The 288,358-nt window shown below is 39.8% G+C and overlaps 1 protein-coding gene, 1 long non-coding RNA gene and 2 other non-coding genes across 13 annotated transcripts; 1 reads left to right on the forward strand and 3 right to left on the reverse strand.

Moving 5' to 3' along the window:
- Positions 1-694: 694 nt before the first annotated feature.
- epb41l4a (erythrocyte membrane protein band 4.1 like 4A) lies at positions 695-206,216 on the forward strand. Of its 10 annotated transcripts, none has more exons than XM_062972185.1 (24): positions 70,044-70,501; positions 73,068-73,447; positions 122,346-122,450; positions 129,801-129,852; positions 131,899-131,977; positions 133,441-133,538; positions 135,597-135,717; positions 137,961-138,048; positions 139,607-139,695; positions 140,752-140,815; positions 153,182-153,273; positions 154,785-154,862; positions 159,952-160,073; positions 164,441-164,531; positions 173,410-173,493; positions 174,407-174,520; positions 175,038-175,115; positions 178,004-178,123; positions 182,923-182,970; positions 183,073-183,141; positions 185,358-185,468; positions 186,313-186,394; positions 199,405-199,488; positions 205,322-206,216. In XM_062972185.1, the coding sequence occupies exons 2-23, from the start codon at positions 73,349-73,351 to the stop codon at positions 199,483-199,485; spliced, it is 1,965 nt and encodes a 654-aa protein (XP_062828255.1). In that variant the 5' UTR covers positions 70,044-70,501; positions 73,068-73,348; the 3' UTR covers positions 199,486-199,488; positions 205,322-206,216. The 10 variants fall into 10 exon arrangements, with proteins under 10 accessions (XP_062828253.1, XP_062828255.1, XP_062828254.1 ...); XM_062972184.1 differs by lacking the exons at positions 199,405-199,488; positions 205,322-206,216 and adding exons at positions 87,757-87,858; positions 189,141-190,683 and having other exon boundaries at positions 70,047-70,501; XM_062972186.1 differs by lacking the exons at positions 199,405-199,488; positions 205,322-206,216 and adding exons at positions 87,757-87,858; positions 189,141-190,683 and having other exon boundaries at positions 70,049-70,501; positions 133,460-133,538.
- Positions 191,031-198,352, reverse strand: LOC134296678 (uncharacterized). The gene is made up of 4 exons (XR_010003497.1): positions 198,193-198,352; positions 194,646-194,700; positions 193,094-193,157; positions 191,031-192,983 (listed from the first exon to the last, which is right to left on the reverse strand). It is a non-coding gene; the product is annotated as an uncharacterized LOC134296678 (long non-coding RNA).
- On the reverse strand, positions 194,434-194,562 carry LOC134297259 (small nucleolar RNA SNORA13). The gene has a single exon (XR_010003988.1). It is a non-coding gene; the product is annotated as a small nucleolar RNA SNORA13 (small nucleolar RNA).
- On the reverse strand, positions 194,896-195,028 carry LOC134297261 (small nucleolar RNA SNORA13). Its single transcript, XR_010003990.1, has one exon. It is a non-coding gene; the product is annotated as a small nucleolar RNA SNORA13 (small nucleolar RNA).
- Positions 206,217-288,358: the final 82,142 nt, after the last annotated feature.

Raw genomic sequence — 288,358 nt, forward strand, 5'->3', positions numbered from 1 at the left:
CAAAAAGGTTAGAAGTGGTGCCACGGTGAAGAGTAGAAAGGATCGGTGCTTCTTTTAGGTTTTTCCAGGATGGGGTTGTTGTATGTCTTTCGGGCTGTGTGGCCATGTTCCAGAAGTATTCTCTCCTGACGTTTCACCCACATCTATGGCAGGCATCCTCAGAGGTTGTGAAGCCACACACAACCTACACAGAGAAGCCATTGAAATCCACAAGCATGTGGACAACTTTAACAGAAAGAAAGAAACCATGAAAATGAACAAAATCTGGCTACCAGTATTAAAAAACTCTAAAATCAAAACAGTAGATGGGAACCAACACTCTGAGGGCAGAGGACAGCTAATGACTGAACAAAGGATGCCCCCAGGCAAGGGGCATAACCTTTCCAATGCTAATTAGGGTGATTAACTGAAACATTAATGCTGGCTTCCCAGTGACAAAGGACTCTTGCCACACCCTGGACTTTCCACAGATATATATTCTTTCCTTTCCTTGCCTAGGTTATCCATACCTCACAACCTCTGAGGATGCCTGCCATAGATGTGGGCGAAACGTCAGGAGAGAATACTTCTGGAACATGGCCACACAGCCCGAAAGACATACAACAACCCTGTGATCCCGGCCATGAAAGCCTTCGACAACACATTTTCCAGGATGGATTCAAGTCTCGCCTTTTGCCACTCTACTCAGAGAAGCAGACGGTTATGTTTTTGGTAAGACTTAAGGCACAATACTTTGATGTGGGAATAGGTCGACCCAGGTTTTTTGGGTTGTCATTTTTGTCTAAAATTTCTAGACTTATATATGTATATATAGGGTATCCTGCTTACATCTGCATGATCCAGGGAGGTCTTGAATCCAGGATTGTACCATAAAGGTTTAAACCAAAGCTTGAACTGTCTCTGGTATTAAGGATTCTGATAACTATAGCCAGAAGCATAGAATTACCAGGCTCTGTTGCAAACTTGTCTATTTCATAAGAGTAGCTACACTTCAGCTTATAGTAAGTCGTTACCCTCCCCCTTTCGTGCACTTTAGCCTTCTTTTGATGGGACAGTAGGGATTTCTAAGGTAGTCATTTCAGGTTAGATGGGGGAGAAGAGAAAAGGGAGAAAACAGTACTATATATATTTTGTTAGTGCTACACAAAGCCAGCTTCACTGCCAAATATCTGTGTAGCAGCAACTTAAAAGGATTTTCTTCCTAATTCAGTTATAAAGACATGACACAAACAGGAAGCAATTCATTAACAGGCACGCTGGTTCAATTAAATTGCAGAATTAGGCTAATGTGGCATCTCTCCAAAAAGCCTTGTGAAACTGTTTTTGAATTTAGGGACCCAAGCTGACAAAAGAGGGCATTTCTAGTATGAAAAGATATAACTGAAGACATTGGGCTAAAAATGAAATTTGCAGAGGAAACATCCCTTTGAGAATGTACTGTAAATTTGATTGCAGGGGCATTTCATTCTATTACAGTCTCCTTTCTCAAAGACAATGGCATCAAGGAAGGCAGGAAAGCAGAGAGCTGTAAGGGCTGTCAGCCGGGCTGCTGGGAACCACTGTCAGGACCAATCTATCACACTTTAGCTATTTTTCAAGACTTGGTCTAACCAAATAAGAAAAGGATCTGGCCCGCAAAAATGGTTGGGATTGCTAGTACCAAGGACAAGGTCAGTGGCTGATATAAAACTCTAATAAGTACAGACACAGTCTGCAGACTGCAATAAAATAGAAAAGATGTCATTTTCCTCCTTCTAGGTCCATTAATCCTGCCTTCATGTGGTTTTTACAAACAGCAGCAAAGGAAATACTTGAGTTTTAAGCACTTGCCTATGTGTGCTAACTTGATCTTATTTTTAATCAGCTCACACTTGTGAATTACTTGCGGTGAAATGTATGTAGCACCACAGTTAAAGCCCAACTCATTTTTTTGTTGGTGGTGTGCATGTGCAACCCAATATATCATATAGCGATATATTAAAAGAGCTGCTTTCCACTGTGGGGGAATGCAGGATTAAGGATGTGTCTGCACTGGATTTTTCTATAACAATCTCTCCACAATCTGGCATTTCCATTGTGGTGCCAGCCCTGCTAATCCTTCACTGTACTGCACAGATGCCATTGAATTAGTACGCAAGAATTGGCAAGGCTTTGGTAGAGCTATATTTGGGAAAGAAAACATGGACCATTTATGGTCTACACAGCACCATCTGTCAGGAACCTAACATAGCCTGCCCCCTTCCCTTTTATAGTGGAATAATAGCACTATTAAATCCTTGATAGGAGCCCCCGGTGGCGCAGTGGGTTAAACTCTTGTGCCAGCAGGACTGCTGACCAAAAGGTTGGCGGTTTGAATCCAGGGAGTGGGGTAAGCTCCCATCTGTCAACCCCAGCTTCCCAAGCAGGGATATGAGAGAAGCCTCCCACAGGATGGTAAAACATCCGGGCGTCCTCTGGGCAATGTCCTTGCAGATAGCCAATTCTCTTGCACCAGAAGTGACTTGCAATTTCTCACGTCATTCCTGACATGAAAAAAATCCTTGATGGTGTCTCATTCAAGTAATAAATAAGGCTAAACCTACTTAGCTTCCAAGATCATACATTTTTGCCATAATCATTCATATTTCAAAGCATGTATATCACGTATATTTTTAACATGTTAATCTTACACAGACTATGTATATGCAACACCCAACCCTTCTCTGCTGCAAGTGTTCTATAGTTACTATAGTAGTGTCAGTGATTGAGTAGCTCTGGCTATTCAGATATTACATGCCTAAGAAAATCCTATACAATGTATAGGGTTGTCACAATTTGACAGGCGACTTGAAAGCATATATCCCCATGTAGCCTAAGTAGGGCCTAAATACCCTACACTGCTTAGCGTCCATCTGAGCTTGGGAGCTAAGCAGTGTCAGCCCTGATTAGTAACTTGGATAGGAAACTGCCAATGAATACCATGCAATGTAGGCTTCACAGTATTTTAGAAGAATACATGGCTTGTGTATTCCTGCCTAGAAGGGCCCTGAGAAATCAATGGGGTCACCATAAAATGGTAGGTGACTTGAAGGCACACACACGCATGTCAGCAAGAAAGAAAAAGGATAAAATGAGTGATTAAATTTGTGGATTTAAAATGGCAGAGAAGATGTAAGAACTGAAATATTGAAGATATTTAGTTATTCACCTTTTATCTTGTTTAAATCCTAACCTGGTAAATTTTCAAATAATCTCAGTTTACTGCTGATAATAAGCCTTGCCTTTTCAGCAGAACATAAAATTAAACAAACAGCATCAAACCATTACTAAGCTGATGCTGTTACACAATTTATCAGTACAGGCAATCCCTGAAGAACATAAGGGCCTTTTCACATATCCATATAATCCAGTGTTATAGTTCAGCCCATGATTGTGCTTGATCCTAATGTCCATGCAGAAGTGGATCATGGGATTTCTGGGCCTGCGAGCTAGCATGAGATTTTAAGTCCTGAAACTGAACAGTCTCGGTCTCCAGCAGCTAATGAAGGCCACATTCCAGACGGGAGCCCCAATGCTGCTGAGAAGTCGTTCTCTAGGGAAGCAAGGTCAGAGGCTGAAATGAATTCAGAGGATGAATTCCTAGGTGGACAGGATAATAAGCTTGTAGATTGGAGACTTAGTTTCCATAAACTCTGTGCTGCATAGCAGAATATCCGAAGGTCACAGCGCTTGTTAGAGAAGAAGCCGTTATCAGGTAGTCAGGGAAAACGACATGATTTCATGTGTATATTACAGAGGCCAGGGGGATTTTCTAGCAGTCTGGTCAACATTGGTTATTGAAGCAACATCTCTTGCAAAGTTCTAGTCAAGCCTGCTAAGGGAATTCTAGTTTTTTATTTATTTATTTATTTATTTATTTATTTATTTATTTATTTATTTACAGTATTTATATTCCGCCCTTCTCACCCCGAAGGGGACTCAGGGCGGATCACATTATAACAAACATAGGGCAAACATTCAATGCCCATAAACACATCAAACAGAGACTGAGAGACACACGCAGAGGCAAGTTAACCTTCTTCTGAGGGGATGTTCGATTCTGGCCACAGGGGGGAGCAGCTGCTTCATCATCCACACTGACGGCACTTCCTCATTCCAGGTCGTAAATTAGTTAATCTTGCCTCCCCACTTTATAAGTGGTACCTTATCTCCTACTTGATAGATGCAACTATCTTTCGGGTTGCTAGGTCAGCAACGAGCAGGGGCTATTTTTTATTTTTAATTGACGGGTGCTCACCCCGCCACGGGCTGGCCTCGAACTCATGACCTCATGGTCAGAGTGATTTAAGGCAGCTGCTCAACAGCTGCGCCACAGCCCGGCCCCATGTCTTCGTTTGTTCCATGTCTTCGTTTGTTCATGTTTCATGCTTGCACATTTGAAATATTGTTCCTGGATTTTTGTATTGGATTTTATGCTGCTTTGCATATTCTGGTTCCTGTGCTGATGCCCTGTTTGTCTTGGTTTTTTGGAAACTACTCTTGTACTTTGAATCCTGTGGAGTATTTCATACATTTAGACTTTGAAGTTTTTACTATTTTTGTTGAACTACTTTTTATATAATCTTCCATAAACTGCTTTGCTGATTTAACTTGGACTGGAGTTTGATGGTTAAGTTCAGAAGTGCTTCCTGCCCTGGAGTACAACACCCAGAATATCAAGGCAGAATAGCCCACAATATCTGCTTTGAACTGTAATATCTGAGTCCACACTGCCATATAGCCAAGTTCAAAGCAGATAATGTGGGATTTTACTCAGCTGTGTGGAAGGGGCCTAAATCTAAAGTTTAGAGTGGGGCCCAGGTAAATGACCATGGAGTGCAGCATCCTGCCCATGGGTCTGAGTTTGGGGATCCCTGTGCTAAAGGCTTCTGTTCTAAAGAGGTGTTTCATGTCTACATTGTGTGTTATGCTGCAGAGCTAATTTATGAAAAGCATGTTCCCCTCCTTACAAAAGTTGTAAACCTCATTGAAAACATAGTGCAGCCAGAGAATGTTTGATAATCACAAAACATTTTCTTCTATTTAACACAGGGGTCCCCAAACTAAGGCCCGGGGGCCAGATGCGGCCCTCCAAGGTCATTTACCTGGCCCCCGCCCTCAGTTTTATAATATAATATTTTTATATAAGTTTTAACAATATAATATATTGTATATACATATAATAGTGATAAAATATTATAATGTTATACAATATAATACTAATACCATATAATAATATTAATTATATGTTATATATTACATATAATATTACAGTATAGTGGTATAGTTCAATATAGTAATATATAATGCTAATATTATGCTATGCTAATAATATAATATATTGTATGTACATACAGCTGGTATGAGTCCCCTTCGGGGTGAGAAGGGTGGGATATAAATGTAGTAAATAAATAAATAAATAATTTTAGACTTAGGCTCAGCCATAGTCTGAAATGATTTGAAGGCACACAACAACAACAATCCTAATTAACTTGACTATCTCATTGGCCAGTAGCAGGCCTACACTTTCCATTGAAATCCTGATAGGTTTATGTTGGTTAAAATTGTTTTCATTTTTAAATATTGTACTGTTCTTTCATTGTTGTTGTTGTTTTGCACTACAAATAAGACATATGCAGTGTGCATAGGAATTTGTTCGTTTTTTTTTTTCAAATGATAATTCGGCCCCTCAACAGTCTGAAGGATTGTGGACTGGCCCTCTGCTTTAAAAGTTTGAGGACCCCTGATTTAACATGTTACTTCTTGGCAGACAAATGGGGCTTGCAGTAGAGTAAGAAACATGCAATCTTCTTTACTAACTTCAATGTCTTTATTTCATATTCTAGAAGAAACTTTACAAAACCTGCGCTTTTGTATGGTTTTGGATTTGATTTGGACTCCAGAGACATCTTCCTGTTTATATTATGAACAAAACAAAAATTAAGCAATGAAATGTATGAAGAGCAAGCCAACTGCATTGCATGTCTATAAACTTTACAGAACTATGATTTTTCTTGTTTGCTTTCCATATGGTTCAGCCAACTACTGCTACCAAAAAAAATATATCACAAAATGCTCATTTTATATCTGAAGTACAAATTTTATTGGTTTCATTGACAGCTCTGAATAGGACCATGTTTTTGCATTATACAACTATCTTAGTGGCAGACAATGCAACGTATGCCTGTTAGCTTGAATGTGAACATTATATCAAATATTACAATGACCACAATGAATTATTCAGATAATTAAGCCAATCTTCTAATACACACCCAATCCCTCTCCAACTGATTAAACTTCCCGACTTTGCAAAAATAAAACAGGAACATATACTCAGGATTAACTCATTTGCTCTTAGAATTCAGGCACTGATTATAAATACAGAATCAAAAGAGTTTAGAAAATGCATTTTGGAAAATAGTCTTAATGGCAGCAATTAGTGTTTCATACAATACAATTCATAATTTTCCTCTGGAAAATATCATCATAAACTGTTTTACAAGAGTATGACAGGCAATGTATATCATGTTTATAAATGAAGTTTCAAAGTTCCTTTTGTTACTTTATAGTGTTTTATAAGAATATTTTCCAACTTGCATAAAGATGTTGTTTTATATATTCTTTATAAGATTTCTTGAGTGTCTAGTGAAAATCCAATACCAGGATAATCTAATGCTTTATCAAGCAATCAAGAGAACTACTGTTCTTTTTTTTGACACAAATTTCTATCCTGCTCTTTAGCATAAGTTTTTCCAAGGAAATCAACGTCAGCAGCTTGAAATAATAAAACTGTCTATCAATAAAGCAAGTTTATTTTTCCTCCTCTTACTTCTGTTGTACTCATTTTAATTCAGTTGCTGCAAACAGTTCAAAGTTCAGAATGAGTTTATATGCAGTTAGCTCACCCGCGGGAAGAGGATATGAGGAGGCAGAATCATGCCCTTCCCAGTTGGCTCAGGGGAAGGCAGGCTCCTGGAACTCTCTTATCTTGTGTGTTCTTCTGCATCATTTTCTTGACCATACTCTAATGTTGTATGGCCACACATGTCCTGATTTTCATCTGTAAAGAGTTAGAGGATATGTTTCATAATATTTGTTCATAATGCAAGTATCTTGTAGCATCTTGGAGACTAATTGAGGGAATGAAGTTGATAGCCTAAGCGATTGTGGAATAAATCAGTTTCCTCATTGTAGTTCATAATGGTTAGAAATCAATGATCAGGCCCAGTCCTCAGGCCAAAGAAGCAGAGTATTCACTGTTCCTAACAAAAGCCATCTTTATATCTAGAAAAGTCAGACCAGATCTACAAAAGTATAATTATGATTGGACATCTGCTTTTAAATGAAGGACTATTAAAACTACCTTAGTAACTGAAATCAACATGCCTTCACAGCTAGATCCAGAAACTCTGTGCAGCTGCCTCATGTGATAAACCAAAAAACTGCAATTTGGAACACCATTTGGCTGGAAGTATTCCCAGCTGATTATAGTATTAGGAAGAGTAAGGACACTGCCTCAGGTGGCACATGCTGGAGATAGCAGTGACAGCTTCTGCTCCAGCCATTATTTCTGAATGTCCTGGCCAATTCCTTCTTTTGGAGGATGCAGTTGTATGTGACAAAGTACCACCTGTCTTCACTCCTCCTCTAGTTTACTGATGCAAAGGTTTAATGGGAATGCCATCCCAGCCCAACCCATGAAATAGTGGGGCCAATGCCATTTTATCTTTTAATCCGGACAGCAAAATATTAGGTCTGTCCCTGTTCTATGGACTGCCCATCCAAAAGTGCTGATGTGACAACCTTTAATGCCTAAACCAAGAGCCATTTGAACAGATCCCAAACTGGCAAGGGACAACATTTTGCATGTTGCACTATTGCCTTTTCATAGTGCTATGTGAGGGAGACCATTTTACACTGGTGTGTGGCCAGTGCTGCCCTGTAGTTACTGGTTGCCAGGTTCTTCTGGAGTAGAAAGTTAATATAAAGAGTATCTGATTGGGCCTGGACTTCACCTCAATAAGCAAGTCTTCTTGATCCTAGTGTACTCCGCAGCTGTGATTCACTGGCTCTGTTCATAGCTCTTAACTTCCCTTTGACGGATGCTTAGAGTTACTCACCCAGATTCAGGCTTTCTTATTTTATCTCCTGTAAAATTTGCAGTGTGACAACAAAGGAGCACACATTTTAAAGCAATTTCTACTGATAAATGCAAGTACATGTGCCTCTTGTACATACCAAAGATGTGGTTTTAAATTCCCATAAGATTAATGAATAAAGTGGGTGACAACAGTAGCAACTGTAATACAGAAAGCTGATAGTTTCGGGACTGATGGCTTAGGGACTGTCAGAAAGTGAAATTAAAAAGTAGAACTGCCCTTTTTTCAGTTTGCAAATCATAAAATCATATACTAATAGACCACATGGCCATCTAGTCCAACCCCTTGTCATGAAGGAAAAGCAGAAAGTATCCCTGACAGATGACCATCTAGCCACTGTTTAAAAGCTTCCAAGGAAGGAGCTTCCACCACACTCCGGGACAGAGAGTTCCACTGTTGAACAGCTCGTACAGTCAGAAATTTTTTCCTAATGTTCAGGTGGAATTGCCTCTCCTGTAAATTGAACATACAGCTCCCTCTTTCTTATGACATGCTTTTACATATTTATACATGGCTATCATGTCTCGTCTCAACCTTCTCTTCTGCAGGCTAAACGTACCCAGTTCTTTAAGAAACTTCTCATAGGGCATGGTCTCCACACCTTTGATCATTTTAGTTGCCCTCCTCTGAACACCTTCAAGCTTGTCAATATCTCTTTTAATGCAATAGAAGTCTTCAATGCCCTCCCCAAAAAACAGAATACCATCAGAACAATTTGTGCTTGGCTGAAAACTTCTTGCGAATTCACAGTGGCAAATGTCCTGATGTAACCTGTCATCATGATAAAGGAAAGCAGAAGAAAACAGAAGAAAACAGAAGAAAACAGTAAAAAAAACTTCTGCCAATTGTGGAAGCTATTGTCTTTTGTGGCTGACAAGAACTGGCTTCAGATTCAGGACCTATTACCATTGAAGAACCTTTGCACAATGATGGTAATCTCAGGGCCTTATTGAGATCTTGTGCCAGATCAGGAGACGCTGATCTAAAAGGTCATCTTGAAACTGCAGTTATGAATGCCCAATATACTAGTCCCCAAATACAAAATGAACTAATAAACATTTGTGGTGCCAAGATGCAATGCATCACAGCGTTTCTCTGTTTGGCAGATGAAACTTTGGTTGTGAATACCTCAGGCTTTGTGAAGATAAGTGATATGACAGGTGGAGGAATTGCAGACATTATATTGAAAAAACTGGAAAAAATTGGGCAGAACTTGCAATATTTGTGTGGACAGGGTTATGATGGAGCTGCTAATATAAGCAGTCATATTAGTGGTGCACAGGCAATTATATCTGATGGCTGTCTACATCCACTGCAGTGCTCACTCACTAAATCTAGGCTTAGCAAAGACTTGCAGCATTCCACCTGTCAGAAACTGACAAGGAACAATATTATTTGTGTGCAATTTCTTCAGAGCATCATCAGACTGGAATTGTTGAAGAAAAAATAAAATTCTATTTTTCTGAATCAAGAGCAAATAGCCTGTTGCTGCTTTTTGAAACACGTTGGATTGAGTGACATGATGCAGTTTTATGTTTTTTTGGACTGAACAGTGTGGTGGTGGGAACACTTGAAAAACTAAAAGAGAGTTCTCCATACAACAGTGAGACTTCTTCCAAGCTGGACACCTTTTTAAAGCTATTCTGAATGCTGAATTTGTAGTAACTATACACATCCTAAGAAAGCTTCTGTCATCATCCCTTCAGCTTAGCAAAACATTACAAAAAGTAGATATGGACATTTCCTGTAGTCTGCAACATGTCAACAGTCCCTTAGAAAAAGCCAGGGAGATGCACACAGAATCTGTGAAAGAATTTCAGGAGATCTTTGATATAGCAAGATCAGTGATGGAGTCTATGGGTGGAGAAGTGAGGATTCCTCACATCTGTTCAAGGCAGATTTGTAAACGCAACATGCAGGCAACTTCACCAACACCAATGGAATTCTAGAGGCTAAATGTGTACATACCATTTCTGGACTTTTTCTGCAGTCAACTTCAAGAAAGGTTTACAAGGCACAGGGAAGAAGTTCAGGAACTGCAAATGTTGCTCCCTATTAACTGTGGCCATTTAAAATCCAACTTGAACAAGTGCACAGAACTTTACAATAAATGCCTTCAAGGTACCGACACACTTATGGAAGAATTTGACCTGTGATGTAAAAACTGAAAAAGATTTCACCTGCAGAAAAACCATCAAATGCACAGGAAGCATATCTTGCCTGTGATAGACAGTTTTTCCTAATGTGAAGAAACATTTTCAGATTTCTGCAACATTATTGGCAGGGCCGGCCCTAGGTAATTTTCAAGTGTAGGCGAACAGAATTTTGGTGCCCCCCCAGACCAATCACTGAAAAATAAAAGTGTTGGATAAACGAAAATGTTGGATAATAAGGAGGGATTAAGGAAAAGCCTATTAAACATCTAATTATATTATGATTTTACAAATTAAGCACCAAAACATCATGTTTTACAACAAATCAACAGAAAAAGCTGTTCAATGCATGGTAATGTTATGTAGGAATTACTATATTTGCGAATTTAGCACCAAACATTGAACTAGGATATAGGGCAGTGTGGACTTAGATAACCCAGTTCAAAGCAGATATTGTGGGTTATTCTGCCTTGATATTCTGGGTTATACGGCTGTGTGGAAGAGCCCTGAATGAATCATATAATTTAAATTGTTTAATGTTTTGGACCTACTCTTCATGATTCTCTAAAAAAATGTTTCGACCCTTCCAATTTTTTCTCTGGCTACAGGCCTGCTGCCAAATAATGACGTTTGAACTGCATTATATGGTGAGTGTAGATCCATGTGTATTGAACTATATTGAGCTATATTGAGTTACATTTGGATGTAATAGACTTTAAGCTCATGTGTCTTGACAGGGGATTTTTTAAAAAAAAGGTCAAGATAGGGACATGGGAATTTCCCATGGATATTTACAGGGTGACAAATGTGATAACTCTTCAGCACCAAGTGAATGCTATTATTCCACTTTAACTGCCGAGTTTCATCCTATGGTAGTTTGTGATTGGCAGTTTAGCGAAGGTCATTTATATTTCTCAGCAATAATAGCATTGTTAATTTTGTAATATGAATGGGACCCAGATAGGCCTTTTTCTTACCTGGCAGTGCTCTTCCTATATTGCTATGTTCTTAAATGATTAAAACAGCAAGTCTTCCAGTGTCTCACCAAACTACAAACCTGAGGGTTCCATTAGATGAACAATGACAGCTGAAGTGGAATAATAGCACTATAACTGTGTAGTGTGAATGGGTCCCTAGTCATGCATTCTGTTCTGTAATCATTAGTCAAGCAATTTGAATGGACTGTGGGTGACAGGATGGCACAGTAACTGGGTACACTGCACCACCATAATTCTCTGAGATTAGACCATCGCACTTCAGAAGAAGGCAACGATCTGAGCTTTTAGACACACACTTCGGTCCAAATTGACTAATTAAAAAGGTTCTATCAAACACAGCTGCAGATCCTGACACACAGCAAAGTCCTTTCTGAGAACAGAGGAGGGAAATCACATGCCTTTTCTAATGGATAAAAATGCATAGCTTTCATTCTCCCTCTTTCCCCCCTTGTTCAAAGCCCTCTAACTCTTCTCTGTTATCATTCAATTTAATGCACCATCTGTTCATTTCAGGCATAATGTTTCAGCTGAGATGTCAAAAGAAAATGCACATTAATCAAACATTAGCATGTTTGAGGCAAGTATTATCTAGAAAAAAGCAAATATATAGATCAACACACTCTTATTCTTTTTCTTTTTCACATCTCTGTGGAATGCTGTGCAGGAGGAGAGAGGAAAATGGATGATCCTCGTAAACTACTTCTGTATCCTGATATTTAAATGTCTGGTTGCATAGCTAGGCAGAGGAGATTTCCTTGGTGACCTTGGAGAATGTCAGAAAATATATCATTGATTATTTTAGATTGCCCACAGCAAAAGTAAAAATCACGTAAGAGATGTCACAATAAGACGGGAAAAGGGCAGCAACATAATTCTATAACACGTATTCATCATGTACAAAGTGTGCAGGTAATACAAAATGAAAAAAATTGATATCGTAAAGTATGTTTTAAATAGAAGGAAAATGATTATTTAGGAAGGACGGTCAATCCTATACATGGCTGCTGTTCAAGTTCTGCCGCATGTAAAGGGACTTATTGCCTAGGAAGGGCACATATGAGACTGCAAAGATTCTAATATTATGCTGATATCAGTAGGTTTGAGCTCAAACACACAGTGATCCTTTGAAAAGCAATGCAAGAAAATAATTCAGGATTTGAGAATGTTACCTTTAAAAAAAATAGGTTGTGGCCAACCTGGTTGGGGGATTCTGGGAGCTGTAGTCTCCATTTTCTAAGCTCTGTAAAACAGGAGCACACAGTAACAACCATTTTGGAAAAGTGCCTCTCAGTTCGTGGAAAACTCAGTGACTCTTACACGCATGACAAAAATGTCCTACTTTCTACTCTCTGTTCTGCACATCCACCTAAAATACCCCATGGCCATTTCCTTTACACAAAGTGCTATCAAGACCTGAAAATGTAAAGTGTCACGTTGTGTTTAACAGGGAGATCATTTCACCTCTGCAATTTTCAGTGTGATTTCTTGAAGATATGACATAATGCAATATGACAGATGTCACTTCAAGAGAGCAAGCCGATACTGGCTCTATAAGGGACCCCCTGTTAATGCATCCTTCCAGAATTTCTTTAGGCTTTTGAAAGCCAGGTCTGCTGATGAGCCGCCTGTCTCTCAATTATGACAAAACCAGGTCAGCTTTTTCTAGCGCATGGATTCATGTCTGAGCTGATAAGTGATTCTAAAATCGCAAGGCTGTTCTTTGTGTGCCGCACTTAAAAGAGTTAATTGTACATGCCATACACACTTCCTAGTTGCTAGGTAACCATGGTCTACCTTCAAGTTGTAAAAACCAATGAGTTTGCTCTGATGTAATCCTTCTGAAGTTGATAGCAGGGGTTGAAGTTGAAGGTAGGGTCAACAGAATCGTATCACTTTAGGAAACCTTCAAAAGAGAATGAATTCTCTCTGGCAGCTCATTAGGACTCTTTTAAATAAAATTATTCCACTGACCTATTTAGAACAGATGCTTCAATATACTATTTTTGCATATTTGATTTTCTTGTTAATAGATGCATAGAACATGTATACATTGATCCTGCATCTTATAAATCAAAAAGACCATTGGTTGCCCTATTTCCCCGAGTAGTGAGAAATACTAGGTGTGGTGCTCATATGGGTTTTACTCCCTTTGGAAGAGTGAACTTGGAAGGCATAATGCATTTGGGTGATATTTAGTTTTATTTACAGATAAGTTGAGCACAAGTGAACAAATCTGTGGCTGGGCTTTGCCAAAGTGAAAACAAGAGTAGGCTTGTTTATTTTTAATGGTTGCATGGATGACAGAATTTCAGCAGCCACTGAAGGAAATTGAGTCCTCTCTGGTTTTCACTCTGGCAAGCCTACTTGCTGCCCTACATCAGATGGACAGTCAATAACTTTGTTTTTTGTGTAGTGGGCCCTCAATATGTGCAAATACTTGGTTCCAGGACCCTATGTATATACCACAATGGATGCTGGAGTCCCTATTAATAAAACGTCACGAGAAATTATCAGAGGTGATGGCAAGCCTCCTCTGCCAGACAGGGATTCTTCAGGCTCCCCTGTTTGGAAGATCATGCCAGCTGTCTGCTTTTGTCTTGCTGGTGGTAGACAGCCATTTGTTCACCAGCTTTTGTCTTGTCTGATGGGCTCCTTGGAGGCAGGGAAGCCTGAAAATGCATTCCTGGCAGCATGGGTTTGCTATCTCCTCTGCTTTGAATCTACAGTTGGTTGAGTCCACAGATTGTCATCCCATGGATATAGTAGAGCCACTGTATTTGTGTCCTGCATTGGCTGCAACATCAGTGCTGAAATACAACACCACCTGAGATCTACGAGTGCGGCATTTTTTCGAAGGAAGTAGAGTGTTTGCAAATCCGGACATCCACGGGGTTATAAAGGTTCATGTTTATAAAGCTATTGTTGTTCCATGTTTGCAAAACATGGACCATCTGCAAACATGTTCTCAACTTCTGGAATGATTTCATCAGTGTTGTCTTCGAAAAATCTTGCAAATTTCTTGGGAAGACAGGCAGACAAACATCCGTGTTCTAGAAGAAGCAAAGATCCCCAGCCTTGAAGCAATGATTCTCTGTCAAAAACTTCACTAGACTGGCCACATCGGGTCCGAATGCCTGATCAATGTCTCCCAAAGGAGTAATTTTACACTCAGCTCAATAACAGAAAACAGAATGTTGGTGGACAGCAAAAGAGATTTAAAGATAGGTTTAAAGCTAATCTTATAAAATGTGGAATAAACAACGACAACTAAGAAGCCCTGGCCCTTGAGCATTCTAACTGGAGGTCAGCTGTTATCCACAGTGCTGTGGATTTTAAAGAGGGACGAATGAAGGCCAAAAGGGGAAACATGCCAAGAGGATTATCCATCAAGCAAACCTTTTTTGGGACCACTTTCCATCTGGAAATGTATGTTCTTACTGCAAAAGACCATGCAGATACAGAATAGGCCTCTACAGGCATTTGCAGACCCATTGCCAAGACCCTACACCTGGAAGACAATTATACTCAGTCACAAGGGATAGCCTATGATGATCTTACATTGGTACTAGCATTTAAGGAGCTTGACCTGACATGTATATTATATCCTACATGGCCCCATGAGAAATAGCATTGGGCTCCCATACCTTTAATAGCTGTATGGAAAAATTATGTTCATGACAAGCTATATCTGCTGACATTTCATCCTCTATATCACCATTGAAGATAAATAAGTCCTGACCTCTTTTTTCTGTCATCAACCTATTTCTTTTCCAGTTCTGTCTTCATAATAATACTTTGAGATATTTTTGATAGCAAGTGTACTGTGTTGTGGGAACCAGTGTGGCCTAGTGGTTTATTGTTTGACTGGGGCCTATCTATACTGACCACTTAAATTCAGCCCCATGGCAGCCCCCATGCCACAGTCATGCGGGACAAGACTTTGCCCGTGTTACTGAAAATCAGGGGAAAGACTGATTTCTGACCCAGAATTTGGGCTTTTCCCAACTTGGGACAGTTTAGCTGGTTCTAAAACAGAACTGGGCGTTACTGTCGCTACTACTATCCTATGTATCCTGGTCTCAGGAAACCCAAGGACACGGGATGGCAATCCCCTCCCACCTGCTGCCCCCCATACTCTGATAGTCTCTGGCTATGACACAGGAATGACCTGCTTCTCTTTGCTTGCCCTGTTGTTAGCCAGTGTGATGGGGAGTACTGGAAAGTAAGGGAGAGAAGAAGATGGATTTTCTCCTCTCCCTCCTCCTCCCTCCCTTGACACTTGAAACTCTAGAGCAACCCTACAGTTTGGGCACAGCATGGATTAAGTGGTCGTGGTGGGGCGGTATGTCCAGAGCCACAATCCCCATAATGCTGCTATTCAGAAGGATTCAGGTCACCATTCAGATGGAGTACTGGGGACCAATTCAGCAGAGTTCATTCTGGAAAGATATAATATCTCGAACAATTGCAGTCAACATTGGAGAAACTAGTTTGCAATCATCTATAATCATGGCACCAAACAGGTTACTGTAGATATATATAGTAAAAAAAGGAACTCCCTGTTCTCTCTCCGATTATATTTGATTATTTCTTATTATGTTAAAGAAATGAAAAACATTTTAAATGCATTGGACTTGAACCCTCTTAACAGATATATGATTTCCTGCACTGTTGTGCAAATTAGTCAATATTTACCAAATAATTAAATCATAGTACAGTACCACACTAATCAGCTTGGTTTATAGAAATCTCCAAGCTGCCTCCGAAACGTTTCCTGTATTATTATTATGATTATTCTTCCTGTATTATTATAGTAAGTTCCTACTGATCATGGAGCACTGTCAAGTTAACTTACATATAAATTATTGTCTGCCATGGAAATAGAACATTGTCCTGAAACTAATTCTATGAAAGGAAACAGCTGCCTCCAAGAATAAGATGTGTTTTATATCAACATATGTTTATGTCCTAACAGTGGATTATTCTGTTAATCGTAACCACAGTTTTGCTCAAAGCATTTCTTTTTCCAGTTCTTATTTGTAAAGAAATACTTTGTTAGTGGTAGTCTTTTCACTCTTTTCACATTCCCAAGACCTCAGTCAGATTGTCTACATCAGTGGTTCTCAGCCTGTGGTTCTCAGCCCCAGATGATTTGGCCTATAACTCCCAGAAACCCCAGCCAGTTAGGATTTCTGGGAGTTGAAGACTAAAAATCTGGGGACCCATAGGTTGAGAAGCACTGGTCTACATGGAATAATCATAGTCACCTTGTAGGTGATCTGACCCTGACACACCACATCTGTGATTATATATTTGCAGTGGGTTTCTTTAGGCTTTAATCTGTTTTTTAAAATATTGGTTTCACAGAAAATGTAAACTTTTAGGTATGTGGCATTGCATTGTTGGGAGGAATCAATGGTGGATGGAACTGGTCCAGGGAAGTGGCTCTTTCCTGGGTTGAAATTCACTTTTTATAAAAGATGGTTCATGTGTGCAGATTTTTGCATATCAGTATATCTGTAGTTGTGCATCTCTGCTTAACAGAAAATATGTTTATTCACATGCTTAAGGGGGGGGCACAGCTATATGGCCAAAAATAATATGAAGGATTGAAAATGTGGACCTCCTTCTCACCATAGGGTGAGTTTACCTGGAGGAAATGTATGGCTAGTTATGAAAATCTCACCACAATGTGTGTGAGATATGTGTGGTGTTGGGTCACTACAGGGATAATGAAGACTCAGAATTTGCAATGCCAAACTATTTTTTTTCCATTTAATCTTGGCTGTGAGTTTCCTGTCAGTCATTTTGCTCTTTGTTCTGCCCGGGATCATGACACTCTTTTATGTAAAATGTTGGTTCTCCTCATAGAAAATTGATGCAAACATGCACAGTATGGGGGGGGGGGGGGTGGTGGTGGTGTCTGGACGAAGGTTTTCCTCCTCCTAGTAACTTCTAACCTTTCTTCCAAGAAACTTTCCATTTAGACTGCCCGCCTATCCCCATTTTATGGCTCTCATAAAAAAGGTAGTGCCGTGATAATTTCATGGCTAACTGATTGTTCATTTTACGCTGTAACCTCATTATGATATTTCTCTCTGATTTTCTCACCTTCTGATGAGCAGAACCAGGGAGGTGAAGAGATAGCTAGTCTATGAATAGTGAATGGAGAGAGCAGCAGAATTTCCTATCTGCTGTTTTAGGACTTAATCCCACAGAATAAGCAAAGTGTTGTTTTTCCCTTAAGCTTCGCAACGCCCCATTTTGAAATTAAACGGATGATTTTCCTACCACCATCACATGGTTTCTGTCTTTCCACTTTCTTTTCTAATTATCTGTTTGCTTTTTCATCTCATGGGAGAAATATTTCTCCCCCCACTGACTTCTCCCCAGTTTTCTTTGGCTATTGCAATTTCTCTTTGTAAGTACTGATTGCTCTTGATTCAAAAGGTAAATATTTATTTTGCATTTTTAAAAAAAGCATTACTGTTCCTTCCTCCTCGGTCCCAAAATGGTAATGGCAGAAGAAAGGAATCAATACTGTCCATCTCGGCTCCTCCCTCCACGATGACGTCATCATTATGTTTACAAGCGGGCAAGGGAAAATTCCCATCACATGGTAAATTGTGCATTTTTGTTGCACCCCTAGGCTGCAGGGCACTTTAAACTACACTTAAGCCCCAGAGTATAAGGAAGCAAGCTGTTTATTCAAGACTATATGCAAGCAATAGCAATTCAACATTCAAAGTCAATAAAATGGGGTTTAAATCCACAAGAACAAAGTACCTGAGAATCTTGAAACAAGTGTCTATAAAAGTCACTCAAAGAACAGTGTACAAATAGGATATCAAAGTTAGTCCCAATAAAAGTATCAAGATAGTCCAGGCAAGATATCAATGATTAATCCAAGGCACAATATCAAACTGGAACGCAGAAGGCAAGGCTGGAACACAAAAGGCATAACTCCAATATTAGTCCAAGCTACAGGATCAATGCTGGAACACAAGGCAAGGGTCTTGGCTGGAGAGAAATCCAGTCCAAGATTACTGGAATATCAACTGGATACACCAAAATTCATGGAAGCAAGGACAAGACTGGATCAAGAATCAAGGTACAAAGCTGCAGGAAATAGCATGGAATCCACATGAACAAGGAGCAGAGGTCTCTCTTTCTTGATTTAGCAATGTTGCCACCTCTGAATTTTTCAGAGAAAGTAGCCCTTCTTAAGGGAAACTCAAGGTCTCTTCCTATGAGAAGCCTGCTCATTAGTTTGTTTCAATAACAATGTGTTGCTGCGTATGAAACACTCCCTTTCTCTCCTCTGCTGATTAATCACTCTCTTTCTGTCAAACTCATTAACATTATCACTTCCAGAATCCGAACTAGAATGCCTATCTGGCAAAAGAAGGTCCAACCTTGACTCCTTTGAGGAATGTGGTTCAAGCTGCCTGCTTGAAACCATTATGTCTCGGTCCCAGAATCCACTGGGGCAAACTCTGGCTGCACAGGAACAGGAATCTCAGGCACAAACCCAGAGTCCTCTGGCAAGCCAGGTGCAGGGACAATCACAGACTGAACAGGCCCAATCTCAGGCTCACCTGACAGTGCAGATGGAGGCTGGGCTACAACATTTTTACATGTCTCTACACAGAGAATTGAAAAAGAACTTGATTGCCAAATGACTTAGGAAGCATAGGAAAAAACACACTTTAGAAATGGCAAAATACCTAGAACCTTCTGTACAAGCTTCTATCATGTGATGGGCTCCATCAGGAGCTGTTTCTTAAATGTGTAGAAAAACTGATTTTATTGAGTGTGTTTTTGTGTGTCAGGAATGACTTGAAAAACTGCAAGTCACTTCTGGTGTGAGAGAATTGGCCATCTGCAAGGACGTTGCCCAGGGGATGCCTGATGTTTTGATGCTTTTACCATCCTTGTGGGAGGCTTCTCTCATGGCCCCTCATGGAGCTGGAGCTGATAAAGGGATCTCATCTGCGGTCTTCTCGGGTTGGATTCGAACCGGCAACCTTCAGGTCAGCAACCCAATCTTCAAGTCATCAGTCTTGCTGGCATAAGGGTTTAAATCATTGCACCACTGAGTGCAATGAAGTCTATTGTGTGTGATGAAGTCCTTAGTTCCAAAGTGGGGATATGAATAGCACATGAGAAAAAATTCCCTCACTTCACCATATGCTGTTCACATTCTACTTTGGAACTAAAACAGCCAATAGGAGAAAACAGCCTTCTCCAAAAGTTAAGAAGGCCAGACCATTTGGACAAACATATGATGAGGAAAATCAAAAAGTGGTCCTGGGTCCCAAAGGAAGCAGATGCATGGTAAAGAGAACAGTTTAAATATAGAAATGGTTGTTTCTAGTTATTTCATGTTAAGAGCTTTATTGGGTTGTTTTTTGTGTTATAACTCCCATAGAACCTTCCTAATCAACATGGGGCCTGCTGGCTAAGGATGCTAAAAGCTTTAGTGCAAATGATAATTTCCCAAGATCTAGTAGCAGACAGATGATCCAGTTTGTGTCTATTCCAGCAACATAATCGTTCCCAGTAATATGAGGCTGGATCTACACTGCCCTATATCCCAGGATCTGATCCCAGATTATCTTTTTATCCCAGATTATCTGGCAGTGTTGGCTCATATAATCCAGTTCAAAACAGATAATCTGGGATCAGGTCTTTGGATATAGGGCAGTGTAGATCCAGCCTCAGTCTCACTGGGCAACTACTAGAGGAATCCATTCACAGTCTTCTGTGCTAATATTTGTTGTTTATACATTCAGTCGCTTCAGACTCTTCTTGACCTCATGGACCAGCCCACACTAGAGCTCCCTGTTGGCCATTGCCATCCCCAGCTCCTTCAAGGTCAAGCTAGTCACTTCAAGGGTACCATCCATCCATCTTGCCCTTGGTCAGCCCCTCTTCCTTTTTCCTTCCCTTTCCCCCAGAATCATGATCTTCTCTAAGCTTTCCTGTCTTCTCATGATGTGGCCAAAGTACTTCATCTTTGCCTCCAATATCCTTCCCTCCAGTGATCAGTCAGGCTTTATTTCCTGGAGGATGGACTGGTTGGATCTTCTTGCGGTCCAAGGCACTCTCGGGATTTTCCTCCAGCACCAGAGTTCAAAAGCGTCTATCTTCCTTCGCTCAGCCTTCCTTATGGTCCAGCTCTCACATCCATAGGTTACTACGGAAAATACAATTGCTTTAACTATGTGGACCTTCATTGCCAGTGTGATGTCGCTACTTTTACTATTTTATCAAGGTTGGTCATTGCTCTCCTCTCAAGAAGTAAACATCTTCTGATTTCCTGGCTGCAGTCTGTATCTGCAGTAATCTTTGTGCCTAGAAATACAAAGTCTGTCACTGTCTCCATGTTTTCTCCCTCTATTTTCCAGTTATCAATCAGTCTGGTAGCCATCATCTTGGTTTTCTTGATGTTTCTTGTGCTAACATTTAGGACGTGCAAATGATCAATGCAGGAATGTGACGAGATCAGTCCAAACCCAAATCCTGCAGTTGTTTTATTATTGTATTTAATTATGGTTTCTCTCTACTCCCCCCTTGAATGCATGCACATCAAAAACGACAGCCTACAGCAATTAACATCACAGTACTACAATGAATATATGAAATTAAACATAGTAGAGGCAGGCAGAGCGTTACTGGAACTCCTACAGATACAGTGAAGGATTTTTTTTTTGCTATAAGTAGATTATTTCCAAGTGTTCTGAAAGTAAATAACTAAAATAACATGAATGCAAATCTCTTTTGGCCATGCTGGCTGGAGAATAATAGGAGTTGTAGTCCTATACGTACAAAGAACACCTAATTGGGGATAGGAACTTCCTTAACTTCTATTTTTACATGCTTAAAAAAATCTCCCTAAAATTTCTTCTGCCAAAGGGACCATTTCCCCCACCTTGAAATCTCTTAACCTATTTGGCCTAGGACACCTGACATGATCTTTTCTTCATTGAGATGATCTTTTCTTTATTATCATTTAACTGTCTCAAAGAAATACTCAAGACTGCCCTCTGCAGTTTATTTCTTAGTATACCAAATACAAAAAACAATGGAAGACAAAAGAGGAATTCTGGAAGATGCGCCAAACATCTCCCTGGATGCTTGCTTTTATGCGTATGTGCCCTGCATGCTCACATATACATGTAAACACAAAGGCACACACGCGCACACACACAAAGCTTGAAATGTATTTTCTGCAGATCTTCTACTATTGCAGTTGGAAGTCAGTTGACTCCTTGCAGCCTGCAATATTTTTAAAAAGAGTCCTTTATTTCACCAATAATTGAATTCTAACCAAGATGTGGATTCCTTTCTCCAAAAATGTATAACCTAGAAAAGTAGTCATACTAAATTGCAGGTTTCTGTAATGGGCCTATTTCATCCAATGATGGAGATTTGTCTGAATATAAGTGGCCCTATATCGCTGCTTAACATTTTGATTTTTTTCCCCCTGTGAACTGTAGGCATATTAGGGGAAGATCCCTATCTTTTGTTCTTATCCTTGACAGAAATCTGATATAATCTAATTTCTGGAAATGACGAGATAATCTTCCTGCTCTGGCTTCTTGCCAGTTGTAATTGATTTGTTAGGTTATGCTGAGCCTTAGGAAACAAAATACTTGGTTTCAAAATAGGTCCATTAGTATACCATAGCAAAGAACATATAGAAAAACATTTATAGTAGAGACGGGCATTTGTGGTGTGCCAAAGGGCCAATTTTGCCCCCAAGAATACCCAGAGGGCACACAGACTGCCAAAAATTGCAAACCATACTAAACCAAACCAAAAATAGAACCTTAGAAGTCAGGAGTCAATTTATGGTTTTGAAAAACAAGGGTTTTTTATGCTAAGTAGTGCAGATGGTGGGGCTGCAATCTATTTAAAAAGTGAATTGACACTTCTGGCAGCTTCCAGAAAAGGCAATTCACATGCATACACTCTTTCTTTTGCTAAGAAAGAGAGCAGACAAGACAGTTTGGGGGACATACAAGATGAGGGTTTTATTTCACCTCTCTCTTACTAAAAACCTTGAAAATCATATGAGTAATTTCTAAACAACTTCTGAAATACACCTTTTCTATTGTGTTTTAGGTCCAAGCAGATATAATTGTCCCAGATCACCTTGTGCAGTCTGACAAAATACTCTCCTGCTGAGAATACTGTAGGAATTTATTAGAAGACAAGCTATACAATCAAAGAACTGTAGACTTGAAAGAGCCATTTAGTTCAATCTGGCAGTGTAGGAAATCCACACCAAAGGCACTTCTGAGAGGTTGCTAGCTATCCACCCTTTGTACAGAAACCTCCCATAAAAAAGAGCCCACCATCTTCTGAGATATTCTGTTACACTTGACTAGCTCTAAACCTCAGGGATTTATTCCTGATATTTCGCTGGAATGTCTTTTCTTGTCATTTTAATTCATTGATTTCGAAGCAGCAGAAAACAAGCGTGTTCCATGTTTTACAAAACATCCTTTCCAACATGTAAAGAAGGCTATCTTTAACCTCTCAGTTTTCTCTTCTCCAGGCTAACCATGCCTTACTACCTCGGTCACTACTCCTAGGTCTTGCTTTCCATATCATTTATAATTTTAATTACCTTCCTCTAATCTAGACACATTCTAGTTTGTCAATATCCTGTTTTAACTTTGGTGTGTAGAACTTGGCACAGTAGTCTTACTTACTGTTACTTTTCTTGACCAGAATATTTGTTTGTATTCCACACCTCTGACCTTAAACACCACATCAGCATAGTAAAATCAGCAAGCAGTTTATTGAAGGATATATGTGAGCAAAGCAATTAAATGGAAAGAAACAGTTCAATCCAAAAACAGTATTTTCCACAGGTCAAAAATAGCCCATGAACTTCAAGGTACAAAGGTAAAAACAAGAGTGCAAAACCCAAAAGAACAAGGCAGCATGAAGATCCAATATGCAGAACAGGCACCGGGAAAAACCTGAAACTAGAAATCCACTTGGAAACAATACTGTCATGAAGGTTCAACGTTGCTGAAACTATGCTATGCTAAAATCATTTCCCTGTTTCTTTTAAACTAAGCCTTTCCTGACTCATGAAACAAAGGAAAACACTCAGTTTTCGTCTACAACAGATGGGCTGACCTTCAGTGAGCTTGAGAACCTTCCCTTAGTTTACAAAAGTCTTGTCTTCTATCTTTAATCTCATTAACTTCTGCACCTGACAAATCATCCTCAGATGACAGGTTCTCAGAGAAAGGCTGATGTGGGCCTCTCTCAGCAATTTGACCTTCTGCATCTACAGGAGAAGCACTCCTTTCATTGGGCCTCTCAGCAAGGCCTGGGCCTGACTCAGGTCCAGGAAAACCCTCATCCCCAGTGACATCCGACACAATCGCAGGCTGAACTACAACTATATTATTTATCTGTTGATGCAATTTCTTTCAGTCTACTTAAATCTGGGTTCTTCTGAGATATTTGCTGCTTCTTTCAATTTAGTATCATCTGTACATTTGATAAAAGTGTAATCTGTTCTTTTATCTATACTATTTATAAAGATACCGAATAATACTGGGTTTAGGTCAGAGCTCTTTAGAAAAATCACCTGTTGCTTGGAGCACTCTTTGGATATGGTCTATTGATGAACTCTATATCTATCTAATTTCATCCAACCCACATTTTGCCATGTTGTTTGCCAGAATATCACAAGAAATCATATTGAAAACATTGGAAAAACAAGACACTCCTGGTTTATCATGCAATGCTATTTTAAAAGGCATAAAGCTCTTTAATAAACTATATTACAAAGGCATAAGGTTTCTCTGACATGACCTTTTAGAGAAACCCCTGATTTGTGGGGAATCACTCCACTCCCAAACCACAGTGTACCAGATAATAAGTAAATGTGTAGGGCTACAGAATTCATTTAAAAGCAGGAGTAGGCATTTCATCGAATTATCTGAAAACATGTTCCAGCCATTTGCTGTACAACTATTCCCTGACATGGGTTCAGTCCCCCTGCACTGGGTGGCTAGACAAAATCGGGAGACTCTGCCTTAGGATTTCCGTAAGTAAGACACAACTGGAAATTAAATATCAGTAAATGTGTGAAAATCTCTTTCAAAACCAACATGTAGCATCTCAATCAAGCATTTTTTCATATACATTTCATACCAGAGCCGTATACCAATTTGTTTCATCTTGTTCCAGAGATCAGATGTAAATCATGGTGGAAATGGGACTGGACAGGTTGAATGGCTGCATTACAAAGACTTGCATCTGAAGGAGCAGTTACAAAACAATTTCCACCATCTCAAATAAGTATTTTTCCAGACTACAGTGCCTGAGTAAAATGTATCAATTTATATTCCCTTAACTATTTCTTAGGAACCGTGGAGGCGCAATGGGTTAAACCCTTGTGTCGGCTGAACTGCTGACCTGAAGATCTGAAGGTCGGTGGTTCGAATCCGCGAGACGGGGTGAGCCCCTGTCTGTCAGCTCCAGCTTCCATGTGAGGGCATGAGAGAAGCCTCCCACAGGATGGTTACACATCCAGGCATCCCCTGGGCAACGTCTCTGTAGACGGCCAATTGTCTCACACCAGCCGTGACTTGCAATATATTCTCAACTCGCTTCTGACACGATAAAAATAAATAAATAACTGTTTCTTGAGCTTTGTGTTTATTCTTGGATTGGAGGGACATTAAGTTGTTCCTAGAATCATAGAATCATAGGCTGCTTCTATACTAGTTGCTTGATCAGGGGCCAGTTCAGAGCATTATGCTCTGGATTGGTTCTGGAGTGATTGATTGCGATGGTGGCCACATGTACTAGCCAAATCTGCTGTGGTAAGCTGAGCCAGCTGGGCCAAGACTGTATTGGTGAAGGTGGGCCATCATTTTATCCTCCATGTCACAGCTGCCACTTCCCAACAGCCACGGAACTCTGTACAAATGCTTGCCGTTACCTGTAATTCTGATGTCCAAAATGAGTACTCATGCGACCAGCAAAGGTGGGTGGAGAGATAGATTCCCCCTTCCAGCATGGAGCAGCAGTGGAAAGATGTGCACGAGCCATCCCCTTTCTCTGTGTTGATCAGTGTAGGGAAAATATGATGGTAATCGTGTCCATCTGGACAGTGGATTGGGGGAATGGAACCTGATCCAGCTCTCTAGGTAGCTGCAAAGTCAATAGATACTCCAGAGTTTCCTGCGAATTCTGGAGCTACCCATGGCTTTCCCTGAAGCAGAGCAAAAGCGGGTTATGGGCAAAAAATTCAGGATACTCACCAGAAGTCACTGTGCATCCTGGAGACAGCCAGCACTGGATTTAAGGTGAACAGAGTGGGATTTTTTGTCTGGATAGAGAGGTCTACAGAGTTGGAAGAGATCACCAGGGCCATCTAGTGCAACTCCATTGTGGAGAAACACACAATCATCGCACTCCTGACAGATGGCCATCTAATTTCGGTTTAAAAATCCCCAAAGAAGAGAACTCCATCACACTCCAAGTCAGCATTTTCCATTGTTTATTTATTACTCTTACCATCAGGTAGTTGTTCCTAACATTTAAAACTTAATTTTCTGTTCCTCCTTCTCATATTCAAATTTCCTTTGTGAAGATGAAATGGATTAATTCATAGTAGGTAAAGGTAAAGGTTTTCCCCTGACGTTAAGTCCAGTCGTGACAGACTCTGGGGGTTGTGCTCATTTCCATTTCTAAGCCAAAGAGCCGGCGTTGTCCGTAGACACCTCCAAGGTCATGTGGCCGGCATGACTGCATGGATCGCTGTTCCCTTCCCGCCGGAGCAGTACCTATTGATCTACTCACATTTGCATGATTTTGAACTGCTAGGTTGGCAGGAGCTGGGGCTAACAGCGGGCGCTCATTCCGCTCCCGGGATTTGAACCTGGCACCTTTTGGTCCGCAAGTTCAGCAGCTCACTGCTTTAATGCACTGTGCCACCAGGGGCCCCATAATACATAGTATCTCTACCAATATAATTAGCTGTCGCAAAGGGGTAAATCATTGCTAAATACCAACTCTCACTTCTCTTTCCCTTCATCACCCAGCAGGCTATTAATTTATAATGCAAAACAGAAGAGAAATTCACTCTTTTCCTCCGAGCTCCCAATTCCCATTTTTACTTAGTAACTTTGATTAGAGTATTATTTTTAAGGAATTACCATTATGAAGAATGCAAGAATGATTACTTTAATTCTTTCCTTTTCCTCATAAGCGAAGTATATAGCACACATGCATATACATTTTAAAATGCTAAATATAGGCGAGGGTGAGGGTGAGAGAAACAGAAGAAGAATGCTGAATTATGCGATACTATGGAAGATTTGACTGGCAGAAATGTGATTAATATTTGGAAGATAAACATGGGCTTCATTTGCAAGTCTGATTGCACAGGTTTTAATTCTAAAGCAACCCTATTCCTGAAAGGAAAACATGTTAACATCATTTAATTACAAGCTCAATATCTTGTTCATTTTCATCCTCACGGTGCCTTGAACTTGTCATCTTTAAGGAGTTCCCATCTATTATGTTTTATAATACTTTTATTGAATAAAATCTAGTAGTAATTGAATAACAACACTCTCAAAATTACATGGAAAACATCACATTTCTACAAATAACAAAAACTACATCTAACAAAAGATAAAGAAATATGACTTCCAACTATCTTTTGTGTAATTATATTTTAACCTTTAAAACCCTCACCACTCAAACTTATCTGCAAGTTACATTTATTTATTTACTTATTTTATTTCTACCTTGCTCTATCTCACCCCAAGGGAGCCTCAGAGCAGCTTCCAATTTTGGTAAATGTACAATGCTGCAATTATACAAAAATCAAACAATACATAACACAATTGATCATTAAAATCAAATAAACATACAAATACAAATACAAACACAAACTAATTAAGACATATAAAAGCATAGCACTAATCCCGAAATCATTGTTCAGGTTGCTTCTTATGTTGGTTCCGTGAGAGTCTATTGCACTTTACTACTCACCAAACGCCTGCTTCCACAGCCAGGATTTTACTTTTTTTGGAAATACCAGTAGGGAGGAGGCCAATTTGATGTCACTGGAGAGGGAGTTCCACAGCCAAGGGACCACCACCAAGAAGGCCCTGTCTCTTGTCCCCACTAAGTGTGCCTGCGAAGGAGGTGGGACCGAGAGCAGGGCCTCCTTGGCAGATCTTAACGCTGTTGTGGCTCAGCCTTTGCCTTTGTGTGATTCTGATGTGCCTTTGCTTGACTCTGATGAAGATTCTGGGTTATATGTGCTTAATGATGGGATCCAGGATGGAGTCAAGGATGACTCTGATGCTGGGAATTATAGCAGCATTCCAGCTGTGGGAAATGAAGAGCAGGGAGTTGTTCCCATGGAAATAAATCATGATGTTGTTTCTAACGAGGAATTTCAGGTGCAGGGCATAGAAAGGGAGGATAGCGCTTTGCCGCCTGATAATGAGCTCAGTGGCCTTGACTCTGGGGATCTCGATCGGGCTACAAGACTGGAATTTAGAGGGTTGCGGAGAAGCCTTCACATAGCCAATAAAGGGCAAAGAAACGCCTTTATGTCATGCTTTTAAAACAGTCTGCTTGCAGAGAGCTCTCTGTCAATGCAACTCCATCGCTTGATCTAGAAGCAAGTCTGCTTTCCTGTGCCAAGTTTGCTTTCCTGTAATACCTTGTGGATATATTCTGTTTGTTGCGACTTTTGGTTTCCAAGAAAAGGACCTTGTTTTATGCCCTATGTTTCTATGGACTTATTGCTTACAGCCTTGGTTTTGTACCTATCTTTTGGAACTGAACTTTTTCCCCTTTATGAACTATTCTAAATGAACTACAAAAGACTACTTCCTGTGTGTGGCTTGGTGCCTTTAGCAAGGTGAAGCTAGCCTGAGGTGCGACAAATGCTCAAACTGGCTCATAGAGGGAAATATGTTTGGACAGGTAAGCTGGGGTGGAGCTGCTTAGGTTTTACAGGCTAAAGCCAGCACTTTGAATTGTGCCCGGTTGCAGGCAGTGCAGCTGACATAGCAGGAGGGTTGTGTACTCCCTGTACACCGCTCCGGTGAGCAACCTGGCTGCCGCCTGTTAAACTATTTGAAACTTCCAGGCAGTCTTCAAAGGCAACCCCATGTAGAGTGTGTTTCAGTAGTCTATTTGAGATGTAATGAGAGCATGGGCTACAATTTCATCTATATATTTGACTCATATTAACTAGTATAACCAACAACACTCAAATTACTCTCATTTAAAAAAATATAATTACAGGTTTCCAGTCTTTTAAAAATATTGCTAATAGCTTTTCTTTAATCAAAATAGTTTGTCCATTTCTGCTAACTCATTACATTTTAACAATAAATCTTCTTTAATAGATACTAAATTAATCTTCCATTTCAGAGCATATAGTATTCTTTCGATTTGTATGATTGAATTCATTTCCTGTTGTTGTGGTATTAAACATGTATTTTCGAAACATTTATACTACGTCACAGGTAGCCCATCTGGTCCCAGCATCTTCCCTGTAGCCATCTTGTTAATGTTATATCTCACTGTAATAATCCTTGGTAGAGATTAATATTTGTTAATCTGATCTAGGATAGTGTCACCCACATCTTCAACATAATGGAGTTACCGTATATACTCGAGTATAAACTGACCCAAATATAATTTTACCACAAAAAACTGGGATAACGTATTGACCCGAGTATAAGCCGAGGGTGGGAAATGAAGCAGCTGCTGGTACATTTCAAAATAAAAATAGATTCCAATAAAATTACATTAATCGAGACATCAGTAAGTTAAATAATGTATATACAGTAGAGTCTCACTTATCCAACATAAATGGGCCGGCAGAACGTTGGATAAGTAAATATGTTGGATAATAAGGAGAGATTAAGAAAAAGCCTATTAAACATCAAAATAGGTTATGATTTTACAAATTAAGCACCAAAACATCACGTTATACAACAAATTTGACAGAAAAAGTAGTTCATTACACATTAATGCTATGTAGTAATTACTGTATTTACGAATTTAGCACCAAAATATCACAATGCATTGAAAACATTGACTACAAAAATGCGTTGGATAATCCAGAACGTTGGATAAGTGAGATTCTACTGTATATGGATACAGATATACAGGTACATGGGCCTATATGTATATAGGATTTGCAAAGACCTGCAAACATATGAGAGGAAAATTCATATATAAAATTAATGTATATAGATAGATAGATACATATATATAAGTACATAGGGATTGCAAATGCATGCAGGGGGTTAATGCCTATATATTTGTAGGAGAGTTTAACAGATATTTCAGGGGGAAATGCTTTTATAAGATTAATGGATATATATATTTCTTCTTCCTGACTTGCAAGGGCAACATTCCCTTGGTTATGAGCGAGGGAGGCTTTGGAAAACATACTGATAAGGGAGGGTAAGAGAGAAATATATCATATATTGCAAGCAATTGCCTCCATGTTCTGTTACCTGGCTTTGACCTTGACCTTGACCCCATTATAAGCCGAGGGTGGTTTTTTCAGCTCAAAAAAGGGGCTGAATAACTCAGCTTATCTTCGAGTATATATGGTATATAGCAGAGAGGCACAGTGATCGGATTCATGATGTGCTGAGTTAAGTAATATATGATGAGAAGAGACAAGAGGTAATATATAATTTAAAATGTATGTTAAGATATGTTTCTTATGACAAAATCTTGGAGGGATGTAGTTGTCAGAATAGTTTTCATTTTGATCCAGTCACTATTTTGGAATTTAGATGTTATGTTATGTTATTAGAGCCAAAAGATAAGTCTTCCTGCAATGTTTTTGTGGAAACCTTTTTTCTTTATTATTGTATTCTTTTTTATTTTGTTCTATAACTTGGGACAAGAGTGACATCTGGTGGTCGGAATATGTTAAACCTAGAAACGACTTGCATTATATATGTTTCAATCCATAGAATAAATAAAATGAACATTCATTGGATGGGATCAACTGACTGGGTTTAATGCTAAACAAGATGAATGGATGAAAATTAATTTGATCAGAATCAATGCAGATCAATGTTGGTATCATTCATGCTATTCCATTAGCACTTATGGAAATAGTATTGATATTGGGTTGCTGTGAGTTTTCTGGGCTGTATGGCCATGTTCCAGAAGCATTCTCTCCTGACGTTTCACCCACATCTATGGCAAGCATCCTCAAAGGTTGTGAGGTTGTAATGCCCACTTTATTTCTGCTCACTGGTTGTCGAGGTTTGTTTTTTATACATTTATGATGTTTTTATACCCTGCTGTTTTTAATTGTTTAATTAGACTGTGGTATGTTATGTTTTTAGCTGTGTTCTTAGTTAGTAAATTCTGTTGTTTGCCCAGGGCTTGGTCCCGTATGTAAGTTGTCCCAAGTCCAGGGTTGTTGTATGTCTTTCGGGCTGTGTGGCCATGTTCCAGAAGTATTCTCTCCTGATGTTTCGCCCACATCTATGGCAGGCATCCTCAGAGGCCAAGTCCTTTTGGAGAGATGGTGGCAGGGTATAAAAATAAAGTTATTAAAGTTATTATAGTGCTTCTGGAACAGGGCCATACAGCCCAGAAAACTCACAGCAACCCAGTGATTCCGGCCATGAAAGCCTTCAAAAACACAGCATAGATATTTTTATTGTACAAAATGGTCCTGAAGCCTTCACACATTACCTATTTTCAGAAATCCTCTGTATGTGATAAATTCAGATTGGGCATGCTCCTCAGTATGGAGGAACAGGAAGAAAAGGAGTAGAGAAAATGGAAATAGAGACTTGGTAAAGAGGGGTTAGTAAGGGGACTGCTTTAAGACAGAACGTCCCTGCAGAAAAAAGAGAACAGCCTTTTTTATTTTTATATTTTATTACACACACTCCAGTTTGGCAGTGACAATCCAAGTTAAGCTGCCCTGCTTTTTCTACTGCTTATAAAATGTCCCACTTTCCCCATCCACCCCTGGCTCCTTCAATTCCCGCAAACAGGGTTCAAAGTGCAAAAATAGGTTGTACTGAATCGACTCAATGGGGGAGGAGGAGAGCTGGGGGGGAGTAAAGCCTTGCTCTTCCCTGTAAATCAGTGGTGCCCAGATTTTTTTTTGGTCAGGAACTACTTGACCAGGGATCACTCTCCAACATTAGTACCAAAAGAATTGCAAATCAGTTTTTGGTAAACTTTAGATTCAGAAAATTGCATTGGATAGACCATATTAGCTCTAATTTCTGATACCGTACATGTGCCATCTGTCGTGATCTGCCCGTCCACAGAAAACCATATTTAATAAACTAGAGCTGATGTGGTCTATCTAATGCAATTTTCTGAATCAGCACCTCAAATAACTCCAGAAACAGGCCTAGAAAAAAGACACCAAGGCACCCTCGCTTCCAGGCGCCATATGGAATGGCTCCGCTCAGGGGGAGAGAGGAGGAAGAGAAGCAGCAGTCAGGAGGCTTCTTGTCACGCCTTTCATGGGTAGTCAGCCTCTCCCCTTCCGCCATCCCCATTGCCTTGGCACTATAAGAGGGTTTCGCAAGACCAGTCACTCTTGTTGTAATGGTGTAGTAACAGTGAGCATATTTTAATTCTTGGGGACCACTGGTGGTCCATGGACCACAGGTTTGGAACCACTGCTGTAGATGCAAACAAAAGAAAACTGCAGTTGTCTGTACTAGGTTTCTTGTCTTACTAATAACTTTTGCCATCTTGAACACACATATATAGTTGAATATAAGACACTTTCCTATATTTATAAGGATGCCCAGCAACTGTATGAATATTTTTCAACTCTCCATTATTTAGCTGGAGATATAGAGTAGATTCTCCGTTAACAGGCACTTATGGGTATTGGTAGCTGCTAGATAAATGTAGTTCCTGGTTACTTGAGAGATAATATTAAAATAAGCCTAAGACTATACTCCATGCTATACTATACTATACCATAAACTGTGTATTGACTTGATATTAATGTTGAAATGCAGTAATTAAAGACAAATTAAGACAAAAAAGACAATCTTAACTTAATGTAACATTTTTACTAAAAGTGATTTAATTTTAATTTTTACTTAAAGTCTTATTTCTTTAAATTTTTTGCCGGTTGCTTGAGAGTTACGGTTGTTTGAGTTCTGTTTAACTGTACTATGGACTGGACCTTCTCTGGTCACAACACAAACTCCACCTGGAACCAAGAAATCTTCCTCAGATACTTTTACATTTTTCATACAGTGGCATGACTCATTGGAAAAGAAGATAGTTTGGAAAGCTATAAGGCAGCAGAAAAAGAGGAGGAATACACTATTGCCAGAGTACTGTAATTTAACAAAGGAAGTCACAGCTCTGAACTTGCAAGACCTCAGCAGGGCAATATCTGATTGGAGCTATTGGAAGTCTCTCATTCAGAGGGTCACCATAAATTAAAGACATGATGGTAAAAAATAAAAAGAAGCAACGTTCAAAGGAAACTTTCCCAAAATCTGAGCCTATGGCATCCAACGTATTTTTGTGATTGGGGTGAAGAGGACAGTCTTTCGAGATAACTACAATCATTCCCCCTTGAATGCAGAATGCTTTTTGATGCATAATGATACTTCTTAGTGAAGACTTCCATCTTCACTTCAGATATTTGTGCCTTGGAAACCACCCAGTGGACTGCCCTCTAAATTTAGTAAGAAGTATGAACATTAACAAGGAGCTCCGGTGGCGGAGTGCGTTAAAGCACTGAGCTGGAAACCGAAAGGTCCCAGGTTCAAACCCCGGGAGCGGTGTGAGTGGCCGCTGTTAGCTCCAGCTCCTGCCAACCTAGCAGTTTGAAAACATGCCAATGTGAGTAGATCAATAGATACCGCTCCGGCGGGAAGGTAACGGCACTCCATGCAGTCATGCCGGCCACATGACCTTGGAGGTGTCTATGGACAATGCCGGCTCTTCGGCTTACAAATGGAGATGAGCACCAACCCTCAGAGTCAGACATGACTGGACTTAACGTCAGGGGAAACCTTTACCTTTACTTTTTATGAACATTAATTCTCTCAAGTGTACTTGCAAAAGCAGTTTTAGGTGTTTACAAAATGAACTGTTAGGATTCTGGCCAAAATACTTTTCTCAAATATGTTAAGAGCTTGCAAAAAAGAGAATGCTTTAAACACAACTGAACACCAGCATTTGGCAATATTTTCAAGGTGTCTCCAACGCTCTCTGTCACAAAGAGAAGATAAGAATATATTACATTAACACCAACAAAAGAGAGCCTCTGGCATTTACAAAGTTATTAATACCTCAAATTATCCTGGAATGTCATTCTCTTAATAAATAGTTCCAATGGAAAGCGAGTGAGTAATCCACATAAATCAAACTCACTGCATTAATGAAACAAGCCCTTAACCATCACCAATCTAATGTCACAGCATATAAATTATTAACACCATTGATGAGTTTTCAGCAGCACACATAGTACCTGAAATGGCAATAAATATTATCTTAAGGGAACTTTTCAAAAGTTCTGAAGCCTTCTAAATATTGAAGGTAAAAATAATTCATACAAATGAAAGGAGAAAGGAACAGATTGAGACATCCCAGCCCATTACTATTTTTTCTAGCTGATGGTATCTTTCCCCCTACATTATGATTTTCTATTATCTGTTCCTTCTTTTTGTTTTTCCAATCAATATATAATAATTTTTGTTATCTTTTCCTTCTTTTTATTTTCCCAATAAATGTACCAGCCATATACACAGATTTTTTTTCCTGTATGAATATTTTTGGGATTGGATTCAAAAGGCATAAAACAGGACTTATAAATGTGTTTATTTGGGCCTTCAAGTCATTTGTCGATTTGTGGCAACCCTATGAATTTCTTAAGGCTATCTTAGACAAGGCAAAGGTAGTTTTGGCATTTTTTCCTCTGAAATATAGCCCACAGCACCTGGTATTCATTGGCAGTCTCCCTTCCAAGTACCAACCAGGACTGAACTTGCATAGCCTCCAAGATTAGGTGGTATTTAGTGCCCTTAGGGTACTTAGGCCAGTTTATCAACACATTTTTTTTTACAAAATGCACCTAGGTGTTCTCTCTCTTTGTTTAGTTACAAATACAAGCCGTCATTATTCGTTCTAACTCAGTGGTTCTCAACCTTCCTGAGGCCATGACCCCTTAAAACAGTTCCTCATGTTGTGCTGACCCCCAACCATAAAATTGTTTTTGTTGCTGCTTCATAGCTGTCATTTTGCTACTGTTATGAATAGAAATATCTGATATGCAGGATGTATTTTTATTCACTAGACCAAATTTGGCACAAATACCCAATGCGCCCAAATCTGAATACTGATGGGGTTAGGGGGGGATGATTTTGTCATTTGGGAGTTGTAGTTGTTGCGATTTATAGTTCACCTACAATCAAAGAGCATTCTGAACTCCACCAACGATGGAATTGAACCAAACTTGGCTCACAGCACTCCCATGACCAACAGGAAATACTGGAAGGGTTTGGTGGGCATTGATCTTGTTTTTTGGAGTTGTAGTTCAGCTACATCCAGAGAGCACTGTGGACCCAAACAGTGATGGGTCTGAACCAATCTTAACACAAATACTCAATGTGCCCAAATTGGAAAACTGGTGGAGTTTGGGGAAAATAGACTTTGATATTTGGGAGTTGTAGTTGCTGGTATTTATAGTTCACCTATAATCAGAGAGCCCCTTGAACCCCACCAACGATAGAATTGGGCCAAACTTCCCACACAGAAACCCCATGACCAACAGAAAATAGTTTGGAGACCCCTCTGAACCCCCCTCGTGACCCCCCCCCCCAAGATGGCTACAGTCATAGCAGGAATGCCTTGCTGCCTTTCATTGGATATTAGAAGCAGAGAGGAGAAATCGATAAGTTTTTGGTATTGTTCCATTTTCCTGGTGGAGACCACTAGGGAATACAAGAGAGAGAGACGGATAGTCCATTTTATGGGATGGGAAGTTGAAGGAGGAAACCATTTCCCCTGTTTTCGCTGGTTATGCCCCGTCCCCCTTCCTATATAATAAAAGAGGAAAAAAGAGGGAAATGGTTTTCCTCCTTCAACCCCCTTCCCCCCTCCCATAAAATGGACTATCCTTCTCTCTCTCTCTCTCTCTCTCTCTCTCTCTCTAGTGCTCCTTAGTGGCCTCTGCCCGGATAATAGAACAGTACTAAGTTTTTAAAGAATACAGTATAACATTCAGGTGAGGGCTGCACTATGATAGTGGAAAAGTGCATTCATTTTATTGTTTAAAAAATGAAAATGGTAAAGATATGCACAATTACATGGCCTTTTCTGACACAAAGCAGAGAGATGTCCCTAAGAGCGCTAAGAATATAATGAGACAATGCTGTTTTAAATGCCACAGGCAAAGAAATTGGGAAGAAGATGAAGCTCTGACCTTATAGTAGCATCATTAGTGATGTCACATAGACACTGATTAAGAGATGCCTCTGCATGCCAGCCCGAATACACCAGAGGCACCAGATCCCATCAACCCTGGTTACTTCTTGGAGACTACCAATGACTATCTGGTACTGTAGGTTATATTTCAGAGGCAGGACCTGGCAAAACCACCTCTGAGTATTCCTTGCTTTAAAAAACCTTATAAATCCATGGGGTCTCCATGGGTCTACAGGTGACTAGAAGGCACATGCATACACTGGATCATGACACCACAATCTAGAAAGGACTCATATATTGGATTCCTGTTGGTGCACTAAGCTAGTACAACAATGAATTGTGCTGGCAGTTGTGCAGCACAGGTGAGGAAATAATTACTGCTGTGCTTTCAGCTGGGTCTTTGGAGCCACACTTATCTGGAAAAGCTGGTTTGGAAAATCACCTGTTACCTATTACTGCCAAGGCTATTCAGCTCTGGAACATTTCCAGTCATGGTTCTGTACAGGTGCAAGTCTCATTTGTACAAGGGCCCATACGACCACTTGGGGAACCTTAGTTATAGGTAAACAATCTGCTCTTACATCATACTGAAGGAATGCCTAAAATGCTTTCTGAGCAGAAAGCTTATATAGTAAATTGACTGATACCAATATTTTCAGGGTAAGATGAAATAGATGTGTGTATCTCTCACTGAGAGTAACATTCAAGTACTAGCTTGCATATGTGAAATACATATTACAGTTCAAAGACACCAGAAAGCTTTGGCATCTCTTGACATCTTAAATATTAGGACTGTAAATATATGCACAAGCGCAGTGGTATTGTGCAGCATTTGATGGATACATTTCACATGCTCACCTGCAGGTAACTGAGTGATGTAAACATACAACTTCGTTCCTGCATGTCCAGATATTGGCCAGAGCTAGAACGTGCATTTGCTATGTTAATTGAGATATATTCCTTTTTACAGAGATCAGATAAGGAACACTACTCATGTACCACACAGAGAGATCCAGTATACTACAAATGATTAAAAAATGTATCTTCCATGCACATCCCTTGCAATATTTGGACCATTGCTCTATCAACTGATATACACTATTTGTAGTCTATACAGCTGTGATGACCATTCTCTTTTTGAAGTTATTGGAAAACGAAAATTAAATCCCTGCTCTACAGGCTGCAGAGGGCTCCCTTGCTCACATTTTTCTTCTGAAATGCCATTTGCTCCGCTAGCTTATATAGCTCTCCAATTTAGGATACAAGCTCTGCATACAGCTAAGCATAATACAATAGTATATGATGCATTAGAAGTCTAATAACTATTCTCTTTGTCAGTTTCTGGAAATACAACCCAATACATTATCCTGTTCACTTTTTGGTGCCAAGTTATCATTACTGTCCACATTTTACACTAACACTAATGGTTTTGCCTTGCTATACCTTTTTCTAGACTGACCTCCCCACCTTCTGATCTTTTTAATTAGTGTATTTTTTTTAATTTTTATTTATGAGTGTTTTGTGATACATAAAACAAAAGAAGGAAGAAAAAAAAAGAGGTAAAGTAAACCAAAATAAAATAATAGGTGCGTAGCTTCTAAATTGCCTTCTAATTTCATCTTTCCACACTTATATCAAGTAAGCTTACAACTACGGGGTTCACTGCAATCGGTAAGCTAAAAAGAGAAAAAAGAGAAGAAAAAGAAAAAGAAAAAAAAAAGAAAGGGGTTAACCCTCTTGACCTTCCAGAACTTTTACATGACAACAATTTTAACTCTATCTTTACGGCGTCCATGGGAATAATCCCAAGGTAATTTCTTACAATAATTTGTCTTCAGTTCATTTTTTCTTTTTCCATATATTCTCTCAGTAGAGTCCATTTTGTCTCTCGCCTGGTTGCATTGTCCTGTTTTAAAAGTTGGGTTAGTAAGTCCATGTTTCTGATGTCCAAAAGTCTCAGAAACCAGTTTTCTTTAGGTGGGATTTCTTGTGTCTTCCACATTTTTGCCAGGCATATCCTAGCTGCAGTCACCATATATGTAAATAGCTTTTCTGTATTATAGTCCATCTGAAAGTCCGTTATTCCTAACAGGAAATACTCCGGCTTGATACCGAATTTCATTTTGATTATTTTCTCCATTTCTTTATGTATAGTTTGCCAGTATTTTCTGACCTTTTTACACCTCCACCACATATGCATGAAATCGCCTATATGTTTTCCGCATTTCCAACATTTGTCATCCCTTCTCCCTTTACTCATTTTCGCAAGCTTTTCTGGAGTTAGGTACCACCTATAGAACATCTTATACCAGTTTTCCTTTATTTCTGCCGCATATGTGTATTTGATTTTTGTTTTCCATATTTTTTCCCATTCTGACATGCTTATCGTACGGCCTATCTCTCTTGCCCACTTCGTCATTACCTCTTTAACCTGCACTTCTTCCGTTTCCCATATTAACAACTGATGGTATAATATTTTAATTATTTTCTTTTCTGATTTTAACATTTTATCCCAACAGGTTTCATTCTTTTCAAATCCTATCTTGCAATCTTCTTTAAAGCTTTCATTTATTTGCCAATAATTTAACCATGTCATTTTTGGTTCTAGCTGTCTTATTTCTTCGTATCTTTTCAATCTAATTTCTTGATTCTCTATCTTTAACATCTGTCTATACGTTAACCAATTCTCCCTTGGTATTTCCCTTCTGTGCTCTGCTTCTAAAGGTGAGTACCATATCGGGGTCTTTGTATAAAATCTTCTTTTATACCTATACCATGTTCCTATTGGAAGCAATCAGGAAAAACAAAGATCTTCAAGGTTTAAGAGTAAGAAATCATAATTATAAAATCCGCGCCTTTGCTGATGATTTAGTTTGCTTGATAGAGAACCCACTAGAACAGTTTGAATGTTGGTGGGAGACAATTGGAAATTTCGGGGAGGTAGCGGGGCTGAAGATCAACCGAGAAAAAACCAAAATCTTAACAAAAAACATGTCGCAGAAAAACAAGGAAAATCTTCAAATGAAAACGGGGATAGAGATTGTGAAAAAGATAAAATATTTAGGGATAGAGCTGACGGCAAGTAATGCTCAGTTACAAAAAAATAGTTAATTAGTGTATTTATATTGAAACTGAAGGCTGCGCGTATTGTTTTTCAAGAACGATCTTTGACATTTTCTTGAAATTAAAAGTTGTGGCAAAGTTATTGTAGTGTGCCTTCAAGTTGTTTCCAACTTATGATGGCCCGGTCATAGGGGTTTCTGGGGCCAAGAGGATATGAGTCATCCATTGCCAAACAGAAAATCTATTATTATTATTATTATTATTATTATTATTATTATTATTATTATTATTATTATTATTTCTATTTATATCCTGCCATTCTCCCCATGGGGACTCAAGGCGGCTAACATCTATTCATACCACGGTTTAAAAAGAGCAATACAAAAGTTAAAAAATAAAACAATTAAATAGTAACAGTGTGGTAAAAACAGAATTGAAATATAGTAAATACACTAAAATGGGATTTAAAACTCATATCCCTTCCCAAGCCCTTTTTTCTTGCAAAAATTATTCTGAGATATTTTGTTATTCCTTCCTGTAACATTTATCCATGGTCACACAGTGTGATGACTCATGGGCCATGTAGTCCCATTCCTAGTGCTGTTGTGACTGATGAAGAGGAAAACTTGGGTTTTCCACCATTTCAGCCAGAAAAGGAACCATTTCAGCCAGGAATTGAGCCTTTGCACCTGCAGGAGGCTTGTCTTCCAGAAATCTGCCAAACAAGCCCTGAGTCGAGTTCTCCCCCTTTTTCGCGCCGTAATTATTATCTCCAGCAAAAAGGAGTGCAGCAGGCTAATCGCAGGAGTTTGAGAATTGCAGCAAAGCATTCAGATGATTAAGCCTGCTCCCATGAGAAATTTTAGGGAGTCATACATCTGGACACAGAGATTGACTTTCGTTTCTGATTCCCCAGAGAAGTGTTCTCTGGTGGGAAAACGAGGCCTATTTAGGTTCCTTGCTCCCGAAGGAATCTTGCGGAGTCAATTCGTCAGCTACCGGAGCAGCGTGTGTGGACAGCTACTCCTGCTCTCAAGCCTTTGTTCCTGTTCCAAGCCTTCGTTCTCAGCCTTGTTTTCTCCCCGGATCTTGCCTTGTTTTCCCGGACCTCGCCAAGTAATTGCCACGGATCTTGTTCTTGCTCCTCGTTTCCTTGTTGCCTTGAATCAAGCTTTGTGTTCCAAGAATCAAGTTATTTCCCAGCCTTGCTCAAGTTCATGGACTAAAGGACCTTGTCATCTCCCCTCACTTGCTTGGCAAGTGAGTGTTTCGGTTATTGGATTACAACTTTGGACCTTAATATTTCATATTGGACATTGCTTCTTTGGACTAATCTTGACCTTTCCTGAAAGGTCTACTTCTGGACTATTTCCTATACTTGTTTTTATTAACTTTATATATTTCTCAGGGCCGGCCCCACTCATGCGGCAGCTGACGCCGCCGCCTCGGGCGCAGGCCCGGGGGGGCGCCGTCAGGCTGGGCGGGAGGCGGGGCACCGCCCTGACGGTGCCCCGCCTCCCGCCCAGTGCGCCCTGGCCCGTCTGGCCTGCTAGAAAAGGCCAGACGGGCGAGCGGGAGTAGCGTGGGAGGCGGGGCCAGCTCTGACGCCGCTCCCCCCCCCCCGCCCAGCGTGCCTTGGCCCTGCCTTGGCGGCCTGGAGAAACCTCCGCTAAGTCTGGCCTGCTACACAAGGCCAGACGGGCGAGCGGGGGTAACGTGGGAGGCGGGGCCAGCTCTGACGCCGCCCCCCCGCCCAGCGTGCCCTGGCCCCGCCTCCCACGTTGCGTGGGAGGCAGGGCCAAGGCACGCTGGGCGGGGGGGGGGAGCGGCGTCAGAGCTGGCCCCGCCTCCCACGTTACCCCCGCTCGCCCGTCTGGCCTTGTGTAGCAGGCCAGACTTAGCGGAGGTTCCTCCAGGCCGCAATCGCGGCCTGGAGAAACCTCCGCTAAGTCTGGCCTGCTACACAAGGCCAGACGGGCGAGCGGGGGTAACGTGGGAGGCGGGGCCAGCTCTGACGCCGCCCCCCCGCCCAGCGTGCCCTGGCCCCGCCTCCCACGTTGCGTGGGAGGCAGGGCCAAGGCACGCTGGGCGGGGGGGGGGAGCGGCGTCAGAGCTGGCCCCGCCTCCCACGTTACCCCCGCTCGCCCGTCTGGCCTTTTGTAGCAGGCCAGACTCAGCGGAGGTTCCTCCAGGCCGCAATCGCGGCCTGGAGAAACCTCCGCTGAGTCTGGCCTGCTACAAAAGGCCAGACGGGCGAGCGGGGGTAGCGTGGGAGGCGGGGCCAACTCTGGCCCCGCCCCCCCGCCCAGCGTGCCCTGGCCCCGCCTCCCACGCTGCGTGGGAGGCGGGGCCAGGGCACGGGGGCGGGGCCAACTCTGGCCCCGCCCCCTCACTATTCGCCCTGGCCCCGCCTCCCACGCAGCGTGGGAGGCGGGGCCAGGGCACGCTGGGCGGGGCCAGGGCGCCGGTGGCGGGGGCGCTTTTCAGCACCCCCGCTTTACATCAAAAAATATCTCCGGCCGGCCCTGATATTTCTTTAATAAAGATATTAGATAGATTCTGGCCTCTGTGTATGGTTATTGGTGCTCTGCAGCCTGGGTCGTGACACACAGTTGGCTTCCATGACTGAATGAGAAATTAAACCCCAGTATCCAGAATTATAGGAGCCCCAGTGGCACAGTGGGTTAAACCGCTAAGCTGCTGAACTTTCTGACCGAAAGGTTGGTAGTTCGAATCTGGGGAGCTGAGTGACCTCCTGCTGTTATCCTCAGCTTCTGCCAGCAGTTCAAAATGTGAGTAGGTCAATAGGTACCACTCTGGCGGGAAGGTAATGGCGCTCCATGCAGTCATGCTGGCCACATGACCTTGGAGAAGTCTTCGGCTTAGAAATGGAGATGAGTACCAACCCCCAGAGTCAGAAATGACTAGACTTAATGTCAGGGGAAAACCTTTACCTTTACCTATCCAGACGTGTAGTCCAAAAATCAACATCTCTACACCATGCCAGATCTGAATTGTTGTACATTCTTAAATGTATTATTTTAATGGAATGCTATGTGTGTTGTTTTCCCATGACAACCTCTGACATTTCTTTTAAATGAAAAGCTGTGGTATAATTATGTAAAATGGGTGCCCTGGATTGCCAGGTTTCTATTATCTGTACCATATCCCTGCTAATGTTTGTCTGTATGTATGTCTGTATCTTCTGGCCCAGCACAGAGAAATCTTGTCTGGGCTAGAACAAAGAAGGATTAAGCCAGAAACTGAAAACAATCTCTGTGATCCTCAAGTCAGCCTCCAGGGAAAACTGCAGAAATATATATCCTAAATAGCACTAACATTGAAGGTTGAATACTTCCAGGAGGCAGGGACAATCAGTTGCATGTCAAGCCCAAATACCTCCCAGCCAAGGAGATTTACCCAAGGCTGGACATGCTGATTGCAACCAACAAACATACTGACAGTGGAGATCACCTCAGGTGCAGGATTGTCAGGTCAAATACTTTGTAGTGTCAAGTGGGTATTTGTCTCAGATATTACTTGTTTTTTCTTAAGATAAGTATCTGGTAATGACTTTAAGAAAAGCCAGTTGGTTTCGGCTGTACTATTGGTTGTTTAATCTGAGAAATGAAGGAGCTTCTCCACTCCCCAAAATCCCATAAAGGGGAGATTAGATGTCAAGGTAATTCATTTTGGGGAGGAGTTCTTTTGCTTCACCCAAAGAGGATTCCTGAAAATAAACTTTATTTTTTTCTGTTTTGGAGGATTCTGTCTGAAACATTAAACTCTCTGCCTTGTCCTTTTAAAGCTAAAATCATTCAACCTCAGAATTCCCTGCTCCAATCTGGAATTTGCTCAGAAAATCTGATTATTTTACTTTCTTAAAAGCCCTCACTATGGCTCAGAGGACCTTTGGTCCCTAAGATAACTCTGTTGTAATACTTTCTGGCATATTTTCATGGAAGTTAATCTTCTCTGTAGAGTCAGCATGGTGTAGAGGTTTTGAAGTCAAGCTAGAATTTGGAGGGTCTCGCCCAGTGGGAGAGAGCCCACAGACCCACCAAATAAAGGTCCGATACCCTGGCAAGAAAAGAGAGCCTCTAGATAAAGGATTCCCTTTGAGTTTCCCAAATAAATCTCACCAGAGCTGAAGAAAATGCCACCGAGTTGTTTATTGCGATCCAGCTGGAGAGGATGTCAAACCGTGATCATTCGTCAGGCAGACATGCCATACAATACAATACATTACAGTACATTTTATAGTAAAAAACAGGGAGGTCAACTTTGAATTTCCTGCTCCTGCCCCCCCCCCCCCTTGCCGGCTTTGCGCTGATTGGTTGTAGTCATCAGCTGGAGGAGAGGTGTGGACGCCCCGGCCAATCAGAAAGCCAGCGCCGCTTTGGCCTCTCGGCCAATCAGGAGTGAGGGGGTGGTCCAAGCAGGAAACAAAGGACCGGGAGTGGAATTTGAGTGGATTAAATGGTTTTTAATTGGTGTCTGACAGTTGGCGATAACCCCAGGGTGTCCTCAAGCCAGCTAAATATTGTTTCTGGTGGTGAGAATATACATCTGAGTCTGGCAGGGTCGCCAGGATCCAGATTTTCCAAGAACTGGATATGGAAGCAAATAGACGTGATTATGATGGCAGTTTTGGCCAGGGTGTGGAGACAAAGGAAGAAGCAGTTGGGACAATCACAGCTTTCCAAAGGCAGATCATCCCTCATTGGAATATGACAGGATTACAGGGGGCATCCTCTCCAGGTGGCCTCCTCTAATGCCTGGAGAGATATGCTCATTGTTCTTGTCCATGCAAAGAGGGTTGAGTCCTTTTTGTTAGGGGATTATTCACCCTCAGAGATGAGAAGGTTTCCCTGGGGGCTGTGGGGCTGGGGTCACATTTGGGGTCACAAAATATGAAAAATTTCATATTTTCATGGTTCATATATGGGGCATTGGGGAAAGGGATATTCATAAAGAAATCATATTGACCCATCCCACCAAAAAGTCCAAGATAAGTTCATATAACACATAGGAAGACATGGGGTCTGGGGTGAAAAAAGTTCCAAAAAGGTTCCCAAATAGTTGGGCAAAGTTGGCCAAACTTCTGAAGGGGTTGATGAGTGTGGGGGATCGTCCAGATGAATCCATCGAGTTCATTAGGAAGTCCAACTTCCCCCTGGTAATGAGAGATGGACGGTGAAGGCAAGCACGGAGGTGGAGGATCACGGATGACAATCAGCTGTTATTTTGAACAAGGGTTATTTCCAGAGTCCAGAGTACAGGAGTCCAGAGTACAGAAAGTGAGATAGCAATTAGCCTTAGAATTTTTCTAGGAAAATATGATATCAAAATGGAGCCGATCCGTTGACCTGGAGATACTGGGGTCCAATGGGTTCTCAGTATCCACAGTTTAAAGGGACGCAATTCCGGCTTGCCGGCGGCTGTCCAGTGGAAAGTATCAGTGGAAAGGAAAAGCTCATAGGCTAATATCAGTGAAGAGAAACATTGTATCACTATGAGAGGAGGAGAGTTAAAATGTAATGATACTTTATTTGGGGTTTGTTACATTGTTAGGGCTCAGGAGAGAAGGTAGAGAAAAGGATAGTCCCGGTTTGTTGATGCTGCTGCTGGGGCGCACATTTCATGAGTGGCTGATCCAACGGGGCTTTCCAAATCCGTGGAACTCTCTGCCGCAGGTCAGATCAGTTTGAATGCAGGGGACCCTTGGGGCTCGACCTCAGTTTGAGTGTTGAACTATGATTTTAAAATACATTCAGAGGAGAGTGACTAAAATGATCAAGGGTCTGGAGAACAAGCCCTATGATGAATGGTTTAAAGAGCTGGTCATGTTTAGCCTGCAGAAGAGAAGGCTGAGAGGAGACATGATGAGGGCCATGTGTAAATATGTGAAGGGGAGTCATAGGGAGGAGGGAGCAAGCTTGTTTTCTGCTAACTTGGAGACTAGAACGCAGAACAATGGCTTCAAACTACAAGAAAGGAGATTCCATCTGAACATTAGGAATAACTTCCTAACTGTGAGAGCTGTTCAGCAGTGGAACTATCTGCCCTGGAGTGTGGTGGAGGCTCCTTCTTTGGAGGCTTTAAAGCAGAGGCTGGATGGCCATGTGTCGGGGGGGCTTTGAATGCAATTTTCCTGCATTTTGGCATGGGGTTGGACTGGATGGCCCACGAGGTCTCTTCCAACTCTATGATTCTAGAGACCAGGATTTGGTTCTCCACTTGGTCCTAGAAATACACTGGCCAGTATTGGGTAAGCCACATACTGTCAGCTTCACAGGAAGACATGGGCAAACCCCTTCTGAACAAATTTTGTCAAGAATACTCTGTGATTCTTGGCAGAGGTTTTTCTTAGGTTCACCATCATAAATCAGAAATGACTTGAAGGCACAGGATAACTATTTCTCCTGTCATCCCTGCATCTATTTGTCAGGCAGTACTATCTCAGCTCCCTGCCTCCTCCCTCCATATGTATGTGTGATATTTATCTCTCCATTCCACTTTTGAACCTTTTACTCACTATTTCCTTTGTCCTCTTAGTAACCTTTAAGCTCCAAATTGCTTTGACTTTACCCCGAGGGCTCCAGCAGCATGAATGCAGTCCCCTGTAACATCCCCAGGCTTTGAAAAAATGATCTGGACATTTGAACCTAATTCATCTAGTGCGTTTGCATATGTGAGTTAATATTTCCCCATTCTGAAGTTGCAGAGCTGTATGCGCTCATTATTTGAGCTATCAATTTATAGCTTGTCATTTATGAAGCTCTATTAGAATACCTAAAAGCCAGCAGAGTGTTGTGGTTTGAGTGTTAGACTATGGTTCTGGAGAGCAAGCTGCAAATCCCCACTCAGCCATGGAAACCCACTATGTGACTGTGGGCAAATCACACACTCTCAGCCTCAGAAGGAGGCAACGGCACCCCCTGCAATACAAATAGGTTCGTCTTAGGGTTGCCTTGAGTTGGTTGTGACATGAAAGCTTGCAAAAACAAATCATAGTATCTGCTATTTCTCAGTGCCATCATTTTTCACACTTTAATTTGTATGTGTCAGTTAAACATTCCCTTTAGTAGTGGATACAGTTTAATAGGTTCAGTCTCTCTCGTTTATTTTTTATTTATTTGTGTAGAGCAGGGGTCCTCAAACTTTTAAAGCAGAGGGCCGGTCCACAATCCTTCAGACTGTTGAGGGGCCGAATTATCATTTGAAAAAAAAAAAAAAACGAACAAATTCCTGTGCACACTGCACATATCTTATTTGTAGTGCAAAACAACAACAATAACAATGAAAGACCAATACAGTATTTAAAAATGAAAATAATTTTAACCAACATAAACCTATCAGGATTTCAATAGGAAGTGTGGGCCTGCTTCTGGCCAATGAGATAGTCAGGTTAATTGGGATTGTTGTTGTTGTGTGTCTACAAGTCATTTCAGACTTTGGGCGAGCCTAAGTCCAAAAATTTTTATTTATTAATTTACTACATTTATTTACTACATTTATATCCCACCCTTCTCACCCCAAAGGGAACTCAGAACAGCTGTATGTACATACAATATATTATATTATTAGCATAGCACAATATTAGCATTATATATTACTATATTGAACTATACCACTATACTGTAATATTATATGTAATATATAACATATAATTAATATTATTATATGGTATTATTATTAATATTATATTGTATAAAATGATAATATTATTATCAATATCATATGTATATAGTAAAAGGTAAAGGTTTTCCCTGACGTTAAGTCCAGTCATGTCTGACTCTGGGGGTTGGTGCTCATCTCCATTTCTAAGCCGAAGAGCCGGTGTTGTCCATAGACACCTCCAAGGTCATGTGGCCAGCATGACTGCATGGAGCACCGTTACCTTCCCGCCGGAGCGGTATCTATTGATCTACTCACATTTGCATGTTTTCAAACTGCTAGGTTGGCAGGAGCTGGGGCTAACAGCGATTGCTCATTCCACTCCAGAGATTTGAACCCGGGACCTTTTGGTCCGCAAGTTCAGCAGCTCAGTGCTTTAACACACTTCGCCACCGGGGCTCCCCATATGTATATACAATATATTATATTATTAAAACTAATATAAAAATATTATATTATAAATGAGGGCGGGGGGCCAGGTAAATGACCTTGGAGGGCCGCATCCGGCCCCCGGGCCTTAGTTTGGGGACCCCTGGTGTAGAGTATAATGGAATAGATTAACATTTTAAACATGAAATTCCCAAATTGGAATTTTCTTTGCTTCCAGTAAACTTTTGAAGATTTCCCAGTCTCTCTTGAACATTTTGATAAGCTATCTTCAGAAAAAAGACCCTTCATTTGAAGATATCTTGTTAAATGTCCATTTCAGTTATTTCAGTTACTTTTGCTATCAATTCTTCCATTTTTTGGTATTTCTTTTAGTTTTCACATCCGCGCATACACAATTCTTGTTACAGTTGTCATTAGAATAAAAAGTCTGTCATATGTCTTCAAAAGTGATCTATCTGTTATGCCTAGTAAGAATGCCTCTGGACGCATGGGCATTTCTAGTTTTAATACTTTTTCTACAGTTGTATGGATCTCAATTCAATTGTTTTTGGCCTTTTTGCAGGAGGGTTCAGTCTCTCTTAAGCTGCACTATTGCCAAGGTGAAAGTATCCACTGCAAGACATGTGCTCTTAGAGGCTACCTCATAGCATTTTGTTAGTTCATTAAAGAAAAAGTGAGGATCCTGGCTTCTTTTACGTTGCTTCTGGCATGAAATATTGTACTGACAGATCATGATGACTTCATTCTAATAGCTAGCTGTTTTAATCAATTTGAAAATAATGCCTCTTTGTCTGCTAGCTCACAAATGCTGCAGTCGTTTGAAACATCATTCATCTGGCTGGTGTTATCTGACAATATCTTTGGCATAGATGGCATACAATTCAGTAAACTCCATGTGCAGGGACATCTTAATAAACTCAGTCATTTCATAATTTAATGGGCAAGAAACAGCTGTCTGGAAAGCTTAGGCATTAAATGCCAGCTGTGCACTACCCAGAATGCTGTTAACGTTTTCTGTTTTGTGCTATCTATCATCCTTCACCAAAATGAGGAATAACACATGTTCCTGTGACATTATCTAATCTCATCTAACATAATTTAATTAACTAAAACAAAATGCAGCCATTTTCTTTTCAGCGGGGATATGCCTTAGTACCTATTTTGTGGTACAGAAGATCTGAGATTCCAGAAGGTGATTTTGTAACTGTTTTATCCATACTAAAAAAATTAACCCTGCATTTACTACAATATACAAATACAGCATGTACTTGCATGTAAGCTTAACGTATATTTTGGCTTCATTGATATATATAAAATAGATATAAAAACATAGCCCATCTAATATTTTAAAAGAGCTGGGAGTCACCAGTCAGACATTAGTTTTAAAACTGTCACCATGTTAATTGCTTGGAGTCAGAAAATTAATACCTCTCCTTGAAATTCCAGGAACTGTAAAAAAATTTATCTATTTTGGTTCTTTGAATGGACCTGGATGGGGTTTTTTTTTCAGAGCAAGATGGCACTCCTTTGAAAGGGTTACTTGAAGGTAAAGAACACCGCCATTGTTGCTATTTTACTGCTGAATAGAATCCTACTGAGGAAAAAAAATGAAACATGCTAATTTTGTGCTGTTATCATACTGTGTAGAAAAGATCAGTTTTTGGTATAATAAAAAATGATTAGATGTACAGCAAAATCACCATGCTGTGAAGAAATAATCATTTATCTGCAAATGTACAATGTGACAGGGGTTAATTAGATCTGAACCACCCTGATTTATTGGTGAGCCAGGCCTCTCACCAATCCATCTTCCGTCAGACTGCTTAAGCATGTGGCCAAGCAGCACCAACAAATGACACCACAGTTGTAATTCAGCTGTTCACAGCGGTTCTAATGCTTTATTATATACAGTTATATACAACTACAAAGTCCATCGCTCATAGGACCCATGCTTCCCTAGCAAGGCAAAGCATGTCCTCTCTCATTGCTGATCATCTGCAAAATTCTTCGCAGGCAACTCCCACATTCCATAGCAGAATGACGAACGTGCTGTCCGCCCTTCTGAGACCGGAAGGTTTGACCTATTGGCTAGGCAGGCTATCATTCAAGCTGGCCTGTCATTAACCTGTGTGCTGCTGGAAAGCATGCCGGAATACACAGTTGCAAAAACCCAACAGCAAAACACTTGATTCAACATTTCACCCTTACACCAAAATACACCAACACAATGTGTTCTGGATGTTTGATTACTAGATAGTCAGTAGGCAGGGCTCAAGAAAGAAACTTATATTTGCTTTCAATAGTCTCTTTCAAAATGATTTTCATGAAAGATAAACTACATAGTATGAAGTGCATTTATTTCAGAGGCAAAAGTGGCTCTGAAAATAAACAAACAACCCTGAGCTACCACTACCCAGTGTTATTCTGCACTATCTTGACAGGTCATAATTTTCTCCTCACTTTCTTTGCCCAAGCCCTTCTATCTCCCCAGTTGTCCTGGTTGAGCTGTTATAGAATCTAGACCACAATACTTTGAGTATTCTGTCCAGCAATGAATGCTAGTGATTAATTGCCAAAGTTTCCAGATTAAAATTAACTCACCAAAACAGCTGAAGACAAGGACAGAGGTGTTTTATTGTTCTTCCTGACCAGAGATGGAGACTTGTGGGCTCTCGCCCCAAAGGACAAATCTGAAAAACATGTGCTCCTGTAAGGAGCTAAATAGAGTCTGTTTCATTGTTACAATTTGAATACTACCTCTCTTGCCTCGGATTGGCTGAGCCTTTAATAATGTGGCTGGAAATCTCCTCCCAGGCAAGTGGAGAGAAGGCTCTGAGGGGTGGGGAGGAGTCCACAGAGAGGATGCTGGCATGTACCTAGCAGGGGATGATGGGACTATGGGATCCACATTCCTGAGCACAATGGAGGGCCTGGTCAGGAGGAAGTTTGACTTGTTGACAAACTTGGCTTGGGCAAGGAAATTAACATAATGGCTCTCTTTCTTTGCTGAGAAGAGAGATTTCAGTGGGGACTGCCCAACATTTTGGGCCCTAAGACAGTTTATGTATTTTAGATTTGGAAAATAAATGCAACAAGTATATATATTTGCAGAAATAAAATATGGCAATTTTTTTTGGTTTTTCCCTTGGCTATTTGGAGATACTTTCCCAGGCTAGAGTATAGAAATGTAAATGCTATCTCTCACCCCACTTAAATAAAAGGCCTCAAAATTCCTTTGTTTGTGAGTTATTGGCTGGAGCTGGTCAAGCAGAGGCCAATGTCCATGGTAGCTGGAATTGCAGCACATTTGCCACATGTTCATTTCTGCTAGAAATATATATATAATCTGATTAGATGTGTACAGATATAGTCAGAGAGAAGTGGAGTCCATGCTGCTGCTAATCCTGTCGTAGGGTGACCAAGACTTAACCCTTTTATACCATTTTAGCCTGATGTCCTTAGCAAACTATAGATCCCCAAATTATAGAGCCTATTTATTTGGGGGGGGGGGGATAGTGGTTTTTGATAACAGAGCTGTCCTCCTTTCTTCCCAGATGACTAGGCAGGAGTGGGAAATGGCCCCTTTTCTTCTTTGGAGACCTTAAATCAGCAGAGCACACTGCACCATGAAGGGCACATCACTAAGCCTCCAGTCATGGCTCCCAATTTATGTGCCCTTTATGTTTTAGCCCTAGCAGAGCTATCTGGCAACTTTTCATTTGGCTTTGATTTACAGGGTAATATAAAGCCATATCTGAAGTGAGGTACAGTAGAGTCTCACTTATCCAAGCTAAACGGTCCGGCAGAAGCTTGGATAAGCGAATATCTTGGATAATAAGGAAGGATTAAGGAAAAACCTATTAAACATCAAATTAGGTTATGATTTTACAAATTAAGCACCAAAACATGTTATACAACAAATTTGACAGAAAAAGTAGTTCAATACACAGTAATGTTATGTTATAATCACTGTATTTACGAATTTAGCACCAAAATATCACGATATATTGAAAACATTGACTACAAAAATGGCCTGGATAATCCAGAGGCATGGATAAACGAGGCTTGGATAAGTGAGACTCTACTGTACTTGTGAAAAACAATAGAGAAGAAATATACCTCACAACCTCTGAGGATGCCTGCCATAGATGTGGGCAAAATGTCAGGAGAGAATACTTCTGGAACATGGCCATACAGCCCAGAAAACACACAACAACCCAGTAGAGAAGAAAAATACTTCACAACAAGCATCGCAATCCACTTTTGTATATAGCTGCAAAGATTCTATTTAGTCTGACAATTGTGGAAATCTTTAGACTAAATAAATATCCAATACTAGATATTACTTTATTTGCAAGAGAACAGTCTACATTACTAGAAGAAGCATATCATTATGCACCCCCTCCAAGCACCCCATTCTCTTCAGCATATTTGAAAAGTTAACAAAAACCTTTGACATTTCACAAAGTCAACTTTAGATCAGGCAAAACAAAGACTGCTTTGTGTGAATGTGGAATTTAAATATTAACCGGCGCTGCTTTGGTAGATTAATAGTTGTCTTTTCTGGAAAAAATCTAAGAATTTGAAAGCACCAGATCACTGTTATTATTATTGCTTGTATTATTGTTTTAAAACAATGACTGTGACCCTGCATCCAGGAAGCAGAGTATAATATTCCATTTGCATAGTTATGTCTCCCTTCTGTCCTTGGAAAGCGAATGGTGCAAACTTGACAGTTTTGCTATTGGATGAGAAGGAGATGACAGACATGAAGAGAAAAGAAGAGCAGTAGAGGCAACAACTGAGGTCCTTCTTTTTTATTGCCTTTTTCTCCTTCTAAAATGGCCAATCTAATGCAATATTTTAACATAACCTGGAGCCAGGGCCGGTCTAACGCTAAAGCGGCTGAAGCGGCGGCTTTGGGCGCAGGTGGAAGGGGGCGCTGTGGAGGCCTAATTATAATGCACTGCGCACCATCGCTCAAAAGCGCCCTCCCTCTTCTCCCTCTTTTCCCCCCTCCCTCCGCTTTTACCTGCTCTCCCTTTCTGCCTTGCAGCTAGGCTTTGAGGCTGCGGAGTGGGCGGGGCCTAAGGCCACGGAGGGCACGCACCTCCCAGGAGACCACGCCCCCTACTTCCAAAGGAGTGCCTTGGAAGTGCCCTTCGGCCCCGCCCCCTCCGCAGCCCAATCAAGATGGCGGTCCTCATGGGCTGTCTGGCCATGTTCCAGAAGCATTCTCTCCTGACCTTTCACCTGCATCTATGGCAGGCACTCTCAGTGGTTGCGAGGTCTGTTGGAAACAAGCAAGTGGGGTTTATATATCTGTGGAATGTTCAGGGTGGGAAAAAGAACTCTTGTCTGAGGCACGTGTGAATGCTGCAAATGGGCACCTTTATTAGCATTAAATATCCTTCAGCTTCAAAGCCTGGCTGCGTTTTGCCTGGGGTAATCCTTTGTTGGGAGTTGTTAGCTTGCCCTGATTGAGGATCTCCTGGCACCCTCCCTCATCTTCCTCCCTCCCTCCTTCTTCTCACTCCTCCTTCTCCCTCCTCTCCCTTTCTGGCCTTCTTCCTCTTTCCCCTCCTTTCCTTCCTTCCTTCCTTCCTTCCTTCCTTCCTTCCTTCCTTCCTTCCTTCCTTCCTTCTTCCTCCTTCCCTTCTTCCTTCCTCATCTCCTTTCTACTGCAGGGACATTCATTGGCCGTTTCCCCAGTCTCTCTGTGAGTTTATATCTATGTTCCAGAAGCATTCTCTTCTGACGTTTCGCCTGCATTTATGGCAGGCACCCTCAGTGGTTGCGAGGTCTGTTGGAAACAAAGCAAGTGGGGTTCTTCTCTCAGTGGTTGTGAGGTCTCTTGGAAAATAGGCAAGTGGGGTTTAAATATCTGTGGAATGTTCAGGGCTGGAAAAAGAACTCTTGTCTGAGGTACCTTGATTAGCATTAAATAGTCTTGCAGCTTCAAAGCCTGGCTGCTTTCTGCCTGGGGTAATCTTTTGTTGAGAGGTGTTAGCTGGCCCCGATTGTTTCCTGTCTGGAATTCCTTTGTTTTCTGAGTGGTGTTCTTTATTTACTGTCGTGATTTTAGAGTTTTTAAAATACTGACGTTTCGCCCACATCTACTAAGTTTGTCCCCACTTCAGGTAAATCACCCCAGCCTTGCCATCAGAGTTGTCAGAGGTTGAAAAAAAGGTCTGCTCATCATTCTCATGCTCAGCAGAGGACAAGGACTATAGTTATCATGCTGAGAATATTCTTTAAAATGCCAAAGCCTAGGCCTATTCAAGCTTCTATCTGAGTAAGAAGGCTAAAACTACCATATTTACATCAATCTCAGCCACACCTGTTTGCCTGAATGACTATTCCAAAATTGAGATGCACATTACATTTGTGTAATACAGTAAAGACAAGTGGGTTGCTGTGAGCTTTCTGGGCTGTATGGCCATGTTCCAGAAGCATTCTCTCCTGACATTTCACCCACATCTATGGCAGGCATCCTTAGAGGTTGAAAACCAATCAAGTGGGGTTTATATATCTGCGGAAAGTCCAGGGTGGGAGAAATAAAGAACTCTTGTCTGTTGGAGACAGGTATAAATGTTTCAATTGCTTGGCTGCTTCCTGCCTGGGGGAATCCTTTGTTGGGATGATTTATTATTATTATTATTATTATTATTATTATTATTATTATTATTATTAGGCCTTGCTCCAGGGAAGGTTCTTCTGCTGTAGCTCCCTACCTATCTATCTACCTTGCCACATATTTTCCACATTGTGTGTATGTGTATGTATATATAAGATACATATATATAGACAAACACATATGCAGGGACCATATGTGCCACATGTGTGTGTGTGTGTTCTCTTCATCTCTACCTTTTATTTTTTTAGTGATTGGTTTGTCCGGGGGGGGGGGGGGGGGGCAAAAATACTGCTTGCTTACACTTGAAAATTACCTAGGGCCGGCCCTGCCTGGAGCCCAAGATTCCAACCTCTCAAAAGACAAGTCCAATAGTCCTTAAAATTTCATCCCTATTTCCCACTACTCCAACCTGAGTCCAACAACCTCTCCAGACCACGACCAGCACTTCCAACACTAGCACTTCCCGAATCCTGACTGGATCTATCAGTGGTGCCCCTTTGTCACAAGTTAATTTGGTAACTTTGATGCATACAGAAAGGAAACATGTAGATGCAAAACACCTGGAGAAGTGAATGGTGAATTCTGATTGATATTTTGCTGTAGCACTGCAGGCGATCTCTCTCTAAGGCTTAGGCTCAGAGCCTCTGTGGGCCACACCAAATCCTTGTGAAGGCCACATCTGGCCTCTGGACCATGTCATGCAGGTCTGCACTGAATCCATGGAAAAGTGCAATGCTTTACATATCTATTCAGAGGTAAGTCTCACTGACTCCAGAGGGAAGTTTCCCCATTTTCCCTGTAAAGAAGGCATGGAATTTTAATGTTTGGTTTCATATTTTCCCCATTCTTCTAATTTAATTGTGTGTCCAATGCTTGTAGCCCATTTGACTATGCAGTTCTTTATTTGTTCTGTTTCTGTTGACTATTCTAATAGTTTTATGTAGTTTTGTTATTATTTGCTTATCTGTTATCATTATTTTATCCCAGAAGGTATCTCTCTCCATAAATCCTATTATCTTGTTTTTATTGTATTGTATTGTATTTTTCTTATCTGTCTACATTGAAACCAGGAGATGTTCTTGTTTAGTTGATTAATTTCTTCTTGTGTTTTTAATATGGAATTTCCATTTTAGTATTTTCAAATATATCTCTATATCTAAGCCATTTTTACTATCCCAATTCTCTTCTGCATCCCGCTTCTGATAGGGAAATCCATAGTGGGGGTCTTTGAATGTAAACTACATATTTAAATCATATTCATATGATTTGAAAGAAAGCTGGTATAAAATGATACATCAATGGTACATAACCCCACAAAAATTTGCAAAATGCTATTAAAAAGTCCATGATAAGTGCTGGAAATGCGAGGATCATGTAGGAACTTTCTTCCACACATGGTGGACCTGCAAAATTGCTAAAAAATATTGGAAAGGAATTCAAGAAGGAAGTCCAAAAAATATTAGATATAAAATTACAATTTAATCCACAATATTTCTTATTAGGAATTACAGACTTCAATTTAGACAAAAATAAAGACAGGTTATTTAATTACTTAGTGACGACGGCCAGAATAATTTATGCACAAAAATGGAGGACTAAAGAAATACCTTCAATAGAACACTGGGTATCGAAAATAATTGACATAATGAACATGGATAAATTAACCCAATTAGTCTCTCAATACTCAGGAGGAAAGGAAAAAACAATGGATTGGTCACTATATGTTACAAGAAAAAATGAAACATAATAGAACCAAAATGAAGGCAAAAAAAGAAAAAATGTTCCCTGAGGAAAGTGAATGAAGAGGGGTTAGCAGAGCTATGAGGAATTAAGAAAGGATAATGAAAACCACGGTGGAGAAGATTGGAAGTCAACTTTCTCTTCATTATCCTCCTTCCCTTCCCCAACTTTCCCACTTGGTTTTTTCTGTCTTTTTCTCTTCTTTTTCACTTTGACTTGTGTAATAATTCCCTCATTAGACCCTCTCTCACTACCCTATTATATCCCAACTTTTATATTGTAAACATGTCAAACTTTATATTTTTAAGTAATAAAAATCATTTTAAAAAGAAGGCATGGAATTATGGCTTTAGTGGTGAACAACAGACATTATTTTCACAATTTTTCTGTTCTTCTTTGTTATCAGCAGAGTAACTCATTTTCATTTGCATGTGTGTTTTTGAAACTGTTTATAAGAAAATATGCAAACTTAAAAATTTTTAAGACTCAACTAAGCTTTGTGACATTGTTATTCCAAAGTATTTTTCGGATTCTGTCTTTATCGCAACTTTTTCTGTTAGTAAATGGCATATTTTCAGATGGAAGGAACGAAATAAAAAACATTTCACCATTCACATTCTTAGCAGTTATATTTAGCTTTCAATAACTAGAAGTTATAGCATTTAAAACCCAATAACTTTAATGCAGAAATTATATATGCAATATAAATCTATTCCACTAACAGTTTCATAATTGGATATATATAAATTGGAGGGTCATAAAAATGAAATGGCATTTTAGCTATTTGCTTTTGGCAAGAAAATAACCTGCTAAAATTTAACCCTGAACTCATGATACAACATAAAGAATTCATTGCAATTTGCCTGCAGCAAGCATTTCTGGGTCTCTCACAAACACACACGCTTATACATTTGAACCTTCATAGAAGTGACAAGTAAAATTGGCATTAGCATGGCTACATGACAAGTAGTGAGAATGTGTTTTGTTTTTTAAAGGCTGTGCAAAATCATACTAGCAGATAATTATACGCTGCTAAGAAACATCTTACCTTGAAATACTTTGAAATTAATCTATTATAATTTGCTCTCCTTTACTGCCTGTAGATTTTACGAATCTCAACACCTCATTTTATGTACAGAGTACATATTAGTAGAAATAAAATGGAAAATTGTAGCTTTTAAAAAGCCACAGACATATATATGATAAATAATTATCACTTTACAAATTGTAATAGCTGTTAGTATTAAATATTGTGTTTATTGCTGTGAAACATGATGTAACTAAACAATTTCGACAGAAAGTCTTAGAAACCAGGAAGAATTTCAATTATTATGTGGACGTAGATATACTGTAGCTGTAGATTCTGGTCTTCTGTTAAGACTAATAACAGCTCATCAAAATAAGCATGAGATTGCATCCTACATACATTTATCCAGCTATGTTATATGCAAAATATACAGCTGATATTTTGTAGCTAATCATTCAAAGTAAAACATAATACTGACATTAACAAATGGAGCTACCCTTTTAGTAATTCAAGTTGATTAAAATACATTTACCATAAATCTGGAAAACCAGAACCATGTTGGAGAAACCAAAAAATGGTCTGATCACTTAAATATACTCCGCCCTTCTATACCTTTAGTGTCTGATAGAAAATATTAATTTCTTTTGAGTTAAAGGCACATTCTAAGCAGAAATATTTTCTTTTTTTCTTTTTATAAAAAGTAATTTGTTTCTATTTATGCAGATTAAAATTTTAGATTTATTATTATTATTATCATGTCAGAAGCATACTGCAAGTCGCTTCTGGTGTGAGAGAATTAGCCGTCTACAGAGACGTTGCTCAGGAGACGCCCGAATGTATTACCATCCTGCTGGGAGGCTTCTCTCATATCCCTGCAAACTAGAGCTAGCAGACAGGAGTTCACGCCCTCTCGCGGCTTTGAACCAGCAACCTTCTGGTCAGGAACCCAACCTTTAGGTCAGCAGTCAAGCCGGCATAAGGGTTTAATCCATTGCGCCACTGTGGCTCATTAAAATTTTATTTATTGATTATTATTCGTCCCTTCACTGCTAGGTGCAATGGAACACTAAAGCACAGAACTTTAAAATCGAGGTTTATTATCACCTTTGGAAAGTTTCTGAAACACCTTTTGTGATATTGTGCTGTTATAGGGGTCAATGAGCCTAAAATACCTAGATCTTGGAAGCTAAGCAGTGTCTGACCTGGCTAGTACTTGGGACATCACTGATGGATAGATACCAGGTGCTCAGGGCCGGTCCAACGTGGGAAGCCAATTATGCCTTGGCGTTGGCCGCACGTCAACGGGGGGGGGGGGGGGGGGCGCTGTCGAGCCTTGTCGCCTTCTTGGGCAAAACATGTGCCTTGGCAGCGCTCCGTGCGCTCCGTACCCTCCCATGCCTTTTTCCAGCTGATTTTGACATTTTTGTCCCTGAGCGGGTTCATCGGTTCATTTTGTCCATCGGTTCATCTTTTCCCTCTATCTTCCAAGAATAATAATAATAAAATGTTATTTATTTATTTATTATTATGATATAATACTGATAATAATACAATTTAATAATATTAATTATATATTATATATTAAATGTAATATTACTAATAATATTACAATGTAATGATTTAGTACAATACAGTAATTTAATGCTATTATTGTACTATGCTAATAATATAATGTACTAGCTATGCCCGGCCACATGTTGCTGTGGCGTTGTCTGGTGGTGTTGGTGAGAACTTGTTGAGGTAGTGGTGGTATTGAATGTCTGTTGTATGGTTGTCTTTATGTTTAGTATGCATTTGGTTGTTTGTGTACTGTGAAAGTGGTGAGGGTAGAGGGGGGTCTATGTCCCTGTGTAGTATTGTATAGTATTTATACGTTGTCCATGTGTTGTGAATGCTTGGATTGTGTCCTGCTGCATACCCTGTTTCCCCTAAAAGAAGACATCCCCAGAAAATAGGACCTAGTAGAGGTTTTGCTGAATTGCTAAATATAAGGCCTCCCCCGAAAGTAAGACCTAGCAAAGTTTTTGTTTGGAAGCATGCCCAACGAACAGAACATCAGAGCATGCAGAATTGGTAAATGTACGTACCATAGAGCAGGGGTCCCCAAACTTTTTAAACAGGGGGCCAGTTCACGATCCTTCGGACCGTTGGAGGGCCGGACTATAGTTGGCCACCGAGCAATAATAATTAACAACGACAACAACAATAAAAAGTGGGTTGAAAGAGATCCTTTGGGCCATTGAGTCCAAGCCCCTTCTGCCTTTGTGCACTAAAAGTACAAGCAAAGCACCCTTGACAAATGACCACCTAGCCTCAATGTTGTTATTATTATTATTATTATTATTAATAATAATAATAATAATAATAATAATAATAATAATAAAGAGGGTTGGAAGAGACCCCTTTGGCCATTTAGTCCAGCCCCCTTCTGCCTTTGTGCACCAAAAGCACAAGCAAAGCACCCCTGACAGATGGCCACCCAGCCTCAATGTTAATAATAATAATAATAATAATAATAATAATAATAATAATAATAATAATAAAAAGAGGGTTGGAAGAGACCCCTTGGGCCATTTAGTCCAACCCCCGTCTGCCTTTGTGCACCAAAAGCACAAGCAAAGCACCCCTGACAGATGGCCACCCAGCCTCAATGTTAATAATAATAATAATAATAATAATAATAATAATAATAAGAAGAAGAAGAAGAAGAAGAAGAAGAAGGGTTGGAAGAGACCCCTTGGGCCATTTAGTCCAACCCCCGTCTGCCTTTGTGCACCAAAAGCACAAGCAAAGCACCCCTGACAGATGGCCATCCAGCCCCAATGTTAATAATAATAATAATAATAATAATAATAATAATAATAATAATAATAATAATAATAAAGAGGGTTGGAAGAGACCCCTTCGGCCATTTAGTCCAACCCCCGTCTGCCTTTGTGCACCAAAAGCGCAAGCAAAGCATCCCTGACAGATGGCCACCTAGCCTCAATGTTAATAATAATAATAATAATAATAATAATAATAATAATAATAATAATAATAATAATAATAATAATGGTTGTAAGAGATGAAGAGACCCCTTGGGTCATTTAGCCCAACCCCCTTCTGCTTTTGTGCTGTGGGGGCCGGATAAATAGCTTCGATGGGCCGCATCCGGCCCCCGGGCCTTAGTTTGGGGACCCCTGCCATAGAGTGTTGTACATGGAAATATTGGTAGTAACAAGAAATTCTTGATAGGATTCACAGTTTGTCTGGTTATGCTGGTTTGTGATGACAACTACTGTACAGTATATAATACATGTTCATTTTTTTGTTCAACAATAAATGTGAATTCTTCTTCATGGAAAAATACGACTGTAGAGAAGTTATGTGTAAAACAGAGATTATTGATATGATTTTATTTATTTGTTTGTTAAAGAAAAAAAGAGTTATATATTAGCAAGGAAAAGCCTAGCATGGAAACTAGCTGGAAGCAGCATTTGGTAGGTTGCCATGGTAACACAGCTTCCCTTGGGAGAAAAGGGGCGTGGCTAAGATGACAGTTGGAGCAGATTCCCTTTTAAAAAGTTGAGTTGCTGTGAGGGTTTAAAAAAGGACAGTTGCGGTTAGGTTTTGGAAAGATTAGGAGCTGGGGAAATCAGCTAAGGACGGCAGCTTATGGTCACTCAGGGGAAAGGCTGGGAATATAAGCTGACCGGGGGAGTTTAGTATACTGTGTTGAAGAGAAGTTATTTAAGAAATATCCATTCAAGAAAGACTACATTGTAACTTAAGATCTGGAACGTTTACTGATTGAAACCATACGCTTATGTACCAAAAATAAACTTGAATTTTGTTTTTGGTCATAAAGATAAGTCTCCTTGCCTCTCTGTAAGCCTGTTACCTCACGTTGGTGGCAGTTACCGTACCTATCTATATAAGTTACCGTACTTTCCTATATAAGTTACCATCTTTACTCATTTAAACCCAATCAGTTCCGTTATCCTTCCTTATCCACTAAATCATCCCTGTCATACATTCACACATCCTCCATCCCTCCCTCTCACACGTGCACACATCTCCTGAATTGGAGGCAGCAGTGGGATTTAAGACAAAGATTTCCCCTGCCTGAGTTGAGTACCACAAATTGGGCTCTCTTCAATTGGTGGCAGCGGTGGGATCAAAAGGATTCCATCCCTGTCACCTCAGTCCTCTTCAACGACATCCCCTGAAAATAAGACCTAGCGCATCTTTGGGAGCAAAAATTAATATAAGACACTGTCTTATTTTCGGGGAAACACGGTAGTAGAAAGAGTTGGGCTGGATGGCCCTTAGGGGTCTCTCCAAACTCTCGTGCCTGTCCCCTGGGCTGAGTCGGTTGCTAGGAGACCAAGTGGGTGGAACTTAGCCTTGTAACTGGCAGCAATTGGATAAAAACAATTATTCCTCTCCCTCTAATTAGGACTTTATTTTTCTTTTCTTTTTGTGATATCAACCTAGAGCCGTGGATGATGGGTTATGTTGTCAAATTTCGAGGTTGGGGGGCCTGTAGTTTTGTTGTTTTGTGGGTTGCCGTGATGCCATCACTCATTTATATATATAGATTGTATGAGAATGTAATTTGTAAGCCGCTCTGAGTCCCCTTTGGGGTTAGAAGGGTGGCATATAAATGTAGTAAATAAATAAATAGTAATTTTTCTCTGGCAAAACGTGTGCCTTGGCAGCCCTCCGTCCCCTCCCATGCCTTTTTCCAGCTGATTTTGACATTTTTGTCCCTGAGCAGGATTCGAACTCGCGCCTTCCTGGTTCATGAGAGTGGTGTGCTCTCTCTGGGAGCCACCGACTACTCTGTAACAATAGCAATCCGGAACTTATTCACTCTCTTGCAATTGGTTCATCTTTTCTCTCTATCGGGGCCGTCCCGGCCCCGCGCCTTCCCAAACTTGGGGACATTCCTTCCTTCATCCCTCCCTTTAGAGTCCCCTAGGATTGATGTGCCGAGGAGTCTGGCTTGCTAGGGTACTTTGGGAAACTACATCTCTCATGTGTATAAAATTGCCCTAAAAGCTCAGTGTTTCTGTCTATGTGTTCCTACTTGCCCGTGTGTTATGTTGCCTCATTGTCTTATGTTCCTGAGACCCCATTCCCTTCCCTTTGGCAGGAAACCGTGTTCCTGACCCCAAAGAAGTCCTGCATCCCACATAATCATATAGCTTGCGGGGACGAAACCAATCTGGGAATTTCCTCATCATGTATAATTATGTGAGAGGAAGTCATAGGGAGGAGGGAGCAAGCTTGTTGTCTTCTGCTTGGAGACTAGAACGCGGAAGAATGGCTTCAAACAAATAACCCACATTACTTGCTTTGAACTGGTCTGGATTGTCTGTCTGGTAATAATAATATTAATAATAAGAATAAAACTTAATGATAACATGAATCTGTCTAGAGGAGAGTGACTGAAATGATCAAGGGTTTGGAGAACAATCCCTATGAGGAGCGATTTAAAGAGCTGTGTTTTGCATGTAGAAGAGAAGGTTGAGAGGAGACATGATGGCCATGTATAATTATGTGAGAGGAAGTCATAGGAAGGAGGGAGCAAGCTTGTTGTCTTCTGCCTTGGAGACTAGAACTTGGAAAAATGGCTTCAAACAAATAACCCACATTACCTGCTTTGAACTGGGATATATGGCAGTAAGGACTCAGACAATCCAGTTCAAAGCAGGTAATGTGGGTTATCCTGCCTTGATATCCTGGGTTATAGAGCTGTGTGGAAGGGCCCAAATTCTTTCTCCTTCTCTGCCAAATAATGCTGGAAAGTGTCCAGAGGAGGGCCACATCTATGGCAGGTATCCTCAGAGATTGTGAGGTCTGTTGGAAACTAGGCAAGTGGGGTTTGTATATCTTTGTTGAGAGATGTTAGCTGGCCCTGATTGTTTCATGTTTGGAATTCCCCTGTTTTTGAGTGTTCTTTTTTTACTGTCCTGGTTTTATTTATTTATTTATTTCCCATATTTCTGTCCCGCCCTTCTCACCCGAAGAGGACTCAGGGTGGCCTCACAACTGGCAACAATTCGATGGCCAACATACAAATTCCAATAATACAATGACAATTAAACTCAAACATTAAAACAAAAACTACTAAAAACAACAATTACAACCACATAAGTTCAAAATCATAGTCCAGAATCAATCCAGTGGTTAATACTTAAAAAGTCCTCAAGTATTGCACTGCTAGGAATAAAGCTCAAATGCTTGGTCCATAACCATGTTTAGCAAGGCTATTCTATGCTAATCAAGGTGATCAATTACAGTTATTCACACTTGCCCTTCATATTATCCAACATTTTTGCTTATCCAATACTCTGCTGGTCCGTTTATGTGGTTTGGTTGGAGGGGGGGGGGCACAAAAATTTATGTTCGCTTACACTTGAAAATTACCTTGGGCCAGTTTTGCAGGTGCTGTAAGTTTTATTTCAGAAGAAGGAACTGGCAAAACACCTCTGAGTATTCCTTGCATTAGAAAACCTTTTGAATCTAATGGGGCTGTCATAAGGTGGTACATAACCTGAAGGCATGTACACATAGACACTAAGGATAGACAAAGGCCTTTGATTTGGCAGATGCTAAATGGTGTCAGTCTCTTCTCTAATAAGGGCTATATATACAAAACATTGTTCAATATTTCTAAATAATTATTCAGTATTTTAGTTAGGATCACAGTTAAAAGGTCCGTGCCCGTTGAGTTTATGCTAAACAGATTGGTCAGGACAGAAAAACAAACTCATCAGGTTGAAGACAAGCCACAGATTTATTACGGTTCTGCCCAAAAAGGATGCAAGTGCAAGTAATTTTCTTCAAAAGGTACAAGCATAAACATACAGAGAAATGCAAGGCATCTTATACAGTTCTGATAGCTATTCAGACTTTCCGCTTCCTTCCCTGATTGGCTGGAACACAGGCCGGGATTGGCTGGGAGTTCCCTTGACCTCATAGGCAGGGATTCCCATGTTGGGAAGAATGGCAGCTCAGGATTGTTTTGTTTGGAGAGCTAATTTACTGCAGAGAAGCCCTGTGGAGGGCACAGTCCATGGGGAAACGATGGTGTAGATATACAGATGAGTTTTTGGTTAACTCAAGTGTCCAGTTCTCTGCAGGACAAAAACTCAAAAGACAAAGGTGCTGATCTTAGACAATCAAAGACTCGGCTACTAGTATAGAAAGTTAATGAATGCACATCTTTTAACCTCCCTCTTCCACAGGAGCGGCAGACTCTCAGCCTTGGGTTAATTGGAGAAACATCCTGAGCTGATAGAGGACAGTTTATACATTCTATATAAGGAATTGCGCCAGTACGCAGTATAGGAAAGATACAAAATATACAAAAATCATCATATTGTTATACTTTATTAAAGGATTAGACACAATACAGTTCATGGGGTACAGCAACTGATAGATCTGTTCCGGAGTCTATCGCTTCGGAATTTCACAACTCTGTACCTCTGAAAAAAGTTAGTAATAAAAAGAAAAATTCTTATATTTGCTTGTAGTCTTCTGATGAACTATAAATCTTTCGGGGAAGGGGAGTGTGTGTGAATCATGGCTTGATAACATTTCTAGGACAGAATGAGTTGGGAACAGGCAGAAAAGCAGGAGATACAGAGGCCATGTTGGCTTCATGTTGGCGGATCAGGGAGTGGAATTACAGCCTGTGTTGGATGGGGTCGCACTCCCCCTGAAGACACAGGTACGCAGCCTGGGGGTGCTCCTGAACTCATCTCTGACCCCGGAACCCCAGGTGTCGGCGGTGGCCAGGAGCGCCTTCGCACAATTAAAACTTCTGCGACAGCTACACCCATACCTTGAGACACCAGATCTGGCTATGGTAGTCCACACCTTAGTCATATCCCGTTTGGACTACTGTAATGCTCTCTACATGGGGCTGCCTTTGAAGATAGTTCGGAAGCTTCAACTGGTTCAGAGGTCGGCAGCCGGATAACTAACAGGAGCCCCGTACAGGAAGAGATCCACTCCCATGTTGCGGCAGCTCCACTGGCTGCCGGTCTGCTTCCGGGCTAAACACAAAGTGCTGGTCATTACCTTTAAAGCCCTAAACGGCTCGGGTCCAGGCTATTTGACTGAACGCATCTCCTCTTACAAACCAGCCCGGGCACTGTGGTTGGCAGAGGAGGCCCTGCTCTCAGTCCCACCCCCATCTCAAGTACGGTTGGTGGGAATGAGAGAGAGGGCCTTCTCCGTGGTCGCCCTCCACCTCTGGAACTCCGTACCTAAAGAAATAAAGCTGGCCCCCTCCCTCTTCTCCTTCAAAAAACAACTGAAGACCTATTTCTGCACACTAGCATATGGAGAGGAGGAGGATTAGATAAAGAGAGATCACTACAGGGCCTCTGGCTGAGAACTATATCATATTTGGATCTTCCTAGTCCATGCCAGCCCAATGGTCATCGTTTGACCAAATAACCAACCTACACTGTGAACTCTAGTTGGCTGCTGTAAATTAATGTGGATGTTTGTTTGGATTTTATGTTGTTATATAATTTTGTTTAACGACATGCAGTTTAATGTATTGATGTTAGGTCTAATTCACTGATGTTAGGCTTTAATTTAATGTTAGGTTTTAATGTTATTTTTATATGTGGGATTTCTCTGGGATTTTATGTCAGTATTGTTTGTTCACAGAGGCATTGAATGTTTGCCATTGTATGTTGGAATCCACCCTGAGTCCCCTTGGGGAGATAGTGCGGAATACAAATAAAGTTTATTATTATTATTATTATTATTATTATTATTATTATTATTATTATTTAGAAAAGTTTTAAAGTCTTAGAAATTTATAAATACTAACCAATGAATGTCTAATCTGTGTTTATGATCCATGATCCACTATTTTATTTACAAAGTGTTTATTGTATGTGTTATTTGAACAACTCCAGAATTCCAAAGTGAGTGCAAATTGTCTTCAGGAAGAAAGGAAACACCTACATTTCTTTAGCTGCATTCAGAAAAAGAGGTTCATTATAAAGCCAGTGTTCAGAAGCAATGCATGCTCTCTAACCTATTTGCTTTTCTCCTTGGGGGTAAGGTGAGGCAACAATGTACTTCTCAGAAGCCTGTTAGGTACCATCCACACAGACACACCCATCCAAAAATGCAAATATCTTGGAGCAGCTGCATAAGGCAGCATTGTATTTGGACAGGTGATGACATGTTAATTCAGAACAGCACAATTCTGCACATTTGCTTCATTAGCCATGTGTGGGCCAAACCTCTAGAGGTCTATTAGCTAGTTGGCTGTGTGCATAAAAACTCCAAGACGTGTATGTTTGTTCAACAACGTCTATATACAGAAACCTCTATTCTGCTTATTAAAATAGAAAATGGAAAATTAAGAAAAATAAATCTTCTATATGTGGAGGGAGAACTGATGTGTTTTCATTTATTGAAAATATTTCTATATGGCCCTTCATAATAAGAGATTCCAGGGTCATTGACATAAAAAATAATTATTTTCAAAGGTAATACAATACGGAAAAACTAAAAGGAACAGCCATAATAATAAGTAAAAGCAAGAAATAGATTTCAACTAGACTGAGAAGCTATGTAAATTAAACAGCTAGATAAAAAAGTTATATTTTAAATGATGGAGAGTTTGTATGTGAGCATTGGCTAACAATTCTGAATGTAACGTTATATCTTCAATGATGGAGCGCACGTGCGCATGTGTGTATATGTGCAGCTTAAAGAAACTACAGCTTTATTGTAAGCATTCTATTTCATTTTTTCTTAAACTGTGGGTCCCAACCCCAAATGGGACCCCCTTCGCTGAATTTTAGCAACAGTAAAGGGTTTCCGAATGCCAACTGCTTACACAAATCTGTTAGCAACAACATGCAGTGTTCACGTAGACTCAGTTGTACTCCACAAAAGGTCAATCCGCTTGTTTAGCCACCCTTGTAAATAATGATTTATTATCAGTAAATGTTTAATTTTATACCTGCTTTATATAGCCTATATACCTGGGGTCATGTAAAACTTTCTTGGGCAGGAAGGTGTCATGAAAAAATAATCTCAGGTGGAAAGGGAAAAAGTGGAAAGAGTTTAAGAAACCCTGCTCTATTTAAGATAGAAAAGGCCTCCAAGGGTGTGAAGGTAACACAGAATCTGGCTCATTTCACCTTTTGTGTAAGTGAGAGAATAAGGGGACAGGAAGAAAAAAGGTGAAAATGTTCCCAAAAATATCTACTGTATTTAAATGTCAGGTCAACGAAGACAGATGGATAAGAGATGGGGATATTTTGAGTTACAGGAAACGAATAACCCTTTCCCTTCTGCCCTCTCTTAAGATTTTAGCTGAGTGTTGTTGCATTTCCAAAATTAAAATCTTGCCAAACTACCATAATTATAAACCAGCCACCTGTGATACCTTTTTCATGTATGTGTATTCCAAAGCCAGGACATCACAAATGACAAATCTGGATGACAAGGAAGCCATTTAGGATTGGACTTCAGAGGAAGATCTGGAAAAATGGAAGCTGATATAGGAATAGATACTGTTTCTATCTCCTGTCTTCCTGGATACATGTTGTCATTTTCACAATATCTTTTCCTAGTCAGAATAGTAGTGATAATGCACTGCTTAATGTGTTATTATTGCTTACAGAAGAATCTCCTCTTCAGTTATTCTCTTGTCAAATAGCTTGAGTGCCAGTGGCCCTCCTATAGCCCCTATAATTTTACTTTTAGTATTTGCAATCTGTGGATGGCTGGTTCTGTAAATACAGTATCCAGGAATATGTACGGTCAACTGTATTTGCTGTTTCAAATACAATCAATTTTAGATCAAAACTAATGCTTTTATGCCTTAGCTATCATATTCGATTAAATCATAGCTGCCATCTTCTCTGCATTCAGTATAGGTATGGTGGAAGGGCTAACATAGGCAGTCCCCAAGTTACAAACATCCAACTTAGTTAAGAACGGGTGTGAGACAACAGGAAGTGAGAGATATCTACCCCTTGGAAGAGAAGTTCACGCCTGAAACAGTTATTATGGGGAAAAGGGTTCTCCATTGAAGATTTATCACCAATCTTAGTTTCACAGAAAGCCATTTTTTTCAAAATCCAATTATTACAGGGACTGAAAGTGAGGTGAAACCTTCTGAATAGGGACACAGACAGCATAACAGACACCACAGGGGTGTTAACGCTTCCCTATGCTATCCAGAGCTAATATCTATCTATCTGGAGCCCCCGGTGGCGAAGGGGGTTAAACCCCTGAGCTGCTGAACTTGCTGACCGAAGTTTGCTCCAGATCCATCGTTGGCTGGGTTCAGTGTTCTCTGGATAAGGGTGAACTACAACTCCCAGATTCCCAGGACAATCACCTCCAAATCCTGACAGGATTCAGGAATACAGGTGAACTATAACTCCCAGAGATAAAGTTCAATCACCCCCAAACTCTCCCAGTATACAAATTTGGCCACGTTGAGTCTGTATGGGAAATTAGTTGCAGGTCCATCATTGGTTGAGTTCCGAGAGCTCTTAGATTGCAGGTGAACGATACATTCCAATCCCTACAACTCCTATAAATCATGGTGAATTCTCCCCAAACCTCTCCAGTATGTTCAGTTGCTGATCAATTCCTCTGTTCACTGTGTGCCACAGGAAAGGGTTAAGGAAGAGGCAGTGGGCGAGAGAAAGGAACCCTGGGATGTGCTCACTGTAACCTGCAAGGTCCTGGGAGGGAATGACTTGGTGGCTTCTTAGCACTGGGAACTATAGCCTATTTGTGGAGGCTGGAGGTTGTCTGTGTGAGCCACATACATACATACATACAGATGTGTATAATTATTAGCACCTATTGCCAAACACTAGAGTGGTAATAGGAAAGCAGCTCTTTGTAAGACCCTGTTTAGTCCCTCAAAGTAATAATGATGATTATGATAATTATTATTATTATTATTAAAGCTGTTAGGCTTGTTCTTGGGGATATTTAGGATGCTGATTCAGAAAATTGCATTGGATAGACCACATCAGCTCCAGATTATTAAATATGGTTTTCTGTGGGTGAGCAGCTGGTGACTACTGGGTGGCAAATGTTCTGTATCAGAAACTAGAGCTGATGTGGTCTATCCAATGCAATTTTCTGAACCAGCACCTCATATAACCAAACCAAATAACCTCTGAGGATGCCTGTCACAGATGTGTGAGAAAAGTTAGGAGAGAATGCTTCTGGAACATGGCCATACAGCCCAGAAAACTCACAACAACCCCAGTGCATCTAAAATTGATCAAAAACAGATTCGTAATCCTTTTGGTACTAATGTTGGAGAGTGGTCTCTGGTCAAAGTTATTACGGATTGATGATAATAAACAGAAGCTTTTACGTGTGCCCATGATCCAGAATCATCCATAGAACAATAACATGTCATTCAGGTTTGCAGAACAAAAATACAGGAACGTTACTAATTCAAAGAGATCAAGAAAAACAGTAGTACAGTAGAGTCTCACTTATCCAACATAAACGCGCCGGCAGAACGTTGGATAAGTGAATACATTGGATAATAAGGAGGGATTAAGGAAAAGCCTATTAAACATCAAATTAGGTTATGATTTTACAAATTAAGCACCAAAACATCATGTTATACAACAAATTTGACAGAAAAAGCAGTTCAATACACAGTAATGCTATGTAGTAATTACTATATTTACGAATTTAGCACCAAAATATCACAATGTTTTGAAAACATTGACTACAAAAATGCGTTGGATAAGTGAGACTCTACTGTATTTACAATGGTTCCTCTGATCACTTACAGAAGCCCACAGTCATAAATAATCCTTTCTCAGTCCACAAATCTGCTTCAGGGAAGAAAACCATCATGGTTCTTCACCCTCTTTTTTCAGCAGCAAAAAGGCCTCAAAATAGCAAGGCCTCTCTGAGTACACAGCTATCTTCACCAGCAGTACTACTACTCAGTCAACACTGGGAAAAAAACTTGTCCAAACTTGTTGTGCAGTAGCAGAACAGAAACAGTATCAAATCATCCCCAGGTCTTTGCAGGCTCAGCCAATCGGCTTCATGCACTTCATTTTCCAGTTAACACACACAGCACAGGGCCTTTGCAAACCGTGATAAAAGTGGTCCCTGGTAAACAAAAAACAAACAAACAAAAAAGGTTGGGAACCAGTGATGTAAACCTATGGGTTGGTTTTTATTTCGTGCCAGGAGCGACTTGAGAAACTGAAAGTAGGGTTGTTGTATGTTTAATGTTTTAACCATCTTTGTGGGAGGCTTTCTCATGTCCCTGCAGGGAGCTGGAGCTGACAGAGGGAGCTCATCCACACTCTCCCCGGGTTGGATTCGAACCGGCAATCTTCAAGTTAGCAACAGTCCTGCCGTCACAAGGGTTTAACCCAGGCAGGGGCAAACTTGGGCCCTCCAGGTGTTTTGGACTTGAACTCCCACAACTCCCGGTAGGCTGTTAAGGAATTGTGGGAATTGAAGTCCAAAACGCCTGGAGGGCCCGTTTGCCCATGCTTGGGGTTAACCGTCCCACTGGAAAAATGTCCAAAGGCGGGCGGCCCCTTTAAGCCCGCTGGCTTCGGCGCGCGCGGGAGGCGCTCTGTGATTGAATTCTGCCAGGCGCCCGCGTGCGGGCGCCTGGCAGAATTCAATCACAGAGCGCCTCTCGCGCGCGCCGAAGCCAGCGGGCTTAAAGGGGCCGCCCGCCTTTGGAGGCTTCTCTGAGGTAAGCAGCCGCCCTGCAGGGGTCACTGCCGCCCCGGGAAGGAACCGGGAAGGAGGTGGCAGGGCGGAGGAGGAGACGGAGCCAGGAATCGGGAGGAAGAGGAGAAGCCTCGGCTGCCACAACGAGCGCGGCGGAGCCTCGGCGGAGTGGCCCCTTCCTTCCTTCTTCCCACCGACCCACCCACCCATCCCTTCAAGCCTGAGGCCTGAGCAGCGCGCTCCCTTCGCGGCCGCGGCGTTGATTCTGCTCCTCTTTCTGAGGAAACGGAGGGGCAGGTGCGCGGGGCGCGCTCTCTCGCCCCGCCTGCTTCTCTCCCTCCTGAGGAGAACTTGGGCGGAGGGAAGGAGGAGGCCCTCGCCCGTCTGGAGGGAAAGGGAAGACGTTGGAAAAGGAGGCAAGGAAGGCTTTTGAGGTAAACTATGAGTCTCCTTTATTTACGCTTTAGATCAGGCATGGGCAAACTTCGGTCCTCCCTCCATGTGTTTTGGACTCTCAACTCCCACAATCCCTAACAGCCGGTAGGCTGGGTGGCAGTGACTTTTCTGGGCCGTGTGGCCATATTCCAGAAGCATTCTCTCCTGACGTTTCGCCTGCATCTATGGCAGGCATCCGCAGAGGTTGTTAAGGTATGTTGGGAACGACTACGAGGCAATTGGGGTTTATATATCTGTGTAATGTTCAGAACCCTTGTCTGGGTTGCTGTGTGTTTTCCGGGCTGTAAGGTCATGTTCCAGGAGCATTTTCTCCCGACGTTTCGCCCCCATCTATGGCAGGCATCCTTAGAGGTTGGTGAGGCATGTTGGAAACTAAAGAAGAGAGGTTTATATATCTGTGGGATGTCCAGGGTGGGAGAATGAACTCTTGTCTGTTGGAGGCAAGTGTGAATGTTGCAATTAATCACCTTGATTAGCATTGAAAAGCCTTGTGGCTTCAAGGCCAGGCTGATTCCTACTTGCGGGAATCCTTGGGAGGTGTTAGCTGGCCCTGATTGTTTAATGTTTGGAATTCCCCTGTTGTCTGTTTGAGGCAGGTGTGAATGTTGCAGCTTGATTAGCACTGAATAGTGTCTCAATTGGCCACCTTGCTTAGCGTGGTTAATAGAAAATGAATTGTTTTAAATGCATTTTAAATTCTGTTTAAAATGTTTATTTTAATTTTACATTGTTTTAAGGTATTAAATAGTTGCCTATGTGTAAAGCTGCCTTGAGTCCCCTTGAGAAAGGCAGGGTATAAATGTGGTAAATACAGAAATATATAAATAATCTGCTTTGATGCTAATCATTGAAGCTGAAAGGAATTGGCTGTTGGGAATTGTGGGAGCTGGAATCAAAAACACCTGGAGGGAGGACCGAAGTTTACCCATTGCCACCACAACTCCCATTATTCTTTAGCCTTGAGCGGTGGCAGTTAGATGTGATGTCAAACTGTGTTAATTATACAGTGTAAATGCACTGTATGTGTGTGTGCCTGGGAGAAAGGTGTCCTTGTGTGTAGAAAGTCTTGGGATGGAGTGTTGTTGGTGCTGCTTCTGCCTGCCTTCCCTGTTGCCACACAAAAGAGCAGTTCCCAAGGGAGAGAGGGAGGCAGCCGGGAGGAATGTGAGCAATTATTAATCCAGGGAGCAGAGAAGAGGGAGCTGGTCTTTCCCAGGGATGTAGAGCCTCAGGTCCCTTCCACACAGCTGAATAAAATCCCACATTATCTGCTTTGAACTGGAATATATGGCAGTGTGAACTCAGATAACCCGGTTCAAAACATACATTGTGGGATTTTCTGCCTTGATATTCTGGATTATATGGCTGTGTGGAAGGGCTCTCAGAATAAGACTAGACCTCTCAGGAGCACAATCCCTTCCTGCAGGTCTTTATTTGAAAGCTGGAAGGGCTGTACCCCAAGAGTGGACTCCCGCCTCTTCCCTCAGTGATATCCCTCTTCTGTGTGTGGCGACTATATCAAATTGGTATGCCCTGCATACTCATGTATTGATCAGTATAGATATTTTTGTCAAAAAATCCAACCCAAATAAACTGTGTTGACTTAATGTGTTGGCAAAGGCTTTCATGGCCGGAATCACTGAGTTGCTGTGAGTTTTCCGGGCTGTATGGCCATGTTCCAAAGCATCATCTCCTGACGTTTCGCCCACATCTGTGGCAGGCATCCTCAGAGGTTGTGAAGTCTGTTGGAAATTAGGCAAGGGAGGTTTATATATCTGTGGAACATCCAGAGTGGGAGAAAAAAAAAGCTTTTGTCTGCCTGAGGCAAATGTGAATGTTACACCTGGCCACCTTGATTAGCATTGGATAGCCTGGCAGCTTCAAGGCCTGGCTGTTTTCTGCCTGGGAGAATCCTTTGTTGGGAGGTTTAACTGGCCCTGATTGTTTCTTGTCTGGAATCCCCCTATCTTGTTTCTTGTCAAGAAACAATCATGGCCTTACAGCTTGGAGAACTCACAGCAGCCCTGTGTTTACTTATCTATGGGTCACTGTCCCTTAACTCATATCAAAAAGGAAATATTTCTTTCTCTGAGTACAGTGGCAAAAGGCAATAGTTTAGTTAGTCTGGGAAAACCTAAAGGAACGACTCTATGCTCTACTTCCTTTGTTGTGGCCTTTTTGAATGCTTGGGCAGGGGCATTTAGCCCCCTGGGGCAGCATTGGTGCTTTCCTCATCCCATAGAATGACTTCAACATATCCACAATAATATAAAAAGCCATAATTTTAGCCACAAAACCAGCCCTCAACATGGGGTCGACTAATGTATGAGTATTATATGATCGGGTTGCCGGCTAGCTGCTCCCCTAATGGGACTCTTTGGCTCCTGGTTGCCAGTGGATTTTCTTGGCTGTACAGTGAACAAAGGCTAGTACTCTCTCTGCAAACTTTGGAACGGATGTAGCTTGTAAGAGTATTTAAGATACCTGTAATTATTAATTTCTCTTTACTGGCAACCAATGTATTTTTCCCCTTCTCACTTATAGGGTGGCAAGAACAACAATGGCTTTTTAAAAATAGGAAATCCAAGGATGATTTTCTCCTCCCTTTGTTGTTTAGCTCATCCATCTTGTTAACTAACAGCTGGAGCGGCAACTTCACAAGGACGAAGAATAACCTGCTCTCTTCTGCCTCTTCCTTCTGGACTGCCAAGGCCATTAATTTATTGTTTCCCCAGTACTGAAATATTCTGCTTTGCCAACCTCTCAGTTCTGAGCCCCTTGGAGTTGCCTTCATCTCTTCTGACTTCAAAAGCACCGAAACAGCCATGGGCTGCTTCTGTGCTGTCCCAGAGGAGTTTTATTGTGAAGTTCTGCTTCTGGATGAATCCAAATTGACCTTAACTACCCAGCAGCAGGGGATAAAGGTAAGCCCAGCCTGTTCTGTTTTTAACTAGGGTTACCCTGGGCGCTTGTCAATAGTGCTTGAAATGCTTTGTCTGGAGTTGAGCAATAGGGGACAAATCTGCATGGAAACACACACTTCAGTAGGAGTGCTTATCAAAACAGACTGCTGCCTGATTGGGGAAATTGACATGTCAAGAGGTGTTTAACTTTGCATCACGTTTCCTTACCCATGAAGTTGCAATGTTCAGAACCAAGGAACAGATTTAAGCCTTAAAAGCAGAATTGTACATACATCAATTGTCCTTTGATGTATGTACAGTGTAGAGATTTGAACCATGTCTGTTGTCTGAATTATGTTATGCAACAGTGAAAATGTTTAAAGAGAGGATGAAGTGAGAAGCAAATAAAATGCCAGCAGTTGTGGGGTGTAGATATTCAGATGACACTGGCAGGAGATTGTTTGAAAACGTTGTTCTCTAGTTGTTTCCTTGTGTTGTGTTTTTGCTTTCCATTGTATGTTTCAGCTTTGCAAAGTATTCTTGCACATTTTAAAAACAATAACTTATAACAGTAGTATATTCCCTGTGTTGGACTAATAGCAGTTGATAGAATTAATCTTGTGGTTTACCTAAGAAGCTTGCTCTTCAAAGGCTCGCAAGTATTAGTCAGTACCTGCTGTGGAATTTGCTAGATACCACAGGCATGATCCAACCCTTTTAAAATGCATTTTAATTCCTATGTATTTTACAAAAAAAAAACCCATAAAAATTCTGCCCTGTGCTTCACCTCCCAAATGAAAGCACTGAATGTAAATTTATTTCAAACCTTGAAAATTCATCCAGTTAGTAAAACAAAACTTTGTTGCTTTAACTGCATGTAACATTTTAGAAATCAGCAGAATTTCTGTAAACCAGTGATTCCCAAAGTGGGCGCTACCACCCCTGGTGGGCGCTGCAGCGATCCAGGGGGCGGTGATGGCACTTATTAGGACACGAGAGCGGTGCCAGGGGAGGGGCTGAGCACGTGAGGCGCCTGTTAGGACACAGGGGACAGAGCTAGAGGAGTGGGCATGGCTTCTTCCTAACAGCCCGAGACGGCTGAGAATCTATACCTCTCCTGAGGCGCTTGTTGGGACACAGAGAGCAGAGCTAGGGAAAGGGGAGGGGCCTCCTTCCAAGAACCCGAGACAGGGCTGAGCCTCTATATTTCTCCTGAGAAGCCTTTTAGGACTAAAGGGCGGGGCTGGGGCGAGGGCGAGACAGGGCTGAGCCTCTGTATACCTCCCCTGAGGCGCTTGTTAGAACACGGGGGTGGGGTATAGAGGTTCAGCCCCGTCAGGCACTTGGGAAGAGGCCCTGCCCCTCCTCTAGCCCCGCCCCCTCCTCTAGCCCCACCCCCTGTGTCCTGGCAGGCGCCGTAGGACAGGGATAGAAGCTCAGCCCTGCCTCAGAGTTCGTAACTCTGCCCATACCAGTCCTGGCCGCCCATTTGTGGCCCTCTTGAGCAGTAACCACGCCCACCCCTCTAAGCCACACCCCCATTCCAGGGGGCGCTGAGTAATATTTTTTCTGGAAAGGGGGCGGTAGGCCAAATAAGTTTGGGAACCACTGCTGTAAACAAACAGATGTTTGCATTTTGCTTTACCATTGGGTGAGATTATGCTGGTTAGTCTTAACAAACCCCGGGAGTGGCGTGAGCGGCCGCTGTTAGCTCCAGCTCCTGCCAACCTAGCAGTTCGAAAACATGCCAATGTGAGTAGATCAAGAGGTACCTCTCCGGCGGGAAGGTAACGGTGCTCCATGCAGTCATGCCGGCCACATGACCTTGGAGGTGTCTATGGACAACGCTGGCTCTTTGGCTTAGAAATGGAGATGAGCATCAACGCCCAGGTAAAGGGGAAACCTTTACCCTTTACCTTTAGTCCTTACAAGAATAGACTAATTGAATCAGATGAGACAACGCAAAAGCAGATCCCAATGGTTCGATTCTAGTCAGGATTAACTATAGAATTTTGATAGTTGTCCTTAAGAAACTGGATACAAATTCTTGTTTAGAAGACAAGATAATATTTACAAGCCTTTTTAATTGATTGTTGACTGTTGCTTTTAAAAACATTTCTCTACTAGGTTTATTTCATAATCAATAATTAAGCCTTTGAGGGCCAATATGATGTAGCAATTCATGCATTGCACTGCAACTCAGGAGAGTAGAGTTTGAATCTCTGCTCAACTATGGAAACTCATTTGGTGATCTTGGGCAAGTCCCACTTTCTCAGGGCCCTTCCGCACAGCCATATAAACCAGAATATCAAGGCAGATAATGCACAATATCTGCTTTGAACTGGGTTATCTGAGTCTGTACTGCCATACAATCCAGTTCAATGTGTATTTTATGCAGCATGTGGAAGGGGCCTCAATCTCAGAGAAAGGCTAAGGCAAGCCCCTTTCCTGGGAGCAACCAAATGTCCTGATTGTAGAATCCCATAATAATGATTGATTTTTATGATTTGTTTGAGAATTTATAATTTTAACTGAATTTTTTTGGGTAAACTTGAAAACATAAAGTGGACAAAGGACACCCTAACCATGTTAGGAAATCAATGTCATTGAATTTTATTGCAAGGGCACTGCTGAGGATAGAAGCATAAATAAGTGTAGAATAATATATGTTTTCCATTAAGTGCAAAGCAATAAAACTTCACCAAACTTCAAGACTATTTTGTACAATACTTTTTTAGGAATACATATAAAATTATTCAAGCACGCACATAAAAAGCAATATGTCAAGAATCATTATAAAGGTAAATCTGATAAGAACCAGAATTGTTTTTACGTTCATATATAGTGATCAAATAGTGCAGGTTGAAGCTAGCTTTAAACCTTGGCAGCTAAATAAAGCGCACCACCATAGAGCACTGCAGTGTGCTTTAAAGAGGTTATAGCGCAACAAGCAAAGTTGCAAGAAATTCAAAATAAGCCCCTGGATGCGCTACAGTGGAAAACATATTGCATGGGGAAATCAGCCCCGCAGAATGCAAAGTGTGTTGTAGACAGTGCACTGATGCGCATTGTAAAATTAGGAAGGTGAGTGGAGACCTACTGAAAAACACCCCAAAGGCATGGCTGGGCAGCCGGTGACAAATTGAGTTCCTGAGACAGGTAATTGATTACCTCTACTGCTAACTGTGACTTTCCCTTCTTGTTTCCACCTCTTATGCTTTTAGAGTGTTTGTGTGCATCTCACTCAGAAATGGAAAAAAACCCAACCACATTCTATGTGGCTGTCAAGCCGCGAAGATTCTGTTTCCAGGCCACCTTCCATGGTTAATATAATCACCTTTCTGGTCCTGAACCTGTTTCCTAAATGGCAATCTAAGCATCTGCACAGCGAAACCAGTTTCTGCCAAACTGGTGTCAAACTGGTTGCAAACTGACTTAAGTGGTAGTGTAGATGAGCCCTTTGTTTCCTGTGTTGAGAGTAACTGGGTTGGAAACCCAGGTTGGTTGCCTTGTAATATGTAAACTAACCTTAAGCTCAACCAGATAAATGAAATCAAAATACACAGGCCATAATCCAGTATGGCATGAAGAATCCATTAATCGTTCACTCATAACCAAACACTGCTGGTTTTGATGGTGTGCATTGATTTATAACATATATGTGTTTCATCTGATTATATTTTAATAAGTTTAAGGAAGTTTACAGTTATGTTGAATTGTAGTCTTATTACTGGCTGTCATAGCATCTCTTTAAAACATAAGAGTAGAGTTTCTTTTGTTTGTGGTTAATGTTTGGAGATGGATATTGCAGTTTGAGCACCATTAAGGTAAAGGTAAAGGTTTTCCCCTGACATTAAGTCTAGTCGTGTCCGCCTCTGGGAGTTGGTGCTCGTCTGCATTTCTAAGCCAAAGAGCTGGCATTGTCTGTAGATGCCTTCAAGGTCATGTGACCTGCGTGACTGAATGGAGTGCTGTTACCTTCTCGCTGGAGCAGTACCTATTGATCTACTCACATTTGCATGTTTTTGGACTGCTAGATTGGCAGAAGCTGGGGCTAACAGCGGGAGCCCCGCTCCCTGGATTCCAACTGCTGAACTTTCAGTCAGCAAGTTCAGCAGCTCAGCAGTTTAAACCGCTGCGCCACTGAGGCTTTTCCTTGAGCACCATTACATGGTATAAAAATGGTTATTTAGGATCAGTCTGGTAAGAATCAGTCCACATTTGTCCCTACAAGAAAACGATCCCAAGATAATTCCCAGAATGGAGCTCAACCCCTGCTCTTCATGGGAATTTTAGTTTGGTAGTTATCCTGTTGACGATTGCTAGCCTCAAGGCAGTGCAATTTCCTGGATTCTCTTAACAAAACCCTCCAATCTTATTCATATTAATCTCAGAATAAATTTCAACGGATGTGGTGAGACTTGTGTTTAAATAAATAACAGATCATGTTGTTTGTCTATAGTATAGACATGGTGCTAGTTACAAGTAATTTTAAAAAGATTTTGTAGTGCTTAAATCATTTGTCAACATTAAGAAAGGAAAGGTTTATATGAATATGTAATAGAATTATTCTTGTTCATATCGATTTATTTGTATTTTAATGTGGTGGCATAGGTTTGTATGTTGTAATGAATTCTACTTCAGATAATGTACATGAAAAAGGTACAAAAGAATGTCATGATTTATTTTTAATTAATTGCTGGGGGTTAAAGTCTTGAGAACATGTCATCATGATATGTGGGTATAAAGATGTCCTCCCCGGAGCTATTAGAAATCTGTGAGACAAGAATTAAGACAGGTAACAGGTTGCCATTAACCTGAAGTAAGTACAAATATTTGTAAGTTAGTTGTTAATTATAGAAATATTGCTGTTTTCATAAATTTCATATATGCAAATAATCCAAACAATGAATGATAATAAATGATTGTTGTTAATAGGTTAAATATGCTTATGAATATTACAACATCCCAGTTAGTGTTATTTTAATATCTCTAGTTGACCATTGTCACCTAAAGATTTTAATTACTTCCTGTAGGTAGACACCTTTTAAAATAATAGATCCCACTTTAATCATAACTGGTGGTGGAGAAATGGATTAACGCGGCTTGGATGAAATGGTGCTCAGTAGCAGGTGTACTCTGTGACAACAAGATCCCTGATCACCTGAAATGAAAAATCTATTGAACTATTGTCAGGCCTGCCGCAATATATGGAGCCAAATGTTGGCCAGCAACAAAGGAAGCAGAACACTGCCTTGATGCTAAGGAGATAAGGATGCTATGACTTGCTGCTGGCGTCACACATCTTGACCACATCTGTAACGATGACATCCGGCAACGCTTTGGCATTGCTTCAATTGCTGACAAATTATGAGAATCACACCTCAGATGGTATGGTCATACAATCCGGGGTGAAGATGAGTCCATTTGCAAGATGTAGAAGTGCCTGGCAAGAGACTAAAGGGACGACTGAAGCAATGCTTGCTGGACACGATCACAACGATCTGAAGACTGCTGGCATACATCCTGATGAGCGTACGACTGGGTGAAATGGCAACAACTAACCAGTAAAGCAGACCTCACCATCAACTGGGACAAATGCAGAAGGAGGAGGAGGAGGAGGAGAAACATCTCTCAGGAGTGTTGGACAGAGTTCCCACCAGCTTCAACCAGCATTGCCAATGATCAAGTGGATGAACATTGTAATTTAGTAATAGCAGATCGGCTACCTCTGCTCACTTTCCATCAAAGTCTCTTCTTGGTCAATTTGAGATGATATTAAAAAATATGGAACGAGTGATATTTGCAATCTACAAGTGAAGTAGATGCTTGGAGGCATATCTGGGTTAATACGTCTGGAATGGATTGAGGTGTACTATACAAGGTTTGTGTGGGAAATGAGTACCTCTGACAGTCGTTAGTTTCAGGGGCCGCTGTGATACCAAAATGTACTGGACACTCTAGTTCCATTATGTATAATGCTGTAGTAAAATGGTGTCTCTTATATGCAGTGGCAAAATCAAGATTTGCTTTTTGGATTACAGTATTATTTTAAAAATTCAAGATATGGATGGTTAAATCTCTGGATACAGAATCTGTGGGTATGGAGAGCTGATTGTAATACAAAAGGTGTACTGAGCAGTAAATATTTCAGAAGGATAAAATCTTTGTAAATTAATGTGAGACTAAAGCTACAAAAACTATATTAGAATTGCCTGAGGGATTTCTAGCTCAGAGTTTAGCAAAACTGTAGAGATTTGCAGGATTGAGCCAGACAACTGAGCATGGAAAAGGATGAGCTGAACAGCACAGGTTAGCATGTGGAGTTTTAAAAGTAGGTTCTTCTTGATGACTCTAATTAATTTCTTAAACCCCACAGAAATGTATAATTAAAATTGTTGCTTCATGAAGTTGATTTGTATGTCTGGTTCATTTGAAGTCAGTAACCACACTATACAAAATGTGAATGGAATAGAGTCTTTTATCTGAAGTTTACTTTTCGCATAATCGGAGTGTACATCTGCACACTGATTTTTAGCAAAATTATGTGCTAACAAAACCTCTGAGATGCCACTTTACAACCTCAACATTTTAATATAATTTTAAATCCCTTGATGCAATTGCGGGATAAACCAGGCACAGATTCATCTTCCGTAGATCATTACCTCCTCACGCTTTGCTTTGTGAGAAAACTGTTGCCAACAGCTTACATGGTCCAGTAACATGATCAGTGCAAAGATGGATCAGAGAATGAGAATGTATAGCTGTTGTATCTTTAGTTGCATTGTAGAGATTTAGGGCCCTTCTACACAGCCATATAACCTAGAATTTCAAGGCAGAAAATCCCACAATATCGGCTTTGAACTGAGTTATCTGAGTCCACACTGCCATGTATTCCAGTTCAAAGCAGAAAATGCGGGATTTTATTCAGTTGTGTGGAAGGGGCCCCAGAGGCATGTCTCCATATTTCAAAGCGGCAGTATTCTCTTGTGTGTGTATATACCGATATATCTACAATTGTATTCTTGTTGCTTCTATGTGGCACTGTTCTACTCATACTCAAAGGTATGTAGGCATGACTTATTGTACAAATAAGCAAGTTTTCTGAGATCATTTCCAAACATAGGAATTTGAGAGTTGTGATGCCCAGGTTGACATGTACACAGATTATTCCAGGTATCTTGTTCGAAGATTGTTGCACCTCTACTCCTTTGTCTGTAGTAGAGGTGCCTTTCAATATAACTCTACTCTTACATTAAAAAAATCTAATTCTCCTATTTGAGGAAAACTAGAAAATGGAATAAGTTACCAGCAAGACAAAATAAATAGAACTGTTATGTGAAACAGCAAGCATAGGAAGTACACTGTCTCAAGAATAAGATTTCTGACATTCCTGGAGCTGGATTTGGTGTCATGAGCACACATTAAAAGCTGTATACCATGGTGAGGATAAATTTGTATTAGTTAATCGATTTGATAATTTCTGCATTAATTTGGCAGTTTGAGGTTGGGAAAAGATAACAGACTAGTAAATTGAATTCTCCTTTGTTACTGACCTGTGTGCAGAGTTGTTATACCTATGCGGGCTACTTTATTTGGGTACTTTGCTTTCTTTTGTTTGCTTTTGTTGTGTATAACCCTTGGGAGTCTGTCTTCTATTGGTATTGCCCAGAGGCGGCGACTGCACCTCTGCTCAGACCCAGTCATGGGGAATTGGATTGTCAGCAATAGTCTGAATCAAATTAGTTGTTTAGAGCAGTGGCTCCAACCTTTGGTCCTCCAGATGTTTTGGACTTAAGCTCCCGCAATTCACGTACAAGTCACACACTTCAGAATTATGGTACGTCAGCCCAATTCTTTTAGTGGCTGTTAGGGGTGCTAGACTCCGTCACTGAAATTTTCTTTGTTGTATTCCATCAGCTGTATCATTTCCTACCAATAAAGTGTATCCTATGTGTGTTGTTGGTACCAAATGAAGTCTTTAGGAGACCAGGTCTTCAGGACCAATGCTTAGTTCCAGAACAGAACTTGACATAAAACTTAGACATTATTGGCATTCCCTTCCAAGCTCTGTACTAAAGAAAGATATACCAGTTTAATTGAAAACTGAATGTTTAAAAAGAAACACATACAATCATACAATCTTTCTGTTTCTGTGCAAAATCTTCCTGTTCATGGAATACACCATTGAATCTAATGCACACCTGAGTTTTCAAAACCCAAAACTCAAAAAAGTATTTATCGTATTACTTGAATAATGTACACCCTAATTTTGGGAAGATAATTTAATCAAAAAAGGTAAGCATTAGATTTGGGTAAACACAGTATTATCTGGAATCAGTTTTTTCCTTCCATCTCATGTTGCAATGAGGTGCATTATGCTCATTCCAAGTGTGTAAGTCTTTGACTCTGTGATTGCTTAAAACTGGTGTCACTTCTGTCTGGACAGCCTTCAAATAGTACATCTTTACTAGCAGAACATCTTCATCATCCAGTGTCTCTAATTGGGATGCTGAGAATAGTGGATGCCGCCTCTGACTATAATTTTTCCCAGAGCTTGAAAGTGACATTAGTAGCATTACCTATAAGTAATGAAAGCATAATGATATATCTCTTGGGAAATAACATAAGTGCAACTAGCAGTGTTACACATTTTAGACTGTCATTTGGCAGGGTCATATGGAAATTATTTTTTGACATATTTTTGGCATTTTTATATGTTTAATACTATTGTAAATACTATTGAAGCAATGAACAAATCATAAAAAATGGCTAATATCCCACTTGGCAAAAACAGAATAAGTTGCAGCTCATATTTTATGTGTTTTAAAAAAACATTTGAATCCCTGCTATTTTAGTACACAACTATCTCTTTGGAGGTCCTTTGTTGCCTTACAGTAGAGTAATAATAATAATAATAATAATAATAATAATAATAATAATAATAATAAATTTTTATTTCTACCCCGCCACCCTCTCCCCGAAGGGACTCGGAGTTGGCCTGCTTTGTATGCTTTGATAGACAGAAACTAATGTTTTGTAAAAGGATTGGTAGGGGAAGCCCTTTTTAAGGATGATACTCTTAGGACCAGATAACAAGAAGGTATTATGAATTACTTTCATAGTGAAAGCTTCTTCAATAAAAAACAAACAAAAAGCAACTTGAAACACTGAAAACCACCCTGTTTCTATGACATATTGTAACACAGAATGGAAAAGATTGTTTATCTTCTCTCTCTCTTTCACAAGGGGTTGTAATTTTGATATGCTTGTAATCTGAAATGTTGGTGTATTTTTATATTTATACATGTCTGTGTGTGAGATATAGTATGAGCAGTCTTTTTGTATTTGAAAAGAATGAAGGGGGTAAAAAGATATTGCATTTTTTTTGTAAATTAAATTCTCTTTAAAATGGCTGTCACTCTTTGAAACAAATTACTAATTTTTCCTGCATCTTTACAGATGAGACCAGCAATTTTGAATTCTCCAGGGAATAACTATGTAATGCATGAGAATTGAGATACTTTATTTTCCCAGGGTGCATCTAACTAAATTAATGAAACCTGCATGATAGTGCAGCAGAAACCCATTAATTTTTAAATGAAGTTACCTCCTGGTCAGCCTGAGGTTTATTTATTAGATGATACTGCTGTTCTGGTTTTAATGAATGGTACTATCCTAGTGCAGGCAATATTATTTATGTATTTGAGTTTGACAATTTTCCTTTTGCATCTCTAAATTGGGTTTCTGTTTTGAAGCACAAAACTTAGACTCTACATACTAGTATGTTCTCTTTAAAATAAAGTATACAGTATTTGGTTTATTCTTATTGAAAATTGCAGCATTTCTTAAGGTGCCAGCTATAGAAATATAATGATAAAGACATACACCTACATTAACTAGAGGATGGATGTTGTGTTTTGGTAGAGCTTCTGTACTGCTATTATATTTTGCAATGTAATTGCAGAGGCAATATCAAGAAACGGTGGCCATGTGGCAACTTTAATAGGGTTATACAGTCCCTTTATGACAGATTTGTGGCTTCATTAGATGTGGTGTATCTGTCATTGTGGTACAGCGGAGGCAATATCAGCCATAAAATGAGTGAGAGGTACGTGGTTAGAGATGATGTCACCTTGGAAAGCTGGTTCTGCTTGCCATTATTCCTGAGTTTCAGTTGACTTTTAGTTGTGCCTGTGAATTGAAGGGTTGCAGTCAAGGCAGGCAGGCAGCAAAAGCAAGGACAAAGCATAAGAGAGAACCAAAGCAGGCTAAACAGATTCAGTTCAGAGAATGTGAAAGATCTGGGTTGCTGTGAGTTTTTTGGGCTATATGGCCATTTTCCAGTAGCATTCTTTCCTGATGTTTCGCCTGCATCTGTGGCTGGCCTCTTCAGAGGTCCTGTGAATGTTGCAAATTAGCAAGCCTGAATTGTTTGGCAGAAGGCAGTATAAGATTACAGGCTACTATGTGAGTGAGCTCCAGCTAGCAAAAAAAAAAAAAAAGAGAGAGAGAGAGAGAGAGAGAGAAAGAGAAAGAGAGAAAGTGTTACGCAGTCTTAGCATGTTATATTGACATCTGTATGAGATGAATACATGGTCCTACTCAGCAGAGCAGCATGAATAAGGTCATAATTATTCATAGGTCCAAGACTCAGTTTGGGTCCTTTTTGGAACTGACTGTAGCCTGGAATTTGTTTTGTTTTCCAAATCCTGTAACACCAATCAACTTTAGTAGCATAGTGCTCTGCTGCTGCTCAGTTGTTTAGTTGTCTCCGACTCTTCGTGACCTCATGGACCAGTCCATAGTAGCAATAGTAGCAATAAAGAAATAGGCAGTTCTGCTTGTTCTGTCTCAGTTGTGGTCCATTGACAGTGGTCCTGGTCTGTGAAACTGTTGTAGCCAATAGGCACAAATGCTGACTTTATTGTAGTTTTTGTATAGTTTTATCTGTATTGTTTTTAAATATGCTAGCTGCCTTCAGTCAAATTATTTAGAGAAAGGTGGGATATAAATAAATACAGTGGGCCTTTGGTATCTGCTAGGGTTTGGTTTCAGGACCCCTGAGGGATAATAAAATTTGTGGGTGTTGAAATCCCATTATATATAATGATATAATAAAATGTTGTCCTTATACAAAATGGTGTCTTTATATAACAGTCAAGGTTAATATTTTGGATTTTTTGAAAATGTTTTTAAGCCATTGATGGTGGGATCTATGGATGCAGAATCCGTGGATATGGAGAACTGATAGTAATAATGATCATAATCATCATCAGTGGTAGAAGAAGATAATGCTGGTCCCTTAGCACATTGAGGGGACATATTTCACTTGTCCTCCACATCTCATAGCTTTGAAAGTATTGCTCTAGATTACGCTACTATATTAAAACAAAGTTTGTGCCAAGTTTATTTTATTATAAAATAAAATGTCTTTGAGAAGTGAACTACGTTAGCTTCAATATTTCTTTTCCCCATGTGTCTTACTTATGTGCTGTCATGCGGGAGCTTCACTTTCACACTTTCAAAAGTCAGTGGCTGGTGCTCCAGCGTCAACACATTTGGCTGAGATGGGGCTGCATGTTCAGTTTTGTCTTGGCAAAAGTTTAATCTGCATGTAAGGTAGTAAAATACCTTTCAAGACCTCATCTTTCCTAGTAGAAATTCATATGCCAACATCTGGGATAGGTTTGGCAAACTATATTGTTTTATGCATACTCTAAATATTTGTGAAATCATTTTATCATTTTTCCTCTTAACACAATATTGATCTTAGTACAAACTACATATTTTTCCTACATCTGAAGCAAGATAGTTGCTGGTACAGTTGATCCCTGTTGAAGCTGGATTGTCCAATGCTAATGTGGAGGAGGAAAGGTAAAGATATCCTAATGGAAAGTATAAATAATAGTAATCAAGTTGGAGGAGTCAAAATGAGGAAGGAAAGAAGATGATCCTTCATTTTGTTGACTGTTGACATTTTGAAGATGAACAGTGTTAAATCATGATTCACTCATACAAAACATATTAGGCTATATTCTGTCCTGTTTTTTCTTTTTGTATTAGAGGAGGTAGAAATGTAGGTTTAATGAAAGTATTCTTCAACGAGTTACAATACGTTTAAATTTGGGATGAAAACAGTTTTTGGTTTTATGATAGTTTGTCTTGGAAATGGGACTAACAGCTTCAAAAACCTTAAATAATTTTACTAGTTTAATGTTAATTTTACAAAATTTCACCTCAAATCTCTATATTCTTGTGTAACTTATGAAATTAATAAAAACACAAAAGTATAACCATAAAACATCAAAATGTGTGCGTGTGTGTGCGCATGTACTTTCAAATTGTCAGCTTAGGGTGACCCCTTGAATTTCAAAGGGTTTTCTTAGGCAAGGTATTCTCAAAAGTAGTTTTGCTTGATCCTTCTTCTGAAATATAGTCGTCAGTGTATGTTAAATTCAGTGTACAGTTGCAATTTTAACAGTAATGAAAAATCCATTGCAATAGTGTTTGCTTTGCCTGAAGTTGCATTCATGTTGAAATTTAGAAATGCAGTTGCATTGCCAGATCACTGTTAAGAGATCATTTCACAGCCCTAGGGGCAACTACAGTGAAAGTTGCAGTCTGATCCCTAGAAAGAACAATAAACAGTGGTTGTTGCAACCATGTTGGTTTTCTTCAGGGACATTGCTAAACCTGAGCCATGGAAAACTGACGGCAATTTTCTCTCTCTCAAGGCCCCAACTCTGTTCCCCAGTGTTGAGTCCTCACGGGGAGGGTGGGGGGGGGGAAGGCGGGGTATAAATAAAGATAATAACAACAACAACAGCAACAATGGTGTCACTGCTTTTTCTCAGCTTAATTGTAATTCAAGGGTATGACATGTTCTGCTCAAGGGTATGGCATGTTCTTCTTGTCTACCTCTCTGTGTTTGTAGAGTATGAACATCCCTAAGGAACCTTATTTTTATGGGATAGAATTTATGTGTGTTCATATAGGGCAGAAGTGGGGAACATGTGGAACTCCATATATTGACAGGCTGCAGCTTCCATTTGCTCAGGTCCCATTAAATTTAATGGCATTGTAAAATGGCTTTGCTTTTTGGAAATGGGGGGAGGGGTATTTTGAAGCTTTAGATCAGTGGTTCTCAACTTGGGGTCTCCAGATGTTTTTGACCTATAACTCCCAGAAATCCCAGCCAGTTTACCAGTTGAAGGCCAAAACATCTTGAGGTTGAGAACCACTGCTTTAGATGGATGAATCCGTGGATGCAGAATCTGTGGGCACAGAGAATGAACTGTACATATCAATGTATTCAGTACATGAAGATCTGGGAAGCTGGCAGGTGTGCATTGAAGCTTGGGATGGAGCTTATGTGCATGCCCACATGTTTACCTTCCATTTAACCCTACATGCAATCAAACTTCTGTAATTTGATTCCCATGATTGAAGAGGATTTTTTTTTACTTGGGTATAAATTAAAAATGAAGATGGATACAGAATTGCTCACAAATGTATGAACACATATCCATGTGTATACTGTAGTATGTGAAAAACTCTTACATGTATATTATCACAAATCTCCATCACATGAAGAGAGAATCTCAGAAACTGGAGGAGTGAGGAAAGAGCTGTGCTTCTATATCCCATTTGGCTCAACCACCTGTTGCCTTTTCTCTTCAAGGCATATTCTCAATGCCTTATCTAGTTCTGGTTCCATTCTCCTTTTCCTTATGACCCACATGCTCAAACCCTGATTTTGTTTCCTTCCAGCATCTCTTTCACTCTACTGTATTTTTTTTTTGTTTCCCCCTTTTCTCTACCAGTTTCACCACACCCTTTAACCCCCTCTGCACAATGGCCACTTTATTTTAAACAGAACTCTTATTTCATAAGCAGTTTGCTCTGAGCATATCATGAATTAGTATAGAAGATAAACCTTCTAAGTAATCATGGTTTAATTGAAACATTTTCTTCCTAATGGGTAGTAGAACTCAGTAACAGGACATGCTTCTCTTATTTATTTTTAAAAGAAAAAGAATGCATAGAGTATAATGGAAGAGTTGTCATTTTGCATTCTGGGTTTAGCCTTGTAATGCTGCCAAGTTAAATGTTACTGTTTAGTGAAATCTGTCTTGATCTGCATCGTTAGTGAACACACCCAGTCTTTCCTAAATATTTTTGAAATAGCAACTTAGTTGGCTTCCTTCCTGCAATTTTGTGTTTGACCTTGTTTCTGTTAGTGTGTACTGAGAAATATATGCCTGGGCACATAACAAGAAGATAAGTGGTGCACTAAAACTGAAGTTAAGTGATTTCCTTTTCAATAGGTATTGTGAATTAAACCTAAGCAAACCTTATTGAAACGAATGGAGAGATGTCATATTGCTTTGATATATACTGACATGCAAAAATGTGAAGTACTGGAAAAGGTAGGCTCACTCTTTTCTTTTTTCTGGGTAAAATTCCAAAAGCCTGCCAGGATGTACAGAATTTAGTAAATAAAAGTATAAAATCCATAGAAAGTGTAACTTTAGTTTTGTCTTCAGTTTCATGCAATACCTTTTGTTTTCTTCACTCTAGAAGAGAAATTATGAAGTACTGTTTGTCTTTTGTGACTATCAATTGTCTACAGCAGTGTTTCTCAACCTGTGGGTCCCCAGGTGTTTTGGCCTACAACTCCCAGAAATCCCAGCCAGTTTACCAGCTGTTAGGATTTCTGGGAGTTGAAGGCCAAAATATTTGGGGATCCAAAGGTTGAGAACCACTGGTATACAGGGATTGTACTGAAAACATCAGATATCATTCAAGATTAAACATAACAGTATATGACACAAGTCCAATGAAAGTGTAATAGCCCTTCTTACATTGTCCTTAGCCAAAATGTATTCTCATTGTGAAGAAAGAGTAAGTGTTGACAGAGCTGAATGTGCAATATCCAGTTATCTCTTAAGTCCTTGGCTAAGTACTGGGTGAAGACAGTTGTGACAAGTCTTGAGATGTCATCCTTGGATTAGCTTTTCAGGACATACACATGTCGTAGGACATAATCATGTGTTGAACAGTGATGGGTTTTGCAGGTTTTTTTGGGTATCTTCCACAGTTTAGAACATTCATTTCATGCACTTTCCTTTTGAATTGGCTCTTTCCTTGCAGATAATGAAATGTGGGGGTGACAGTATGGATAAGATGCCTAACAATTTCCTCAAATTCAGTGATGTAAAAGGAGACCTGTTGACAAAGATAGTATTTGTTAGTCTTGGGGGTGCAAATTAGCTCCCATCTATAACTGTGCACTTATAATTTCAAGCTATTTTGATAGCCTACAACTATAAAAAAGTTTACCTTCAAAAATTGATATCGTTTCTCAGCTCTGTGTTTCTGGTACCTTTGATGTGTTATGCTGGGTGGCTGGGCATGCACTGTACTCGTTAATACTGTATTGCAGTAATTTAAGTCATAATTTTCTGATACATGTATCCAGTGATTTTCTGCATAATGTCTGGTGATATGTTGCATTCAGTGTGGCCATGATGATTTGCTATTGTTTTTTATAGTAAAAGCACACTTTCTTCACAAGTGATATTCTCACACTGATAGTTTGTGAATGGCTTCCATTCCTTATACTTCCTTCTAATTTCCTGTGAGTAGTTAATTTCACAAACTGATTAATGTAAAGATATATGTGTGGAAGGTTCCAGTATCAAAACTTTAGTGGGAGATAACATACATTGGGATATACCTGTGGTCTTGGATACCAGCAGTTCTGGTGCTTTGTGGCTTGAGGCAAGTGCGTAATGTTAAAGAATAGGCAAAAGACTACCATGCTGTGCTCATGATGATGAAATAGGGGTGTATATATGTCTTTAGAGACAATTCTTAACAAGAGAATCAGTAAATATTTCAAAAGCCATAAAGTGCAGTAATGGAACTTCTGACTTCTGTAATAACAGCAAGTCGGTATCTACAGATTTATGCATTGCTCAGTGAAGGAAGTAGTTCTTGAATGGTAAGCAATTGGTACCATCTGGCAGTTTGTGATTAGATACAGTTTGAATACCATAAGGAAACATACATACATTGAATAGAAAGTCAGTAATTTCTTAACACTCCAGAAAATATATACGTGGTGATGACTACTACTTCAAGGAATAGGCTTGTCCAGTATGTGAAGATGTGGCTCAGCAGAAAAAAATATGGTAAGGATTGAATAGCTCTAAGAAGTTCGAAGCTTCTGTTTATTTTTTCATTAGTGTGTTAGCATGCATGCTGGATGCATTGGTACCATAGCACAAAAAAAGTTCTGATTTCACGTTTTTGAAATAAAAAATGCAAATATTTCACATGGTGAAAAATGGACTTTTTGGCGTTTATCTGATAATTGGAGTACATCCAAATAAGTCACTCCGAAAATTAGAAGTATTTAACCTTGAATGCCCCTTGACAAACAGTGATTCCTTGAAAATCCATAGCAACAGTTGCAGATGACAAGCTGTTGGTATTTTTTGACAAATCAAATTTTGCAAAGCCTTCTCCAGGAAAAAACACCAGTTGACTTTCTGAACTGTATGTAAAGGGTGCAAATTGCTTTATTCATGGCGTTCTTATTATATCTGCAGTTTTGTTTTACTGTTAAAGTTTAGTACCAACAAAATCAGTGTAAGATGCAGTGTTACACACTTGAGGGTTCCTTATTTGATAGAGTAATTTAGTTTTTCTCAGTTATTTTCTGCAGGGAAAAAAGACACATTTCTGGCACTTCTGTGAAATTGTGTTGAAATCAACAGTTCAGAACTTTGAGGTCTCTTAAGGAAGTATAGAATGTGACACCAATTCTGGCTGTCATATAAGGTCCTTCCACACAGCCATATAATCCAGAATATCAAGGCAGATAATCCACAATATCTGCTTTGAACTGGGTTATTTGAGTCCACACTGCCATATAACCAGTTCAAAGCAGATAATATGGGACATTATACAGCTGTGTGGAAGGGGCCATAGATAACTAAGATCATGGAAGTCCAGGACATGTGATATTGTTGTTACAGTGTTGGACTTTGAGTAGCATGTTTTCACCTTTCTTTATAGCAGGGACAGACAATTGTCACAGGGCAAAGGGCTGTTTGCTCAAAAGCTGCCATGTTTTGTTTTGGGTGATAGTTACAACTTGTAGTTAAAAATCTATAAAAATGGTTGCATGTATGTAAATACAGTAGAGTCACTTATCCAACATAAACGGGTCGGCAGAACGTTGGATAAGCAAATTTTTCTGAGGCAATGCTGATGGAAACGCTCTAGGAGATGGGTGTGATGTCTGTAGACCGTCCACGTTTCACAGGCATAGAGCAGGGTTGGGAGGACAATGGCTTTATAAACAAGCACCTTGGTATCTCTACGGATGTCCCAATCATCAAACACTCTCTGCTTCATTCGGAAAAATGCTGCACTCGCAGAGCTCAGGTGGTGTTGAAGTTCAGTGTCGATGTTGACTTTTGTGGAGAGGTGGCTGCCAAGGTAGCGGAAATGATCAACATTTTCTAATGTTACACCATTAAGCTGTATTCCTGGCATTGCAGAGGGATTAGCTGGTGCCTATTGGAAGAGCACTTTGGTTTTCTCGATATTCAGTGTGAGGCCGAGCTTCTCGTATGCTTCTGCAAAGGTGTTTATAGTGGCTTGTAGGTCGTCTTCTGAGTGAGCACAGACTACAGTGTCATTGGCATATTGGAGTTCTATAATAGATGTTGTGGTGACCTTGGTTTTGGCTCTTAGTCTGCTGAGGTTAAATAGCTTGCCTCTTGGGAAGACAAGCGGACAAATGTCAGCGTGCTTGAGGAAGGAAAGACCACCAGCATTGAAGCGATGCTCCTATGCCATCAACTTCGCTGGACTGGCCACATTGTCCGAATGCCCAATCACCGTCTCCCAAAGCAGCTACTCTACTCCAAACTCAAGAATGGGAAACGGAATGTTGGTGGCAGGAAAAGAGATTTAAAGATGGGCTTAAAGCCAACCTTAAAAACTGTGGCATAGACACTGAGAACTGGGAAGCCCTGTCCCTTGAGTGCTCTAATTGGAGGTCAGCTGTGACCAGCAGTGCTGCGGAGTTCGAAGAGGCACGAATAGAGGGCTTAAGGGAGAAACGTGCCAAGAGGAAGGCCCGTCAAGCCAACCCTGACCGAGACTGCCTTCCACCTGGAAACCAATGTCCTTACTGCGGGAGAACATGCAGATCAAGAATAGGTCTCTTCAGCCATCTACGGATCCATCCCCAAGATAGCAAAGACAGAGGACCATCATCCTCGAAGTACAAGGGATCGCCTAACCATTTGGATAAGCAAATATATTGTATAATAAGGAAGGGTCAAGAAAAAGTCTATAAAACATCAAATTAGGTTATGATTTTACAAATTAAGCACCAAAACATCATGTTATACAACAAATTTGACAAAAAAGTAGTTCAATATGCAGTAATGCTATGTAGTAATTACTGTATTTACAAATGTAGCACCAAAATACCATGATGTATTGAAAACATTGACTCCAAAAATGCATTGGATAATCCAGAACGTTGGATAAGTGAATGCTGGATAAGTGAAACTCTACTGTACATCAAAATTAGCTGAATTTAAGTAAAATTAATCCTTTGTTAAATGTGATTAAATTTATTAATGTCCACTGATAATTAACAAACAAAATCCACTCATACTTGACTAACTATACATAAATTAATATGTATATGGAAATGAATCTTGCATTAATATAACATTTATAGATGGAAAGGCCTGGAAAAAAACTGGAAAAATGAGGGGGGAAAGCATCTTCCCTGTTTTTTTCTAAAGCCATTTTTTTCCAGAAACATTGAAAAGTGTATAGAATATATTCTTTTCCAATGATAAATAATATATCTGTGATATGGTATTCAAACTATATAACATGAAGACCTTAATGAAAGATTTCTGAGATTTTTTGTTTCTAGACACTTTTTTCATAGTTTTTCTAGAAAACATCGCTTTGGAAAAAATGTTTTTTCCTCAATTTTCCTGATTTTTTCCCCAGACTTTTCATTTGTAATGACATTATCTATTGGAGGATTTACACTGCAGAAATGATACAGTCTGGCATCACTTTGATGCTATGGAATAATGGAAGTTGGTAGTATTATGTCTTTAGTCTTCTCTGACAAAAAGAGTTGGTACTTCACCAAACTACAACTCCCAGCACTGAAGTTAAAGTGGTGTCAATCTTCATTAATTCTACAATGTAGATGCACCCTTTGATACTATTGATTATGAACTAAAAGAGCCTAGCTTTACTAGGATATTTATGATAAAATTGATTGTTCCATTGGCCTTAGTCATTTAACAATCTGTAGCTGGCAAAATGCAATTAAAATGTTACTGGAAAAATGCAATTTAAAAAGTTTTGGAAGTACTGTACTATGGGGCTCAGAAAAAGAACCAGAGGACTCAAAGGATTGCATTTGCCTCCCCATATTTTACAGGGACTTGACATAATGGAGGGAGTCTCTGTGAATACAAGCTTTAGATGTACAGTAGAGTCTCACTTAGCCAACATTCTGGATTATCCAACGCATTTTTGGAGTCAATGTTTTCAATATATCGAGATATTTTTGTGCTAAATTCATAAATACAGTAATTACTACATAGCATTACTGCGTATAGAACTACTTTTTCTGCCAAATTTGTTGTCTAACATGATGTTTTGGTGCTTCATTTGTAAAATCATAACCTAATTTGACGTTTAATAGGCTTTTCCTTAATGCCTCCTTATTATCCAACATATTCGCTTATCCAACATTCTGCCAGCCCGTTTATGTTGGATAAGTGAGACTCTACTGTATAAATTCTGTCAATAGTCAACATGTGTAAACTGGTGGCAAAGATTGTGAATGAGAAATCAATCTCATCCCACTTGTTTGAAGACAGATGAATTTTATTCTTTTATTCTTTATTCTTTTCTTAAATTTTCAAACTCAATATGACTAAAGTTTGTCTTCTGAACAGAGGGGATGTTTACATACAGAAAAAGAATGCAATTTCTGAAATCTGGTTTATATGTATTTCATGTCAGGGCGGTATGTAGATAAACAGCTGCATCTTGAATATGATACATCTTACTAGATTTACCTGGGGACCTTCTGAACAAACATGTTTCCTTTTATCTCAGAAACAAGCCCATTCCCAACAAACCTGTGAAGAACTTTCTTTGAGACTGATGAGATTATCTTTGAAGATATGCATAGAATCATGTGCACAATTGAAGTTGGTTGTGAGAGTGCCATGGAAACAGAAATATTGACATGTGGTAGAAACTTCTTCAAAGACCAGATGTGAAATCAGGGCCACAATAGACTTAGATTAATCCCAGTGAGTAAAAAACAACGACTCATTTTCAAAAGATCTTTGACGTTTACATAAAATCTCTGAAAATTCTTAAGTTGCCCATGTCTCACCTTCTCCACATATTTTCTTTTGAACAGTAATGTTGGGGAGAAGGCTAACCAGGAAATACTTAGCTAAAACTTTTAGTTGCTTGTAATTACAGTAGAGTCTCACTTATCCAACATCCGCTTATCCAATGTTCTGGATTATCCAATGCATTTTTGTAGTCAATGTTTTCAATACATCATGATATTTTGGTGCTAAATTCATAAATACAGTAATTACTATGTAGCATTACTGCCTATTGAATTACTTTTTCTGTCAAATTTGTTGTATAACATGATGTTTTGGTGCTTAATTTGTAAAATCATAGCCTAATTTGATGTCTAATAGGCTTAATCTCTCCTTATTATCCAACATATTCTCTTATCCAACGTTCTGCCAGCCCGTTTATGTTGGATAAGTGAGACTCTACTGTACATAGCCTGAAAGTGCAAAAAGAGATATTTTCAAGTGCAGTTATGTCTTTTATCTGTACCTCTCTTTGTGTTACTCCTTCCCCCAGAGAATCCTTCCTCGTAATTTACTGTTGTTTCTATCAAATGTTCCTCAGGATCCTGTTATGTAAGGTTTTATGTTGAACAGGCTAGACAAGACGATTGATTAATGAAAAAAATCTATAATTGGTGTCTTATAAAATCTTACAAAGGGGTTAGAGAAAAAGTTGGCACCTATTGAAATCCTCTGTGCTTTGCCATTTGCTTTTGGTACCTCCACACCATATGAGAAGTTGGTAGCACAGAAAAAGCTCACTATTTAATCCCAAGGTTAATAAAATAGCTGATTGTTTGAATGATATCAAGTCTTGCTTGGCTCTAAAAGTGTGTGTGTGTGTGTATCTATCTATCTATCTATATTGAGAGAGAGTTCTTAGTGTGGTAGATGGGGGAATAATCATACTTCAGGATTATTTTAATGATAGTCCAAATGATAGAAATCAGCACAATGATTCAATCAACATCTAGGATTAGGAATCATGCGACTCAGTTATTGGACTGCAGATAACAGCATTCTTCTTTCCTGGCTGTGCTGGCAAGAGCTGCTGGGACATACAGTCCAATAACATCTGGAGTATAATATGTATTGCTCTAGCATATAGGGGGCCCCTGGTGGCACAGTGTGTTAAAGCACTGAGCTGCTGAACTTGCGGACCAAAAGGTCCCAGGTTCAAATCCCGGGAGCGGAATGAGCACCCACTGTTTGCCCCAGCTCCTGCCAACCTAGCAGTTCGAAAACATGCAAATGTGAGTACATCAATAGGTACCGTACCGCTCCAGCGGGAAGGTAACTGCGCTCCATGCAGTCATGCCGGCCACATGACTTGGAAATGTCTATGGACAATGCCGGCTCTTCGGCTTAGAAATGGAGATGAGCACCAACCCCCAGAGTTGATCACGACTGGACTTAACGTCAGGGGAAACCTTTACCTTTAGCATATATATGCTACAGCAAAGGTAGGAATATTGGAGGTCATCCCTATGTAGTGTTGATTATAAGAGATGAGAAAAAGGAAGAAATGTTATTAGGAATGCATGTTCTTATGACAATAACATGTAGCATTAAGATTACTACTGACTAATTACCGTGATGTAGCCAGTATTATCCTTTTGAGGCACCAGATAAATATTTCTAGATTTGTGTTGCGTATAAGAGTGAATCAATTTAAAATTCTATGAAAATTGACAGTAAACAGGTGAGCCGCAAGCAACCAAACCACTTGCTATGCATTTTCTGTATTTTCTGTAGATAATGTTGTTAGAAGTAAGGTGAAGAAATGTTCCTTTGCTTCCATTACTCTCCTTTTTATTTGTAACACCTAAAGGCTAAAATGATCCTCTTAGTTTCTTGGCTTGTATTTACTTGCAGAGAAGTGAGAACAAATTTTAATCTTTTTAAAGTTCTCTCTCTCTCTCTCTCTCTCTCTCTGGCTTTTCATGAAGGGCATAGAAAGATAAACAGAAGAAATGCATATAATGTATGTGAATGATGCCCTTATTATCCCTTACTTTTATTCCTAAATATTTCATCTTTTATTGTGGCCAGCTATTTTTTTTAATGTGTAGTGTCACATAGAGGCTTATAAACACTACTATTGATCAGCGTTGCAAATAGCCTTGATTGTCAGGAAGCTTCCTTTTTGAGAATTGAAGATTTTGTTAACATATACGGGGGTAGCTCTTTTGGCCATATAGCAAAATACAAAAAAAAACAACAACAAAAAAACCAACCAAAATAAACAAAAATTGTTCTCTTTCTTGGCCAACCAAAATGCAGAAAACACATCACACAGGTTTTTGAAACTCCACTGCCTTCTTCATCAGGCAAAGATGTCAAAAATCATACAGGAGAAGAAAAGTGACATTCGAGTCACAGACTTACATTTTGTCTCAGAAGTTATTTCTTTTGCCAGATGATTATTTTGATTCCCTTTTGTCCTCAGTTCCCACATGGCCAAGAAGGGGAGTGGTCTTTACCTCCAAAGATATCCCTCAGACCATCTTAACTAACAACAGAAATAACATCTGAGACAAAATGTAGGGTTGTGATTCTAATGTTGTCACTTTTTTTCTCCTATATAATTTAACATCTTTCCCTTTTCCAGTGAAGTTTCAAAAACTTGCATGATGTGTTTTCTGAATTTTGGTGGGCTTTTAAAGGTATCACTCAGAAATGTAACTTTGTCCTTTACTTTAGTGATGATACTACTCTTAAATTACAGTAGTGACAGAGAGTAAATTGTGTGTTTTTGTATTCTGTATATCTGTTTAAATTCTGCCTTGAATATGTATGAGGATGGGGATTTAATAAATCTTTTATTATTCTTTTACTTGGAAAAGCCTGTCAACAAAGATGTGGTCGTTTATCTGTGCTGCTGAATGTGAAGTGGGAGAGGGGATGGGCATGGGTTTGCTTCTGCGAGCATTATTTTCTGACATGTTCCTACTTTGGTAAGATGTTTTGAAAAGCCCAGCTGATTTGGGGTTACTAACTTGAAAAGATTAGCTTGTCCAGCAGGACTGGTAGAAAGACAATTGACAACTTTGTTTCTGAAGTAGGATGGGCAGTTGATCCAGCACTCTGAGTTGTTATTCCATCAATAAATGCTCTTGCAGTTGGATGGTATACATCCCTTGGAGTGAGGGGCAGGACATTTGGTAGTATTGACTTTGGAAGAAAGATCAGAATCATTTGCAGCTGCAGTAGATTTCTCGTGATGGGAGACTTGTGATTGTCATCCTAATTCTGGGGAACCCTTTAAGTCAAAGGGCTGCTGGACCAACTTTATTCCCAAGTGACAGGTGAACTATGCAGTGACTTGTATCTGTGACATCCATATTTCTGTAACCCATTGTGTCCTTCTTAGCAGTTTGGATCACCTGGTGCATACATCTGCTATCCCATGCTAAGCTTAAATCCAGTAGCAGTAACCTAATGCCCGTTTACTGTCTTTCAGCAGCACTATACTCTGCTCTTCTTTCACCATGAGGATTGCTAGTAGTATTGTAGCAGGATCTTCAAGCTATAATGAAACACATATTCTTGTTAAGAGAGACAAAATGAATCAAGCTGCGACTGTGTAAGGCATTAAAGTTCTTAATTTTTGTTAGAACAGATTTGTTATGGAGCCTTAAGGCCAGTTTCCAGACTGCTTTTTTCCTATAATTAGGTTTACTATATATGTTTATTCAGTAGAATATCCCACTTATTTTGATTGGGCTTATTGCAAAGTAAAGGGATAACCTTGGGCAATGATCCTGTGAGCACTTACCTAGTAGTAACACTCAGTGGGGCTTTTTTCTGAGTACAAAAGTACAGGATTGGTGTTCTCATGTATAGTTCTCCTATTGTCTCTAAGCACTTGGAATGATGATTAAGTTAACTTCAGAACTATATTTGTCTTTGGGATAACTGTTACATGAACTACTCCACCCTCCAAATTTTGCTAACTGGGAAGTTACTTCGATGGAAGCAATATTTTTGAGATTGCAGACACTCCATTTTCCTTATGGGTGTGGAAGGGATATCATTTCTTTAAATCCATATTTTTGGTAGTGGTTCAGTTGTGATGTTTACACACTTCACTAATGATCCAGGGTAGTCTCTGGACATTCACTGCATGTTTTTTTATTCAACCACACCAACCCTTTTTGTAGTTAGATTCACTTCTAGTCTTGAATTTAGCAGGTGTCCTCAGATTGTCAGAATATTTTGCTTGGGAGTAGGTTGGCACTGCAGCTGACCTGTCCACTGAAGTTTACTGGTTTAGCCCATTTTCCTTCCTTATGTTGCTCACTTGATAGATAATATCTACTAGATATAGCTGTAACCTCAAAACAGTCTGCAGAATATATAGGAACAACCTGACTCTTGAAAATGGAAATAGGAAACCAGTCTCACTCAACAGGCCACCTAAGCAGCTTTGTTAAAACAAAGGTTGAATGAAGGAAGGTAGTGAATATGCATAATTGAAAAACTTACAAAATCTAAAACCAGGAATACTAGGCTGCAAAACCTGTTACTGAATAAACTCGAGAAGCAACAAGTCTCTTATTGTCAGTCCATGGTTAACAGAAAATAGAGATAACTAAAATTGGGCCAGGATTTATGCTGTTTGCCTTTGAAGTGAATTCGGCATGGTTTCATATAAGGTGGATGTTCATAGAAACAACAGATGCCTAGGAAGCAGTTAGTCAATACCAGAGGTTGCCTTAAGAAGGTAAGAATAAGACAAAGAAAAAACCATCACTTTCCTGTTACAGTTTTCTAAATTTCAGCAGCTGAAATATGGAATTGGACATGACACTATGCATCAAATGAAACGGTTTGTCAAGATGTCTCAAAACAAAAGAAAAATACTAGAATGTAATCTTTAACACATTTAAATGGCAGGGGATACCGTGTAAAGGTTAAAAGGATGTGAGGATGCTTTGATAATAGAACAAATAAATACAGAAAATTTACAAGGGTATTGTCTGAGGGTTTAGGGTAGGAAATGCCTCTAGAGTAACTTTTGAGTCCCCTTCAGGGTAGATAAAGTAGGGTACAAATAAATAGAATAATAATGATTCCTGTGTTTTCAGTCTGCTAGTAATGTCATGGTGAACAAGAGAGAGTTGTAGTAAGACAATCTGGATGCTTCTCTTATACAAGGTGGGCCAAAAGTCACAAAAAATATTTGATGTTTTAATAACATATTGATATTTTAAAAGGTTTGCATCCCAATGGTACTTAATTTTCTATAATACTGTATATGATGCTATGATATTGTAAATTAAAAACAAAAATAAAGCAAGTATTATAAATAAAGGAGTGACTTTTGGCCCACCCTGTACAGCAGATGAGCTCTTATACAAGGATGTAGACTACTTTGGGGCACTCTGTCCGTAGCTTTACAAACCTGCATAACCTAGAATCGTAGAATAGTAGAGTTGGAAGAGACCACATGGGCCATCTAGTCCTATGCCCTGCCATGCAGGAAAAGCACAGTCAAAGTACCACTGACAGATGGCCATCCAGCCTCTGTTTAAAAGCCTCATGATGAGTTTTCATGTATGTGAGCACAGTGATACCAAATGTAGGGAAACAAACACACAGAAACTGCTTTTCGGTTAAAATAACTTTAGCACTTTGGTTCTGTAAAAACACGAGAATCAAAATTGCATACAAAGCAAGTGAAAACAGTATCCTTGGGCTTTATCTAATCTTGCTTGACTTTCAATAGCAAACTGTTTGTTGAGGCAATGGATTCTTTCCTCGTGCAATCCTATGCTCCTAGGTGTCAGGAGTTGGGAGCTTCTGGAGTAGATAGATATTTGGGGGGGGGGGGGGGAGGAGAAGAGGAGGGGGGAGGATCCACTGTGTAAGCACACGTCTACTCTTGCAGTGTTGGATCTTGTTAGTTTTTGGCATCCCCCACCCCCAACAAGGGCTTTTTAAAGGGATTGCACATTTAAAAGTTTCTGCTTTAATCTGTGTTCTGCACAAACAACATGTGGTGTTCTGTGCTTCCTTTGTTCAAAAAAACCTGAGGTAAAAACTGTTATACTCAAGTGTTCTGCCAGTCCTGTCTTACGAAAACACCAAAAATTTTGAACCATTGGCTGCAACGGGAGGGCTTCCAAGCCCCCCCCCCCCCCCCCCGGCTCGGTTTTTGGGCTAGAGGGGTGAAATTCGCCACACACAGAGGGCATTTTGACCCCCTTTAGCCCACCACTTTTAAGATGTTTGGGTCTTCCCCAGAATACTATTGTTACTACTAATATTATTATGATTAACACCATTGGTGCACATCAGCTGTCATGGGGAAGCAGCCCTCTCTCAGACTCAGCTTAGGGTCCCAGAGTAAGGATCGTTATTAATAATCATATTCATATTATTATTAACATCCATTGGTTCACATCAGTTGTAATGGAAAAGCAGCCCTCTGTCAGTACCTGCTTATTGTTATGGGTCTGAAAAGAAAGCAAGCATGATGACTGTGCAGCTTTCATTTTTGTGTCGCCTCTTATTTCCTACAAAAATGTTGTCATTCGTTTTGTGTAGACGAATGGTCGAAACAATAGCATGAAGGAAACGAAAGAAAACTTCATGCACATCTCTAAATTGTACTTTCAATTTCATCACTCACTCTCTGAAGGTGGTGGTATAGAGATTTTCCCTGCATATCTCAAATCTCGGGCAGGTTCATATCAGAAGATATGGTCCTTTAAATACCCTGATCCATATAGGTCAAACTCAGCAATTTAAATTATGCCTTGAAACAGACTGGCAACCATTAGGGCTGTTGAAATAAGGGAGTTGGGTGCTTGAAACCTTGTTTACTATCTGGCTGCGATGTTTGTACCCGTAGAAATCTCTGAACGCTCTTGAAAGTGTTCTATCTGCTTTATAATTTGAAATGTTATATTTGTGTATCATTACATTTTGTCATAATCTGTAAGCTGCTCTGAGTCTCTTTCAGGGTGAGAAGAGTGGGGTATGGATATAATAAATAAATAAATAAAGGCTGCCCCATGTAAAGCAAATTCATTTGCTAGACCAGGGGTCCTCAAACTTTTAAAGCAGAGGGCCAGTCCACAATCTTTCAGACTATGGAGGGGCCAAATTATCATTTGAAAAAAAAACCCCGAACAAATTCCTGTGCACACTGCACATGTCTTATTTGTAGTGCAAAACAACAACAACAACAACAAAAGAACAATACAATATTTAAAAATGAAAACAATTGTAACCAACATAAACCTATCAGGATTTCAATGGGAAGCGTGGGCCTGCTTCTGGCCAATGAGATAGTCAAGTTAATTAGGATTGTTGTTGTTGTGTGCCTTCAAGTCATTTCAGACTTTGGGCGAGCCTAAGTCTAAAATTATTTATTTATTCATTTGCTACATTTATTTATTACATTTATATCCTGCCCTTCTCACCCCGAAGGGGACTCAGAGCAACTGTATGTACATACAATATATTATATTATTAGCATAGCACAATATTAGCATTATATATTACTATATTGAACTATATCACTATACTGTAATATTATATGTAATATATAACATATAATTAATAATAATTAATTAAATAATTATAAATTATTAAATAATTAATAATAATAATTAATATATAACATATAATTATTATTATATGGTATTACTGTATTATTAGTATTATATTGTATAACATAATATTATTATCAATATTATATGTATATACAATATATTATATTATTAAAATGATATAAAAATATTATATTATAAAACTGAGGGCAGGGGCCAGGTAAATGACCTTGGAGGGCCGCATCCGGCCCCCGGGCCTTAGTTTGGGGACCCCTGTGCTAGACTGTGTCTCTGAAAAGATTCGAAGATTCATCAGGGTCTGCTTCATCAGATGCATGGAGTGAGAGAGGAAGGTCACAGTGTTCTGCAGCCAGTTTTTGCACATTATTTCGGATGTCTGATTAGACATTAGAAATAGGAAAATGCAAAAACAAAACAAAACAAAGCTGATTGTCCACTCTTCTTGGATAATTCATTTTAGACTTCCAAGTGCCAGTCCTTGATTAACAACAACAACATGCAAAGAGAAATTGTAACGAGAAACAGCTGAGCTAGGATATACCCAGAAATTCAAGTGATTGACTGTGCTTTGTACAGAGGCAATGAAAACACTACACATATTTTAATGGATATGATATTCATTGGATACCACAGCTATTAGCAGTACCCATTCACACTCCAGCTCTCCTGTGTTGATTGGCAGGCTTCTAGCATTGTAGGCACTTGTAAGGACCTCATCAGATGGGCAGGGTAAAAGCAGAGGGAATTGTCTTATTTTGTTCCCTATCATCTTGCCCTGTCTCCTGGGATGGCTGGACATTCCACGTAGTTTCCCGTCATTTCCTGTGGTTTCCCTGCTTTCTCCCTGTTTTCTGCAGTTAGCAGTAAGCACCCAACTGCTTAAAATTAAGTATTTTCTCCATTTTAACATGCTGGCAACATGGATTCCCATGGGCAGCCATTGGAAGTGGCAATTTATCATGGGATGGCCTCCATGGGACTACGCTTTGCCACCGTCTGAAAATGGAGAGACAACTCAGAGAAGACTACGTCGGATGATTTTGGACTACTGTAAACATTTTACTTTCCATATTAGGCGTCCTTTGATTATGGATTCCTGCATGGCATGGGGTTGGACTGGGTAACCCTTGTGGTCTCTGCCAACTCTATGATTCTGTGAACCCTCCCTGTAGTGAATGATTTTTGGAAGTTTTGTCATAAGAAATCTCTTATTTCATAGCTGTTCAAGAAGAGTGAAAGAGACTCCCAGTGTGACAGCGTGTGAGAGGTGAGTGTTCCTCAGCTACGATGAATTGTAACAGGGTGAAGATCTTAAATGAATTCACCTGTTACAGTTTCAAGCATAGCTTTGAAAATCGGTTTTCTATGCCAGTAGATATCAACTTCTCCTGCTAACCTAGCAGTTCGAAAACATGCAAATGTGAGTAGATCAATAGGTACCGCTCCGGCAGGAAGGTAACGGTACTCCATGCAGTCATGCCGGCCACATGACCTTGGAGGTGTCTACGGACAATGCCGGCTCTTCGGCTTAGAAATGGAGATGAGCACCAACCCCCAGAGTCGGTCACGACTGGACTTAACGTCAGAGGAAAACCTTTACCTTTACCTTAGATATCAACTTAGCTTAAATGTTTTACAAATTTAGAACAAGGCCATACTAACTTTGCCTACTTAATCCTCCACTTAATTCAAGGGATTCGCCTCATAGCAATTGGCATGGAGCATGCCAGAATTAGCTTTCTGAATTTTGAGCTGCTACTGTATTTTCCTCCCAATTTACTTGCACAGTTTTATAATTGTGTTGACATTTATGAATGCTCACTGGTATGCACAAAAATCATACTCTGTAATTATGCCTTTCATGTGATTTTAATTTCTTTCCCTGATGAGAGAAGAATGCATTATAAATGTAGAAACTCTCATAAACTTGCATGTTTAAATACTGTATAATAGATTCTCCCAAGAAACAAATAAGTTATTTTTTTCTGTTCTCACACTTATTTCTCACAAATAAACTTCATAATCCTCATACAAACTTACTTGCTGTGTAACAACTTTTTTTTTACTAAGTCATATTTGTAAGACTATTGATTGATATTTGACGACAATAAAATTTGAAACTTTTACATTGTTTACTTCCAGTATTATATAGAGCTTTGAGAACTAAATTAAGAAAACGTATTTTCGTAGGCATTATATGATTGTGTTGTCCACCTGTATTTGCTTCCTTCCTTTATTTAACAGTCTGCTGAACAATGGTTGTTCCTTGCAATTTACAATGGAGCAACAATAACTGTTTTTGGCAATCTGTGATTAAATGTAAGATAAATGTATTACGTTCAGTTGTAGCTATGCTGCCTCATTATGCTGTACACGATGTGGAATTATCAGGCTTATGGGGAAATTACTGTCTCTTTTAATACGACAACTGTATATCAAACATACAAAATTTTTGATAAGCATACAGTTCATTGCTTTGTTGAGCTCAGTTCAAGGACTATAACCTTGAGCCTCAAAGTTAGAGATACAAAAGAATGTGGTGTGAAAAAAGCCCACTTGTCTCATGTAATAAAATGTCACTATGAACAATTTGAAAAGATGTTTGAATTGAAAAGAAAACAAACTTTCTGGTTCATTCTCTTTCACACTAGGATACTGGGGGCATGCATGACATGCATTTGTTTTCCTTTGTGTACTTATAAAAGTAGTGTAAGCTCTGCTGTGCTAACACTCAAGAAGTACATTTAAGAAGATACGGGTACTATTAGATAGGAAAAAAAACTGAACACTGGAAACAGGCATAAAGCCCAATATATCTGAATGTATGATAATTGGAATCTTCTAACAAAAATATGGTCTGTTTTTGTTCCTTCTCTTTTAAATGTAATTATAAAATGACCTTTCCTCGGCCCTTGTTAATTACTGTATATCCCCTTTAAGTTTGTTTAGGATTGCAAGTGTGTGCTGGAAATTCTATTTTCTCTACACACTTTTCAAACAGGTATCTGATGCTTTTAGAGCTGGTACTGCTAGTCACCTATCTGAGGAGGACTATCACTGGAGTGTAGCAGTGAATATTGAACCTGTTTGGATAGGGCCACAGATTGTTTTCTTTCCATTCAATTTTTTTTGTATTAAAAGCAAGCTATATTTAAAAGCAATGCATCTTAGCAAGTATATAAATTAAACTCAATATTAATTTAACAAATAGGGAACTTAAGAAAAGAAATCTTTTACTGTCTAAATATTGTGGAACCTTTCATTATTCTTTTTCAGAGCATTTGTCAAAGTCTAGCCCAATTAACAAAATGTCTCACCTTTTTTGGAAACAAATAACCTGCACGTTCAATTCAGCATCTTCATTAAGAACAGCCATTAGCTTAGGTTTCAGAAGGGTAATTAAGATAATGATCATGAAACACTTAATTCTTGCCTATACGCTTTTGTATTTTTGCTGGATTTTATGAGAGATGTTCACTAATTGTGCACAGCGACATTAAAAAATGAGGAATGTATGTAAATTGGCTGCTCCCTCATGATAATTTTTTAGCCTCGGCATTCTGCATTGTCTGTGAATTCTGGTGAATGTGGTTTGAGCAGAGACATTTTCTACATTGTTCAGTGGATATGTATAGCTTCCACATTGTTTTTCTACCATAGCTAGACAGCATGTACAGTTTTCATAACAGGGATTTGCCTTTATTTGCCTCTGGATATTTACTAGTATTTACTATTAATAGTTGGTATCCTCCAGTTAGTCCTATTCAATCATTCTTATAAGGGGAGTCCATCTATAAATAAATCCAATTGATTCAATGTATTAACTCCAATCAGGACAAAAACAGGATTTAGGACAATGTGCATTTGTTGTTAAACCAAGAATAATTATAGCATATGTACAGGGCCAGTCCTAATTTTTTTTACCCCAAAGGGATTTTTTATTAATCATTATTTTATAATACATAATCATAGTTACCATACATTTTCCTTTTCCATTCCCTTCTCCCTCCCCACATCCACCCCACCCCCTTCCCTGTTGACAACTTAAACCTTATTTTCTTGTTACATGAGCCTTCTTTCCATTCTGTCCAATTTTTTCTTCCAACTTTCGTCATATGGTTTAACAATCTCTAGCCATCTGCTAAATGGAGTCCATATTTCTTCAATTTTCTTCTGTTTGTCTGACCATATTTTTTGCTTCTTATAATGTCCATAATATCCAGTTGTATTTGATACCACATATATTCATACCATTTATCAAGTGTCCATTTCTTTTTATCCTCCCCCCCCACACACACACTATTACTGCGTGTGCAGCTCTAAACATTATTATCATTAATTCTTGGTCTTGGTCCTTAATTCTTCTATCCCCATATATCCCTGTTAACAGAATTTGCATATTTATATCAAATTTTGTTTTAGTATGTAATTCAACCTGGGTTAGAATTTGGTTCCAATTTTATTTACTCTCTTCACATTCCCACCATAGATGTGAGTACCATGCCTCCCAACTCCCACAATGACAACATTTGGGATTTAATCCCTGAATCATGTGTGCCACCTGAATTGGTTTTCTGTACTGTTTTCTAATTATTTTAAGTTATAATTCCTTATATTTTTCTATTTTTATTTTATTTAAACCATTGATTATCTTTTCTATCTTTTCTTTCCTAGGCCCCCTTCCTTTTCCCACTTGTTTTCCATTATTCTATACATAGTGTCGAGACACAGAGGCCTTAAAGAGCCACACACACTATCTAGTCCAACAAAAGGTTTATTGCAAAACAAATAAAAGCTCAGAGACACTTAGCTTCAGTGTCTCTGGCCAAAACTCAAAGAATTTACTCAAGCTGGGCTCCAGAAAGCAAACGAAAAATAATCCGGGTTAAACAGGAGGAAAAACCAGATTAAAAAGCAGTCAAAGTAACCAGCAAACAGGCAGCGCTATACACAACGAGTTCCAACAAACAGCGCTGCATCGAAAGAGTTAACTGCAAGGAGGAGTTGCCAAAGCCAGCTGAAATCTAAGAGTCGTCACCGAAGAAGCCCAAAGATACGTCGTTTCCAAGTCTGTCAAACAGAGTCGTTGCCAAGCTAGTCCACAATCCAGGAAAGGAGAAAGCCACACCCACGAGGAGTTAGTCCAAGTCGAAGATTCACAGGTAACACCAACTCCAGGCTGCAGAACCTGGACCCAAAACCCAACACAAGAACAGGCAGCAACAAATACACACAATACAATAACGTAACCGATACTTTGCCTTCCTCAAAGGTTCTCCATTTCAGAGCCTACTCTTATCTTGCACATCATCATCCAATGATGAGCTGGCCTCCACCCCATTATCATCTCTTACAGCTGTCCTTGTCTTCACACATGAACCCCTATTTCCATCCCTCCAGTTCATCCATCTCTTGTCAAGACTTAGGCTTCCCCATGATTCAGATGTATCTCCCGTTTGCCAATCCTCATGTCCCGAAAATCCTACAAACATGTCACTAGAGGTTGGCTCTGCACATACATCCCTTACCTCTTGTACCTTAGTCCAATCCACTGTGTCCTCCCCATCCTCATCATTCCCAGACCCATCATTCCCAGAGAAACCCATAAACGAATCATCATCTGTGGGAGCAGTAAGTATATCCCGGATCTTCTTCCTCCCCCGTTCTTCATCTGATTCCTGCTCCCGAGTAACCCTCTTTGTACCTCTATTCCCATCCACCACATATCCTTCCTTGCTGATTGACTCCCTGCCACTAGAAAACCCTTCGAATGAGTCTTCATCAGTAGGTGTCATAAGTATATCCTGGATCCTTTTCCTTTGCTGTTCTTCATCTGACTCCTGCTCGCGAGTAGCCCTCTCCCCCCTTCTGGTACTCATACTACTGCTTGCAACATTACTTACAGGCTCTACTACAACACATAGATTCTTTATCTTCTATCATTCTTCCATATATTTTATTTAAACCTTTTTTTGCCACTAAGTGTCTTTTAATATCTTGTCTATTATATTTTCTCCCTCATTACTTTCTTTCTTCTTGATTTATTCCCAAATTCCTTTTAGTGTTAACTAATTTATCCCACCCCCAATCTTTCCAATTGTTTCCATTCCATTAATTCCTTATTGACCAGTCCTAAAATTTCAAAATTCTTTTTTGTTGCAAAGATAACAGTATGGGAATATATTGGTGGCAATTGGCTCAATCCTTACTGGCTGATGCCAGAGTTGTCAAAGGCTAAAAAACAGGTTTAGCCAAGGTGTGTTTACATCATTTTCTACCACATGGAATAAAAGATAGAAGGGGAAGAGTAATGCACAATGTCTGGGAAATAAGATTTTTCCAGAGTTTTGAAATTTACATTTGTGCTGTAGCACGTCAGCAATACAAGATGGCCAAAAATGCTTGTTTGTAGATTTTCAGAACAGTTATGTGGCATTCATTTTAGTTTGATCTTCAAACATTTATGTCAGGTATTAATGAGAAGAATTTACAAAGAAAAAGTCAACTTTGGAGAAGAAGTTATGTGCTGTTGTATTGCTATTTCTTCAGTGGCATGGATGTGCATTGTCATGGAAATTAATCTGTTTTGACATATTTGTGGTCTGGCTTGATAAAATAACTCCAGGCTAGATTCCTTCTAGCAGGTTTGAATGAAAAGCTTTTGTCTATTTATGTCAAAGCATATTGATCACACTTTACATTCTGCTCTCTGAAAAGAAATTGAGAAAAGATGCTTAGAAATAGTCTTCAGGTAAGTACTGTAATTATGGTTTATATGGATACTTCTGTCAGAATTCTGTTGTTATAAACATTCCACACAATATTGTATTTGGTAAATAAGCTGCAAAGATTTGTCTGTTGTAGATCTCACCAATGAATATCTACCTCTACTGGGAAAGCTTTTATGACAGCTTAGTCAAAATCTAGCATTTATAGTAATGGAATAGCTATATATATCAATGTTTTTCAAATGACATTCTTAAAGTGAGAAGCTCCCCTGTGAAATATATGTTTTGGTTGTATGATTGGAAACATTGTATGTATGAAAACTTTGACTTAATGTGTGGTTACTCATTATTCTAAAGAAGTACTAATATGACTATCTAGTTAATATTGCTTTTAGTTCAAATGCTGTGACTCAATTTGTTGGAAGACCCATCATCTGGCTCCCTAGTTTTGAAATAGTGCCTAGGGAGCTTATATGGCATTCAGACAAGCATATGCCCTTTTCTCAATGGGCAATTACTTGGGAATTACTCAGCAAGACAACCACAAATTTTGTAGAAACAATTTATGGCTATTGATTCACAACATACTTTTGCACAGAGATAAAAGTGTTTAAGTTATATGTGAACTTAAGAAGCAGTATTATGTCTTACCAGATGTGTGACAGTGTCCCATATTCAACTGTTTAAGGAATATTTGAATCTTGACAATGGTGTGTTATCAGATTTATCATACTCACATTGATCCTTACCCTTGGATACACATAAATATAAATGTACCCAAGAAGCACTGTTTCAGGCTTAGGGGTGTAGTTATAGGCAGCATCAGACCAAAGGGGGGGGGGGGGCAGAGGTAAACTCCATCCTGAGCATCGATGGGCAGGCCCATCTTTGTGGTGGTGGACATGAGTCCTCGATCCAGAAAGGACTTTTCCAACTTAGCTGTATTTGTGATGGGGTCCTTGTATGTGTGTGTGGGATTGGGGGGGGGGGGGGCTGGGAGACGGGTTGGTGTAAATCTCACTAGGAGAGGTGGAAACCGCCCCTCTGGTCTACTAGCCATCCCAGGGTATTTTGGCAGATTGTCACCTGGATCCTGGTGGTTAATACAGAAATTAAATAGACTACATTAGTGGAAGTAGAAGATAGAAAAGTTCAATTCTTTATGCAAAAACAGGACCAGGAACAGTTGTGACTCTTACCATGAATTGTTAATATAAAAAATCAGAGTAAAGCTAAAAAAGAATAGCAAATGAATCATCATGACAAAATGCAACCTGAAGAAAATCCCTGTAAAAATTAAAGATATAAAATAGATTTTTTACTATTAAGCCTTATTGACTAGGATCCAGAAGAACTCTATACTGAAGTGACGGAAAATGTGAATAATAACAATAACTTTATTTTTATACCCCGCCTCCATTTCCTCAAAGGGACTCAGGGCGGCTTACATGGGGTCAAGCCCAGGTAAATACAATAAACAAAATAAAACAGATCAAATGAAAAAACATGTGCAACTATAAAATTTTAAATATTAACATATAAAGATAAAATAGCAAGCTTAATAAAACATAATTTAAACACAAAAATAAGTCATAAAAATGAACTGGGCAAAGTGCGCCAAGTGAGTTTTGTAAAGACAAGGTAGTTGATAAAGTGAAGGAAAAATGAAAAAAAAAACCATTTGCAGAGAGAAAAGATTTGTTAGAAGACAGATGTCTGATTTCTGATAAGGCTCTGCTAGCATCATCCCTGAGCTGCTTTTGGAGTCTTTTTAGCCATGCCATTGTTCACAATAGGACAGTCTGGTCTTTTCTAAAAGGCGGGTGCTGGTTATGCATGCTTAATAGAGTAATACATAGCTCTTTTCCACTGAATTTCAAGACCAGTCTGAGAAGATTTCTACTTAAAACAATCAAATAAATGTAGCTCACACCACGTCTATAGAACACTGCTGTGTATCAAATTTAGTATGATTGCAGGACTAGTCAAAATATAAATATTTTACATCCCAAGGATGAAGAAATAAATGCAAATCCTTCCTGAATCACAGTATGTCTTGGCGCTTTCATGCCTAAACAAGATTTAGGAGTTCATGAGTGACTCAGCTTGCTGTTTGTGTGTACTTTAAAAGCTTGGCATTAGGCAATTTCGCTTGGTAGGATGAAATTCAAGTCAGAAATTAAGAAGGTGCATTTGATCACTTTCTACTTTTTATTGCTTCTGCTGGTTCCAAGACAGAATCACTGTGAAACCCTATGAATCAGAATGTGACAGAAGAAGAGTGTGGAAATGTGTGTCCTGCTGACATTTTTATTTCAGGCAATTAACATCAGGAACTTTTTGAGAATTTTAGAAGATGAAACTGACCCCAACCTCTGAAAACATAGAGCATAAATATTACTACAGTACCACAATACTCATATTTCAAGTGCGGATTGAAATATATTTCTGATATATTGGATGCTTGGAATCAGGTCTGCCTGATAGCTGTAGTAGTTTTCTTCTTACTGTGTTTAAGGACTATTTTTGGCTTTTGGAATTTTATGCAAGACATGGCACACCTGCTGAAATGCCCAGTAGAATGACATATCTAGTCCCATAGCACTTGCATTGAAAAGAGCTCTAAGGCAGAAACCTGGATCTTTTTAAGGCATGGATGTTGTGGGGTGTATGTGTGAGATCCACTATCAGGTACAAAATTCTGTAAAGAATGTGTCACTTTTGTGAGACAAAATGTGAAATGTATCTGTTTTAGCTTCTGCTTGATAGTAGTAAAAAAGGTAAAGGTTTCCCCTGATGTGTTAAGTCCGGTCTTGTCTGACTCTGGGGATTGGTGCTCATCTCCATTTCTAAGCCGAAGAGCCGGCGTTGTCCGTAGACACCTCCAAGGTCATGTGGCCAGCATGACTGCATGGAGTGCTGTTACCTTCCCACCGGAGCAGTACCTATTGATCTACTCACATTGGCATGTTTTCGAACTGCTAGGTTGGCAGAAGCTGGGAGGGGAATGATTATATGTTGATTACATGCAAGAAAGTTAATATTTGTAGCTGTACGTATGTTGTTGTTTTTATTTTTTCCCCCTATTTGTTATTGTTGTGTTGGTTTTATACTGGCTGTTTGCTATTCTTGTGGTTGTTTTATATTGCTGGTTTACAATAAATATTTTAAAAATTTATTATATTTATTTATTATATGTGGCAAATCAATACAGCCTTACAATAAAAGAGCTTTTTAAACTAGTTTTAGTTACCATATATACTCATGTAAAAGTTGATCTCATGTATAAGTCAAAGGCCAGTTTTGAGGTAAAAAAATGATGGATTTTGATATGACCCATGGATAAGTTATTCTGTGGAGAGGGAAAAGCGTCAATCCTGTCTTAGTAGGTAAGCCTCCCCTGGGTGCTGCCACATTTCCCCACTCAGGTATTCAGAAAGTTAGAAGTGATGCCACAGTGCAAAGAGTGTAGGTGTAATAGTATTTTAGGTTCTCCAAAATGGACCAAGCCCTTGCTTTTTGCCACTCTACTGAGAGAAAATATATGTTCCTTTTCATAAGTACAGAGCTCACATTGACCTGTGTATAAGTCCACTCAGGTCTGAGGGTTGATTGTTTGACTAAAAATGTGAAGACTTATTTTGAGATGATAGAGCCCAACCTCAGCATTCTTTGCTCCAGGTACTAGGTTTAGTATACGTTGAGCCATTCTTATTAAAATGTTCTTGGGATCAGAAGTGTTTTGGATTTCATATTTTGTTTTGTTGGTTTTTGGAATACATGTACTTGCATATACATATACTTGTGATTGAGAGATGAGGGGAAAGGTCGCATGTTCAATGTCCACTCACTCCCAAGGAGCCCTTGCTTCACCAGTGTCAGAAATTAGATAAGGGAAAGAGAAGAGGGAACGTGGGGGGAGCACTCTGGTTCCTGCAGCTCCATTCACACAAGACCCCTGCAAAGAAGCAATGGCAAAGGTGGAACAAGTGAGTGCTGGATGTTTAATTATTCCCCCTTCCCCGAAGACATGAGTAGGTGGCTGGCAGTGAAAAGCTTCAGCTTTTCGAGGATTTTGGATTTCCAGAAAAGGAAGGCTTAGCTTGTACTATGGGAGAGATTGGCATTTTAGCGTTTCCAAGCATACTATGCAAGGATCTGCATACCATGCTATGATATCTGAAATTGTCATAATGAGAATTCAGACATAGAACTAATTTGTTCAAGCATCTTCAGATGAAACCAAAATCTGTCAGTGATGGTCACTGTAGACAGTTACTTATATTCCCTTGATAAACAGTGGTTGCAAAATTGGCAAACTATTGCTACAGTCATCCAGCAATTGCTTCATTTTAAGATGTGTTTCTATAGAATCACTCCTTTTCTCATCTCCAGAAATGTTCTGTGATGTTCCAGACTACGTTCTGTGTATTAAAAAAAAGAAAAAGAAAAAAAGATACATTTTTCTACACATTTTTCATACACACAGTCATTGACTAAAAGCCTGCTTGCATCTAGTTTTCTGTGTACTTTTCCAAATGTGCTTATTTTATAAGGCATCCACCCCACAGTGAAATTCACCGTAAGTCCCAAACTTTATGAGTTTCTAAATACTAAATGCATTCAGCTCTAATCATTCACCAACTGTTGTAGATCCAAGAAATAAGTGCACACACACTGCTGGGGTGGAGTCCTTACAGATCTTTATCAGTCACCTCGTGTTTACAATATTTATATGGTGCACCTTACCCAGTCTACTTTTACAATCTCTCAGTTTTAATCCATGTTTTTATTAGTTCTTGTTTTTTATTGGCTAATGTTTATTTTTTTTTATTGTGCATGTTTTTGTCTATTGCTGTGTTTTATACTGCTACTGTTTTTATTCGAGCTTGGCCCCATGTAAGCCGCCCTGAGTCCCCTTCGGGGAGATAAAGGCAGGGTATAAAAAATAAAGTTATTATTATTATTATTATTATTATTATTATTATTATTATTATTATTATTATTATCCCTTATCTTGTCCCATGTAAGCACATAATTATGGTTTTGGATTCTAGGTTTATGTCAGTGATAAACTTTTACTTCCTTTCATAGTAATTGCTGTGTAAACTTGGCTATTGTAGTTCCATTTCCAATGTCATTATTCTTTATAAAAACATTCTTAAATGTTTTGCTTTGTGCACAAAACAAGGTGCAGAGTCAGTAGGATTTGCAACCTTTTCCAAGAAAATAGTTTAGAGATACACTGTTTTCAAGGACACACTACTGCAGTACTAACCTCTAATCACATATTGAATTAAAAGCAGATGCAGATGGAACAATATTTGCTTATTTTTTCTCTTCTACTGCTATTAATGAGCCATTGCCACTCCTGAAGCAAGAGTATACTTTCATTGGCATATGAATTTAAAATAAAATTTAGAGCTGCTTTTATTTTTAGCAGTTGAATAAAATATATTAAAATAACTAATGTTTTCAGAATACGACAAATTCTAATCTATTTTTTAAAGTAGACTTGCCTGGAGCATTGTATTAATTAACCCCAGGAGTCTTTTGGTCTGAATGTTGGAGGGTAATGCATTTTTCATTAGCACTGTGAATAAAGAAATCTTGAGTGTGGCTGCAAGAGGTTACACATTCAAAAGTATAAGTGATCTTTTGGTTGATTAATTACAAATACATCACTTTTCATGATGAAAATGAGAGAAGTTGTCATTTCAAAGTAAAAATATTTCAAAAGATACCTGATAGGAGGACTGGAGTACAGAACTGTGCAGCAGTTTCCTGTTGTGCTAGCCCAGCATTTGGGCTCCTGTTTTATACACAACAATAATTTATATCATGTGGCTGTTTTTTGAAAATGTAGGAACTTTCAGATGCACATGACATATGGTGGTGATCTTGCTGTTAGTAGAAGGCAAAAATGGAGAAAAATTACTTCCAAGTGTGAACAAACTCTTAGATGCACTTAAAGTGGCTTTGGATTCTGTATACTGTTTCAAAGCCATTTTAAGAACTTTTGAGTGTCTTTTGTATGACTTAGTCTTAAAACAAATATTTGATAATTTCCCCATTGTTGTTGCTTGGAATAAAACACTATGTGCATGTATTAGTCATTTAGTCAGTTATCTCATAGTTAGGTAGGATGGTAGGCAAGAGCAGACCCCACAATAGTTTTGCATTCATAGGGTCACATCTCTCCAGTATTTATTATTTTTTTTATTCCCTGCTGCTAAGTAGATTGTGACAATATGCATGTACTGTTTATAATCATGTAGATGATGATTTTTTTAGTTGCAAAAACCAACCCTGAAAAACTGGGTCACCTTATTCATGGAAATGCTTTGGGCTATTTGCCACTTCAAGCACATGGGTAATGAGGTGGGAACGTTGGTCTGTAATCACTATCTTTGCACTTTTCAGGACACCTTTTCTTTCTTTTTCTTCATTTGTATTACCTTTTCTATCTGTATTTGAATAGATGTAGACATTTTTAGATCAGCAGTACATTTTATTCCCAGAGTCATAACTTCGCAAATAAGCAGAACTTCTTTTTATCACTTCCTAAGTATGTTTACTTTAAATATTTTTAAAAGGAGAGGAAGATATTTTTGTAACATGCCCCTAGTTTTTACCTTTGATTTTGCCATGGATTGTAGCAAAATCCATAATGTTGGTCCCAAAACCTTCCTTCGATTTGTATATGAGGTAACATAATAAATGAGTATATGTCAAGCCAGTCATAAGTGATTGAAGCTCAAAGCACAAACAGAAGAGCAGCAGGGAAAAAAGAGAGGAGAGGGAAATGACAGAGAAGTTGTGTTAAAAGGGGTTTTTTTGTGTCACGAGCAACCTGAGAAACTGAAGTCACTTCGGGTGTGAGAGAATTGGCCCACTGCAAGGATGTTGCCCAGGGGACGCCCAGATATTTGATGTTTTACCATCCTTGTGGGAGGCTTCTCTCATGTGCCCGCATGGGGAGCTGGAGCTGACAGAGGGAGCTCACCTGTTCTCCCTGGATTTGAACCACCAACCTGTCAGTCAGCAGTCCTGCTGGCACAAGGGTTTAACCCATTGCACTATCAGGGGCCCCATTAAAAAGATAAAAAGAGAACTTTAAGTACTTTTAATAAGATACATCTATATATAAAATGTTTGTTTTACTATGGAGTAAACAACAAAACCACTGAACCAAATCACACCAAATTTGGCCACAAAAGACAGTCATCCCAAATATGTCTTTCAATCAAAAAAACCTAGCAAAATAGTCCAAATTACAGAGAATGAGGAAGAATCTTTCTCTCCCTAACTGCCTGTTAGAAAGGTAGGCCTTTAGCCCCCCCTGCTGCCTTTAGGCCCCGCCCCCTTTGTATCTTAGCAATTCCCTCAGCCAAAATGGCGCCCAGGGCAGAGGCAGAGTGCACTGGCCTGATCCACACTGCCTATAAAATACAGATTATCTGATTTGAACTGGATTTTATGGCAGTGTAGACTTAAGGTCCTTCCACACAGCTATATTATCCATTTATAATCTTATATGTGCTTTGAACTGGGTTATCTTAAGTCCACACTGCCATATAATCCACTTCAGTTGGATTTTATATGTGTCATACTCCAGCCACCTTTGGTTTCTGAACCTGATTCAGAAATGAACTTTGACCAGGATGAAGCTTATTCTGACTTTTTGCCTAGTCCGCAGAGCTCCTTTCAGTTACAGCTGCCGGCTGTTGATAGTTTGGATGCTTCCTTAATTGGGAGAGATACTGGAAATATTACTCCCGTGGCTGAACCAGATGTTCTGAGTTCCCCAGAGAATGTGCCCTTCAACAGAAGGGAGTTTCTGCATCGCCAGAGATCAGAAAAACAAGGGCTCCGAAAGAGTAACCACTTGGCATCTCGAGGGGATTATGGATAAGAAGATTCCCTTGGGAACCTCTGGGGAGTTTGGCTTCCCTTCGTTGTGATCTGATCTAAGTTCCATAAAAGTGTCTTGCACTGTGAACACTTTGCGGTGTCAACGTAGCTATTTCCTAAGCTCCTGATTTTACCAAGCCAAGTTTCCTGTTCCTGGCGGCCAAGCCGAGCCGTGACTCCCGAGTAGACCCGGAGTAAATCCTCTTCCTTGCCTTGTTCCTGAATGAAGTTTGGTCTTAGCTTCGTCTCGTTCCTGCCTTGATATCAAAGACTTCCTAATGAGTTTGGACTTTGTTATTCAGTCTTGCTTCCTTGTTGTTTCCCGCTCAAGAACTTTCCAACAGTTTTGAGCGTGTTTCGGTTTCTGGATTTTGGACTATAATATTGGATATTTCTCTTCAACTCTTTAGACTAATTCATACCTTTTTTCAAAGGACTATTATCCACTCATCCTTTCCACTTATTCATTCCTGAATTTATAATTGTTTTAATAAAGATATTATATGATTATTGGTCTCTGTCTGGTTTCTAGTGCTCACGCTGCCTTGGGGTGCAACAATACAGCTGTGTAGAAGGGGCCTCATATAATCCACTTCTAAGCAGATAATATAAGATTATAAATATAATATAAAATAATTACTGTGGTATAATAATACAGAACAATATAATCTCTAAAACCAGGACAGTAAATAAAGAACAACACTCTGAAAGCATGGAAATTGGGAATTCCAGAAAGAATACAATCAGGGCCAGCTAACACCTCCCAACAAAGGATTCCCCAGGGCAGGAAGCAGACAGGCTTTGAAGCTGCAAGGCCATTAAATGCTAATCAAGGTGCCTAATTGCAGCATTCATACCTGCCACACCGAGACTATTAATTGCTATTCAAACTGGCCAACCAATGATTCTGCAAGGTAGAAAGCGGCTAGGCTTGCAAGTAGCAAGGCTATTCAGTGCTTTTCAACCTGGCCAACCAAGATTTCCCCTAGGTGAAAACCCCCCAGGCTTTGAAGCCACGAGGCTACTCCATCCCATTCAGCCTGGCCTAGCAAGGATGCCCTATGTAGAAAGCGGCCAGGCTTTTAAGCTGCAAGACTATTCAGTGCAGTTCAATCTGGCCAAACAATGATTCCCCTACAAAGGAAGTAGCCAGGCTTCAAAGCGGCTCTTGATTGAAGGTGCTACTCCAGCTATTCCAGAAAACGGCCAGGCTTTGAGGTTGCAAGGCTATTCACTGCTATTCCACCTGGCCAACAAATGATTCCCATAAGCCAAAGCAACATGTGGCCGGGCAAAGCTAGTTATTTATAATCTGAAATATCTCTTTCAGTTGTTAGTTACCCAAGCAATACATCTGATGTGTTAATATAGAAGATGCATATTTCTCATTTATTTACATATATTAAAATTAAGTACATTTATACTATTGAATTCTTTAAATGATACAATTATTTCCAGCATTCAAACACTTTTCTCAATCTAGCATTTCTAAAAGGAAGGTTTACTAAAGCAAATAAGAAATCTCTTGACATTTGCTCTCAATTCAGCAAACTCTTGGAGGAATTACATAAAATATGTAAGAAGAGGTGGTTTTGTTATGAGATTTTCTCAAAATCCCATTAATGAAATATGGAATGTGAAGGTGTACCAATGTGCACCTACTAACTGGAATTGATGTGAAGTTTTCTGTTGGAGGTTGCAACAGAAATTCTAGCGAATGTCTTCTCTTTGCTCAGTTAATGGCACTGAATGTAACTTTCAGGTACAGTCACAATGAGGTACAGGTAATGTTCTCTTTTTCCCCAATGTCTTGTCAGGTCACAGTGTCTTGTCAAGTGCCATTTTTTAAATCTTTCAATCCACACTGGGTACAACTGTGCACTGAAAGTGAAGCCAACCATTCTAACAAAATCATATTTTTGTAACAGGAGGCTAGAAATGAGAAATTTGACTTTAGCATTTAAATCTAGCATGTTGACCATATTGTTTGTGTACATATATCATTGGCTATTTGTTCTATTCTTCTCATAAATGTCATACATATTAATGTTTTAATAGTTCATATTATCTGTTTAAATAGGTGTCCAACTAATTTAGCTTGCGGTCTTTGCCTTGTAAATATTTGCAATATTAGTAATTTTAAAATTAAAGTTCTTTGCTTGAACATATATTCTGCAAATTTCAGTCTGGCCTAGTTATCAGCCTATTGAGTCAGATTTTTTAAACAAAAACTAGCAGTTCGAAAACATGTAAATCTGAGTAGATCAATAGGTACCGCTCTGGCGGGAAGGTAACGGCGCTCCATGCAGTCATGCTGGCCACATTACCTTGGAGGTGTCTACGGACAACACCGGCTCTTCAGCTTAGAAATGGAGATGAGCACCAACCCCCAGAGTCAGACATGACTGGACTTAACGTCAGGGGAAACCTTTGCCTTACCTATAGTTAAAATATAGTGCATTAATTTCCACCACCATTCCAGACTATGTATTCTGTATATTTATACTATTTGATCTGTAATATTTAGTACCCATTTTCCTACACAGAACCTCAAATCTGTAAATGCATTAAAATGCAAATATCTGGTAGTGGTAGCTTTTAGATAATGTCTTACATGGTCTGAATCTCTAAAAAGAGGACTGTGTTTGAACAAAACTATTGTTAATATGCAAATGTATGACGGTGGTAACCAATAGGTCATGTCGTACGTGCTCTGGATAGCCAAGATTTTTGTATTTTTGAACAAAGCTATTTATTTTTCAGTTACCATTTTAAATTGTATTTTATAGAATAATAGCAACAATACTAGTAATAGTAACAACATCATTTACTGCTCTGAAGAGTTTTCAGTCTAAATGTTGATAGTGACAAAGGAAGAAAAGGCAGTATGGAGATGGTGGTACTAAGCAACAAATGTACGTAAACACTGTTAGTTGTATGCACTGAATCTAAGACCTTAAGATATGGGGAGAAACAAGTTACTGTGTGCTTCGAAGTGCAATCTGCCATAAATTCTGTCCCAATACAATCAGAAAAGGTAGATAAATCCTAACAATCCCAAGGCTCACGTCCAGATTGGGTAGTGAAATCACTATGCCATTAGTACAATCGGTCTTTCACTTCTGTGGGTTTCACATTTGTGAATTTGCTTATTTAGTGCCACTTTTGCTTATTTAGTGCCACTGTTGCTTTTCTATTTCTTTCCATGACAGCCAGAAATAGGATGTAGCTTTCTCTTTAGTGTTCTCTTCTGCCAGAAGAAGTGGCACTTGATAAATATTTGACTGCCTCGGCTCTATAAAGGCATTAAGTTGTTTCAAGGAAATAGCTAATTCTTTAGTCCTTGGGTTTCACATATTATATTTTATATAACATAAATGCTCAGAAATATTCTTAAATAATGAGTTTGGCTTTAGGGTTTTAAAAATCTTAGCTTTTTTTAAAGCACAAAAACATATTTTAATGGTTCAATTTCATTTCTGCCAAAAGAACACTTGGTCTTCTCTGAAGGTTCTAGCTGTCATTTTATGAAACCAATGAAAACCTGCCTTTCTGGTTTATAGTGTTGTTGCTGATCTATTAAGCATGGTCTTATGACTCATTTTGAACAATTCTTTGTTCGCTCTTGAAAGTATAACTGATGGTATTTCAAATAAACCTGCTCCCTCTGAGAATGCAACCCTTTAGCAAGTTTGGTCTTACTATCTCAATAGCTGGCTTATATGCATCTCTACCCCTCCCTGGCTCTGGCTCTTTCTTAGGCTCTCTCTGATAGAGTTTAGTATCCATTTTGTTGTACAGATAGCTGACTTTGTCACAGAATATAATCTTCCAACACATTATAAAACTACTCTTCTAGTAGTTTGGCTTTATTAAAAGAGGGTGTTCATTGGAGACATGCATTATTCATGGGAGGAATACTGTCCACACTCAGCTTTATCTCATTGAGTCATATGTCTACCGCTTAGTTATTAATAATGCAAACCACAACAGTTTGTCACAAGTCAGAGTATGCTTCAGCACTCTTTTGTTTTCTTTTTCGGTATAAACCTACTATGTCAGATATGTGCCAGACTGGCTACTTACTAATGTAATGTTTTAAGACATTATATCACATTGGTACTGCATAAATACTGTTACAATGTTACAGAGGAAATGAAAATTGCTGAGCATCAGTTCAAATACTGTAAGATGTTAGCTGTGTGTTTCTTGAATGAAGGGAATTTATGCAGTGATGTATTGCATAGATCCAACAGATTTTGTCCTAGAAGCAGTGTTCTGAGAGGTTTGTTGAGAATATATTAGGTGAAATTAACTTAAGTGTCAGGCCATATTGAACTAAAATATTTATTTCACAACCACAGACAAAAGTAAAAACTCACAAATGTCTTTTTCTTCCTGTTTGCACTGAGTAGCTTTTATAAGAAGTGGGAAGAAATTTTTGAATCATGATTAAGGGAGAGGCTGTAGCTGAGTGAAGTTGTACATGCACGGAATACAGAAAGGTCTTGGTTCTTTGGGTCTTTGGCATCTCTGGTTAAAATAAGATAATTTAGCAATTGATGGAAAAGGTCACGGCCTGGGAATACTGAAGCACCCTTAAAAATTGTTGCCTGTGTATTACCTCGTTACATGACATGTAGCACCTGTTGAAATTCTCTCTTTTGCATAATAATTAGAGACAGAGGAAACTGCTGCAGCTTTCAATCTGGCAACTGTAAGGAATATATGGACAAATAGTTCAAACTGATAATAAGACCCATGCATTAATATCCACTTTTATAAATTTAATTTGCTTTAAATTCTGGTTTATGCTGTGGTAATTATTTAATTGAAGACTAAATTCTTATCTATAATTTAATTTCTTATTTTCATATTAATATTTATTACATATTAATTATTGCCTTGAGATTTGAGGAAAATGATGTAAGAGTTAAATTTAGCAGAAAAGTCTCTGTGCTTTGTGAGGGTTATCTTTAAATGTAATGTTACCTTCCACATCCAAACAATGGTAGTTTGCATATGTTTTATTCCTGACTGATTTCCTTTTCTTCCATATTCTTGGCTCACTGGCATAGTAGTTCCTTTTTTCCTCATATTTGTCTCTGTGTTCTAGATTTTAAATGAAGAAGAAGAAAAGATGAGAAAAAAACATTGTTTAATTTCCAGGGTTGAGGGACTTCTGCATTATTGTTATTCAGATGGTGAAAATTTCATTGCTAACCTTTAAATGTCTACATCTATGTAAATACAGATAGGGAAAGGAATGCAAATAAAAAAGAATGAAAATGTGGCCTGGGAAAAATGGGGGATGCCTCTTGTCACTGAAAATCATAGACAGAGGTAGAGGTGAGACGCTCTCACCCCATTACCCCATTTTGGCCGAACCAGAGAAAGAAAGACAGCCTTCCCTCCTTCCTCATCATTGGGGATAGTGTACACTATGGAGACTGCTGTGGTGAACATAAAGAAGGAATGGGAACAAGAATGCTGGGACGAAGGAATGAGTAGCAGTTGGAACAGCAGCTTTTGGCGTAGAGCTCTTAAGTGCAGAATCTTTGGTTGGTTCAGTGCTTATGGTAAAGTTGTCCCTGGTTGTATAATCGGTCCATTATATTTCTTTAGGAATCCCCAAAATCATGCTGGAGGATCTAGAGATTCTTAAAAACAATCTTTTAGACATCTCTAGGTCATCCCGTGTGATGTTTTGGTCAGCCTCCAGTAGAAGTTGAGATTGCTGGAGGACCTGGAGATTTCCAGGTTGAACCAGTTCTAGTACTGAGAGAAAGGTAGGATATAAATTAAAAATAAATGAAGTTGTTGATGCATGATCTATCTTAAGCAGTTTTACACAACTACAAAATGTGGATGTGGGACACCCCCACCTCCCACAGCCATCCTTTGTGGGTGTGAAATATCAGAGTCAACAGTGCAGAAAAATATTCAATCCAAGAGATCAGTCACGGCTTCCAATCTGTTGTTTGAATTGTCCCTTCCTAATTAAAAGTTGATTATTTAACTAAGTGTATTTGCTCAACATTTTCTACGAAGCAACTAGAGTGAGCATGAAGGTTTTTTCTCCCTTGTCATTTAGATTTTAGTGAAAGACCTGGGAGTCTGTTTCTGATTAAACAATCTCTTTTGGTAGTCAAAGTTAGCTGAATGCATGAATGCCACCGTGCAGTTTACAAAAGAATGAACACTTGTATTAAAGGACTCTGTACATTCTTTCCCACAGAAGTCAACGAAAGGGTCGGTTGTCCTAGGCTACGTATTCCGGCATTTAAACCTTGTGGAGATAGATTACTTTGGACTGCGTTATTGTGACAGAAGTCACCAGACGGTGAGTAGAAACACAACAGACAAATTTTCCAAACATCATACTGCTAGCAACCCTTTTTTCTAATCATATTTTAAATTGCCCTGCATGTTGTCCACAAGTTAATCTTTAAATCACCTAAAGTTGAACTGTCATGTTTCTATGGAAATAAATACTTCTGTCAGGTATTCTTTTTCCTGCCCTGACAATCTGTTGTGTAGAAATTCCTTTTTCTCTTCAGATTAGTAGACTTTTGAGAAACAGGAAAAAAACCCTAATAGCTCTACTTGGTTATGGTGTGATTGCAAGAAGCTTGAAATAAAAGCATAAGTAGTTATGTAAAATATTATTAAAAGTGTGAAACAAGCCTTGATGGGCAGGACCCAACAGATTTCCTCTTTGATTGAATTGCTTCTATCAGAAAAAATTGCATTAGAGCAGCCTCTCCACCAATAATCTGAAATAGAATTTTAGGAAAAGATGATTTTGGAGGTGTAGAAAGTTGCAGAACGTGGTGGTGATGATAGAAAGTCAATTGTGTATTATTTATCTTAACCTGTCACTTGATTCTTTGAATAAAATTATAATTACAGTAATGAAAATGAATTATAATCAACTTTGCCATAATCACACACATTCTCCATGATTCAAATTGGAAATTAGCTTGCATTCAGTTATCTGAAGATTTCTTTGTTTACTACAATTTGATTATTGAAATACAGTTGTCATTGTGAAAACAGAGAGATCCTCAGCTGTTTTAGGGACAGTGTAGATATGTTAATTTTTTATAGCAAGAAGTTAAGAACAAAGTTTTTTTTGCCTGTAATAACTATGATTTTAATTCACTACTTTTCAGTGGAATGGAAAAGGGTTTTCTTCCTGTGCTCAATATTGTGAGTAATTGTTGACCCAATCTAAGCAATGGTAGGGGAAAAAGGAAGAGTCACATAGGTGGCTGTTGTAGGAGTTACTTTGTCTTTTTTGAATTTTTGCATTTTTCTCAGAATTGCTAAGATGCAGTATCTGAACTGGCCACTTGGGAAACAAAATAGCCTGACTTTTTTGAGTTCTTTTAATTTTCAAATCATGAATGATTGAATCTGTGGATACATAATTCATGAATACATAGAGCCTGACTGTCCTTTAATAGAAAAAATTAGTAACAACAACCACTGCTTTGTAATGAGTAGTTACTCAGCAAACTATCTTTCTCAACTATGGCAACAATAAAGTTGCCTGTTGAGTGATTAGAGTAATAATGAGTAATATAACAAATTCCTATTGGACAGTATACTTTTGATACACCAGAATTTACCCATCGGTCTGAATCTCCCCACCTTTCTGTACTATTATGTTTGGGGTTTATGTATTTGATTTATCTCTGTTACATGTCAGATTTACCTGTACCTGACATTTTGATGTTTGCCATACATGTTGGAAACCACTCTTAGTTCCTTTGGGGACATAGGGCGGTCTACAAATAAAGTACAGCAGGGAACTGATAGCACAAATTACCTGTTGGTAAAAAGGACAGGAAATGACCCAGTTTCTTGTCCTCCATTTCTATTGTTTGGTCAAATGATTGGAACTATTAATAATACTCCAGTCTTAGTTGAATTTGTACAATCTTGATTGCATGCTGGAAACTCTTCTGTGGTTGTTATACATGGTTCTTGAATATGAAATGGTACACATGTCTCTGCCAACAGATTTGTGTGGAGTGGGCATGCAAATCATGCTAGCTTTGAGTGTATATAAATTGAGTGCTTTGCTTTGTATGAGATGCTCACAATTGCTGATGCATGAACTGTCATGAGCCAAACCTTTTACAAATCCATTGAATTAAGACAAATCCCTCCCTGATGTTTAGGTGTTTTCTTGCAAAACCTGAATGAATACATTGCCTTATTTATTTCTGGGATCATTGAAATTTTCTTTTCATTTCTTTAATGTGCTTTTTTTTCGTGTCAGGAGCAACCAGAGTTGCTTCTGGAGTGAGAGAATTGGCCGTCTGCAAGGACGTTGCCCAGGGGACGCCCGGATGTTTTGATGTTTTATCATCCTTGTGGGAGGCTTCTCTCATGTCCCCGCATGGAGCTGGAGCTGATAGAGGGAGCTTATCCGCACTCTCCCCGGGTGGGATTCGAATCTGGCAGCTTTCAGGTCAGCAACCCAACCTTCAAGTTACGAGGCTTTTATCCCCTTGGCCACCAGGGGCTCCCTTTAATGTGCTGAATGATGTGACAATTCATCCTCTTCTTTGCTTGTGAAACCTTGTTTTTTCTTTCTTGCACAGAAATCTCTGCATATTTTCTGTTTGAATAATGTAAAAATACATTTATGAATATTTTCATTACATAAACATACATTAATTAATGTATGAATTCATTTTTAACTGATTCAATATTCATTCTGGACTTTCATTATCAACTTAATTCCATTATTACATTACTAATTAATTACTTGATTGCTTGATTGAGAGACAGAGAGACTAAAGCACCAGTGCATTCTGATACTTTAGTCAATTCCAAGGTTTACAGGCTTTAAAGCAAACAAGTTTTTAAGGTCAGCTTCGAAGGGAGTGTGATCTTGTTTGCATTCAGATGGCCTACATATATTCTGCAACAGACACCACATAAAGGTCTTTGATCTGTCTGAGGAAATTGAATTTTGAATCTTATAAACTTGAAATATTTGCTTGGATGCACATTGGAACCAGTAATAAAGTAATAATTATAGATGGATTTTTTCAGCTTCATTCTGTTATAGGTTGAGCGTCCTTTGTTTGGAATACTGAATTCTGAAATACAGTGTTCCCTCACTTATCACAAGGGTTACGTTCCAGGACCATCCACAAAAAGTGAAAATCCGCGAAGTAGGGATACTATATTTGTGTTGTTTATAATCTCCCTGGCAAGTAGCGTCTCTGTCTGCCGCTGCCTTGTGAGGCGAAAACAAAGCTGCTTCAGCCTCCTTTTCTCTCCCTTCGGCTTCTCCTTCCTTCCTTCCTTAGGCTTCTCCTTAGGAAGGATGTGGAAAGAGGGATTCATAATATTATTTTATGATTTGTACTATTATTTTAGTGTTTATTAAAAAACCGCAAAACAGTGAATTGCGAAAAGCCAACTGCGAAGTAGTGAGGGAACACTGTACTCCAAAAACCAGAATGGTCCACATGGGTGACTGAATTAGTTACACCTTTGCTTTCTAATGGTTCAATGTATGCAAATTGTTTATTGCACAAAATGATATAATGTACTGTATAAAAGTACCTTCTAACTATATGAATATGGTATATATGAAACATAAATGAGTTTAGACTATGGACCCTTCTTCAATATATCTCATTATATACATGTATGCAAATACAAGTATTCCAAAATCCAAATCTCTGAAATCCACAACACCTCTGGTCACAGGCATGTCAGATAAGAGATATGCAACCTGCAATGCTTTTAGCATAAACTTAAATTGCAATTTAATATATATTTAATTGTTGAAATCCTCTCCTCTAACATAAATGTGCTTGAATTAAAACTTTTAACCTTATCAATAATTAATTAACTATTATCTGTCCTGCCTTGGGCCCCATCTACACTGACAGCTTAGGTGAGTGTAAATGAGGATTGGCCAGAGCATAGAAACAAAAGAACGTGTTGGAGAATTTAGTGAACAGGAACGATGAAATGGCCGTATGGGACTATACTGTTTTCTCGGCCTGTTTGTTATTACTCATAAATATTATACATTGGTGTACCCTTTTGAAGGTGAAATGCTGATGATCACTGTATTTTGTTAAGGTTTGTTATTATGATTGTGATGTTTTTTCCATGTCTTCCATCATATCAATTCCTTTTTGAAGATTTAGTAATGCAACACAAAAGCTAAAATAGCTTAAAAGAAAAGGGAATATCTACATATGCTTTAAAATTTAGATGTTTATTAATATGAGGGTCTTGAGCAGGTTGCTCAAATCTATCTTGTATATAAAGACAGATTTTTGTCTTCTGATTTCTCTGCTGTGTTGTTTAAAGTTTAAATCAAAGTGGGATCTGCAATGTATTTTTCTTGCATTTAGGTGATTTGTTAACTCTGCCATTTCTTGTAATGTGTTTGTGAGTGATTGCCATATAATTATTTGAAAAATAAGCAGTAGCATTACCTTTTGTTATTGTGAACATTACTACGCTTTGTTTTTTAAAAGTGCTTTGTTGTGTACTGTACTGTGTCTTATGATGCTTTTCTTTTATTTTTCTTGATATATCTTTTCAATTATTTTAATGTTAGCTTTTATTACATTTTAATGCTAATCTTTCGTATGGTATGTAGGGTGTTTGGGTATATATGGAGTATGTGTTGTACGTGTAGGTTGTATGCTGCTATGAATCCCAAAATTTTGGGGAATGCACAGGATATAATTAAAACAAATAATCATTAGAATAGGTAGCTTCATTATCAGGGGCTTTCTTAACTGAAGTATGCCTGAATTAATTATAGTACTGAATTAGCTGTAGACCATTAATACAAATACCGTATATACTCGAATATAAGCTAAGTTTTTCAGCCCTTTTTTAAGGCTGAAAAACACCTCCTCGGCTTTTATTCGGGTGAAGGTTCTGGTAGGAAGGCATGGGGCTGAAAGAAGAGCTTCTTTCTGTTCAGAACTCTCACCTCCCTGCTCAGCAACCTAGCTTTCCTTGCTTTCCTCCTCCCTCGCCCTGTGTGTGTCTTTTCCTCCCTTTCCCTCCTGCTGCTGCTGCCGCTGCCGCTGCTGCCCGGGATCCAAGGTCTGGAGGTAGATCCCACCCTTGACTGCTTTCTTTTCTTCTTTCCTGCCTGAGAGATCTGCTCAATCTTTCCTTGATTCCTGGCTTCAGTCCTGGCTGGGAGATCAGCTTCGTTGCTTCCCCTTTCTGGTCTGGCTTTCTCTCTCTCTCCCTCCCTCCCTCTCCCTCCCCCTCCCTCCCTCCCCTCCTCCCTCCCCCTCTCCCTCCCCCTCTCCCTCTCCCTCTCCCTCTCTCCCCCTTCCCCTCCCTCCCTCCCTCCCTCCCTCCTTGATTCCTGGCTTCTGTCCTGGCTGGGAGATATGCTCCGTTGCTTCTCTGTCTGTTCTGGCTCCCCCCCCCCCCCCACTTGATTCCTGGCTTCAGTCCTGACTGGGAGATCGGCTTCCTTGTTTCCCTCTCTGGTCTGGCTCTCCCTCTCCCTCTCTCTCTCTCTCTCTCTCTCTCTCTCTCTCTCTCTCTCTCTCTCATTCTCTCCCTCCCTCCCCCCCCTCTCTCTCCTTCCTTCCTGGCTTCAGTTCTGGCTGGGAGATCTGCTCCCTTGCTTCCCTCTCTGGTCTGGCTTTCCTTCTCAATCTCTCCCTCCTTGATTCCTGGCTTCAGTCCTGGCTGGGAGATCTGCTCCCTTGCTTCCCTCTCTGGTCTGGCTTTCCTTCTCAATCTCTCCCTCCTTGATTCCTGGCTTCAGTCCTGGCTGGGAGATCTGCTCAGTTGCTTCCATCTCTGGTCTGGCTCCCCCCCCCCCTCTCCTTCCTTCCTAACTTATTTTACTCTTATTATTATTATTATTATTACATTTATTATTTTACTCTATCATTATTATTACATTTATTATTTTACTCTATCATTATTATTACACAAGTGTGTGCTTTCCACTTACGTAATCATGAAACCAACAGGAAACTGAAAGTAACCTGGGGAGGCCAAGAGCTCGAACACTATTTCCATCTTAAATATCTTAGTGTCACCTTAGATTGAACACTGACATATAGGAAACACTGCATGAACACCAAGCACAAAATAGCTGCATGCAATAACATCCTGCGTAAACTTACTGGCAGTGCATGGGGTGCAGACCCAAAATTAATAAGAACATCAGCCCTAGCCTTGTCTTTCTCAAATGCTGAGTACGCCTGTCCTGTCTGGCAGAAGTCTGTCCATGCAAAGCAAGTGGACATAGCACTGAACAAAACATGTAGAATAATCACAGGATGCCTTAAACCTACACCTGTTGATAAACTCTACAAGTTAGCTGGCATTGCCCATTCTGATGTGCGATGGGAAGTTGCTGCTAACGGTGAGAGAAATAAGGTTGAAGATTGTGAAAGCCACCCACTGCATGACTATCAGCCTCCTCCCAGTAGACTCAAGTCAAGGAGGAGCTTCATGAGAACCACTCCTCCTCTTAACGTTCCCCCCAGCAACAGCAGTGGTGTCCCTCTGGGCAGCTAAACCAGGCAATCCCAACTGGATGGCCCCCCATGAGGGTCTGCCTCCAGGGGCAAACCAAGAATGGGCAACTTGGAAGTCCCTAAATAGACTGAGAAGCGGAGTGAGCAGATCAAAAGACAACCTGGCAAGATGGCACTACCTGGAGGAATCCTCCACCTTGTGTGACTGTGGAACAGAACAAACAACTCCTCATATGTATGCTTGCCCACAATGCCCTGGCTCATGCATGGAGGAGGAGTTGTTCAAAGCTACAGACAATGTGATTGCTGTTGCCCACTTTTGGTCTAAAACTATTTAGCTGTTTGTGATTCCTTTATTTTATCGCTTTTAAACTTATTTATTATGCAATGCTTTTGACACAAAATAAATAAATTACATTTATTATTTTACATTATTATTATTATTATTATTATTACATTTATTATTTTACTCTATCATCATTATTATTACATTTATTATTTTACTCTATCATTATTATTACATTTATTATTTTACTCTATTATTATTACATTTATTATTTTACTTTATCATATTATTAAATGTATTATTTTACTCTATCATTATTATTATTATTACATTTATCATTTTACTCTAGTATTGTTATTCTTACATTTATTATTTTACTCTATTATTGGAAGGATACGTAAGCACATTTACATTGAAGAAGGTTAGAATAATGATTGAATCAGAGTTGGACAATCTTATCTTAAATTACAGTTTTATGTAAATATTTTTTAAAAAACCTTTAACGTATTGATGTCTCAATTAATGTAATTTTATTGGTATCTATATTTATTTTTGAAATTTACCAGTAGCTGCTGCATTTCCCATCCTCGGCTTATACTCAAGTCAATAAGTTTTCCCAGTTTTTTGAGGTAAAATTATGTGCCTCGGCTTATATTCGGGTTGGCTTATACTCGAGTATATACGGTACAATTACAGATTTGTTGTGTAAGATTTCTCATCATTCCCAAATGAGCAACCACTTTTTAAAATAGTAAAATACCCAATGCATTTAAAAATAATTCATATAAGGTTATTCTTACCATAGCAAAGCAATTCCCTTGCTCTTCTAGTACATTAATATAGTGTCTATGTATTGAAATTTAATAGTGAATGTTTATGGTTATTCCCTCAGTTCTGGCTGGATCCTGCAAAAACCCTTACGGAACATAAGGAACTCATAAATAGTATGTATATAATTCATTCTTCATAAAAAACAATCTAATGATGGAGAAGCCTAGAAAACATTATATTTCCAGAAAGTCTGATAGATTTAAAGTCCCTCAACGATCCACTAATATGGCTTATATATAGCAAATTCCATTTTTTATTTAACCAATTTTTACCGCTTTTTTTTCCTAGCCCATTTTCACATATATTTCTGTGCCTAAACTGTTGGCAGTACTAGAACTTTTGAAGTCTTGAAATAATAGTACTTCATATAAACTAGGATTTGGTTTCTTTTTTCAATGTTAAACTTGCTTTTAAAAAGGAGTTAGTTCATAAATGTGGGATGTAACTTTGAAACTGTGGCAAGCAGAATTTGCAGGGTAATTTCCCCAGTAGGTAGAGGATCTCATAGGGCATGGGATTGTGCAGCAAGGGAAGAGGTTGATGGAAAAGTCCCTTCATATTGTAGTTACTTGAATGCAATTGCAAACCTTTAATCTCGAACACAAAATCTACTGACATTGGGATTATCAAATAAATTTGAGTTTATATGCACACTCCCATCCCTCTCCTCCATTTTAGCCATCTGTGTATTCAAGTGAAGGCTTACAGGATCTTTCAGAAGTTCAGGCAGTCTCCTAGTCACAAACATCCTACTTACAAATGATTCATAGTTACAAACTGGGGTGAGACAACAGGAAAAATCTTCTTCTAGGTAGGGACATTCGCTCCTGAAAGAATTATCATGGGGAAAAGGTGTCTCCAGCTTTATCTCCAATCCTTATTTCTACAACAAGTTATAATTTTCAAAATCCAATTATCACAGGGACAGAAAGTGATATGAACTCTGCTGAACAAGTGCACAGACAATAAACTAAACACCAAAAAGGTGTTAACCCTTCCCTATGCTATCCAAAACTCATGTGTATACATACCGTGTTTCCCTAAAAATAAGACAGTGTCTTATATTAATTTTTGCTCCCAAAGACATGCTAGGTCTTATTTTCAGAGGATGTCTTAATTTGCTCCTTCCTCCTCCACCGAGGAAGGAGCACTGAGGCTGTTAGGAATTGTGGGAGTAGAAGTCCAAAACACCTGGAGGGCCCAAGTTGGTCCATGCCTAATTTAGCTGCTAGGCCTCCCTCTAGTCACGCCAATTTTTACCTCAGAGCAGAGCCTAGGCTAGAGCGCACGAGCAAAAGGAAAGGGAAAGGGGGGAAGGGCCCTGTGGTTAAAATGGTGCTGGTTCGGGGGCGGGCTCGTGCACTCTAACCCAAGCCTCTGGAGCATTCTATGGTCCTGAGGGCGTGTGCATCCCTGGCGGGACCTTGGCCGGTGCTGCTGGCAGCAGCTCCCGCTTCTTGAGGCGAATGAGCGGGCATGCCCTAGCCTCCTCCACCTTCGTGCGAGGTTTCTTTCCGGTGCCGAGGCCTAGGCTCTGCTCTGAGGTAAAAATGGGCACGATCAGAGGGAGGCCTACCAGCTAAAACAGGTATGGACCAACTTGGACCCTCCAGGTGTTTTTGACTTCTACTCCCACAATTCCTAACAACCTCAGCGTGCCTTCGGAGGCAGCTGCTCCCTCCTAGGTCTTACTTTCGTGGGGTGTCTTATATTTGGCAAGTCACAAAAACCTCTAGGATGTCTTATTTTCAGGGAAACATTTGGCTGGAGCTACACTTAAAAAATGTACCTGTTCTGTTTTACATGCAAATTCATCTTAAGAACAAACGTACAGAACATATGTTGCGTGTAACTTGGAGACTGCCTGTATTCCCTTCTATTTTACTTTTCCATGTTTTGAGAATGCAAGTTTGTTTTTTGTCGACTTAGTTTTTCTTCCACAATAAAAATATTTTGCACCTTTTTGGTGATGAGTATTTTGTGTACACAAGCAGTGATAATGCCAATGAATCCATTTTAATTCCATGTTGTAATGCAAAAAAAAAAGTTGAAACAATTAAACAAGGTCGGATACTTATGGAAAACACTGTAAATGTGTTTAGGGCTTCAGTTATTTGCTTGTGTGTTTCAAAATTAATTAGCTTTCTTATTTCTAATAGCTGGTCCACCTTATACTCTGTACTTTGGTGTTAAATTTTATGCAGAAGATCCATGCAGACTAAAGGAAGAAATCACCAGGTAGAGTATTAATCAGATGTAACTTTTAGCAATATGGTGGAGCAGGCACTATTAAAGTAGTATGAACATTGATGTTTTCTAATAAGAGAAGGAGGGATGGGACAACTTGGGGGGGGGGTCTGATTTCTGTGTTTAAAATTTCTGAAAAAAGTTTCTGGAAAATCCCAATAACGTTCAATGGTGTTAATGATCTGCGTTAAATTGAAAGTTAAGTTTGCTTGGAATGTGTCCATAGTTTTCCACTGATTCAGAAAAGGATTCCTTTTTCGTCTGAATCATTTTGAGAATTATATTTTACTACAGCATACCTGATTCTAAAGACCTTTTATTATTCTCCCATAACTTCTATAATTATTCTAACCTACTGAGGGGGGTCGGGGTGAGGGGGGAGAAAAACTAATTTATTTTCAAGGGATCAGTTGAGATAAAACATAACAGAGCTTTAAAATGAAAATTTGTACTTCTTTCTGTATTAAATAGTGATTTTAATCAGTTTCCTGAGATTCATAAAGACTTGACAATCAGATATGATTGTTCTGCATGTTATGTGGTCTTATTTAGTTTGCAACATTCACCCTGTTCAAGCAAACTCAACCAGCATTTTGGTCTGATGTGTTGGGAGCACAGCATGGATTGCATGATCTAGTAATGCAAAAAAAAAAAAATTACGTTGACTGCATGTGAAATGTGTACGTAATCTGCTATGCTTACAGTCTATAGCTCTGTGTAAAGAGGATCATTTCTACAGTGTAGTGACTTTTCTTCTTCTACAAATATTATGAAGTAACCCTGCTCTAGCAGGTGGGAACCTGATGCAGCAGAGAAGGAGAGAGTCCTAATAAGGAAATGAGCCCATTTTCTTATTGAAGTTGTTTCATCTAGCCACATAGGATGGTAGAACTGAATGGATCAGATATCCAGCAGCTTTGATTTAATTGATTTTCATTTGTGATTGTTTTAAAAGAAAGAAATGTGTTCATAAATATTCTGGTCCTACAGCTGGGTTGTTCTAAGAAAAGTGGATTTCAAAAAAGAACACATTCTTGAAAGAGTCAAACATTGTAGAAGACTCCTAGCATCTTTCTTAAACCACAATTCCCAGGATTATTTCAGGGGAACAACGATAATTAAGTTGGTGTCAACTTGATTTAGATCACTAGATGTATCCTAAGGCTACTGATAGCAATGTCAACCTTCACTACTTAATTCCATCATAAATTCACAGCAGCAGGCTGTAATCTATATTGAAACTCCTTTTATAGCGGGCAGGTGAACTGTGCGTTCTCTTTTTTACACTTAATCCCCTTTGCATTTACAATGAAGATTCAAATGAAACAATATTCAATTACCAACAATTTCCTTTGGAAACAAATCTAAAAGTGATTTCTATTAACTAAAGATGTAATAGTGAAGTACACTCCTTATAATCTTTACAGGTTAATTGCATGTCCTCTTTTTTTTAGGTATCAGTTTTTTTTACAGGTGAAGCAAGATGTCCTGCAGGGGCGTTTGCCCTGTCCCATCAACGTTGCTGCCCAGCTGGGATCCTATGCAATACAGTGTATGTGGTTTAGGTCAACTGATACTGTATTTCGTTCATGCTGCTTCATTTGCTTATTTATAGAATTTCTTTTCATTTGTAAAAATGTCACAGTGAATTTGTAACACCACTGTAAAATAACAAAGCAATCTGGCAAAAACATCTTATTTCAGCTTATTAGAAAATTCTGAATATATCACACTCTCCAACTATTCCAATTTGGCAGAGACATTCCCAGTTAATCCTCTGCTATCCCACATTTTCAGCTACTTTTTAAACATCCCAGATTCTGTCTCTTCCTCCCACTTTACCTCTTTGGGTGAACCTACACCATTAATGCAGTTTGACATCACTTTAACTGGCATGGCTCCATGCAATTTAATCATAGACATTGTAGTTTAATGACATACTAGCACACTTTAGTAGAGAAGGCTTAAGACCTTCTAAAACTACAACTCCCATGTTTCTGTAGTATTGAGCAATGACAGTTAAAGTGATGTCAAACTTTATTAATTCCACAATGTAGATCAGGGGTCCTTAACCTGGTGTCCCCAGATGTTTTTGGCTTACGACTCCCAGAAATCCCAGCTAGTTTACCAGCTGTTAGGATTTCTGGGAGTTAAAGGCCAAAAACATCTGGGGACCCCAGGTTGAGATCCACTGATGTAGATGAATCCTTTGTCTTCTCTTAGTTCAGTTGTTATAAACTAAGTTCAAGCATTGGGGGGGGGGGGGGGCAGAATCTTGCACTTCCCATAGGCTCAGGCAAAAGCAAATTTCTGCAGGCTGTCCTAGCTTGCCTTGAATGCAATCTGGATGTTGCTTGACCATGTGTGTCGCAATTTTCATTGGTGTAATGTTGGAGCGTACGGTTATTAAATACCACAGTGTTGAAACCTGATGTACAGAAGGAAGATCATTTTAGAGGGAGTAAACTATCAGAAAGAGAGCCTGTGTCTATATTACTGTTAAATGGACATAATGTTTATCTCCCCTAAAAATCAAAATGGCTTGGAATGTTTTTATAGGAGGGGCATTCTTGAAGTTACAGGAATTGGATTACATAGGAATTGCATAGTTGCAGCAAATAGGGCAGATTTAATTATACAGTAGAGTCTCACTTATCCAACATAAACGGGCCGACAGAACGTTGGATAAGCGAATATGTTTGATAATAAGGAAAGATTAAGGAGAAGCCTATTAAACACCAAATTAGGTTATGATTTTACAAATTAAGCACCAAAACATTATGTTATTTATTTATTTATTTATTTACAGTATTTATATTCCGCCCTTCTCACCCCGAAGGGGACTCAGGGCGGATCACATTATAACACACATAGGGCAAACATTCAATGCCCATAAACACATCAAACAGAGACTGAGAGACACACGCAGAGGCAAGTTAACGTTCTTCTGAGGGGATGTTCGATTCTGGCCACAGGGGGGAGCAGCTGCTTCATCATCCACACTGACGGCACTTCCTCATTCCAGGTCGTAAATTAGTTAATCTTGCCTCCCCACTTTAGTGGTACCTTATCTCCTACTTGATAGATGCAACTATCTTTCGGGTTGCTAGGTCAGCAACGAGCAGGGGCTATTTTTTTTTATACAACAAATTTGACAGAAAAAGTAGTTCAATACGCAGTAATGCTGCATAGTAATTACTGTATTTACGAATTCAGCACCAAAATATCACAATGTATTGAAAACATTGACTACAAAAATGCGTTGGATAATCCAGAACGTTTGATAAGCGAATGTTGGATAAGTGAGACTCTACTGTATTTAGAAATTAGAATTGTAGTGAATTTAATCTGGTGACCAGAAAAATGTTTCTATTTGGCAAAATTATAGAGGGGTATCAGTGTTAGTTCTGTTACAGTAAAGATGCATGCACATGTACACACAGTGAGTCTTGAGTCCCCTTTAAAGACTAAAAGATTTGTGGTGGCATTTGCTGTTGTGGATTTAAATCCGCCTCATCAAGTTGCACTCCTTGTCTTTGTTTTCATATGACTTATGTAACTTCCATAGAATGAGTACTGAAAGCCTTTTTTTCTGTGTGTACTTGTATAGCTGAGCTTGGAGACTATGATCCATACAAGCACACTACAGGTTACGTTTCAGAATACCGGTTTGTTCCAGACCAGAAAGAAGAGCTGGAAGATGAAATAGAACGGATACACAAAACACTCATGTAAGAACTTGTTTTTATTAACTAATGTTGCATAGGAAATTACACAGAAAATGCATTTCATGGTTGTGAAAGGGGAAGAAATATTCCTTGCTATTTTAAATCTGCCTTTATGTAGAGTTTGTTTTTCTCTCCCCCTGAAATTAAACATAAATATAACCCAGTACAATATATCCTGGCACTTTTATGTCCAATATATACATTGTACTTGATTGGCATTATTTTATAGTATCTTCAACTTCCATTAACATTGTTATTACATAATATGTATGGATAAATGTAAAAGGACACAGGAAGATTATCTAGCCCCATTGAAATAAACAGATATTACCTATCATAACAAAGGGAGGTAGAAATGAAGCAAAAGGTTTCAGTATTAAGAGCAGACTTTACAAAACTTTAGCGGTGCTTAGAATATTCAAGATAAAGCAGTTTAGCCATCAGCATAGTTTGGCAGACATTTGCATTTCTTAATACAGGTGAGAGAAGAAAGGCATATTTGAAAAATGAGTCATGTAAATAAGTTATGGATTGTGTAACCCAAAAGGAGCAGAGACAAATGTACTCAATATCAGTGTTTGCAGAAACGCTGAGGAGATTACTCTCAATCAGGATTGATGGCTGATGTGTACCACTTGTAACGTAGAAAAGACAATTTGAGGAATTTTATCAATTTATTTGTAAGAATTGAACAAAAAGAGAAAGCATCTGGTGAGATAAAGGATGAAAATGAAAATGTGATGTATTGTTGTGGTAACAACCACATTTATAAAATTTACATGACAATTATGGAAGAATTATTTTGTAGCTAGGGTGCTCATTCCTTTCATTTCTGAGCCATTTTTGTAGTTGGGAGAAGTTAGGGCTCCCAACTCATGTTCATATACTCATATATATTCTACACATGTGCCTTTTCCCACACAAGTATGCATTATGCACACATTAACTCTTCTTTCCCATCTTACCATGCTATCATTTCCAAACAATCTCCACTGACATTGATGCTTGCTAGATGGAACAAAGAGTAGCTCTATGGACTCAGATGTTTTCCATGCAATAGAAAGGGAAGCAGTATACAAGGAAGGTGCTGGGGCTGCAAGCTGTACATTTCTGTTTTAGAAGGTAATAGAACAATGGCTTTGGTCTGAGATTACATTGTAAGCCTCCTTCTTTTCCCAGAAAGTAGGGAATAAAATGAGCTTGGCTTTTGAAAGCTCAGTGATTTCCTGGCACTATTGTCACTTGGAATTTGAATGCATTAAATGTAGGAAGGGGCTGGTGAAATGAGCCAGTCTTGAAACTGAGAGGATATAGCCCTGATCTGTAAGAATAACTAAGATATTATTTAACATATGCACATCAAAAAGTGATGCTGTGTTTGGGGTGGGAATACTATGAGAGGACCTATTTAAGAAGCCTATGTGTATTAAACAACTGAATTTATATCATGTCAAGGGGAAGTACTGCAGGCCTGCTGTGGAGTATAATGATCTACTTAGTCTGTTTGTTTTTCAGTTATATATCTCTAAGGGTAAGCCTTTTTTTTCCAAAAAAGTAAATGACTCTAGAGAAGGAGATTTCTGATCAGAAGGCATAACAATGTTGATGTTTTTTCACTGTAATGCTTAGAAAATTTAGAAAGTTGCAAAGTATTTTACAGTCCATGTTAATGACAAAACAAAGGGTAAAATCCTACACAGCCATTCAATGAAATTGGTAAAGCTCATCATAGCCAATGAACCTGTTTACAAGAATGTAAACAAAATGTTTTTAATAGACTGCTTATAAATGGAATATATTGGAGTTGTAATAGTTAAGATACAAAGTGCAGTACACCTTTAGATAAAACCGGATGTTGTGCCATGCCTTAAGTGTTGGGGGTGGCAGGTAAGAAATAACAACAGCAACAACAAGCAGAAGCAGCAGAAGCAGCTTACAGGCTTAATGTTGGAATTAAGCATCAGAAAAAAATATTGGTTCCTATTACATAAGGCAGTACTCTTCCCCCTTTCATGGAACTGTTGTTGACAATTACAAATCAAAGCAGTAGAAAACAGTTTAAATAAAGTATTATGTTATAAAACAGTGCTAACTTAAAGCAATTGAAAAGCATTTAAAATATGGAAAGCATATGAATCACAGGTAAGTCAATATCCTTCACCTTTGTCGGCAAACCACATGAATGTGATTTTTAAAGGAATTCCCCTGTACTGAATAAACAAATGGAGTATTGTTACATTAAACAGGGGCCAAGTTCCTTCTGAGGCAGAACTCAATTACCTAAGTGTGGCAAAGATGCTTGAAATGTATGGAGTTGATCTTCATCCTGTCTATGTGAGTAATGTTGTTTGAAAATAAAGACATAAATGTTTGTGGCTTTCCTGACTGTTTCCCAATCCCTTAATTGTTGTGGGCATTCAAGCTTAACGTCAGCAACTTTAAGCTCCTGGATTTTGAATATTAACTGTGCCAGCAGTGTGACTGTTGCTGCCTACATATCCATGGCTCCCTGTGTCTTTTCATGTACACAGAGCAAGACATGGGTACTATTCTTATTGTGAGGAGGATTAGCCTCTTGGTTCCCACAGTGGACAGGCAGACATTGATAACTATGTATGATCCACCATTGCAGACTACACTAGAAGTGACCTTACTATGAAAGCAGGAAGTGTATTCACCATACCAATGGTCACTATCTGGGGGATTATGGGAACTGTAATCTGAAAGAAAATGTTTTAAAGTCTGGAGTGTTATGCTGTTAACCTTGGGTGGAGTGTAGGAACTCATAATGAAAGTCATGACACCTGGAGGCCACCAATACATCTTCAGACATCTGGAGAGTATTAAGTTTGGGAAACTGATATGGGGTAGTCAATGTAGAATACTCATTCAGCTATTGAGAACAAGGAGTACAAGTTAAGGATCAGCAATTTTATTGAGAGTCACTTTAGGCTTACAGAAGATATTATTAAGTCCTAATTGTAATTGCTTTCAAAAGTGGAATAGACATAGAATCAACATGTATATAAACTCTATTCATTTGAGAGATTTACTCTTGTTTGAACAAAGAATTGGCTTTAGGGTTATGTACCTAATGAGACTGCTGGTTTGTTTCTTTTGAACAACAGGATCAAGAACCAAACCATGAACTGCTGTTGCAATTCTTTTCAATCTCAAATACAATTTTCTATACAGCATAGTATCTGAGCCCATTTGGATACATGTAGCTGGTTATGCAATTCTTTGGATCCTGGGTAACTTCAACAGTTCACTTGAATTGGTTAAGGATGACTGCTGTCAAAAAGCAGTAACCCCACTATTTCATAATCCATTGCTAGCCTTAGAATGTTTAAAGAAAAGTTCAAATTGGCATAAATACATGCTGAGGAGAAGCATGGATTAAGGAGATTTTCTTAGAAATAATGTGGTTGCATTTCCATATCAAAAAGCAATTAACTGCTGGAAGAATAATATGGATTACAAATCTGAAGGATTTATTCTAAGTGTCATTACAAGATAAAGGGAGTCTGTTACAAAGGATATGTTCAGACAGGAAATATTAAAGTAATACCCAGAAGCTGAGTAAGGCTCTTTAAATGTTCACAATTACAGGAAATAGCAGATAATTAGAAATCAGAGTTGCATAAGATAATGTTTAATATTCACCTTGATTTTTTTTTAAATTGCATGATATTTTTTAAAAAAAACATAATTGAGGTATCATAATGCATGATATGCTTTTGGTTGACCACCATGGTAGCTGAACAGTTCAGGAATGTTCTCCAGTCACTTTGTCTGTATATACTGGGGTACTAGCATTCAAGGGATTAAAAAAACCCACAAATTAAAGAGGAGGAGCACTCTCTCAAGGAGTTTTAACATTATTTTTCAGGGTGAAAACAAATCTGAATATTTTCTAGGATTAACCCCTGTAGGAGTGGTTGTGTACAAGAACAAAAAGCAAGTAGGAAAGTATTTTTGGTAAGTAAGTAAATAAAAAAATCTGTTTTAGCAAATAATAGCCATAATCCAGCATTGTCAAATGAGGCTACAGTAATCTTCTGTCCAACCTTCAACTTGCTCTTTTTTTAGCTGCATCTCTCCCCCCCCCCCACCCCCCGCCCCCCCCCAAAGCTATTTCCTAATTTTGGAACTAGAGTACAGCAGACAAATACCCAGTTATTTTCCTATAGCTAGATGCACAGTGATAGGCATTTGCAAGGTAGTTTGTGGGTCCCTTGGAGGTTCCATGCATTATATCATCGCTCTTCATCCAATATGGGAGAAAGAGTTGCAATGGTGTAAATCCAATTTGCATTCCTTATTAATTCAAATTTCATCTGCATTGCTCTACTTCAAAAATATTTACATCATTCAGATTTCTTCATAATGCTGCACCTCAATGTAGAAACAATTTCAGTGTTTTGCTCACCTAATTAATATATTTAATTCCCTCTCTAATGCAGAAGTAGACACTATTGTATTGTAGTTCTCATCTATTTTAGCAAATATGGACGGGATGACGGCACACAATTGCCCATGCTTGCTCTAATGGAGTGGTTCTCAACCAGTGGGCCCCAGATGTTTTGGCCATCAAGTCCCAGAAATCCTAACAGCTCGTAAACTGGCTGGGATTTCAGGGAGTTGTAGGCCAAAACACGTGGGGATCCACAGGTTGAGAACCACTGCTCTAATGAATGCCTAGCAAAGACAAACAGTCTGTAATTAAGGTAATTCCTGCAAGATTGTATTAGAAGCCATCTCTAATGCAGCCTCATTCAGGAAAAAGCATTTTGATAAAATTGCTAAGAAGTTGCCAAGTAGCATTTCCCACTTCTATTCCATCAGTAAATGCCTACTATTGTTTCAGAGTTATATTTATAGTTAAGTTAGTCAGAGTTCTTTCAGTAAGGCATAGAATTTATTTATTAAAGTAATGATAGGCTGTCTTTCTCAGGAAACTACTCCATTCCTTAGATTGCTTCTGATATATCTGTGATTTAATCTGTGTTGCTTTTAACTTTTTCTAACTTTTAGGCCTAGAATTACAAAGGTCCATTTCAAGGAATCTCAGTTTGAACTCAGAGTTTTGGGAAAAGATGTAAGTTCATATTTTTGTAGCCTGATTACAAAGATTATTAAGTACTTCTAAAGACAGTACAAAGAGTCAATTTCATTGAATACAATGATATTCATTGTTTAGATTCATTGTACTGACTTGTCCTTTAAATGTATCTAATAGCAAAGGCCTGTTTATTCTCCAAAAAGACTTTTGCCTCTATAATGATTTGTAATTAACACATCTGCATAATTCTGCTTAATTTTTGAGAGAGACAAAAGAGAAGTTTTAGGGAAGAGATGTTGATATCACCTACAATACTTATTTGTCTGTTAAAGTTGAAGCATGGATTTTTATGTGTCTAACAGAATGACACTTCACTGGCACCACCTGTAGTCCCAGAGCCAGCTTGCATGGAAATACTGCTCTACTTAATCATAATGTATGCTTATATAATAAACTTGTCTGTAAACACCTTGAAATTATTTCAGACATTTAAGAAGATGGATAGGGATCTGAAAGTTTTCAAAAAAACAACATCTTTGCTTGGGGTAAAAAGGCAGGTGACTGATTTTTAAATAAGACCTTGCTATCATGTTTATGATATCAAGCAACCTGACAGCACTCAAGTAGTATCAAGCCCTGACAAGAATGGTTTAGGAAAATATTTCAAAAAAGATAGGTGCAAAATGTTTTGTGTATCTTTTCCAAACCACCCTTTTGAAATATCTTGTAGATTGAACTAATGACCTTTGGTTAGAAACTGGGAGTTTGAGTAGTGAGATTGTGTATTTCTCGTTCCAATTAACCCAGTATGCCTCTTCCCTTTAACCCAGTATATGCTGCTTCCATATTGGAGTTCAATATAAGCAACCTTGGTTAAAAGAATTTTAACCATGGTTGCCTACCATTCAGTGAGAATCAAACAAAGTATACACTTCAATTGTTTAGTGAACAATATAATTGTGAAATAGAGTAGAAAAAAGGGAGATATTTATATATAAATCAGATGATGCATGTAGCCTAGTCCTTAACCTTGAAACATCATGTATCTTATCTATAATCCGTATTAAACAGTACATTCAGAACTTACTTTGTATGGCTGAATTACTTCTTCAGGGGATTCGATGTCATATCAGTGGAAAACCTTCAACTACAGTTGTAGAGTTTTGATCCGGCATCATCTGGTTTATTTATTTACTTAATTTTTATCCTACCTTTTTCCTGATAGGGGGACTCAAGGAGGCTAACAACATAAAACAATACAAATTAAAACAATGCAACTGCATTAAAATATAAGTATAAAAAACAAAAACCAATCAAACCATGTCATTAAAACCATTAAACATTAAAATATTAAAACTCCACACCAGCCCCAAAATCCCAATCATACTCTCCCCAAAAGCCCATATCTCATCAGTCCTCAAATTCTTGATGGCAGAGGAATGTTTTTCCTGCTCACGAAAGGCAAGCGGGGAAAGGGAAATCTTCATCTCTCTTGGGCAGGAGTTCCCAGACCAAGGCCTATGGGCTGAATACGGCCCTCTAAGGTCATTTACCCAGCCCCCACCTTAAACTTTAGACTTTGTGAAGGAAGGGAGGGAAGCTAGGCAGATGCTCGACTTCCAAGGCCTGCCCTTCCCGGGCATGCAGCAGTGGCAACAGCAGCAGCAACCACCTGGGGAAAGCAGGGCAATTGGGGAGCCTTCCTTTGCAAAGAAATAAATAAAAGTTGTGGGGGAAGAGAGAAGGGGACAAGGGGCCACTGGGACGGGATGCCGAAGACCCGAGCCACTTGAGAAGACAACGATTAATTGGGGTGAAGAGACGCAAGACGCTGCTATCCCTTTTTCTTTCCTCTTGAGGACTCCACCTGTTCTGGGGCCCTGATCCCCAAGAAGGAAGGAAGGAAGGAAAGGAGGGAGGGAGTAAGTAAAAAAATGGAGGAAGGAAGGAAGTCAAGGGAGGGAGGGAGGAAAGAAGCAAGGGTGGGAGGAAGGGCTGGATGCCAGTGAGAATGCCAGTGGAAATTTGGACAGGGGCCGCAATTGGCCCCCAGGCCGGACTTTGGACATGTCTGTTCTACCACATGGTGGAATTGTTGTTTGTGTGGTAGAGGGTAGAGAAAGGTGAGTTCCTTGTTAATGAGGTAGTTGTGCAAGCAGGGTTGACCATGTCTTCTCCACATACAAAAATATGGAGACATAAATTGGAGTGAAACGTATGTATGTCACCAACAGGATGTTATAAAATATATTATTATATATATTATAAAATATGGAATATACAGTAAGTAAACTTTCAGATTATTGGTACATTTGTGGGCTTTTATTTTCATAAACTAACAAGGTGACACCATTTGCCAGCTGATTAAATCACCTGACTTAATTGGGATTAACAATTGGATTTTGGCCATTTATAAGCATAAAACCTTCGAGTAGAATGCAGACTTCTTGGAAGTGTGATTTTTCTTTAAAGCATTTGCCTGTGGTTATTCTGGTTCTGGGATTCTGGAATTTGTACTCTCAACAACTTTTCCAAGCTGAGAGCTATCTCACCTAATGTCACGCCCGAGGCAACGGAGCACCAAGAACCAGACGCAGAGGCCAATATCTATCTAATATCTTTATTAAGTAAATATATAAAAGTAATAAAAACAAGTGAAGAATATAGTTCAGAAGCTGACCTATCAAATGAGGTCTAATAAAGTCCAAAAATGTATTGTCCAATAAATGATATTAGAGTTCAAAGTTTTTAATCCAATAACCGAAACACACACTATTGCCAAGCAATAGTGTGGGGAAAATGCCCAGAGTCTTTGAAGTCCAAGGTAACTTGAGAACAAGGCTGGAAACAAACTTGAATCATTAAACAAGGTCCGTGACTAGGAACAAGGCGAAACAGAGATTCTAAGAACAAGGTCCGTGGCTAAAAACAAGGCTAGACAAATCTTGAATACTTGATCCGGAAAGCAAGGAACTGGGGTTGCGGACTTTTCGAAGTCCACACAAGGCTGGAAACACGAAGTTGCTTCTGGAGCTGCTCTGTTGACTCCGCAACAATTCTAACGTGCCAGGCACCTATATTGGGGTCTCGTTTTCCCGCCAACGACCTCTTTCCCTAGAGAACGGGAAACGAAACCCAACTTTGTCCAGATGTGAAACTCCTTAGAATTTCCCAAGGGAAGCGTGGCTAATCAGCCTGTTGTTTAGCTGCAATCCGTAAGCTCCTGCGAGTCTGTTCTCTCACTCCCCTGTCTGCAGAATAGGACTGTCTCCTAGGGAACGGGGGTGAGGAATGCCCAAGGTCTGTTTTACTGGGTTCTTGGGCGAAAACATCCGGCAGCTGGAAAGATTCCGGCTCTTGTTGAACCGGTGAAAACCTCATGTTTTCGTCTTCATCTGTCACGATGGCACTAGGAGCAGGACTACAAGGCCCATGAGGCATCACACTTAATAATTAAATTAAGTAGCTGATTTATATTGGATGGTTATATTGCCATTTTGGATTAGCATAGTGCTGCATTTCCACCCACTGCCTCGTTACAAAAGATTTAAATTAAATGCAATGGAAGATTATTATTAAAAATGTCCTTAAAGAATATGCAACATTAAAAGATCTGAAAGATTTATTTATTTTGTATCAAAAGCATTGCATAAATAAGTATAAAATTGATAAAAATAGGAGCACAAGCGGCTAAATATCTTTTGACTAAAAAGGGGCAACAGCAACTGCATTTTCTGTAGCCTCAAACAATTCTTCCTCTGTACATGAGGCAGGACATTGTGGAAAAGCATACAGATGCAGAGTTTTCTGTTCTGTTCTACAGTCGCCCGAGGTGGAGGATTCTTGTAGGTAGTGCCATTTTTCCAGGTTGTCTTTTGATCTGCCCATTCTACTTCTGAGTCTTCTCAGGGACTTCCAAATTGTCAATTTTTGGTTTGCCCCTGGAGGCAGACCCTTGTGGGGTGCCATCCAATTGAGATTTCCTGGTTTAACTGCCCAGAGGGATACTCTTCTGTTATTGGGGGGAACGTTAAGAAAGATAAAAAGCAGTATCCTCCACAATAGTTCTAGTCTACAATTAGTTTTTATTTTTTATTTATTTTATTTTACTTTCACCTTTGTCTCAATATGTGACCCTCGGCAGCTCACACTCTGTGTTAAAACAAAATACATATATACAGTTAAGCTAAAATTTTAAAAATCGTATTATAACATTAATTTGAAATAGTTTTAAAAGGTAGTTAAAATAATGATGATTATCAATAAAAATATAGAATGCAGTACAGTCACCAAGGTTTCATTGTAGTATCCCACTATGAATTATGCTGATTTTATGCTGTCATGCAGGAGAACAATTCATCTCACAAAGCTGACAGGAACAAATTCTCCTACGACTGAAGACAGACCATTAGTGACTGAAATAAAGGAAACTGCACTATAAATTAACTTGGGGAAATGTTATTAAAGTGTGAGCATATCATCTATGTTTTATTTTCCTCCTTCAACCCTCACCGATCTTTCCAATTTTATATTCTGATAGATATTCTTTGTTCTCCAGGAGTATGTTCCCTTGAGTTTCATGTTTCTTAGTGCATTATGTGAAACTTCTTGAAATGTATACCCTCCTTACTGTATTTGCTCTGTCAGTGGCTTTTGTTGAATTGAATGGCAGAGAACTAAAGCTTTGTTTTTGCAAGCGTGTTTTAAATATTTTATAATGCAAATCTTCTGTCAGTTTGTAAACATAAAAATATACCTAGGAAATGAGTTACACAAGAGCAGGGAGAGAACTGGTGGTGTAAGTTAATGGCTAGCCTTCTTTTTTTCCAGCTGTAAATGAGCTGATACAACCAAAGCTTGGTCCTGACATTTTGTACTTTCCCAATGAGATTATTGCGGCCTTGCTTCTTGCCCTTTATTCTTTGCCATAGATCCTAGTTTTGTACAAAAAGACAAAGTGAAAGCTACTAATTACTCAGAGCCGGCCCTAGGTATTTTTCAAGTGTAGGTGAAAAGAATTTTGGCGCCCCCCCCCCCAACCAATCACTGAAAAATAAAAGCGTTGGATAAGCGAAAATGTTGGATAATAAGGAAGGATTAAGGAAAAGCCTATTAAACATCAAATTACATTATGATTTTACAAATTAAGCATCAAAACATCATGTTTTACAACAAATCAATAGAAAAAGCAGTTCAATACATGGTAATGTTATGTAGGAATTACTATACAGTAGAGTCTCACTTATCCAACACTCGCTTATCCAACGTTCTGGATTATCCAACACATTTTTGTAGTCAATGTTTTCAATATATTGTGATATTTTGGTGCTAAATTCATAAATACAGTAATTACTACATAGCATTACTGCGTATTGAACAACTTTTTCTGCCAAATTTGTTGTCTAACATGATATTTTGGTGCTTCATTTGGTTTAAAATCATAACTTAATTTGATGTTTAATAGGCTTTTCTTTAATGCCTCCTTATTATCCAACATATTCGCTTATCCAACATTCTGCCAGCCCGTTTATGTTGGATAAGTGAGACTCTACTGTATTTGCAAATTTAGCACTAAATATTGGAACAGGGATATAGGGCAGTGTGGACTTAGCTAACCCAGATAGCCCTCAGTATTAAAAAAAACTCTAAAATCAGGACAATAAATAAAGAACAACACTCTGAAAACAGAAGAAATCCAGACAGTAAACAATCAGGGACAGCTAACACCTCCTAAAAAAAGATTCTCCCAGGCAAGAAGAAGGCAGGCCTTGAAGCCACAGGGCCATTAAATGCTAATCAAGGTGATTAATTACAACATTCACACCTACAGTAGAGTCTCACTTATCCAAGCTAAACGGGTCGGCAGAAGCTTGGACAAGCGAATATCTTGGATAATAAGGAGGGATTAAGAAAAAGCCTATTAAACATCAAATTAGGTTATGATTTTACAAATTAAGCACCAAAACTTCATGTTATACAACAAATTTGACAGAAAAAGTAGTTCAATACGCAGTAATGTTATGTTGTAATTACTGTATTTACGAATTTAGCACCAAAATATCACGATATTTTGAAAACATTGACTACAAAAATGGCTTGGATTATCCAGAGGCTTGGATAAGCGAGGCTTGGATTAGTGAGACTCTACTGTACTTCAAAGAAGAGTTCTTTCTCCCACCCTGGACCTTCTACAGATATATAAACCCCACATACCTAGCTTCCAAGTTCCCACAGACCTCACAATCTCTGAAGGCCCCAAAGGTGGGCTCATGTGGTGCGAAGGTGGGATCGCGCCGGCCGGAAGGCCCAGCGCGGGCACCGGGAGGTCCGAAGGAGAAGGAGGTGGGGAGTGGCGCCCTCCTCCCAGGATGATGGCGCCCCCTGGGCGATGGCGCCACAGGCAAGTGCCTAGTTCGCCTTATGGTTGGACTGCCTCTGTAATTACTCAAGAAATATCTGTGATGCTATATTTGGAAAAAATGTAGGTGCTGTATAATTAAAACTTGCCAGTTGTGGTCCAAATGAAAGGGTTTTATCTTTGTTAGAGGTAGACAAGTGGTATATTCAAATGATATATTCAAGTGCCACGTAGGACACAAAATTAATTCTAATAATTCTGTGGATCTTGTTGACCAGAAAGGGAAAATTTTAACTTTTCTATCCCTGAAGTCTGTGATGTGGTTATGAAAGGTAGTGTCTATATCTGTTAGGATGGGATTGATAGTGAAGAAGTGTGTGTGCATGTGTGTGTGTTTAGAGATGCAAACTTTCTGGAAGTTTTGGAAGCCATAGGGCGTTTCTCTGTTGTTTTCCTGGAGAAAAATTGACATTTTAAAGATTTTGTTTAGAAAAAAAATGTGATACTAGTATCCTTTGCAGATTGAAAAGTCCCTGAGGTACAAACATTCGACTTAGAAACGACTCATACTTATAAACAGCGCTGACACAACCGGAAGTGAGAGAAATATCTCCCTAGGAAGGGAAATTTACTCCTGAAAGAGTTATCATAGGGAAAAAGGTGTCTCCACTGAAACTTTATAACGAAACCTTGTTTCCACAACAAGACAAATTTTTCAAAATTAAGTTATTACAGGGACAGAAAGTGAGGTAGAATCTTCTGAGCATGTTCTGAACGAAAACATCAAGGAAAATTTTTATTATCAGCTGGACACCATCCTATCGGAGATACCTAAGGAGGACAAAATCATCCTCCTGGGGGACTTTAATGCAAGAGTCGGACGGGACTCCGACCTGTGGCCAGGGATCATAGGAAAAGATGGGGTTGGAAACAGCAACTCGAATGGCATCTTGCTTCTCACCAAATGCAGAGAGCACAACCTTGTCATCACCAACGCGCTCTTCCACCAGAAAAACAAGCTCAAGACATCATGGAAGCACCCCCGGTCAAAGCATTGGCACCTCTTGGACTATGTAATTACACATGCCAGAGACCGCCACAATGTGCTTCTCACAAGAGCCATGACAGGTGCTGATGACTGCTGGACAGACCAGCAGTCATCCAATCCATGATGGCTATCACGATTGTCCCCAAACACAGATTCCAAGGAAGAAAAACAAGGCGTACAATGAACACCCAAGTCCTTCAGGAGCCCTCCAAACGAGCCCTTCTCCAAACAACACTCAAAGATCATCTACCCACAGAACACCCCGAAAATATTGAGGAACATTGGAACAAACAGAAGACCTCCGTCATCACAGCCTGCGAAGAAACCATTGGATACCAAACTAAGAAACATCAAGACTGGTTTGACGATAACGACAAAGAGATCCAACAGCTAATTGATAACAAAAGGAAAGCCTTCCAAACATAGCAGAGAGACACCAACTGTGCTGCTAAGAAAAAGATCTATGCCAGTGCAAAAGCTGAGTTCCAAAGAAGGACCAGAGAACACAAGAACATCTGGTGGACAAAGAAGGCTGAAGAAATCCAACACTTTGCAGTCACCCATGATGCTCAGGGATTTTTCAAAGCCACATCTACTGACCAAGAAACCATGGCATACAGCCACTACGCTCATCAGATGGAACCAAACTCCTGAAGGACAAAACATCAATTGCACTATGTTGGAAAGAGCACTACCAGAACCTTCTGAATCGCAGCTCCAATGTGGCCGAAGAGGCCCTCTCACAAATCCCGCAACAACAAACCAGGGATGAGCTTGCAGCACTGCCTAGTTTGGAAGAAGTCAACAATGCCATCAGTCAACAAAAAAACAACAAAGCCAGCGGACCTGATGGGATCCCTGCTGAAATCTTCAAAGAGGGTGGACCTGAGCTGATACAACAACTCCACCAGCTCATTGAAAAAGTGTGGGTGACTGAGAAAATCCCAGCAGACTTCAAGGATGCCAACATCATCACCCTTTTTAAGAAAGGGGATAGAACAGACTGCGGGAACTCTAGCGGTATCTCCCTTCTAACCTCTGCTGGGAAAATTCTCGCAAGAATCTTTGCAAACCGCCTTCTCCCTGTTTCAGAAGACACCCTCCCAGAATTCCAGAATGGCTTCCGTCCCTCCAGAGGAACAGTGGACATGATCTTCACTGCACGACAGCTGCAAGAAAAATGCAGGGAACAAAATCAACCTCTGTACATGGCCTTCATTGACCTTGCAAAGGCATTCGACACAGTGGATCACAGCGCTCTCTGGACCATCCTCCAAAAAAATTGGGTGCCCTGACAAATTTGTGAACATCCTGTGGCTCCTCCATGATGACATGATGGCAACAGTCTTGGACTGTTCCCAAAGTGACCCATTTAAGGTGGAATCAGGTGTCAAGCAGGGGTGTGTTATTGCCCCTACCTTATTTTCCATCTTCATCGCTATGGTACTTCACCTTGTAGATGGGAACCTTCCCACCGGTGTGGAAATCATCTATCAGACAGATGGCAAGCTATTTAACCTCAGCAGACTGAGAGCCAAAACCAAAGTCACCACAACATCTGTTATAGAACTTCAATATGCCAATGACAACACAGTCTGTGTGCACTCAGAAGAAGACTTACAAGCCACTCTAAACACCTTCGCAGAAGCATACGAGAAGCTCGGCCTCTCATTGAACATCGAGAAAACCAAAGTGCTCTTCCAACAGGCACCAGCTAATCCCTCTGCAAAGCCAGGAATACAACTTAATGGTGTCACATTAGAAAATGTTGACCATTTCTGCTACCTTGGCAGCCACCTCTCCACAAAAGTCAACATTGACAGTGAACTACAACACCGCCTGAGCTCTGCGAGTGCAGCATTTTTCAGAATGAAGCAGAGAGTGTTTGATGATCGGGACATCCGTAGAGATACCAAGGTGCTTGTTTATAAAGCCATTGTTTTCCCAACCCCGCTCTACGCCTGAGAAATGTGAACGGTCTACAGACGTCACACTCAACTCCTAGAGCGTTTCCATCAGCGTTGCCTCAGAAAAATCCAGCAAATCTCTTGGGAAGACAGACGGACAAATGTCAGCGTGCTTGAGGAAGCAAAGACCACAAGCATTGAAGTGATGCTCCTACGCCATCAACTCCACTGGACTGGCCACGTTGTCCAAATGCCCGATCACCGACTCCAAAGCAGTTACTCTACTCTGAACTCAAGAACGGGAAACGTAATGTTGGTGGGCAGGAAAAGAGATTGAAAGATGGGCTTAAAGCCAACCTTAAAAACTGTGGCATAGACACTGAGAACTGGGAAGCCCTGGCCCTTGAGCGCTCTAATTGGAGGTCATCTGTGACCAGCAGTGCTGCGGAGTTTGAAGAGGCACGAATGGAGGGCTTAAGGGAGAAACGTGCCAAGAGGAAAGCCTGTCAAGCCAACCCTGACCGGGACCGCCTTCCACCTGGAAACCGATGTCCTCACTGTGGTAGAACATGCAGATCAAGAATAGGTCTCTTCAGCCACCTACGGACACACCCCCAAGACAACAGAAATGGAAGACAATTTTCCTCGAACTACGAGGGATCGCCTAAAGGAAAAAAAGGATATAAAGTGTGTGTGTGTGTGTGTGTGTGTGTGTGTGTGTGTGTGTGTGTGTATGCATGGCTGGAGTTACACTTAAAATGTACCTGTTCTGACTTACAAACAAATTCAACTTAATAACAAACTTGGAAACTGTCTGTAATGTAGTTATTTTAGAAACAAAATTGGTATTTTATCCTAGTAATGCGTTGTTATTATTGTTGTTACTTTCTACAACCACCCCTTCTCTTTACCTCCAAATACAACATGACACAGTAACACACATTTGTGTGGCATAAAATGATCCTATCTGCTATATTAAAAAAAACCAGTTCAGTCAGATAACAATTACAAACTTTTAAGGATTTTGTTGTTGCAAATGGAGTTATATGGCCCCGAACTGCAAGGAGCCTCTTTTCTTTTGCCACTTTTGAAATGGAGCAGGGAAAAAACGATAAAAAGCAGAAGTCATCTATATTAGGGAAAAAAGAGAAAATAATTTTGTCTCCTTAGTATCAAGCATAAAGCATTCATTCCTTTAAAAAAACGGAGAAAGAGATACCAAGGCTAAGAAATAACCAGATACTGTATGTTGTGTTACATAAAAGCCTTCCTGTTCTGTAATTTTTAGAAATTGTCTTCTCTTACTTGTTATCCCAAATTTTCTGGGAAAAATGGAGAGGGCAACTACTTTTCCACTATTTTTACATTTTTCCCCTGGACCTTCACTTCTTTGAGTATGTTTTATGCATCTACGTCCTTTCTTGAAGCTAGAAAGATTGTGAACCTTTAATTAAAATTTTTCTTTTTGGAACAAAGTATAGCCCAGTTGTAATCAGTATGAATTTTTCCATTGTCTTTAGATTTCCAAACTATTAGTGTTTTTCATTCACTGGTGTTTTAAAATGTGTTCTGGCTAATGAGTAACTTCATTTAGTTTTAGACACATTCTTTTCAAGCTTTCACTAAATTAAATTGACTATGGCCATGGCATGCCGTTGGAAGACTAGTATGTTTCCTAGGCATGCATGCCTTCATCTTAATTTCTGATTCTAAAAAAAAAATCTATAATTCATCCAAATGACGGATACAATTTCACAATCATTTGTCAGTGTCAACATTGTTTACTTAATACATACCACGTCTCACAGTTAATCAGTAATTTTTATAAAGGCTTCGGAGGTGTTCTGCTTACGTAAATATTATTCAGTTTTTCTTTGAATTAACTAGTATTTTTAATTTTGTTATGTGAAGAGTTATAGAGCTTTATGCTTTATGACTACATGGATGTCAGTGTCAGAAAAAGCATTGTTTAATTGTGAAAATCTAATTCATATGTGTGTGTGTGTTTAGAAAATCCAAAAGAAAAGCAAATGAATAAAACATTAGCCAGCAACCTTTTAGTGACATACACAAATATACAGTATATTGCACCTATCTTTTTCTTCCCTCCCTCCCTCCCTCCCTCCCTCCCTCCCTCCCTCCCTCCCTCCCTCCCTCCCTTCCTGTTGTTGTAGGGATGAGCATTCTCTTTCGTTTGACTGTGATGACCAAGGCCCTTCAGAACTGATCATTGTGTTGTGCTAGCCTTCCTGAACAACCATTTTGTGAGGGGTCGAGAGCAGAAGAGAGTTTGACAATGTCCCATAGGAAAAACCGGAGACATGTCTCAAAGTACTCAGTGGATGTAGAATAATGTCATTATCCACCAAGTCTGGTACATCTCGATGGAAGATGCTATCATGCAGCATATGGCTATGGTACATGGTCAGGCATTTCTCTGGTTTCTCCCAATTGATTCTCCAGCAAAGCACAGATTAGTCTTTCAGGGGGATTATTACAACACAGCCTTGAATTCTGGGGATGATGAGTGGTGGGCACTGTGTTGGACACTGTAGGATCTCACCCAATATTCACAGTACAAATGAAATAATAATAAATTTAATAATAAATTTTATTTCTATCCCGCCACCATCTCCCCGAAGAAACTCGAGGCGGTCAACAAAATACAACGAAGTGCTGCATACATAATACATAAATCTGAAATGATAAAAACCACAGAATTACAACCACATACATACATAATTACAATATAAAACATTAAAATTCATAAAATGCAGTCATAGCTGCGGATAAACTGACATAGCCTAGTGCTTTCCAGTGTTTTCCAGTATGGGGAAGCTTAGTTCAAGAAAATATAACATAGAAAGTGCTCAAAAGTGTCTGTTGATTTCCTAAGCCATTTAAAATGAATTGTACTTTTAAAAAGTCAAAACGCTTAAGAAAATGTTTTCTTTCATAGTAGGAGATGCTGCTTCATTGTTATAAGTGACATTTCTCCGGATATACAAAAATGGAAGTGAAAGAAAAATTGGAATTCACAAGCTCATGCTATCAAATGCAAATCCTATTTTTGTGTTATTTTATTTCAGTGTAATGAAACTTCCTTCTTTTTTGAAGCACACAGCAAAACTGCCTGCAAACATTTGTGGAAATGTTGTGTAGAACAGCACACATTCTTCAGGTATGCAACATTAAAATGATCTTTATGGAATGATAAAAGAAGATGAATATATCTTGGTGGTATAGAATGTTGCACTTCAGCATTTAATTTTGATACGTCTCAGCACTTAATAAACCAAATATATTCAAATCTAGTCAATTATTACCTTGGTTGTATTAAATATATATGCTCAGGTGATCTTCTTGCAAAGGCCTGGATCCAGCACACCCCAGCAAGCAGAAAGTAAATTGTCTTTGGCCTCAGATATCTGTAAAAAAAGTTCATCCCTTGTTGTAAATGGGTAGATCAAGCATTTTCATGCGACTGAGATAGTTCTATTTGTGCAACTGGAAATGTATTTTTTAGATTTAATTTCATTCCATGCACAGCAATCTAACACAAAGTATCAAAGAGTCAATGTTGAAGCAGAAAATGCCTTCTGTGTTTGGAAGGGCATCTGTTAGATCCCAATGTTCTGTGTTTTCAAAGAAAACATCTAGAAAGCAGCAAACTACTGTTTATACAAATAACAATGAACAGAAACCTGACTTGGTATACAAGACTTTTCTCATTTGAAACAATATCATACAGAATTTCTTGTATGAGTGTTGGACTGTCAACTGGTGAATAAGGTTCAAATTCCTGATACGTCATAGAAACCCAGTCACAGCGTCAGAGGAAGGCAAAGGTCCCATCTTCACTGCCATATAATGCAGTTTGAAACTGCATTATATGGTCAGTGTATATACTCATAGAATGTAGTTTAATAGCATTGAACAGTATCATATCTGTCTGCACTGACCATATAATGCATCTTCAAACTGCATTATTTGGAAGTATAGATTATTCCAGAGGCAATCCATCTCTGAATCAATCCTGCCATGATAATTCTATAACAGGTTTGCCTTAGGGGTACCATAAATTGAAAATTATTTGAACACACACAAAAACAAATGTTCTGGATTACAGGATATGATGATACTTTAAGTAAGTTTTTTTAATGTTAATTGGGATACTTTTTATTCCCCCCAGATCAACAATTGGAAACATGAAGTCTAAACTTTGGCTGAAATGCACCCTGTATATGCAGGATTAATTTTTTTTACTGTGTAACTATGAGGCCTCCAGATCCTGAACTCTGCTAATATTTATGATATGCTACCATGTGCCTAATCATTAAATAGCTCTGACTAAGCAAAGAGCTAATATTTCAGGCCACACACTTTGTATTCATTCATTCCAGTATGCCTTCTTGCCCTAATCCACAGATAGTGTGTTGTGATTATGTTTTCTTGCAATAGAAGAGATGGTTTGGATTAATAGAATATGAGCACGATTCTTTGGATTGTGGCCCCCTTAGCAGAAAAGGATATGAAAAATAATGTTCACTCATTTCAGCTGGTCTCCCCTGTAGCTTCACAGGGTTTTTTATTATAAAGTTATCATTGAAAGAAAATATGTAGAGCTAATCTGTAGTCTTTTCTGTTCTTCATTTCATCACAATATGGCAATGTTATTTTTAATTGAAACAGAATGCCGGAAAATGAATCCAATTCTCTATCAAGAAAACTTGGCAAACTTGGATCTCTAGGATATAAGCATCGATATAGGTGAGTGAAACTTACTTTTATGACTTCAGATCTTTTTTAAACATATATTTCCTTCTTTTTATAATTATGAAATCTTTGATTTCAGATATGGCTTTATGCCTTCTACTTTATTTAGGGAAACTATAATCTATATACGCAGCTTTAGAAGAATGCTTGTATTTGATTCTTTGTGGGTGCAGATTTTTGTGAAAAATAATGACTAGAATATGCTTTGATTTATTTTGTCAGATGCCTTAAGACATAGGCAGGTGGGTTTGTAATCTTCCTCAGCTGTTTTCTGTGTGATCATTGAAGAGTCAGAAGCATTATTCTTTTTTTCCCTCTGTAGTTAAACTGAGCAGGCTTTAGCTGAATAGTCAGGAATTTCAAAGTTTCTGTTAGCTCTCATTTGAGACTATTCCTCACCACCATTATCTTGATACAACCAATACTGTTATTTCCCTACTACTTACAGTGATAGAGACAGAGCAATCTGAATCAGGATCACTGGTGGTTGAGATATCTGTTTTTCTATTGCTAATAGTTTTCTTTTATGGCTATGAAACTTTTTGTTTTCTACTATATCTAGGGCCAATAGCATCAGGGAATTGGCAGATCTACATGGCTCACTGGTGGGACAGGGTGGAAGAGGCATTTGCTTTCCAGAAATCCCATCCCTTGCTCTTAGCAGACTAGGTTTATACTTTGCCAGTCTTATGTTGGTGCTCTTTGTCTGTGTGTGTGGCCTAGAAATTTGTGCAAATCACAACCAACTCAAATTGTCCACTCTTTTCTTGTAGAAGTTGTAGTCTGTTTTAATCCCAAATTAGTTTGCTGATTGCAGTGGAAAGGTTGTAGCTTTCTGTTCAAGAAACTGGGTTGTTTCCTCACTGGAGATATCTACATGCATATGCAATACAGCTTAAATAAAGGGTGCTCACCTTTGACTCATTGGTTTAAAAATAACAATTAATAACAGGAACCATCCTAAAATCAGTCTCAGCAAGTACTTCCGTATGGAGATCCATGTTATAAAAGTCAGTGTGCCATTGGAAATAATACATTTTTGGACTATGACTACCAGAATTTCCTAGCCAACATCGCTACTTGGAATGGTGGTCCAAAAAGTGTTTTCACTGATTCTCTCAACTAAAACACAATTATGCAAAATATATTTTATGTTAGGCTTTTGAAACCTGTGGTATTTATGCATGCTCTATATAATATTTGTTATCAAATCATAGAATCATAGAGTTGGAAGAGACCTTGTGGTCCATCCAGTCCAACCCCCTGCCAAGAAGCAGGAAAACCACATTCAAAACACCCCTGTTAGATGGCCATCCAGCCTCTGCTTAAAAGTCTCCAAGAAAGGAGCCTCCACCACAGTCCGAGGCAGAGTCTGGCTGTAAAAGGATTTTGTTGCCGTAACAAGCAATTAGGTGATCCTAGAGGACAAAGATACACACTAATGTCAAAGTGCATAACCCTCATTTGTTGGATCATACAAACTGTGTTAGCTTTTATTAAGGTTAATATTCTCAAAACATAAAGTTGTGGTTATCTATGGCTCATTTTCTATTACATGTTTTTATGAAGAATGCAGAAGAAGGGGGAAAAAACCATAATAAAAGGAAAAATGGGGTTAAATTAATCCTTCCAAAATTGTGATGAATCGATCAATTCATTTTATTTTTGATTTGGCTAGGGCTAACATTGGATTTAGCCTGTAGGATATAATGATATAATAGTGTAAACATCTGTTTTTCTCTAAATTAAGTTGATAGTGCTAAGATAAACATTTGAACATGTATGCAAGGATATGGAAAAAGAAAGAAATACCTGAGAATAATGACTGGCTGACAAAAATTTTGGACATAAGAAATATGGACAGACTAACTTTCCTGATCTCAAAAAGCAAGGGGAACCTGATGAAAGAGACATTAGAGTCATATTACGGAATATATAAAATAAAATAAAAAGAAGATATAGGTATGAAGAGAAATAAAACATAGGAAATAGGAAAGAAGATAGGGGGAAGAATTTAAGAGAAGGAAAGAAAGAAAGAAAAAGAAGAAACCTCAAGGAAGATACCTGGTAGCCAAGAATACCCTATTGCACCTCTTTTTTTCTGTCTTTCTTCCTCTCCTTTTCTATATTTTCCCCCATTGATTTTAATGTGTGACATTTAATGAAAAACACTTAATAAAGATGATTTTAAAAAACATTTGAACAAGTATTAAGTTAATTATTTAATGTCCTGGAGCAGATCATTCAAAAGGAGTTTTTACCTGTTGAGTTTTTGTTAGGTATATGTAGCAGCTGCCAAGATGTTTATTGCTCTTGTTTTATTAAATTCATTTTAATATACTTAAGAAAGTTTTAATGAGGCTAAAGAATGGCAAATTTAGTTCCTTTTTTCTGGGTAGCCAACTGATACGAAATATATGTGAAACTCATTTTGTGAAACTCATTTTGTGACAGACTCAACTAGCTGTACACATGTGCAGATGTTTGGGGCAGAACCATCGTTTTGCTTCTTGGCTCCTAACTGGCATTCTGTTGGCAAAACAGACTGTGTCTCTGCAGAGATTAGTCATATGAACAACTCAGTAATTGTAGGGTTCTTTTTCCACACAGTGTAATTGCTTTTCAGTCATTAGACAAATCCACCTGAGTGTTTTTTCAGCCTTTCAACTACAGATGTTTAGGCAACTGGGAATTATCACTAGAAAAGGGATGCATACTATAGCATTATTTTAGCATCATCAAAAACAAAGTTTGGCAAGTCCATAAAGTTTGTTTTTGATGAAACTGAAATAATGTTATCATACGTTATTGTATAATAATGGAAAACCTAGTGTAATAATAAGCTCTCTTTTTTTTTTTTTTTGCAGTATTGTGTTAACACAACTTACAAAAATACTGCTTGGCATTTAAAAAGTGAAATTCTGATGACAGTTTTTGGTACACTAATATCCCAGTGTAGCAATCAGTAATAATAATAATAATAATAATAATAATAATTATTATTATTATTATTATTATTATTATTATTATTATTATTATTTTGTATTTGTTATTCACCTCTCCTCATGGCTCGAAGTGGGGCACAGCACAGTGAAAACACATTACCATAAAATATATAAATTAAAACACACCATCACAAAATATGTATATTAATATATGTAGTACAAGGATTAAAATACAATATAGATACATATAATAATAATAATCTACATAATCTGGAGTGCTGCAACAATCTCTATGTGGGGCTGCCTTTGAGGGTAGTTCAGTTAGTTCAGAGATCGGCAGCCAGGTTACTAACTGGAGCTCCCCTTCTGCAGCAGCTCCACTGGCTGCCGGTCCACTTCCGGGCTAAATATAAAGTGTTGGTTATTACCTATAAAGCCCTAAATGGTTCGAGCCCAGGCTATTTGACTACCTTCATCCCCGGCATATAAACCACCATGGACACTGCGGTCTGTAGAGGAGGCACTGCTCTCGGTCCTACCCCGTCTCAAGCACGGGTGGTAGGAATGAGAGAGGGGGCCTTCTCCATGATCACTCCCCGTCTCTGGAACTCCCTACCCAAAGAAATAAAAATGGATGCTGGAAATCCACCCAGGTTCTGTTGGTTGTTGTAAACCGTCCTATAATTTTAATGTACTTTAGCATTCAGATTTTTACTACTTTTTATTTTAGTATACTTTTATTCATTATTTTATATTGTTGTAATTTATTTTCTTGAATAGTTATTATAAGTTATTTTGATGTCGTTGTATAATTGGTTTGATTTGGTTTGTGTGTTTTCATTAATGGAGATCCAGCCCTGGCAGGGAAAGAAAATGCCAGCCAATGGATTCAAACTGAGGGTTGAATTCATTGGCCGACTGGTTTGGGCTATCTGAATGGAGTGACCTGAATGAAGATTCAATTCTGTTTGGGTGGTTAAGTATAGTAAGAGGCTGCAGACTGGGTTCTAGACAGTCTGCTCCAGGAAAATCATTTCAATATCAGCTTGTGGTTGTGAGAAGGGTGTGTACTAAGTCTTAACCAAACTTCAACATAAGTTGGACTTCTGGCAGACATAAATAGACTGTTGACCTATTGTTGAATCAAACAGGCAATGAAAGAATATCTGTATGGCTGCATGGAACTTGGAAAGGGAGCAGCCATCTGACTTTTTTTGGAGATAGAATGGGAGTCTATAGGGCAGGTTTACTGAGGAACCAGAGCACTGCTAGCACAGGAGACAGTCTATTAAGAGACCCAAGTTGGGTCTCACACATATACATTCTTGGCATCCTATAGACAGGCATAACTAATAGAGCATATTCTTTGCAATCTTTGGTATCTTCATAGTAGGAAACAGCATGAAAATCACTGATCTCCTTTTGTGTTCATGCATTGAGTGTTCTCTGTAGAATTTCTACTTTGTTTGCCTCGTTAAGAAAGATGAATCACATTGAAGTAGTTACTTGTTTGGCTTTCAACTCACAGACTCTCCAGAAAATTATTGGGAGTAGTAATGCAATATCTATCTATCTATCTATCTATCTATCTATCTATCTATCTATCTATCTATCTATCTATCTGGCTTTCCTAAGGCACAGAAAAAGGCTGGGTAGAAAGTACCTGATTGGGGGGTTGGATTGAATGGTCCATGAGGTCTCTTCCAACTCTATGATTCTATGATTCTAACTGCTCTGTGTACTTGCCAAGACAAAGAGGACAGTAAAGGAAGTGAAAAAGTTCCCCTATCCATGGGACTGGTAACTGCAGTTTCATTTATCCATATCCAACAAAGTATGTCCTCTCTACACATTTTCTCGGTCTTCAAGCATGACCCTATGGTATATTTGGGGCATTCAAGAGGGTTTGTTATTATAATTGTTTCACATATCCACAAAAAGTCTGGAAATATATCAGTTGCAGATATGAAGGTCACAATATAAGCTGTATTTTCCCTTTTTAATGCATACTTCTTTTGGCTTATGATGAGACTGGAGTAGGGTGAGCTTTAAAGTAAATATTCGCCTCCTTGCAAATATGTATAGATATTTGGATCTTTACTGCCTTTTTCTGATTAAATTTTTTTGGTATATTTTAGTGGAAGAACAGCTTTACACATGAACAGAGATCTTTCCATCCAGCTTCCTCGACCTAACCAAACTGTTGAAAGAAGTCGTAGTAAGACGTATCCAAAAAGAACATCCAAAACACAACCAATTGGTAAGCCATGTCAAAACTGAACATTGCCTGTTTATGCTGAAATCAAACAGTGATATAAAGTACAACTTGTTGGAGACAGTTGCCAAAATTATAGTTGCCTAATTCTTAAATACAGTCTAATTTTTACCTTTTCTGTCTAGGAAACATGTTAGATTAATTAAATGCTGTTATTTTATATTTTGCTTAACCTACTTAAACACCCAGAGACAAACTGCAGTCTTGTTAGTGATATGTTTGAAATGTATTTATTTTTTATTTTGTATCAAAAGCATTGCATAAATTAGTATAAAACTGATAAAAATAGAAGGAGCACAAGCGGCTAAATTTCTTTTGAGCCAAAACAGGCCACATTGTATGTAGCCGCAAACAACTCTTCCTCTGTACATAAGGCAGGACATTGTGGACAAGCATACAGATGCGGAGTTGTCTGTTTTCCTCAACAGTCACACAAGGTGGAGGATTCTTTTAGGTTGTGCCATTTTGCCAGGTTGTCTTTTGATCTTCCCACTCCACTTCTGAGTCTGTTCAGGGATCTCCAAGTTGCCCATTTTTGGTTTGCCCCTTGTGGGATGCCATCCAGTTGTGATTTCCTGGTTTAGCTGCTCAGAGGGATACATTTGCTGTTGTTGGAGGAACGTTAAGAGGAGTGGTGGTTCTCGTGAAGCTTTTCCTTGATTTGAGTCTACTGGGAGGAGGCTGATAGCTATGCAGTGCATGGCTTTCACAGTGTTCAACCTTATTTCTCTACAGTTAGCAGCAACTTTCCGTCACACATACGGGGGGGGGGGGGCAATGCCAGCTACCTTGTAGAGTTTATCAATATGTGTAGATTTGAGACATCCTGTGATTATTCTTCATGTTTCATTCAATGCTATGTCCACCTGCTTTGCATGGGCAGACTTGTGCCAAACAGGGCAGGCATATTCAACAATTGAGTAAGACAAGGCCACAACTGATGTTCTTATTAATTTCAGATTAATTAATTAACCCAATTAATTTTGGGTTAATTAATGTATTCACCTCAGGGCTTTTGTTTGGAGAAAATAGAATCACTGAAACTGCCTCACACCTGATGGTTGTTTGCAGACAATAGTGCCTTAGCAGAGGACAGGAGCCAGTTTAGGGGCTCTTTTGAGTGAATAGCTCTAGTGTAAATGCCTGCTCTAAATTGAAGCCCATAACTGTTTTTTCTCCAAACTCAAAGCATCTACATTAAGCATATTTATTTAAACTTTTGAATAATGTCACATGCCATTTAGCCCCAAGTTAACTGAAGCAAAGCCTTCTACTTTGCAATGGATAAGGTGAGAATTAAGCTGATGTTGGATGCTTTTGAAAAGCTGCTTTTAAAAATTAAGTGCCTAATTTAAATGCTAATAATTTTTGATACATATTTATTTGGACAGCCATATAGAAACTAGAGGAATACACCAGTGAATTTTTTAAAATATTAGGAGAAAAAAATCTTGACATGCTCTGCCCATGGGATTTCACATAAACCTCCTTCATCAAATGTCATCACAACAAGAACAAGTTATATGGCCTGAGAATATTTTATGCCATGTTATACTCCCTTTGATGTCTAGCAGAAGTTATGTCTTCCAAAAGTATCATTACATCGCTATGTAGGTTTGGAAGCAACTTAGGGAAAGATTGTTTGCTTTCTCAGAAAGTTCAAGTAATTCATAATGTGTAATTGTGTGAGGAAGACATGACTTTCCTTACAGATTGTTGCACGCTTCCTAATTTAAGCAAGACAGTTTCCTCTGGATGCCTTGTTTTGTCATATGTCAGTGTAACATTGCCACATTTGTGCACTTCATCTTTGTTATTAAGCACTAGCTGTGCCCGGCCACGCATTGCTGTGGCAAAGTGGTGGTGGTATTGGTTAAAAATTGTTGTGTAATTTTTATTTGACGTTACTTGTATTTTTTTATTAATTTTATTGTAAGTTATCTTTTTATTTATTATATTTTATTATTTTCTTGCATTATTTTTAGTTATTTTCTGTTATTATAGTATTTTATTGTATTAATTTTTTAGTGTTTTTTATTATTTTTAGTGTTTTTTATTATTTTTTATTGGGTTGCTAGGAGACCAAGTTGGAGGAGCTTAGCCTTCTAACTGGCAGCAATTGGATAAAAGCAATTATTCCTCTCTCTCTAATTAGGACTTTATTTTTCTTTTCTTTTTGTTGTATCAACCTAGAGCCGTGGATGATGGGTTGTGTTGTCAAATTTCGAGGTTGGGGGGCCTGTAGTTTTGTTGTTTTGTGGGTCGCCGTGATGCCATCACTCTTTTATATATATAGATTCTAGCCTTGTCTCTGTTCTCTACCTACTTTCAGTTTTCCTTTTAAAACATTTGAGAGTGTCACTAAAAACAGTACTTTTATTTTATATTATGTGTTCAGTGAGATTAATATTACTTTTTATATTGCACATATAATAAAAGTATCTAAAACTAGATGTCCTGTAGTGTTTGTGTAAGCCTTGAATTTCCAGCCTGTAACAAATTGTTGCCAGTCATTCCCAACATATTCATAATTTCATTTCTTCCTTCCTTTCCATTTTTCTTTCTCTTTCATGACAACTATGCTGAATACTTATTGGAATGATTGGAGGGAGGTGTTTTAGTTTTTAGTGTTTCCTGTGCACAAGATTTTATTGTACCTCCTTCAAGGTGCTGACACAGCAGGCCATTTCTGTTGGCATGTACTTCTGAAGTTTGATAGAAGGGATTACTGATGTCTGACCCACGTGAAATTGATAAGTAGTTGACTTCATGTCAATTTATGTATAAAATAAATACTTTATCCTTCATGTTTGACTTTCTTACCAGTCCCTTGAAAGTTAAATGAATATCCATTTCACAATTAAATTTATCTTCTCATGGAAGAAAACAGGCTTGGGCTTGGTTTAGATCAATTTAGACTCCAAACTCCATCTGGATTCTATCTGGAACTTGAGAGAATAAAGTAGGATGCTTTATTTTAAATCCACATTTTATTTCACTAAAACTTTATTCTAGCTTTTAAAAAGATAATTATGTGAACAAATTTTCAAACGTTTTAGCAAAGCTCACATATATGCCATGCTGGTGCTAGGCTATTTTGTATTCTAGCCACTGTGAATTGTATGCACATCGAGACACAAATATCCCTACCAGTTGCTAAATTCAATTTTCAAAAATAGATATAGGGGAAAAACTGAAAAGCACAAAACTTGGAAACTGCTCAATGTATTTAAAATTTCAAAATATGTAATACTGAAATCTGTGATGATCTTTTTCCAAAACAAAAGAAAATGTATTAGTACACAAATCATTTTAAAGAATACCAGCCTCAGTTTGGGAAGTAATGCATGAAGCTGTGCTCCTCAAGCATTGCGTCCTTCTGCCTCCACATACAAAAAATATGAGAATTCAGAGAGAGACTTTTAAAAGATTTTGCAGTGGAAGTCCCATATCTTAATGATTCTGATTGACTCTGTACATTACCAAATTATTAAGGAGATTCTCCCTTTGCATAGAATGGTATATTTATAATAGCAGCTCTGCTGAAGTAGATTTCATCATATTATGGTGGTACCAACTGTTTCATGCAGCATCCTATGGTGCAGTAACTGCCTCCAAAATATTGCCACATGCTGTTTTAAGGAGTAATTGACATGATTATTCAACTATCTTTATTATGCGTAGTGCCTACAATGGGATCTTCAAAGCCTTTTCGTGTCTACTTCAAAATCTTTCCCCTGTTCAGTGATCATTATCCTGGCTTACGTTTTTAAGCAGGTTGTTTTTTTTCTTTAGTCACTTTCCTCCAGCTATGGTTGATGGCTTTTCTAAGCTACTTGTTACGTAAATAGTTTAATAAATTATTTTGCAGAAGAGTCAAAATAAAGTTTAATTTATCGACACAGCTTCCTACTTAAAGAAGACAATGTTTTGCACTTTATTGGAGTAATGTGTCTGAAAAAATTGTTGTTCTTTGTTCTTGTGTTCCTTCAAGTAATTACCCTCAAATGAACTTATCACAGGGTTTTGGAAAAATTTGTTCAGAGGGGGTTTGCCTCTGCTTTCCTTTAAGTCTGATAAACATTTGTGGAAAAGTTGATGATGCATAAGAACATTATATCTTCTCCTTTGCACTGAAGCATTATGCCGCATTGAATGAGACTCGTGGGAAAACATTAAGGTTCGCTTACATTTTTGTATTTTTGGGAAGTGTTGGCTGGTTTCCATCTTTGCATAACATCCATATTTACATACTAAAGATATGCTAAAATAAAAATCTAGACATTTTATATACATAAAAAGGAAAAAAAATCTATTGAAATGTACTAAAGTAACATTGTTTTTTTTGTCAGAATCCCATTGTACAAACCAGGTTGTTACACACAAAGATATTGGAGAAAATGGAGGAACTACCAAAATTATTGCTCCTTCACCAATAAAAAGGTAATGGTTGAAGAAATGGTAAAAAAAGTCTAAAGAAGATTAGAATTACTGATATACTTAAAGCTGGAAGGAACTAGACATTTAATGTTGACCATTGTAGTTTTGGGGCTTTAAAAATCTATTTTTAGCTAATGAGTTACTTCCTGCATAAGCCAGTATTTTGTGCAGGAAGGTCATTGCCCAAATGTCAGAAGTATGTTGGACATCTGTATAATGAAAAGTGATCCCCAAAGAAAAAAGAATTAAAGAACAAAACTTATCCTCAGTTCTGTGTTGTCATGCCAGATCTTTGACATGCTTTATCTATAATGTATCTTCTATAAAATAATCCTCCAAATGGGATGTTTAAATTACTTAAATGGATGGAAAGAAAACAGATCCAAGTATATGTACAATGAAAGAAGAAAATATCGGAAGTAGAAATGCAGGAAAGAATATATGTTTTTGTGTGGGAGCAAAATTGCTCAAGAGTCTCTTTTGGGAACATTTTCAAATGAATGGGAAAATTAGTTGACCATTAAAGTTTTTTGTCAAAGTTCTTGCTAATATCTCAAATAAAGAACATATAATTACAGTTTTGGGGATCTAGGATTGTGGTGGTCAAATCTGAGACCTGACCCCCTCCCCTTATAATGATAAAATATTCTTTTTCACAAGTTAGTCCAAGTTACCTAAAGAATTGCCTTCTCTCATACAGTCTGCCTATCTTGTGTTTACTGTATTTTAATTTTTATTCTGTATATTTTAATATATGGTGTGTGCTGGGGAAGGCATGTCTTTTACATAATGTTTGATTATAATGTGTTTTTAACTGTGTTGTGCCCTGCCTCAAGGAGAGGCAGGTCAGAAATAATAATTATTATAGTTGCAGTTATTGTTATTAAGTATTTACTTGGAGATGTTAAATCCAGGTGATAGCTGGATAAGGTTCTTAAACCCAAGAATAGAAAGTTGTCACAGAAACAAATGACATATTCTGAACAGTGGTGAGCTTTGTAACATGATAAAGACATACAGGGAGACAAGCAAAGCTCAACCTGAGGTCCCCATGTCAAGGACAGAACGCCACAAGATTCAAAGTAACAGAGTTTATTAGATTACAGAACTCAAAAATGCCCGTAAAAACACAAGGGCCAGGCAATTTTTGCCTTTAGGAGCAAAAAGGGGACAAAAGTAAATGTTCAAAAGATAAACCGGATTAAACCGGAGTTTAATCCGGGTAAAAACAAACTGCTTGCTTCAGCCTAGGTATTAACAGAACGAAAGCCAAGGAACAAAAGATACCAAGAATGCAACTAATTGGCAGCAGATTCCTCTCTGCTGCCAGCACTGTGCTTAGAGTAACTTGCGTCGCTCCCACACACACACAGTAGACAGGATCTCCAACACGAGCAATTCAGCCAAGGATTGTAGAAGTAGAGTAGACCAGTTCCGTTCCGTAGATCAAAGCCAGAAGCAGACGTTTGTAGTTTTTCCAAGTCCAAGAAGGGGGGAAGACAAGCCGTGGTCAGTTCAGTCCGGGTTCTCAAAGCAGGAGATGGCGTCCGTCAGAAAGACGACGGAAGGTCAAGCTAATAAGAGTAAGCACAGGTTTGCACAAACAAATGCCCACACAATCCCTCCCGCCGTCTGCCCCTGGATTCCAATCAACTTACGTCTCAGCACAGGAAAGTACACAAGTCTTCAGGGAAGCGTCCCACACACACACGGATCCCAAGCGTTTGCCCAGATTACCTTGCCTGACGCAATTTGCAATTGCTCCCAAGCCCCATTTTATGCCAGTTACAAATCTTCATCACTGTCAGCTGTCCTCCTTAACCCGGGCGTTTCCTCATCACTTTCCTCGTCAGAGCTGGAACACCTCTGACTACGCCCAACAGCATCTCCAGCTGTGGATCCCGTCCCATCCCTCCAGCTAAGCCATGGGTCTAATCCTGAAGGTCCCCATTCATCTTCTGCCCCATCATGGCCAGTGGCCCCCAATTCCTCCCTTACCCGAGTCCAATCCATCTCATCCTCCTCTGAGCTAACCAGCCCCTCCTCCATTCTCTCCGTAAACCCTTCGAAAGATTCTTCGTCAGATGGTGCTGCAAATATGTCTCGCAGTCTTTTTCTCTCTCGCTCCTCGAGAGTATCTGACTCCCGAGGAGTCTTACGCCCACGTCTGTCAGTAACAGAGCCATGAGGCTCAATCATAACACTATCCCCTCTCACAAAGGCCTCCTCCCCCGATGGCGGAGAAGTGGCAGTGATACCCTCCGCTATAGCACCACGACGACTAGAGGTATCAAGTTTCAACAGCGAACGATGAAAGACTGGATGGACCTTTAAACTAGACGGTAAACGCAAACGAAACGCAACGGAAGAAATCTTTTTAACGATAGGAAAGGGACCCAAATACCGAGGCGCAAACTTTCCCCCAGCCTGTTTAATATGTTTGGAAGATAACCACACCAAATCCCCTTCTTCCAACTCCTCCCCTGCCTGCCTGTGGCGGTCAGCCTGAGTCTTCTGCGTTGCCTTAGCTTCCAACAGTAAGCGACGGGCAACATCATGCAATGCAGCCATTTCCGTAGAGCGGTACACAGGGTCCGAAGAGACCACATTGGTCGACGGCGCCACACCTCCCCGTGGGTGAAAACCATAAGTTAGCTCAAACGGCGTATGCTGACTAGATGTGTGCACCGCATTGTTGTAAGCAAATTCCGCCACCGGTAGCCACTTCACCCAAGCCGTGGGTTGATCTAAACAAAAACAACGCAGATATTGCTCTAAGAGCCCATTAACCCGTTCCGACTGTCCATCCGTTTGCGGATGAAAGGCTGAAGAAACGTTTAACTTAGTCCCCAAGCACTCATGGAAATGTTTCCAAAAGCGTGACACAAATTGCGGAGCCCTATCTGAAATAATCACCTCGGGTGCTCCGTGCAAACGATAGATGTGCTTAGTAAATAGTAAGGCCAACGTAGGGGCCGCCGGAATGGTTGAACAAGGAATAAAATGAGCCAGTTTACTAAATAAATCCACCACCACCCAAATACAAGTATAACCCCCAGACTTAGGCAAATCTGAAATGAAATCCATGGAAATGATTTGCCATGGCCTGTCCGGAACAGGTAAAGACGACAACAACCCTCTAGGGCGCCCAACAGGCGTCTTACTCTGCTGGCAAACGGCGCAGCTGTCACAAAAGCGCAGAATGTCTTGCCGCATCTTTGGCCACCAATAGCTCCTGGTAATGAGCTGCACGGTCTTGAATCTGCCAAAGTGCCCAGCCATGGGTTCGTCATGGTGGGCTCTAATCACCTCCAACCTGAGGGCCCCCACTGGTACGTAGACCTGCCCCCTGCGTACCAATACTCCGTCTTGATCTTGTAGATGCGGCAGTATGGTACGGTTACCTGCTGAGAGCAACATCAGTTGCTCCTGTGTCCACACATCATCCCTCTGAGCCTCAAGGATCTGGTCATGTAACCCGAGCTCATTATCTACAACACACAGAGAGGCAGTAGGCAAGATGGTCTGACATACAACCTGCTCATTGGTCTTAAACTCCGGCTTGCGGGATAAAGCATCGGCCCGCAAGTTTGCCTTCCCCTCTACGAACTGCACCTTGAAGTTAAACCTGGAGAAAAACAAAGCCCATCGGATTTGACGCTGGTTTAACTTCTTTGCTGTTTGCAAGTGCTCTAAATTCTTGTGATCAGATCTGACCACGATCTGGTGCCGTGCCCCTTCAAGCCAGTGCCGCCACACCTCAAACGCCACCTTAATCGCCAACAACTCCTTCTCCCATATGGTATAGTTCTGCTCGAAGGGTGTTAGTTGCCGCGAGTAAAATCCACAGGGACGCAAGGTCCCTGAGGAATCCTTCTGAGACAATACAGCCCCCAACGCGTAGCTAGAAGCGTCCGCTTCTACCACGAACGGTTTGTCAACATCAGGATGGGTTAGTATGTTGTCCGATTGAAAACTAGACTTAAGTTGTAGAAACGCCTCGTGAGCTTCCCGCCCCCACACAAATGGCTGTTTCTTGCGCAGAAGCTGCGTCAAAGGTACCGTGAGCTTTGCAAAATTCGGAATAAACTCCCGGTAGTAATTAGCAAAACCTAAGAACCTTTGTACATCCTTCTTAGTTTTCAGCTCCTGCCATGAGTTGACGGCGTCAACCTTATGTGGGTCCATTTTAAGTTCCCTACCTGACACTACATGACCTAGGAACTCCACTTCAGGCACATGAAAGACGCATTTGGAAGCCTTGGCGAAAAGCCCATTAGCCCGCAGTCGGTGCAGAACCTGCTTGACATGTTGACGATGTTCTTTCTCGTCCTTAGAAAAAATCAAGATATCATCCAAATAAATCACTAAAAATTGGTCAATTAGGTCCCTGAACACATCGTTCATGAACCTCTGGAAGACCGCAGGAGCATTACAAAGCCCAAAAGGCATGACTCGGAACTCGTGGCATCCGAAACACGTGTTAAATGCCGTCTTCCATTCATCCCCTTCCCGTATACGGATTAAGTTATAGGCCCCCCGCAGGTCAAGCTTGGTAAAGACCTTAGCCCCTTGCACCCTTGATAACAGTTCCGAGATTAAAGGGAGCGGGTACCTATCCCGAATGGTGTATTTGTTTAGGATCCGATAGTCGCAGACCAGCCTAAGTTCCCCAGTCTTTTTGGCTACAAAGAATACTGGTGCCGCAGTTGGAGAACTAGATGGGCGAATAAACCCCTTGGCTAAATTTTCATCTAAAAACTCCCGCAAAGCTTGCCTTTCCGGTACAGTCAAGGCATACAGCCTCCCTGCTGGCAGTTTCGCACCTTCTGCCAACTTGATGGCGCAATCATATGGCCTGTGCGGTGGTAATTTGTCCGCTTCTCTTTTACAAAATACATCAGAGAACTCCCCATACTCAGCAGGCACTCCCTCCATATCAGCATGAGTAACGTTTAGAGTGCAACAATCCTGCCTCTTTAAGATCACTTTACGTGTTGCCCAATCCACTTGTGGGTTTACTACAGCTAGCCAATCCATCCCCAGGATCACATCATATCGAGGCAAGCTCGTAATATCCCACACAAACGTTCCCGTTACTCCCTGCACCTCCCACGTTACTGCTGAGGTTTCCTGGTTAACCACCCCAGTCTCCAGCAGTCTCCCATCTGCTCCCTCCACCCACACGTCGCATGCCTTGCGCACTCTAGGAATGCCATGCTTCTTAGCAAACTCAATATCTACATAGGAGACCGTAGCTCCTGAGTCCAGCAGTGCCAGAGTAGAAACAAGTTCCCTTCCCCCAACAGATAATGTAATGGGTACGAAAACATGCTTCCTCCCCTCAGTTGACTGCTTGAGGAGCCCTAGTGCGTTGGACTCACGTCGCACTAGGGCTGGCCTTTTCCCGAAAGCTGGGAAGGTTTCACATTACAATTTTTGGCAAAATGCCCAGCATTCCCACAGTACAAACACAAGCCCAGCTGCCTCCTACGGCTCTTTTCCTCTGTAGACAGTTTTTTAAAGACCCCAAGCTCCATGGGCTCTTCCCCCATCACCACAGGTGCCCTGGTTACATGCATGGGTGGCGCACACATTGCTTTTGAGTGTTTACGAGCCTCGAACCTTGCGTCTAAACGCAGCACCTTAGCTACTAAGGCGTCCCAGCTTTCAGCCGGCTCCAAGCGTGCTAATTCATCCTGGAGCATATCACTTAACCCGGCAGTAAATAAAAGCATGAATGCATTCTCCCCCCAATCCAGCTGGTGGCGATACAGGTTAAACTTATTTAAGTAATCCAAAACAGTCCCCTTTCCCTGTTTCAACCGATACAGGGCCCACCCAGCGTTCTCCGTGCGGAGAGGATCCCCAAAAGTATCAGTTAACAATTTTTTGAAATTATTCAAATTGTCCTTGACTGGGTCATTTCCCAAAATTAAATTAGTGGCCCATTGTCCTGCGGGACCGGTCAACAAACTCAAAATAAAAGCCACCTTGCTAGTGTCAGTAGGAAAAGCATGAGCACTGAGCTGGGAAAAATAAAGCTCCACTTGTGCCAAAAAGGTTGGCAACTTGCACCTGGTTCCGTCAAAGCGTTCAGGAGTCAAAACATGTCCTTTCACAGCAAAAGCTGTTTGGCTTACGGTAAAGGCCGTTTGCAATTGGTCTACTTTGGCTCTTAACTCATCCATCGTCTTCCTGACGGGTTTATTGCTGCAATAAACTTTTTATGGCGTCAGGCAATCTGTCAAGGACAGAACGCCACAAGATTCAAAGTAACAGAGTTTATTAGATTACAGAACTCAAAAATGCCCGTAAAAACACAAGGGCCAGGCAATTTTTGCCTTTAGGAGCAAAAAGGGGACAAAAGTAAATGTTCAAAAGATAAACCGGATTAAACCGGAGTTTAATCCGGGTAAAAACAAACTGCTTGCTTCAGCCTAGGTATTAACAGAACGAAAGCCAAGGAACAAAAGATACCAAGAATGCAACTAATTGGCAGCAGATTCCTCTCTGCTGCCAGCACTGTGCTTAGAGTAACTTGCGTCGCTCCCACACACACACAGTAGACAGGATCTCCAACACGAGCAATTCAGCCAAGGATTGTAGAAGTAGAGTAGACCAGTTCCGTTCCGTAGATCAAAGCCAGAAGCAGACGTTTGTAGTTTTTCCAAGTCCAAGAAGGGGGGAAGACAAGCCGTGGTCAGTTCAGTCCGGGTTCTCAAAGCAGGAGATGGCGTCCGTCAGAAAGACGACGGAAGGTCAAGCTAATAAGAGTAAGCACAGGTTTGCACAAACAAATGCCCACACAATCCCTCCCGCCGTCTGACCCTGGATTCCAATCAACTTACGTCTCAGCACAGGAAAGTACACAAGTCTTCAGGGAAGCGTCCCACACACACACGGATCCCAAGCGTTTGCCCAGATTACCTTGCCTGACGCAATTTGCAATTGCTCCCAAGCCCCATTTTATGCCAGTTACAAATCTTCATCACTGTCAGCTGTCCTCCTTAACCCGGGCGTTTCCTCATCACTTTCCTCGTCAGAGCTGGAACACCTCTGACTACGCCCAACAGCATCTCCAGCTGTGGATCCCGTCCCATCCCTCCAGCTAAGCCATGGGTCTAATCCTGAAGGTCCCCATTCATCTTCTGCCCCATCATGGCCAGTGGCCCCCAATTCCTCCCTTACCCGAGTCCAATCCATCTCATCCTCCTCTGAGCTAACCAGCCCCTCCTCCATTCTCTCCGTAAACCCTTCGAAAGATTCTTCGTCAGATGGTGCTGCAAATATGTCTCGCAGTCTTTTTCTCTCTCGCTCCTCGAGAGTATCTGACTCCCGAGGAGTCTTACGCCCACGTCTGTCAGTAACAGAGCCATGAGGCTCAATCATAACACCCCAGATGCTTTGGCCTTCAACTCCCAGAAATCCTAATAGCTGATAAACTGGCTGGGATTTCTAGGAGTTGTAGGCCAAAAACATCTGGGGGCCCCAGGTTGAGAACCTCTGTAACCAGTCTGAGAAACATGTCAGGTTCAAAACCAAGTATTACTAAACAGAAATAGACAAACTTGTTCAGAGAAAGAAGATTCTCTATCAGCCCTCACCTGTTTAGCTGATTGTGAGGAATGATGGGACTTGGTTGTGCAGCAAAATCTAGAAATACTATGGCTGGCTTACTTCTGTTTTCAGTGGTGACTTCCACCAAACAGTTCTGACCTTGATTACCAAAGGTTATTAATTGCTGCAAAGATATCAAGTCACTTATCAATATGCAGTAAAATTAAAGAAATGAAACTGCCTTTGAAATTCATATCTTAATCCTTTTTCAGATAATCTGAAACATTTTATCCCCTTCTCAAGAATCCAGGAGATAATCCTAATATTTGGAGAATTGTTCTGACAGAGCACTATGACTGAGAAATGCGTATCAAGCTGTCAGCCACAAATGATAAAAAGCTTAGGACTCTAGTGCATACATATCATCATTTTGGCTTATTTCCCCTTCTATTTTAAAGCCATAGTGGGTATGGGCATACAGAGACATACATGCACAAGATAATTTTCCATGTACAAAAGGAAGTCCACAGACTTTCTGCCTAATTTAGTTTAGCAATAAGATGACACGATCACTCTGTACTGCATCTGAAGGAGTGGGTTTATATCTACAAAAGTTCATGCTTATATAAAATGGCACAATCAAGATTTTTTTTGGAGTTTTTGAAAATATTTTCAAGTTGTGGATATTGAATGCTGTGGAAATGGAATGCTGATTGCAATGAGTTAGGGGAAGGTTAAGGGAAGCAAGACTGTTTGAAAATTGTGTTGTATTATCTTTTGCTCTACCATCTCCTTTCCACTGAGTCAGAGTTGGTGACTTCTGTTACAGACAGATTGTGGAATAGGCAAGTATGTTGGAGTTTTTGGACAGGCACATAAATGAAACTATTGCAATGGAATCTAATTGTTATCCTGGCAAAGAAACCTTTACAACCAAGACTGTGGGAAGTAATTAAAGACTACCTGATTGTCTGAAGAGTATTGACAATACTTATGTGAATAGTCAGCATTTTTTTTTTTTTTGCTGTCTTGAACGGCTCACCCAAGGGATGTCAGGTGTAGATCTGGAGACCCAATTTCTAGACTCATGACAGAGGGAGGCTCACTTGTGTTTCTATATATGTAGGATAGACAAGATATGTGTTAGAGAGTAAATACTGTGTTTTCTGGCTTAATAGTTTCTTTCCCAGTAGAAAGAAATTGCAAATAACATATTCCTAAACAAATACCTTAGAAGGAATTTGCAGAGAGCAGATGGTGAAAATACTGTTATGTTCACTTGTTTTTTAAAGGGTCTTTTTATTTTTTCATGTTTTATTAGTTTTAAAAAGTCAAGAAATGAAAGTAGCCCAGAAACCCAAAGAAGCAAAACCAGTGCGCCATGGGAAGAAAATTGTCCACAGAGGTAAACAGCAGTGTGTTGACTTGAAAGCATGATATGTCTCCCCTCTCCTGAAGTCTCTTGTATTTTCAAATATGGAATGTGTGTGTGCGAAGGGCAAAATGTGTCCCTTTCACTAACTCTATGAGCAAATGCATGGAAGGCATGGACAAATGGAGTATAAGAATTACAGCAGTAAAAACAAAAGTTAATTGGAAATCTGGATAGTGGCCATGCTCACCCCTTGAATTGTAATTGACACACACAAACACAAACACAGACATGAATATGAGAATGATTTAAAAACAAACCATCAGCACTTCTCCTAAGTTTGTCCTGAAACCAAGATGTATGCAATTAATCACTGGATTTATGCATATGTTTGTGTGTGTTTGTGTTTTTATATATATGATTATCAAGTATTGAAATATATGTTTAAGTTTTGTTTGTTAATCTGTGCTTTCTCTCTCTGTATATGAAAGAGTGCAAATGTCAATATAGGTATATGATTTTTTTTCTAATGTTGTGAAAGCCTAAATATAGAATTTTTTTCTCCTATTCAGGGAATATTATGGAGCCCCGGTGGCAAAGTGCGTTAAAGCATGGAGCTGGAGACCAAAAGGTCTTTTAGTGGTGACAAAAATGGAAATATTTTTAAATACCCTATAACTATGTTTTCTGGAGGTTTTTATCTGAAACCTGCATCTGTGATTGCCTGAAAAAGTATTGTATTCCCAAAAGCAATACTATCGTCAGTCTCAGGTGGACCAGATCTTACCACCTTTTAAATGCCATCCCATGCCATATAGAGAGTTTTAGGTTTTTCTTCTAACTAAGTAATAGTTTGGTTTTTTTTTTTACAAAAAACGTTATGACCTTTGCAACATGTGCTGTGAATATGTTTCATTGGTTAACTTTTACTTTTCTTTGACCCTAGTGGACTTTATAATTCTCCTAGTGATCGCAATAGATCACCAAAGTTTCCTTATTCACGACGAAGACATCCTTCAGGTGGAAGTGAAAATGACCCCGGGCAGCCATTTAGAAGAAGGTGATAAATTGGATGTTAATTATACCATACATGCAAGATGGTGTTCTAGTGTTGTTTCCTTACTTACAGCTCAAGGTTCTAGCCAGCCTGCAGCTCATTCATTCTCTCCACAGTTTTTCTTATTTTCTGCAATTGACACTCATTATTTTGTGATTGCATAACTGATTGAAAATCTTGGGCAATTTTTTTTGTTTTCTTCTTTTCCACAAGATGTTTTGTTCAAGAGGACCTCAGTGTTCTCTTAAACATGTTAATATTTTCCTATTGGTTTATACCTGTGGTCACTTATGATTTCTGTTCACTATTAGAAGGAGTGAAAATGGAAGCCTGTTTCACTTGCTTGCTTATCTGTAAAATGATATTAGCATCAGATTAACACAGTACTCATTACATTGGAATTGAAATGATGATAAATTGGTTGATATATACTAAAACTTCACCATTGTTTATTGTGTTATCATTATTGGTTAAATGTATTCATTTTTTTGCCAACATTGTTTGACCTTTTCTGTTTTAGATCCCGATCCCGTTGTAACACCAGCAGTGGTAGTGAATCAGAAAACTCTAACAGAGAACATCGGAAGAAAAGACATAGGTGACTGACAAATTCTGTGAGAACTGAATGTATAGCTTAATTTGCAACATACAGCATTTAAGCAGAAATCTGATTGTATAGATTATTTTGGGCTTACTATTTAGATCACAAGAATTAGCAGTCTTTTTAATATTATGTATAAACATTGATTTTCTCCCTCCTTATCTGCACAAGAATTCATTTGCTTATTTCAATGGGAAATTCATATATTTTTTCTTATGCTGCTGCAGTTGTTCATCTCAGACTATCATAGCTTTCCCTATTCAGTCAAAGATGGTATACTGTTGTCTTTCTCTAAAACTCTGAAAATATGATTTGCCCAAGATCACCTGGTGAGTTTCCATGGCTAAGCAGGAATTGGAATCGTGGTCTCCCAGAGTCTTAAGGTGCACCTGAACTGTAACTTGACACCACTTAACTGCAATAGCTCAATGCTATGGAATCATGAAAGTTGTAGTTTTACAAGGTTTTCAGATTTCTCTGCCAGTGCAGGTGTCTCACCAAATTACAAATCCCAGGATTCCATAACATTGAGCCATGGCAGTTAAAATGATATCTAATTGCATCAATTCTACAGTGTCAAACATTAAAACCTCACTATTTTGGTTCCTTATGTTAAAGGCAAATGATTCATAAATACAATAATGTGGAAGAAAGCTTAAATCATGAGTCATTAAAAATATTTTGAAAAACATCTATTGGACACAAATCTGAAACATGTTTCCAGGGATAACAAGTTATATAGCTTGAATGGGATCATGTGTGGTCATACATGTGTACCTGTATGCAGGTAATTCAGACCAATATGGTATTTGACTTATTTTATTTCTAATGTTTCCTACCTGATCTGAATCATTAGGAAGACTGTTAGTAATGAAGGATAAATGCATTTGAGAAAACATCCCTAGTACTGCTTAGGAAATTCATTCTATTAAAGCCGTGACTGACAGATTTGTATGGATTAGAAAGGAATTTCCCCCCAAACCAAACTGCTTAGAGAACTTGTAGCATTTTGACATTAGTCCTCAGTATGTCTTCTTTGAGTAATGTCTCTGTTAATTCTGTAAACACCATTCTGTTTATTCCACATTGTGATATGTATGGTGTAGGGTGATTTGTGGCAAATCTTTGGGTATGAAGTTTGGTGCGGGAAAATGGATTAGATTACTATTTCCTTCTAACAATTTAATTATCCTATTCATCTGTTATTACTGGGAAGAGCACTTGGTATTTCATGCCATCTCCATAACAAAAATGAATCAGTCCATTCCTTAATGAAGCCATAAATAAAGAAAAAGTATCAAGAGCATACAATTTCTTTACGGTCTATCAAATAGATATAAAGAATTATGAAATAAAACTCAGCTAGCCAATGTTTCCATAATGATTATATTAAAATTTGGTTTTTTAACTAGTTGTGTTGTTTTTTAAAAAACATTACTTTGCTGGATTTATTTTGCGTTCCATGGCACTAGGCCATATCTAATCAAAAAAATAGTTTTGTAGGTTTATTGACCAGTGATTCAGATATTTTATCATTCATGATGGTAATCCTTATTTACATACTAAACCCAACATTGTTTATGCAATATATGTTTGAACTGGTTTTACAGGGGAACTGGTTGTGCATTTTGCTGTCATTTCATTAAGATTTTGACTTAACAATATGGGATGATCTATCACTGCGGCAAAATGTTGTTCTTGAAAGAGTTAATTATTAGGTTGTTAAATGTGAGACCTTGGAGAACAGTACTAAATTACATGAGCACCAACACTATGTTAGTCTGACAGGAATAATAATAATAATAATAATAGTGTGTTGTGTGGTTTCTGAGCTGTATGATCGTGCTTGAGAAACATTTTCTCCTGACGTTTCACCTGCATCTCTGGCTGGCATTTTCAGAGGATCTTCAGATCTCTGAAGATCCCAGCCACAGATGCAGACAAAATGTCAGGAGAAAATGTTGTTAGAACATGGCCATACAGCCCGGAAACCACACAACACCTCACTGATGCTGTCGGTGAAAGCCTTCAACAGTACAATAATAATAAGAATATCATCATTTTACCTGCCTCTCCTCAAGGTTTGAGGTAAGGTACAACATAGTTACAATACATAAATAAAAACATAAAACCATTAAAAACACATTTATTAAAAGGCATAGACATAATGTTAAACCACACTAAAATAATTTTTACCAATCTCATGCCAATTTAAATTGTATAGTTTAAAGCTGACTGCTTAGATCTGTAAGAAAAGATAAACCCTTTCATTCTCTTTTAAATTCTGACAGCTCATTTAGTGTTGAAGCTCTTCTGGCAGGTCGCTCCCCAGTCTTGGGGCAGCTGACAAAAAGGTCCTCTTGCTGACAGTTGCCAGTCAAGTTCTTACTAGTTGAAGTAAAGGTCCTCCAGAGGACCTAAAATGTTTGGGACAAATTGTATTAGTATCTCAGATCTGCTCCATTGCCCAGTCTGTTGGAACAGGTTGTGCAGAGGATTGTGCAGAGGAGGGGAAAGCATCACCTCCCAGTTCAAACAGAAGTAAGTTTCAGCAGCAGACCCACATAAGTGGATGCTGACAAATAGCAGACTAGATGTCAGAATAATCTCAACACACACATATAAAAAGTAGGTTTTTTAAAAAACTATGCTTAAATGTCTTCTGCTAATATCAGTGGGATTTAAGTACATAAACTCAGATGGATTATGCTTGAAAATGTTTCTCACTTTCCCTTCTATCTTTCATTAGCATGTGGGAAGAGTGGATAATATTTTATATCTGTTATATAGAAATGAAATGAAATGTGCTTTCTTAGAAAATGGTGAAGATTCATTAAAATGTTGATCCCTCAGATGTTAATATTAGCATGTTAATATTTCCACAGATTACGGCAAGAGAATGACATGGTTGATTCAGCTCCTCAGTGGGAAGCAGTACTGAGGCGGCAAAAGGAGAAAAGCCAGTCAGATCCCAATCACCGGCGTTCAAAGCACAGATCTCGATCGTATGTTACTTCTGCTAAATGTTTGTAAAACATGTGAAATGATGATGTTTAAAATGTCCTTATAGTTCCCATTTTAAGCAGCTCTGAAAATTATGAATGCCACTGTCAAGAGAAGTGTATCACCAAAATCTATGTACAGATATGCCAGGTTCTAAATTCGCCAATTCCCACCATTCTATATGCATATCTATTTATGCAATGCATTTGACACAAAATAAATATACCATTCTGTAAAGTCATTTTCAATATTCTGTAGGGAATATCATACTCCCCTGTGAAAGTGAGAAATCTGCTGTATACAATATCTCAAATAGATTGTAATCTATCCCCTATCTTCTAGTCTATTCTCAAGATTTAAACAAAACATGGATTTAGATAATTTTGGCCCTTTCTGTTGATGACATAATTGCAGGTGGGAAATGTGAAAAATTGTTTAATAATTTTAAGCCAATTTTTATATTATTTGAATCAAAAGACTATCCTGTTGGAATTAACATTGGATTCAGTCCCTGATGTCAGAAGGCTGTAATTTGATGTTGAAAGTGATAGATGTGCAAATATATTCTTAGCAGGGACATCCGTGTCCCAGTGCATACTTATATGCGCAAAGAACATATGCAGCTTTTGTTCCACTGAAGTTCTGAAAACAAAGAGTAAGCTGGAGAGTGTCATGCATTTGTATTTGGGGACTATAGCGCTTCAGAAGCAATCAAAACCAAATCCTTAAATTTAAGATGGGAATTCTGATAAATTTAGAATAAAACTTCTCCTCTTCTGAAGAAATTAAAGCAAAGCGTGATCCCACTTAATTCTATCATAAATGTGCATCTTAAATGAGACTCCCTCTTGTGGATAATCCGAATATTGTAAATTAATTTTGAACAGCCAGATAATTGGCTTTCCCATCAAATTGCCCTTCTTCTCACATCTTATTTTCTTTCTTTCCCCCATCATAGCCTGTTTTCGTTACATCTTCCTTGATGAGAAGATCTAGGGAGCTCCAAAAATTACATAGCTTTTTGATCTTTTAGTTGTCTTGAAATGTCATTTTCCTGACTTTTCTTTGATTTAAAATGGAATATAATGCAGTAGACACATATTGACCTTATTCCAGAGAACATAGTGTGTATTTGAACAAATCAGTCAGAACAGTAGAACCATAGTTTTCCCTTACATCCTCCTTGAGAGGTTTGCTTGGTATACAGCTTGGGTGGTTTGCTACATAACATCTATATATAGAAGCCTTTATTATGTGTTGGTAGAGTGATTAACATAAACATAATGGTTGGCATCCTGTTCAGTAGTTATGGGGTTGCAGGCTGGGCTTAACATTTTGTTACTACTGAGACTCTTTATTTATGGTTGTTAATGACCAAACGTGACCCGCAAAATGTACATTCTCAGCCTTGCAGTGTTTAACCTGAAGGGCTTCCATGGTACTGTGGTTCGGGTGCTGGACATATGTAATACTCTCAGTCACGAGTATGTTGAATCAAGCAGTTGTTAAAAGACTCGAAGGAGCTTCTCCCGCTAGCTATTTTCTGTGTCCCCTGTGACTGGGGTTGTCATTTCCTAGCATCACAATTTGAAGTGCCTCAGAAACCCTTTGGTAAGCTTTATTGGATGGGTGATATTGTCAGACAAAATTACAACTACAACATTGTAAGACATAACTACAACAGTTCTGTCTCTGCAGTTAGGTCTGACATTGCAGAGTTATTTGTTGCTTACAACTGGCTGCTGTTATAATTCTCAAATAATGAAAGATTTTTTAGATTTGTTTTTAAAACAGAAATATTTTTTTTTTCATGCTTGAAATTGCGGATAAAAGTTAGTTTCATGAAGGGTAATAACTGATCTCGTGTATGTGTGTGGGAGGACATATTTTGGTTTTGCATTGGATAAGAAAGCAGAATAAAAGTTTGCTTTATTATGGAAACAGTGAACATTAAAAAGCTTTATTTCCTAACGTTGCAGGATTAATTTCTAAGAGGTTGAGTCAAACATCTGTGTGGCCAAAGGGCTTTTGAGAATTATGAATAGCCATAAAAATTCCATAGTAAGTTGAAAGTTCAAAATGTTGCCTAGCTGCAAATCATGAATTCATTTGAATTATTTATAGAAAGAAGTGCAAATGCAAGCATAAATTTTAATAAAAGAGGTGATTGGCATATGAGACTGGTTAACAAACTGGTGAGCAATAAAACAGATAAAAATTAAACAACATTGCCACAATCCAGTTGCTAACAAAATTCCATGGTTCTGAAAATGTTCCGTTTATGAATACCAGCATTGAATACAGGACACTAATAATGCATTTTGGTCTTTCAGATACCTGCCTCTGTCCCGTCCGCCCCCGCCCCACACCTAAATAAAAAGCACAAGCTTTATTGATTTCCTGAGAGGCCTTTGAACTGTCATTGACAAGTTGTGCAGGTCTGTTTTATAGGGCATGCTAAAAAGATAACTGTTCCAAGCAGTGGAGCAAAGCCACCCAGTCTTAAAACCTCCATATTTTTTCTAAGTCTGAGATACTACTTTTGTGCCTGTTCAAACAGTCTTGTGTTGCTCTGGAAGTTACAGGTTTAGACAAGGGGCTGTGAGTATCCTACTACTCCCTTTGTCAGCTTATATGCATTGAGCCGGTCAGTACAGAATGAAGAAGAAAAGTGACAATATAGGAATTTGAATAGCTGCTTCTAAAACCAGTAGGGTGTATGGGATTACATCCTGGTGCAAGACATAAGAACAGGCAGTCTTTTTTATATTATGCAGGACAAAACCTTAATCTGTCTTTAAATACTGTGCTTCTTTTCTTGCTGTCAAATATCACTTTGTGCCTCTGATTCATATCAAGGTGGTGCCACAAATTAGGTAGGAGGGAGCTCATAATTTACCCTTGTGTGTGTATATATCCTCTTTTATACATGGACATTAGGTTTTTTATTATGTAAAATCCAGTAAATCCCAAACACAGTTTTTTGCAGAGCTACAGAACCTAAACATTCTCTCTCCCTCTCTCTTTCGCCCCCTATATGTATATAGGGAACAAGGTTATGGAGAGCTAATGAAGTTCAGTGGCTTTGGATTAGAAGACCTCGGTTCTGAGGGATTAGAGTTTTCATGGGCCGGGTACTCTCATTCTGTGCTTGACAAGCCTCATAGAGTTGTTAAGAAGATAACATAGGAAGCATGCATGCTGCATTGATCTCATTAAAGGAAAGGTGGAATACGAATGTATAAGTTGTCTGGAGTCTTAGCTTTGGGTAAAAAGGCTGAGTGTAAATACTGCCAAGTTTCCATCTGGCAGACAGTACAGGGTGACAAAGACAAACAGACTGAGAGATAGCTTTTATCCTAGATCTGTGACTATGTTGGACTCCATGGTTTCACACTGATGTGGCATTGGGGGCTGTTTGGTGGTGGTTGGGGTGTGGAGAGATGGGTGTGTTGTGTTATGGTGTGTGCTGGTGAAAGCATTTAATTTCATTCTGCAGTAGCACAACGACAATAAGGCTATTCTGTTCTATTCTTTTCTATTCTAATAAAAAGGGAGTAACAGTAATAGACTAAATTAAGAAATAAACAATCATCCTGATCAGCCTGCTTGGTGTGGATTAATGCACCAAGATCACTAAAAGTGTCAGAACAAACACAGAGACAAATAGTCCAACCTCCAAAACAGAATGCCCTTTAAATCTAGTGTCTGTCACTGAGGTTCCTGGGACAAAAAGGCCTGTACACCATGAATCTTAGTTCTGTTTTTCAGAAAGAACTAGTCTGTTTATTTCTAGTAGATATCACAGATACGCTGAGAAAGCTAGCTAAGTGCTCACCTCAGGGTTTTGCCTTGCTGTGGTAGCTGAGATATCAGCATTATCAAAGCCATTCATGCAAGACTTACTTCAAAAGCATGGATTGCTTTTGCATCCCCCGGTGTTTAGTTATTATAGATTGAGAAGAGGATGCCAGTCCCTCAGGAAAAGTGCAGAGTTCACAGCTGCTGTTTTGCGTGAATGGGGCTTAATGAAAGAAGAAAGCACTTCAGCATTAAGGGCTGAAAGATACTATTAAATCTCCCTCCTCCCTCTGCTGTTAACTAATGCACCCGCTTTTTGCCTTAGGGCAGTAAATCCACTCAAGAGAAAAAAGAAATAAGCAGAGAGAAAGAGGTGAGGTGTAAGAAAGGAGAAAGGTGAAAGTCACAATAATACAAACCAGTATAAATCTATGGCCTTGACAACTTTGGGGGAACATATGAAGAGAAATTGAATTATGGGTCTTTCATGTCATGTAATTGTTCTGTGAGCATAGTGTTAATTATATCTGTAAAGAGGGATGTGTGGCATTTGTTTGTGTTTCTTGCTTCATTAGGTGACTCAATGTGAACCCTGTTTGTACCTTAAGTCCCCTCGCATCCAACCCTGAACTAAACACACACACACACACACACACACACACACACACACACACACACACCAGTATTGGTTTTTCTGTGACCAGCGACAGGAAGGAAAAGGTTGAATTGCCATGTTTTTATCAGGAGAATAAGGTATATATGTTATGTGAATTTTTATGTTTGCTGCTTTGGAAGGCTGTGGGAAAGCAAATTGTGATTCTGCTCAGAATTGCTTAGTTCAAAATGACATTCTTATGTCATGAAATCAGAAAGCTGTGCCCCTGCAGAAATGTTAACTAGATATAGCAACATTCATGGTTGGCACAATTCCAGCATACTGTATTTACCCAGGTTATTCTCATGACAAGAATACACCCTTTTTGTTCGCATTTTTTAACAGGAGAAGTCCAGATGTGCAAGCAAAGGAAGAATTATGGAGACACATTCAGTAAGTATTTCTACAGAGATGAACAGCTTCATTTGAATAAATATTACAGCAGTATTTTTTATGCATGTGGTTGTGTAACCTCTTTTATCTCTAATCCCCCAGAAAAGAACTTGTGGATCCATCTGGTCTATCTGAGGAACAATTAAGAGAGATTCCATATACCAAAATAGAGTAAGTTTTTTTTCCATTTTGAGAAAATTAATATTCTTGTTCCTTGAAAGTAAAATCCATAAGGAGTTGTGGAACAGAAACAGGACTCTTAAACTCTCTGAGGCTTGATTACATTTTTCAACTCCCACATGCATTTTCTTTCCATTCTTTTATTATATTGGATTGTAATACTTCGTGTTTCCCAATAAGTGCATTTGTTATTCATTTAAAATCATGTTTTTCCCATTAACTAAAGTGTATTAGTGTGTATCTCAAGTGTCAAAACTGTAAATGTTTACATCCAAAACATGAGGCAAGGTACATTTCTTCTCACAGTGAATATTAGGAGGTATGAAAAGAGTACTTTTCTGGCAAATGTTAATTCTGGTGAAATTCTTTTCTATCCCTGTTTTGAGAGAATTATGAAAGATCTGAGAAGGAAGCAAACTTTGTAACTTAAATAAGGAAGATGTGTATTCTATCTGGAACACCTCTGAAATTACATAAAAATAATTGTGGTTCATTTACTTCCACATTGCTTTGATCAGGATTGTGAGAAACTGTACTGTAAGGATTCTTCATCTACAGCTACTTGACATACACCTATCACTCACCCTTACAAAGTAGATCCCAATACCAGAGCTGAGCTCTCCTTATTTTGAAAAAATCAGTGTAGGAACAGACTGAGCTAAACAAGGTCTACATCCTGTCATATTGTAAACATATTCCCCTCCAATCTCCTTTGAGGAGAATAGGGAGCATTTTGTAATTTTTAAGCTTCTCCTGGGCCCAGGATATGCCTCTTTTACAGCAGGAAGAGACCAAGAAGTCACTTTTGTTTTACTTTTTTGGGCTGCACATGATGCCTACTCTAACTGTAACAATTCCAAGAAAAGCCAGCTGGCTTCATCCTTGTAGGTGGCCTAAACTGTTTATTCATTATGGCTTTTAGTTTTAGAATTGTCCTTACAAGACACATAGACACACACCTCTCATTTGCTGGAAGCACTGAGAGACAGAAAAGTGGTTAATGAATATTTCAACAACTAATGAAATAATGTATCATTTGGCTCTCTGGATTTACTATCAGTTTCCTAAACAGCAAGTGAAAGGATGCTGACAATCTAGAGGTTTTGAGGAAACACAGTGAAGCCACTTTTTCCTCATAAAACTCTTTAATACCCCATCTTACTGTGATCATTTAAAATGACTGGTTGACACACGCTTGACCCTGCTTCCTCAGCACATTTCCATCAGATGCCAGAGCACATAGTTGTTGTTGCTCCTCTCAGATCAAGCTTCCATTTTCGTTTCAATAATTGGCCACCTGGGACCTCCATGTAGTGATATGAGCAAGTGCTTTTGACAGCAGTGAAATCACATGGCACATCAAAATGTGATTCAGCCATATCATGGGAGCAGGGAGAAACAGAATGGTAAACCTGTGAATTTAAAATACAAACATTGACAAACATTTGTTAGAACCTGCATTGCTGTTTATGTTAGTCAAGAAACTAATTTTGCTAAAGGATTGCCTCCCTTGTCTCCTACCTCCCTACTTCCCAAGTGTTTTTAAACACTCAAGAACAAATTTGATAATTGAATGATACAGGATTTCAGTAATTATTGCAATATAAACAAGATAGGTAGGGTTTTTTTTAAGTTGAATTTGTATATAAATCAGGACATGCACATTTTTAAGTGTAACTCCAGCCAATTTTTTAAAACTTTTGGTTTGGGATAGCATTAGGGAAAGGTTAACAATCCTGTGGTGCTTGTTTTGCTGTCTGTGCCCCAGTTCAGAAGACTTCACCTCACTGACTGTCCCTGTGACAGCTGATTTTGAAAATTTTGGTTGTTGTAGTAATTAGGAGTCATTTGTAAGTCAGACGTTTATAACCCGTGGGCTGCCTCTACTGGCATAACTCTGTTAACAAACCCTTGACAAAGAAGTTCATTTTTACAGAAGTACATCCCCCCCTCATCTGTCTGTCTAGCTGGAACTGTTTTGCAGCATTGGCATTAGGAGGATGGTGGAAGATCACTGAACAAAGACAGACTTTCAGTGTTAGGTTACCACATTGTGTCTGCAGCAAGCAATGCAATAAAGTCTGACATGGGAAAGACATCTTCTAGGTGATTCTACTGTAGCTTTTTGTACAGCAGAGGAGGTAAACTGCTGAAAAACAATTCTAGAGAAAGTAATCTGTTCCTGGAAAAATTTATTTCCCCTTTAGGACGCAAGGTGACCCTGTTCGCATTAGACACTCGCATTCACCTCGAAGCTATCGCCAATATCGCCGGTCACAGTGCTCTGATGGAGAAAGATCTGTTCTGTCAGAAGTGAAGTATGTTGAGTATTGAATGGGTGGTGTGTGACATATAATTCCACCTGGCTCTCATGTTGTATACAACTTCAATTAACCGGCTTACTCATGTATATGTTGCTAGAGATACCTAACTCCTGTCATGTTTGATAACTGGCTACATTGGCTGGGGGTTGTTGGGAGCTGGACTCCATAAGCTTTTGTAGGAAAATGTGAGTGTGGATTGGGAGGAGATATGCAATCTTGCTTGTTACTGAACTTTTCATTTCATTCAGCAATGACTAGAGAGACCATTACTAACAGGATACTTGACCTCCTTAGATTTTCAGAAGTAGGATTCTGTAATAGTCATGGTATTCTATTAAAAGGAAGGAAGGGCAGTGCTTTATATGAAAACCCTTGTCCTTGTCCACCTCATTAGGAATTTGTGGGATTTCTTGGGGGAAAATAGGTCATTGCCTCACTTACATCATTATTATCGAAAGGAATTCTGACTCAGAAAACAGAATAGTTCAATCCTGCAGAGGCATCTACCAGCACATAGGAACATTTCAAAGATAAGGCACATTATTTCATTACTAGGGTGAGATTGAGTTATTAAATTGTGTCCAGCCTGTATCTATCCACTGGTGAATGGTCATCGCTTTTGAAATAGGTTTCCTCTAAGCCATGGAGCCAATTTTCAGTGGTGCCGGGGAGAGAATAGGAAGTTGTTGCGTGTAATGTTGGACGTTGTTTGTTCTTACAAAAATCAATGTGTTTTAGTTGTGACGTATTTAGCACTTATCATTTAAAAGCATTATCATAGAAAAAACTTCAGCTCTTCAATCCACAAGTACTCTATATTCAGCATTTTGTTTTTCAGTTCAAAAACAGACCTTGTACCTCCGTTACCTGTAACCCGTTCCTCAGATGCTCAGTGCCCCATGACGACTGTAGTTCAGCAGGTTGGTATTTGGGTGTTTTGTGTTTGTATAGTTGCTATGTTTTAAAAATACATTTCAAAATGAATTCATTTTTACTGAAGTTCTTTAGTTGTGCCTCGTAGTTATTGATAACACATTACTGACATAAAGGATCTAAACTTAAGTTTCATTGGCAAAACTAGATATTACACTAATAATCACATTAGGTACTTCAAATATATTAGGTTTTTAAAAATCATTAATATACAATGCAGTTTTAGACTTTGTGAACATATAACAGGGACAGGATTAATCCTTTCCTCACCACAAACGATCTGACTTGAAATCTTCAGTTATACTATGCCTTTAACCTTTGAAGCATCATAGGGATCTCTTTGAACTGTCCAGTCGTCTAGCATTTCAAATGAGGCATTTAGCATCATATCTACATCAACCCTCCAAGGGATTTACTGATGAATAAACATACATAGGATCAAACTATTATACAATGAATTAATTACACCTTTGCATTACTTCTTTTTGTGGTTATTATGGAAGGATGCAATGACCTTCCTTGTTCAAACTCAACTTCCTCCCGAGCCTGCCATTTACTGACACGAGGAGGGTGGAAAGCAGCAAAAACGTGTTTAGATATGTATATTTATTTAATTAATTCATTCATTTACATCCCACCTTTCTCCGGGCTGTGGCGCAGCTGTTGAGCAGCTGCCTTAAATCACTCTGACCATGAGGTCATGAGTTCGAGGCCAGCCCGTGGCGGGGTGAGCACCCGTCAATTAAAAATAAAAAATAGCCCCTGCTCGTTGCTGACCTAGCAACCCGAAAGATAGTTGCATCTATCAAGTAGGAGATAAGGTACCACTTATAAAAAGTGGGGAGGCAAGATTAACTAATTTACGACCTGGTATGAGGAAGTGCCGTCAGTGTGGATGATGAAGCAGCTGCTCCCCCCTGTGGCCAGAATCGAACATCCCCTCAGAAGAAGGTTAACTTGCCTCTGCGTGTCTCTCTCTGTCTCTGTTTGATGTGTTTATGGGCATTGAATGTTTGCCCTATGTGTGTTATAATGTGATCTGCCCTGAGTCCCCTTCGGGGTGAGAAGGGCGGAATATAAATACTGTAAATAAATAAATAAATAAATAAATAATAAAGCTCAAGATAGCTAATAACATTTTTAAAACAATATAAATTAAAAACAACACTAAAAGCGTACATACAAATTGTTAAAACAGCACTGTATAGCATCCAAAGCCAAGCCCTAGTCTGTATATAAAGGCCTGATAGCCCAGTAATGTTTTTGACTTGCTGACAGAAGGAGAGCAAGGATGGGGCCATCCTGGGCTTCAGGAAAGGAGTTCCAAAGTCTGGAAAGGAACTACCAAAAAGGCCCCCTTTTCTTTGTTCCCAGCAAACAAACCGGAGAAAGTGATGGGACAGAGAGAAGCACCTCTCCAGACAATCTTAGCATTAGAATGGGCTCATAAAGAGATATACAGTCTTTCAAATAACATGGACCCAAGATGTATAGGGCTTTACAGGTCAAAAATAGCAATCTGAATGGGAAAAAAGGGTTCTCTTTCTAGGTGATTCTACTGTAGCTTTTTGTACAGCAGGCAAGGAAAACAGCTGAAAAACAACCTCATAAAGAGATATACAGGCTTTCAAATAACGTGGACCCAAGATGTATAGGGTTTTACAGGTCAAAAACAACAGTCCAAATGCATTGGCAGCCAGTGCAGCTGTGGCAACAATAAAGTTGTATGCTCCCTGTAGCCAGCCCTGGTTAACACACTGGCTGCTGCTTTCTGAGACAACTGACATTTCTGAACACTTTTCAAAGGCAACTTCGCATAGAGGGTATCACAGTAATCCAAACAGGATATAACCAAGGCATGTACCACTGTGGCCAGATCTGATTTCTCCAGGAATAGGTACAGTTGGCATGCTATTCAGAAGCATTCCTTAAATGTGGGTCTCTGGTCTCAGAGCAGAATCCAGGAGAACCCCCAACCTGAAAACCTGCATTTTCAGGAGTGTAACCACATCTAACACAGGATGAATCCCTGTTCCCAGCTGTGCCCTTTTGACTAGCCAGGAGCACCTTTGTCTTGATTGGATTAAGTTCCATTTTGTTTGCCCTTATCCAGTCCATTACAGTTGCCAGGCATCTGCTTAGCACAGAAACAGTTTCCTTGGAGTTAGATGGAAAGGAATAATAAAACTGGGAGTCAGCATAGTGAACTCGCTTGATAGTTAGATTGCAAATCTGGAGCTCTGCCTTGGAAATGCACGTGGTGATCTTGAATATGTCACACTGTCAACCTCAGAAGAAGGCAAAGGCCGAAGCCTTCCTCCGAACAAACCATATAAAAAACCTGTGACAGGATTTGTTATGTGTCTTCAAACTGTTTCCAATTTATGGTGACCAGTGATAGATTTGCCTTAGGATCACCATAAATTGGAAACAGCTTGATGGCACATAACATAATCTTCGGCATATTAATTACACCTAACCCCAAAAACTTCAGTGGTTTCATGTACATGTTAAATAGTGAGGGAATAAGATTGAATCCAGAGGAATTTCACAGTCCAGTGGCCAAGGAGTTGCACAGAAATCCCTCCACAAAACCCTCTTGAGAGCACCTCTTTTAATTAGCATGTTTTATTTGGTGGCAGTTCCTTTATAAAACTCAGACTAGAATGCATAAAATAATATTTATTCCTTTTCCATTTTAAGATATGTAATTATGCAATTTGTTCTCTTCAGAGGTGCAGTGGATCTAAAGACAGCCTAATAGAAGAAAAAGCACAAACATCCACCAACAACTTGGATGGAAAGCACAGTAGCAAGACAATAAAAATTGTACACGTATCACGGCTCAAGATAGACAGTTGATCCTGCAACAAAGAACTATAGATACTGTTTCTTGAATGTCGAAATAGCAAAAAACTTCAAAATGTATTATCTGGAAAGATGGGACTGAATGCAGGCCTAAAGGAAATCCATCATATGCACTCTGAAATAATCTTACAAGACGTTTGGAATCCCTTGGCTTGATAGTTCTGGAGGCAATTGTAAGATGATGAGCTTTTGAACAAAAACACTTTATTGAACTGAAACAGCTATTAACTATTCAATGCCCAAATAATTGTGGAAACAAATGGACAGTGCCCCACATAATGGAATTATTTGACAGCAAAAGTTGCATTATCAATAAAGTGAAGGGGGGCGCAGTGCATTGGCCAAATGTGCAATAAGCGTTATTCAGTGCAAGAGTACAACGCCTACACTTGCCAGTTACATACTGTCTTTGTTCTTAAGTGTGAAATCTTTTATAAGAACTTGACCGGATCTCTTTATTTGCTGCATTCATCAGACTATATGGGTATTGGAAAAGACTGTTACAGATGTTGTCTTTTAAAATTTTCAGTGAACCATTGTACAAGTGATGTTTTTTCTATAATTAGTATAATTGCCAAAGCTCTTAGTATGTGTGCCACAGCAAGATCCGTAAGCATCAAAGTATGATATGAAAAATAGAAAGTGAAAGTGTTGTTTGAAAGTTGAAGTAATATTTATAACATCCTTAAAACTTGCCTAAGTAGTGATCGTTGCACTGGCATTGTTAGTCTTTCTGAAGTTGTCACGAAAGCCACCTGAAATTACCAGTAGTAGTTGACCAGTAGTAATTTCAGATGGGAGACATCTACACTGTAGAATTAATGTAGTTAGACATGTTTAACTGCAATAACTCGGTGCTATGAAATCATGAGATTTGCAGCTTGTGAGACACCTGTACTTCTTGGCAGAGAAGGCTACAAGATACTGTAAATGTAAAACTCTTATGATTTTATTGCATTGAGCCATGGCCACAATATTTTGAAGTTATCCTACCACTCATATCTTGAATGCAGTGGAGAACACTGGGTAGTTTAGATTTGGATCATCACAGCGAAACAACGAAAACATTAGGATATCTACAAGGAATGACAAATGTGGGTATGTGGCACAGATGAGGCAAATTCAAGATTGCTCTTGTAATACCTCGTGAATCCAACCACATTGTAATTCAGGGGTGGCCAAGGTGTGCCCCAAGAGCTGTTTTAGTGGCTTCAAGCAATTCTTTTTATTTAGTTTGCTTTAAAATGAGCATTACAGGTGTGGGAGACATTTCTACATTTTTGTGGGAAGTGATTTCTACTTCCTGTGGTTGAAAAAAGTGCTTCTGATTAAAAAATGGTGAAAGTGCCTCCTATAGGGCATTTGAAGGTTAAAGTCTTGGTTCTTTAAATAAATAATTTTATTTTTAGCCCGCCATCTCTCCCTTCAAAGGGAAGGGGCAACAATGGAATTCCCACCAGTCACGCTTGAGACGGGTAGGACCAAGAGTGCCCCCTCCACTGATCACAGGTTTGTAAACAGGGATGCAGGTTGTCAAATAGTATGGGCCAAAACCGCTTAGGGCTTTATAGGTAATGACCAGCACTTTGTATTTAGCCTGAAAGCAGACTGCTAGCCAGTGGAGCTGCCGTAACATGGAAGCTATCTGCTCCCTGTACAGTGCTCCAGTTAGTAAATCTTGTCAGAGTAATTTACGCAGCGCAGCAGTAGATGAAGTCAGTGGAACATAGCACGAAGAGACATCAGAGACGATGGTTAAACTATATACAAGTTTTACTGAAAGCCGTAATAAAGACAAACAGACTTGAAGACAATGGACACAGGACTTGACTTCTCAGCAGATAGCAGAACAGAACAGATGCAATCAGTAATACATACACACTTGTGTCTGGACACTCCCCAGCTCCAGCCACATATCAAGGTCATCACAGCTTCTTGCCAATTAACTCTTTCCAGACTATAGTACACTCTGGATGATGCAATCAGTATGCAATACATGCAAGACACAAATTCCATTTAAACACTATCAATACACAAACCCCACATTAACAAATCTGGCTGCCGATCTTTGAACCAGTCGAAGCTTCTAAACTATCTTCAAAGGCAGCACCATGTAGCAAGCATTGCAGTAGTCCAGGCGGGATGTGACTAAAGCATGGACAACCATGGCCAGGTCTGGCATCTTGAGGTACAGGCGCAACTGGCACACAAGTTTTAATTGTGCAAAGGCATTCCAGGCCACCGCTGAATCCAAAAGCACTCTGTAAACCTGCACCTTCAGGGGGAGTGTGACTCTGTCCAACACAGGCTGTAATCCCACACCCTGATTTGCCTTACAACTGACCAGGAGTACCTATTTTGTCTGGATTTAACTTCAATTTGCTGGCCTTAATCCAGTCCATTACTGATGACAGGCACTGGTTCAGGACCAGGATGGCATCCTTGTATTTGTTCAGCAGAGGTGGGTGCTGTGACCTTCTCCAAGGACTCATAGGAAACCACTGTGGCTCCTTAGCATTCTTTGCTAGTGTTTGTTGCTTTGCCTTCCTTCTAGAATTTTTTTTTTACATTAGATCATTTGAGAAGGAAAAAAGTAGTTAGAAATTGTATTCAGAAACTATTTCAAAAAGTGAACATCAATGCACCCGCCAACCATCTAATGAATGTTCCTGTAGGAGGGAAAATCGCCCAATTTTTTTTTGTTATTCCTGTGAGAGCACCAGGCATAACAATGGAATTGCCTGATAATAGCTGGAGACATGTTGCCCCAGGCCCCATTTTGTCACAAGCTCTTCATTCTCACTCAAGTGCTTTTTAAAATTCCACTTGACTGCACAGACATCTGCAAACATGTTGCCTCAACAGATTAGTGTGAAAACAAGCTGTCATGTTGCCTAAACATTTATGGCTTTGAAACAAGCAAACACAAATTATGTAGGTCATTTTGGCAGCCTTCACTGGGATGGGTGATGGAAAGGGACAGTATTCTTTTAGTCTTAGCTTCCAGCTCATCCGTATTCCAAGCATTTGTTTTATTTGCTAGAACATAGGCCAACAGAACCATTACTCTACCCATCCAAAGAAACAAATGTAATCTTACCTATAGTAAACACTATTGCAGCTGAACAATATGAGCACACAATGCTTCCCATACTTTCTCACAATGTGCAAGGAACACTGACAGTCCACCATTGCTGCTCTCAAATTGTGGCAAAGGTGGGGGTTTGTAAAGAGGCAAATGTATTTTAACACCCAAAGTTTTCAGGTCTGGAATGTATTCCAATGTCTTTGAGTAGCTTTTTCTTCACAGAAAAATCACTGGATACCGTGAAATAATTAGAAACTCACGTGATTTGTTTTATTAAATTATAATGAAACTCAAAGACATTTCTGTCACTTGACCACTGATGTTCCATGTGAAACTGTTCAGTTCCTCTGCTTTGCTTTCAGATAACAGCCACTTACTAAAATTATATTTTATTTGAAACCATCCCATAGTCATCAGTATAAAAAAGCTTTTAAGAATTCCTCATTTTCAAATTATTTTTCTCTTAGCAATTTGGCTTGCTGTTTCAAGAGACAATTTTGGTATTCTTCAGCTCCAACACAGGCTTCATCAATAACTGTTGTAAAACACTCCTTTCTGTTGCCACCTTTTCTGGGGGGGAAAACGTTATCCTTTGGTTTCTGGTTTACTGAATTTGGAAACTGCAGACAGCAAGGGAAAAGAAACAAAGTCAGATGAACTTTCATCTTGTCAGAACTGGGCCACCAATCAATCCTCCCCACAAATAAGGGTGCCATTCCCATTTACTCACCCTCTTCAGTCAGTTCCAAGTCCTCTTTTTCACTGTGCTGGATCTTGAGCCAACACTTGTCAAGCTGTGTAAACCAATAGAAAGAATATTAGAAACCAACATCTGGAGGGATGCACAATTTCCACTGCATGCCAGTAACTGGCCTTTATTTGCCATCAGACTCCTAGAACAGTCCATGGTGATGGAGCTGTGGCCAAAAAAAATATTTGGACCATGTACTCTATCTGTGCTTTAAAGGGAAGATGGCTGAACAGTGAAAGGTTCACTCGGTGAGCGCTGAGCATTAATCTCCCATCATTCCAAGAGGCACAAGCCCAAGAATTGTCTTGTTACAGATACTGTGCCATTGCTTTGCTTTAAAATGGAATTTCTGCAGTCAAGACGGGGCACAAATCACAAAATACAGGAACAATATAATGATGTACAGGTGGATGCCTCACAAAATTAAAATGAGCAAGTAATATTCCTCCCCCAATACCCTGTGTGGAAATATTCCACTGTCAATATATTTCTCCTGCTGCATGCTTGGGATATAATGTTCAGGCTCCCAAATGTGTATTGATGACACACAAGTCTTGTACAGGAGGAGCAGGGGAAGGCTTAGAGACATCTGTATTTTACCATTCATCGCTCAATGCAGTTGGGATTTATGAGAAAAAACAAAACTTACAGGGAAAATACAATAAAATCAAGGCTTTTCTGATACTTTGCTGAACTATTGGCCCAACTTAAGCCTGCAGGATTGGATTTATTAAGTGATGCACTGAACAGAATCAACACATACACTTGAATTACAAAATCTGGGCTCAGGAATTCGGTTTATATACAACAATTGAACAATTCAATCCTTCAAAAAAGGGATCTGCTTAGACATTATGCTCAAGCTTTGTTTTAATTTGTGATAAAGGCAGATGAATTATTTTGTTTCTACCCACGTTTGACAGTTGGTAACCTAAAATAACTGCCAATACAATATCAAATTGTCACCACAGAATTCGAATCTACCTCCGCTCAACCCTAGAACAGGTCGAACTCTTTTAATCAAATAAACAAGCAACACCCCATAGCTTACTGTATCTGCTAGAATGTATCCAGACTAAGAAAAGGGGGTGGGATGCGGGTATTAAACTGACTTCCCACTGTAGTAATTTGGATCAAGCTCATGGCAGGAAAACTCCCACTGAAAGATGCATTCTTCAAATGCATAGTATCCAATCCAATGTGTGAGACTCACAAGAAAGGAAATATTGAAAGCCTTCACCCCACTTGCCCATAAGTGTCCAGACAAAATACCAAGTCTTGGAGCAGGAAATTGGATTAGCACGTATTTCCTTCCACTTGTATGTTCTAGCTGAAATGAAGAGAAGGGTGTATGACCCACTCTAAAACACATGCCAACTAGACTTAATATATGCCTTGTCTGACACCACATTCATTGTAGAAAATAATGAACGGGCAACACAAAGGCAAAAGTTCTCATTATAATGTGAATCAATAGGGATATTAATATCTTGAAATATGTGAGGACAGAAACTGTTGGTGGGCTACATACCTATATAGATTTTGGAGTAGAAATCTCTCTCATCCAAACCTGTGGGTGGACTTGCCTGGAAAAAGGAATAAGGTAATGACTCAGTCATCTTTAATGAGAAAATAATTTGGTATGTGCAGTAATATACTCTATTAGAATGTTCTGCAGCTGGCGTGCTACACAATTTAATTCACAATGTACTTTTAGTAATCTTTATGAATGGTTAGAAAGATTGACAACAGACTTTACACAAAGGTGTAGTGACCAATAGTAATGTCCCCCACACAGCAAATCCAGTAGGAATAACTCCTAGATTAGGAAGAAGCTGCAAGGGGAAACTTACTTTATGCCTTTTCGACACCACATTCATTAGTAACCAAGATGAATGGGTAGAACTGAAGGCAAGACAAACAAAAAGCAGGCAGTCCACAATTTATGAAGATGAGAGAACACCTCTCTGGTGATTTCTAGGTCTTACAGCACAATTGGAGAAAGTTGACCAGAGTTGCACTGGAGGACCTAGATTACAAGAGAATATTTTACATGAGGGAGGGAAGAAAGAAATGTAATCTCTGAGCACATGGCCATCTTTGCCATGGCCGCTTCCTCACTGGAGAACAAAGAGCCACTCTGAAGGTAACCCTGCTCTTCCTGCATCTCCCTATCAATCACTGCTTAGAGAATCCAGGGGTCCTCTTGAGCCGCATGGCTTGCATGACTGCAATGTGCACAGTCATGCACATGGCATGACTGGAGTGGGTTAAGGATGTTCCTATTAATTGGGTTTGTGTAAATACACTGGATCTTGGGGCAACATAGAATTTCACTGGGTCTTTGCACCCACAAAACCAGAAGACCTGAAAGTTGTTTCTATCTGAGGCTCCTTGCTATTCAAAGTCTCACTTATCCAACACTCGCTTATCCAACGCATTTTTGTAGTCAGTGTTTTCAATACATTGTGATATTTTGGTGCTAAATTCGTAAATATGGTAATTACTACATAGCATTACTCCGTATTGAACTACCTTTTCTGTCAAATTTGTTGTATAACATGTTTTGGTGCTTAATTTGTAAAATCATAATGTAATTTGATGTTTAATAGGCTTTTCCTTAATCCCTCCTTATTATCCAACATATTTGCTTATCCAACATTCTGCCGACCCGTTTATGTTGGATAAGTGAGACTCTACTGTACTCCCCAAACCCTTTCTTTGTGCAGCAGTCGTAGAATGCAGATATTATTTATTTATTTATTTACAGTATTTATATTCTGCCCTTCTCACCCCGAAGGGGACTCAGGGTGGATCACATTATAACACACATAGGGCAAACATTCAATGCCCATAAACACATCAAACAGAGACTGAGAGACACACGCAGAGGCAAGTTAACCTTCTTCTGAGGGGATGTTCGATTCTGGCCACAGGGGGGAGCAGCTGCTTCATCATCCACACTGACGGCACTTCCTCATTCCAGGTCGTAAATTAGTTAATCTTGCCTCCCCACTTTATAAGTGGTACCTTATCTCCTACTTGATAGATGCAACTATCTTTCGGGTTGCTAGGTCAGCAACGAGCAGGGGCTATTTTTTATTTTTAATTGACGGGTGCTCACCCCGCCACGGGCTAGCCTCGAACTCATGACCTCATGGTCAGAGTGATTTAAGGCAGCTGCTCAACAGCTGCGCCACAGCCCAGCCCTCCTTCCTGTGCAGTTCCCTCCAGTAAGACGGCAACCTTTCTTTATGAACTTTCATGGACTTGCAAATTATAAATACAATTAATCGTACTATAGTGATCACTTGAAGGTTAAGACTACACCTACACTGCAGAATCAATGCAGTTTGGCACTAATTTAAGTGCCATTGATCAGTGCTATGGAATCCTGGGGTCTGTAGTTTGTTGAGGCACTAGCACTCTTTGGCCCAGGCTAAAGGCCTTCTCTGCCAACCACAACTCCCATGATTCCATAGCAATTAAAGTGGTGTCAAACTGCATTAATTCTACTGTGTAATGCACCATAATTGAGTGCATTTACATTGGTGATTAAATGGCACAATAAGGTTATAATGAGAGCCAGTTTATTCAAAATGTTGAAATAGTCCTCCCTGCATGGCAATGTCGAAAAAGAGTTGTAAACTCTGTTTACAGTCTTTGTGGTCAACAAGTTGAACGTGAGCCAACAGTGTGATGCAGCAGCTAAAAACGGCAAAGGGATTTTGGACTGCATCAAAAAGATTATAGTGTTTAGATTGAGGGAAGTCATGGTGCCTTTGTATTCTGCTTTGGTTAGACCTCACCAGGAATAATGTGTCCAATTCTGGGCACTACAGTTCAAGAGATATTGAGAAGCTGGAAGGTGTCCAGAGGAGGATGACTAAAATTATCAAAGGTCTCGAGACCATGCCCTATGATAAGCATCTTAAAGAACTGGGTATGTTTAGCCTGCAGAGGTGGTTAAGAGGAGACATGATAGCCATGTATAAATATGTGAAAGGGTGTCATGAGGAAGATGGGCCAGGCTTGTTTTCTGCTGCCCTTGAAACTAGGATTCAGAGCAATGGGTTCAAATTACAAGAAAGGAGATTCCACCTGAACTTCATGACTGCATGAGCTGTTCAACAGTGGAACTCTCTTCCTCAAGAGTGTGGTGGAATATCCTTCCTTGGAAACTTTTAAACAGAGGTTGGGTGGCCATCTGTCAGGGATACTTTGATTGTCCTTTTCCTGCATGGCAGAGGGTTGGAATAGATGGACCATGTGGTCTCTTCCAACTCTATTATTCTATGAAACTGCAGTTATTTACTGTATTTTTACCCCGCTCTATCTCAACCCCAAAAGGGGCTCAGAGCGGCTTCCAAATTAGCAATAATTCAATGCCACATTAAAACATGGCAAAGAAAATACAACACACATTGAAAAACACAGAATCATAGAATCCAGGAACAAATAACTCAGGAACAAAAGTGTTACCCAATGTTATTAGTATATTATTATGATTACATATTTTCTTACTATTAGTAATTATTATTCTGCCTCTTTCCATTAGTATATTATTATAATACTGCCTCTATTAGTATATTACTACTATACTGCCACTTACCATTAGCATATTATTATTATACTGCCTCTTACTATTAGCAGTTCAAGTTTCTCTTGGGGCGAGATACTCTGGGCGCATCTATACTGTAGAATTAATGCAGTCTGACACCAATATGGCCAACATAATCCAGATTATCAAAACAGACGCTTCACCCTATCTGCTTTGAACTGGATTGTAAATCTATACTGACATATAAACCCACTCAAAGCAAGTAATCTAGATTTTATATGTCAGTGTATAAAGGGCCTATAACTGACCTGACTCAATGCCATGAAATCATGGGAGCTGTAGTTTTGCAGTCTTCAGCCTTCTCTTCTTTGGTGCCTCACCAAACTACAACTCCCAGGATTCCACAGCATCGAGCCATGGCAGTTAAAGTGGTGTCAAATGGCATTTATTCTACAGTCCACGCCGCCATTCTTCATAGGGCCGCCATAAGCAGTCACACAACACACAACTCTTTTACCTATCATCCGAACTCCATTCCTGGCCGCTTCCCTCGATCTTCCCAACTCCGGCCTTTGAAGTAGGCCTCTGATAATGAGAACGGAAGGCACGTGGCTCCCATCACAGCCCCTAATACCACCGCAGCGCTGCCCGCCAGAAAGTAAAAGACCGTTCCTTCGGCCCGCCCGCTCTTTATATAGACTCTGCTTCGGGACAAACCATTGCGAGCGGAGGGGAGGGAACTTTCAGAATGCACCATTCTACCCCACGGAGAGGCGAAAAGAAATATTCCCAACCAGGGAAAATGAACCAAACGACCAAATACGAGCAAAACTTCCCTCGGTGGGCTTTTTGGTCAACCACAAAAGATTTTGGAATGTACCAAATATGGTTTCCGTTCCCCCCCCCTTCTTTTCCTCTTCCTGTTAAACAGTCAGTGAGCCATAGAGCTATAAAAGTAGAGTACCTAAATGTACTGAATGAGGGAAAGCTTTTGCAATAAATACCTAAGGACAAATGGATATAGACAGCTGCATGTGCCTGGCTCCATCCACACTACCATGTAATGCAGATTCAGTATGAATATGGAATTATAGGTATAGGAAACTACAACTCCTATGATTCCATAGCATTGCACAAAATGCATATCTGCAACTAGGGGGTGCATCTACACCAGGTATGGGCAAGCTTGGGCCCTCCAGGTGTTTTGGACTTCAACTCCCACCATTCCTAACAGCCTCAGGCCCTTTCCTTTTCCCCCTCAGCCGCTTAAGCTTAAGCGGCTGAGGGGGAAAAGGAAGGGGCTGAGGCTGTTAGGAATGATGGGAGTTGAAGTCCAAAACACCTGGAGGGCCCAGGCTTGCCCATACCTGCCATAGAGGGAAAGTGGGAGGTGGAGGAATAGTTTCTACACACTTTAAACAGAGGTGCCTTGTCTACTTTTCAATGCAATTTCAATTTATTTTCCATTTCAATGTGGTGTTGGTCCAGAGGCCCTGCTCCCTGACAGCTCTGCACCAAGAAAAAGGACTTGGCTGTTTAGTTTTTGGGAACGAAAGCTACAATTTGTCTGTATGGTTTGTTTGTGCTGAATAAGTCTATTTATTTACCATATTTGCATCCCGCCCTTCTTGTTGCACTGAAGAATAATATGTGTAGTCGCAAACATCTGCAGAAGCTTTCCCCCTCCAATTAAGGAGTAAACTAACTCACACCTTTGTCTTTGCTGCAGAGTTTATACAAAGATATATATATACAGAGTCAATTTACTGTGGATGAAGACTGCAATACTTCTCCAGACCTCTTGTCTTGATAGGTAGGTAAAGGTTTTCCCCTGACGTTAAGTCCAGTCATGTCTGACTCTGGGGGTTGGTGGTCATCTCCATTTCTAAGCCGAAGAGCCAGCGTTGTCCATAGACATCTCCAAGGTCATGTGGCCAGCATGACTGCATGGAGCGCCGTTACCTTCCCGCCGGAGCAGTACCTATTGATCTACTCACATTGGCATGTTTTCGAACTGCTAGGTTGGCAGGAGCTGGAGCTAACAGCGGCCGTTCCTGCCGCTCCCAGGATTTGAACCTGGGACCTTTCGGTTTCCAGCTCAGTGCTTTAACGCACTTCGCCACTGGGGCTCCTTTTTGTCTTGATATTTCCAGATAACTGGAGACTTCTTACTTGCAGAAGGCTGTTTTTGTAGTCCGGTTCTTCTTGGTACTCCAACCTGTTGAGGATTGTGGATGATAAATGGAAGCACTTACGTGTGCCCGTGAGCCCAGAGACACCCTGCAGAATGATGCACCACTCAGCTTTGCAGAACAAAGTAACACAGAAACTCATACTTAATCCAAGAGGTCAACAGAACAATTGTATTTACAATAGTTCTTCTGATTGCTTACAGAAATCAGTAGTTATAGGCAATCCTTTCTTTGTCCATGAATCTGCTTCAGTGAAGATCAGCAGCAAATGAGGCCTCAGAAATAGTCAGACCTCTCTGAGTACAGAGCCATCTTCTTTCCAGCCCATACTCAGAGGACTCTCTCTCATACACTGAGAAACCTGTTCAAACTGGTTCTCCAGCAGCAGGATAGCAACAGTTACAAACCAATTTCCCAGGTCCTTGCAAACTCAGCCAATAAGCTTCATGCATTTGATTTTTCAGTTAACACACCAATAGTATCTTTGCAAACACTGATACAAACTTCAGTCTCCTCAAGATACAAGCCTCCCAGAATTCCAACTTTCCAACTCCTCAGCAACCCCCAACCTTCCAACTCTTCTTTCTACTCCAGCAGTTACTCCATCCAGGCTGTAAATACATAGCACTAGCCAGGTGGTCTGGCTCCTACTGCCTGCTGTCCTGATCCCTCCACTACTTGTTACTTAAGAAATGATACAAACTCTAACACCTCCCGCAGGGGACTCAGAGCAGCCTTATAAAAAGGCACAAGTTTGATGCCACAGACATACAACGAAATCACAAATACATTAAAGCAACAAGTTAAAAACATCTCAACATCAAAACAAAACACAAAAAAACCCAACTAATTAAAACCACATAATCCAAAATTGTAATCTGTAGCTGTGCCAATTGTCATTGCATTATTCCGTTTTTTTGCACTGCAGGTTATTGTCCAAAAGCTTGGTCCCAAAGCCATGTTTTTACTTTTTTCTGAAGGGAAGGAGCTGATCTAATTTCACTGTGGAGGGAGTTCCATAGGTGGGGAGGGGGGCACCATTGAGAAGGCCCTGTCTCTCGTCCCCACCAAGTGCACCAGTGAAGGAGGTGGAATCAAGAGCAGGGCCTCCCAAGAAGATCTTAACCTCCGAGGTGGATCACAGGGGGATATGTGTTTGAATAGGTAAACTGGGCTGGAATTGTTTAGGGGAGTGGTTCTCAATCTGTGGGTCCCCAGATGTTTTGGCCTTCAAATCCCAGAAATCCCAATAGCTGGTAAACTGGCTGGGATTTCTGGGAGTTGTAGGCCAAAAACATCTGGGGACCCACAGGTTGAGAACCGCTGGTTTAGGGCATTATAAGCTAAAGCCAGCACTTTGAATTGTGCTCGATAGCTGACTGGCAGATGTATGAGAAAAAGTAACACATTCCACTGCACTACATAGGGCAAAATAAAGATTGTAAAACAAGGTTTTAGTCCAGAAATCTCCTCAAGAGGTTTCAACCAAGAATCACTTCCATTGCCATCATCCGGGGAAAGATCAAACATGGTATTTGCTAAACCACTTACCGTGTTTCCCCGAAAATAAGACATCCCCATAAAATAAGACCTAGTAGAGATTTTGGGGGATTGTCTAATATAAGACATCCCCCGAAAGTAAGACCTAGCGGCGGCGGCGGCCTCGTTCGCCGCCGGGGAAGGGGAGGAGGGATCCCTTCCTCCCCTTCCCCGGCGGCGAAGGCTCTCTCGTTCGCCGCCCGGGAAGGGGAGGGGGGATCCCTTCCTCCCCTTCCCCGGCGGCGAAGGCTCTCTCGTTCGCCGCCCGGGAAGGGGAGGGGGGATCCCTTCCTCCCCTTCCCCGGCGGCGAAGGCTCTCTCGTTCGCCGCCCGGGAAGGGGAGGGGGGATCCCTTCCTCCCCTTCCCCGGCGGCGAAGGCTCTCTCGTTCGCCGCCCGGGAAGGGGAGGGGGGATCCCTTCCTCCCCTTCCCCGGCGGCGAAGGCTCTCTCGTTCGCCGCCCGGGAAGGGGAGGGGGGATCCCTTCCTCCCCTTCCCCAGCGGCGAAGGCTCTCTCGTTCGCCGCCCGGGAAGGGGAGGGGGGATCCCTTCCTCCCCTTCCCCGGCGGCGAAGGCTCTCTCGTTCGCCGCCCGGGAAGGGGAGGGGGGATCCCTTCCTCCCCTTCCCCGGCGGCGAAGGCTCTCTCGTTCGCCGCCCGGGAAGGGGAGGGGGGACCCCTTCCTCCCCTTCCCCGGCGGCGAAGGCTCTCTCGTTCGCCGCCCGGGAAGGGGAGGGGGGACCCCTTCCTCCCCTTCCCCGGCGGCGAAGGCTTTCTCTTTCGCCGCCCGGGAAGGGGAGGAGGCAGCCCTTCCTCTCCTTCCCGGGTGGCGGCGATGGCGGCGGCCCCCTTTGCCGCCCATGAAGGAGGAGCCCTTCTTCTCCTCCTCGGCTGGCGGTGGCTCTTTTTCGTTCCTTCTCCTCCACCGCAGCTGTGGTGGAGGAGAAGAGAGTGAAATAAGACCTCCCCCGAAAGTAAGACCTAGCGTGTCTTTTTAGCAAAAAAAAAAAAAAAAAAGACAGTGTCTTATTTTCGGGGAAACACGGTAGTTAATTGTTCCAAACAAAGTGCTTCTTTGAAGTACTGCCCAGCCTTAGAAGATGACACATTCTTAGTTCTATTTACAAATATTTGTTTTATTTTAAGCAAATAAACCTTTGACACCACTTGAACTGCCACGGCTTATTGTTATGGAATTGTGGGAGTTGTAGTTCCACAAAACCTTTCAACTTTTCTTTCAAATTGTTTTGGCGACTCACCAAACTACACATTGCAGGATTCCATGGCAGTTAAAGAGGTTATTCTGTTTAACCCTTGTTTCGGCTAGAAGTGCATCAATGCCTCATCAATCTGAGGACCACAGGGAGCAGAAAGCCATAGAAGAGTGTCTCCTTTTCTTAGCATGAGACTCGGGTGCCATCTTTGAAGAACAAAAGCTGGTGATTAGATAAGATAATGAGATCAGGGTGGAGAGAATGAGTAATGAGGTCTCCATCATGTTCTCCATCCATATTTTAAACTATGTGTCTTTCTAGGACAGTGGTTCTCAACCTGTGGGTCCCCAGATATTTTGGCCTTCAACTCCCAGAAATCCTAATAGCTAGTAAACTGGCTGGGATTTCTGGGAGTTGTAGGCCAAAACACCTGGGGACTCACAAGTTGAAAACCACTGTTCTAGGAGGAGGAATCCCAAATATATCTTCAAATGGAGGAAACATCAGCAGTGAAGACTTCTCCTTCCTCTGTATAAGTCCAAGTGGAAGATGGAATGGTCATAGATTCAAAGGATGACCCAAATAAGGAGCTCATAAAGTGGACTGTCCACCAAGAAAGCTAATAGGGTTCCCACTTGCCCTCAAAAATTCCCTGGATTCACTCTTTCTCCAACAGCCGTCATGGAACTTCCAATTCAAAGAACTTGGGATAGTTCTCCTGGCCCCTCCCTACTTCCAGGGTTACTATAGGAACAGAAATAAACAACTTTGCATCTTCGCCATCATCCTTCAACTGTCCACTCCTTACTGAACGCTCAAACAATGAGGAGGTTAGGACTGGAGGTCTTCATCCACTGTTCAGAGACCTTGAATAGAGCTTTAGGATCAGCATGGTAGGTAGGAGAAAGGGTTCTTTAAATGTCCAGATGGGTCATTGAGTCATTTATTCTCAGAGTTGGTCCAGATAAAAAGCTAACAGTAAGTTCAGTTATGGAGAAAGGATGGAGACAGGTGAAAAAAACTCATTTTTTTTCAATTGAACTTTTTTTTTGTTTCCCAAAGATTTTGGAATTTTAATTTGGTGTCGTTTTGTAGTGTTGTACATTTTGATTATACGTACAGCATTGGTCGGTTTGCTTTGTAGTACAATGCTTTCTTTTTGTGTTCCAGAATCGGGTGAGTTTTGCAAGGATCAACACCAAGGTTGTAGTAGATATATGTATTAAGAAAAAAACCTGATCCTGGTGGTCATTATATGCAGGTGGTCATTAAGGCTACTAAGTTTGGGCCAGACCTGGTGGGGTACAACTGAGTGTGTCTTGGATACATGGGGCTCTCTCCATTGCTCACTCTCTGGGGATGATGGGAGTTGGAAAAGCCATGCTCTCTGTGTTTGTGTGATGCACACAAGGACTATGCAAATTTTATTACTCTGAAGGATTTGTTTTTGACACAACACCACAAGCTGGTTTTTAACTCTGCTGAACAAGAGCAAATTTATGTTTTTTCTTTCATCTGTGTGAAGCTACTTTGTCTTTGATGGGCTATATTCCGCATAAACCACAACATGTTTGACCCAGGACAATATGCCGGAGGGTAGAATAAGATACATTAGAGATAAATTGATGATTTATATAGAATGGATAAAAAGTGGTGATGTCAATGCAAATATTGTACAGAAACTAAGAGAATTGTGCTTATGGTCAAAGATAAAGAGGAAATATGTAGTCAGGATGATGGATAGTGGGAATGGTGGGAGTTTATGTGGCCAATGAGGCAAAATACATTTCTGATTTGTGAAGTTTTTATACGGGGGTGGGGAGAGAAGGGAAGAAAAGAGAGAAAGGGTGGCAAGGCAGAAATATCTAGAAATGTTGTCTAAATGCTATCCAAAGGTTATCTTGGAAGGGGTGAATGGGGACAGCACTGAAGTGGTTTTGAAAAGTGTCAGGAGGATTGGGATGCCCATATTTATGGACTGTAATCGCTTAAGAGTAATCCTGGTGTCTCCAAAATATAGACAGAAATGTGTCTGTACTCGGAGATGTCTTCAGCTTGCAGAAGACATCTTCAGAAGTCTCTGGAGCCCAATTTCTGCTTTGTTTTGTTTTAACTTGAGCTGCCTAAAGAATATTAGACCTATAGTCCAGCCTGACCAACTCACCTTCACTTTAGAACTACAGTAGAGTCTCGCTTATCCAACGTAAACGGGCCGGCAGAACGTTGGATAAATGAATATGTTGGATAATGAGAGATAATACAACAAATTTGACAGAAAAAGCAGTAATGCTATATAGTAATTACTGTATTTACGAATTTATCACCAAAATATCACAATGTATTGAAAACATTGACTACAAAAATGTGTTGGATAATCCAGAACGTTGGATAAGTGAGTGATGGATAAGTGAGACTTTACTGTACTTTGGTTTCACATCATTTTCTGTCCTGGAATCTTGGAGTTGCTCTGGTGGCACCCAAAGACAAGGCCTTGTTTCTGTTGCTTCCCTTGACTGTCAGCTTCATAGAGCAAATCCCACATCTTTGTTTTCTTTTAGGAGTAGCCCAAATATCTCATGGCTTCTTTAGGATCCAGTTGGATGACCCAGGACAGGATCTCTTAGTGGTTTAGGCCAGGTGTCTCCATGTAGCTGATCAGGAGGGATTAGCACTACTAATATTTATTTCTTTTTGTGTTTACAGATCAGATGCCAAATCGGCCGCCAATGGAAGGCTCCAAAGAACCAGCTCAACTCATCCCACCAAACCCCAAAGAATCCATCCCTTCCCACAATGTCCCTCCATGACCCTTCTTCTTCCAGCACCTTCCCCCTCCCATTGCCTTCCACAACCCTCTACCTCCTCCCATGTGCCCCATTCACCAGAATCACTTTGACCACAAGGGACAAAAAGGCATTTCAGGAGGTTTTGCTATTACACCCAAGCCACACCTCAGCCCATTCAACCACTGTTTCCAGAAGATAATGAAGACATTCCCTGTCCTTACGTGGGCTTCTTGTCCCAACCAACAGCATGGCTTCTATAATGAAATGCCTAGTTATAATGTAGAGTTTAAAATATGTTTGTTGATGTTGGGACTTGACCTACCTTATAGGGCTGACATGTGAGCAGCCATTTTGTGGTTCTCAGGGAGCAGCAGCACCAGAAGAGGAGCTATTTTGCATAAGAGCGACCTGATTGGTCATATGCAAATGAGCGGGGGGCAAGATTTGAAAGATGAGAGAGTCAAGGATGGCAGTTGAAGAAAAAAAGAAAAACCCAACTGAACATTCTATAGAAGTTGAAGTCAGTAAGTGAGGGAATTAGCTGAAGAGTCATGATAGTTTGTTAGTAAGAGTCAGGGAGGACATTAATGAAAGATGGTTAGAGAAGTAGTCAGAAGAATAAGTTAAAGATAATCGAAAATCTGTAATATCGCATTCCTTTTTATGAAGAAAAGATTGGAGGAGAGTTGTAATTAAACCTTGTTTCTTAACTACTAAGCATTTATACCTTTGTAACATTACGCTTTTACCACAAGAACGTTATAAATAAACTAAGTTACCGTTACTCTTTAAATAAAGACTCTTTCTCAGTATCCTGAGTTAGATAATTAAAGAGTGTTCTATTTGGGACATGAAAATCTAAGAAGAAATCGGGTGACAATAGTAATGAGAAGAGATGTAGCAAAAGCAGTCGAGATATAATGCAAATTCTGACTTGAGTAATATCAATAAGACTTCAGGGAAAACTGATTGTGTAAATATAATCCAAGTTTATGCTCCAACTACAGAGGCAGAAAAAGTAGAAAACTGAAAGATTTTATAATGAAACTCAGGAGGAAACATTACATACTAAAACAGTATATGTTGGTAATCATAAGCAAATGGAACACAAAGGTAGGACAAATTATAAAATGAAGCAGGAAAATGACCAACCAAACTTTGTGAATCTACCAGTTTGTTCCCTGCAAATACATTTTTCAGGAAATCAAAAAGATGACTGTAAACATGGATGTCACAAACAACTGGACACAAAAGACGGAGGATTTTCATTCTCTTTGCAAAAACAAGACCAGGAGCAAATTGTTGTGAAAGCTAGACAGTTGGTGGAACCTCATTTGAAATACGGTGCTGGAGGAGAGTACTGTGAATACCATGGCTGCCAAAAAGACAAGTGAATGGGCCCTAGTGCAAACCAAGCCTTAACTCTCTCTAGAAGACAGAAGGACTAAGCTGAGGCTGTCATACTTTGGCCATATCAAGGGAAGAGATGACCCAGTAGAAAAGACTATACTTGGCAAGGTTTAAGGCAGTAGGAAACGGGGAATGACCACATTAGGTGGTGAGACTCAATAAAAAGCTATAGCTCTGAATTTGCATAGAGGTCTTCCATTCATAGCACTGCTGTACATCCAAGCTGACTGGATGACAGTTAGTAACAAACATATTTTGATTCAAGTCTGAATATCCCTGTTCCAGACAAAAATAATCCTGCTGTAATCCCTAACAGAGAATAAACATTTAAATTTGAATAAAAAAGGAATATAGGAAGACACTTGCCATCATGGAGAGATTAGTGTTGCTTTCTTTAATGTAATTATCTTGGTTAAAAAGCAACAACTTGTTACATGCTTCCATACATGATAAAACACATCATTTATTTTCTGAAACCACAATAGCATATAATTAACATTTCTTTTTCAAAACATCTCACAAATTGTTTCCTAATGGGCTCAGATCTAGGAGATCCCATTCTTTGACTGTGGTTCAAAAGCATCTCAAATCTAGTAGCTCTGATCTCTTAATTGTAGACAGGTGGCTTCCTCCTCCAAACTGATACATTAAAGCGGTGCCCAATTAAAGACATAGAACTCACCACTAATTACTGGAAGCTAAACAAATGAACAATCTAACATTTAAAAATAGTCATTAAAATACAGACCTGGGCATAGATTACAAAATTAAATGTAACACCTGAAATTCCAAACTCATATTCAAACCCCAGTGAGATAAAGCCTCCAATCCAAATATTTTTTATTTATTTTCACCCCCGGTGGTGCTGCAGGTTAAACCGCTGAGCTGCTGAACTTGCTGACTGAAAGGTTATTAGTTCAAATCTGGGGAGCAGGATGACCTCTCGCTGTTAGCCCCAGCTTCTGTAAACTCAGCAGTTCAAAAACATTCAAATGTGAGTATATCAATAGGTACCGCTCCGATGGGAAGGTAACAGTGGTCCATGCAGTCATGCCGGCCACATGACCTTGGAGGCGTCTATGGACAACGCTGGCTCGTCGGCTTAGAAATGGAGATGACCACCAACCCCCAGAGTCGGACACGACTGGACTTAATGTCAGGGGAAACCTTACCTTTACCTAATGTATCATGTTCATCTCAGTTGCATGAGTGAAGTATTAGCTTGTCTAATATAACAACAACATCAAAAATCCTAGATATCAGTTATTATTGTCAACATTGAGGACCATGATAGGAGCTCCTATGTCTTTCATGTTAAACAGATATTGTGATATTCAAATTATTATATTTTTATGCCTTCATGTAAATGCTCACTCTCAGGTTCAGAGGAAGGCAAAAGCAACCTTGTGAGAGGTTCCACTCAGGATTGCCATAAGTAGGAGATAACTTGAACGTACACAACAACAACAACAAAATAAAGCAGAAGAGTACCTGATAATATAAAGACTCCTTTATTGGGACAGTTAGAGAAATACCTTAAACATTATGTGATCTTTAGGAACCTGGAAGGAACTGATCTGCCAGGTTAAAAAATTTACAGAGCAACCTTCACATATAAAGTGCCCAGCCATTTCCACACTGTTCTTCCTTTGGAAATATATGATAGGAAGCAATAGACCCCACCAATGTTTTTAGTTCTTTTGAACTGAATCTAAGGAGTTTTACTACACCTGGAAATATGCATAATCCCTTTATTTAATTTATGTAAATGATTTTTTTTGATAGCTCTCTATATAAAAGTCATAGTATGTATGATGTATGTAGCTACATTGGTTGGTTGTTTTGTTGGTTTGTACCAAAAAGACATCTACATGGCTTGATGGATCTGGACCAGAACTTGACACACATAGTCTTCATTATCCAACTGAAAATAATTGAAGGGTTTGATCTAAAAACCTTTTAGGCCCAGAACAGATGGGGAGGAAAGGAAGAAAGCAGGCTGGCCGTTTCCCAGTGATAGGCGTATGAAGGGAGGCAGGAGAGAGGCGGGAGGGAAAGGAAGGGGAGAAAGGGGAAAAGGTATGAAGGGAGGAAAGAGGAAGCAAGGGAGAAGGAAAGGAAAAGAAAAGGAAGGAAGGGAGGGAGGGAGGGAGGGAGGGAGGGAGGGAGGGAGGGTGTATGAGGGAAATGAAGGAAGGGAAGAAAAAGCCACAAAGATATCCTGCCCACCATTAGCAGAGGTTTGCCATGGAGACATTGTGAGCTGGCCTTCTCAGAGCTGGAGAAGGAAGAAAGCAGGTGGACAGTGGCCCCTCTGACCCCTGGCTCATTGGGTATATACACTAGTGGTATGTGATAAAAGAAATAAATACCCAGAAAAGCAGTCTGTATTGTCAGAAAAAATGACTTTCTTCAATTAGTAACTGCTTTCTGGGTTCATTTCAGCTCATTTAACAACAATAAATGAGCATCCCCCAAGTATCCTTAATACTCCACATATTTAAGTCCTGTCATACTCCAGATCTCTTTTTTGCTATTACACCCATTGTTCTAGGCGATAACAAAATATCTTTTTTTTTTTGTGGGTAAACAGTTTATTAATGAAACGTTACATAACAAAACAGCAAATTATCGCAAATATAGTCAGATAACAATCATTTTGAAATGTACATGCATATCTACATTAGTCAACCAGCCTGCCAATTCTAACACAGTACATATTATTATCTGTTACTCAAAACATATAGAACTGCTCTTTCCACATGTCATCCACCACTCTCAATCCAGGTTTCTATTCATTTTTATTTATTTTTTTAGAAATTAAATATAAGAGTTTACCCTAACATTCAAACAAAACAAAAACATACAACGTATTACACACAACAAACCCTGCACGCACCCAAAACCCCTATCCCACATAAAATAAAACCCCTTCCCCACACCCGTGCACCCTTCACCATGACTTCCAACCCTGAAGCACTATGAAGCCTTTAAGCCAATTTATATATCCTTGTTAATAGTAACCCTAAATTCCTAATGGAACTCCTCTATGTTATTCAGATATGCTATGGCCAGCTTCCATGTTTCTAAAAAGTCCTCATTACTTTTGTTCTTCCTATTGTTGGTAAGTTTGGCCATTAGCATATATTCCCGCATTCTTTCTCTCCAATCCTTTTTAGTTAAACCTTTTTCCCCTTTCCAGTCTTTGGCTATGGTCAATCTTGCTGCCGCAAAGCTATATTGGTATATTTCTTGGTCCTTTTGGTTATTGTTTTCTCTATGTAGACCTAATAGACACAATCCTGGGCTTTTTTTAGTTTCGCAACTAAAAAATCAGAATTGGAAAGAATATGGGAAAAGGGAAATAAAGGGTTAATATCCAGATTATACAAATACATATTAAGTTATAATATGGAGGATAATACAGTCAAGACAGTAATGATATCCTGGGCCAAGGACCTAGGTAGGCCAATAGAATTGGATAACTGGGAGTACCTATTGAACAAAGAATTCAAATTCACAATATCTGGAACAATTAGGGAGAATCAATATAAAATGTTTTATAGATGCTATATCACCCCAGCAACATTGGCAAAAATAGATAAATCACAACAAGGTATTTGCTGGAGGTGTAGGAAACAGAAAGGGACATTCATCCACATGTGGTGGACGTGTATGACCATACAGGCATTTTGGGACAAGGTAATTAAAGAGACTAATAAAATGCTACATAATAACAAAGTATCTTTTGAAACCATCTTAGCCTAGTATTCTGGAGCCCCTGATGGCGCAGTGGATCAAACCCTTGCGCCAGCAGGACTGCTGATTTGAAAATTAGGTTTCTGACCTGAAGGTTGCTGGTTCGAATCCAACCCAGGGAGAGCGCAGATGAGCTCCCTCTGTCAGACGGCCAATTCCCTCACACCAGAAGTGACTTGCAATTTCTCAAGTTGCTCCTGACACGAAAAAAATATATCCTGGAACTGTCACTGTTCGATTTTTATCAGCCTTTGTTGAAATATATAAGACATTTTCATGCCCCTACTGATATTTTATCGTGATTACCTCCCTTTTCTTTTACATCTTTAAGTTATGGACTGGGCCGTGGTGCAGCTGGTTAGTAGCCAGCTGCAATAAATCACTACTGACCGAGAGGCAGAGCCAGCCCTAGGTATTTTTCAAGTGTAGGCGAACAGAATTTTGCTCCCCCCCCCCCCCAAAACCAATTACTGAAAAATAAAAGTGTTGGATAAGCGAAAATGTTGGATAATAAGGAGGGATTAAGGAAAAGCCTATTAAACATCAAATTACATTAAGATTTTACAAATTAAGCACCAAAATATCATGTTTTACAAAAAATCAACAGAAAAAGCAGTCTCGACTGCGCCCCCGTATGTTTTGCGCCCGAAGCGACCGCTTAATTTGCCTCATTGTTGGACTGGCTCTGCCAAGAGGTCATGTGTTCGAAGCCAGCCCAGATTGGAGTAAGCTCCCGACCATTAATATCTAGCTTGATGTTGACCTATGCAGCCTGAAAGACAGTTGTATCTGTTGAGTAGGAAATGTAGGTATCGCTTTATGCAGGGGAGGCTAATTTAATTTACGACACCATAAAACCTCCAGCAGCGTGTGGAAGAATGAGGAAGTACTCCATCAAGGACTTGGTGCCACAAGTGGATGGTGAAGCAGCAGCTCCCCCGTGGCTGGAATCGAGCATACCCTCATGAAGCCAGAAGCTGGAATGTTAAATTGCCTCTGTGTCTGTCTATATTTGCCATATGTCTAATGGCACTGAATGTTTGCTATGTATATGTGCATTGTGATAGTTCCTGAGCCCCCTTTGGTGTGAAAAAGGCAGAATATAGTAAAGGTAAAGGATTCCCCTGATGTTAAGTCTAGTCGTGTCCGACTCTGGGGGTTGGTGCTCATCTCCATTTCTAAGCCGAAGAGCCAGCGTTGTCCGTAGACACCTCCAAAGTCATGTGGTCAGCATGACTGCATGGAGTGCCGTTACCTTCCTGCCAGAGCGGTATCTATTGATCTACTCACATTTGCATGTTTTCGAACTGCTAGGTTGGCAGAAGCTGGAGCTAACAGAGGGCGCTCACTCTGCTCTCCAGATTTGAACTTAGGACCTTTCGGTCTGCAAGTTCAGCAGCTCAGCACTTTAACACACTGAGCCACCGGAGGCTCCAGCAGAATATAAATACTGCAAATAAATAAATAAATAAAGACATAAATTTCTATCCTCTCCGCAGTTGATTGCATGTTTTCTATATAGATATATATAGATATAATCCCAGGATCATGTTCTTCCTGCTATTGCTACAGGACTTCCTCTGAAGCATACCCAAGTGAGCAAGCCCACTTCAACCACTGGCTGAGATGGGTGTATGATGTCATAAAAAACCAGTAACATGAGTTCAGGGATTGGCTGATCTCTCATGATGTCAACAATCCCTCAGAATTAAGAGTTTCACCATTTAAACCAAAGCAGTTTGGTATAAGGTACAGCAGCAACCCAGTAAAAATAAAATCAAAAACAAGCATCATAATTGAATAATTAAGCCTTTGACTCTGAGACCTTGGTTCCAAGAAAAGAGACTGAGGACTTTTCCACACAGCTGAATAAAATCCCACATTATCTGCTTTAAACTGGAATATATGGCAGTGTGGACTCACATAACCCAGTTCAAAGCAGATATTGTGGGATTTTCTGCTTGATATTTCGGGTTATATGGCTGTGTGGAAGGGCTGTAAGAAGTGGTTTGAGCATTAAAATGTGACTCTGGAGACCATGGCTGACCTTGGGAGAGTCACACCTTCTCAGCCCCAGGAAACCCTGTGACAGGGTCTCCATAAGCCAGAAATGACTTGAGGGCACACTTCAGGAACAGGAACAGAGGCTAAGCATCAGTTGAAATCTCCTGATCTGTATCTTTGGGATTTTGTTGATAAACCACTAGGTGGCTCCAGAGGTCTAATAATTTTAAAGAAAATTTAAAGAGTATTTCTAGGGCAGCTTCACACATGTGACTTGTTTTCTGACCTGACTACAGGAAAAAAAATGACCCAATAGAGTACAGTAACACAGGGTTTCTTAGACTTTGCTCACTCATGACTCCTTTTTGCCCAAGACTTTTCTTTTACATAACACTGGATATAGAGTTGTATAAAATATGTATACAAATCAAACATTTATTTTATTTATCATATCACAAGCAAATTGGGGGTACAATTATGATGTATTTTAAAAAACACAAAGTTAAAAAGTTGACATTATGTTAAATTTCCTTTGACTAGAAGCTGGCCACTTCAAGTGCCTCTGGTGTTGCTGTGAGAAGGCCCTCCATTGTGCATGTGTCAGGGCTCAGATCACGTTGTAGTAAGTGGTGTGTGTTTTGCTGTTCTCCACACTTGCGTTTCGTGGACTCCACTATGTAGCCCCATTTTTTAAGATTAGCTCTGCATCTTGTGGTGCCAGAGCGTAGTCTGTTTAGTACCTTTCAAGTTGCCCAGTCTTCTGTGTGCCCAGGAGGCAGTTTCTCATCCGGTATCAGCCATGGAGTGAGGTTCCAGGTTTTAACCTGCCACTTTTGGGCTCTTGCTTGCTGACATGTTCCTACGAGTATCTCTGTGGGTCTTAGAAAGCTATTTCTTATTTAAGGCATGAGACACGCCTCCCCCCAGGATCGTAACGCATCAGAGCGTCCCTTGGGCAATGTCTTTATAGACAGTTGATTCTCTTGTACCAGAAGCGACTTATAGTATGCAACCAACCAACCAAACATTTACTGATAATAAATAATACAATTATTTAGTGTACATATAAAGTGTAAGAAGAATATACTGTATTGGCTCTCCTTTTTTTCTTCTAACTTGGGGGACCACAATGAGGTGTCTTGGGGGTCAACATCAAAAAGTCAAATGAAAGTGTGGTCAAGAGTGGACACATCAATTCCCGGTGGATCTAACTCTGTAGGGAAGGATGAGCAACCGCAATTGAGATAACACTCAAGACATTTACTGCGGGAAGAGACTTACCCACAGTGCTTTGACCAACAAGCTTCAAAAGCCTGGAGCTAGCTCTAGTGGGCTAGGTTTCGGTATGCCAGAAGTATATGCATGTTGAATTCTAACCTAAATCTTGGAGATTAAAAGTAATGAAACTGTAAGATATTTCAGTTTAATGTGTTCTTGAAGGCTTTCATGGCTGGAATCACTGGGTTGCTGAGAGTTTTCCGGGATGTATGGCCTTGTTTCAGAAACGTTCTCTCCTGGTTTGCCCACATCTATGGCAGGCATCCTCAGAGGCTGTGAGGTCTGTTGGAAACTAGGCAAGTGGGGTTTATATATCTGTGGAATGTCCAGGGTGGGAGAAAGAACTCTTGTCTGTTTGAGGCAATGTGAATGTTGCAATTAGCCATCTTGATGAGCATTAAATAGCCTTGCAGCTTCAAAGCCTGGCTGTTTCCTGCTTGGGGGCATCCTTTGTTGGACAATTTCAACAGAAAGGAGGAAACCATGAAAATGAACAAAATCTGACTGCCAGTATTTTAAAAAACAGTAAATAAAGAAACACCACCCAGAAGACAGAGGAATGCCAAACAAGAAACAATCCCGGCCAGTTAACACCTCTCAACAAGGGATGCCTCCAGACAAGAAACAGCCAGGCTTATCCTCAGTTAGCCCAGTAAGTTGCACATTGTGACAAAAGTAAATGTTCCATCCTTCCACCCAATGGAATAGTTTATAGTTAGGTGTGAAGAACATATGGCCTGTGGGTTTTTGTGGCCCAAGAAGTCCTCTTCTAGTCCTCTAAAGCCCCATATTTTTAGAGGAATTTCTTTTCAGCAACATTTGCCCCAAATGACAATGAACACATACACAAGTAATCTCCTTCCCAGTGTCTTCAGAATCTTCCTCCAATTTCAAATACTTTATTTTCCTCTCAAAATGATAACCAGAAGTGATATGACTTTTGAATTATCACTGAAGGAAAACTCAGGGAGGGCAGGTGCCTGGATGGAAAATTGGCCCAGGTCCTCATACAGTTGTCCATTCCAATGTACAAATCAGTAACCATGTGCAAGGAAGAAGGAACCCAGCTTACTATTCTGACTATCTACCTAGCTACCTAAAATATGTCCTAGAACAGGCATGGGCAAACTTGGGCCCTCCAGGTGTTTTGGACTTCAACATCCACAATTCCTAACACCTACAGGCTGTTAGGAATTGTGGGTTTTGAAGTCCAAAACACCTGGAGGGCCCAAGTTTGCCCATGCCTGCCATACAATGTGTAGTGTAATAAACTTGTGGCTCTCAACTTCCTTTTCATTAAACCAATGCTGTACTAAAATTGATCTAAAATGTTAGCTATACTTTGCAAACGTTCATTTTAGCATAACCAAAACATGATCTGTATTATGTCACAGCTTTGCTCTAATCTAGTACACTGTGGGAAGGTGTATCAACACCTTTATATAGCGTGCCTTCCTGTTGTCTTCCTTTACAACATGCTTGGACTCCACATGGCATCTAAATGCATGTCTTAGGTTCCCATTGCCTTGTCCATCTGTTGATTTGGCAGCTCCCGTCTCGTATGTTCTTCTGTGGATGTGTAATGTAGTGGTAATAGAGTTCTATTATACCAAATAAATAACTAAATAAACAAAGAGACATATGGCATTCCTGGGATGGAGAAAAAAATCATGTGGGGAAAGTGAGAGAAATCTCATGCTTCTTTATTAATTACCTGGAGCTGACATATCCTCTTGCAAGTGGGAAGTATACTGGTGCTTTAACAGATGGCCCTGCTCGAAATAGACAAGGTGGGGAGCATATTACAAGAACCAATGTGCAGGTGGGGTGCATGATTCCCAGGAAGAAATGTGACAATGATTGTCACTAGGAACACATGGTTGCTTCACAGTTTTGGGAAGAATACTTTTTGTGAATGTATGCTGAAATGATTAACATATTGATCAGTAATACAGAGTTACTTCATTGAAGAAACATTTGTTGTAATCATAGAATGCTCTGTACTTATCTATAGCAGTGTTTCTCAAACTGTGCTCCTCCAGGTATTTTGGACTTCAGCTCCCAGAAATCCTAGCCAGTTTACAAGCTGTTAACCCCACTTGCCTAGTTTCCAACAGACCTCACAACCTCTGAGGATGCCTGCCATAGATGTGTGCGAAACATCAGGAGAGAATGCTTCTGGAACATGGCCATAAAGCCCAGAAAGCTCAAAACAGCATATTCTTTCAGTATAGCCTATTTTTATTGCTCCACCATTCCAACTGATGTGACTGTTTAAATATTTGTTATGTGTTTAAATTGATTTGTGTTAACTTTTATTGTAATCATGTGAAATCTATACAGCCTACTCTCTGCACTGCCTACATGGTATGATAAATCTGTGCTGACAATCTTCTTTTTTTAACCGAAGCAGCTTTCTTGCAAGTAGAAGGCTTTGTTGTGAGCTTGTTACAAATCATAACTTACTACTATGATTGAACCTAGAAAAAAAGATAACTATAACAATTTTTGAATTTCAAATACATTTTATCATTTTATTGATGTTATTGGTTTGATTTGCCCACCAATTGTGTGCAAATATCAGAGATAACATTCCTTTTTTTTTGGACCACAGTTCTCAACATTACCAGCCAGAAAAGCCACGTTGGCTAGATGATTTTGGGAATTGTGGTGCAAAAAATTAACTGATCTGATTGATATAGCCCACTGAGAAAGCAAATGTTCAAGACAGACATTAAAACAAATATTGACAGTAAGAAATTTGGGGGATTTACTGTAACAGACGTTCTCAAACCATTTAACCCAGTGGTGTCAAAACTTTGGTCATCCAAGTTTTTTGGGCTTCTAGGAGCTGAAGTCTAAAAAGATCTAGAGAAGCAACATTTGAGAACCACTGTTGTAGCCACCTCTTATTTCTATGAATGGGGAGAAATTATGCAAATGAAGAGCTGCTATTAGCATCAATTGAAAAAGATGTTGCAATGCTGTGGTGCGAGGTAGTCCCGAGGGTTTCAAGTCAGTCATAGTAGTCTCAGCCCACAGTTTTGGAAAACCAGCCCATCCGAGATCACAATCGAGTTTTCATTTCTAAGGGTGCCTCCGCAAAGGACTATACTTCATTTCAGGATGTAAATCAAAGAGATCTGGTTTGCATCGGAGTGCTATGCAGGCACCCCAGGAACCAGCTGCAAGCTTCCATGAAGTCCACAAACCTCTACTAGATCGATCTAAACCCAGGTGTAATTCTTTTTCTTGGCTTCCCTGTGAAATGCACTGATTGAAAACAGTATTTGTCTGCAGGAGAGCCAGGAAATAGAAAGCAATTTAGCATTCTCATAGGAACGCTATCCTGTCCTTGCCAGGCGAGGTGTTTGTTTACCTTCCCTCTCAGCTGTTTATTTGGGTTCCGCCAGCAATTCCTGCAGCTTTAACCTATTCTGACAATAGCTTTAACCTATTCTGAATGCTTCTTCTGCTTTGCAGCACAGTACTATTTATATAATGATCATTTATATAATGCATTTTCTGGTATGAACCGGAACTTCTAGCAAGTCTTTTAAACATGAGGTTTCTGACTAGATGTTTGTTCGAGGTTGCATTGGGGATAAATGTTTCGTTGACACCCTGATCTCAAGCCAGCTTCCAGCCAGATTATCGTGCCTGCCTGAATGGGGCCTTAGTTCGTTTGAAAGATCACCTTGTGTGTTGGAAAACTTTAGCAATACTCGCTTTTGATCTTGGACACATTTTGTGTCTAGAATTTTTATTGAGTTCTCATATTGTATTTCTTCCAGCGTTGCCTCTGAGGGATTCAGCTACACTTTGCATTACTTATGGTCTATTTGCTGATGTCCTGTTCATTCCAGGTAATAAGCAGACAATATTGCTATGGAAACACTGATCTAGCTAATTTGTTAATACAAATTCAGCCAGTTGTATGGCATGAGGTGTGTTGTGAAACGTTTAGCACATAATAAGGTGTTTTGTGAAACATTTTGCACATGCTTCAACGCAAGGTAGCAAATATGGACATATTCCTGAGTTTTATTGCTGATAGACAATCACAAGCAATGTACATATCTTGCCTTCATAGAATCATAGAATCATAGAATAGTAGAGTTGGAAGAGACCTCAAGGGCCATCTAGTCCAACCCCCCGCTAAGAAGCAGGAAATCGCATTCAAAGCACCCCCGACAGATGGCCATCCAGCCTCTGCTTAAAAGCTTCCAAAGAAGGAGCCTCCACCACATTCCACTGCCGAACAGCCCTCACAGTGAGGAAGTTCTTCCTGATGTTCAGGTGGAATCTCCTTTCCTGTAGTTTGAAGCCATTGTTCCGTGTCCTAGTCTGCAGGGCAGCAGAAAATAAGCTTGCTCCCTCCTCCCTATGACTTCCCCTCACATATTTGTACATGGCTATCATGTCTCCTCTCAGCCTTCTCTTCTGCAGGCTAAACATGCCCAGCTCTTTAAGCCTCTCCTCATAGGGCTTGTTCTCCAGACCCTTAATCATTTTAGTCGCCCTCCTCTGGACGCTTTCCAGCTTGTCAGCATCTCCCTTCATCTGCGGTGCCCAAAACTGGACACAGTATTCCAGGTGTGGTCTGACCAAGGCAGAATAGAGGGGGAGCATGACTTCCCTGGATCTAGACGTTATTCCCCTATTGATGCAGGCCAAAATCCCATTGGCTTTTTTAGCTGCCGCATCACATTGTAGGCTCATGTTTAACTTGTTGTCCACGAGGACTCCAAGATCTTTTTCGCACACACTGCTGTCAAGCCAGGCGTCCCCCATTCTGTATCTTTGATTTCCATTTTATCTTCCTTAGAGATGAACAACAAATGGACTGAAGGCAGTTCCTCTTTGCTCAGTTTAGCATACCTTCCTTGTCTACTTCTACAGTCCTTGTCTGGAATGAGAAGGAAAATAATAATTCTTGGAAGCCTTGTGAAGCAGTCATTCTTCTTTAAAGCAAGGCAAATCCTTCTTATGATGGTCTTGTATATCCCAAAAATGGATTTTTTCCAAAGCGAGGGGTATTGTGATCAGACTATAATGGATCCTAGTATTCCCGAACTTTGTTCCTATGATCTATAAATACAATATAACCAGTAGCTGCCGTGAGGTGTCAGAATGGTACTTAAAATGAGAGCAGGACGAATGATCAAGCTTCATCTGGAAAACAGTGTCTACATTTTAAGAAAGACATTGGTGGGGGGGGGGGGGGGGAATCAAATACACTAGCAGAGTTCCAACAATTATGGGTCAGCTGGGAAAGTTATTATCACTCTTTTGCATCCACAATTTTTCAGTTTTGCTTTAAGGAGTATGGAATTCACTCTCATTTCTCTCTCTAAACAGTCACTTTGCAGGTACCTTTGGGGATGGCTTTGTAATCAATTGAAGTCTTGTCAAGTGAAAAGTATAATGAGAGTAATGCTGCAACCTCTGGAGCCATGATACAATACAAACCCATGTGACCTCAGTTGTAAAGAGAATAATCAAAGCTACATATTAAGAGGAACTTATTAAGATCAATATATTGCTCCTGATGGCGCAGCAGGTTAAACTGCTGAAATTGCTGTCTGAAAGGATAGCAATTCGAATTTGGGGAGCAGAGTAAGCTCCTGCTGTTAGCCTGAGCATCTGCCAACCTAACAGTTTGAAAACATGCAAATGTGAGTAGATAAATACGTATCTCTCTGGTGGGAAGGTAACGGCACTCCATGCAGTCATGTCGGCCACATGACCTTGGAGGTGTCTACGGACAACGCCAACTCTTTGGCTTAGGAATGGAGATGAGCACCAACCCCCAGAGTCGGACACGACTGGACTTGATGTCAGGGGGAAACCTTTACCTTTACCTTATGATCAATATTGCAGAAAAACATTCCTGATTTGGAAACATGGTTGTTTTTTTAATCTCCCTTGCAGTTCTATATGTTTTTGAGATTTGCATAAGCCTTATACTTTAAGGTTTAGTTTTGTTAGCTTTCTTTATGCCCTTCCATTCGTTTTACTAATCAAACATGTATTATATGTCTACTCTGATGTAAGTCTCATTAAATTCAGTGACAGTTACTCCTAGGCCAGTGTGCACAGGATTGTAACTTAAAGGAGATATTTCTAAAATCCCATTGGGATGCATGCTTTTTGTGACAGATGGGATGTTTCCAATATATCTTTCTTAAGACATTTCATTCCATTGATTCCCCCAAAGTTAAAAGCACTCTGTATTATTCTTTCCTATCCAGCCACATTTTATCTTAACAAAAACTGCATGAAGTAGGTTATGCTAAGAAACTACGATTGTACTGAAGGCGAGCATTACGGGGAAGCTGGTATTCGAACCAATTTATAATGAGAATTTGGCAGGGCTCCTGCGGAGACCACAAATTTGAGAGGAAGCTGTAATTTAAATAGCATTTATTAAGTCATTGTGATTTTATACAAATGTATTCTGTAATGTTATGTTGATTGTCAATAATGCAGCACATACTCATACATGTAGAAAGGGAATATTTAATTATTTGTTAAAAACTTGTTTTTCTCATAGCACATAAATCCAGCAGTTTCTCTGTTTAAAATTTAGTTCCTGGCTTGACCGCAGTTACCTGGAACTGCAAATATAACTGAATGCCATTAAATTATACAATCATAGAATAATAGAGTTGGAAGAGACCACATGGGCCATCTAGTCCAACTCCTCGCAATGCAGGAAAAGCACAAAGTATCCCTGACAGATGGCCATCCAGCCTCTGTTTAAAAGCTTCCAAGGACGGAGCTTCCACCACACTCCAAGGCGGAGAGTTCCACTGTTGAACATCTCGTACAGTCAGGAAGTTCTTCCTAATGTTCAGGTGGAATCTCCTTTCCTGTAATTTGAACCCATTGCTCTGAGACCTAGTTTCCAGGGCAGTGGAAAACAAGTCTGCTCCCTCTTGTTATGGCATCCATTCACATATTTTTACACGGCTATCATATCTCCTCTCAACCTTTTCTTCTGCAGGCTAAACATACCCAGCTTTTTAAGATGCTCCTCATAGGGATTCATGATCTCCAGATCTCCTCATAGGGATTCATGATCTTTGATCATTTTAGTCACCCTCCTCTGGACATTTTCCAGCTTGTCAATATCTCTTTTGAACTGTGGTGCACAGAATACCTGACTTCTAATCCTTGCACGCCACAGAGTTGGCTTGGAGGATCTAGAAACTTGTAGGATATCTCTCTATGATTTTATTAGGTCCTCCAGAGAAACATTATTGTAATTAAAAGTTATACTAAGTTTTATTAGAGAAAAAACAGTCTTCCTTCTGGTACCCCCCAAATGTACCATAATGCCTTTTACATTTTTGGGAGATTGGGTAGGAAATCAAGCTAGGGTATAGCATGCCCTTTCTCTTGTTAAGTTTAGTATAACATATTATCTTTGTTAATTTCAAAAGCAATAGATTTGAGGGCACTTTTCAATGAATGCTACTGGATATAAGGATTCTTACAGATTTCCTTTGACACATTGTTCTCTGCTTTGCTGCCTCCCCTGCTTTTCCGGTTGGTGTTTTTCTCTCTATAGCAGTGGTTTTCAACCTGTGGGTTCCCAGATGTTTTGGCCTTCAACTCCCAAAAATCCCAACAGCCGGTAAACTGGCTGGGATTTCTGGGAGTTGTAGGCCAAAACACCTGGGGACCCACGGGTTGAGAGCCACTGGTCTGTAGTGACTTGGGACCTCATCAGATAGAGGTCCAGAAGCCGGAGGGACAACGGGGGAAACTGTGAATCAGAACCCAGCTTCGTCCCCTTACCATAGTTAGTTATGGGCTGCCATTCCACAATGTTTCCTGGTTGTCACTGGCTTCCTTGTGCACTGGCCCCAGTTTCTTCAATGAGGATATGGGTAATCACCCATATTCTCTTTACTTCCTTTTAGCACGCTGCTGGGACGAAGTCTGGCCAGAAGTAGCCCTTAGTCATATGATGGGCTCTGGTAGACTCTGTCCCATCTCTGACCTGGCAGTGTGCTACAAGAAAGAAAACCCTCTGTCTGATGGGGTCCTAAGTCTACCTAGTATGAATGGCAGCAGATATTTATTTATTTTATTTACAGTATTTATAGTAGCAGTGAAAGGAGGCTGAGGAAAAGAAAGCCTATGGAACACCACCTCTTGTATGCAGGAAAACAAGGCAAGTCTATGCAATAAAGGAGTAGGTATGGGGGAGAAGTGAGAGCCAGAAGGGATGTGAGTGGAGGAGAGAGGCAGAAAAAGAGTAACGGAAGGCAATCACTCAAGAGAAGGCATATACAGAAGAGTGGTGAAGGTATTCAGAAGAGGAAAATACAATATTTCTTTATCCATTATGCTGTTAGCCTGAGGGACATATGGAGAAATGAGAGAGAACTTAAGAGGAAGGGGAAGTGGAAAGATGAGAGGAAGAAGGCATGAGATACTGCTGTAAAGTGACAAGAAACCATATGAACAACATAAGAAATAATGGAGATGAAGATGAATTTGAAGAGGACTCTTACTCTTGGACGGTTTCTGAGAATTGTTGTGAAGTACTGTTGATGGTGGTGCAGTGGTTTGGATGTTGTTGATGTTAGTGTGAGAGGATCAGTCTAACTGATAGTTTATATTATACATACAGTTTTGTTAATTTCATTCCTTTCTAGTAGACCTATGGCTGACAAATGGGGTTTTCCAAGCCAGGAGGCAATTTCCTTCCTGGCTTAAAAACATGGACAAGAGATCTATGAATATGAATTCTAGAACTCTATGATTATTTGCACAATGGTCCATCTCAATGTTCTCCAAATGCTGGCCTTCTAGATGTTCTGTACTTCAACTCCCAGAATTCCTGACTGTTGGCCAAGCTGACTGGGGCTTCTGGGAGTTGAAGTCCAATACAACTGGAAGATTGAAGTTTATGAACCACTGATCAATCTTGATGAGCAAAGAAACACAGGGAACCCTACTTCTGAACATTCTTCTGCTTTTTAGGATCAGTCCAAGTGTTTCTTAGCACTCAATTCTAGGTTATTTTTTGTCATGGAAGACCAGCTTCAGAGCCAAGCAATGTGTAGCAATGTTGTTTTTAGACAATACAGTAAGCACCCAAGAAACTTATGCAATATTTTATGGCTGAGGATACAGTATGCTTCAGAAAGGACTCTGGCTTTTTCCTCACATGAGCCAATGGGTGTAAGCTCGGGATGGGCAACTATGGAGGGTTAGGGGACCACATTAGACCTCGGGAGACTTTAGAGGGCCACAACCCACCCATTCAAACACAAACAAAACCCAAAAGTCCTTTAAGGGTCAAGAAAGGCATTTTCACCATTTTCAGTTTCATCCATTTTTAAAACAGGAATTGAGCAGATATTATCTCCTGTTCATTTCCTGTTTCAAAGAAAAGGATTCTGCTAGATCTATATTGAATCCAGATGGGTCTAAATCATGGTGTAAATGCCTACCAGCTCTGAGAGGACACTTTAGGGTGAATCTTGTATGTTTTATGTTGATTTTAATGATTGTTTTTACTGTAATTGATGTTTTTATTGGATAACTGTTTTATTGCTGTGTTTTGATATTTGATTGTTTTATCGGGCAAGGCCCCATGTAAGCCGCCCCGAGTCCTTTCGGGGAGATGGGGCGGGGTATAAAAATAAAGTTGTTGTTGTTGTTGTTGTTGTTGTTATTATTATTATTATTATTATTATTATTATTATTATCTTTTTGAAAAGTCTTGCCCCCCCAAAAACACCCTTGTAAAATTTTGGTTGAGAGCCCACAGGACTTCCAAACAAGATGAAAATAAACTCACATGCCTTGCGGGCATTTTTCACATCTTGGGGAGCTCTAGGGTCCACTCAGATGGCCCTGGACACCTGCACATGGTCTGCAGGCCACCATTTGTTCACCTGTGGAGTGTAAAAGGTTTGCTTTAAAAGTAAACAGTAACACATTATGTATGGAGCTGCGTTTGAAGAGCCTTTGGAAAGTAGAGCAAATGCTGTTTGAAGAATCTTGATCATTCCTGAATTTAGGTTATCATGTTATTTTGCTGTCACACAAACTGTCAATCCATTTCAAAGTCTAATTATTATTTTAATGCTTTAATTGGCTTAAGTTCTCTTTAGGATCATCTTGCCACCTCTTCTCCAATCCTATCTTCTGCAGCAAAGCTGATGGGAACATGCTGGTAGTCTTTTCTGTTGTGGCATCAGGTATATGGAAGTCCCGGACCTGAAGTGAGCAAAGTCGTCTTCTTCACTGATCTTCTACAAACTTTATACGTTTTCCTCAAAATATTGAATCTTCCCACTGCTTCCTGCATTTGTCATTTTTAGAATAGCCTTATGATGTATGAAGGGAGCCTCCGGTGGCGCAGCAGATTAAACTGCTGAGCTGTTGAACTTGCTGACTGAAAGGTCGGAGGTTCGAATCTGGGGAGCGGGGTGAGCTCCCGCTGTTAGCCACAGCTTCTGCCAACCTAGCAGTTTGAAAACATGTGAATGTGAGTACATCAATAGATGCCGCTCTGGCGAGAAGGTAATGGTGTGCCATGCAGTTATGCCGGCCCCATGACCTTGGAGACTTCTATGGACAATGCCAGCTCTTCGGCTTAGAAATGGAGATGAACACCAAGCCCCAGAATCAGACATGACTAGACTTAATGTCAGGGGAAAACCTTTGCCTTTACCTATGATGTATGGCCATGTTTTTTCTGATTTATTTTAAGTTGTCTAATATTAGACAGTTGCAAGGAAAAAAATGTGGAATAAGTTGAATCTTCATGTCAAGAAGTGTTGGGTAGAAATATATTTAATAGCTCAGTAAATTAATTATAATTTGAACATTTTCAATAGAAGTTCTTGTTTCAGTGGAAGACGTCCTCATTTTGGCCAGTTTTTTGTGAATTTCAGAAAGCTATTATAGTGATTGAATAATTGCTTGTCTTGACACTGAATATATTCCAAGAGTTTCAAGCTCCAATTTGGAAAATAAGATGTCGTAAAATGCTAAATATTTCAATGTGTGTAGGCTGCATTGCAAACTTCTGTGTAGAAGAGTCTACTTCCTTTTCCTTAGAACATTGACTTTTGGCTTAAAATAATATTTAACATTTTTATGACTGAACATGTTATTTAGTTAATATCTTCAGAAATATTATTTTTATTCAAAACCTAACTCTGTCTGCAGCTGATGTTCATCATAATTGTTCAGCTGTACACCAAAACTCTGTTTCTGTAGTGAATGAACAGATGAGCAGAACATGGGGATTTATTTGGGGCAGCTCAAAGAGACATTGAGGGGGTGGAAGTGCCATTTTCAAGCTAGATTTACGATTTATTTATTCCTCCTGGTTTGGGTTTGGCTTTTGTGCCATCCCTCATGATTAACAATCTGCTATTACTTGTCTCCCTCCTTTTTCAAACTTGTACCTCACTTTTAAAATTTGCTTTTTTAAAAAAAATGTTGTTTTTTTTCATTTTAGGGCTGCTTTATGTCAGAAATATTAAAAATTAACTAGGTATTTTTAATTACAAAAATGTGAGTCAAGCACTGAAAGGGTTAAATAAGCTAGTGTCGCCCTGAGGAGATGAGCAGGCTGAAGTCTGTTAAAGTTAGTGAGCCAAAGCTAGTCCAGAGGAGTGTGAGGGGATCTCAGTGTGAGAAGACCTGGTGTGAGAAGCTTCTGTGTGAGAGAAGCCCCAGGTTGAAGGCCTCATGTGACAAGCTCCAGTGTGAAGGCTGCTGTGTGTAAAGCTAATGTGTGAAGCTCCTGTGTAAGTTTGGTGTGAGAGGAGTCTCTGTGAGAGTGAAGCTGTTTATCTGCATGAGAAAGAAGCCCAACATGGAAGCAAAGAAGGAAATATAAAGAACTTTATTTGTGTTATGGAAACCTTGTTTTGTAAATAGTGAAACCATAGTATTTTGCTATAAAGAAAAGCCTCCTTTGAAAGATATAACATTGGTCTGTGTGCTTTTGTTCTTTTTATCAGTTTTGGCTACTGGTGCTGGGTCATGCTGCTGCTAATAAGTTACTCTACTATACATTTATGGGGAGGGTCTTTTGTTAATAAACCCACTTACCTAGACCTTATCCATTAGGCACTTGAGGCACAGAGTGTAGGACCTATGGGAAATTTTAGGGTCTATAAAAACAAGATTAAAAGAATTGGAATTAAAAACATATTGAAAATCATTTCATCATCAAAACTTAAAGATTATATATATGTGTTGTCAAAGGCTTTCATGGCCGGGATCACAGGGTTGTTGTATGTCCTTTGGGCTGTGTGGCCATGTTCCAGAAGTATTCTCTCCTGACGTTTCACCCACATCTATGGCAGGCATCCTCAGAGGTAGTGAGGTATGGAAAAACTAAGCAAGGACTGTTTATATACATCTGTGGGAAGTCCAGGGTGAGGGAAGAACTCTTGTCAGCTGGAAGCCAGCTTAAATGTTCCAGTTAATCACCCTAATTTGCATTGAATGGCTACATCTAGCTACTTTCTGCCTGGGGGCATTCTTTGTTAACTGCCCCTAGTTCCCATGTCTCAGAGTGTTGCTTCTTATTTACCGTTCTGATTTTTTAGGTTTTTTTTTATAATACTGGTAGCCAGATTTTGTTCATTTTCATGGTTTCCTCCTTTCTGTTGAACTTGTCCACATGTTTGTGAATTTCAGTGGCTTCTCTGTGTAGTCTGACATGATAGTTGTTGGAGTGGTCCAGCATTTCTGTGTTCTCAAATAATATACTGTGTCCAGGTTGGTTCATCAAGTGCTCTGCTATGGCTGATTTCTCTGGCTGAATTAGTCTGCAGTGCCTTTCATGTTCTTTGACTCATGTTTGTGTGCTGCGTTTGGTGGTCCCTATGTAGAGTTGTCCACAGCTGCATGGTATCCGGTAGACTCCTGCAGAGGAGAGAGGATCCCTCTTGTCTTTTGCTGACCGTAGCATTTGTTGGATTTTCTTTGTGGGTCTGTAGTTTGTAGGTTGTGCTTCTTCATCAGTTTGCCTATGTGGTCAGTGGTTCCCCTGATGTATGGTAAGAACACCTTTCCTCTGGGTGGATCTTTGTCTTGACTCTCATGGCTTGTTCTTGCCTATTAAACATCAAATTACATTATAATTTTACAAATTAAGCACCAAAACATCATGTTTTCCCCTCCTCCACATAGTTAGATCCATGCTTTTTCCATGCAAAATGATAATAAGGCTTTCCTGGAGACGCCCACTAAGAAAACAAAAAGAACATGCTCACCATTTCCCAAAAGTATTGCCTAGTGGATGGCGTCGCCCTTCAGAATGAAGGGGATGCTGAGCAGGGAGGCACCCTCCTGCAGGGCCCCCCGGACGCGCTCCTGGTTTCTCTCTGCCAGTGCGTGCCGCCCTGCAAGCTCCCAACGCCAGAGGCAGTAGGAGTAGCAGGCCACATCCACCACAGCTCGAGGCGAGGATGCGAAGCTGGCAGCAAGAGTAGAAAAAGGAGGGATAAGGAAAGAGGGAAACTGCCAAGAAAAAGGAGGGATAAGGAAAGAGGGAAACTCCAGGGAAGGAGTTTCCTTCTTCTTGGCTGAGGTTGACTGTGATGAGAGTGAGGTGGGCTTGGTGGCTGCGGAGCTCACGAGTCTGTGTGGGGGGGAGGGAGTAGGGAGTGAGGAAAGGCGACGCACACGTGTGGGGCGTGTAATGGCGGAGACAGAGCTTGCGTGCAAGGGGGGAGGAGGGGAGTGGAGGGGCCGGAGGCCCACTATGCAATTGCGTAGTTTGCGTATAGGTTGAGCCGCCCCTGCCCACATCAAACCAGTTAGATAGTGGAAGCAGGGTTATATTGCCAGTTCTTCCCAGGACACAAACTGACCCTTCAAAAAAAAAACACCCAAATCACTTCTCTTGCATCTTCTTAGGAAGGTGAACTGAAGCAGGTAGTGATAACTAACATAAAATTGCCAAACCATTAAAGCTAATGAGGCTTTTCTGTCCAGCTGCCACTGGAGTACAAGGCAGCTGGCCCCATATTTTCAGGTTCTTCTGATGGCCAATGAAGTGTCAGTTAGAATGAAAACCTTGGCAAAACCTAATGGGTGATGAGTTCTGAATTATTCTGAACCACCTGCTCCTTCTTTAAGACCATTTATGACCATATAAGAATGATTGAATTAGTCTCTCCTACTAACTTTGCTTCCATAGACATGCCTGCTCTATTATGAGCAGCATTATTATTTTAAAAAGATGCAACTCAGCTATAGCCAAAGTGAGGGATGAATTGGAAAAGAGGAAGAAGGGAATACCAATGGGCAGATGTACAGCACCTGAGAAAGATGAGCTCCATATTATATTTGCCAGGTTATATTTAGGTAGTTTTTCTTTTTAATGACACTGAAGATTTCAAGATCTTTCACTGAGCCAAGTTAGCACATGGGTTTTCTTCTAAACAGGAATGCTCCACACTGAGTGCACATGCGACATGGAGGTACACAACATGCTTATTGGCCCATCTGCACGAAAATGCATGTAAGCCTGTATTGACAGTGTTCAGTGACTTTCATGGGTTAAATTTGGATTAAATAGATCACCTTTATTTTGAGACCCCTGTAACCTGGTGTTGTATATTTTTTGTTTGTTGATTTAACATGTGGTTTGTGTGCCAGTTTAGTATGAGCTTTTGTCCTGCACCAAGGGCAAATGGGGGCATGTTGATATTTTTGTCATTTATTTGTGGCCCACCCCACCCCCTTTTCCAGCCTGGAAACATACCCACATTGCTGCATAGTATTTCCCTCAAACTTCAGTGGAGGGCAAGAAATACATGGGCCCCAGCAAAGGATGAATGTGGAAGACAGGTATGAAGAAGTTTCTCCTTTGGGACAGTTGAAGAAGACTGGGGGCTTGATGGCTGGAAAGGAGGGGAAAGAGATCCTCTATTTGGGCAAGTCAGACCCTGCCTCCCATTGCAACATTTTGCATGACTTTGCCACAGCCATTTCCCACATTCAGAGTTCATGGGATGAACAAAGGCCAAGTAATCTCAGCAGTCTCCCTCACACTGTTCAGCCACTGGAAGAAAATCCAGACTTTCATTTGTTTTTCTCACCAAAGGGAAAGGACAGCTGTAGAAAGAGCCTTTACTTGGGAGTAAATATCACTGAAACAAATAGGGCTTACCTATGAGTAGATAAGCATAAGCTTGTACTGTGGAAAGCAGAGATAATGCAGAGGCATGCACAAATGAAGTGGAAATAAGACTGTTTAAAATACAAATAAACATATTACAAATGGATGATAATTGAATTACTTTGTTTGCTTTATTTATATCCTGCCTTTCTTCTGATAAAGGGACTCAATCTGCTCATATGTGCATATACATAAGTATAAATAGTGATAAAAATATTTCATGGAAAAGCACAGATGGGAATAGGTAAGGGACTTTAAAAATCCAGCAACCCTGTAGCTTATCCAAATCTGTATGGCCAAGATAAAACTAGTGCCAGTGACAGACCCACATGAACTCTGCTGTCATGCCTCTGACTCCAATTTTGCACAAGTCATTTGCAAGAATAATTCAGTCCCAGTCTAAAAACAGTGGTGTGGCAAGCCTGGGGCTGCGCTGGATCAAAAATAAACTCAAGCAGATTCAGGAGAAGGACTCAGAACATGCAATCGTGGCTGTGTACATAGGTTTTCTAGATAGATTATTCCTAGTGCTATCAATTTTCTTGTTTTCTTCAATAACTTATTTTGTGGAGAGATGAATGGATGAGATCCATCCAGGTTTATTGTATATGACATTGGCCATCCTAAGTACTTATTACAGTCATGACTTGCATCAACATTGGCTACATAGTAGGCAGAGTAGCTTTAGGATCTTGAATATGTGGACACTCTAATTTGTCAGTTTCTGGACCTCACCAGAATACTTCGGGGTGGCATACTTCGGATATTAGTTTTTGACATAATAGCAAAATCTCACACTCTTCCATTGACATGACATGTTGGATTGACGCACTGCATGGGTGCAGTGCAAGAGGTTGTGACCGGATGGTATAAAATGCTCACCAGTTCTTGTTGTATCCATTTATTTTCATCCATCTTAAATTTCTCCATCAAATAACTTATGTGTAGATGACATCCGTGCTGCTTTGGGGTTTAGGAAATCCGGGTATTAATCTCCATGGACCTCTCTGCTAAGTCTGCCTCAGAGGTAATTGTGAGGATGAAGCGGGGAAGAAGAAAGTCACTGAAGAAAGGTAGGACAGAAACATAACCAATAACAACAACCAGATAGTTCTCTGACATCTGTTTTTAAAAGCAAGTGTCCCCAAATAAGGTTAGAGGAAGGTTTCACAGATTTTTCTTTGTTATGTCAGTTATTGGTATCTGAATCTAAAATTCTCTTAATCTATGTGTGTGTATATGTTTTATTATTCATAAAATAATACCTATTGAAATTAGAAATATATATATATATATATATATATATATATATATATATATGTGCATTTCTAATTTCTAATTTCAATAGGTATTATTTTATGAATAATAAAACATTTATCTGTCAATAAGGTGGCTTAAGGCACTGGGTAGCAGCCACCTCTCCCTCAAAATGGCTACATTGTATGACATACTTAACAAATCTGAATTTGTTTAAAAGTCTGTTAAATTCAATTGTCTGTCAGGATCCAGCTGTTCAGTTTAGAGCATCCGAAGTGGTCCATAAAGGAAGGAGAAAGCGCTCACTAGGAAGGAATAAAACCGCTTCTTCTCACAGAAGTATTGTGCTGATTACAGTAAATGTACAATGAATCCTAGAAAGGTCTGCTGAGAGACAAATCCTGCTGAGTTAACTGAAACTTGATTTCAGGTGAATGTGTATCTCATTGCAGACAACAGCTGGAATCCTCTAGGTGAGCTTCTCCAATGGTTGCACTTTTCCCAGGCCTATGCAGCAGTGGCAAGAGAAAGAAGACTAAATCCTTCAGCTCTGAACTGCCTATTTCTCTAGTTTCTTTCCATCTTCACAAATGCTGCCCCATGGTCTTTTCCTTCCACCATCCATCACCTGCCCAAGTGAGGAAATGTCAGAATAGTGCACCAACAAAATTCTAGTCGAAAATAGACATTTGATTCCCTTCTTGCTTTATTTTGACTTATTTGAATAAAAAATAGTTTCATTTCTCTACAATGCAGTTTCTGAAGCCATCATAAAAGTTTAATTCACTGGGTGTGTTTGTGTAAATATGGCACTCCTTTAAGAGTAACTGTTTTTTGTATTTTCCTATGAGTTTTCATATTGAACCAATTAAAATTAAGGCCTTAGGCATGGAGCAGATTTATACAATTGTAGGAATGGGATCATATTGCATTCTGTACTACGGTCACCAATGTATAACTATCTTTTATGTGTGAGGTCTTAATATCACTTGGTATTATGTTTGATGAAGTAGGTTTATGTCCACAAAAGCTCATGTTGATATAAGTACAGTAGAGTCTCACTTATCCAACATAAACAGGCAGAATGTTGGATAAGCGAATATGTTGGATAATAAGGAGGGATTAAGGAAAAGCCTATTAAACATCAAATTAGGTTATGATTTTACAAATTAAGCACCCAAACATCATGTTATACAACAAATTTGACAGAAAAAGTAGTTCAATATGCAGTAATGTTATGTTGCAATTACTGTATTTACAAATTTAGCACCAAAATATCACGATGTATTGAAAACATTGACTACAAAAATGCGTTGGATGATCCAGAACGTTGGATAAGCGAATGTTGGATAAGTGAGACTCTACTGTATCAAGTAGCCTTAAAAATGCTGCCACCTTTAGTTTCCCCCTCCTTTTTTCTATTTAATGTTGCTACATATAGTAATTTTTAAAGATAAGAAGCAGCTAGAGGATATAATGTTTTAAATGGATAAACTGTAAACAAACTGAAATAATTGCCAAAGATGGAACTTTCTCCTGTCAGTATATCATATTATGTGAGAAAAGCAGAAATAAACTTTCAGCCCACACTAGGGAACATCTAGATTGTAGTCACTAATTCTCAGAAAGATCTTTGATTCTTAATTCCAAATCCTCACTATTTCATCTCTGAAACTTCCATTGCCTGATTATCAAATAGGAAATAAAAAGGATAATGGAGTTCCAATGATTTCCTTATCCAAATGATCTTTGTAAGATCTTGGGCAGCTTCACATGGTCCACTTATCCTGATCTGGAGTAGCGAACACTAGCTTGGCCCTAGAATGGTTTAGACCAGACACCCTGACTGCTGTGGAGGTAGAAGAGAGTCTTGACTATCCAGCGGTGTCAAGCCCCCTTATCACTACCACTATCCATTCTCCTCATTGCAGCACTCAGTGAGTGTGACATGATTTGTGTTGATCGCTCATTGCCTGAAGTTATGCTGGCTGGGACTCCAGAGTAACATTGGGCCTGGAAGGGGCGGGGGGTGAAGGACACACTCGTCCTCTCTCCTTTCCTTCTCCAGTTGCCTTTTCATCTGGCCGACATGAGCCATACTGTGTCCATTGGCCACCGCAATATAGAGAATGGGCGGATGGACAGACGGACGGACAGGGGGATGGCTGTATCCCTGGGCAGCCCAAACTCGAGGAACACAAGATAGCCATATACACAGTTGCTGCAGGGTCCATCTTGGAACTGGCCCAATTGTTTACATGGGCACGGAGCCACAGTTTGCTACAGTTTCAAAAAGGGAATTTGGAGCATCCTGTGACATTGGCTTACATCAAATGCAGTAAAATCAGTGTTTCTACACAGTTAAGAAACTGCAACCGATGGCGCCCTCCACATGATGCAAGCTTTAAATGTAGGGTAGATGTATCTTGTTGTTTCTAAAGTGTGGGTTTTCCTCACGATTCCTAAGTCAGTTGGTAAGCGATTTATTGTACAGTTCTCCCATGTGATGGGAATTCCCTTGCCTGCTTGTAAAGATAATGATGACATCATCATGGAGGGAGGAGCTGAGATGGGTAGTATTGATTTCTTTCTTTCACCATTACTTTTTTGAGACCAAGGAGGAAGGAATGCTAATTTATATCTCTTTTTAAAAATAAAATGGATAGATTTATCTTTTGAATTAAGAGTTATCTGGACTTAAAAAGAGAAATTTTAATATCCAATAAAATGGGGGAAGAAATAGTGGGAGGAGAAATATGTCTCCTGTGTGATGAGAACGCAAATGGATAACTAGAAAAGAAAGCGGAAAGACAGAAACCATGTGATGGGGTAGGAAAATCATCCATTTAATTTTGAAACGGGGCTTTGCGAAGCTTAAGGGAAAAACAACAATCCCAAACGCTTTACTTATCCCATGTGATGAAGTCCATGGTTCAAGGCCACATTAACCAGCTTTGCCCCGTGTTAACCTGTATCAGCTCTGTGCATCATTTAGTAGTCACTGTAGATGTGCCCATTGCCTAATAGGTATAGTACGTTTTAAACTATTAAATCATATCAATGTGGAAAATTATGTGGACTAATTGTATAATTTCCAGTTCCATTGGTTAGGATGCATATGTCTAGCTCAAGGGATTTCTTTAATGATTACAATTGCTGTCTCCTTCGACACATTTCATGGGGAGGGCAATCAATGCCACCTATCCCCACATTTCATTCCCACATACAAGTGCAACTAAAAGCTGAACAATACATATGGATTAGGACTATACATGCTTAGTTGCACAAAACAATAGTGATCTTATACAGCAAGCTATGTATTGTATATTTTAGACACATAGTGCTGCTCGCTGGCTGAGTCCAGATGGAAAATTCCTAGCTGTACCAGTTATTGTGAAACCATTTCATCTTCCTCTTCTGCAGATCTTCTGTGTTGAGAAAAATGTCAGAAAAAGTGGTGGGAAAACATGGGAGGCACATCTATAGAAGATGTCATCACCTGGACCTGCTCACTATACCTGTTGAAATCTTTGAATGAGGTAATGTCATGGTACAATAAAAGCATTCTTTTCTCATCTCTAAGGCAACTCACACTGATGTCTATTCTACAGGAGGATAAATGGTCCAAAGAGATGAGTGTGCTTCAAACTTCACAGTGAATCAACTACCTCTTATATCTGTCCTTCCAAAAGGATTTTCATTAGATGTGAATTTAATTTGCAGAAAGAGGTGAAGCCTCCCCCCCTTTTTTTTACCCTTACTAGATGTGAAAAGAAATATCTTTTAATCCCATGGCAACAATGTTTTAGCTCTCTGACTCTCAAAGATGAATTGTCTCTTGCTGACGCAGGGAATTAGTCAAGATATTTTTTGTGCAGTTGTTGGATTAGCAAATCAAAGTGAAGAGGCAAACACACTACTTTGCTGGAGGCCACACAATTAGAAGAGGAGCTTGAATTAAAATTAAATTGGTTCTTGGCATAGAGCTAAGTTGTAAAATAAATATCAAGTGGAAATTAGATTAGATCCAGAAAAAAATTGTATAAGGTGATATTGCGAGTACATCTCTTAAGAAACGTACATAGAAGAAGTTCCCAGAGACTTCAGCTTACAGTATTTTATAAAACTCTCCCTGGTCGTGATATCAACAGTCTCATATAAAATATGTTTCTTTGCTTTAATTTATATTAATCAAATGGTAACAATTACCACATATAATTCTATATTTACTTTCAACAGTACTGGGCTAATTTGTCAATAGTAAATAATGGCAAAATGAATTGCTTTTCCTAGTTAGGATTGCTTGTTGTGCCTTATTATAAAGTATGTCTCCTGTCTGAGGATTGGGAAGCTTTTGCTTTTATATAGACTGAATGAGATGCCAAAAATTCTTTTATTTTGGGATGTGGACAGAAGTGTATGCATCATATAATTTATGGATGCGGATAATATGTTAACTTTACAGAAAAAAACATAGCTAAGTTAACCAAAATCATACTTTCATTTGGTTTTTAGGTAGAGTACAAACCTGTTCTTAGCTACTTCCTTATTGTCAGCCCTGCCTGTCATATATTTCCTATTGCTTTTTTGAAAACTTGGCAACACTATTCCCAATCTACCTATATGCCTCATAAGTTTGGGACATGAGAGAAGCCTCCATGGAGGATGGTAATACATCTGGGTGTCCCCTGGGCAATATCTCTGTAGATGGCCATTTTCTCACACCAGAAGCGACTTGCAGTATGTTCTCAAGTCACTTCTGACATGATACAAAATTATAAGATTAACTCTATTCTGCTAGGAAATAGAAATGGGCATTAAAATGATATGAAATTGATTTAACTATCATGGTTTCAACATGACTATGTTGTGCTGATGATTAGGATACCACACACACGCTCTATTTTCAGACAAACTCCAAACTACAATGACCAATATTCCTTTGTTGGATGTAATGAGAGACACTGGGCCATGGAGAAACAAAAGAGAAACATCAGAACCTCAATATCTATAAAAACAGCAAAACAATTCAAAATAAGTGGGTCCAATGAAGACCGGGCATGTATAGCAAGTAGCAACAGAATGTTGGAAAAGAGAAATTGGAAAAAAAATAGAATCATAGAGTTGGAAGAGACCTCATGGGCCATCCAGTCCAACCTCATGGGCCATTTAGTCCAGAGGTAAATTGCAAGGCCTTCTTTCCTAAGCAGAAGTAATCCTGCTGGGAAGTGAGAACCAGATCTAAAAAGGATTGCTTTTTTCAAAAAAAAAAACTAGAGTCCCAGAATCTTCCAGATTTCATTGTTATTTTTCCTGGAGGATTATGAAGACTACAGTCTAAAAATACCTTCTTCAAGCTGTGATTAGGTTATTTATTCCATAGTGCCTACCTTTTTAATCACAAGTAACAAGTAAACACCTTACTTTGAGTGCTTTGTGAGCCACCCCAAGTCCCTCTGGGAGATGGTAGAAAAAGGTAAAGGTTTCTTCCTGACATTAAGTCTAGTCGAGTCCCACTCTGGGGGTTGGTGGTCATCTCCATTTCTAAGCCGAAGAGCCGGCATTGTCTGTAGACACCTCTAAGGTTACATCGCCAGCATGACTGCATGGAGTGGCATTACCTTCCCACCAGAGGAATTGATCTACTCACATTTGTATATTTTCGAACTGCTAGGTTGGCAGAAGCTGGAGCTAACAGTGGGAGCTCACCCCACTCCCCAGATTCGAACTGCTGATCTTTTGGTCAGCAAGTTCAACAGTTCAGCGGTTAAATCTGCTGCACCACCTGGGGAGATGGTGATGGGGTACAAAAAAGTTTATTATTTATTTATTATCTTCTACAGTCAGATGCAGTATGTCTTTGAATATCAATTTCCAAGAGTCAAATCAAGGTTGAGGCAAATAGCTTCCATCTTCTTTTCCAACTTGTCCATTTTCCTGGAAGCAACTTACAGGTCAAGAGCCAGCATTGTGTATCGGTTTCATAGTTGAACCTGAATGCATCAGGGATTTGAACCCTGAAGTCCAGGGGTTCAAGTCCTCTATCAGCCATGGAAACCCATTGGGTGAGTTTGACCAAGTCACGCTCTCTCAGTCTCTGAAGAAGGCAAAGGCAGGTACCTCCCTCAAACAAACTCCCAACAATCCTGTGGTAGATTCACTTTAGGGCTATGATAAGTTGGAAGTAATCATATAGGCCACTTTTGAAGACATGACACTGATTTAAATGGACTCATGGTCTGATCCAGAGGGCTCTTCTTATATTCTTCCTACAACGCTTCACTTCCTTCCTGATTCACATGCCTCCCCCACTTGAAGAAATGCTCAAGCTGTTCCCTTCAAGTGCCTCTTAGCCCAGCAGTAGTTGCTGTTTTCCAAGTGCCTTTGCCAGATAAGTCACAGCTTGGAGCTTGGCTCCCTGCCATTGCTCTTGAAGAGGATGCAGGGGGAGAGAAGACACCTCAGATGGTCTTCTACAACATCATCTGTTTTCTTTACTGTTATTTCTGCTTTAAAAATACCCACAGAAACCTTGAAGGCTTCATAATATAGCACATGTTTTCTCCAAACAGAGTACATGCTTTAAAAATAGGGCTTGCCTCTTCCATCATCCCTTGTTCTCCTAGTGACCATCTCCCGCACATGGAGTCTCATACTAAAGCTAGGAAAAAAATATGATTTTTTGTGCAACTATTCCCATAATTTTGCAGCCTACATGTCCATAGTAATACTTGTTAAGAGATTCTGGGAGATGCTGTCCACAATGTTCTAGAATGTGAACATTGTGGACAATCAGAGTAATTATTAGTATTCACAAGCAGACAGTGAACAATAACCTGTCTCACTCCACTCTTATTCCCACAGGGAAGCAGAGAAATAATGATGATGATGATGATGATGATGATGATGATGATGATAAGGAAACCTACGAAACCATTGATCATATCCTCAGCTGCTGTAAGAAAATTGCACAGACTACAAACAGAGGCACAACTATGTGGCCCAAATGATTCATTGGAACTTATACCTCAAGTACCACCTCCCAGTAGTAAAGAACTGGTGGGATCACAAACCTGCAAAAGTATTGGAAAATGAGCAAGCAAATATACTGTGGGATTTCCGAATCCAGACTGACAAAGTTCTGGTACACAATACACTAGACATCACAGTTGTGGAAAAGAAAAAGGTTTGGGTCATTGATGTTGCCATCTCAGGTGACAATCACATTGACGAAAAACAACAGGAAAAACTCAGCCGCTATCAGGACCTCAAGATTGAACTTCAAAGACTCTGGCAGAAACCAGTATAGGTGGTCCCGGTGATGATCGGCACATTGGGTGCTGTGCCAAAAGATCTCAGCCGGCATTTGGAAACAATAGACATTGACAAAATTACGATCTGCCAACTGCAAAAGGCCACCCTACTGGGATCTGCGCGCATCATCCAAAAATACATCACACAGTCCTAGACACTTGGGAAGTGTTCGACTTGTGATTTTGTGAAACGAAATCCAGCATATCTATCTTTTTTGCTGTGTCATAATAAAATAATAATAATGTTTGTTACCTGCCTCTTCTTGTAGCTCAAGGCAGAGTACAACACTGAAAACAAACAGCTAAAAAAAGATTAGAATGCATATACCAAATAAAAATGCGTTGTTTTCTTTTTTGCATATGAAGTACCTTTATTTACAAATATTTACAAATTTACAAATACTAAAGATTTCACAACATCCCATGGTGAGAAACTTGTAACATATGTTCTTCAAATATAGGGAAGACAAAGAGAATTGCAGGCTATAAAATGGAGGAAGAAGAATTTTGTAGTCAGCACAAAGTGCAGAGAGAAGTTGTGGAAATAAGAAATAATGTTTAAGCCTTCTAAACCTTTTCATTAATGATATTGAAATTGGATTGAATAGATTTCTGATAAATCTGGATGTATATTGTGCAGTCAATAAATTGTAAATTACATCAATTATGTCAAGACTAAAGTTGTAATCTTACGACATCCACAGGTGGCCAGCGGCAGGAGGTGGTGGTGCTCTGCTTCATTGCGATGTGTGGGGAATCTCGCGGCCCACGCCTTCGCCTTGGCCGTATCCTCCACTGGGAGGACAATTACATGGGGGAAGCATGAGTGCACGTGGAATGCATGGTTTCTCTCCATAAATACAGGCAACAAGAAGCCTCCTGTGTTCCTGTGGCGGTGGCGGTGGCATGCCAGTTCTGCCCTCCTTCACCCACGGAGCTGGAGCGATGTTGTCTGATGAGACCCGGCTGGCTCCATGGGTGACGGGGTCTAGATTGGCATATGCCACCAATTTTAGCCAAATTTGACGAGCTGGTAAAAGAAGCTCCATACTTGGGTATACTATTTGCCTTTTTTGGCTCATTGCCACCACGTTGTGGCTGCAAAACCTAAGGCTTCACAACTCACAAGTGTAGTTCTTAGGTTCTGGTATATTTATTGAAAGCAGGGGGGTGTCCCAAATTTTGCATGTATTTAAGCAGAAACCCCAGGTGCAGGCATTATACAGATCTGAGATTTGGAGCTTTCAAGTTGCTGTAGACTTGCGGATTGTATCTAGAATACACTTTTAAGAACTGTCTTGGTAACTCCAAAATATCCCCCAGTACAGTACTTGTGGCTGGAAACAGGATAGCAGTCCTGGCTCATGAAGATTTATCTGTTTATCTTTAATTTCTTGTTAAGGCTGAAAGGCATGCCAAAAAATTACCTAGCAAATTTTGTTTTCAGTAACAACTTCTCAAAAGAAAAATACTGATACTAAAATATCACATGTCTTCTTCACTGGCTTTTCAGAAACCTATTTTTTTTCCAGAAATCAAATTGATCAGCCAAGGAAGAATTCAAGTTACATGCCAACAATATGTTTTTAGAAAAAGACTTTGCATTTCTCACTTCAGTTAAAATCTCCCCATAGTATAATTTACTTAAACACCTTCCAGGCCCAGAAGATCACATGTTTAAAACTAAAATGTTTAGTTTAAGAAGGAAGCTAACATTAACTAGGCTTCTGCTAATGCTTTATATAATTCTGGATGGCCAATTAGTTAAGCTTTCTTATCATTTACACAAGTCTCATTGTGGTCTGAATAAAGCTGAAGATGTCCCCAATTATTTGTTTAGTTATCACTTGTCAAAGAGAATGAGAGAAAAACACCTTGTTTGAAAAACAATTGCCTGTCTGGGTTGCTGTGAGTTTTCTGGGCTATATGGCTATGTTCCAGAAGCATTCTCTCCTGGTGTTTCACACACATCTATGGCAGGCATCCCCAGAGGTTGTGAGGTCTGCTGGAAAACTATGCAAGTGAGGTTTATATATCTGTGGAAGGTCCAGAGTGGGAGTGTTGTCGACCGCGTTTAGGGGATCGGGCCCTTAAGGAGAGACCCGATCCGGTCCTGAGAGAACGGACCTTGGCGGAGCCAAAAGGAGAATTACGAGCCGCAATACAACCTGAAGCCGAAATGAAGAAGGTCCGCCAAAGTTGAAGGAAAATCCGCCAAGGAGTCTTTATTGAGCAATTCAGCTGAAGAGGACTCTAGTAGCGATCATTCGGTCTACTAGGGTACCATACAATCAAAATAAAGCCATACTTATACAAAATTTCAGTCTGACAACCCTTTGAATTTCCCGCCCTGCTTCCCCGCCCATCTGATCGTTGATAGGCTAGAAGGTTGAACGAGGCGGGCTTTCGTTTCCCGCCTTGCTCCGTTGGCCCAATAGGAAGCTGCCTTTTGTCTCTACTCGGGCCAATCAGGAAAGAGAAGGTGGGAGTTATTGAAACAATGAGGTGACAGGACAGGAACTAGCGGATTAAGTCCTGCTAGACCGATTTCTAAAGGGTGCTTAATTTATTAATGGCAGCAATCAAGGGTGTCCGGGTTTCTGTCACGTATACAGATTTTAGATATGCCTTGGGGTGTCAGAGATGGAAGCAAAGATGGGTGGTGATGAGCCATATTGACAGGCTCTGCAGGGCGCCTTCCTGAGGTGTCCTGGTTTTTTCCTTTGGGTGAGATATGACAATGTTTGCCGTGGGGCGAATCACCTTTAGGTCAGCAAACTCCGAATTCGGCGACTCAAGCCCTATATTGTCCATGCAATTTGAATTTGATTGGGTTTAGCGGTGGCAGATTATCCTTTTGTTTTTGGGAAAGGAAGCCTGGGTCATAGGAAATGGGATAAGTTCTGGGGTTCAGGTTGAGTTCAAAATATTTCCTATTTGATTTCATGATTTGACAATTATATGAAATAAAATGAAAAATAAAATAAAGTTGGAATATAAACCATGCTGGGAAAAATACATATTTTCCGGGGATTCCAAAGAGTACAAATACATATAGGCAGATAGATAGATTTCATGGAAATAAGGGAGAATTCATAAAAGTGAGTTACATTGCATAAAGGGGAATCATGAATGATATAAACAATTGAAAATATTTGATAAGAACGAAGTTCATAACATCTGGAGAACCCAGCATGGAAATTCATAAAAGTGGAGTTTTAGCAGCATGATTTTACAATTCATGAAGTTGTTATCTCTTGCCTCAGGCTAAAAGGTCAAACACCTTTTGTGCCGAGAGTCACAGTAAACTCCAGTAAAAAGTCTCAATCACCTTCTACTATAAATATATGGAATATAGAACATAAAGTCTTGATTTTTGAACTATCTTTTACAAAGTCCTGGGGGGGGGGTCACCTCGATCACAGGAGAAAGAACTCTTGTCTGCTTGAGGAAAGTGTGAATGGTGCAATTGGCCAGCTTGATTAGCATTGAATGGCCTTGCAGCTTCAAAGTCTGGCTTCTTCCTGCTTGGGGGAATCCTTTGTTGGGTTGGTGTTAGCTGGCCCTGATTGTCAGGAGAGAATGCTTCTGGAACATGGCCATACAGCCTGGAAAACTCACAGCAACCCAGTGATTCCAGCCATAAAAGCCTTCAACAACAAATGTCTGCTCAAAATTAGAATACTTACTTCTTAATGGAGATTCTATAATCATTAGAAGAGCTTCAACTTTCTTTCTGGCATTAGCTAAAGCCTGTGAAATTGATTAGAAGGGATTCTCAAATGTTTGAAGTTTTACTGCCCCCATGACCCAATTTTGTATATTTTAATTCTTCTGGTATGCTTAGTAGCATTAGAAATGGTGTTGGAAATTCTCGGTTACATTTTATATTTTAACTCTGTTATCTGATATTTGTATAACTTCTTTGTTTTTACATTTTATGACCTATGGGTATAAGCAATTAAAACTGGATCTGAACTTAAAAAATAAATAACACGAATATGCCCCAGATTCTTAGATGAATGTGCAAACTATCAACTGCTGAGTACAGGCATGCTTAAACATTCAGAAGTTAGTTTTCCAAGCTATTCTCTTACCCACTTTTTAAAGGTGAAAATTTATAACTGTACAGGTATATTTCAGTTTACGAAGCAGATGTGTTTCTAGGCTTTACTTCTTTACCAGAACGTTTGACATTAGAAGCAAAAATAACCTAGAACAAATAAGAACAGGTTTTTGAACCTGTTTTTTTAAGGGCAATCTAGTTGTGACATCTGTCACTCCATTGATCGTTAGGATTGATTCAACTGATCTTCGCTGGTTAGACGGGTGCCCCCTGCATCCCTCACTGCTCAATGATTCAATGGATGAAGCTTTTGTAGTACTGAAGACTGCAAATGTATACACATCTGTCAGTACAGCTACAGTAGAGTCTCACTTATCCAAGCTTCACTTATCCAAGGTTCTGTATTATCCAAGGCAGTCTGCCTTTTAGTAGTCATTGTTTTTGTAGTAAATGTTGCAATGTTTTGCTGCTAAATTTGTAAATACAGTAATAACTACATAACATTACTGTGTATTGAACTGCTTTTTCTGTCAATTTCTTGTAAAACATGATGTTTTGGTGCTTAATTTGTAAAATCATAATGTAATTTTATGTTTTATAGGCTTTTTTCTTAATCCCTCCTTATTATCCAAGATTTTCGCTTATCCAATGTTCTGCCGGCCTGTATATCTTGGATAAGTGAGACTCTACTGTACTTTTATTTCTGGATAGGCATGTTTATGTGATAGTTCTTAATACACTTACTAGGAAGCAAGTCATATTCAAAAGTAAGTTTTGAAATGCAAGCACTCACTATGACAATTCCCATAGCAGCCAAAGAATGTAAAATTGAAGTAGCAATGTTGATCTACATTAACAAACCCATTCTAACAGTTCATCAGTAGGTATTTTATCATGCTAATATATCCGAATTACCCATATTTGAGAAAATAAATCCAGAATGCTTTGGTTTACAGCAGTGGTTCTCAACCTTCGTAATGCCACAACCCCTTCGTTCCTCATGTTGTGGTGACCCCCAACCATAAAATTATTTTCGTTGCTACTTCATAAATGTAACTTTGCTACTGTTATGAATCATAATCGAAATATCTGATATGCAGGATGTATTTTCATTCACTGGGCCAAATTTGGCACAAATACCCGATATGCCCCAATTTGAATACTGGTGGGTTTTTTTTTGGGGGGGGGGGAGGATTATAGTTAGCCTACACTCAAAGAGCATTCTGAACTCCACCAACGATGGAATTGAACCAAACCTGGCACACAGAACTTCAATGAAAATACTGGAAGGGTTTGATGGGCATTGGCTTTGAGTTTTGGAGTTGCAGTTCACCTACGTCCAGAGAGCACTGTGGACTCAAACAACGATGGATCTGGACCAAACTTGGCACAAATACTCAATACACCCAGATGTGAACACTGGTGGAGTTTGGGGAAAACAGACCTTTACATTTGAGAGTAGTAGTTGCTAGGATTTATAGTTCACCTACAATCAAAGAGCCCCTTGAACCGCACCAACGATAGAATTGGGCAAATTGGGCTTTTGGTGGGAGGATTCACTGTCTGTTTCCTAAAAGGAAGAGGAGGCCAGGTGGAGAGATCTTCAGCCTTCTCTGGCAAAGGGGTTCCTAAGACCATCAGAAATATGTGTTTTCTGATGGTCTTTGGTGACCCCTCTGACAACCCCTCGCAACCCCCCCCCCCGGGGTCCCGACCCCCAGGTTGAGAAACGCTGATTTACAGATAGCTCATAACAGTATATTGTTGTTGACAGAATCAATTTCCCTGCAGTTGCAGTGAAGACTACAGCTAAAATGAGAATGTGGTGCCAGCAGATAATGTCTAGAATTCCATTATTGAGCCCAACAAGAGCAGATTAATTGAATCCATTGTTATATGGTGAATCAATAAAGAGATAAATCAATTGATTCAACGTATAGCTAAATCAATTCTTTCAATAGGTTTACTGTGTTCAGAATTAACCATTGGGTTTAGGCCAATATCACTGTTCTCGCTAGGCAACAACTCCTAACATTTCAACTTTGCAATTTCTGAGTTAGCTGTAACAACAACAACAACAACAACAATTCTTGTAACCCGCCCCATCTCCTCAAAGGGACTTGGGGCGGCTCATATGGGGGGGACCAAGCCCAAAATACACCACAATATACAACAACAAGGTACATTTAAAATACTGTATATAAACATATAATTGCTGTAGTCCTACACTACTCTACTCTCGGTATGTGTGTGTGCTTTCAAGTTGCCTGCTGACATGGCAAACCCATGAATTTCAGAGTTTTCTTTGACAAGAAATAATACTATGAATTATTCATAAAGATTGTGAGACCGCTCTCCTAATAGAATTGCATTGTGTCGCAGCTATTTCAGAAGAAAAACATATGTTGTCCTTGCAGATATCCCCCTCCCCCCCCCCCCATTGTTGTTTGCGGTAGATTCTTTTTGTCTGGCTGCAGTTAGATACAGTACCCAGATAAGACAATTTTGAGTGTAACGTTTTCCATCTGTTGTGAGACAAAGATGAACATTTGGTCTCCAGGCCTGCCAAGTGAGCCTTTCCTGGCTGCCAAAATGGACCATGTTCAAAAGGAGTTGAGAGAATTGGATTTCATGATTCTCCGATGGCTCAGAACGTGGTCGATGGGAAGCTGTGTTCTAGCAGTTACAAGAGGGAAACCTTTTGAGTCATTCTTCAGCACTTCTTTTCCTCCTTTCCTAAGCCAATTACCTGAATATTTACAAAAGGAGGAGCACAACCAACGTTGGCAAAACCAAATGTTTGATGATGTTAAGGATGTAGGTAGAGAAAACAGGGTGGCTAGATATTTTCCTGGTTCAAAAATTATTTACAGACTATGGACATGTTTCAAAATGCAGATTATGAACCACCAAAAGCCCTTCTCAGACTGACTAACTGACTTGTTGTGCTATCACTTAGAGTTAGTATTCACTCATATGCACATTTCGGAAAATGACAACTGCACGTGAACCTCGTTGAAAACATATCCTGGACATCACCTTTCTGACCGGCCCAGGAAAAAGAGCCAAACTGCTGCAATGAGAATTACACCAACATATGCTGCACCTTAGGAATTTGGCCATGCAAAATAGAAAAGGCCTTTGCCATTTTAAAACAACAATGGGAAAAACAGCTAATAAAATAATAGCAAGATCTCAAGAGAACTACAGTTTATGTTTCCTTTATCCTGAAATGCTTGGGACCAGAAGTGTTTTGGATTTCAGAGTTCTTTGGATTTTGAAATACAAGCAGTCCGCAACAAGACAGGCTCTTTAGGTCTGTTCTTACATTGAATTTGCATGGTCCGCCAGGTACATCTTTAAGTGTAACTCCTGCTCTGTGTGTGTCTATCTATCTATCTATCTATCTATCTATCTATCTATCTATCTATCTATCTATCTATCCACACATACACATACACACACACACACATGCTTTGGATAGTACAGGGAAATGTTAACACGCCTGTGGTGTTTGTTTTGCTGTCTGTGCTCCTGTTCAGAAGATTCCACCTCACTTTCTATCGTTGTGATAACTGAGTTTTGAAAAATGTGTCTTGTGGAAACAAGGATCTGTGAGAAAGCTTCAGTGAAGACACCCTTTCCCCATGGTAAATTTAATAATAATAATAATAATAATAATAATAATAATAATAATAATAATACTAAAGCTTTATTTGTATCCCTCCATCATCTCCCCGAAAAACTCAGGGAAGCTCACAGAAAGCACTTAATAGTGCAACGAAATACAAATACAGTAGAGTCTCACTTATCCAACACTCGCTTATCCAACGTTCTGGATTATCCAACGCATTTTTGTAGTCAATGTTTTCAATATATCGTGATATTTTGGTGCTAAATTCGTAAATACAGTAATTACTACATAGCATTACTGCATATTTAACTACTTTTTCTGTCAAATTTGTTGTATAACATGATGTTTTGGTGCTTAATTTGTAAAATCATAAACTAATTTGATGTTTAATAGGCTTTTCCTTAATCTCTCCTTATTATCCAACATATTTGCTTATCCAACGTTCTGCCGGCCCGTTTACGTTGGATAAGCGAGACTCTACTGTACAACCAAATGCAGAAAAGTAAAAAAAAAAAATTAATGACAATAACATTGACCCTATTATACTTAAAACAGCAATAAAACCCCAATTAATTTAAAAGATACTATAAAACCCAGCAAGCTACAAAAATAGCGACTGTGTACAATATCAGTCCCCATAAAGTGCAGAAATGAAGCAACTCACTAAGTCCTCAAATATAGTGATTAAGGTCATAATCTCTAAACATGGTCAAAGGCTTGATTAAAGGCATGTTTTCAGAAAATTTGCAGAGTGGGGACCTAATCTCTTTAGGGAGGGCATTCCAAAGCCGAGGAGCCACCACTGAAAAGGCCCTCTCTCTCATCCCCACTACAGTGTTTGAGACGGAGGTGGAATCGAGAGGAGGACCTCCCCAGCAGATCTTGGGGTCCATGCTGGTTTATAGAAGGAGATGAGATCTCGAAGAATTTCAGGAGTGAATTTCCCTTCCAAGGGGTAGATTTCTCTCACTCCCTATTGTCTTACCCCTTTCTTAACTATGAGTCGTTTGTAAGTCAGATGTTTGTAACTTGGGGACTGCCTGTACCTGTATTTGTATATCTTATACACAAAACCTGAAGATAATTTTATATAAAAATTTAAATAATTTTGTGCATTGTTGTGGACAATTTTGAATTTTGGAGTACTTCACGTTTCTGGATAAAGGTTGCTCAATCTGTATATGTTTGTAAGCTATCTTATCTTGAAATTAATAACACTGATAAAATTAAATGAAAATGAGGCTAGTGCATACAAGTCCATATTGCTGAACTCCCTATATTAACTGTGAAGGAACACAGGGTTTTATAGACATAATGGCAAAATCTGCCCTTAACGTCTTGGTGTAAAATGAATGGGTGTATTAGGAGCAGGACTGTTTCCCAGTGAAACATGCACAAAAGAATGGTTTGTATTCTCTTGGATTTTCCTTTACTTTTCAGATGGTAATTTTCAATTTAAAGCTTAAATACCACAAGCTATATAAGCAAATAATGATTTACGAGGCAACAATACTGAGTTAAAATATTATTTAGAAACTGTATTTAGACCTCCATGCAGTCATACCAGCACACATGACCTTGGAGGTGTCTACGGACATGGAGATGAGCACCAACCCCCAGAGTCAGACACAACTAGACTTAATGTCAGGGGAAGACCTTTACCTTTAGCTATTTAGGCCTATGGTGGACAGGTTGCCTTGGACTAACACATGCATGAATAATTAGCTTCATTAATTAAACTCAGAGTTTAATGTTACTGGATGATAAAACTGGAAGTTATTGAACAAGTGCAGGTTTCTTTCAGAATACTTATGGATTTGTGGTATACATTTACCAAGGACTAAATATAACTGAATTTCAAAAATAGACATGTATGGGATTGAATTGGACAAGCAAAAAACCTCGGTGACTGAATAATTTTCAGGATGCCCTCCATATTTGCAGATTTCACCTTTGTGTAATTTGACTATTATCAGTTTTGAACAATATAGTTTCTTAAAAAATCTCTAGGTTGCGTCTATGTTTCATTTTCACCAGAAGTAAATCATAGAGTTGTGCTAGAGGACCTAGAAATGCATAGAAAGGGCACCTTTCAAGAAATCTCTCTGTCCTCCAGCACAATTCTATGGTCAACTTCTGCAAAAGTTTACTATAAACTCGCCCTGAAGGGAAAAATGGCATTTTTCTAAATTCACACTTTCACAGGATTCTGCACCTCAAAACCCAGTGAATGTGGAGGATTGAATGTATAAAGGCCCAGAACATGTAATATGGGTTGATTATTCCACATAGAAATACTAAAGGGAATCCTGTCTAAGCTTTTAAATGCAAAAATTATTCTCACTTTTGAACGCGAGCCAGAGATGATAGTTGGCAGGTCTTAATCAAAGTCGAAACTGCACATTATATTCTTTTAAAATAATTTGTAATGATTGAGATGATATACCCAGGGACATTTCTATTCTTGCAGATGTTGCAATTGTGCATGATAATAATTCAAAGGATTATTGTATTATGTATTCAGCATCATAAAAAACAGATTAGTTATACTGAATACTAATTTTATCACAAAGACATTTAGACTTCGGTAGGATTCCCAAGCGGTTATTTCACCGGTACATATTGACAATATATTGTGGATGGTTGAAATCAATTCTAGTCAACCAGTTTGATTAGAAAAGGTCAGATCTGAAGTTATATAAATGCTAATAGGATGAGACAAAAAAATCTTTTAAAATAAGTCTTACTTCTCCAGCCAGTGCTTATGTGGAATAAGAAGTACTGACTGTTACAACGCTGCAATGTCATAAAGCATTGTATGTGCTGGATTTACTCTTGCAGGGATGTTACTGGGATGTGGCAGGCAAATATTCCAACACAAATGCTCAAGATGAGCTTACCTTGTCGTTGGTTGCAACAAAAGGTCAACTTCCATCAAGGCATGGTTCTATGGACTAAAGAAATATAGATAAAAACTGATAAACATATCAACATATTTATACGGATGTTATGACTTTGGAAATGTATGAAATATCAGATCACTTAGTAGTGTTAGAAACAGTTGGGTGAAGCTGACTTGAGCATGTTTGTAACAAAACAATAATAATAAGGTATCATCATACCTTACATCATACCGCTGGTGACGCAGCAGGTTAAACTGCTGGGTTACTGAACTTGCTGACCAAAAGGTCGGTGGTTCAAATCTGGGGAGCAGAGTGAGCTCCTGCTGTTTCTGCCAATCTAGCAGTTTGAAAAATGCAAATGTGAGTAGATCAATAGATACTGCTCTGGCAGGAAGGTAACGGTGCTCCATGCAGTTATGCTGGCCACATGACCTTGGAGGTGTCTACAGACATGGAGATGAGCACCAACCCTCAGAGTCGGACATGACTAGACTTAATATCTAGTACATTTGCCTTTACCATCATAGAAGAGCATAAGTATCCTAAAGATACCAGATCATATCTATTTTGAAAACTAAACATAGTTCTCATTAGCACTTGGATGGGAGTCCACCAATGCATACCAGGTGCTGTAGGCTATATTTCAAAAGAAGGACTTGGCAAAACCACCTCTGAATATTCCTTGTTTAAGAAAATCCTATGAAATTTGTGGACTCACCATAAGTTGACAGGTGACTTGAAGGCACTGATGCACATGGTTCATCATGGAAAACCCTTTTGCCTCCCTTCTGTTCTTCCTCTGACCTTTCTTTCTTCTTTTTATCCTTCTTGATGATACTACAGTCCCAAAGTTGCACTATCCCGGTTTGTGCCTCCAAGTCACATGTCGACCTATGATGATGCCATGAATTCCATAGGATTTTCTTAGGCAAGGAATACTCAGAGGTGGTTTGTCAGGTTCTTCCTCTGAAATGTAGCTTATAGCACTATTCTGTTACTTTTTTAAATGACAGTTTTTCCATGGCGGGAAATAACTTGGAAAAATCATGGAAAAAAGGAAAGGATCATAATTGGATGACCATTATGGAAATTCACTTGGTGGTCCTGGGCTAGTTGCACTCTCTTGGCCTCAGAGGATGGTCATGGCAAACATGTTGCCAAGAAAAACCTATGATGATAGGATTACCATAAACCAGAAAGGCCTTGAAGGCTCACAACAACAAACCAACCTCCATTCCATTGCTGTGTAAAATGTGAGTGACCTTAGCATGTTGATTCTTCACTAGGCATAGCCTGTTCTGCCCCCACACTATCTTAGCTACCTGGAAGGTGAACTGGCTGCATAGGGAACCGATAGCAGACTATATAGTTGAATCAAACAAGAATTTATTAACTGATAAGAATTTTAGACTTTCTCTCCTCCTGAGTCTCACTACAAAGTCTTTATGAGGAGATGTAAAGTCTTTGAGAGATAGACAGTTCTGGCCGAATGGAGGCTCTTGAATCTTTGCTTCTTCTTATTGTCTCTTTCTTGTATGGTGTTCGGTTGTTTCTAAGATGGTCTCAATATTTAACTCTGACTGGACTTTAATATAGATTTTACTGGACTTGAATACAGCTCATACAGCTTCGACTGGATGTGCTATTTGTAGACCTTCCGACCTTCATCTCTCTTCACCTTTCAGTCATGAGAAGGCTGACTCTTTCAGGAACCAGATGTGTTTTGCCTGAGACTCCACCCCTGAGGGGATTCTTAAAGGGACAGGGCGATGGAGGCTTCAAGTGCAAAGGGGCTGTCTAGACTGACCATCCAGAAAATAAAATATTAATCCCTCTAACTAAAAAGGGCTTACCTAGGGGTAAACAGTGAAGGTCTTCATGAGGCACGACACACCCATTGAAGGGATTTTAGCACTCCATAGGGTGCCTTGCAGCCAAAACCCCATTCTCAGACTATTGCTGGACTTCCAGTTGTAGCCCTTCACATCGCTTCAAACATATATTTTCATTATGCAAAAAATCAAGGAAAACCCAATTAGAAATGCTTGTAAACATGGCATGATTGTGTAGTGCCTTTGGTGGAAATGCCAGGCCAGGTGTCTTCTCTTGGGAAACACCCAGAGAGTAAAAGATTTAGATGAAAAATAAAAACATAGAAAGTGAAGCAAGTAAGCTTTTTCTTCAAAGCAATGTTTTCTGCTTTCATTTAGTCATTTAGTTTGCACATAAACTGTATCCTGACCTTTTAGTAATAAATGTTTTTGGCCTAATCACATGCAAATGCATGATTCCTCCGTGGAAAATGCTATGCTCTCGCTTATTTACATGCCATCTATGAATATTTATTGATGTGAATAATTCAAAAAGATAGTATTTGCTTGATGAAAGACTACAAATATTTGCAATTTGTACTGCTCTTTCTAATCAAGTTTCCTTAAACATCCCAATGAAAGCAAATTAATCACTAATTTGATATTTTCAGATAAAAATTAAGTGAGATGGATAATGTTTAGCTATCATTGTGACTATTACTTTAACTAAATGTTTATTTATTTATTATTACTGTATATTGCATTGAATCTTGCCAGACTGTGAGCTGCCCTGAGTCCGTTCGGGTGAGAAGGGCGGCATAGAAATGATGGAAATAAATAAATAAATAAATGTTCCTCTAAATCAAGACTAAAAAAATAGTCATGCTCAGAATATGAAAAAGTTACTTATTGAGGCTATAGCTCCCAGAATGCTTTAGCCAACATGGCTATTGGCCATACTTGATTAGGAATTCTGGGAATTACAGTACAAAAAAAGTAGCTTTCAAGACTCTGGCAGGCTGTGATTGTTAGCGACTGTTAAAGCCTGGTACAAATGCTATACACAGATTATTATTCTTGTGCTAAAGAGCAACATTTATTGCCAACATGACATTAGCTCAAATCCATCATAAAGGCTTTATGGCTGGACTAAGTGAAAGTTGATGGCCTTGTTTTGAAGAAATAAACCTATTTGCTTCATTTTCTTTAGTTTTCATCTATTTATGATTCTGGTAAGTGCTTCACAATCATAAATTTGAATAGGAAATAGTTACAAGGTTGTAAGTCTAATTTACGACATCACAGCTAGTGGGACCCCAGCCTTCTTTTAATTCTCCCAAGGCAATGAAGCCTCTGGTCCAAGGATGGTTCTGTTTTCTCTATTTTTAAAGATTGTGACCACATTGCACAATTATAGCACTTTCACTGCAATTTTTCTGCCATGGATTGATCCTAAGGAATGCTGGGATCTATTGTGTGGGCAAGACTTCGAATTTTCTTAAACTATAGCATCGGAATTTTCTGGCAGAGAAGTAACGGAAATATTGGGGGAAACTTCCTGATGGTAAGAGCTGTCCAACAGTGAAATATGCTGCCTCAGAGCATGGCGGAGCCTCTTCCTCTGGAGGTTTTTAAAAAGAGGCTGGGTGGTCATCTATCAGGACTGCTTTGATGCCTGGATGGCAGGGGGTTGGACTGGGTGTCCCTTGTGATCTTCTCCAATTCTATAATTCTGCAATTCTATTATTCAATCTTGAATTTCCCAACATCCAGTTTCATTGCATGATCCTTGTAGCATTACGAAAGAAAGAAGACATATCCACTTTCCCTTATTTCATTTTTTTCTTTCCATGTTCCCATTCTATTGCAATTTTTCTGTTAAAGAGATCCAAATGTTGTAACTATTCCTCAAAGAGGAGTTGCTCTAGACCCTTCCAGTTGCCCGTTTCTACAACATAATTTTCGACCTTTATGTTTCAACTTCACCTTCAAGTTTCCTTCTATAATTGTGTAATGGTACAGTTTGTAAACACAAAAGTTTTACTTCACTTGATACTCCATTATGTTCCGGTGTCCTTGAATTATACCGAGCCAATAATAGTTTCAGTACATCTAAAATGACATCAGTGTAGGATCCAAGTGCACAGTATGTACAGTGTGTTCCTTAGATTTTACCCTTCTCATGTGTTCCTCTTAAGACATACAGATTTTTAAACTGTCTGCATTGTTTATCTCTTGCCTTAAAAAGAAAAAAAACCCTAAGTGATATTTCTCTATTTACACATTTACAAGCATCAATCGGATTTAACTTGAACTTCTGACCAGTAATTTTTTATTATCAACTGATTTAATAGTCATAAGGTTACTATACAATAACATTCCTCTAAATAGAAGTTCAAGCTAATCTCCATTTTGGAAATGCTTCATAAAAATACAGATCCAATGGCATTGCACATGTTCATGTCCATGCATTTACACTCAATGCCTCAATAAATCGTATTCACTATACTATTTGGCTGATAGACAGAATGAAGTTTCTTCTTTGCATGGTGGTCATTGGAGAGGTCAACAGGAAAAGTCTAAACTTTAGTGCTCTGTATTGAAGTGTATTAATCAAAGAGCTAGAAAACAATTTGTATCAGTGTGTTGTTGAAGGCTTTCAGGGCCAGAATCCCTGAATCATAGAAGTGGGTGAAATGTCAGGAGAGAAGGCTTCTAGACCATGGCCATACAGCCCAGAAAGCTCACAGCAACCCAATTTGTATCAGATTAAGTGAAACCACTGGATGACCTTGTGCAAGCCACACTCTTTCGGCCTCAGAGGAATGCAACGGCAAACCTCCTCTGAACAAATTATGTCAGGAAAACTCCATGATGAATTTACCGAAGGATCACTTTCAGCTGGAAATGATTTGACGGCACACAACAACAAGTGACACATTTATGCAGGCACTGAAGAAATAAAGAGCCAACAAGGACGAAAGCAGTAAACACAAGCATTTAAACATAGAAATTTCTCAGAAATTGCAGCTGCTTTAATAATAATAATAATAATAATAATAATAATAATAATAATAGGATTTAAAGATCAAATTACAAAGACTCTGGCACAAGCCAGTCAAGGTGGTCCCAGCGGTGATCAGCACAATAATAACAACAATAATAATAATAATCATCATCATCATCATTATTTTTATCCCACCCTATCTCCCTGAGAGTTAGATATATTGTATTGCCTCCAACCCTTTTGAGAAATAACAAGTATCTGTTGCCTGAAAATAACATGGATTAAATGTTTCTTCAATTTTTTAAAAAGTATGTGTATGTGTGTGTGATAATTTCTGGTCTTTTCCTCCTCTTTGGCACTTAATGATTTCACCCACTTTGTTTTGAAACAAGAGATGAATTTAGCAGTTTGTGTTGCAACATCCCTCTTAATGCACATTCCATCTTACCCAGCTTTTGTTTTGTAATGCAAAAGTAAAGGAATCCCACAGCTCTGAGTTGTGCAGGCAAATTTTATCTGTGGTATCTGAAATACAATTCGTGCAACCATTTCCTCAAATTGGACTGTGGATTGTTAAACTGTTGAAGAGCATCAGATTTAAATATTCATACCTCGTTCCCATTTGTGTAGAACATCAGTGGGTAATTTCCAACAGCGCTTGTGGGCAAAGGGCCACCAGACTGTTTCATAGTGGATACAGATTGCTATTTAGCCTAAAAAAAGATCTTCATATGGAGATTGATGGTTACATATTTTTCTTTAAATAGGTATTTTGGTTATCCTGTTCAATAAAAATGATACCTTTTGTCCTTTTTATTATTGATTTGCCTCCTTCAGGGACTACACTAGAATAAACATAAATACAATAATAAATTAATATTCAAAATTTAGGAAGGGGCAACACATATTTCTGTTGATATAAATACACAATCCCAATGGTCCACATTAATTATATTTAATATTTTAACCCTTCAATCTAACAACAGCAGAAATTTCTGGAGTTGCTGAAAATCTGTCTGCATATAGCTGAACTGTTATGCAATATAAAGGGGAACTGCAACTTGTTTTATTTATACATTTCAACAGTTGGTCAGAAAAATGAGGAGGGGGTTAGACAGGATGTCTGATGAAGTACGGTTGAAAAGGCATATCATTTATGAAGAAGGATTCAAATATATGCTTTCCAATGCTGGTAGATGATCAAACCAGAGCTTGGAAATATTATCAATTAAAAACAAGTCCTAGATTTCCCTATCTTTGCTAGATGAGGGATTCTGCAATTTGTAATCTCAAAAGTAACAGATCCAGTAGTGAATGGTAAATGCTTCTCATCAGACACAAAGCACTCAATTTAGGACTTCCTTGCATGAAAGTGACAAACTGGCATTTATTGCACTATGCTCTCCGTGATAAACTCAGATCCTACTATTGATGGGAAAACCCATCAATAACCCTACATCATGCCACAGTCCAGGAATCCTGATGGTGCAATGGGTTAAACCCTTGTACCAGTAGGACTGCTGACCAAAAGGTCAGCGGTTCAAATCTGGGGAGCGGGGTGAGCTCTCTCTGTCAGTTCCAGCTCCCCATGCGGGGACATGACAGACGCCTCCCACAAGATGGTAAAACATTAAACATCCGGGCATCTCCCGGGCAATGTCCTTGCGGACAGCCAATTCTCTCATACCAGAAGTGACCTGCAGTTTCTCAAGTTGCTCCTGACATGGAAAAAAATGCCACAGTCCCATCATTAACCTCGTGCCATGAATCCAATCCACGTCTACTTTTGCTAACCTTCAATGGAATTTTATTTTATAAAAATTATGAAAAAAACACATTCTGGAGCAGTGGAACTGTGGGAAGATGAACTTACATTGCTAACTGGACACATGGTCATGAGACCACAGATCAATAAAGCATTGCAATTGCACCATGAATGAAGATGTCCAATAACAAGGGCCACCATCCCAGTAAATGTCTGCTATCCCTGATGGAGCTAATGTTATAGGATAGCAGCTTCATGCAATAAAGTACTTAGTCACACAATAACAATTAGATAACCACAAGGGGTGTGTGGCCAGTCTTTTACTGGTATGGTGCATTTGATGCCAGGGGTAGTTGTTGGTGGCACAACTGGTCCTGAGTTCTCCTGAGGTTATCTGCCAAAATTGTTCAAGTTTCCAAAATATTTTAAGTGATATGAGCAAAAATGAGAGTTGCATTATAGACAGCCAGATGGCATCCTTATTTTGATTGTAACACACTATTTCCCTAGTAATTCACATCTCAGCTCATTCAAAAGCTCCTTAAATCATCTCTGAGGTGTCCAACCTGCTGGTTAAGCGGATCATAATGATTCCTCCCTTTCACAAGTCCTGCTGAAGCACTCATTTGCCAGCCATTGAGTAGGTTGCTGGTAAGGCAATCCCAGATTGTGCTGATTTTTAGCCACTTTGACACACTTAACCTTTCCCTGCACCAGCAGAAGCATTCATGTGAAAGGCAGTGAAGTAAAGCCATAAACAAAGGTAGGGACAAATAAATGTGATAGAGAAAGAAAAGGTATGTACAAAATAATGGCAGGGTGATAATAAATCCAGAGATTTTCCAAAAGAACAGGTCTTGCCATGTACAGTGTTTTTTCCCTTCCTCCCAACACTATATTGTTAGGACAAGAACCATCCCAACAAATGTATTGATTTTTGCTACTGGGGTACTTTTTATGTTCTAACCAGTTTAATGATCTTGTTGTGTGCCTTCAAGTCATTTCCAGTTTATGATGACCTTAAGGTGAACCTATCATGGGGATTTCTTGGCAAGATTTGTTCAGAGGAGAGGTTTCCCTTTGCCTTCCTCTGAGGGTGAGAGAATGTGATGTACCTAAGGTCATCAGTGGGTTTCAATGACTAAGCAGGGATTTGAATTTTGATATACAAAGTCATATTCCAGCGTTCAAACTACTACACCATGCTGACTCACTTTGCTTAATGTATTAGAACAAAATAAGTCCAGTGCTTCCTCCACATTTTTACAAGCTGTGACTCAGCTAAGCAGTCTGTTCTAGTTGTCAGTATTGTAACCCGATTCCGATGAAATGGAAACAAGGAGGAGGATGGAAAGGGGTGGGCACTAGAAATCAGGAAGTACCCTGCAATGTGTCAATCATTTCATCTGGTAACACTGCCATGTTACTTTTAGTTCTTTTTGCCTAATTGCTTTCAACACATACACAAATGCATATACACTTTCACTATTATACTTGGGTTCAGACTATTTGACAGACCACATCTCCCACTATAGACCAACTCAGACACTGCAGTCATTGGAGGAGGCCCTGCTCTCGGTCCCACTCCCGTCCCAAATGCAGCTGGTGGGAACGAGAGAAAGGGACTTCTCCGTGGCGGCCCCCACTTCTGGAACTCCCTTCCTAAGGAATTAAAGATGCCCCTCCCACCCCAATCTTGAGCAATGATCAATCTATTTGCCCCCAAGGAACTGGGAAGGCTTCTGTTCGATGTTTTGCTTTTTGTCCAATATAACAGGTTGTGTTTTTAATTTAATTTTAGTTGTTAAGTCATAATTTGTTTTTATATGTTGGGTTGTCAATTTTCGTTATTATGGTGTATTGTTGGGTTCGGGCACTGAATGTTTGCCTTTTATGTTTGGAATCTGCCTTGAGTCCACCCGGGGAGATAGGGCGGAATATAAATAAAGTATCATCGTTGTCATCATCATCATCATCATCATCCTATCACCATACTACTACTCATTCTTTTGGTCTAATAACTATAACCATTTTTATATAGACATCTCATTTTGAAGAACTGAATGTTGGACTTATGAGTGCTGAATCATACTGCTGATGACCCACTGGTTTCATTCACAGTTTGCCATTCTGGACAACAGACAATCTAAAGTAGCCATGGAAAGATGGCGGATCTCATCACCTTGCTTGTATTCCTCCTGTAACCTTTGATGCATGATAACAAGCAATTCAGGGGATGAAATATTGCTATACTGGCATTAGAACAATGAGCATCTAGCATCTGAAGAGCTATTTATTTTTAAACTCAAGCAGTGTCCTAAGGGGGCATGTAATGTGATGCTTTCTGAATATAATCCTGGATTAGAAACCTCCTGAATGTGATTAGTATGGTGTGCTTCTTTTACAGGAAGCAGTCTGTTTGATCAGTAATACTCAGGATTAATTTTTCAAAGATTAGCATGCTGTACTATTCAACTTTTTGGAACTCTCGGATATATGTCAAAATGTATATACCAAAAGCCTTTTAATTCCCTTTATTGTTTGGACTCTGCTCCAAAGGAAAAAGAACCTCTTTGGATCAATATAAACATAGTGATAATTAATGTGCACCGCATCCATGTAATGGGCATTAAAAGTAATAATTAGTGTAAAGTCACAGTTGTTCTGTTGGGTTTCATTTATCAAATTTATGAATGGGATTATTGGCTTTTAGTTATTTTTTATGAATTAGTTTGTTATAGCATAAACTTTATTAAGTTTGTTATGGCATAAATTTTATTAGATGCATAAGTAGTTGAGTTCATCTGATGGGAATACAATGGGAGATGGTGTAAAGAGTGATTCTAGAGGTAATGTGACTTAGGAGTGTGCTAGTATGTAGCTCCTGACATGTTTTGCTTGGAACCAATTCAACCCTTGCAGTTTAAAAAAATCATACATTTCGCAGCACAATAATGAGTTAATTCAACCAGAGAAGTCAGCCATAGAAGAGCACTTGATGAACCAACCTGGACATAGCATATTATTTGAGAATACAGTAATGCTGGAGCACTCCAAAAATCACCATGTCAGACTATACAGAGAAGCCACTGAAATCCACAAGCATGTGAACAATTTCAACTCAAAGGAAGAAACCATGAAAATGAACAAAATCTGGCTCCCAGTATTTAAAAAACTCTAAAATCAGGACAGTAAATAAAGAACAACACTCAGAAAACAGGAATTCTAAACATGAAGCAATCAGGGCCAGCTAACACCTCCCAACAACAAAGGTTGGGTCCACAAAGTCTCTTAATTCATTTCTTCCAGTGTACCATTCCACCTTTTCTCACAGACTTTTGCAATTGGATGGGGGGAAAGATCTTGGTCAGCCAGCAGAGCTTTGGAAATCTATTTTTGGGCTATAAATCCTAGAACCTCTTGAAAAAGTAAACTTTCCTTGCCTGTGTTTTACAGACCATGGAATGCCTGCTTTAGATTGATGGGACCATGTATCTTAACACAAAAAAGCTGGTCAATATTCTGTTAATGTACAGTTACTCAATCTACCACTCTCCAGTCTCTGAAGGATTGATTCACACATCACACATCAACAAACACAGGCCCTGTCACCACAGGCTGCAGACAATCGTAGCACACTCATTTAACGCCTACTTTATTTCTTTAATGGTTTTATGAACTCTTTTTTTTCCTGTGCAGTGTTTTACCTTTTTACCTAGAGCATGATTATTCATTTTTACATTTTTGAAAAGTCACTTGGTATCAACAGTGCATTAAGAGGAAATACAGGCAGTCCTTGAATTGCAAACATCCGACTTACAAGCAACCCACAGTTACAAACGGGGGTGAGACAGCAGAGAGAGAAATCTACCCCTCAGAAGGGAAATTCACTCCTGAAAGAGGAGTAAAAGGGGAAAAGGTGTCTTTACTGAAGCTGCATCACTGATCTTTGTTTCCAGATCAAGCCAATTTTATCAAAATCCAATTATCACAGGGATGGAAAATGAGGTGAAATCTTCCGAACAGGGCCACAGACAGCAAAACAAAGACTGCATGGATGTTAAGCCTTCCCTAATGCTATCCAAAACTTTAAAAAAATGGCCTGGAGTTATTTTAAAAATGTACTTGTTCCAACTTACATACACATTTGACTTAAGAACAAACCAACACAATCTATCTTGTTAGTAACCTGAGGCCTGCCTCTAATGCATTTTAAATACAGTAGGGTCTCACTTATCCAACACTCGCTTATCCAACATTCTGGATTATCCAACGTTCTGGATTATCCAACGCATTTTTGTAGTCAGTGTTTTCAATATATCATGATATTTTGGTGCTAAATTTGTAAATACAGTAATTACTACATAGCATTACTGTGTATTAAACTACTTTTTCGGTCAAATTTGTTGTATAACATGATGTTTTGGTGCTTAATTTGTAAAATCATAATCCAATTTAATGTTTAATAGGCTTTTCCTTAATCTCTCCAAATTATCCAACATATTCGCTTATCCAACATTCTGCCGGCCTGTTTACGTTGGATAAGAGACACTCTACTGTATAAATAAATAATTACCTGAAATCAAAGTAGCAGACAAAAGAGTAAAAGTAAAGCCTCCTAAAATGGGAACGTGGATTTGTGAGGCTACACCAGGCATGGGCCCTCCTTCCAGGTGTTTTGGACTTCAACTCCCACCATTCCTAGCAGCCTCGGGCCCCTTCCTTTCTCCTCTCAGCTGCTTAAGTGATACCCGGAGAGTCCAAACACCCGGAGAGTCCAATTTCTCTCATGCCTGGGCTAAACAAATGAAATTCTAGTTATCAAAAATGAAAAGAGTGTGAAATCCTTTTGGGTTGGTAATTGTTTTGAGTGTTACCAGAAATTGCTTTGAGCCTTTTCTAAGTATTTTGGTAGTCATGAGATTTAGAAACTTGAATTAGGTGACCAGATTTTGAACAGGAAAGCACACAATGCAATTTACCAAACAATTGTTAGGATGTTTATGCTAGTAGAGTGCAGCAAGTATGAGATCATGGCTATAAATAGGAATAATCACACTAGTGTCGGGTTCTCTTCTCCCAGTTGTGCTGTGGGTCCGTCTTCCAAAGAAAGCACCAAGACACACGCGGGTAGATTCCAACAAGTTTTATTGTACCGAACGCCAGAACCTTCTTTTGTGCCATATATATAGGGACTCTCACATACCAGAGGGTCATTGATGTTTTATGGCCGGCCTGCTTTTATGGCTGGCATCTGTTCTTTGTCAGCTGACCAGAGATGTCAAGGATTGGGGATCCTGACATCACGCCCCCCCCAAAAACCGCCCTCCCCCCTTGTGTGGAGGTTTGTGTGGGTTTTGAGCGTGAAAGCTCTTGATGAGTGTGGGTGCATTTATGTCAGCATCCCTGACCCATTCTGATTCACTGAGGGGAAAATGCTTCCACCTGACGAAGTATTGGAGAGTGTTTTTCCTGACTCTGGAGTCTAATATTTCTGCCACCTCATAGTGTTGGTTGCCCCCTATCATGATGGGTGGAGGCGGGGGCTTGACTGGGTGCCACTGGGAGCTCTCAGGAGCTGGTTTGAGGAGACTGAAGTGGAAAACGGGGTGAATCATCCTTTAGGACTGGGGAAGTTCTAGTTCTGCAGTGACTTCATTGACTAGTCTTTTGACCATGAAGGGGCCAATGTATTTGGCTGCCAACTTCTTGGTTGGCTGCCTACCTTTGAGGTATTTGGTGGAGAGGTAGACCTGTTGCCCTGGCTTGAGGTCCCAATCTGGTCTCCTGTGTTTGTCCGCTTGGTGTTTGTAAGCTGCCTTGGCCTCTTCTAGTGCCTGTGTGATGACAGGCCATGCATCCTTAATTCTCGCCATCCATTCTGCAAAGGGGACTGGGTCAGACTGGATGACCTCTGGGGTTGGCAGCGTGCGGAGGTTACGGCCGTAAACTATCTCGAATGGGGAATGCCCTGTGCTGGAATGTACCGAATTGTTGTAAGCCACCTGGGCATAGGCCAAAAACTTTGACCAATTGTCCTGTTGGTAGTTGGTGTAACATCTCAGGTATTGTTCCAGCACCTGGTTGACCCTCTCTGTTTGCCCGTCAGTCTGGGGGTGGTATGCCGTGCTGAGGGCTTGCTTGGCCCCTAATTGGCGTAGAAACGCTTTCCAAAATCTGGACACAAATATGGAGCCCCGGTCTGAAATGACCTTCGAGGGAGCCCCATGGTGCTTATAGCAGTGTTCAATGAACAATTGCGCCAATTGCTCTGCATTGGGCATGTTCCTGCATGGGATGAAGTGTGCCTGCTTGGAGAAAAGGTCCACTACTACCCAAATCACGGTCTTCCCATTGCTGGGGGGCAGGTCTACAATGAAATCCATGCTGATGTGTTCCCAGGGGGCTGCTGGGGTTTCTAGGGGCCTGAGGAGCCCTGATGGTTTGCCCCCTCCCCCTTTCACTGTGGCACAGACTGGACATTGGTGAACATACGCCTTCACATCCTTTCTCATGAGAGGCCACCAATATTTCCTCCGCACTAACTGCAGAGTTTTTACAAATCCAAAGTGCCCTGCTGTTTTGTCATGATGATCGTGAAGGACCAGTTTCCTTTGGTCCTCGGGGACATACGTTCTGCTGCCTTTCAGCCACACCCCGTCCTTATAATCTAATTCCTGATAGTGTTCCCTGAGCCAGGGGTCCCTGATGTCCTTCTCTGGGGGAGGGGTGGCCTCTGGACCTGTCCCCTCTTTGTTTGCTCTGCTCCTCGTGACCACCCCCATTCCCAGCTGGGTGTTGGAAAAGATTGTCCCCATTGTGTGTTGTTTATCTGTGTGGTACTGCGGCAACCTGGATAAGGCGTCCGCTAGGAAGTTTTCCTTTCCAGGCAGGTACTTTAGCTCAAAGTCAAATCGGGCAAAGAATTTGGCCCACCTCAGTTGCTTTGGGGTCATTTTGCGTGGTGTTTGGAGTGCTTCTAGGTTTCTGTGATCCGTGTACACTACAAATTTGTGAGGGGCTCCTTCCAAAAGGTGCCTCCAGGCTTCTAAGGCAAATTTGACTGCGGCAGCTTCCTTTTCCCAGATGGGCCAGTGTGACTCTGTTGTGTCGAACTTTCGGGAGAGGTAACTACAGGGGCGCAAAATGTCCTTGTCATCCTTCTGGAGTAACACTGCCCCCGTGGCTGCGTCACTGGCATCTACTTGTATGACAAAGGGGTGTTGGGTGTCTGGGTGTTTCAGGATCGGCTCCAAACTCATGAGATATTTTAGCATTTCAAAGGCCTCCTGGGCCTCCCTGTTCCAGGGCAGTTTTGCGCTTGGTTTGGGCTTGGCGTCTGATTGAGCTCCCCCTCCCTTTTTCTTCGTTTTGAGCATGTCAGTGAGGGGCAGGGCTACCTGGGCAAAGTTGGGTATGAATTGCCTGTAGAAATTTGCAAATCCCAGGAAGCTTTGTAGGTGCCTCCGTGTCCTGGGGGGCTCCCAGCCCAGTACTGCCTGCACTTTGCTGGGGTCCATCTCAATGCCCTGGCTGGAGATGCGGTAACCCAAGTAGTCTAGTTTGTCTTGGTGGAATGCACACTTGGGCAGCTTGACATACAATTGGTTGGCCAGCAGTTTTTTTAGTACTTGTCGTACTAGGGGGACATGAGATTCAAGGTCATTAGAAATGATGAGGACATCATCCAAATAACAGAGGACACCTTTACCTGGGTGTTCCCTGAGCACTTCGTTAATGAGATTTTGGAAGACTGCAGATCCGGATTTTAAACCAAAATTCAAAACTAAAAATTCGTACTTTCCATAGACAGTGTTTATGGCTGTCTTATATTCATCCCCTGCTTGAATTCTCACTCGATGAAAAGCTTCCTTCAGGTCCAGTTTGGTAGAGATCTTACCGGTGCTAAGTTGCGCCAGCATGTCTTTAATCAAAGGGAGGGGATATGACTGTGTGGCGCTGATTGCGTTAAAGTGTCTATAATCGGTGACCAGCCTCAGTGAGTGATCTTTCTTTCCCCTAAAAAGACGGGCGCACCCAAGGGTGACATGGAAGGGCGAATAAAGCCCCTGGCCAAGTTCTTGTCTAGGAATTCTTTCAGCGCAACCCTTTCTTTGGGAGTCATGGGGTAGGTTCTTTGTTTGGGCATGGGGGAGTTGAGCAAGATCTCAATGGCACAGTCCGTATCTCGATGGGGAGGGAGTTTGTCACTCTCCTTGTCATCAAAGACCTCTGCTAAGTCTGCATATTCTGCTGGTATCCGGGGGCACCCTGCCTCGTCCCCCAGTGTTTGAGAGGTGAGTGTGTCGCCCCCTCCCGCCAGTGGGTGAGCTCGGCTTCCTGCCATGTGCTCGGGGTCTTCCCTCCCCCCTTCCTGTTCTCTTGTTGAGGTGTTTGTGTTCCTCTTTGGCCCCCCGACCTGGGCTGTGCTTCCTGCCATTTGCTCTGGGTCTTCCCTCCCCCCTTCCTGTTCTCCTGTTGAGGTGTTTGTATTACTCTTTGGGTCCCCTTCCTGGGCTGCGCTTTGTGCCATTTGCTTGGGGTCTTCCCTCCCCCTTCCTGTTCTCCTGTTGCGGTGTGTGTGTTGTTGTTTGACTCAGCGCTTCCTGCCATCTGCTCTGGGTCTTCGGAGCCCCCTCTTTCCCCCCCCCCCTCCGGTGGGCAAAGAGTGAGTGTGCTGCATCCCTCATCGGCCCCTCCCCTTTCGCTTGCCTTCAGGTCCCGCAAGTGGTCCTTGCATGCCGGGTCTGTGGAACTGATGTCCCCCTCCCTCCATTTCACCATGGGGTTGTGTCGTTTCAGCCAATCCAAGCCTAGGACCAGTTTGTAGCGGGCTGTGGGCGCAATTATGAACTGGATGGCCTCCCAATGGTCTCCTACCCGCAACAATACTTGTTCAGTCCTGTATTTACAGAGCCCCCCCTTCATTTCGCTCCCATCCATCTGCACAAAGGTTATTGGTGAGCGAAGCTTCACTTTGGCCAACCCCATCCCAAGCGCGACCTCAGGCTTTATTATGGATTTTGTGCAGCCTGAGTCCAGGATTGCCCGTATGGGCGAGTCTGTTCCAGTCCCTCTTTTGCTCAGCTGCACCTTCAGCCAGAAGGGGGATTCTGTGCCACTCACCACAGTCTTGGAGCATCGCTTCCGTGCTGCCAGGTGTGGTCTGACCAAGGCAGAATAGAGGGGGAGCACGACTTCCCTGGATCTAGACGCTATTCCTCTATTGATGCAGGCCAAAATCCCATTGGCTTTTTTAGCTGCCGCATCACATTGTAGGCTCATGTTTAACTTGTTGTCCACAAGGACTCCAAGGTCTTTTTCGCACACACTGCTGTCAAGCCAGGCGTCCCCCATTCTTTATCTTTGATTTCCTTTTTTTCTGCCGAAGTGAAGTATCTTGCATTTGTCCCTGTTGAACTTCATTTTGTTAGTTTCGGCCCATCTCTCTAGTCTGTCAAGATCGTTTTGAATTCTGCTCCTGTCTTCTGGAGTGTTAGCTATCCCTCCGAGTTTGGTGTCATCTGCAAACTTGATGATCGTGCCTTCTAACCCTTCGTCTAAGTCGTTAATAAAGATGTTGAACAGAACTGGGCCCAGGACGGAGCCCTGTGGCACTCCACTTGTCACTTCTTTCCATGATGAAGACGACGCATTGGTGAGCACCCTTTGGGTTCGTTCGCTTAGCCAATTACAGATCCACCTAACCGTAGTTTTGTCTAGCCCACATTTTACTAGTTTGTTTGCCAGAAGGTCGTGGGGGACTTTGTCGAAGGCCTTACTGAAATCCAGGTACGCTACATCTACGGCATTCCCTGTATCGACCCAACTCGTAACTCTATTGAAAAAAGAGATCAGATTAGTCTGGCATGACTTGTTTTTGGTAAATCCGTGTTGACTATTAGCAATGACTGCATTTGTTTCTAAGTGTTTGCAGACCACTTCCTTAATGATCTTTTCCAGAATCTTGCCTGGTATTGATGTGAGGCTGACCGGACAGTAATTGTTTGGGTCGTTCTTTTTTCCCTTCTTGAAGATAGGGACCACATTCGCCCTCCTCCAATCTGCTGGGACTTCTCCTGTTCTCCAAGAACTCTCGAAGATAATTGCTAGTGGTTCTGAAATAACTTCCGCTAATTCCTTCAATACTCTTGGATGTAGCTGATCTGGCCCTGGCGACTTGAATTCGTTTAGAGTGGCCAGGTGTTCCTGGACAACTTGTTTCCCTATTTGGGGTTGGATTTCCCCCAATCCTTCGTCCATTCCATGTTGCTGAGGTTGAAGATGGCTTTCTTTTTGTGAGAAGACCGAGGCAAAGAAGGCATTAAGCAGTTCTGCCTTTTCCCTATCCCCTGTCACCATCACCCCATCTTCTCCTTGCAGTGGCCCTATCGCCTCCTTTTTCTTCCTTTTTCTAACAACGTAAGCAAAAAAACCTTTTTTGTTGTTTTTTATGTCCCTGGCAAGCCTGAGCTCATTTTGCGCTTTAGCCTTGCGAACCTTTTTCCTACAGGTGTTGGCTATACGTTTGAATTCTTCTTTGGTGATTTCTCCCCTTTTCCACTTCTTGTGCATGTCACTTTTGAGCTTTAGCTCAGTTAGAAGTTCTTTGGACAACCATTCTGGCTTCTTTGCATTTGTCTTATTTTTCTTCTTTGTTGGCACTGTTTACATTTGCGCCTTGAGTATTTCACTTTTGAAAAACTCCCATCCATCCTTAACTCTCTTGTTTTTTAATATTGGCGTCCATGGGATGCCGCTCAGTAATTCTTTCATTTTTTGGAAGTCAGCTCTCTTAAAGTCCAGAATGTGTGTTTGACTTGTCTTAGTTTCAGCATTCCTTTGTATTGCAAACTGCAGGAGCACATGGTCACTTGCCCCTAAGGATCCAACCACTTCAACTGTATTGATCAGGTCTTCCACATTTGTTAAGATTAGATCAAGAGTTGCTGATCCCCTTGTTGCCTCTTCTACCTTCTGGACCATAAAATTGTCTGCAAGGCAAGTAAGGAATTTGTTGGACTTTGTACTCTTGGCCGAGTTTGTTTTCCAGCAGATATCGGGATAATTGAAATCACCCATGACTACTATATCTCTTCTTTGTGCCTGTTTGGTCAGCTGTTGACAGAAGGCTTCATCAAGTCCTTCATCCTGACTCGGAGGTCTGTAGTAGACACCCACGACAAGGTCTTTTTGAGTCCCGGTTCCCTTGATTCTTATCCAGATGCTTTCAAGATGGTTTCCCGGATTACAGTCTTGCATTTCTTCTGCAACGTAACTGTTTTTGACATATAAAGCTACTCCCCCTCCTCTCCCCTTTGTTCTATTTCTGTGAAAGAGGTTATAGCCCTCAATGGTTAAATTCCAGTGATGGGAGTCATCCCACCAGGTTTCAGTGATGCCTATGACATCGTATGTGTGCTGCTGTGCTAAGAGTTGGAGTTCGTCTTGCTTATTTCCCATGCTCTGAGCATTAGTGTAAAGACATGTAAGCCCCTGTGACCTCCCCTTGAGCTGTTTATTTGGGATTATTCTGCTCTCTGTACTTGGTCCTTGCTGTGTTTGTGCAGCCCTCCATTTAGCCTTTTGGCGGTTCCCTGTAGTCATGGGTAATATAGTGTTTGCCAGGCTGTTGTTCCCCTCCCCCAGTGGATCTAGTTTAAAGTGCGCCTGATGAGGTTTGTGAGTCTGTGTGCAAAAAGATGTTTTCCTACTTGTGTAAGATGCACCCCATCACTTGCCAGAAGTCCATCCTCTTGGAAGAGTAGACCATGGTCAAGGAAGCCAAAATGCTCCTCTTGACACCATTTTCTGAGCCAGTTATTGACCTGTACTATTTTTCCGGCCCTTGTAGAGCCATGTCCTACAACGGGGAGGAGGGATGAAAAGATCACATGTACATTATACAGTTTTAGCTTTGTTCCCAGAGCTCGAAAATCATTTGTGATCTTTTGAAAAGTATGCCTAGCGGTGTCATTGGTACCTACATGAATCAACATAAGGTGGGGAGGGTGATGGGGCTTTAGGAGCCTGCTGAGCCTCTGAGTGATATGGTGTATTTTTGCCCCCGGGAGGCAGCATGTTTCTCGAACCATCCCATCCGGTCTGGAAATGATGGCTTCCGTTCCTCTAAGGAGGGAGTCACCTACTACCAAGACCTGTTTCCTTTGAGGATTGACAGGGTCCCTTTTGTGCAAGACAGTGTGTATGTCCCCTGAAGAGCGTTCCTGTTGAAGTGAATCATGTAGGTGTAAAGTGTTGTCCTCCTCCTCAACATCCCCAGTGCATTCATCAATGACAATCCATTGAGATACATCCGAGAGCCCATTACTCTCCCAAGGATGTTCCTGTTGCTCCTGGTCTATGATTGGGGATGGAGCATTTGCATGATTACATAAGTGTGAATGTGGTGATGCACTGTCCCCGTCAGGGCTATCCCCTGCGCATTGATCAAGGGTGGCCCACTGAGTAGTATCTAAGAAACTGTGGTCCTCCACAAGATGTGTTTCCTGATTGTATGTTGATGGTGTAAGAATATCAAATCTGTTGTGTAAATCCAGCTGAGCAGAGGAGTTCAGCGGAGGCTGCCTGGTCCTGTGTCTCCTTCTATGGGTGACCTCCTTCCAAGCCTGAGGGTTGTCTACCTTTGAGTTGGTCTCCCCATAAGGTTCGTGATCATGGTTATGGTGGTGTTGGTGTGATGCAGGCTGCAAATCTACAGCAGCATGTTGTGCAGTGTCCAAGAAGAGCTCGAGTGCCTGAATGTCCTTAAGGGTCTTAATACGGTGCTCGAGCTGTTGGATCCTCTGCTCCATCAGAGTCATCTGTTTGCATTTGGAGCAGATGTAGTTGACTACTTTTTGTGTGAAAAAGCGGAACATGCCGCAGCTGGTGCATGTGATGGGAATGTTTAGCTTTTGTTGCATCTCTTGGTGAGTGTGGTGGCCAAGTGGGATCTTTGTACAGTTAAGTAATATGCACGCACTTTATGTGCAGACTGCCCCAAACCACCTCTTTGTGTATTTGTTTATGTCGTTTTGTTTCCTGTACGTACTGCAAAGGATAGTTAGTAAAGGTGTCTTTTTCGCGCGCGCCGTGAGGTGCGTGCGACACTGGCAAATAAAGCTTTCCCAGAAACTCAATTAACAGGGGACAATGCCTGCTGTCAATCAACTTAAGTACCTGGCTCTCTTTCAACACAACAGTCACACAACAGTTAGACTTTGACCACAGGAGCCAAGCCCAAACTCAGTTTAAAATCTTAGCCAAATCTTAGCCAAATCCTACCTGAAGCCAGGGAGCAAAAATGTCCTCCTGCTGCCTCTGCTTCTGCGAGAACCAACTTCTTCAAAAATGTCCTCCTGCTACCTCTGCTTCTGCGAGAAATAACTGCTGCCTTGTACGCACACCATCACAAAGGGGCAACAGAATTTGGAAAATAAAATTATTTGGAGTCAAATATTATAGCATAGCAACAGCTAGCATAGCAAGGGGGCAATTCAACTTAGAAATGGAAATTATTTTGAGTCAAATATTATAGCAAGCATAGCATTAATAGCTGCCTTAGACAGTGGACACACCCAACACAAAGGGGCAATCCAACTAGGAAACTGAAAATATTTTGAGTCAAATATTATAGCAAGCATAGCATTAACAGCTGGCTGCTGTCTTGGACACTGGGCACAGGCTTTTGGTATTGACACATCAGCACAAATTCTGCTCGGAAATTGAAATCATTTTGAGTCTATAGTCGCATAGCATAGCATAGCATAGCATAGCATAGCATAGCATAGCATAGCTGCTGCCTTGTACACACACCATCACAAAGGGGCAACTGAACTTGGAAACTAAACATTTTTGGAGTCAAATATTATAGCATAGCATTAATAGCTGCTGCCTTGGACACTGGGCATAGGCTAGCTGCTGCTGCCGTTGTTGCCGTTGCCTTTGGCATTGGCACATCAGCACAAACTCTGCTCAGAAATTGAAATCATTTTGAATCTGGAGTCATATAGCATAGCATAACACAGATGTCACCTTGTACACACACTATCACAAAGGGGCAACCGAACTTGGAAACTGAAAATATTTGGATCAAATATTATAAAAGGTAAAGGTTTCCTCTGACGTTAAGTCCATTCATGTCTGACTCTGGGAGTTGGTGCTCATCTCAATTTCTAAGCCGAAGAGCCGGCATTGTCCGTAGACATCTCCAAAGTCATGTGGCTGGCATGACTGCATGGAGCGCCGTTACCTTCCCGCCAGAGCGGTACCTATTGATCTACTCACATTGGCATGTTTTCAAACTGCTAGGTTGGCAGAAACTGGAGCAACAGCGGGTGCTCACTCTGCTCCTGGGATTTGAACCTGGGACCTTTTGGTCTGCAAGTTCAGCAGCTCAGTGCTTTAACACACTTTGCCACCAGGGATCCAAATATTATAGCATAGCATTAATAGCTGCCGCCTTGGACACTGGGCACAGGTAAGCTTGCTGTCGCCATCACCTTTGGCATTGGCACATCAGCAGAAACTCTGCTTGGAAACTGAAATCATTTTGATCCTATATTCTAATAGCACAGCATAACACAACTGTCACATTGTACACACACTATCACAAAGGGGCAACTGAACTTGGAAACTGAAATTATTTGGATCAAATATTACAGCATAGCATTAATAGCTGCCGCCTTGGACCCTGGGCACAGGCTGGCTGCTGCTGCTGTCGCCGTCGCCTTTGGCATTAGTACATCAGCACAAACCCTGCTTGGAAATTGAAATCATTTTGAATCTATAGTCTAATAGCATAGCATTGCATAGCTGCCACCATCCTCATATTAATATGTTTCTCTACACTATGATTTTTGTTCCTGGGTGGTAAATGCTATTTCCTAATTGGTTCCATCATAGAAACATGGGGAAAGTTTATTAAGCTGCAAAAACATTGTCTTTGCTGGAGGGACATCATGCTATAGCATGATAGTTTTTCAATGACTATCTCATAATCGAGCCTCAACCAATTCAGCATAGTTTGTGCCACACAAACAAAATTTCTGGAGTAGAACAACTACTTTCAAAGTAAGGACTACACAACTGCATAGGAAATAACACTTTCAAACTAGGAATGTATTTTCTTTATTATCAAAAATGTTGTTTATAAAAACTTTGAAAATTCCCCAAAGATCAGTGGATAAGCGAAACGATCTGAAATTTGGTGGGCTAACAGTGGTAACACAATGGTGTGGGATACTATGAAAGCAGTAACAAGGGGCCTTTTTATAAAAGAAGCATGTAATTTGAAAAGAGAGCAGGAAGTAGAGAGAAAGAAATTAGAGTTAGAAATCCAGGAATTAGAAAAGAGATATGTAAAGGACAAAGATAAACAAAGTTATCTTAAAGCTTTGGCAAAAAGGAAGGAACTAGAAAAATATAATTTAGAAAAAGCACAGAGGGATTTAATATATACAAAAAGGGAATATTTTGAATATAGTAATCGGAATTCTAAAATGTTAGCTAGAGCAGCACAAGATAAGAGAAGTAAAAACTTAATTGGAACTATTAGAGATAAATGGGGCAGAGAAGCTATCTCAATGAAAGAAAAATTGGCCGTTTTTCAAGAATTTTATCAAAAACTATATGCAGCTGTTGATAATCCAAATAATAGGATAGAGGAGGTGATAGATAAATATTGGAAAATAAAACTACAAGAAATAGATAAAAAAAGCATGGAGCAATTAGTTTCAGAAAAGGAAATAGAAGAGGCTATATATAAATTAAAAGGAGGGAAGACCCCAGGAATGAACGGGTTGGGACCGGAATATTATAAAAAATTTAAATTAATGTTGGTACCAAAATTAAAAGAATTATATAATAGGATAATGGCAGGAGAACAGATCCCACCGTCGTGGCAAGAATCAAGGATCATATTAATTCTAAAACCAAATAAAGATCCTACAGATCCTGGTTCATATAGACCTATCTCCCTTATAAATCAAGATGCTAAAATATTGACAGCAATAATGGCAAAGAGAATAAATAGCTTCATATAGAATTATATTCAAAAAGATCAATGTGGATTTATCCCTGGAAGAAATATGTCAAATCTAGTGGGAAGAGTACTAAATATAATTCATAAAATTAAGGGGGAAAAAAATCAAAGGCAGGGATATTGGCCCTAGATATATTCAAAGCATTTGACTGTGTCTCATGGACGGCATTAAAAAAATATTAGAAAAATTTGGATTAGGAGAGAGATTTAGAGGATTGATTGATAAATTATACTCAACTAATTATGCTGCAATTCAAGTAAACGATGGCCTAACAGAGAAAATAAGATTAACCCGAGGGACAAGACAGGGATGCCCCCTTTCACCTACCCTATTTGCAATAGTTATAGAAATATTAGCAAATATGATAAGAGAGGATACAAATATAAAGGGGATAGGGAGGGAAGGAAGATACAAAATATGTTTATTTGCAGACGATACGCTATTATCCTTTGAAAATCCAATAGAACAGTTAAAAAGAATAGAAACACACTTAACAGAGTTTGGGGAAGTCACAGGCCTTCAAGTTAATTGGAACAAATCAGAAATTTTATTATTTAATTACACTAAAGAAGAGGAAGAGAGAATAAGAGAAGGGGGTTTGTGTAGAATAAAAATAAAGAAGTCAATAAAATACATAGGAATCAATATATCTAAAGAAATTGGCAATTTAGAAAGAGATAATATAATCAGATTAAGAAAAAATGTTAAAGACACTCTGGCTAAATTTACCAAGCTTAAATTGTCTTGGTTTGGTAGAATTGCATTAATAAAAATGAAAATATTACCCAAAATAATTTTTTTGTTTAGAATGCTACCTATCAAAATTTCAACTGGTGAAATTACAAATTGGCAGAATATGATAAATACCTTTTGTAATGGGAATAAAAGGGCTAGAATAAATAAGGAAAAATGGTATAAAATACAAAAGAATGGAGGTCTGGGAATACCAAATTTAAATCTATACTATATGGCAAATCAATTAAGGTATATTATTGAAGGGATTATAGGACAAGAGGATTTAGGATGGTTAGAAGAAGAGAGTAAAGATATAGATATGAAATTAGAGAATATTTTCTTCATAGGGAAAACCAGGAAGAAATGGTATAATAAAATAGGGAACCCCTTTTTAAAAAATATATTAGAAATTTGTGCCAAGTATGAAGAAAAACTAATACCACCAATCTCCCCATTAACACCGGTGTTAATTACAAAAAAAATCCCAACGAATCTCAAAAGGGAGTTAGAAAGAACATTGAAAGAAAAAGGAATGATGAAATTAAAGGATTGGGAATCAAAAATGAAGAATCTAGGAGAAATAAGGAATCAACTATCAGGGAGAATTGGGTGGTATAAAGTTCTAAAATTGGAAAGATGGGCAAGGGAAATAAGAAAGAAATATAAGGGAGATAGAGAACTTACAAAATTTGAGAAGATGATTAGTCAAAGGGGGGGAAGGGAAGGAAAAGAAAGAACCAAAGGTATAACAAGTGATATTTACAAATTGCTAATAGATAAAGAGCAGGAGCAGGATTACCTTAAAGAAATGTGAGAGTTAGATTGCAATAAGGAAATACACCCTCAAATCTGGAAAGAAATGTGGAATATGCGTATATTAAAAAACATGTCTATAAGAATAAAAGAGAATTATTATAAAGTGGTTTGGAGATGGTACCTCACACCAATTAGATTAAATCAAATTGATAAGAAATACTCTAAGCAGTGCTGGAGGGGCTGCCAGGAAAATGGTACATATATACATATGTGGTGGTCCTGTAAATATGTTCAAAAATTTTGGGAGAACGTTTTTAAAGAAATAAAGGGAATCACCAAAACAGAAATAATAGGAACGCCTGAAATAGCACTGTTGTCATTTATGGATAATATTCAAGTATCAAAAGAGTTAAAGGAACTAATCGCCAATTTGCTAACAGCAGCAAGATTGTTAATAGCCAAAAAATGGAAAGGTAGTGAGGAGTGCCAATTGGAAGAATGGTATAAGGAGATTTGGGATATTGCGATAAATGATAAATTGACATGTAAGATTAAAATTAAAAGAGGGATATTAAAAAAGGATGATTTTGGGAAGATATGGGGAAAATTTATAGAGTTTGTATGTGTAGAAGGTAAGGGGAAAAAAACCTGTAAAAGAAACAATTGAATTTTGGAAATAAATATTGTAATTGGCTGGTCTGGGGTGAAGGGATACCACTAGGTGAGGGGTAATAAAAGGTAAATAATATGAGTATGTAATATAGAGAGTGAAAATACTATATGAGCTTGATATACATAACTCTGTATTGCAAATTTGTTTAAGAATGTATAAGTTTTAAGTATAAATAAATAAAAAAAATTAAAAAATAAAATAAATAACAGTGGTAACAGCGGAGCCCCCGGTGGCACAGTGCATTAAAGCGCTGAGCTGCTGAACTTGCAGACCGAAAGGTCACAACCTAGCAGTTCGAAAACATGCAAATGTGAGTAGATTAATAGGTACCGCTCCAGCTAGACCTACCAACTTGCATTTGCTGCAGGTGTAGCTACCCACACCCTCCAGCAAGCACACAAATAAATAAGTCAATTCCAGGATTCAGAGTTCTAAAAGTCAAAATCAGAAGTCTTTTGGTAACAAACCAAGAAGCAGCATAGTCAGGTCTTAGGTCTAGAGCAAACAGGTGTTGGACTCAAGCAAGATAATGATGTTTGCAATGAGAGAATCACAGCACTGAAAGCTATACGTATATCTCAAGATCTCAACTGCAGTTTGATTAATGAACATTTTTCAGCTGATCTGCGAGACTTGTGGATCACTGCCCTTTGTAGATAATGTTAAAGATTGTAGATAATGTTAAATTGAAGCTCTTACATCTGCCTGTGAACCAAAGTCACCCTGCAGTGTAATGATGTGCCACTCAGCTTTGTAATGCAAGTAACAGGAACTTTACTGACTTCAAAAGATAGAGCAATAATATTTACAATTGCTTCTCTGATAGCTTAAAGAGACCAGTAGGAATAAATAGGCCTTTTAAAATCCATAAAATTGCCTCAATGCCTTAGAAATAAGACCCCAGAAAGTCGGCAGCCATTTTCTCTCCTGGCCGTTTCCAGTCAGTATACACTCTCTCTATGAGGTAAACCTGCTCAAACCAGTTCCCCAGTAGCATGGCAGAGAAAATAACCAATCAGATTCCGGGCTCTTCGCAGGCTCAACCAATCAGCTTCTGACACGCACTTTTCCAGTTAACCCATACATAATAACCGCAACAGATAACACTCCAAAGGTGTGAGTATGTTTAACCCAGGCACCCTCAAACTATGGCCTCCAGCTGTTTGAGCGCCCAACTCCAAGACATCCTGGCCATTGAATTAGCTGGCTAGGACCACAGTTTGAGGATGCCTGGTTTGACCCTTCTGTAGCTTTCTCAGATGTGCTTTCTTCAGTTTCCTCTATAGGGGTTTCCGCAGACTGCTTTGGCCTTGCTATCCAAGCTGGTCATAACACTGGGGATGTTTAACTCAACAAAGACACAGTCACGTTATGCTGTCTTTTCTACCTCACTCATGCAAAAGGACTCCTGCTGGCCTTCTTTGTTAACCCTTTCCCAAGCTTTGCTATATCTTCCCAACAAATATCACAATCACAAGGTTTTGATGCCTCTCTGACACCAATTTGCATCTGGAGGGCAGCACAAATAATTCCCGACACAATATTATGGGATGTATGAATTGACAATCATTTAAGATAATTTTCATTAATAAAACAATTTAGCACACTTAAAACCATGATTGCTTAAAAAGAAAATAAAAATGGGTATCATCAGTTAAAATGCTAATTTAATCATTCATCTATCCAGCTGTTGCTGTACTGTTCATAAAAAAGCACGCCTAGTTCCTAATTATTCCATCTGCCCTTACAAAATCTTGATCTGTAATTAAAATCTATTTTGATACCAACAGTATTTGATTAGCTTAACTCACATTATCAATGCGACTGCTGTGTTTTCATTCCATAAATATGAGACATCTAACAAGTCTAATTTGCAAACAAGCTGGTGTGCTTTCATAAGTTGATTTGTAGCTAATCAATTGGCACTCTGCTCTTGACACCTGAGCTTGTGTTCTTAAGTCCACCATGGCCGTGTGCTGGTATTAGGAAATGGGAAAGTGCCTAGAGAAAGAACTTTGCATAAAATGATAAATTAATGGGGAATATATTAAAATCACAGCAAGCAAAGCATTCACTGTGGTCTATTAAAATCTTGCTTGAACAGAGGTATAGAGAGGAAGACCAACTAATTAAATTAAACTGCTCTTTGATTCTCACCAGATTTACAAGAATGGTGAGATACAATCACCTGGATGAATTCATTTCAATGTTATGAGAGAAACTACAGATACTGAGGTGTTGTCTCTGGTGAACTTGAATTGCCTTACAAAAGTCATGACCTTCATTCAAATTGTTAGTTCCAATTAGAACAAATCCATTTCGTCAGTGGAATTCACAAAACTACTGACTTACCCAATTGTCAGTGAATTATTGGGTCTGCTCTACCTAGGACTAGCAATTGGATTTTTGGCTAGGATATGTCCACATACTTTTACAAACTGGTGATTCATTCATTCGCTTTTTGATGGTGTATCTATACTGTTGTGGTTCAGCCTAATGAAGATGAGGGGATTGGGGTTTCAGGGCCTGGGAAAGTGATAGATGAGGATAAGGAGGGGGTTTCAGAGCAAGATGCTGTATCTGAGACAGAGTTTGAATGTGGAACTGCTTTAGAATCCAACAGACAGGGAGAGGACCTTTCACCTACAAGTAGCTTAGCAGTTTATGATAACGACTCAGTCGAGGGAACAGCTGGCTTAGACAGATACATACCAGGCTGCTTCTGAGGCCCCTTCCACACAGCTGAATAAATTCCCACATTTTCTGTTTTGAACTGGAATATATGGCAGTGTGGACTCAGATAACCCAGTTCAAAGCAGATATTGTGGGGTTTTCAGCCTTGATATTCTAGGATATAGAGCTGTATGGAAGGACCCTGAGAGGGAAGACATTCAGGTGTAGGAAATCTGAAAGAATCTATGGGAAAGAGGCGCAGAGGAAGGCACTTCAAGGTCAAAGAAATGCTTTCATGTTTTGCAGCCCTTAAATCAGAGAGTATCCCGTGAGGATTTTAGATTAGGCAATGTGTCTTTACTAGTCTTGTTTTCAGTTCAGGCCCTATTTCAAGATTATGGATACTTAGCATAAGAGGTTTTGATAGTTTGGCTTTTGGATTCATGTTCATGTTTTCTGGATTTACTTTTGGATTCATATTCATGTTTTGATCCTTGTTTCCTGGATTTACTCTCATGTTGGATTTTGGGATTCCTGTACTTTGTCTCTGAAACAGCTTTGAACTGTTTGGATTATTACCTTTGGATTGTTTTCCTATTACCAGTTTGATCTGGCTTATTGTGTGTATGAGTATTTTTCCTCATTATCTCTTGGATTTTGCCTTTCCAGTTTCTTATGGTGATTTTCCCTTTTTATATGTGCTTTTATCAATAAACTGTTTTACTATCATGTTTGGATTCTTGGTTGGTGCTGAGGGCAAGATGAACTCCTGCTGGGGTGCAACATCTACATCATGTCAACTTCTCATTCTTCTCTTGCTTTTCCCAAATATACTTCTGCCTTCTCCTCCTCTCAACAAATTGTGAAGCTTTGGTCTCTCCCAAATCGGGACAGAAGTGTCGATGCTCCTTGGTGGCAGGGATGCCACATAAAGAGTCAGCCACGCATAAATTGTATTGAGCAGAAGGCCAGAGGTTTGGGCTCATTGATCAACAGGTGCATTGATCGATCCCTATACCTGGATCCATGTAGTTACCAGCCTTATTACAGCTGTAAGCAATAAAGTGTGGCCTATATTTTTCTAATGCCATTATGGTTACTGTGTGGTTTCTTTTTAGCAGTGAACTTCACCTGAGCTCACAAAGAAAGCAAGGAAACTCTCACTACTTTGGACGGAGCATTGCAAGATCCACTGTGGATGGAGCATTGCAGAATAACTATTATGTTCCAGATGCTGCTGGACAGAAACTCAGTCTATATAATTGATGGTGAAGGATTACACAGCCAATTAAAAAAATTCTTGGAGTCTTAGTTTCTAGCCTTGTTCCTGGGGTTATTTGGGGCTTGGTTCTGAAAGCTGCATTAGATAGACTGCATCACCTCTAATTTCTTATCATAATTTTCTATGGGCGAGCAAATGAAGACTGCTATATGGCATATATTCTGAATTGCAAAACCTATAGCTGATGGGGGGGAAATTGGTGCCATTTTTTGAATCAGCAGGTCAAATATACCTAAACAGGTCTAACATTTGTGGCACCAAAGTATGTGTTGGACAGTATCATAGGAGCCCAACCACAGGTGGGGCAGAACCATCTGATGCAGATACACAAAGATCTCTAGCCTCCCTAATGTGTGAGTAGTCAATTTTAATTCTGCATGTAACAGCGGTAGAGAAATAGCTGCATAGTGTGACTTGATTTCAGTTTGAAAGCTGGATTGCAGAATATCTGAAACACCCCATTCTATAAACATAACACTGAAACTGTACGGATATTTATTTCCTTGGCAGCAGCTGAGATATACATATTTGTCTTCCTTGCTGCTCCAGACTAATCTACTTTTACTTCCTTTCACCCTGTCTCCTCAAGGAGAGTCTACTAAATGCCTTATGAGGAAGGAGTTTGTTGCCACTTTTGATATATTGTGTTGAGTCTCTTCCAGCTAAAAGCGCTTAGAAGAGACCATCTTGACTCTCTTTCCTGGTGATGCAAAATATGGATCAAGTCTATTTCTGAGTATTCTGAGCGCACTTGAAGATTCGAAGCTAGCAATGTAATTGAGATGGTTTTAAACCACAACCCTGACAGCTTGAGAGTGTCACCTGTCTGATCTTCTGATCTTTGAAAACAATACTTTTTCTGATTTGAAGAATTTCCTGGCGATGCTGCTGCCCTCTAGTGATTAATCGGAAAGTAGGTTAAAAGGTCACAAGGCGGTAGCAGTCTGGCTAAGCAAGGTGCATTTGTAGGTGGGGGTAAACAGAGAGGGAAATAGGTTTAATATTTCTAATCAGTTTCTTGATTGACTCTTGCAGCCATTCACAATTCTGTATTGTCAGAAGAATGTGGCAAAATGCAGATAATAGCAAGTCCTGTTGAAAAGAAGACTTTTTGGCCCAATACCTGATGAGGACATAAAATCATAGAGTTGGAAGTGACCACAAAGGCCATCCAGTCTAAACCCCTGCCATGCATGAACACCCAATCAAAACACCCCTGACAGATGGTTATCCAGCCTTTGCTAAAAAAAAAAAAACCTCCAGAGAAGGAGACTCCATCACGATCTTACTGTCAGGAAGTTCTTTCTAATGTTTAAGTTGAATCTCTTTTCCTGCCATTTGAATCCATTGCTCCATATCCCAGTTTCCAGAGCAGCAGAAGACAAGCTTACCCCCTCTTCAATAAGATGTCTTTTCAAATATTTAATCATGGCTAGCATGCCCCTTTTAGCTTTCTTTACTCCAAGCTATATATATGCAGCATCCTAAGCTGTTTCTCATAGGATTTGGCTTCCAAACTTTTGATCATTTTGGTCCCAATTTGTTGTCACCTGCAAATCTGATAAGCATGTCCTCTATACTATAGTTCAAGTCATTGATAAAGACTTTGATAAAGAACTCTGTTGCACCTCACTGGCCACTTCACTCCAAGATTTTTTTTAATTGTGTCAGAAGCGACTTGAGAACATACTGCAAGTTATTTCTGGTGTGAGAGAATTGCCCAGGGGATGCCCAAATGTGTTACTATTCTGCTGGGAGGCCTCTCTGATGTCCCTGCAAGCTAGAGCTGACAGATGGGATCTCACCCTGTCTCAAGGATTCAAACCAGCAGCCTTCAGGTCAGCAATCTAACCTTCAGGTCAGCAGTCCAGCCGGCACAAGGGTTTAACCCATTGTGCCACTGCAGCTCCTCCAGTATAAAGAGGAACATCTTTTGCATGTGACCAGTCTAATAATTCCCAGTCCACCTCACATAGCATTGTCCAGCTCACATTTAATTATCTTTCTTTGTAAGAAGAAGCTAATATTTTGTCCAATGTGGATAAAGGAAACAGCAAGTATTGGCCAAACAGATAAAGAAAGCCGTTGTAACGTACTTCACTTTCTAGGCAAACCTTCACAGATCAAACATGACTTCTCCGCACAAATGTCAGGTGGGGACATATAACTTTTTGAATATATGAGGAATTTTTTCTGAATCTCTTTACAGTCAAGAAGCAGATCAAGTAAATTTCATGGAGTCACACATTCTGCGATTTATGGAGTGGTGTAGAGAAGCTGGGCTCTCAGCCATATTTATTTATCGTATCACAAGTGAACCGAGGGTACTGTTGTAATGTATTTAAAAACACAAAGTTAAAAACTTGGCATTATATTATTATACAGAGCCATTGCATCAGTACTTTGAATGAACAAGTATTCTGACATCAGCCCAGGAGGGAGAAGATGAGGTCACTGCCCTCATGAAATGTTCCTTCACTTTGTGTTTGTAACATAGCCATATAGTATGACATGCTCACATGCTGGACCTTCAGGATCAGTATCCATGGTTTCACCAAACCACATCTGACAAATATGTCCTTGCTAGGAATTTTCTAGGGCCTCAAGGATGGCTATATGGTAACTTCTGGCAGGAGTAATTCATTACAATGGGGGCCACTGTTAGCCACAGTTTCCTATTTCCATGGTCAGGCCAGGAATGTATCCCACACAGGTAAAGGGGTTGAATTGTAACTTAAATCCTCAATTAAGCATTTAGAGAGTTTAGGCATCCAAATCAAAAGGGCAGGTAGAATTTCCAGGAGAAAGGTATGCTATATTTGAATGATTTTATTAGTTCCATTTACACTACCATATAATGTAGTTTAAAACTGCATTATATGGCCACTGCAGACACACTAACTGCATTGAACGGCATTATATGACTCTATACTGAGCATATAATACAGTTTTAGACTGCATTATATAGCAGTATAAATGGGGCCCCAGTCTCTGAAATGCTAGATATTTCAGGGACAAAAGGAAATTTTCATTTTGGGGTGCAGAAGACTTATTTGGGGAGATGACTTTTTCATCCCCCCCCCCCAATAAATACACTTCTGGATTAGCCTCAATTCTATTGTCAATCCCAACTAGAAAAGACTCATCTGATTAGTGGTATCTACATATACATATATTAACTCCCCATTTATCAGTTGGTACAATGGATCTATATTAGTTGGGACATTATCTAATAAGATGCAGAGCATCATCTACCATCCATCTCAGGGCCCTTCCACACAGCTATGTAACCCAGAATGTCAAGGCAGAAAATACCACAATATCTACTTTGAACTGGGTTATCTGAGTCCACACTGCCAGTTCAAAGTAGAAATGTGGGATTTTATTCAGCTGTGTGGAAGGAGCCTCAGGCTTTCTAGTTCACATTGAGTTTAGCTTTACCTGAGAGGTGAAACTGATTTTTTTAAAAATAGACAATGTTAGGAATTTTCCTTATTTTACTCTAAACTGTTCCAGATCAGTTTGCTTGTGAGTTGATGATTGAGACCTATTGGGTTTGTCAAAGACATAAAATTTGTTATAAAGGTTTTGTTGATATGGATCAAGGCTGCTGCCTGGATTTTTTTTTAAAAAAAAAACCCCTAATCTTGGGGTTGTGGCATTCTAAGGCCCCGTCTACACTCCCATAGCATGCAATTTTGGAATGCAGTTAACTGCACTGAACTGAATTATCTGAGTCTCCACTGCCCTGTAATGCAGATTGTGCAGTTAAACTGCATTTTGAAATTCCATTATATGGCAGTATATATGGGGCCTAAATTGAACAAATGGGCCCTTGTAGTTCTTATTTATTATGGTATCCCTGGGCTTTTGGATAGAGTCAAGTTTATCTTGCTTTTGTAAGCAATATTCTCTTGGGAAAAGTAATTCTCTCACATAACAGAATTTTCTAACCACATATTCTGTTAGATGGACAAACCACTTTAGGTAGCTGGGGAAATTAATTTTGCGAGATGGTATCAATTTTTATTCTTTTACAGTTTTCCCCAGCTTGGTGCTGTACAGATGTTTTAGAATAGAACTCCCATCAGCCCAGATAACTAGCTAGATTGATTCTGACTGAAGATGGCCATTGTAGCCCAAGACATCTGGAGGAAATCAAACTGAGGAGGAATAAGGTTAAAGGCAGCCTCGTAAGCAATGGAATGTCTTGCTCTTTGAAGGCACTTACATAATGAAGCCGGTCTTTTACTTATTTCTGGCAATACTTCTATTGGTAGATTATGGCTAAACATTTCTCCATCTCGGTAAATAGATGAGCCCTGCTTATGCTTATCATATGGGCCCTGGATGACTAATATTTTCTGAAATATCGTCTGAGAGGTTTCTAGGAAAATCTCTTCAATTTGTGGTAATATGCAGCCATACATAGCAAACAATGAAAAAACCTACAGCCAGGCACCTTCTGAAAATGGAAAGAGAAATAGCTTTCTTGCTGCTAATGGGTTTGTAAGAGAAAGGGCATTTTTTTTCACTCTTGGCAATTTCTCTCTAACACAAGCTGCACAAATACAACTGCAGTATCTGGATAAACAGTGTCCCCTTTCCTTGAATTTTTATGTCTGCATGACTTTATAGTACTGTTGGGATAAAGTAAGAATAAGGGTGCATCTCTAGAATGAATGTAGTTAGACACACTTTAACTTAATGCTGTGGAATATGGAATATGCCAGATAGGTGCAGCTAAAACCAACAAAGAAGAAATGTCAAGAAAGCATGCTATTTCTAACATCTTAGAAAGGCAGGTAAACTAGTAACTATTGAATACTGGAAAATGTGGTTTGTGGTTACTAAGACGGGGTTAGATGAAACCTGATAAAATGAATAAATACATATTCTAATAATGTGCAAATTTACATTCTAAACCTGTGGTTTTTGAGCTTTTAGGGGGTAATAGGTCCCTTTGAGAACCTGATGAAAGCTATGGATTTCCTTCCGCCTGGAATAAATGTACACACACACACACACACACACACACACACACAATTTTAGTATACAATTGGTTTTCTTCATTTTGACCAGTCTGGAATGAAAATTGCAAAGAACACATTCAAAGACTCTTTTTAACCTTAAATTTCCTCTTGACAGGAAAGAAAATCAAAGTATCAGGAAGGAAATAAAAGCAGAAATATCCTCTGTGTGTGTGTAATATATCCATGAGACTGTAGTGATTTCAGCTAGGACTACAGATAAGGAGGTCTTTGCCTGATGGGCTTCCACTAAACCAAATCAGCCAGGACAGAGAGCAAGCACTCCATCTTGAAGGCAAATTACAGAGGTTTATTACAGTTTGGCCAAAAGGGATGCAAGTACCAGCAAAGTGCTTCAAAATGTACAAGCAGAATTCCACAGAAAAGTTCAAGACATTTTATCCAGTTCTGACAGCTATTCAGATTTCCTGCACCTCCCCCTGAATGGCTGAGAAACCGTGCCGGCTAGGATCCACACAGAGATTGGCTAGAGGTTTCTCTGATGTCACTGACAGAAGGGGAAAATTCTAGTGGCAGGAAGGAGAATAGCTGATGGTTGGTTAGTTTAAAGGTCCAGTCCATTGCAGAAACGCCCTCTGAGAGGGTGTGAAAATGCGGGAAATGATGTAGTAGGTATGCAAATGATTCTTTGATTGACTTAAATGTCCACTTCGGCGGAGACAAAGGTGTAAGACTCAAAAGACAAAGTGTGAAAAACACAAATAACCAGGGGCTCGGCTGCCTGTTCAGAGTGCTAACGTATGCATATTTATTTAGCCTCCTCTTCCATGAGAATGACAAGCCTCTAGTCTTGTTTAAACAGGAAAACATCCTAATATCATCTTGGTGACAAAATAGGATCATCTGTCTCACACACACACGCATAAAGTGTTTGAATTTATCTGGCTTGGGAGATCGCTAGAAAGACCTTTGCTATATAGTGCTCTCCAGTCCCAGTAGCTTATGCAAAAAGGGGGCACGGGAATAGCAGATGCCTTCAGGACATTTGATACAAGTGTATACATTTAAGAACTGATACAGTACACAAGCAATGCAAGTTACGCAAAAAGTATCATTTTATACATTTATCTAATAATAATAATAATCAAGGGGACTCATGGCGGATCATAGTACACATACATGGCAAACATCCAATGCCGTTTAAACAGACAGGGCAGAACAGACAGAAAGGAAGTATGTTGTCTCAAAATCCAGTTTCGATGCCTTGGAGGTTGAGTTTGGATTCAGCCACAGGGGGTGCTGTTGCTCCATTCTCTATGACAAAGAGCCATCAGGACTTCTCTTTCCACCTTCCTTTTGGTCATTGCATTTTTTGGTCTTGATCTTTATGGTGTTTAAGTTTAGATATGATAGAGTTCAGGATACTGCTACTTCTGGGTCCTACTGGAATTTCCAGCAGCTTCGACATTTCAAAACTTTGAAACCTACAGAACATGTTTAAAAAATAAAGAACAAATCCTATTCCTTGGTCTTATTTTGTTCATAAAACCTTTGGGCAGGTGGGAGGGTGTGTGCCATGGATCGACAACAGGACTAGTGAACTTCAAGTAAGAATCCCTGTTCAACACTTACTGAATGTAAATTGCCTTGCAGTCCTAGGATTATGTTAGGATATAAATATTATATGCACACAAATGTATTATTAGGCTGCTGTTAAAATACTTATCTAACTGTGAAAAAACATTCAATTTAAACACAAAATCCTATTATGGTAACCACTCCTTATATAGTTTTGTGTATTAGCATTACAGATAAAAACATTCAGAATTTTATATAGCTTTAATCTTTATTTTTAAATGTTATTCATAATGAGAACCTATTTTGGTGAAATGCAAAAACGCTACAAAAATATTAGTTTTCCAATACTACATTTATTTTGGTTTCCATGGGTTGCTAAGGGAATTTGCGTCTATGTCTACAACATGTTCCAAATCGTTTATCTTTTTAAAATGTCTTGATGGTATTATTTTTATTTACTTTTTAAAAAATGAAATCTACTTTAGGCACATTGTTATACATGTCTACGTTTTCTCTTAGACATGTCTCTATTATATGTTCCAGCAGTTTCTTCCTCTTCTTCAAAGAACAGGGGAAGTTGGATATAATTCACATGTACTGCATTGCTAACACATTAATCTGAGATTTTTCTTGTACTGGAAAGAGGCTAGATTGGATCCCGTTCAACCATATGAGTCAGGCAAAAGTGGATTCTCCAAGATTTCGTCTCTCATGGGAGCAATTGTAAGGAGAAGCCGACTACACTGAGAGATTGTATGAGAAAAGATTTTACTGTCTGCATTTTGTTATTGTGGAATGTGTTGCTGGATAGGCACCAATACAATGTGGGCCAATGTGTATGCAGAGCCATGGAGAAGGCCTGGGCTCTTGGAAAGAAGAGGAATTCAACTCCAGCTGGAAATTTTTGACTTGGGAAAGGAAAAAAGAGCTAACGCTCAGGCATCTGGCCCCTGGACAAGTTGGAACTAATTGCTGAATTGAGGTAAATTAGGGTCACAGAAGCAATAAGGCTGGTTAGTCACTCAGAGATTAACAGCTGAAGTTTAGAAGAATAAAGCTTAAACACAGGGGTTGAAATAACAAAATCTCCAGAAAATAGATCAGGAAAATGTCTATTTACTTTGATTTATTTTAACACTTTAAATAAAAAAGTTGGCACTCTATTTTAAGTTGTGTTCATTTTAAGTAAGATTTGGAGAGGCATATTTGGGCTTGGAAATCTAGAGAATCCATGTCTAGTCCTTAATAAGGTCAAGGAATGGGTATGTCATGACACACAGCAGTCTACTTGCATATCTGCTCCATTTTCCTAATAAGATCCACCATTTAGCAAATCCCTGTATTTCAGTGTATGCTAACATTCCTGTAATTTCAGGATTCAAGCCACCTATTGCAATGCAGTCTGAGCCCTGCCACGTGCACAATGCAGGACCTTCTTATAGCAACACCAGAGGCACTCCAAGTGGCCAACTACTGGTCAAAAGACATTTAGTACAATGCCAAGTTTAACTTTGTGTTTTTAAATACATTACAACTGTACCCTTGGTTCGCTTCTGACACGATAAATAAAAGGATTCAAACACAACAATGATCTCTGCTTCTAGGATGTCATGTAAAGCTTGTAATGGTAGGTTCAGTTCTTCTCAAGCTTTCAACCTGCCATCTGCCAAGATACTGAGTAATTCAGAAAATGTTCAGCCAACATCACTGATGATGCTAAAGCACAATGAACTAAGTAGAGTGCAGCTTCTCTAGCACTGGGAGCTAATGTGCCCTCCCTGCCCATTTGGCCAGGAATGAAAGCACATGAGCAGGATTGTCTCACAATACGAAGGGAAACAAACTTGGAAGATGGAAGAACACCTTCCTATGGCAGCCTCATCCTGCTCATGGCTTTTTCTTCTATTTGGCTTATTGTTGAAGCATCTTACCTACACAGTCGTTTCCTTGAGTAAAAACCTGTTTCTGATCTAGGTAGGTCCAAAGAAGCTGAGTGGGCCATATGTCTAGCGGCATTACTGTGGTTGGTGGTTGTACCATCACTCCCAACACAGTTTCCAGAATGGAAGCTGGATGGATGGCAGGCTTGTTGGATAGTATCTTTGCTATGGTGCATTATACTTGTAGCAGCTACTCAGGTTCTTGAATTTGAGTTCCAACAGGTAGGTACTAGAGGTACCTTGGATATTTGAAGGGCTCTTTGCAGCATAGAACATTTCACCATTGTGGTGGTGGTGTGGCTTCAAGCAATTTCCAGTTTATGAGTGCCCTAAATCAAACCTCTTGTGGGATTTTCTGGGCTTGAGAGTGTGTGACTCACCCAAGGTCACCTAATGGGTTTCCGTGCCTGAGCAGGGAATCGAACCTGGTTTCCAGAGTTGTAGTCCAATGCTCAAACCACTACACCATGCTTGTTCTTTCCCATACTCTCCCCCTAATATTTTATGGCCTGTTGCCACATGATAGGACACTTCCCCGTGAGTACTCAGCATTATATGCTGCTTATTTAGACCACTACTAATTCCAAGCACTTAAATGTGACTTTCACAGCTACATTTGGATTAGGTAAAAGAGACACATGACCTGATGACCTCTGATGGCACCTTCTGTCATACAGATGTCAATTTCCTGTTATGTAGATGTCAGAAGCAATAGAACAAAATGGAGCCTGGGCATACCTGGTTCAAGATCCATAGAAGCCTAGCATCAATTTTAGCTTCTTAGGAACACTGCCCTTGATGTATAATGTTGCATGACATTGTAAGCACCACACATGCTCCCAATCTAGTAGGACAAGCTATGTAAGCCCTATTATACAGGGGCTCTGAAACTGTTTTTAAGGTTGGAAGAGACTCAACATTGGCGAGCAGATTGCTATTCATTTAGTTTGCTTGAAAAATCCATTAGCACTGAAACATACTAAGATATGAAGACTCTTACAACCACAATGAATTTCCATATCCACAATGTATATCCATATTTCCAGTGCAGTTTCCTCCCAAGTAAGAGTACTTAAGATAGATTTTAGGTAAGTTTCATTATTCCTGGAGAGCTCAATGGCAATTGCTGTCTTAATTTTTCTTAATGTTTGATCATTTAATATATTTCTAATTAAAAATGTCTGAAGAGGCACAGCTACACAGGAACCTTGGTGATCTAATATTGCCAGATCATTGGGGCAGAGGTAGGGGCAAAACTCAGCCCTGCCATCTAGTCTTATGGGACTAGCTTCAGGCCCATGCGACCTAGCAACTACTGATCCAGGTACGTTTTTATTGCTTTGCAGGGTGTGTACTCTGCACAGCTCTTTTTCTCTTGCCGTGACTCCTATTTATTTGTACCAATTTCATTTTAAACTCTGCTTTCAAAGTTCAGTCTATCAACATGTTTTTTTACAGGTCACTTTGACACGAACAACATTAAGTCTCATATCCACTCTTGACCACAGGTCACAAACCTCATAATGCAATGGACACCAGTGTCGGCACAAAGTTTGTCAAGTAGCTATTACTCACTGAATTAGAAGAAAATAAACCTCACCTTCGTAGCAGGCTCTACTTGACAAGGATGTTTGTGATGGAAAGTGCTTCATGCATACAATGTTAAGATTATAAATGTTGATGACAAACATTACCATGATAGACTGAATCAGTGAGTTCTTGAAAGAAAGGAGGTTTTCCTTCTCATTAGTCTTTCTGTCATCCTAATGCGCTTCAGAAATATCAACCCCCCCCCCCCCATCTCCTGTCAATTGCAGTCTAAACTATTTGGAGGAAATAAAAAGAGTTAAAAATAAGCCACTGGCTGCTTTCACCTGTCAAGCATCTGGGTGAAGACCCCAAGGAAAAAGGCCTTGGTCATGTCTGGAAGGCCCAGGGCAGGGGAAGTCATCAGGGCTTCCTTAATGACATCAAAAGCCGACCTATAGTCTGTAGTCCATACCAGGTGGGATTCTGGATCCCCAGACATCTCATACAAGGGCTTAGCCAACAGTTGGGGACCCTAATCAGACAAAATCCTACAATTCCCCAAAAAAACCCTTAGCTGTTTCTTTTTCTTAGGGACCTGGAGCCGGCAGATGGCCTCCTTCCTTTCAGGTCCCAGTGCCCTCTACCCTTGGGAGATATCAAATCCCCGACAATTCACAGTTTGATGACAGATCCGAGCCTTTTCCTTGGAAATCTTGAAGCCAGCCTTTGCTAGGAAGTTGAGAAGGTTGATGGTGAGCTGGTTGCACTTGATCTCATCATCCACACAAAGCAATAAATCATCAACATATTGTGTTGTCGAAGGCTTTCATGGCCGGGATCACAGGGTTGTTGTATGTCTTTTGGGCTGTGTGGCCATGTTCCAGAAGTATTCTCTCCTGACGTTTCGCCCACATCTATGGCAGGCATCCTCAGAGTTTGTGAGGTATAGATAAACTAAGTAAGGAAAGGAAAGAATATATATCTGTGTAGAGTCCAGGGTGTGGCAAGAGTCCTTTGTCACTGGGAAGCCAGCATTAATGTTTCAGTTAATCACCCTAATTAGCATTGGAAAGGTTTTTGTCTCTTGCCTGGGGGCATCCTTTGTTAGTCATTAGCTGTGCTCTGCCCTCAGAGTGTTGGTTCCCATCCACTGTTTTGATTTTAGAGTTTTTAAATACTGGTAGCCAGATTTTGTTCATTTTCATGGTTTCTTCCTTTCTGTTGAAGTTGTCCACATGCTTGTGGATTTCAATGGCTTCTCTGTGTAGTCTGACATGATAGTTGTTGGAGTGGTCCAGCATTTCTGTGTTCTCAAATAATATACTATATCCAGGCTGGTTCATCAAGTGCTCTGCTATGGCT

Source organism: Anolis carolinensis, chromosome 2, assembly GCF_035594765.1.
Source record: "Anolis carolinensis isolate JA03-04 chromosome 2, rAnoCar3.1.pri, whole genome shotgun sequence".
Lineage (NCBI taxonomy): Eukaryota > Metazoa > Chordata > Lepidosauria > Squamata > Dactyloidae > Anolis > Anolis carolinensis.

What these genes read in the sequence shown, in the direction of transcription:
- epb41l4a (XM_062972183.1), top strand. Translation starts at nt 73,349, where the DNA reads ATGGGCTGCTTCTGTGCTGTCCCAGAGGAGTTTTATTGTGAAGTTCTG. An exon ending in CGGATACACAAAACACTCAT is followed by an intron (nt 135,718 to 137,960) that starts GTAAGAACTTGT and finishes TACATTAAACAG; the next exon opens with GGGCCAAGTTCCTTCTGAGG. An exon ending in GAACAGCACACATTCTTCAG is followed by an intron (nt 153,274 to 154,784) that starts GTATGCAACATT and finishes TAATTGAAACAG; the next exon opens with AATGCCGGAAAATGAATCCA.